The sequence below is a fragment of the Microtus pennsylvanicus genome, chromosome 13, assembly GCF_037038515.1.
Source record: "Microtus pennsylvanicus isolate mMicPen1 chromosome 13, mMicPen1.hap1, whole genome shotgun sequence".
In the NCBI taxonomy this organism is placed as follows: Eukaryota; Metazoa; Chordata; class Mammalia; order Rodentia; family Cricetidae; genus Microtus; species Microtus pennsylvanicus.
Window position 1 is genome coordinate 35,932,094 of NC_134591.1, and position 249,600 is coordinate 36,181,693.

A 249,600-nucleotide genomic window follows, 5' to 3' on the forward strand; every position below is an offset into this window, starting at 1 on the left:
ATCGGTGCCCGCAGTGAGCCAGGTCCTCCCACATCAATCATAGTCAAGGAAGTGCCCCCACAGACTTACCAATGGGCCAAGCTGGTGGAGAATTTTCTCATGTGAGGTTCTCCTCTTTCCTGATGACTCTAACTGTATGAAGTTGACAATAAAATAAAAGGGACATACCTTGGGATACAGTTCATAAGCACAACAAATCAATCTATACTTAAAAAATATTTTATATTCATTTGTGTGTGTGTGTGTGTCGGTGTAAGAAAGCACATGACATTGTCCCCATATAGAAGTCAGAAGTCAATCGCACAGGACTGGGTTCTATCCTTCTATCAAGTAGAACCAAACAGGCCATCAGACTTGGCAGCAAACACCTTTACCTGATGAGCACCTCACTGGCCCAAATCTGCTTTTTAAATGGTTTTAATATACAAGTACCTACAATAAAAGACACAGAAAGGAGAAGACATAGTTTAACGTTGTATTCCACCCGATGCGACTGCTTACTGTCTGCTGTTCACTGAGCAGAACCGCACATAGGTACATAAAATCATGTTTTACCTTCCACAGGTCTTTCTATTAGCCTGCACCTGACACACTCAGCAGTGGCTAAGTGTGCGGAGACTTAAACACTAGCCAGTGCACCACACTTAGCTTGCATCTCTCCCTGTGTGTGCCTTGCACAGGCACTGGGTGAACCACAGAGCGACAACCTCTGGTTAGATCTGAACTCAGTCCTGAAGCCAGAGGCCAACGAGGTACTCAAAAGAAGAGCACAGTGTCTTTTTTTTTTTAATTTATTATGTATACAGAGCTCTGCCTACATGTATCCCTGCAGGCCAGAAGAGGGCATCAAATCTCATTACAGATGGTTGTAAGCCACCATGGTTGCTGGGAATTGAACTCAAGACCTTTGGAAGAGCAGCCAGAGCTCTTAACCACTGAGCCATCTCTCCAGCTCCCGAGCACAGTGTCTTGATTAATAAAGGGGGCACAACACATTCGTTTGAAGCACCGGCTTCTCTTCTAGCACGTTCTAGGGAACAGGCCCACCAGAATTGTGAATGGACACCGTACGAACAAGTGTGAAGGGAAGGTGCCAGAAAGACAGCTTCTCCGGCTTCCTCTCCTTTCCGTCACGTTTCTCTTTCCTACAAGTTGAGAAAACTATTGAAATTAGGGAATTTTTTTTTCAAACTTGAAACTAGTGCCAGTGAGATGGTTCAGCTGGTAAAGGTAATTGTTGCCAAACCTGGCTACTAAGTCTATAGTTAGGTCTCACATGCTAGAAGGATAGAACAGTCTCCTGCAAGCTATCCTCTGACCTCCACAGCCCTGTAGCCTCTTCTGACCTCTATGGGCAACAACACAGACAGACAGACAGACAGACCGACAGACACACACACACACACACACACACACACACACACATATATATATATATATACACAAACACAATTTTTTTTAAAAGTGTCATTAGATTTCCCATAGTGTCTAAATAGTAAAATGTAATAAATACTATTTAAAGGGTTTAAAAACAAAAAGCTCTAGGTAGGTGTGGTGGTGTGGGCCAGTAATTCTAGTACTAAGGAGCCTGGGGCAGTAAGATAGGCACAAGTCAGAGGCCATTCCGAGTTTCATGGCAGTACCAAGCCAGTCACGGCTACATAGCAAGACCGCTCATTAAAAGTAGGTGTGAGTGAGTGACCAACCGGACAGCGGTGGCGCACACCTTTAAGCCCAGCACTCAGGAGGTAAAGGCAGGTGGATCTCTGTGAATTCAAGGCCAGCCTGGTTTACAAAAGGAGTTCCAGGACAGTCAGAGCAGTTACAAGATAGGGAAATACTATCTTGGGAAACAAACAAACAAACAACGACAAAAAAACTAACAAAAACAAGCAAAAGTGTGTGTGTGTGTGTGTGTGTGTGTGTGTGTGTGTGTGTGTGTTTGTGTGTCTGTAAGAAGTGTCAAGACTTTCAGGAACAACACACAAAAAAATAAGAAACATAACAAAAACTCACCAAGGACTTTGATTTGTAGCCGAAGAAAGTCCTCAGTTCATCCTGTGCAGGTTCCAGCAGCATCTGGAGGAGTTACGTCACGACAAGCAGTTAAATGACCTATAGACCCAGTCTGATGCAGGCTCAGCAGCATCCTCTTACAAACCCCCAGGAGGACACTGGGGTTTCTCTCTGGGTATTTAAAGAAACTGTCTGGGAAGAGGGTGGGCCAGGTCTCTCTAGGCAGATCACTCTACTTAAGAACCTCCCATCGTAAATTCCATTTTGGATTTGGCAGGGAGAAGGCAGAGGCCAGCTCATTATCATTCCAAAAATCTGAATTTGGGGCTCCTTTAGAATTCTTTACTCTCGCTTTACCCTCCGAAGTGGAGAGTTAAAGATCACAGTTCAGGACCCACGCTGTCAAATGAGCCCCTCCCAACACAGCCATTCTAGGGTGACCTTTCAGCGGGTCTCTGGCACGGGCAGTGCACAGTCTCCCGGAGCAAAGCCAGAAGTAAGATGAAAAGTCACAGGCCGGGGGATGACGCAAGGGAAACTATCATGACTCCCGCTGAGAGCCAGAAAGAGATTCCAGGTCCCAGCCCGCTCTTGTGCTCAGTAGAAAAAACCCTTTCACCTTTTATCCTTTGAGATGCCCAGGCACAGAAACGAGATTTTGCCAGGGGTTGAGGGTGTCTCCTTGCTCCTCAGAGAATCCTGAATGCATTGCTGTTGGTTCCTCCGGGAATTTCAAGAGGCACTTTCCCAGTGTTCCAAAGCCCTTGATAATGCTGCAGAGGAAGGAGGTTCGCTCATATTCTTTCAGCAGGAGCCTACTGAGGCGGCACCGACCTTAACTTCCACATGGAACACTAGGAAAAAAAAAGACAATATCAGAGTCGGAAATCTCAAGGGAGGTACTTCCACTCAGAGTTCATCCACTGTTGTCATCAGGGCCCCAAGGAAGAGATGGGGGTGGAGAGGCTGTAGAGGAAGGGAGAGGGGACAAGAATGCAAACCCAGATGAGGCCAGTGTCCTATCGTCCAGAACGACTGACCCACTGGACATGTTGGTAACACTGGTGCCTCTCTGTTGTTTCTGATGGTGGACTGGAACCCAGATCTTTGAGCATGCTCTGAGATGCATCTTTAGCTCTGTCGTTTTTTAAAAACCAGATCCAGGCAACCATCCGGGAACGACGTCTTTTCATGATGACTGACCCCAGGACAAATGACCAGACACTCACAGGCATCTGATACCACCTGCCTGCCATTGCTCTGAGTAACCCAGAGTCCCATCTGTGCCAGTGGGACTCACCCAGTGAACCTGGTGTGGCAGATGCTAGCCCTGGAAGTCCTGCAAGTGTGTGGCACATCTCCCAAGAGCACCGTGGGAGGTCACACCCAGTGTCTACCTCTGCGGAGACTGAAATGGAAGAGCTGGAGGAGAGCAAGGAGGATGGCATGAAATCTCCCCAGGCCCTGCGGCTGGCTCTGCACTAGTTGAGATACGTGATGCTGACGCCGACGATAGCCTACCGAATCCCGCTAGCCTTCATCGCCACTGACGTGGTTTGTGCTATAAGGCAAACACTAACATTATCATCCGACCAAAAAGAAGCATGCCAGGGAGACTGAGTTGGGCACGGTCACATAACTACCATAGGAAAGGCTGCCAAGAACCATTCTCTTCCAAAATCTCCTCTTTAGCCATTGTGCCTCAGAAGACAAAGACTTTCAAAATCAAAGTCAACTCCAGATTTATAACCAAGTTGAGCCTTTCTTGGGAGACAGGGGAGCCATCTTACTCAGCTGTGTCTCTGAGAACAAAGGGCTTAGAGGAAAATCTGAAAATACGCCTTAGGAAAGAGAGTGCTCAAAAATAAAAAGTGTCTTAACATTGCTGAGAGCAGTGGATACAGTTGTATTTACATATATAATATATGTTGGGGTTCTGTTTTGTTTTATTTTGAGATATTTTGAGTCTCACTATGTAGCTCTGGCTGTCCTGGAACTCACTATGTAGACCAGGCTGGCCTCGAACTCATAGAGATCCACCTGCCTCTGCCTCCCAAGTACTGGGATTAAGGCATGCACTGCTACACCTGGCTACTAAATTTATTTATTATTCATTCATTTGAAGTGTCAGGGAGCAAGCCTAGAGCCTTGTCTGTGCCCTATAAGTGCTCTACCAAAAACCACGTCCTCAGCCTTACTCTGTGACTTTAAGGAAATCTTTTTTTCTGGACTCACAGCTGTTCCCCGTGTTTCTCTATCTGTCGGCGTGATCACTCTGTCTGGTTGTAGAGGTGTTGTGAGCACAGCCACCTTTTTGAGAACCTTCAAAGTGCCAGTACCGGAGTTACGATGAAATTGAGAAGTTTGGCGCTAAGACAAGCTCCTTGTTAATAGAATCTCTTCTAACAGAGAAGGAAGAGTAGCCATGGAGCCAGGCGAGCATCATCTGCCTAGGTCACATGAGGAGGAGAGAGGCACCTTGCTGTATTGAGTTGTTCTAGAAGATCCAGAACAGCAAGAGGGACTACCAAAACCAGGTAAACTCTGGATGCTAGAGTTCAAGGTAAAGCTAAGAAAAAAAATGACTAAGTGGGGTGAAAAAGCAAGGGAAAGGTGGCTCACCTGGAGCACTGGGAGTCTCTAGCCCACGGTTGGCAGCAAGGAACAGGCCACAGCTTAGCCAGTATGGTGTTACTGCAAAAGGAGAGGCTTGAAGCAAAAAAATAAAATAAAATAAGGCCACTAGGAGCTAGCTGGGTGGTGACATGATTGTTTCACATGATCCAAGCCCTGGTTCTATCTCCAAGTGTGGTGGTGCATGCCTGTAATCCCAACACCAATAAGAGATGGAAGAACCAGGCCAGTGAGATGGCTCAGCAGACAGCACTTGCCATACAACCCTGAAGACCTGAGTCTGAGCTCTGGAACCCACGGTAAAAGAGAACCAACCCCCAAAGGTGATCCTTTGGTCGCCATACACATGCCACGGTATAGGCATGCCCACACTTATACATTACACACACTAATAATTTGTTAATTTAAAAAAGAACCCAAATAGAACTAGGGAAAAAAATAAAGGAAGAAAAATATTAACAGACTGTTAAGTACATGCTATTAGAAGGGAATCATGACAAGGGAGAGAGAGTGCTACATGAAAAGATGCTGTTTTTATTCTGATTAAACCATGAACAAGGAACAATGCTGCCTTTACATTTTTTAACTGATAAAGGTAATAATAGAAGGCATGCAAAAGAAAGTTAAAAATTGTCTGATAGACCTACATAGGTAGAAAGATGGAGCAGATTAAAGCCCATGATCACCAGCTTGGAACATCAAGTGAGCCAAAACCAGGGTACTGATGGTTAAGCATCCTATATGACTGGTGGTGAGATCTCAGCGAGGGAAGGGACCTTAGACTATGTGGAGGCTCCACTAACTCACGCAGGGAAAATGTAGACCTGAGAATGCACAAGACACTGGGTTCAATCTCCAGCACACACATAACAAGAACAATAAATGGAGTCCTGGAAGGTGCTGGTAACTATTTTGCTAAATAGGAGTTTGCCCAAGAAGAAAGTAATACAAGGGAAGGGAGGGTGCACAAATGAATGAAGCAAGTTTTAAGTGTATATTGGGTTGCAAAACATCTTTTGAAAACTTAATTCTGATAGTAACCCCCCCCCAAAAAAAAGAGCCAAGCAAATGTGAACTGGGGCAAATCTAGCCTAGGGCACTGCTGGTGTAGTTTCCTGAGCAAGATGTCTGTGACTTTGAGGTAGAGCATTTTTAACACCAGCTGATGCGTGGAGCTGAGACACAGTAAGCAGCTGTCTTGGACAGCTCAGAAAACACAGTAAGCCCCTCTGTGGGTGTCACAGAATAAATTCAACAGGAACTTGTGTCAGACAAAAATTAAGAAGAACTTATTACCATCTTTCAAATATGCCTACATTTTCCCCTTAACTTCATTCTTCCTTCCTTTCTCTCTTTCTTTCTTTCTTTCTTTCTTTCTTTCTTTCTTTCTTTCTTTCTTTCTCTTTCTTCTTTCCTTTCTTTTCTTTTTCTTTCTTTTTTTTAATAGGGTGGCTCAGGTCAGTCTCCACTATAGAACAAGACCCAGTTTTTCTCTACTTCTCTCCCCCAAAAAAGAGAAAGAAAAGGAAAGAAGATGCCAGGTACAGCAGCACACATTCGGTATGTGAGGCTAATCCAAGTAACTCTGAGGCCACCCTGGGCTACCTAATGAGACTCTACCAGAGAAAAGGAGGGGCTAGAGATGGAGTTCTGTTGGTAGGTGCCTGGCTAGCAGGCACGAGGCCCTGAGTTCAATGCTCATCAGTAAAACTGGATGTGGTGGGACATGCCTGTGATCTCACACAGCAAATGAATTTGAAATTCAAGATCATTCTACACACGGAGTTTGAGGCTCCCCTGAGTTGGATGAGAACCTGTCTCAAAAATAAATAAAGACATAAATAAATAAAATATTATAATAAAGAGAAAAACATGCTCATTTGACCGTGGCGGGGGGGGGGGGGGCAGTTTGAGACAGGATTTCTCTGTAGCTTTGGAGCCTGTCCTGGAAGTCGCTCTGTAGACCAGGCTGGCCTCAAACTCATAGAAATCCACCTGCCTCTGCCTCCTGAGTGCTGAGTTTAAAGGCATGTGCCACTGCCTGTCTCATTTGACCTTCCACCTATAATTCACACCAGTGGCTCTCAAAAGACAAAGGTGTTTTTTTTCTATGTGCTGAAGAAACTTAATAAATTGTTAAAACCAAAATCAAAACCACAGAAATGAAATTTCACTGTGAAATTCCACATAATTCCAAAAAGTATGTAAACCTCTTGTTAAGAAGCAATATAATCTTTTTTATGAGAGTCTAGCAAATTATGTGGGCTACTAAATCAACTTGGTTCATTTATTTACTTTGTTTATCGGTCAGGCCAGCCCATCCCAGGATTTTACCACTATAAATGGGCCCCTGGACTAAGTCGTGCAGGCAGGCAACAACTCCATCAAACCCAATAATTAATTGGGCAGTCCTCCTCCATATGTCATGGCGACTACTCATTAAAACAGTGCATATGGCTCGTACCTGCACGTGCTAGCCTTTCGCGTTTGTTCATGGTTCAACAAATTTATGAACTATAGATCTGGTGGAACAATGAAAAATTAATTCGGGGCTATTATAATAAGACGGAGAGTTTAAAATTAGAAAGGAAAAATTTGAAACAAGAAAAAATATGTCAGGCCGACAACAGAATTCATGACCAACTCACAGTATGTGCCTGTGGATTGGCCTCTATGTCCAGCACACAGCCAAGAGTTGAGAAACTAAGAGACGCCATTGCGCATGCCCAGAGTCTCGGTTTTCTTTCAGAAGCTATCATCTGTGTTGCAAAGACGGAGTAACAACGTAAAGTTGTCGCTGTTGAACGCCACTTTATCTGTCCATTTCATCATCGCTTTTGCCAAACACCAGAAAGGAAGACCTTAGGGTGGGAAAGTTTAGTATGTGATGGCTTGGCCCTTTCCGTGAGCAGAACGAGCATCATGGCAATGCCGCCATGGGGTAGAGGCTGTTCTCCACTTAGGAGCAGATAAGAAACAGAGCCACAAGACTTGGGACCAGGTGACCCTTTCTCGTAGATACCATCTCCTAAACTTTCTGTAACTTCACAAAAGAGTTCAAGAAGCCGGATACCGAGCGTTCATACATGTCCCTGTGAGGAACATTTCATATCTAAATCACAACAGCTACACATTCCTGGTCATCACAATTCTCATTTAAGGTGGCCGTCTTAAGAGATGTGATTGCGTGAAGTACTGTAAAGTTTTTCCGGCCCAACAAACCTCTCCGCGGAGGCAATAATCCAAATCAGACCAAATCAAACAAAATTAGAAAAAGCCCAGGTTTAATGGATGCCAGCACTCCTGGGAGGCCCTCGGGGAAAACAAGGAGAGGGGGAAGGAGAACCAGAAAGACCACGTGTTTGTGTTTGTTCTCTGGGTGGGGAGGGGGGCAGTTTAAATAGCCTGTGGGGGTGGTCTTGACCCTCTCTGGGGAGGGGTTACTGTTTCGTGGGCTTTCTCAGAGGTGGAGTTTGGAATGAGGAAACTCCCAGGGGAAGGGGCTTGAAATGGAGCTTTCCACCAAACATTGCAAAATGGGTGCCAGGGGGCTAGGGTGACGCTTCCAACCAAACAAGGACGTCATTCCGGCAATGGCGTGTATTCCATTCCATGCAAAATTAAATATGCAACTTGGTAAAAATAAAAAAGATTACCAAGGCAGGTGTGATGCTTCATGCCTCTATTATCATGAGTACTTGGGAGGTAGAGTCAGGAAGATCCGGAGCTAACGGCCAGACTGGGAGTCAGTGAGATGGTTCACTGGGTAAAACTGCTTTGCCTTGGGGGCCAGACAACCCCAGTTCAATCCACCGAAACAGCCTCTCCCTCCTGAGTACTAGGATTAAAGGCACGTGCTACCACTACCCAACTGAGAACCAACTCTCGAAAGTTGTCCTTGACCTCCCTGTGCGTGATGTTGCATGCACCCACATTCACAAACCCACACCATCCACACATATACACACAATAGTAAAAACTAAAATAAATGCTTTAAAAGTTGCGTCTGGGCCACATGAGAGCCTGCGTCTGCCTCCAGAGAGAGAGAGAGAGAGAGAGAAAGAGAGAATGTGTTGGCCAGCATGATGTACGAACTCAGCACTGGTGCTGTGGACTAATGCTTCTGGATACTAAAGATCTGTCACTCCGAATTGGTTTAGTAAAACACTGATTGGCCAGTAGCCAGGCAGGAAGTACAGGTGAGGAGACCAAACTAAGGATGCTGGGAAGAGAAACGGCAGAGTCTGAGTGCTGCAAGCAAACGCAGAGAAGCAAGATGAGAATGCCGTTCTGAGAAAAGGTACCAAGCCATGTGGCTTAACACAGATAAGAATTATGGGTTAATTTAGGTGTAAGAGTACTAGTAATGAGCTTGAGCTATCAGCTGAGCACTTACAAATAATATTAAACCTCTGTGTTATTTGGGAGCAGGTGGTTGGGACAGAAACTTCAACCTGCACACTGACTGTCAAGCCTGCTACCCTGAGTCTTGCTCGGAACCCACATGGTAGAGGAGAACCAACTTCCTCAGGCATTCTTTGACAGCCACATCTGCTGCACTGTGGTATTCATGTGCGCGCGCGCGCGCACACACACACACACACACACACACACATACACAGTGCTAAATAAATACATTTAATAAAAATAATTTTAAAATACCTCTCTTATTTTGTCGCAGAATGTAATTCTAGTACTCAGGAGACTTAATCAGGAGGGTGCTGACTTTGAGACCAGCCTGGACTATATAGTGAACTCTTCCTGAAGAGAAAAAGACAGGAACGTTCTCCTATGAGTGGATCGTGAATAATATCTGGACGCAGATTTCCACTTGTGCTGCAGCCTCTGGCCGCATGACTTTCTCCTGGTCCTTAGTACGGAATGTCACGGTCCTCCTACTCCAGTTTCAAGCAAGAAGCAGAGAGCATGGGAAGCAGAGGGCACAGGAGGCAGGAAAGAGCAGATGCTCTCGTGGATCGTCTTTGACACTGTGTAGTGGAAACAGCCTCAGGCAGGTCATTTTGATCTCCTTGGAAATGAATCTTAACATACCTACCAAAAGAAAGAATTGAAGGGCTGGAGCAAAGGCTCAGAAGCTAAGAACACTTGTTGCTCTTGTAGAGGACTCCGGTTCAATTCCCAGCACCCACATGGTGACTCACAACCATGCATACTCTAGGTCAACACCTTCTTCTGACTTCTGTGGGCACTAGGCATGCACATGCTGACATACGTACATGTAGGCAAGACATGAATACCCATAAAATAGAGCAAGAGAATCTTAAAAAGCAACACACACACACACACACATGAGTTGGAGTAAATGAGTGCTTTCCAAGGTGTGCTAAAAAAGATGGAAATGGAGAGACACATGAGCAGGTGGGAACGCTCCGTCTTTGAGGGTAGTAGCTGTCCTAAAATCTACATATTAGGTTTCAGACATAGTGCTGGCACGAAGCAAGCCAAGGCTTTCCACGGTCTGAAAAAGGCAGGTTGGACCAAATGCTAAGCACCGCTGCACCCGGAATGCTCGGCCCCTCCTCTCTACCCAGGTGCACGCCAGTACATCACGCCGTTTTATCTGCTCTGACCTGCTTTAGAGACATTTTAACTGAATCCTAGCGTTCTTTCTGTCATCGCGATTCTGAATCCATCTGTTCAAAAAAAATTGATTTTTTTTCCTCCACTCGCATTTATCAGTCCATTTTGGGAAGCACTCTTTGCCACGTTCTTAAATAAGTAAATAGGGTAACTGTGGTAATTGCCTGACCTGAAAAGTGTATAGCGCTTCAAGGTTAATGGTCCTGGCACAAGATTTTCGCTACAAACAGCAGAATCCTCTAGCCCTTTGCTGAGGCATCGGTTCGATAGCACGAGGAGATCAAGCCATGAATCGAATTACTCAAAAGAGAATTATCTGAGTCCCCAAATGATCTAATGCGCCTGAACTGTGCTCCCGAAAGAACTGTATCAAAGAGCTTCAGTAGAAGAAGCGTTCCCTGAACAGACAGTAGAAAAGTCAAATATTTAACAAAACAACACACACACACACACACAAAGACATGACACAACCCTCTTTCAAATGCCCTAAAATTTCCCTGATTCATTGCAAAACACTGAAGTTCCTTCCTCGTGAAGCAAAAGGAATGGTTACCATTAAACCTCTCCATCTCTGCAATCCCTCTCATCCATTCTCATTAAAGACTGTCAAACACATACATCATCAGGGGACTTTTAAATCTGAATTTTATTGAAGATACATTACATATGCTTAAACACTTTAGTTCAGCAATGCCCATCAGCAATAAGTATCACTTCAAGAAGGGGGAGGGGTGTTAGGTGAATTTTCTAGCAAACACAGTGATCCAAATAGCCAAGTGAAATCCAGGCATGGAGGGGCTGGAGAGATGGCTCAGAGGTTAAGAGAACTTCCTGCTCTTCTAGAGATCCTGAGTTCAATTCCCAGCAACCACATGGTGGCTCACAACCATCTGTAATGAGATCTGGTGTACTCTGCTGGTCTGGTGGCATACATGCAGATAGAACACTGTATACATAATAAATAAATAAATCTTTTTTTTTCTCTTAAATAAATAAATCTTGGAAAAAAAAAACAAAAAACAAAAAAAGAAATCCAGGCATGGAGCTCTCTCTTCCAGTGTGGTGCTTGTGTGCTCTCTCTCTCGCTCTCTCTCTCTCTCTCTCTCTCTCTCTCTCTCTCTCTCTCACACACACACACACACACACACACACACACACACACAGAGACAACCTAGGTAACCAGCAGCGCTCTCACTGTCCTTAGAGACCGTAGGCTGCTGGAAAGAAGCAGTGCCCTCATCAGGTATTCTGTTAAACTTTTAAGCAGAACAAAAATGTGCAAAGTCAATTTGCCCTATAAAAAGTTTATTTAATTGGGCCAGGCAGAGTTGAACAAGAGTCACTGCAGCCCAGGCTGTCCTGGAGCCCACTGTACTGAAGTTAAAGGTAATTCCCTACGGTAAGTCCCCAAGCTAAGCAAAGCTAGAAGCATTCCCCTCTAGTTCGATTTTACTACTCTTCCAATGACAAGCCCAAGATGTTTCTAGTCTATATTTATAAGCCTGTCTTTACTGTTAAGTAGTTTTAAAGTATTTCAGTTCTGGGGCTGGAGAGATGGCTTGGTGGTTAAGAGCACTGACAGCTCTTCCAGAGGTCCTCAGTTCAATTCCCAGCAACCACATGGTGGCTCACAACCATCTATAATGAGATCTGATGCCCTCTTCTGGTGTGCAGGCAAAACATGCAGACAAAACACCGTATACATAACGGATAAATAAAAATCTAGACTTAGAGTAAATATGAATTTCAGCACCATAGAAACCAAAGACTAGGGGCTGGAGAGATGGCTCAGAGGTTAAGAGCATTGCCTGCTCTTCCAAAGGTCTTGAGTTCAATTCCCAGCAACCACATGGTGGCTCACAACCATCTGTAATGTGGTCTGGTGCCCTCTTCTGGCCCTCAGGCATACACACAGACAGAATATTGTATACGTAATAAAGAAATAAATAAATATTTAAAAAAAGAAAAAAAAAAGAAACCAAAGACTGAAAGCAAGCCCCTGATCTAGGCCTCACAGAGTCTGGATGTTGTACTCACGAGGAAGAATGGCACTCCAGGGGGTGGAGAGATCACCTAGCTCACTCTTAGGAGCACTGGCTGCTTTTCCAGAGGACCTGGGTCCAACTCCTAGCATTCACATAATTGCTCACCACTGTGACTCCAGTTCCAGGAGATCTGGCACCCTCACACAGACACACACACAGCCAAAACACTAATGCACATAAAATAAAAATAAATAAACCTTAAAAAAACAAAAGACACTCCAACCTCGGTTCCCATGATGTTCCTATAGGCACTAATCTATTTCAATGGGGATGAGGCGGCTCCAACAGAGTACCTACGGAGAGCAACATGGAACAAATTTCTCTGTAATTTCTCTTCATACCCTCACTCAGCTCTGTGATGACACAGTACATATGTGTGTAAGTATGCGTGTATATATGTGTACATGTATATATTGTATACATATTTGTTGTATGTATGTGTATATGTATAGTGTGTATGTATATATTATATATTTATGTATATAAATCGCCCTTCAGAAATGAGCTAGCAGAAACCAAGTCTGCATTTCTAGGACACCGTCTACCGTAAACCTTCTGGCCATCCACCCTCCTGTTTCAGTGAGGAAGCTGTCAATAAAGTCAGAGAACCAAGAGGGGGACCGAGATCAACTTTATGACATCATTTGATCTTTCTAAGAAAGTTATGGGGTGCTTGTGGCCCTAAATAAGTCATTAATCTTCTATAAACTTCAAAATCCTCACCTTTAAAAGGAACAAAATGTTTCATTTGGTTATTATTGTCAGGCTCTAAGAGAAAAAAAATTCACAAGTAAAATACTTGATACAGTACTCAATAAATGACAGCTTGTTTCTCTAGTTATTCTTCCCACAAGTAAATATCATTCAGAGAGTTAAGTATCTACCTGAAGAGCATTCTGTGTATGAGCTTTATTGAGCCCTTTAGACGTAGGGCTGTGGACACAAAAATGTGGCCTATCCCATTCTTGCTCCTCTGGGACCTCATCACCCTGAGAGAAAACAGATTCTGGGGTTACCTTCTACTGCAAATCTAGAAAAGAAGAGGAAACGTTTGACTTGTCAACTATTTCTTAAGCGAAAACAGTCTTCCTGTGAAGATTTTATTCTCTGTGACAGAGAGAACTTCCGTGTAGCTGACAAGGTGAGTCAGTGGCGACTAAAGGTGTTTGTCCTGAAGTCTTGACAGCCAGAGTTTCATCCCTGAGACCCACACAGCGGAAGGAAGGAACCAGCTCTTGTGTCCTCTGACCCCAACCTCATGATACACACACACACACACACACACACACACACACGCACGCACACACGCACACACGCACGTACACAAGCACAAACGCACGCACACACGCATGCACGCACGCACACACGTACGTCAGGAAAAGGGAGGCAAACTCCAGGTCAAAGTCCATAGTAGACCCTCTGTCTCCTACCAGGAAGTTCTTCAGAATAAGGCTTTTCTCCTCTGAGTAGAGAATTCCTTGCTTCTGTGTAGATCCATCCAGTTTACCACAGACACCTTCCCCTGCACTAAGTAGCTAGGGCTCCTCTGCACGACCTTCCAAGGGAAGCGTTAACACTATCCCCTTTGCTTGGATTCAAATATGCTCATTTGCTGTGAGAAGAAAATGGTAATCAGGTTAATTACCAGGGTACAAGGAGTAGAGTTAACTTTCAGTTAGCTATGCATTAGGAGGAAATCAAGGCCCAGCTATGACCATCCTCATTCACACTAGGATTATGTTGGTAGCCTCACACCAGTTTAAACATTAGTCAGGCTCAAGGAAAATATTTCCACAGTCAGATGGTGGTGGTGCATGCCTTTAATCCCAGCACTCAGGGAATAGAGGCAGGAGGATCTCTGTGAGTTCGAGGCCAGGCTGGTCTCCAGAGTGAGTTCCAGGACAGGCAGGGCTTGCAGTGAAACCCTGTCTCATAAAACACACAAACACACAAAAAGAAAAAAGAAACTTAGAAATAAGAATTGTAAACAATTCTGTTATTTCTATATTGATAATAAACTTTTCCTTTGAGTAGTGAGTTTACCAAGCAAAGGAAAATGTTAGTACTTCCCTTGGGAAAGGAATAGCATGATGCTATTATTTAATTATTTAACACACAGAAGGTCCTTGTCACTTCATCATTGGCCGCTTAAACATCAGTGATTTTTTTTTAAATATTCTTTTCCCATTCAAAATACGCGTAAGAATACACAACAACTAGATACCTCCCAGTACTTGGGAGGTAGCAATGGAGGCAGGAGAATTACAAGTTTGAAGCTAGCTTGGGCTTCATAGCAAGGCTAAGGTTAGCCTGGGGTATATAAGAAACTTCCATCTCAAATAATAAGCAAAAACTAGACCTGAAATCAGGCATGTGCCTCACCCTGTAATCTCAGCTCGCAGGAAGCAGAGCCAGCAAGATCAGTTCAAGGTCATCCTCAGCTACTTAGTGAGTTTGAGGCCAGTCTGAGTGATATAAGACCTTATCTAAGGAATATATACATGTATGTGTATATATCACACACACACGCAAAATCATCCGGAATCTGTGTCTATGATGCCTGAGCATTTTGATTTGGGGGAAGACGCCATGTTTGGCTTTGTTTATTCATGCTGACTATAGAACACTTTGGGTCTGAACTTTAATGTCTCATTGTCATCCATGGTTTTTCCTGTGATGATGTGGATAGGTTAAGAATTTTCTACAAAACAAATGCTTAATAAGAAATAAACCTGTTGAAGGGATAAACGAGCGGACAGGTTATGCTCATCAAATGTCCCCACCACAGAGAAGGTGTCCTACCCACCCTACCCTCTGATTATGGTTACATTGCAATCTGACTCAGAAGACTCACCCTACTGAATGAAAATTTAGGCAATTAACGGTCTTATTTCTTAGGAAGAACTGCTTTCTATCAGATATTAACACAGACCTCGCTCAATTAAAATTGCTCACAGTCAGCAAAAATAATTTCTGCATTGTAATGAAATAATGAAATAATTATATGCAAGGGAGGACTTGTGATCTTTTTAATTATTCTATTCTTCATTTTTAAAAAGGCTATTTGAAAACGTACTCTTATAATTGATTGCTATAAATCAGTCAAACTCATTCTAAGGATCATAAATATTCTAACTTTTAAAAGACAAAGAAATGCTAAATATTCAATAGAATACTTCAGTATTCAGAGAATTTAATCTGGGGGGAAAGGAGTGACTGCTCCTTGGAAAATAAAAAAGTAAATTTGTTGTCCCGTGAAAAATGAAATATCTTGAATGTCAGTGACAGAAATGGAATTAGCAAGAGATCTTTTTATTGTTTTTTAAGGTCATTAGGCTGTGAATTCTGTAATTATGGAAATCGTCAGTCCAGTTCTCTGAGAATGTTTGCCCCCATCCATAAGGTAGTGGAATGTTCAATCAGCCTCTCTCGTGGGAAAGTTAGGTCATAACTGTAAGTGTACCAGCAAAATTGAATTAAGCAAAGAGATTTCATTAGTATTTATAGCCAGGAGGCATCTGTAAAAGTGCAGGGCAAAGAAGTTATGTGGAAGTCAAAGCGGGGGGAAGCGGGGGTTTCCAGCGACAAAGGCGAAGCCGAGAGAGATTTGAGTGGGTAATGAATGCGAGCTATTGAGCGCGCTGCAAGCAGGGAGCTGCGGAGATGGCAAATATTGATTTTCCCGGGGATGCCTTTGGACTCCATATGTAATTGTTTGGATTTGCTGTCTTCATGGTACAACAATATTTGTTGTCGAAGGTTAAAAAGCATGATGCGAAATCAACTAAAAAGTGGGACACATGTTGGAGAATTATAATAATCCACCCGGAATCTCATCAGGGAAGTTTTTAACTGAGAAGATTGCACGTATTTTCCAAAAGAACACAGATGTTGCTGAGAATATCCTTCTTTTAACATTATTTTTAACTATGCTCGCTTTCTTCTTCTATTGCATGTTCTTCTAATTTTGAAAGTTAGGCCAGACTTCATTTTTCTCAGTGTTATTACAATGGATGCAATTAATGCTAAATTGATAATAAAATAAAAATCTGATGCTCCCCCTCTTGCAGAACTATTCCCTTTAATATTTTCCTTTTTACTATGAAAAGTCCAGGAAGAAAACATGGCTGTTTGAAGTCTGTATAAGCATGCATAGGTAATAAAAAGTTACAAACTCAAGCGATCAAATTAATAATCAAGCTAGTACACTCATTGAATAAAATACTTTGTTAAATATTTTATGCAATATTTTTGACTGTTCCAATCTCAACAAAGAATGTCAATGATTGTGGTTTTTAAATAACAGACTGTCCCATTGGTCTTGTTAGAAACCTTAATTACATTTATTAATAATATTGCCTAGTTCTCTTTCCTACCTCTAGTGTAATAACAACAACACTCTTCCAAATAGACTTTATTGTACTTAAAACCACAAGTATCACAAACTAAAAAATAATGTCATTTAACCAAAGAAATAAAAAGGTGTATGAAACATTCAGGCATTCTCTGGACACACACAGGTAAAAGGGGCCGGTAATATCTGTAAGAGTCTATAATTTTAATAGCATAGAAATATCTAGATAGAAAGACCACAAAAAAAGACAATTTCTGTAGCCGAAACAAGTTTCACGTTTTATTTTCAGTGCTCACTGTTCATGCCCCTCAGTGCTTAACAGGAAGGTAAGACAATGGTGAGGCTGACATCCAAGGCAGTCTTCCCCCAGAGTTTGCAGAGCAGAGCCCGGAGAAGGCGCAGGCTTCAACCCAGCAGGAACCGCAGGGGCAGGAACAAACAACTCAGTCGAGGGCTTCTGAAAAGGGTGCTGGGGAATATCCATCAGAAAGTCATTTCTGCTTCTCAAGAGCTATTAGTGCCCGGCCCCGTGGCTTAACACTCTCAGTTTCGGAGTTTTCTGTTATTTCGCTTTCATCCCACATCTTAAATAGGACGATTAGCAAATTCCTTGCTCTAGAGGAAGCCTGCTGCCACGCCCCCCGGTGACTGGCTCTCAGAGGCAAAGCAACTTTGCTGGGGAAGGCGGATTAGTTGGCAGTAAATGGGAAACCTTTTTTAAAACACCAACGGGTTCATTCGGAATTGGGTCAAGGCTTTTAGACGGCTGCTCTGCCTTTAGCCGACTCTAGCATCACTGTACCGTGCACTGGCAGGACCACTGGCCTCGCAGCTCCGCCTCACCCAGGGTTCCGATGCAGCTCCAGAAGCTACAAGTTTTCTGTCTCTTTCTCCAGACCTCAATGTTGCCTAAGCAAGCATTAAGAGATTATGGTTATAATAGGTGTGCTTACACCAAATAAAAGGTTTCATTAATCAAGCCCCATTGAGATAAACCTGTCACTGGACAGAGAAGACAAGAAATCAAACGCTGTGAAACTTGTGACAGATTGTTAAATAGATACCCTCTAAAACAGAATTTAATTTACTGTGATATTACAGCTATTTATGCATCAATAGACAGGTGCAGATTGAGTTCAGAGGTCAGTGCTAGAATTTGAAAAATAAAAGCACAGCCTGAGACAAAAGGTGACAGTTACCTTTGTCTGATCACTCTACCTGGGAAGGTTTAACTGGTTCCTGGAGAGAACTGAAGAGGCAGGGCCAATTAAGGTGTCTTTAGACTGTTAAAGACTTGACTACAGCTTAAGGAATACCCCCAAAGCAGTGGTATGGCCCAGGAGATTGCCCTAGCCACTCTCTCACCCCCCAGCAGGGAGCCCTAAGTCAGGGCAGGAATTCTCAGCCACTCAGACCAGAGTTCAAACCTTAGTTTCACCCCCAACTTCAGCCCAGTGGCTTTCTCCAGTTTTGGGGTCCCATCAGTAAAGCAGAGGTACTACCGGCACTGTCTCAGAGGACCACTGCAAAGACTGAGGCCACACTACAGCCGCACCTGGCAGAGGGAATCAGAATGACAGACAGCTCTTGGTCCTTCTCATTTCTTTCCTATGTTTCTCCCTCCCCTGCCTATCCCCCAGCATCAGCCACTGTCCCCTACCCATATCCAGGCTCTCTGCAGTCCCTTCGGCTGGACAGGCTGACCTTCAGGTGATGACAGGATTCAAAATATAGTTATGAAAGCCCTGTTAGTGGGGTCAGTCACATGATTCATGGAGCAAAAGTGGCAGCGAGTATGGAAGACTCCCACAAGTCGTCCTCTGATCTACATGTGCACGCGCACACACATGTGCACACATACAAACACACACACGTGCGCACGCGCGCGCACACACACACGCACACAGAATGGAAAGCACAGTGTCTATTATAGTGAGGAGATAGAAAGAAATGGCCCAACTTTACTCTTTCATATAAAGATTCAAATCGAAAGTAATACGTATTTTCTCTAACATTCATTACTTTAAATACATGAAACCTGTAACATTTACCCAGCATTTCAATCAGGCATTCCTTTGTTTAAGTTCTATTTCTCAGCTGGGTGTGATGGTGTACACCTTTAATCCCAGCATTCGGGAAGTAAAAGCAGATGGACCTCTGTGAGTTCAAGGCTAGCCCTGTCTACACTCCAAGTTTCAGGCCAATCAGGGCCACAAAGTGAGACCTTGTCTCAAAACAAAAAGAAAATATTTCTCATGCATACATTGAAATAAGTAAAGTTTGTTCTAAGTATGAGTGCCTGCTTGCATGTATATGTACCATGTGTTTGCTGGGTGAGGGAGTGTTGGGTCCCTTGGATCTGTAGTTATAGTTGGCTACCAACTGAGGTATGGGTGCTGGGAAGCAAATCCAGGTCCTCTGAAGAGCAGAAAGTGCCCTTAACTATAGAGCATCTCTCAAGCACCACAGCAAGTAAACAGTTTGGAATCAAAACTGAGGCACTAATTTTTCTTAAAAAGATTAATTTTGGGGCCGGGCGGTGGTGGCACACGCCTTTAATCCTAACACTTGGGAGGCAGAGGCAGGCGGATCTCTGGAGTTCAAGGCCAGCCTGGTCTACAAGAGCTAATTCCAGGACGGGCACCAAAGCTACAGAGAAACCCTGTCTCGAAAAACCAAAAAAAACAAAAACAACAACAAAAAGATTAATTTTGCCAGGTGTGGGGGCATATAACATTAATGCCAGCACTCAAGAGGCAGAGACAGGTGAATCTCTGAGTTCTGAGTTTGAGGCTAGCCTGATCAGCAGTGCAAGTTTCAGGATAGCCAAGATTACACAGAGAAACCCTATATTGGAAAAAAATTTTAAATCATTGTTTTATTTATCTTGTTATATTTGTTTTGTTTTATTATATTTATTTACTTATTTATTTATTTTTGGTTTTTTCTAGGCCTCTGTGTAGCCCTAGCTGCCCTGTAACTCACTAAACAGACGAAGCTGGTCTGGAACTCTGCCTGACTCTGCCTCTCAAGTGCTGAGATTAACAACATGCACCACCACTGCCTAACGATTTGTTTTGTTCTGAAGACAAAAAAAAAATCTCAATATGTAGCTCAGGTTAGCCTCTTGCTCTTCCTTCGTCCTCTCTAGTGCTGAAAGCACAGGAGTGTACACCACGTACAGTCTTCAGACTGTCTACACAGTGAGTTCCAGGCAAGCCAAGGCTACAAAATAAGACCCTGTCTCAAACAACCACAAAAAATATTGGAGGGAATAATATGTGTGCTAATGTAAAGTACATGATACATATAAGGTAGTGTAGCATCATGACTTTAAAATAGGATAAAAATCTATACTATAAATTCTAAGAGAAACACGAAAGTAATAATGACAATAAAGCTATAACAAGTTAGACCAACAAACAAAATAACTAAACTGGAATGATAAGACATAGTCATTCTGGAGCCAGGGTTAGTATCAAGGCATGAGGGTCAGCAATGAAGGCCACAAGTTAGAGGCTAGCCTGGATGACATACTAAGACTCTGCTTTTTTTTAAAAAAAAAGTGCTCAAGTCATTGGATTGTGAGAGACATAGGGATCTCAAGTTCAAGCCCAGCCTGAGTTACACAATAAGTTCAAAGTCAGCCTAAACAAGTGTTCAGTGCATCTAAAAAAGTCTGTGCAAGCCCTGGATTCAACCTCCAATGTCAGATAGATAGATAGATGATAGATGATAGATGATAGATAGATAGATAGATAGATAGATAGATAGATAGATAGATAGATACATACATACATACATACATACATACATACATACATACATACAATGGATAGATAGATAGATAGATAGATAGATAGATAGATAGATAGATAAAGATAGATAGATAGATAGATAGATAGATAGATAGATAGATAGATAGATAGACAGACAGAATACATTAGCACTTAAGGTCAGCAAGATGACTCATTGGGTAAAAAGCTGGTTATGGCCAAGCCTGGTTCCTGGGAACTACATGATAAAAGAAGAGACCTGACTCCTGGAAGTTGGCCTCTAACCCCCACACACATGCTATAGCACATGTGCCCCACAGACATACACAAGTAAACAAATGTTAAACCAATTTTTGAAAGAGCATTCAAGGAAGAAAAGAAAGATAAAACGAGTAGCATAATGACCCTTCTAAAACACCACAGGCAAAAAATTCACCTTAAATGTAGTGTATGAATGCCAGTAATTGAAAGTCAGGGGTTATGAAAGCAGAAGGGCTGGAGAGATAGCTCGGCAGGTGAGGGCTCTTGCCTCCAAAGCAGAAGACCTGAGTTCAATCCTTGGGACCCACTTGGAAGGAGAGAACCAACTCCTACAAGTTGTACACCGATTACATCGCACTGTGACCTATAAGCACACACAGATACATGCACAAGCAACTAGTAATAGTAATAATCAAAGAAGGAGAAAAAAGAGATGAGAACAACAACAAAAATGAAGTCTTAGTTTGGTTTCTAGTGCTGTGATAAAACACCATGACGTAAAGCAACTTAATGAGAAAAGGTCTTACCTGACTTACAGTCTACAGTCATCATTAAGGGAAGGCACAGCAGGACCTACAGCAGAGACCTCAGAGAAGGGCTGCCTACTGATTTGTTCCTCGTGGCTTGTTCAGCTGCTTTCTTATGCAACTCTGGGACCACCTGCCCAGGTTGGTACCACTCACATCCATCATTAATGGAGAAAATGCACTGCAGACTTGACTGTAGTCAAACTGATGGAGGCATTTCCTCAACTGAGGTTCCTTTTCCCAGATAACTCTAGCTTGTATCAAGTTGAAATACTGTGTGTGTGTGTGTGTGTGTGTGTGTGTGTGTGTGTGTGTGTGTGTGTGTTGTAATCCCAGCACTAAGAAGGTTGGGGCAGGAAGACTGTTTGAGCTCCAGGGCAACCTGGACATATTTTGTCACTGTGACTCAGACAAATAAGCAAGCAAAAACCAAATCAAGAGATCCACTATTGACATGAAGCCAAAGCTAGAACACAGGGGACTAGAGAGACAGCTTATCAGTCAAGAGCATTTGCTGCTCCTGCAGAGAATCTGAGTTCAGTGGCCAGCGCCCACCTGATGGCTCACAGCCGTGGCAATTCCAGTTACAAAGGATCCAGTGCCCTCTTTTGGCCTCCATGGATACCGAACATGCATGGTGCACAGACATACATGCCGGCAAAATACCATACACATAAAATAAAAGTAAATAAATCTTTTTTTAAAAATGTCAAAAGTTGAAAAACAAAAACAAAAAAATGCCTTGTTAAAATTATCAAAAAAAACCTTAATGTCAAAGTAGATTTAATAGTAAAGATTATCACCAAAGATAGTTTTCGTTTATGCTATATTTACAATATAAAATTTTATTTTATAAAAATAAAAGGCTCAGGATTGGAGAGACAGTTTGGCAATGTGAAGCACGTGTTCGCCATTCCACAGCACCAGAGTTAGATTCCCAGAGCCCATGATGGCTCACAGCTGCCTGCAACTCCAGGTCCAGGGGACCTGCTGCCGTTTCTGGCCGCTAAGGGTACCCATATTCATGTGCACAGACACCCACAGACACAGAATTTCTAAATTAAAACAAAAAATAATTTAAGGAGAAGGCACCAATTCTGGGGCTGGAGAGATGGTTCCAGAGTTAAGAGCACTGCTGCTTTTACAGAGGTCCCAGATTTAGCTTCCAGCCCCCTCACAGTGCCTCACAACCTCTCTAGCTCCAGCTCTAGGGAATCTGACCTGGCATCCTCTGGCCTCCACAGGTACCAGTCACAAATGGGGTTTGCATGCATAAATATACATGCAGCATGTAGACATGAATACACATAAATAAAAAAAATCTTGAAAAACATGAAGGTGTCAACTCACCAAAATGGTGTAAAAATCCTAAATGGTTATGAACTTAATAACTAAATATCAGTAGGGATAAAAGAAAACCTGATTGAATTCTAGATAATTAAATACACAATTTTAGTCAGATTTCAATATCCCCTACAAAACTGATAAAAATAGTTTGATGAAAAATAAGAAAATACAACAAAGGACTCAAAAAGTGCTGGGCAGTGGTGGTGCATGCCTTTAATCCTGAAACTTAGGAAGTAAAGGCAGGTGATCTCAGTGAGTTTGAGGACAGTCTGGTCTAAGAAAAAAAAGATTTGAAAACCACTGACAACCAACCTGAATTCTGAACTCACTGACATTATAGAACACTGAACAACAGAAAAGTATACACTATTACAAGGGTTATTATGATAGACATTGGAAGGTATTTAAGCCTTGCAGAGTGACCTCAGATAAATTTAACTTGGAAATCAGGAGCAGGCAGGAAGAACCAGTGTTGAAAGTGCATGAGGTCCTGGTATCAATTCTCCAGGATCAGAAAAAAAATGAAAAACCAAAAGTACATGTGTAGGAAATTACCAGGTATTTGGAAACTGAACTCCTAAATGTGTGTATGCATGCAAACCCCCACCACACACATGTACACACACAAAAAAAAATAATAAAGAAAAATAGTACAATGGAAGTTCCCAGGGATCTGTGAGGTTGACCCTGGAGAAGACTCCTAGTAGTGGGAAATACAGAGCCTGAACCAGCCATCTTCTGTAACCAGGCAAAGCTTCCAGGAGAGGGACTGGGATACCAACCCAGCCACAAAACCTTCAACCTACAATTTGTTCAGGCTGCAAGATGTTCTGGGATAAAGGTGGCTCAGAACTTGTGGGAGTGGCTGGCCAATGACTGTTCCAACTTGAGACCCATGCCAGGAGAAGGAGCTCATGACTGACACTGCCCGAAGGGCCAGGACCCAGAGGCTGGACAGCCCAGAGACCTAGGATAGGACAAATATGACCAGCAAAAATAAAATAAAATAAAGTTGGGGGCTGGAGAGATGGTTGAGAAGTTAAGAACACTAACTGTTCTTCCAGAGGTCTGGAGTTCAATTCCCAGCAACCACATGGTAGCTCAGAATCATCTATAATTAGATCTGGTGCCCTCTTCTGACATGCAAGTATTCATGTAGGTAGAACACTATATACATAATAAGTAAACAAATCTTTTTTAAAAAGTGAAAGAAATAATTCCTAATGATATTCTGTTATACTCACAGATAATCATCAGTGAGACTTCATGGAGCAAATGAAAGAAAGGAACAGATGTAGAAACCCAGAGCCAAACATTAGGCAGAGTTCAGGTAATCCTGTAGAAGAGAGACAGGAAGGATTGTCGGAGCCAGAGGTATCAAGGACACTCAAGAAAATGACCCACAGCATCAACTAATCAGGGTTCATAGGTGCTCATAGAAACTGAACCAACAATCAGGGCGCCTGCATGGGACTGACCTAGGTCCTCTGCATATGTTATGGTTATGTAGCTTGGTGTTCTTGTGGGACACCTAACCATGGGGCGCAGTGACAGAAACGCTACAGGTCTCTGAGTGGTGGCAGTGGGCAACAGGCCATGAGACCACGGCAGGACACGAAGGCAGCCGGGTCCCGGGCAGGGAGCCCCCAAGTGGCCCGTGGGTTCTAGACACCGAGCCCCATGGTAGGTGAGAGACCAAGAAGGGTAAGCCTGTCCCATGAGGAGAGACGATAGGCACGCCATGCAGAGAAAGTGGGTGTTTATTTAGTGGGTTATGAAGGGAAAGGGAGAGGGGGAAGGGAAAAAGGGAGATGAGGAGAGAGGGGAGAAGGAGAGAAGTGGGGAGAAGGGAGTGAGACTGAAGCTGCCTCTTCAGGAGAGACAGAAAAGGAAGAGACTCAGCTGCAAGCAGGAAGGAAGATCTGCCTGCCTCAGGGTGGGGGTGGGGGCTTGTCTCTCAAAGGGACAGGACAGACCACTGTAATACATTTCTAGCCAAATTGAGAAGTGAACATTTTGTTGAGGTTTTGTTTTCTGAGATGGAAGGGTCTCAGGTTTCTCAAACTAGCTGTGAACTCATTTATGTAGGGACTTCTGGTCCTCCTGCCTCTGCCTCTAGAGTGTTGGCATTACAAGTATGCTCCACCACACTCATTTTGTTTATCAAGGTCTTTTAAGTACACTGCTGGCTGATCTGGCACTCACTGCATAGTCTACACTGCCCACAAACTCATGGAGATCTTCCCACCTCAGCCTCTTCTGGCCTGAGATTACAGGTGTGCGACACCAAGCTAGGCAGGAAGAGTACACACTGAATAGATTATAGTGAAATGCCACTTGACTTGGTGGCACACCTCTAATTCCAGTGCTTGGGGGAGCCCCAGGTAGGAGCATCTTTGAGAGTTTGAAGCTAACGTGGTCTACATAGAGAGCTCCAGGATAGCCAGGATGACAATAACAACAATAAATAATATTAATAACAAGAGTAGCTATACAGGTCAAGAAGATAAAATTTAAATAACCCCTACTATCCGTGAGTGCAATATTGTAGATGGATTAAATTATCCAATCAAAAGACTGGGAGAGGCTGGATGAACTAAAAAACTCCACCTCTGTTGTTTTTGTTTGCTTGAGGCAGATTCCCTCTCACTTGGTAGTTCAAGCTGTTCTCAAATTCTCAATCCTCCTCTACTTCTCAAATGCTGGGATTACAAACATGTCTCCAGCCTGCTCAGCTCCCTCCATATTCATGGCTTACAAAGACTGGAAGTAAGCAGTGGAGAAGATGTTCCACACTGATGGAAGCTTAAAGATAACAGACAGCTGTGCAAATATCAGGCAAAATCAGCTAAGGGCACTTGCCACCAAGCCCGATGCTCTAATTTCAATACTTGGGACCCACATGCTAAAAAGAGGGACTGACCAGCAAATTATATTCTAAACCCTACATGCACACCGAGGTATACATTTGCTTGTACGTGAACACACACACCAAAATTAGCCAATTAAAAAAATCTGTAGGATTAGAGAGATGGCTCAGTGATTAGGGGTGCTTATTGCTCTTGCAAAGAACCTCACAGTGAGTCACAGGATGCCTGGAACTACCGAGGAGATAGACCTAGACCATGTCTCAGGAAACAGTGGGGGCTGGGGTGATGGCTCAGCAGTTAAAAGCACCTGTTGCTTTTACAGAGGAGCTGGATTCGATTCCCAGCACCCAGATGGCAGCTCTCAACCATCTGCAACTTCAGTACAATCGGATCCAAATCCCTGTGGGCACCAGACATGAACATGGTACACAGATATGTTAGCAGGAAAATATTTAACATTTAAAAAAAAATAAGGCTGGGCAGTGGGGGCACATTTCTTCAATCCCAGCACTCTGAAGGCAGAGGCGGGTGGATCTCTGTGAGTTCCAGATCAGTCTGATCTATAGAGCAAGTTCCAAGACAGGATCCAAAGCTTCACAGAGAAACCCTGTCTTAAAAAAAATAAAATAAAATAATTCATCAAAAATAATAAATCAAAGAAATGTAATAAAAGTGTGTGGAGGTGGTAGTGGAGAGAAATGGCTCAAAGCCCTGCAGAGCTCAGTCCCCAGCATCCACATCAGGTGGTTCACAACTGCCCAGAACTCCAGCTCCTGGGAATCCAACACCTCTCACCTCCAGCCTCCCTGTGCACTTGTACCCACACAGACAAATGATGTCTCTGTCAGTTCTAGAGTTTTGGGAGTTGCTTACAATGCACTTCCTGTTTACTTAGGTAAAATTATATCCTTCTGGGGTCGTTAATGGAGTTAAAGAATTTATAGTTGTTATAGTTTTCCTTAGCTTTGATAAAAGATAAAGTAGATATAAATATTGTAACTATAATTCTTGCTTGATACCTGTTTTATTATATGTAATTTTACTATGTTAAAGTTAAAACCTTCTTTTTTATTTAAACAGAAAAGGGGAGGTAAAATGGGATTTCCTTCTGTACGGTGTGGTTACCATTAATAAATAAAGAAACTGCTTTGGACCTATAGCAGGGCAGAAGTTAGGTAGGCGGAGAAAACTAAACTGAATGCTAGGAGAAAGAAGGAGGAGTCGGAGAGAAGCCATGTAGCCCCACCTGAGAGAGACACTGGAACTTTAGCTGGTAAACCACAGCTACATAGCGATACACAGATTACTAGAAATGGGTTAAATTAATATGTAAGAGCTAGCCAATAAGAAGCTAGAGCTAATGGGCCAAGAAGTGATTTAATTAATACAGTTTCTGTGTGGTTATTTCAGGGCTAAGTAGCTGGGAACCAACAGACAACCCCCTCCTTACTACAGACAAACACACACACACAAAGATACACATTCACATAAACAAAATTTAAAAGAATGAAATAAATGTCTCTTTTACCCCCACCCCGCGTGACAAGATTTCTCTGTGCAGTCTTGGCTGTCCTGGACTGTGCTCTGTAGAGAAGGCTGGTCTCAAACTCAGAGATCCACCAACCTCTGCCTCCTGGGTGCTGGGATTAAAGGTGTGTGCCACCACCACCCACTGAAATAATTCCTCTTTAAAAAATGAAATAAAAATAAAATTTTTGAAAAACTTTAATGCAATGATATGTCAAGGAAACAAAAATCAAGCCTACAGCAGAAGGGAGGGAAAGGGGAATAGGGGAGGGAAAATGAGAACAAGGTGTGAAGACATAGCGTACTGGACACCGCATGGCGAAAGCTGATTCTTTGTACAACAAAACAGCCGTTAAGCAAGCCACAATGATTCAGGTGCCACAGTGCATGCTGGGAATCGCAGTACTCAGGAGGAGGAGATGGATGATCTGAAGTGTGTTCCCTTACGGTTATTTCAAAGCCAGGTAGGCTGCATCTCAAACCAACAAAACCAACAAAAGCCCTGTTAGAAGGGCACAGACTAACACCCTAGTGTAAGTACTGTCAGGGATTCTTGGGAGGCATCTTTTCAAACTTAACATGCACCTCTTGTTCTATCTAGGTATAAATTATCCTCTATAAAGCGCTCACTGGCTCACTCCATAAGCTGACAGTGAGATCAAGTAGGAACCCTACCTGTACCTCCCCTGTGAATTCCAGCTCTTCCCTCTAAAGGATACCACCTCCCTCAGAAGACTGTTACCTTAACTCATCAAAACAAAAGAAAGCACAAATTACATAGTTTTGTCTTTGGTATTGGAGGAAATGGCAAATCCGGGCACACCCCCTTCTCCATATGGGAGACTGTCACTAGGTTATTCTGCCTGCGGAAAGTCCAACTGCGACGATCTCCTGTTTAGTCCTAGCTGGGAGGTGGGTCACATTCCTGAAATAGGTGTGGGAACTACTTGTAGTTGTTTTAGCACAGCCCACGGCCACCGCTACCCCCCACCCCCACCCCTTACCCCAGTAAAGAAGATTTGTAAATTGACAATTACTTTTTTCACGTTCCTTGGAATTGATCGGTTAGTCTTTAGCTACAATTCTCAGGCTTCGGTGAGGTTTACCTCGTCTGTCTCCACTCTTGCTTGGAGACACTCGTGTTCCCAGAAGTTGCTGCTCTTGCTCTGGATGAAGAGTGGAAGGGACAAGTGGTCCAGATCAGTGGTAGGAACAGCAAGGAAGGCTTCCCCGTGAAGCAAGGTGTATAGATAGACCCAGAGTGTGCTTGCTGTTGAGTGAGGGTCATTCTTGTTATAGAACAAGAACTGGAGAGAGAAAGTGTAAGTCTTGGTTATGGGGTGTGGGGGGGGTACTATTAGGGGGGATGAGGGAGGATATTCCTGGGCTGACAGATACAGTAGTAAAGTATTACTACTAAAGTAAGTCCCTGGGTGGTTTGTACCCAAAAGAGCTGGCAAAATCCACAAAGTTTTCCACCTCTCTAAAGAAGATATCAACCAATATGTAGTTAGCAAGCCCTTAAAAAATAAGTAGCCACCACCACCACAACAACAACAAAAAATTGCCTGGCAGTGGTGGCACATGCCTTTTATCCCTGCACTAGGGAGACAGAGGCAGGCGGATCTCTGTGAGTTCAAAGCCAGCCTAGTCTATAACACAAGTTCCAGGATAGCCAGGGCTACACAGAGAAACCCTGTTTTGGTGGAAGAGGGAGGTGGGCAGAGAGCCCAGGGCCAAAGCTGAGTGAGCCAGACTCCATTGCTCTGAAGAAACAATGCACCACGAAAAATGAGGAGGCTGCAGAATGTGCTAAACTTTTCACCAAGAGAATAAAGAAAATCAAAGAGCAATGCCAGAAACAGACTGCCAAGAGACACAGACTGTCCTTGTTGAGAACTTCTACTTTTAACTCTGGGTCCAGTCAAAAGTAAGTCTTGAAGAGTAACAAATAAATGATCAGACCTTGAAAAAAATCATAAAATAAATCTTTCAAACAACGTAAGAATTCAGGATGAGAAAGCGGTAGGGGGAAAACGAAGAATTGGAGGGAGGAATAGGTTTGATCAAAACACATTACATGTGTGAAATTTTCAAAGAAAAAAAAGAATTTATAAGGTATCACTAGACCAGGCGTGATGGCACACCCCTATAAATCCTATATTTGAGACCAGCCTAGCCTACATAGTGAGTGTCAAGTTGGCATCAGCTGCTTGAGGGAAGGTGAGCGGGCTCAGTGAGTGAGAGGGCTTGCTGCTCAAGCCTGGGGCATCCCATCCCTGGAACCCAAGATGGAAGGAGGGAACCAATTCCACATGAGTGCCGTGGCACGAAACTGCCCACACCACTACAATAAACACAACTGGATAATGGAAATCTATAAAGGGATGGCTCAGCACGGAAAGGTGGCCACTACTAAGGCCAACAACCTGAGTTCAATCCCTGAGACCCGCACAGTAGAAGAAGAGAGAACCAAATTCCAAGCGTTGTCCTCTGTCATCGTGCCACAGACAGACACACCGACACAGAGATACATATACATATGATAAATATATACATGCACATAACCCAAATTGGGAAGAGGAGGCAAGAGCATCTGTAGTTCGAGGTCATCCCCATTACAATGGCTATGTAACAAGTTCAAGGCCATCCTGAACTACAGGAGACTCTCTCATAAATAAATAATAGAGGGCAGGAAAATAAATCCATGAGTAAAACACCTCTGTGCAAGCATGAAGACCTGCGTTCGGATCTGTAATACCACGGGTAGTAGTGGCAGCCCACCTGTTATAACTCACTACATGCAATCATTAATCAAGAAAATGCCCCCACGGACTTGCCTACAAGCAATCTGGTGGAGGCATTCTTTCCTATTGAGGTTCTTCCCAGGTGACATTAGCTTGTGTCAAGTGACAACCAGACAAACACAGGGCAACACCAATGCACACGACATAACCGCCTTTTAAAGAAAAGGAAAAAGAAAGACTATTTCTTGTGGCTGCTTCATCCTTATCAGTTGATTTATTCTGTAAGACACTGTCGCTACTCCCAGAGTTGACTATGTTAACAAGACCGTGGTGACGGTAAGAAGCTCAGTGATACTCAGCTTTGGGGGACAGAGCTGAGGAGGTGGAGCACAGAGCGGGGGTTGTGATGATGGGCGGGTCGTCGTCTGTTGGTTCAGACCCATAGACTCACAGACACAAAGAGCGACCCTGATGCACACTACGGGCTTTGGTGATAACGACACATCATGTGGGCTCATCAGTCAAGGCTAATGTCCACTCAGAGGTGACACACTCTTAGCAGGGAAGGCTAGGCAAGGGTGTGAGCGTATGTGATATTTCGGGAAAACTGTCCTAAAAATTAAGTCTTTTGTAAAAAATGGCCTTTCCATCTTTCAACCTATAAAACACCAGCTCTAAAAATATTGCAGGGCGGGAAGGAATGCTTATGGAAGTCTGGAGGACAAAGCAAGGGGGCAGGGAGGCTTACGGCTTGGCTTTGGAACTCTTGAAAGTTTGCGTGAACAGGCTCGTTCAGTTCCACGAGCGCTCAGAGTCTAGCGTGCTTTCTTCCAACTTTCGGTGCCAACTCATTAGCCAGCTATGAAATGAGTTGTTCACCGTAACTATCATTTTTTTTTTACACAAGAGTAGGAAAAGTTATAAATGGCAGAAATGTTGAATTGTCAAATAGTGCTTTCCTGCCATGTTTAAAGCCCTAAGTTCCTTCCTCTGCACCAGGGGGAGGTGACGAGGGCGGGGGAACATGGTCTAGAACACAAGGAATGTAAGTACTTAGATTTATCTTATATACACTGGTTTCTACCTCTGTGATAAAACACCATGACCACAGCGACGCAAGGAAGGGTTTATTTGGGCTAGAGTCCATGATGGTGGTGTAAAGGCACGGTGGCCGAAACTGGAACCCAAGGGTGTGCATACTGAACTGAAATCAGGAAGCAGAGAGACACTTGAAATCTTTCAAAGCCCACCTCCAGTGATACACTTTCTCTAACAAGATTATCCCTCCTAGACCTCCCTGGACAGCTCCACCCATCAGCGACCAAGCAATCAAAAGTTGGAGACCACGGGAGACATTTTCCTTCAAACTACCACAGTGGTTCACAATATAAGACAGCTGGAGAATTAGCTGAGCTTGATGAGTCAAATGAAGTTCAATGTTAAAACTTGACAGTCCATGCCTGGTGGTGTACTGCTCTAATCCCAGCACGGGGAGCTGGGGGATCAGGGGCAGGGAGAAGTCGGGGAGAGAAGGAAGAGGTGAGTTCTAGGCTAATCTACTCTACATACAAGTTCTAGACCATGCAGGGCTACAGAGGGAGATTCTGTCTCAACAAAGAAAAGGGGAGGGAAGAGAGTAAGAATATGCTTGATTAATTACTTTTACATTTTGTGTGTGAGTACATATGTATGTCTTCATAAGACAGCTGCCTCTGCCATTCCAAGTGTTGCAATCAGAGGACTATGTCACCAGGCCCACCCTCCACCCTCTGTCGAGCTGGAGTTACAGGTGGTTATAAGATGCCAAATATGGGTGCTGGGAAATGAACCCGGGTGTTTTGGAAGAGGAGCAAGTGTTCTTAACCAGGGAAGCTGTGCCTCCCTCACCAGCCTCTCCAGCCCCCCAGGTTTAACCTTTCTTAAAGCACTATCCTTTCCATTAACACTTAGAAAATGCAGGGAGTGAATGGCAGGAGAAGAGATGGGTGGGGAAACTGTGGTTGTTTGTACGTAAAATAAATAAAAAATAAAGAGTTGGGCGGTGGTGGTGTACTCCTTTAATCCCAGCACTCGGGAGGCAAAGGCAGATGGATCTCTGTGAGTTTCAGTCCAGACTGGTCTACAAGAGCTAAAGCTAGTTCCAGGACAGGCACCAAAGCTACACAGAGAAACCTTATCTCAAAAATAGATAGATAGATGATAGATAGATAGATAGATAGATAGATAGATAGATAGATAGATAGATAGATAGATGATAGACTTAGAAATTTGGGATTTGGGGCTGGAGACATGACTTATCGGGTTAAGTGTACTAGTTGTTCTTTCTAGAGGTCCTGAGTTCAATTCCCAGCAACCATGTGGAGGCTTACAACCATCTACAAGTGGGATCTGATGAATAAAATAATCTTTTAAAAAAAAAAAACTTAGAAATTCAGTTACATGTGATGACTCAATTTACTTTTTTTTTTTTTTTTAAGAAATCCAACATCCTGGTGGCACACGCCTTTAATCCCAGGAGTCAGGAGGTAGAGGCAGGCAGATCTCGCTGAGTTAGAGGCCAGCCTGGTCTAAAAAGCAAGTTCCAGAACAGCCAGAACTACACAGAGAGAAAAAAAAAAAACAAAGAAAAGAAGAAAGAGAGAAGGAAAGACAGACAGGAAGGAAGGAAGGGAGGGAGGAAGGAAGGAAGGAAGGAAGGAAGGAAGGAAGGAAGGAAGGAAGGAAAAGAAAAGAAATCCAAGATCTTCTGGGCTTCTCCAAAATCTGGGGGTCTCTTCCCTGGGGAAATTAGTTCTTCCTTCAGAAAATGGCATGTGTTGATTGCAGGTTGTGGTGATATAAATCTGAAATCCCAGTTCTTGGAAGGGGAAAGAAGGAGGATAAGGGGTTCAAGATCTGCCTCAGTTCAAATTAGCCTGACCTATCTGAGACTTCAGTCTATAAAAAGAATCTAATAAACAAACAAGCGAGCATATGAAGAGAACGTTCAGAGCAATGATTAGCCTCACAGAGAACAAAACAAAATGTTGCCATATTAGCAGCTGGTGTATTCAGATTTGCTCTCTGCAGATTTTGTAATTCTTAGCTGGAAATTCTTTGCTGTGCCTTATAAATATTCTTTGAAGTAGGAGCCCTTGTATCAGGCAAATCATTTTCTCGGGATATTAATTCACATCCTCTGCTTGTTATTTATTTACATGACTTTAAAAGCAATTAAGACATTTAGAAAACACATTAAACCACAGATTAATGTGCATTTTTCTCTCGGTCTATCTATCACTCAAAGATTTTCCACCCAGTGAGATAAATGTTTCAGAAGCAGAGAGGCATATTTCCTTTCTGTCTAGTTCCTTAGAATTCATTTAAACATGCTTATTGAAATTCCCTGTCATGTAATATTTTAGCAAGATGCCCTAAGTATATACAGCTTGCAGACGGTAAACATTGCAAGACAAGATTGCTACCATGTTTTCTTCCTTAGGCAAACAATACCACCAGCAAAATGCCCTGTGTAAACAATTGCAGAGGTATGTAAATGAAATTAACATAGTGACAGTGTAGGCTTAGCTATTCTTTGAGGTCTTTTAAATAAAAGTGAATATTCAATTGGAGCAAATGCCGTGGGCCTTCAGGGTTCTTTAGGAGTTTCCTTTCCCGGTTCCAGCTGAGGACATGCCTACCCCCAAACTAAATACCTCCAAACTAAATACCACTTTCTCTAAACAACACCCAAGTCAGATGACAAAGAAAACATTTTCCTCTTTAAGACATTGTGTTTAAATAAATTTAAATTCCTAAAGAGTCCCGGTGAGTTTGGGATTGCTAAAACCACCACAGACAGAACATCCCTTGGGTAGTTCTTGAAACCCGTCTTCCGTTCCTGGGAAAGAAAGCAGCAGTGTCAAAACCAGGCCTTCTGTTAAACAGCCATCAGGACCCTGAGCTCACAGCCGTCTGAGCTAATACACCAAGATTCACAGTCTCGGGGCCATGGCTTTGCATAAAATATTCTAGGAGAGGATAAATATCAGGGGTAGCTGGCACCTTTTAGCTGCTTGTTACAAGTGGGGGGTGGGTGAGTGGACCTTGGGCTGAAATCTTAATCTACTCTAGCTTTCCAATTGGGATACAGCAGTGAAGGGGGGGAACCTGGTTAAAAAAAAAATCAGTAGAATCTCAGGTTTATTTTAAGCTTTAGGAGTCTTATCTTCTTTGTTTAAATGGAAATAAATACTTAGATTTTTATTGTTAAAACTACAATATTGGTTCCCATAAAATTCATAGGCCTTGTTCAGTTTTCTGTTTACGTGAACCCACCAATTACATTACTAGTTTAATATCAAGAACTAGCAGAATTGCCCCCTTTCCCTTCCTGGGCTGGCTTTGACCTGCCTCAGTCTTTAAAGTACTGGCATGGGATTACAGGTACACCTGTAATCACACCTAGCTTGGAAAAATTCTTTAAAAAAAAAAAATTCTACCATGTGGTGGTGGCACACACATTTAACCCCAACACTCGGGACACAGAGGCAGGCAGATCTCTAAATCTGAGGCCAGCCTGGTCTACAAAGCAAGTTCCAGGACAGCCAGAACTACACAAAGAAACCCTATCTTGGATAAAAACAAAAAGCAAGAATTCCACCAGGATACAGGAGAGCAGTTGGCTGACAAGTCCAAAGCCCTAGCTTCAGGCCTCAATACCTCAAAGGAAAAAAAATATCTCAAAAAAAGACTCCAATAAACAAAAGACTCCCTTTAGTTGTCGCTAGGGATTAAAGGACTGATTGCCACACGTGTTTGAGCCTCTTTGCAGCTGTGTGACCATGAGCATGTGGCTTAATGGCTAATCAATGGGAAAGTGAAGTCAGGAGGATCAAGAGTCCAAGGTTGGCCTCCCCTTGCATAGTAAACTTGGGGCCAGCCTGAACTACAAGAGACCCTATCAACAGACACAAACAAATAAGAACCTACTGGTTAAGGCTGTTGGGAGAAATGCATAAAACTGCTTGCCAATGAGGACCAGCTGCAGGAGTGAGCACCAGAAAGCCTCACAGAAGAAGGAAAGGAAGACTGGAGGCAGAAAAGGAAGAGAAGAGGACAGGGGCCTGGAGAGAGGGGAGGAGGCGGTAGGGTCATTACAATCACTTCTTTGTAAAGTACACCCCCCATACTTGGCAAACAAGTCACATTACCCTCATGTCCCCTGTTCCCCATATTCTCTAGCATGCACCTGAGCTACTGACACCCCACACACTCACGTGTGTGTGTGTGTGTGCGCGCGCGCACGCGCGCGCCAAAGCCAGCACAGCCTTGCAGAAGGTCTCATTTTAATGTCTTGACCACAGCTACTGAATGCTTTTAAAATAAAAAAAAGTTTGGATTTCCTCTGGACTCATTCTGTTTCTCAGCTGTATAGCAAAGCCCTAAGTGCTTTCCGTCCCCATTTCCCCTCTTCCAGCCTTGGGGACCACAAGGAGACAACGGTGAGTGTGACCTGTAGACACACTAATGTCCCCCAGAAGAGGAGCTCTTCCTTGGGGATCTTTTTGTCAGGAAAGGAAACTTTTCTAGACACCCCCGAACAGTTGTACCCTTCTGTCCCAACAACCTTAATGGTTTAGTACTTGAAGGTGTCTTAGTCTTGGGCAAGATCAATAAAACCATCATATCCGGATTAAATCAAGCAAATTTCACCCTCTAAAACTAGAGTGAGGTTCATTTCCATCAATGCATGAGGAAGACGGGGGATACCTAGATAGTTATATTGGCGGACAAGAATTAAGGCAGCTTAGACTAAGAAAGACATGGTACAAACTTGAGGTCTTTGGACTGTAGGAGCAGGGCAGAGCTAAAACAACAGTTGCTCGCTTACCCGCTATCCTTCCCAAGCGAGGAAGGCCCAAACTATAAAGTCTAAGCCATACTTCTAATTATTCTTAGGCAAGTTGTTGTCTCACCCCACATATAGCCACCTTTTCTCCAGATACCAAAAGACTTATTTTTTCATAGCATCCCTTATAGTTCAGAACTTCATCATATAAAAATCAGAAGCTCAAGTGTAGCCAGGACTTCAAAAATAACGCTTCACAAATGTGACTCCAGCATGATTGACACTTGCTCTGAAGACCTTTGGGCAAGGATACAGGTCACCTTCTTCCAGGTGTATTCAACATGCAATGGAAGGCACACTTAAGACATTCCAGCATTCCCGTTTTAAAAGAGCAAGTACAACTGGGCCACCGCAGTTCTGAAGCCCTGAGTGGGCACAGCTAGCCTTTCTCTTCTGTCACTTGCTGTGGGTATGCCAACTGTCAGGTCTAAAGGTCACTATTGTAAAGGCTGACCTAGGAAGGGACAGACCTCTGCAAACAGCCCCGTGATGGGCCCCAATCAAGCAATGGTGGCTCCAGCTGGCAGCATTAGGCAATCTCATGAGATTCTGGGGAAGCATAGACAGTTGGTGCCCCCTCTGAATTCCTTATTCACTACAAGAAATTATTGGGGATGGGGATGGGGTGGGAGTGGCGGTAAAAACAAGTATAATAATAAATATGAATGATAATGTCACTGTAACTCAGGTTATAAGTACACAAACGTGATTCCAGATTTGAAAGGGAGATGGTACCAGGAATTTAGCATCATCCTCAGCTACATAACTAGTTCAAAGCCAGCCTGGGGTACATGAGATTTTATCACACACATACACATACAGAGACAAACAGACTGACAGACAGACAGACAGGCTGTATTAGAAAAAGAGCCTTACTTTCAAACTGTTCTAGGTCAGCAGGGATAAATGGTTGATCATGTGACTGTGGAAGACTTCGCAGAAAGGGCAAAACAGGTATTTTAATGAAATTAAAAAGCAACATTTTTCAATTCTATAGAAAATGACAAAAAAGCGAAAACTGCTGCCTATTTTTTTCTTTTTGTTGATATTGCTGCTGTTGTTTTTGAGACAAAGTTTCAGTGTGTAGCCCTGGCTGCCCCATAACTCACTCTGTAGACCAGGCTGGCCTCGAACTCACAGAGGAATCCACCTGCCTCTGCTCCACTGTGGTGGCACTAAAGGAGGTGTGCACCACCATATCCACCTTCCAGTGCCTCTCTTGAGCTGTGTCTCCGAACTGTCCAATAAGATAGGCACGAGTCACATGAGTTGATATGGCACGTTTAGAATACATCAGATCCACACGTAAGGACTGTAAGGTTAAAGTATATGCCCTATTTCAAACACTTGGTAAGAAAAAGAGAATGAAAAAATTCTCAATAAATGTTCTATCAAATACATGTTGAAATTTGAAATGGTAATATTTTAAGGGTATTGAGCTAAACAAAATGTATTGGTTTTTATGCAAACGTGAGGACTGAGCTGAGATGGTGGTTCAAGGTTGTCATCTTAGTACCCTGGAGACTGACACAAGAGAGTCATGAGTTTGAAGCTAGCCTGGAAGATGCATAGGAAGCCCCTGGCTTAACAATGACATCAACAAGTGTGGCTGTTAGAAGTGTCCTTTTGCTTTCTAGGACACATTGTGTCGTTGAGGCCATTCTCAGCTTCAGGTCCTAGTACCTCTGCCCCAGCACTGGGATTAAAGATGGATATGTTCCGTGAAAATTCAAATATATATACAAATCTCCCATTTGTGGCTCCTACTGTATTTCCACAATCACTATTTTTCCAGACTCTAATCTGCTAATTATCCCAAATGACACCAGCACCCCAACTTCAGTATGGTCAGAACCCAGATAGATCACCACCAGGCCTTTCAGGTGGGGCTCCACACTGACAACAGAGTAGCAACACTGTGTCTATGATCCCATTCCTTCCCTTTCACACTGCTACAATGGTCACTTTCAAAGGCTTACAATGTCTACCTTCACTATACAGAAAAGGGAAAACCAGTGAACCAATATGGGCCTATAATCCCAGCAATTGAAATGTCTAGAGCAGGGGGATTGCCTGGATTACAGAGTAAATTCAAGGATGTCTGGACAATTGATTAGGACCCTGTCTCAAAATAAAAAGTAAAAAAAAATTCAAAAGAGGATACTTGATTTCCCTGTCATAATCGAGCTCTTGCCTAGTACCTGTTAGACTCTGGGTTCAACCCACATTACCATGAACTAAGAAAACAGAGAAGAGAAAAAAGCAAAACTATTGCAAAAATACACTCTGCAATAAATAGATAAATCATAAAACCCTGATCTGAGTATTCCGGATATCCTTCATCAAATAAACAAATAAATACAAATAAAAGAAAACACACACACACATAGCAAAGGTTACTATTGCTCCCATTTTACAGATGAGGAAACGAGGCATGATGAGCCTAAGGCACTTGCTCATGGCCACACAGTAAGAGGAAGAGGGGGGGTCTTGAGTTTGGACTGTCGTGCCACGAGACTGGAGCATGGCATGTATGGGAGAGTGAAAGACATATCAGAGCCCAGCCTGCTGCTGTAAACCTGCAATCCTAGCTGTAGCATCTGGAAGATGAAGCTGAAGGGTCAAAGGCTTAAGGCAGTGGTGGCTCAAGTCTTTAATCCCAGCACTCAGGAAGCAGAGGCAGGCAGATCTCAGTGAGTTTGAGACCAGCCTGGTCTACAAAATGAATTCCAGAACAGCCAGGTCAGAGAAACCCTGTCTCGAAAAACCATGAAGTACTAAGCAAGTTCAGTGTAGCCTGAGTAACTTAGTGGGACCCTGTCCCCAATGAAAAACAGCAAAAGGGCTGGGCTCATATTTGCCTAGTGTGCACAAGGTCATGGGTTCAGTCTTCGGTACTGGATAATGGGGAAGGGTGGAGATATGAGGGTGTGCAGTAGTTAAGAGCTCTGGCTACTCTGGCTGCTCTTCCAGAGGACCCGGGTTCAATTCCCAGCACCCACATGGCAGCTCACAACCATCTGTAACTCCAGTTCCAGAGAATCTGATACCCTCACACAGACATACATGCCAGCAAAACAGCAATGCACATAAAATAAAAATAATACATAGATAAATAAATATAAATAAATAAAGAGCTTGCCAGTTATGCACAAGACACTGAGTTGGGGGCTGGAGAGATGGCTCAGTGGTTAAGAGCGCTGACTGCTCTTCCAGAGGATCTGGGTTTGACTCCCAGCACCCACATAGTGGCTTACAACAATCTGTAACTCCAGTTCTGGGGGCTCCAATGCCTTCTAATGACTTCCAAGGGCACGAGGAACTCACATGATACACAGACATACATCCAGGCAAATCACACACACACACACATGGAATAAATAAATAAATATTTAAAAAAAAGACACTGAGTTGGATTCTTTGCAGAAAGAGGGAAAGAGAGGGAGAGAGAGAGAGATAATATCAAATATCAAGTTAGTCTATGGTCATATTCTTTTCTGATCTAAGCTAAGCAGGGTTAGGCCTGGTTAGTACTTGGATGGGAGACTTTCAATTAGAGGCACTGCCAGGTCACATCTTTCTAAAGAATTCAGAATTTCATTTTTTCTTTATCTTCTCTTATTCTATTCTTCTTTTCTTTTCTCTAGCTCTCTATCTCTTCCTTCTCTTTTCTGTTCTTTGAGGCAGGGTCTTACTCTGTAGTCTAGAGTGGACTACACATTAGAACTCACTCATACCCCAAGCTGCTCTGAACACCAAAGCTATGCAAGGCTGAGATTGTAGACCCAAGCCACTATACCCTGCAAAAAAGAATCTTTTCTTCCATAAATAATGAGGTAGTATCAAAAGGTTTTTAATTGGGGAACTTACTAGCATGTCCCAACTGATACTTAATTAGCTAACTTGGTACCAAGAGCAGGAGACTGTTGCCCTCTCCGTAGCAGCACTGGAGATTGAAGCTAAGGCCTTTCCCCTGCCAGACAACTGCTGTCCCACTGGCCAGTGCTTCCAGCCCTTTGGCAGTCCCTGCTCTGTATTCTCTCTCTTTCCTTCCAGACACCTACATTTCATGTAGGGGAGTAGCTGTGAGCTCTCTCTCGTGTAAAGGAGACACCGCACTAAGTATGATGATCTACCCCTGTCATCCCAGCACTGAGGAGGCTGAGACAGGAGAATCACCACAACTTCAAGCCTTGGTTACATAGTAGGGCACTGCCAGAAGGAGAAAAAGAAGGAGGAGGAGGAGGAGGAGGAGGAAGAGGAGGAGGAGGAGGAGGAGGAGGAGGAGGAGGAGGAGGAGAAGAAGAAGAAGAAGAAGAAGAAGAAGAAGAAGAAGAAGAAGAAGAAGAAGAAGAAGAAGAAGAAGAAGAAGAAGAAAATAATCTTATTATATTTTACTTCCTAAATCCTCTCCAAGCAGTGCTTTCTGCAGGTCCAGACCCCACAGTTTAAAGCTTCACAACCTCTTATCGCAGAAGTTTAAATAGCAGCTTTACTATCTCTATAGGCTTGCTCTCTTCAGTTTAACCTTCCCATGCCCCAAAAGGATCATTCAAAATGTTATTCTAATCATATATGTAAACCCTTTATTGTTCTCTTTTTTTCTTGATTTTTTGAGATTTTTTTTCTGTGTAACAGTCCTAATAGTTCTGGAACTCACTTTGTAGACCAGGCTGGCCTCGACCTCACAGAGATCCACCTGCATCTGCCTCCTGAGCGCTGGGATAAAAGGCTTATGCCAACACCGCCTGGCCTTTATTGGCCTCTTATCAACTTTTGACTTTGTTTTTTATTACATGCACGTGTGTGTGTGCATTTGCATGCACATGCATGCATATGTGCACATGTGTCCCATCACGTATGTGAAGGTCAAAGGGTAATTTGTGGGCTTCAGTGCTCTCCTTCCACCATGCAGTTCCTGGTGATTAAACTCAGGTTGTCAGGCTTGGCAGCAAGCTCCCTTACCCACCAAGTCACCCAGAACACTCCACTTACTTGTTTTTAGAGTGTTGGTTTATTTGTTTGGATTTGTTTATTTTCTTGTTTGCAGTGGTAGAGATTGAACCCAAGAGCTTTGCACACGCTAGAAAATCACCCTACCGGGGAACAATTTCTAGCCCTGCTTATATGTGGTTTTGAGGTAGGGTCTCCTGTAGTGCAGGCTGGCCTCAAACTCACTGCATAGTCACGGATGACCTTGAACCTTTGATCTTACTGCCTCTGACTCTCAATGCTGAGCATATTTTTGTTTCTCTGTATTCGCTTGGAGATAGATTTCACTTTGTATCCCAGACTGGCCTGCTACTACCTGTGAGGATCAGGCTGATCCCAGACTTTAGGCAACCTTGCCTCTGCTCTGCCTCCAGAGTGCTGGGATTACAGATGTGCTCCACTAGTCTGGGCTACAGCTGGACATGAAGAAACCTTCACGATTTTCCACCACGCACCCTCTCCTAAGCCCAGCCGCTGCCCCATCTTCTCTCCGTTGTCCCCAAACCATCTTCTCCCCCTATCTTGCATAGTGCTGCATCTATGATTCTGCTCTCTGCCTAACTCTTCCTCTCTTCATCAGCCCACCTGCTACTCATCATCAGAGACAGTTTAAGGGTTATTTCCTATGGGAGACTTCCCTGCATATACCTCGGCTCCTCTCCGGGCAGACTACACTGCACTCCCGTAACATTCTATGATATGTCTGTATAACTTATCATGCTGTAATTTAACCGTGGAGTCCTTGAATAAGTACTCCATCAGGGCAGGCTGCGTTTCACTCCTCTGTTTGTTCAACCGTTATTTGAGCCCTAGGCTTTCAGGTGCTGGGCTGGGATGCAAGGGCGTGGGGGCGGGGCGGGGACAAAGCTCCTCGTGTAGTTAGCATAGTTAGCATGTAGAAGATGCTGCTTGGTCTCACTCGTGCTCTTTATCCCGTGTCTGGCCTGTATGAATGTGATAAAGTAAGAAAAGTCAGTGGGTCTACCAGTCGGCCTTTCCAGTAATCCCCCCTGTGGTTACCTTTCTGATAGTCTTTCCGGTTTACACCTGTTCTCATTCAAATGCCGTCTAAGTGATTATTAGCATCCTTTCATGCCTTATAAAAGGTCACAACAGCCCCAGAAACAGCTTCTAGGAAGATTCTATTTTTTTTTTTAAAAAAAAGGTTTATCTTTTTTTTAAAAAAAAATTAGGTGTGTGTTTGTGGATGTGCGTATGTATGTGGGTATATACATGTGGAGCGCCTAAGGAGGCCAGAGGAGTCAGAGTTCCTAGGGTGGAGTGAGGGGCGGTTGTGTGCTGCCCCACATCAGTGCTGGGAACTGGCTTCAGTCCGCTGCAAGAGCAGCATCTCCATCTCCAGCCCCGAAGTTCCATTCTTACCCCGCCCCCTTCTCTTCTTTCATCCTTCTTTGATGTTTTGCCACACTTAGACTATTCATTCTCTCTCAGAGTGCCTCGGGCTCGCCAGAAGTACTGGTAGGCACCCCAAGATATTCGCAGTTTTCCGTTCCCTACTTCCTAACATCCCACTGATATTCCTAATGCGAACAGCTATCCTGCGAGCGCAGTTTGATTGGCAGTTTTTCTGGTTTTGTTATTTGTTCTGAACCAAAGTCCCCCTACCCAACCGAGGTTGGCTTGAAACGCCCGCCCTCCTGCCGCAGCCTTCAGAATGCTGGAATTCCCGGGATTAAGGGTGTGTGTCAACCTCACCCAGCTTTCTCCCCTGAACCGGAAAGCCTCACCCCTTCTCATCCTCCACTCCATCAGGACCCTGCTGGGCTGTCCCTTTTTCCCTACCTTAGACAGCACCTGCACTGGGAAAGGGAGATTCTGCAGCCAGCTCTTCCTCGAACCTTGAACTCATTCCATTACTGGCACTTGCCAGAGCCTAAAACAGACGGATTAAGTATTATTGAATGCATAAATTATAAACAAACACCCCGCCCTTCCAAATTCCGAGGGTTTTTACGTCACAGGAAAGCTACAACGAGAGGGAGCCGGAAATATCCGATTTGGGCCCAAGAAAAAAAGTCCCTTTTAAAAAGTGTGAGCACTTAAAAGTATGGTTCGCAATCCTGGATCACGTCTCATGTATATTCGCATCTTCAGGACACGGCTTTGTGATTTGTAAACTCTGTTGGACCTCCCGTGTGAACAGAGTATAAGCTTCACTGGCGTTTCTGTATGCTGTCCTAGTGAATATTTTCCCCAGGATATGTGCGAGCCAGAGGAATGATGTTTTCAGATTTTGCCAAGGGACGGATAGCCTGAGCTGGATCTGAGGAACCAAGGTACCATTTGAAATTAAGTTTCTCCTTGATGCGTGCATTTCCAAGTAGAGAGGAAAGGGAATTCCTGCATAAACACAAAACCATGAACATTTTGATGGATAGTTTTCTAATAAGTGTTCTAGGTCATTCAGGTACTTGGGGTCATACATAAATAGGAAATGAATTGCATGCTTCTCCGCAGAGAATCCTTCCCGGGGACTGATACACCCTCTCATCCCCTCCCCCTCACAAGGCAGAATCCCCACGAGGCATTGGCAAGGGGGGTCTAGCGACGGTTGCAGAACCGTCCTCTCTCCTGCTGGGTCCAGAGATGGCAAAAATTCTCAGGCCAGGCTTTTCCACGCACACCCCCACCGTCCCCAAGGCAAGGCGGGCGGGACCGAGTTGCGATGTGGAGAATTCGATGTCCGAGCGACCTCCTCAGAGGAGTGGATCGAGTTAAATATAACTGCGCGAATGGAATGGCGCTAAAAATAAGGTAGCAGCTGGCAGGTCCTCGGCCCCGTCCCGGGAAAGGAGGGGGCCAGAGTGGTCTCGCGCAGGGAGCGGCCAGGAGGTGCAGCGTCCGCATCCTAGGTCCGAGGACCACTGAGGTTCTACTCGGCTGTCGGAAGCCCGAAAGGGGTGTCCGTCAGACTGGCGAATCTCAGATCTGGCCCTTGGATGCTCTGAACTTTCAGAGGCGTCAGAAGGCATGCGCACGTGCCTGGAAGCGAGGGTAGAAGGGCGGGGCGTCCAGATGTCATGCCCCACCACCAGGGGGAACTGAGGGGAAGAGAAGACTCGGACCCTTGGGGAGGTGGGAGGGCCCCCGAGGTGCGGGTGCAGCGCTGTCACCACACGCTCTCTCGAGGCCCACGAGTGGTCGCGTCCTCTCGGCGCCCCCGCCCTCCAGGTCTCAGCGCCCCACCAACAAACCCACAATTGAAACGTTTCCAAAACGGGCTATTTATTTGCTCCCAATAAATCGATCGGCGGTGATTAAGAAATCGATGTAGCCTAGGTGGGCGAGTATCTCGCTGCCAGGAAAAGGAGCTTTTAGCGCTCGCCCGCAGGACGGCAGAGCGCCAGCCCCGGCTGGGGACAGGCGTGCCGGGGTCACACCCGAGGCCCCGATACCTGGGCACCCTGGCCTGGGGGGGGGGGCTGTCGCGTCCCCGCGGGCCCGAGCGGTGGACACCAATGAGACACGCCTCGGCCCCTTCCCTTTTTTCTCCAGCTCGCGGTGGAGCTGGGGCGGCCAGCGGATGCGGTGCGGCTCCGAGGCTTTTGTTGCTCCTCGGCCAGCTGAATAGGGATTTTGTAAAGCGGGACAGATAAAAATGAGCAGCATCATATTGTTTGACAGAATGATCCCGCGTGATGAAGTGTCGGCTCCGAAGGGGGTGAAAATGGTGAATTCCTAAAAACCCAGCCCTCGGCTTCTCCAGCAGCTATCCTTAGCCTGGAGGGACCCAGCAGACGCCGGGCCCACGGTGTCGCATCGAACAGCGTCGGCAAGACTCAAGCTTTCAATGCCAAATCATTTTTAAGCCCCGCTCCTGCCCAGGATCTTTCTCCTCGCGAATGAAAAGAACAATTTTCGAGAGAAAGACTCGTTTTGATTAAATCTGACATGCTGCTGATAACTCCATGCTAATGTGAAATAATTAACATAATAGCCATAATTAAAAGCACGCTAACAATGCCATAAATTTATCACACAATTTTACTAGCTTTCTGCCCCTAACTGCTCCCTCATCGTTAATTAAACGTGTTGCCTTTTACAGAATGGATGTTTATACATTTCCAATATAAATAAATTCGAAACCATCCTCTCTCTCCCCCTCTCTCTTCTCCTTTTCTTTTGGTCTCTCGCCATTTATAAGCACGCGGACTGTGAATACCAGGTACTGAAAATAAATGAAGTTTTGAGATTAAATCTAAACAAGAACGTTAAATTAACTCCCCCCCCCCCAAGAGCTCTGAAGAGGTATGAGGACAGGTGTTTGAGGGTGAAAGTGTGTTGAACCATACCCGGTGGGCAGTGGAAATAATCTGCATGTGTTGTGACTCCCAGATACCACCTCTGCCCTTCGCACCTTCTTCGGTGGCAGTCATCCAGACAAAAAGGTTGATGATGGTCTACTAAGTCTATGAAAATTGTCCAGAAGGAACAGACTTCGTCTTGGGGGTAGGTAATGGATCCCGGAAAGAGGGCTGGCTTTCAAATGGTTCCACCCATGGTTTTTTCTGCTAAAGAAAGTAGCTACCCTGGGGGGGGGGGGCACTGCCCTCGCTTCTCCGGAGGTGGCCTCACCTTCCCGGATTGTTAGAAAAGTGCATTCCTGCTTTAGGAATGATCACCATTCCCCTGCTTCAATGACTTGGTCAAGCCGATGCCATAGTCCCTGACTTGGGGAGAAATAGCCACTGAGGTCGCTTAGGCCTGAGTGGACCATTCTGCTTCCCGCACTCTCTGACCCAACCCCTCCTCCCGTGTTGACCACTTAAGAATCCAAATTGAGTTGTAATTAATTTCCCCCTTCTCCGTCATAAATTGTTCCATCCCTATCCTCCCCTTCCAGGACGCACACACTAAATCTCCCCTCCTCTGGAGACGTCTCAATTTCCCTTCCTATCGATCCTGACTCCACTCTGGCCTCTGTTACCAGAACCTTGGTCCCCCCCACCTCTCCTGGACCGGTTTCCGTGACTCCCCCAGCCCTGTTAAACTCCCTATTTTGCCAGCCCCGTGAAAAACCGGAGTTTCTGTCCACTTCACTCTCATTAGGCAGAATCATTTCCAGCACTTGAGCAGGTGAGACCGCTGGCTGCCACCTTCCCTTTAAATATCTCATGGGAAGTTTGCTAGCTGACCCAAGTTCTTACTCCCAGGCTTAACTGTGTTACTGTGGGCGTCCCTTCTCCCTCAATGCCCCCAATAATCTTTGGCGACTGAATGTTTATCCTTGCCCACCGTTTCTGTTCGCTGTGTCACACCCTCCCTCCCCCAATGTGTATCACGCCTCCCCCCTCCCCTTCTCACTTCCCTATTTCTGTCCCAAAGTTTGGCGGTACCTGAGGACCTAGGTTTTGGGATTCAAGCTACAATCATGCCACTATTTAGCTCGAAATTCAGCAGACTTCAAGCGGCTTCCCCTGATGAGGATCCCCGGAACCTTCCTATCTACCACCTGGACTGCCGCTCAGCTGCCTTCCCTTGCACTAATGTCTACCGTCAGGAGGAAAGCCACACCGAGTCCCCAAACAGAGCGTCCGCGGGAAATCTCCGTGGCCTCTTCTGGAAATCGTTATTAAGCCAGTCGTTAGGCCCGTGCGGTCTCCGGGTTTGAGGGGCAGCAGCCAGTAGGTTCTGCGCGTCTCATCATTGAGCTAATCGAGTCGAAAAGTTTCTGTAAGGGCCGGACCCAGCATCAGATGGTAACACTGATTGAACAAGAGATTAACACAATAGAGCTCTAACCGAGGGGAAGCGTTGCTTTTCACGCTATGTACCGTAATTAATGGTATGAATCAATTAATTTGACTTTTATTGTGTCGAAGGAAAAAGGCGCAACAAATGGAACCGGCAGCTGGGAGTTCTTCACCACCTCCTTCCCTAGAGAGGTTCCAAGGAGACACACGGGAATGGACCGCCCAGATCCGGCCTTGGCGGAGGGGGAGAGGCTGCCAACAGCGGACGCGGAGAAAGTCTCCTGAGCCAGTTCAGGCCAGCGGAGAAATCGAAATTAGGCTCATTTGGAGGCTATCTCAAAAGGAGCACCGAAAGCAGCCGTGGAGCCTGGGTTCTCGCGCGCGTTCAGGCACTCACCATTCCACGGGAGGCCTGGCCATCAAGACCGCGGTGCGGTCTGTGCGGAGCCTTGAGCGCCTGCGGCTATCGCCTGGCAATCCAAGTTGGGCAAAAGGCATCCCTAAATTTATAAATTTAGATTGTGTTTTCTTTTCCTCCCCACCTTTCTCTGGGTTGCTTGGGCAGTTGCCACTGTAACCTCTTGCCTAGGGTGACAGCCAGCCAGCCCCGGCTCGCAGCTCCTGTCGGTTTTGCGAGAAGACTTGGTCTAGTCAACGTAGTAGATGTTTTTATGAGCCAGCGGGTCACAAGTGGTGCAGCAGCAGAAATCAACCCAGACATGCGATTTAGGGTCAGGTGTAACCCCGAGAACAACTGGAAACAAAAAACATGGAGATTCCAGACTTCTCTGGATAGTCAGTATTCCCACCCACCCTGTAGCCGCCCCAACCGGGAGCATCATCCATATTCAAAGGGCTAAGTGGTATAGCTGGGAAAGTTGTGTCATGGGGATAGTAGCCAATCTGTGTGTCCTAAATGCCTGTTAAAAAATAAGAGTTTTACAGATTAAAAATATTTTATTAATTTGTCATGCCCGGAAAGTGGGTCTAGGTGATGGGACAGGGCATGGGAATCAGAAGTACATAACTCTCCCATTATTTTCTACAAGCACTACAGAAATTGTTTCTTCCTGATTTCCTCTCTCAATCTCTTATACCCTGGGAAAAAAAGGTCCTCCCCGGGCCTTCAGCGGACAGCCTAGTCGTGTTTCAAGAGGGCTACAACCAGTAATTGCTCTCCCCTGACAAAGAAGCGGCCTAAAGGCAGGGGGAGAAAAAAATAAACAAGGCATTCTCAGAATCACCAGAGTTGGAGAACTGGCTCCCCTCGGATGTACCGAGTCCACTAGTCCCAGCAGCCCTAGACTCTGGGTCAGTTTAAAGTCCCCACCCCCAGCACCCCTGGCAATTTCCTGTCATCCTACCGTCGCTGACATTCCTCGTCATGGAAACTCCATGTGCGCTGGACACCTCCTCGCCTCTTCCTTGACGCAGGTACCTACAGAAGTTAAGTCTTGAAGGGTTTGCCTATGCTTTAAGAAGAAATAACTCACATTAGTTAGACGCAAAGGTGAACCCACCCCGGCCAGCATGCCCTAGAGCACCGTGGTTCCCTGGATACCCTGCCCTCTTCTGCTCAGGAAGTCTACGCCCGCTCCCCACAATTTTCCAATTGTCCCAGTCCGTGCGCGACGTCTAATACCAAGGCCCAACGCCTCCTTCCCACCCCACTTCACTTACCCAGGCCGCTGCCAATACCCGTTCCATTTCCAGCTCATTTCCGACTTTTTCTGTGCTAAGTCGTTTAACAACTCCAACAGCCAGTTATGACTTCTTTGTTTATAGGTTCCCTGTTATTTTACGTCCTTTTTATTTCTCTGCAACTATCCTAATAGGTTAATCGATAGCTATTTTCTGACCCCGGGAAACCCTAGCTGATGGGGCTGTGACCGTACGAATATATATATGAACATGCCCGCGTCGAGCCAGGAAAGCTGGGATTAGGCTTGAGTAGCTAGGTTTGGGGGTGATTGGGAAACACATCAGCAGGTGTCTAGTCTCTGGACTGGCTCTGCGACAGGAGGTGGTCTGAGGCCTAATTAGCAAAAGGGAGCCGGATGTGTTCCCTTAATCCTTGAATCGAAAACAAACAAAACCCCAAAGCAAAGCAACATAGTAAGTTTTCTTAAAAAACAACAACAGCCTTGTCCTGCACTGAAGGTCGGTCTATATAATATTAGCAAAGTAGGGAAGGAAGAAAAGGGCAGGGGGCAGAGAAGGCAGGGCAGTAGGAGTCCCACGGTATGGAGGACACTCTCTTAGGCCCACGCCCTCTCCACCCCCACCCACTCACACTCACGCCCTCCCTGGACCCGGCGCCCGGCTCCAGCGTGGGCAGGGGTCTCCCGGCAGCCCGAAGAGCCCTCGGGGCCCGCGGGATGCTAGCGCCTAGTCGGTCAGGAGTTGCGCTTCTCTTGTCCCTTTGTTGACAATTCCCTGAACCAACTTGAGTTTGGCCGGCTCCACCGCGGCCCTGACGTCACGCGCGGTCACGTGGCCCCGCCTCCCGCTGGATCTTTAAGTAGAAAGTAATCTATCAGGCCAGTCCTTAAAACGGGACTTTCGACTACCCCGGCTTGGCGTTCCTGTCACCCCCACCCCACCCCCGCGGTTGCCCCTGTCCGCGCCCTTCGGAGCTGCTTGGCACTCGGCGTACCCGCTCTCTCCTGGACCGCTCCTGAGCCCCACGCCCAAGCGAGAGAGGCCGAGGAAGACTGGCGAAGTGAGGGGGCGCGGTGTGGAGAAACCTTCGGGGTCGCGAGCAGTAGCTGCCACCTCGTAGGGAAGCGTCGGGGACCGCGGGAGTTCGTGGAACGCGGCTGCGGGCGGCGGAGCGCAACGCCCGCACCGCGCGATGCCGGGCCTCCGGGTGTGAGCTGACCCAGGAGGGCCCCGAGCTACCTGTGCCCTCCCCTCCCCCTCCGCTCTCTTTCGGGGGGTACCCGCACCCTCTTTCCCTGAGCTCCGCTGCTGCCCCTCACGGACCCCCTCGCTTTCTGCTCGCTCCTGGCCGCCGCCACCAACCCCGTGGAGGGATGACCCTCTCCGGCGGCGGCAGCGCCAGCGATATGTCCGGCCAGACGGTGCTGACGGCCGAGGATGTGGACATCGATGTGGTGGGCGAGGGCGACGACGGGCTGGATGAGAAAGACAGCGACGCGGGCTGCGATAGCCCCGCGGGGCCGCCGGAGCTGCGCCTGGACGAGGCGGACGAGGGGCCACCGGCGACCGCGCATCACGGCCAGTCCCAGCCGCCCCACCAACAATCTCTGGCACTGCCCACTGAAGCGACCGCTGCCGGACCGGGGAACGACGCTGGAGCGCCTGAGGCCGACGGCTGCAAGGGCGGCGAGGACGCGGTGACAGGCGGCGGTGGGCCCGGCACGGGTGGCGGTACAGCGGGAGGTCTGACCCCGAGCAAGCCCAAGAACAGTCTGGTGAAGCCACCCTACTCCTACATCGCGCTCATCACCATGGCCATCCTGCAGAGCCCGCAAAAGAAGCTGACCCTGAGCGGCATCTGCGAGTTCATCAGCAACCGCTTCCCATACTACCGGGAGAAGTTCCCCGCCTGGCAGAACAGCATCCGCCACAACCTGTCGCTCAACGACTGCTTCGTCAAGATCCCCCGCGAGCCGGGCAATCCAGGCAAGGGTAACTACTGGACCCTGGACCCCCAGTCCGAGGACATGTTCGACAACGGTAGCTTTCTGCGGCGCCGGAAGCGCTTCAAGCGCCACCAGCAGGAGCACCTGCGCGAGCAGACGGCGCTCATGATGCAGAGCTTCGGTGCCTACAGCCTGGCTGCGGCGGCGGGCGCAGGACCTTACGGCCGCCCCTACGGCCTGCACCCCGCGGCGGCGGCGGGCGCCTACTCGCATCCCGCGGCGGCGGCGGCGGCGGCGGCCGCAGCGGCGCTTCAGTACCCGTACGCGCTGCCGCCGGTGGCGCCCGTGTTGCCGCCCGCCGTGCCCCTGCTGCCTTCGGGCGAGCTGGGCCGCAAAGCGGCCGCCTTTGGCTCGCAGCTCGGCCCGAGCCTCCAGTTGCAGCTCAACACCCTGGGCGCCGCCGCGGCAGCTGCGGGCACGGCGAGTGCGGCGGGCACCACGTCGCTCATCAAGTCCGAGCCCAGTGCGCGGCCGTCGTTCAGCATTGAGAACATCATAGGCGCCGGACCCGCGGCGCCCGGGGGTTCATCCGGGGGTGGCGGGAGCGCGGGCGGGGGTGGCGGGGGCGGTGGGGGTGGCGGCAGCACCCAGTCCTTCCTGCGGCCGCCCGGGACTGTGCAGTCCGCGGCGCTCATGGCCACGCACCAGCCCCTGTCGCTGAGCCGGACGACTGCCACCATTGCGCCCATCCTGAGCGTGCCGCTGTCTGGACAGTTCCTGCAGCCCGCAGCCTCAGCCGCAGCTGCTGCCGCCGCCGCCGTTCAAGCCAAGTGGCCGGCGCAATAGTGATGAGCCGGTGGTGGCCCGGCCCGGGCGGCGGCCTCCGGCAGAGCCTGCGCCTTCAGGCTGTGCGTCCGCTCTGATCCTGGTCCTTCTGCCCTGGTCTTGGTCCCTTTACCCCAATCATGGACTCTACTACACGCCCCCGACTCCCCAACACCGACCAACAGCGGCCTCTGTCCCCTGGTTCAACCCAAGCTGGCCGAGCAAACTCAACACGCGTCCGCTGGGAATAGCTTTCCGTACAGGTAAAACTGATAACTGAATTTCCAAAAAATATACCCCGACGGCGCCTGCTCTCAGTACTGTGGAGGTGGGAGGGAAATTCTTTGTACATATTTGTATAAAAATCGTTGACTTTCCTTTTGGGGTTTTTATTTTTTTAAGAAAAAAATTCAGTAGATTTAGAGCTCTGAACTTTCATTTTTTTGAAGGTTCACTCTCCGCAGTTTTATCTGAGAAAAAGAATGTATAGAGACGTTGGGAGATTTTAAATACAAAAAACAATTTTTCAAAAAGGCGAAGTGTCATTGTATTATAAAAGTCTGTTTATATATGAATGAATATATATGGTATTCTAAATGTTATTCCATCGTGTTGTACACAACTTTGTAAATAAATTTTTAAAATGCTCAGCCTAGTGTTTTATTTAGGTGTTTAGCAAGTGGCAAGATTTTAAAATAAAATTTGCATTGTCCCCCCAGAAAATCTAGTAGTCTCAACCAATGACCTTTCAAACGTTGCAAATTAACAATTTGGGTGAAGAAACATTTGAATTTGAAAATGGAAAGAGTATATCTAGATGACGATCTCACTCATATCAAGGTATTGTATGACTAGCTGCTCCTGAGAAGGAAGCTGTCATTAAAAACCCAGACAACAGCATTGCTGCTCGCTTTTGGTCATTTTAATTGTGCTTTCAAAGAAAAATTCCAAACATCCGGTATTTTAGCATTTTAAACCTTGGATTTTTGGAATTCCTTTTCATCCCTGAAGTGGAAGTGCTAAATCCCATTGATTTTTAAATTCGCATGGTGGTTTTTTGGCATGGCATTATTTGCATTAAGATAATAGGCAAATATTTTTCAGGAAAAAATTTTTTCAAGATCCCGCTTTCCCTGACAATAATCAATTTCTGAAGGATTCTAAAGCGGCAGCCCCTCCTCCCAACCCCGAGCCTTTCCAAAGGCCAAGAAATCATAATAATAAACACCCTTCTAAAAACAGGTGCACTTTACACCCCCCTTCCCTACCTTAGCCAGGTTAGGGTTTTGGAGAGACCTACAAGGTAGGAGTGGGAATTGTCCTCGGAGATTATTTTAGGTATGCATTCCAGCTGTTTCAACGTGTGTATTTCTTTTCCTAAAGGTGATAAAGTAGGGAAGGAACGTCTAGACGTAGGAGGCCGGTTGGGCCACCACCACCAGCATATCCTCAAGCAACATCAATTCTAATTATTTTGTAATTAATTTAGCTGTTACAATTACTTATGCGAAATCAGTTTTTAACTCCGGAACTGTACGTAGCAGCGATGTGAACTCCACCCAGGGAGCGTCTTGTCTGGTAAAACCCAGGCTGTGTCAGGAGCCGCGTCCACTCCTCGCTTGCCACCGGGTATCCGAGCCTTATTCTCGGCGGCCGGTGTGGGCTTGGGGGTCGCTCTGAAAGACATTTCCTCACCAATGCTGAGTCTGTTTTCCTGATGAACGGTCAATGTTAGTGTGTTCCGAGTAAACATTCCGTCGGCAGCCCGAGTCCTAAAATAAAACAGGCTGCTGGGGTGCGAGTTTTTAACTTGATAAACAAGAACCTGATAATAAGCACTGCTGGAGGAGCGACTGTAACCTTCAGCGAGGAGAGCTTCACTTCGGGCGGTTCCCTTCTAATCTCCTTTTACAAGAAAAACTAAATGGATCTAAATTAGTTTGTGTGTTGCAGCTATAAAAGTCACAAGTTGTTTCACAGTTGTGTCTGGCTAATCGGTTTTTACACAAACAGCAAATGGTACACGATTTGTACAAACACACAGAGGTTACTTCTAAATTTAGCTGGCACCCCTGGGAAAAGGGAAAGGCAGGGCTTCTTGAATTCACTTTTAGCCTCAAGAAGCTGCTGATCCAAGGCTTCTAAATGACATTGGATAACAGGGGCCTCATTCCATCCCTGATCCTTTGTTACTTATAAAATTACTCGCTCATATTTCCGCGCATAGCAGCAATACCGGCCGAGCCTGAGCACGCAGCGTGACACTCGGATACAAGCTGCCGCTGGAGATCGGCAGGGCCTTTTCCAGCGATGCATTAGGCGACGAGGTGTAGAGATCGCTGCAACTTTCCTTCCAGCCTCTTTCCCGTGTATTTGGAGGGTAGGAGACTTCAGGTCCAAACGTCAGCCGCCAATGGTTATTTCAATACCGGGAGAGAAGAGCCCAGCCCTAACCCTGGAAAAGAGCTAAGCTTAAACTGTTTAAATAGTGAAGGTTTAGAGCAGACGAGGAAATGTAAATATTGTAGATCAATAAATTCAAACACTTATTAGGGTGGGGCAAGCTTTAAACCCACGTTTGACGTTTTCAAACGCAGGCACGTGTAATAAAAGGCGATTAAACCCCTCTAAAATTGAGATTTAAAAACAGTGCAATTGCCACCTGCCTTTCATTACAGTTTAAGAAAGAAATTAAAAGAAAGGAGGAGCATAAATAAAGGAAGCGAGTTGGTTTCAAAGGGGCAAGATGGTAGACCTTCAGTTACACACCGATTTAAACATTCCCCCACTTCTTCAGACACGGATTTCCAGACAATCAATTCAGTCTCAAAGCCTGGGGCTCTTAATGTGACCTCAGGGTGGAGTTCCTGAGTGGGCCTCTCACCCAGTCCCTTGCGGGAATACAAGGAGGATCTGGAGAGTCAAAAATGTGAAATACTCCTACTGGCTGAGCAGAGCTGTAGCTGCGATGATAGATATGGCCTGTAGGGGGCGACGAGCAGATGGAAAACTCCCGAGCTGTTTTTGAAGATCCAACGCTAGACACCCTCACCCCTCCAACCCCCACCCTCCGGTCCAGGTCCCTTCCCGGCCAGGTTCTGAATCAAGCCCCCCATACCATCCTTTATCCTCAGGTCTTGGGACTACCAGGTGGAATCTCCAAGAAGCTACGTTCCTTGGCTCCTGTCCTGAAAGGGGCAAGGTCTCGAGGCGAATTAGACTTAGAAATTATGAAACAGTGAAATTTCGTGATGAGGAAATACTGGCTCGGAAGCAGTTAAGAGCTACATCTGCAGTTCTTTATTTTTCAAGGCTTTCTAGGAAGAGGTTTGGTAGCGAAGAGAACAGGGAAAGCGAGTGTGTGTCCGAGTGTTTTAAAGTAAGTCCTTTGAGAAACACTTGAAGAGAATGTGACCTGAAAGGAAGCCAGCTACAGAGCCATGACTCTACCCAACTCCACCTGTGCTCCAGACAGTGCGGGCTGCAGCAGAACCGAAATAGTCGGGGCGGGGTTGGGGTGGAGGAGGCATCAGGGTGAGAGAGGCCTCGCAGTAGGCATCCCAACTAGTATTTCCTTTGATTTTAGTCAAGTGGCCTGTTTTTTGGTTTTGTTTTGTTAAATCACTCCAATTCTTTGACTCTACTTGCAGAATTAGGTTAGTGTCGGTGGGGGGAAAAAGCTGCATAAATTGTTAAGTGCTGAGAGAACTTTACACTTCACACTCACGCTGGTCTATTCCCCCCCCCATCTGCTTCCCCCCCCCCCCGCCGGATTCCAGACAGAGAAACAGCCCTGCTTTAACACCGCTAATGTTCGCCTGGGTTTTGAACCTCTCGATGTCACGTGTGCAAAAGAGTTTTATAAGCTGGGTCCCAGTTTCTGCTGCCCGGAGGAGGGACTGAGCAAAAGCAAGGCAAGCTCAGAGCTGCTCCTCCAAGATTCCAATCTCGAACCATCCAGGACCACGCCCTGAGCCCTGGGAAGAGTAACCACCCTCCAGCCGAACCTGCTGCGGAAATATTCTTCTCCGGCCCCCCAATCTACTTTCTTGCTAGCCGGTTTGCTTCCACTAACCCAGGCAAGTGGGGAAATCGGAGACCTCCGCTGACAGAAGCCCCTTAGCGCCAGGCCTGGCCTCGGAGGCGAATTAAAGGTAATCAGATCTCAAACCCGCCTAAAAGACCACCCTCCCACACCGCCTTCCAACAGTTGGCTAGGTGACACCCAGAGCCAACTTCTCCATCGCCGCCCACTTCTCGTGCCCTCTTAAGAATATAAGAACCACGTTTTGCTCTCTGGGGTAAAACTTGCCAAATAGGGCTGTGTACCAAACAGAATTCGAATAGAAACGTAAAATGGGCACAGTCATGCCGGTTTTATTTATCCAGGTGATGTCCTACATCCTGAATTTTCTTAAATTACTCTTAAGAATTAAAATTTCCTACATTTTGTGAAGAATTAAATTAGTCCGCTTCCCCGTTTTTAACTCTGTGTTTGTGCACACAGCTCCACCCCGCGAGGGGTGGAAATAAATGGGAACATCACTATTCCCTACCAAAAACCATGCCTAGAACATCGGCCTTCCAGCAAGCGCCAGGGAGTCTGCTATTTTACATATACATAGTCCCCAAGACCCTGTGACTTGCCCAAAGTCACTCAACAGGCCAAGCTCTGTTGGTAGTCCCGGATGGAAACATGTTTCTTACCCGGGAAAGACTGTGTCATCTGAGGAAAAGAAAACAGCTCGCCCTGGGGCAAGAGAGGAGGGAGAGGGAAAGGTTAAAGAAGCGCCGGTCTAGGGGCAGCTGCGGAAAGGCTGCAGATCTGGGCCTTAGGGCCTTCCCTCCATCCCGGGTACCTTCCCTTAGCATCCCGGGTGAGGCATTGCACCGGACAGCTCTGCCCCGACCGACGGCCACGTGACTTTCCCCGGAGACTTGAGAGGGAAGAAAATGGGAACTTAGGTCAGAAGATCCCTTAGCAGGGTGGGTCACCTGCCCAGTCACATCGCTACAGTGTCAGGAGTGGATGCTATCAGTGGTCCGCCCTCGCCTCCGCCGTGCTCGCGGGGCATCACCTCCCCCCACTAACCTCCCCCACATTAGCACGGAGGTCTCCAGCTCCCCTAGCCTGGAAGTTGGATGGAAGAGAGACCTGGAAAGCATTAGGAAGGCTACCCAGCGGAAAAAGGCAACCGCTGTGGAGGTGGCCTTGCGATGGGGTCCTTGCCTGGTAGGACCCTGTGATGCCCTAGCGACCTGTGTTTGGGAGGCAACCGATAGGCTGCAATTGCCCCTGGGGTTAACCTGGGCAGCAGAAGCCCCAGCTGGGCTCCCGAGTAAAATGCCACGCTAAGCCATGCATGGCTATAGCTGAGGATTCTCGGCCAGGCTGGGAGACAGAGGTGAGTGTCTCTAGGCTTGGCCTGCTCGTGCCTTCTCCCCCGCGCTCCGTAAAAAGCACCCCACTGTCACCCTGGCCCGCGCCTCCTAGGGGGACCCCGCATTTAAAAAGTGGTCCCGAGAAGCAACGTTTGGTTCCTTTCCTCCCCAGGCTCCTCCCACACCTCTCAACAGAAGGTAGGCAAGACTCGGTCTACTAAAAGCCCACCCTTGGCCCTTGCTATCCTTTTCTGCAAAGGGCACAGTCCGGTTCGTGGGGATTTCGGCGCTGCTGCTACTCCAACCTCCAAGTTTTCTCTTTGCTCTCAAGCTCCAACCCTGAAGATAGAGCTTCCACCAGGTAGCCTTCCCCAACCTTCCATTTTAAGTTAGCCGGTCCATCTCTAAGCTCACCCATGTGAAAAGATCAATCAGTTATTCATGCTCTCTGATTCCCATGTGCACCTCTTACTGCCTAACACTGCTGGGCACAAGCGGCCGTCCAGATAAGATGTCAACTGACCTCCAACATGGGTGAGCTGGGGGTGAAGAATGTTGGAGACTGAGTTGGTCAAACCAGGTTTTAAGAGTTTGAAAGACTGTTTTCTTCCTGTTCCTTTTCTCCTGCCCCTCTCTTTATAACAAATGCTTTTTATAAACACTGCTATTTATTTTTAAATGGAGAATTAAAAAAGCATTTATTAGCGATCTAAAATGTGTACGAGGTGAGCTGTTCGTTGGATTTTCTGAGTATGTTTCACTAAAACAGACTGAATACTTCTTGCCTGAAATGCCACGAGCTACATCTGCTCTCATCTAATGGGAACCCCTTCCTACAGCCTGTTTGAGCTGGCCGGTGCTCCAGCTCCCACACACTAGTCCCCCCGCACTTAGGGTATCCTGATTTGAAAGTTTTCCTCTCGAAGAATCCTTTTATTTTCTTGGAAAGGGGTAACAGCTTTGAGAGTTCTTTGCTCAGGTTTTTATAATAAAGATGGTCCTGGCATATGTTGGGATTCTTTATCTAGAAACGCAAAGAATCCTTTGTGGTTTGGCAACTATAATAAGATGGGGGGGGGGTCCCAGTATAGTCTGGGAACCTTTCTCCAGGATTCATGTGGATACCACCTTGCCTGTGACTGAATTCAGATCACATCATTGACAAAAGTCTCACAGAATGGTTTCTAGCATTTTTAGCGTTTATCCCCCACTCCCATCAGATAAAAGGTATTTTTAGAAAGTTGATCAGGGCTGGAGGGATGGCTCTGAAGTTAAGAGCAGCACTAGCTGCTCTTCCAGAGGATGGAGGATGCATTTCCATCACACACGGCAACTCACAACCATTTGTAATTTCAATTCTAGGGAACCCAACGCCCTCTTCTGGCTTCTGCTGGCAATACAGACACCTACAGGCATACAGACATAGATACAAACATACATGCACACACACACACACATGCACACACGCACGTGCGCACACACACACAGTGCACATACATATATGCACACAAAGCACCCATACACATAAAATAAGAATTTAAAAGGAAAGTTACATAAATTATTATTTTATTTTGAGTCCCTGGCACAAAAGTCACCTTTTAGAAGCAGATGTTGTGGTACACGCCTGCAATCCCAGCACTCAAGAGATAGAAACAACAGGATGAAGAGTTCAAGGCTAGCCCCATACCTCGTGTGTTCAAGTTTAATCTCGTTAACTTGAGACACTCTGTCACACCACTCCCTAAAGCTATCTCTTACTTACACCTCACTAAAGCCATTTAACTTATTAAAGTGGGAGTTTAGATGTCTTTGAAAGATATTCATATAGCTCATTTAATATGGAGTAAGAGGAAAATCTCCCGTTATTTGACTATCTCTTTCCAACCTGGGATCGAAACAAAGCGTGTGTGAATCATTTGATGAAGTTTTTTTTTTTCAAATTTCTATCTCAGTTTGTGTGGTCTCCATTCATTTTAACCTCGTGTAGCTCTGTTAGCTTCCTTCTCTGCCTTGTAACAGATTTTAGCACCTCACAAACATATGGCTACAAGAGCAAGGTAGTGTTGTGATGAACGTAACCGAATCACAACCAATGTGGAACATCTACTTCATTGATGAAAGGGAATTAAGATAAAGGTTCTCTTGTTGTTAGAGAAGATTGGATGCAAGCAGTAATAAACTGGATTAAACGATATGATTAATTTTTCAGCCCTAGTCTTGACATTGAACTTCAAAGTATTTGACAGATTCTATATTTGCCTAAGTGGAGAACTCTATATATTTTTAAGTTTAGTGTGAGTGGGGGGCAGGAGAAAGAGGGAGAGGTGAGGTGATGGGGTACACATGCCATGGTGCCTGTGTGGCATATAACTTTGTGGAACTGGTTCTTTCCTTCCACTTCTGGTGACTGTGTTTCTGGGCAAGCATTTTTACCAGATAAGTCATCTTGCTGGCTCTGAAGACTGCTATTGAAGATTTAGCAGAAAGATAGGAATTATAGTATAATAACTATCTTTTCCATTTTTTTAGCTTTTTGAGTAACTGTTTAAACATTTAAAGATTTTTTTAGACTTTGATTTCACCTTTGTCTTGATTTAAGATATCTGTCACACTAAGCCATCTGTCATTCAAGTCTCCAGCACTGTGAAGACATTTGCTAATATGTACATTAGGAAGCTGAGCATCCCCCCTACCACCATCCAGAAGGCCCTGAGAATAACGTTTAAAGTTGTTCAAAGAGACGATGAACAAAGCTACCTTCCTCTTTGGGAAGTACTATTCTAGTGCAGTTTACACAATACCAATGTAATAGATCACTGCTTCTTTTCTGTTGCCTTAAAATATTCTTATTTTAAATGAGATTAAATTTGAGAAAGCATTTTATTAAATTTGTTAATTATAAGAGATAAATAATAATTTGAGAGATGTCTACTATATTTTAAATTGTTTTCTTTGCCAATAGGAGTTTACTAATTGAAATATAGAATGATATTCTAGAAAAAAGCATGGGATTTGGATTTTATAGTGTTATGGTCAAATCTTGATTCTCTTTATTTCTGTTATCAATTGTTTGTTTTGTTTATTCCTTTCCTTCCTTCCTTCCTTCCTTCCTTCCTTCCTTCCTTTCTTCTCCCTTCCTTTTTCTTCCTGCCTTCCTTCTTTCCTTCCTTCCTTCCTTTCTCAACAGAAGAATCCCGCTCTATAGCCTAGAGTAGCTTTGAATTTATGGTAATTCTCCTACCTCAGTTTCAAGCACTGAGATTATAGGTTTGAGCCACAATGGCCTGGCTTTCTGACTTCTTTGTATATGCTCTTAATCACAGCTAGCTGGCCTCTCAGTTTCTGTTTTCTTGTTTGTAAAAGAAGTATCATGACATGGAGATTTACTGTGATGAATTTGGCGATCTTAACGATGGTGACAACTCACTGCTCGGCAGTTTTGCTGATTTTATCGTGGTCACAATTTTATGAGGCCACCTTTATTTTTTTCCTCTGATAACATATACCAAATAGTTGTCACATTTCATATTTAAAAATGAAGTTGCTGGGACCACTGTCTCTCCCATCTGTTTGAGTTAGGGATCATTTTTGTGTTCTCACGACTTAACAAATGTGAAGCAATTTACTCTGTGGTGCTGCTTGGTAAATCACTTTCTCACTTTCAGGGTATTTTTCAGTCTTGTGGATGAGAGGTCTTGACAATAGTCATTAAAGATATGATAGCGTTTTCTACCAGAACAAGGACATGTGCCTATGTCTCTTTGCTGAGCTCTGGTCTGGGGAGACTAATTTTGACATTTTTTTTCTTCTATATCTACCCTGAAATTTCACTAGAGGAAGTCACTACCCGCCTAGGCTGGAATGGATTAGGCCAAAGCCCAAGTTTTAGCTTACAAAAACCATCTTGATCATCTGCCTGTTTAACGAGAGAATATAACATTTAGTTAATGGAGGATGAGACAGAAGTCGGCTGATTTTGCCGACTCACACCTGCGGTGCCAGATACAGAGGAAGAGAGTCGCTGTGAGTTTGAGGTCTGCCTAGGCTCAGAGCAACATACTACTCAAAAACACACCCCAGTAGCTCAGTTGGTAGAATGCTTGCCTAGCACACGCACAAGACCCTGGATTCCATCCCAAACACTGCGTAAAACAATGTGGTCACGTACTAGGGAAGCAGAGGCCAGAGGATAAGGTCAAGGTCAGGCTAGTGAGAGGGCTATAAAAGCACTTGGCCAGGGAAGCTAGAAGACTCGAGTTCTACGTTCCCAGAGTCCACAGCTGAAGGGAAGAACAGACTTAAAACTTGAGGCACACAGACATACTCCACCACTTTCTCTCTCTTTCTCTTTCTCTCTCTCCTCTCTCACACACACACATTCACTCACACCACACCACTCACTCATACCAAACTATACACACACACACACACACAAATAATTAATAAAAAAAAATTTAAGGTTGTTGAGATGGCTAAATGAATAAAGGAGCTTACTGAGAAGGCCTGGTAACCTGAATTTGACCCTTTAAACCTGGGCAAAAGTGGAGAGAGAGAGAACCAACTCCACAAGTGTCCTCTGAGTTCCACACTTGAGTCTTAGCATTTGGGCACACACACACACACACACACACACACCTTGCACAGACAAATATACAAATAAATTAATTAAGTAGGTTTAATTAAATAGATTGATGGATTCTCTGGCTGGGTCCATTTCTGGGTTCCCAGAAAATGACCATGAATCATGCCTTGCAGAGTCTTAGAAAGGCAACCTCACAAGGCTGCCATATTCCCTATCAGGTCCAATCAGAGGCAAGCATGCATCCTGATGTGTTTCCTTTCTTTGTACCTCCTGCCTACATCCAACCAGGGGCAAGCATGCATCCTGACATCGATCCTGTTCCCATCCCTTCTGGCCACATGTGGTCAAGCACATCTGGTCAGATGGGTCAGACGACCACAGGACAAACAGGAACTTATTCTTAACTGCACTTAACTCTTAACCTGCAAGGAATGTGTTTCCTGTTTTGGTCTCACTGCCCTTGATTAAGTTATTACCCCAATGAGACTCTCCGGGAGGAAATAAAATTTTCATTTGAAGCTGGTTATCAGTTGGAGTGAGTTTCTGAGTGAGGGATGAGGATATGTTCCGCTCCTCCTTTTGGCCCTAGGACCTCTTTCCTAGGGAGATCTGTCCCTTGCTCCCAGTCCCTTACTCTTTAATCTCTGTAGTTCTGTCAATGGTAGCCTGCTTATCTTTGACTTAACAGCCAACATCCACGTATAAGTGAATGAATACCGTATTTGTCTTTCTGGATCTGAGTGACATCACTCAGGATGATTTTTCTCTAGTTCCATCCATTCCATCCATTTTACCTGTGAATTTTATGACTTTTTGACAGCAGGTTTTGTAAATGTAGCATGTTTTCTTTACCTATTCATCTGTTGATGAACATCGGGGTTGTTTCTAGTTTCTGGCTATGATGAACAGAACGGCAGTGAACATTTTTGAATAAGCATCTCTGTAGTAGGATGGAGCATCCTTTGGACATATGCCCAAGAGTGGATCTTGAGGTAGATCAATTCTCATCTTCCCAAGGAACTGCCACACTGTTTTTTGTAGTGACTGCATGAGTTTACACTCCCAGCAGCAGAGAATGAGTGTTTCCCTTACTCCACATCCTTGCCAGCATGAGTTGCCATTTATTTTATTATCTTAGCCAATCTGACAGGCATAAGATAAAATCTCAAAGTAGTTTTGAGTTTTTCTGATGACTAGGGATATTGAACATTTCTTCTCAGCCATTGGAGTTTCCTCTTCTGAGATTTATTTGTTTAGATCTCTACCCCATTTTTAAATTGTGTTATTGATTCCTGGATATCCATTTTTTTCTTTTTCTTTCTTTTTTTTGAGATGGGTTTTTCTCTATAGTTTTGGAGCCTATCCTGGAACGTGCTCTGTAGACCAGGTGGCCCTTGAATTCATAGAGATCCACCTGTCTCTGCCTCCCAATTGCTGAGATTAAGGGCATGTGCCACCACTGCCCGGCTTTACAATCTTTTTTTTTGAATATCCATTTTTTTTGAGTTATTTATATATCTCAGATATTAGCGCATTATTGGATATGCTGTTAAATATATCTTTTTCCATTCTATAGCCTGTTGTAGCTAGTTTTTTAAAAACAATCTTGATTAGTATGTGTGTGTTTTAAGATTCATTCATTTATTTATGTATCTTTGTATTCCATTTACATGCATACCTGCAGGCCAGAGGAGAGCATTGGACCCCATTATAGATGTTTGTGAGCCACCATACGATTTCTGGGAACTGAACTCAGGACGTCTGGAAGAGTAGTCCGTGCTCTTCAACAGCTGAGCCATCGCTCCAGCTTCCTGTTGTAAATCATTTTTACTGTGCTTGATTTTTGCCATTCATCTACCTTTTTTTTTTTTTTTTTGGTGCTTTTGAGACAGATTATCCTGTTCTGAAACTCACTCTGTAGACGAAGCTGGCCTTGAACTCAGAGAGATGTGCCTGCTTCTCCCTCCCGAGTGCTGGGATTAAAGGCATGTGTCACCACTGCCCAACTGAGAAGACTCTCTATCAGAGGAACATGTGAGTTTTTCCCAACTCTTGGCTGTCTTCACTCCTGTGATGGGTCTGATGGTGAGTTTGGCAGCAGGAGGCTTTTCTGAATGATCCCTTCCTGTGTCTCTTGGCTGTCCCTCTGCACAGAGGATACATGTGAGTCTCAGTCTGTGGTACTATAAACCCAGCAGAACACGTTCTTGCTTGTGAGTGACTCTACCTGTCTGGCGCCAGCTGTCTGGGAAGGTATTCTGCTTAGATCACTAACTACTAATATGTCCCCTCGGTTGCATATCCTTCCGATTGGCTTTTAGAGGAAATAAACTCACCTAAAAAGTCATTGACATTTCTGTCTACTTCTCAACGGTGTCCATCTTTGGAAGGGAGAGAGAAGGCATATGAACTTGAAGAAGCCTGGGAAGCCTCACAAGGGCGAGGACTGGCACATTGTCCAGGACACAGAACAGTTTGATTCAGGTTCTGTCTCAGCCACCTATTGGCTACCTTGTCTTGTGTGAGGTACTTAAATGTTCCCTAACTACCTCATCCTTTAAATGAAAACAATAGTCATGTGTAGGCAGAGTTTTCTGTCCTGCCAACCAACTCTATCCTGCAACCAGCTCCCAAATAACCACAGAGAGACTTATTATTAATTATAAATGCTCAGGCGACAGCTTAGGCTTGTTACTAATTAGATATCACAATTTAAATTAACCAGGTGGTGGTAATGCACACTTTTAGTCCCAGAACTCGGGAGGCAGAGGTAGGCGGATCTCTGTGAGTTCGAGGCCAACTTGGTCTACAAGAGCTAGTTCCAGGACAGGCTCCAAAAGCTACAAAGAAACCCTGTTTCGAAAAAACAAACAAACAAAATATTAATTAATTAATTAACCCATATTTCTTATTTACCTTCTATCACACGGCAATGCCTTTTCCAGCATGGCATATTCGTCTTGCTTCTCTCCACGTCTCTCCACCCTCCTCCTTCTCTGTGCTCTCTTTCTACCTACAAGGCCCGCCTAACCTCGACCTGCCCAGCTAACGGTCAGCCAGCTCTTTATTAACCAAAGAGAGTCACACAAATTCACAGTGTACAAGAAGATGGCTCCGCAGCAGGCACGCCTGTTTTCACGGAGCTCGTCAGGCTGTGAAAGTGACACAGCTCTGACTGTGGAGAAACCTCCCAACGAGTGTTAGTTAATTTCAAATATCAGTGCTAACAGCCTGAGGGTACAGTCTCAGAATGGGAGAAGTATTTGCATTCGGTTTCTCAATTTCCATCCAAAATTTGCTGAATATTTTTGTTCCCCTGAAGAACCATGTCTTGAAGAGATAGGTGTGGAAGCTTACATTGTAATCCTGGTCTTCGTGGATGTGAAGAAGTTGAGGCAGGAGGATCTGAGCTACTTATAGTTTGAAGCCATACCAAATAACATAGTAAAAGACTGTCAAACAAACCACCTTACTTCCTGTGTTGAAATCCTAATCACCTAGGTGATACTGCAAGAGGAGGAGCTTTGGAAGGTTATTGGGTCCTGAGGGCAGATGAATAGGACCAGTGCTCTTAACTGGCTTGACTGTACTAAACATTTCGCCACATGTAAGTATATTAAAGCAGCACTGTAGTACAGTTTAAATATAGACAACCAAGGTAACATGAAACAGACTCATCAAAGAAAATATGAGTAAAAGAAAGTTTGCAAACATTCTTTTAACATGAGGCTGGAGAGAAGGCTCAGTAGTAAATGCACCTGCTGTTCTTATATTTTTGGTTGTGAGCCTAGCCTTTAACGGCTGAGCCATCCCTCCAGGCCAACACCTTCTGTTCTTACAGAAGACCCAGGCTCAGGTCCTAGAAACCACGTTGATGGCTCACAACCACCCATAAGCACACTTGCGGGGCATATACATACACATAGGCAAATAAAATTAAATAAGTAAATCTTTAAAAGGTAATTAATTATCCCTGGCAAGGTGAGACCCTGTCTCAAAAAAAGTCAAAGAGAGAGAGAGAGAAGATAACAGGATGATGGGCGACCTGCGTCTGATCCTCAGCACCTACTCCCGCAGCTCATTCTCTGACTTTCATATTCTGGCAGGCTCCCTTGGGTGTGTGCATGCACATGCAATAATAAATGGGTGTATGAGGGACCCACAGAGACAGCTGACCTGAGCTCCTGGGAGCACATGGACTCTGGACCATCAGTTAGGGAGTCTGCCTGGAACCTACCTAGGTTCTCTGCATGTGTGACAGTTGTGTAACTTGGTCTGTTTGTAAGGCTCCTAGCAGTGAGATCAAAACCTGTCCCTGGCTCCTAGCTGGCTTTTGGGAACTTGTTCCCCAGCTTGGATTACTTGGCCAGCTTTTTTGCAGGGGGAGGAGCTCAGTCCTATCCCAACTTGAGTGCCACGCTTTGTCCAAACCCATGGGAGGCCTGCCCCTTTCTGAATGGAGATGGTGGAGGAGTGGATGGGAAGATGGGTAGCTTGGAGGGGGGGGACGGAAGGAGAGTGGAGGCAGGCGAAACTGTGGTAGGTATGTAAAATAAATGGAAAAAAATGTTAACAAAGTAAAATAAAATAAAAATGTTGAGGGTCGTCTCTGTGCTGACACCTCTCCTCTCTGTGTCTCTACTTGCCGCCTTCTGCACAAATGAAACGCACAGAAACATTCTCTGGGGACACTTCAGGTCAGTCACTCCGACTTCAGCAGCCCACGGCAGATTGTCTCGCCTTTGCCATTCAGTCATGAAATGTGTGCTGTCCTATGGCAGAGGAGAAACATCTAGTGGCCCTTAGGCTGTAAAACAGCATGGTAATGTCCTGGGACAATCACTTAGCTGTGCAAAATTTTACACACAGGAAAGGTGAGAAATTTTTGAACCAAGAATTTTATATCCTCCCTAAGCCACCATTATTAATATCTGGATATGTTTGCTTTATCGTATGATTGATTCCTCTGCCCATTCTTGCTTTGCTCTGCCTTTCAGACCATCTCACTTGACAAGTTACAATTACAAAGTAGCATCCGGCTGCAATATTTTTGTCTTATTTTGTTTGTTTTTTTGAGACAAGTTCTCACTAAGTAGCTCTGGCTGTCCCGGAAATCACTATGTAGACAAGGCTAGCCTCAAACTCACAGATTCCCCCGCCTCTGCCTCCTGAGTCCTGGGATTAAAGGCGTGCACCACCACATTCCGGCTCCATTTATGCTTTTATAATGTAAAGTTATTCTAAGTACTTAGCACAGTAGGCTATATAAAATAATCCACATACCTTATTTTGCAATTGTTTTGTAGAGCTGTGTTAACTGACCACAAGAAGTCAGGAGAAATTCTGTTAAGTGTAAGCAGTATGGGGCTGTAGTTACAGAGACAGGCTCAGGCCAGACAATTTGGATTTGAATCTGAGCCTTGCCCTATACTAGCTATGTGGTCTTAAATTTCTTTTCTCAGCTGCAGATAAGAATTAAAACAGTGTCAACCTAGCAAGATCACTGTGAAAACTAAATTAGTAAACAGCCAATCCTGTTTGTAATGCCATTTGGTGAAGATTATACATTCGAGATTTATTAAGTGATACACAGGTTTTTTTTGACACACATATAGAAACTTAACACGTTATCCATATGTGTGTATATGTATATATCCATGCATATGTATGTGTGTGTATATTTTCTTTTTTGTTGTTGTTTTGTTTTTTGAGACAAGGCTTCTCTGTAGCTTTGGACCCTGTCCTAGAACTCACTCTGCAGACCAGAGTTGCCTAGAACTCACAGAGATTCACCTGCCTCTGCCTCCCAAGTACCGGGTTTAAAGGCATGAGCCAGCCACCACACCCGGCTAGACAGGGTAATTTAAGTTTGAGAAACACAGGGTTTTGTGTACCTCAGGCTGCCCTCAAACTTGCTTTGCAGCTGAGGATGACCTTGAAGTTCTGGTCCTCCTGCTCCCTCTTCCGGAGTCTCTAGGCAAGCACCACTAATCCTGAAGCTGGGGGTTATACACAAAGTTTAATGCATTCCAGGCTAGCGCTCTAACAACTCAACCCATCGCTTATGCTATTGTCATCCAAACCTTCCTGGGGAGATAAACAAAGGTCTGTTCTCCCTACACAAGGCATCAGTGACAAACCAAAGAAACTGTTCCAAGTCCAGTTTATTGAACCAGTGAGTTTAATTATGGTTATTTGCAAGAATGTGGGTGAGGGGTTACATACAGAAGTGTGGGGAATGTATGTGCATCTCCCCTAGCTACCTTTGCTGGCTTATAGAACCTCAGGAGGGGTGGGGTCGCATGATTCCCTTCACTCCCTCCATGACAGAATGCGGATGGGCCCACTCTTGTGTGGCTCTGCTACTGAAGTCACAGGTGCTGAGAGTTCAAGCTGCCATTGTCCATGTCATGCCCATAGGATAGTGTTCCATAGCATGTTACTCTTTCATCAATGCTCCCTGAGACTCGGTGGGAATGATACAGATTTAGGGCTGGGCATTCAGCCATCACTTATTCTCATCACTTGGACCAGTTCTTGAGTTTCTTCAGTAACTGCTACTTGTTGCAAATGAAGTCTTCCTGACCAAAGTTGACAGCAGCAATGATTTGTGGGCACAAATGTAAGTGTTTAGAGTACAATTTGGCAGGTCCATTGTATCCCTTAAGCACAGAAAACAGTAGTAGTTTCCCCACTAGGGCCTAAAACTTCCCCAGTCATGGACTTTTGACCAGACATGAACTCCCGCCCGTGGAGAAGGCCTCAAATTCAATCGTAAGCATTGATTACACTCATAATAGTCATGCTACTATTGAACTAGCAGATACACCTTGCTAGGAGTGTTGACAATGTAGCATTCAGGGTCTAAGGCCAACTAGGATCATGAATAACAATCTTTCTCTGTTTCCCTTCCCACTGAGACCTGTGTAGCACCTTTCAGTACTACAAAAGCTCACCAGCAGGGAGGAAACTTCCAACTTAATGCCAGCTTGATTGTTCCATGTCTGGTAACCAAAGCATACAGTTAATTGAGCAATAGGGTCTTACAATTTGTTCCCATGAGCAATCTACAGCAGTGGTGGTTGTCTCATTTTGGAGTCTTCTGGAACCTGACTTGGCCAGCAACTGGTGGGGAGGTAGCCCACCCCAGGAACTAGGATTTTGTGGTTTCTGAGAGCATCTTTTCCCACCCACTCATGGTACCTTTGGTCAGCCTTTTTAGCATTGTTTTACGGGTTACAGGCACAACACTACAGAATTTGTCTCACCCTGTTTGGTGTCAGCTTTGCTCTACTAAGTGTTATACATTATATAGCACTCTCATTCAAATCAAAACATTCAGCCCTGGAGGAAGGTTCTTTGAGAGTCAAGAAGTAATAAAACTTAAAGAACCCAGAAAGTAAACAACTCACAAGTCTCAGAACCTACCTGAAATTTACAGGATTCACAAGGCTCCTCTCTAAGGCTAAATAATGAGTAACAGCTGCTAGAGACAAGAGACTCCCCAAGTGGAGAAGATGCCTAGAGGAGACTGTCTCACCAGACAAACTCCTTGCAAGTCATGCAGGCATGCAGCTTTTATGAGTCATCACCCAGGCTAGAATAGGCCTTTTGGTGATGTAGCTGTCTTTGAGTCATCTATGCTTCTGTGAGTAAACCTCACTCACACTCAGATAACTATTGTCAATTAATTCATTGGTTCACCAAACTGAACTTCAAGGAAATCATTTCTTTGAGTTATTGCTCGTTCCTTTTCTGGGGTGAGTAGACTTTTGCTCATGTCTCCCCAGAAAAAGTCACGCAATAGCCAACCATAAAGCACTCACGAGTGTCAGAGATGTGTTTGGCCCTTGCACCTTGTGTGAACTGACCTCCCACCCTTGCTCCTGTAGGTGTGCTTATGTGTCTTTCAGCAGCTTTTCTAAATCTGTGAAACACCCAGAGGTTAGCATCATCTTGTCTGGGTAATGAAACCTTCCTGCAAAGAGTGAGCAGGTTCACTGAAAGGCTACCATCTGTCACACAAAGCAAATGCCAGTTGGTCTCAGGAGCCATCAACTGAAGGGATACTAAAGAACAATGTTAGTCCTGTCCAGTATTAAACGAGCCCATTGCTTGTATCATTATTGTCTCAAAAGATCAACCTTGGGTACAGGGGTGTGGGTGGGAGTCACTACTTTAGCTAGCACTCCACAATCTACAGTCATTCTCTATGTGTTGTCTAGCTTCTTCATCCTAAGGTGCTGTCTCCAAGGCGACACACATCTCCCCACCTCCAAGGGGCAAGGTAGGGCCCATTCTTCCTGCTCTAACAAGACCAGGGCCAAGGGAAAATTCTTACCTGGTGAACCTGAATAAAACTGCCCAAGTCTGACAGTTTGGGGCCAGTGCTTCATCCAGACACTTCCAACACTGGGGACACCAGGCTTGCCCAGTCTCTAACTCCAAAATATCTTCTTACAGGAGACTAATAGACATAGGTTTTTCTGGAGGGGATAACTGCTCTCTACTGGAACAAACTGTCTTTTTCACCCTCACTGCTATCATTTATACCTTCCACAAACTTTTCCTCAGGCTTAAGAACTTCCCAGGGTCTTGCTGGATTTGCCCTCTACCGACTGGGTCCTTAGTTAGACCCAAATCTTGTGATATTTGTTTTCTAGTGACCCAGACAGACTCCTTTGTCTATTTTGTTTTGTCTTTCTTATCCCCCACTTGAGTGCTTTAGCATATTAGGGACCTGATCTACGAGCCGATCTAAATCATTCAGACCTGCCAGAGCCTTCTCACCTGGCAAAGATTATCTTGACTCAACAAACACTAGCACTAACTACTAAACTACTAACACTAGCAAGATGGCTCAGTAGGTGTGGCCACTTGGCAGAGATTCCGGTTTGATTCCTAGAACCCACATGGGAGGAAAGAAAACAGCTTCTGCAGGTTGTCCTCTGACTGCCACAATTGATGTGGCACATATACGCTCTCTCTCTCTCTCTCTCTCTCTCTCTCTCTCTCTCTCTCTCTCTCACACACACACACACACACACGCACACACACACACTAAATCAGCAAACAAATGTAAAATTTAAAAATTGATGGGTATTATATTAAATCTGTATGTTAATTTTGATTATACAGCCATTTTCATGTTATTAATTCTGCCAGTTTAGGATCATGGAAGGCCTTTCATTGGTTTGGGTCTTATTTGATTTGTTTTCAAGATTTAGTTTTATTTATGTGTTTGTGTCTGTGTGCACATGCACCATGTGTGTTCAAGTATCCAATGGAAGCTAGACTAGGGCATTAGATCCCTTGGAGATGGGATTACAGGTGGTTGTGAGTCACTGACGTGGGTGCTGGGAATTGAATTTGGGTATCCTTAAAGAGCAGCAAATGCTCTCAATTGATGAGCAATCTCTCCACCCTGATTTTCTTTTTCAACGTCTTGAAGTTTTTATCGTACCCACCTATAACTTCTTTGATTATCATTATTGCTGATTCTTTTTTCCCTATTGTTTCTTTTGTTAAGAATGCATTAATATATACGGTGGTTTATTTAAACACATACACACATACACAGACATATGTATCTCCTTTGTATCCTGCAACTTTACTGTGTTTATTAGATCTAAGAATTTTCTAGTAGATTCTGTAAGGCACTTTTTTGTTTCTTTGTTTATTGTTTTGTTCTGTTTTGGGGACAGTGTCTTACTGTGTAGACCAGTCCTCAAACTCACTGATATCTGCCTGTCTCTGCCTCCTGAGTTCTGACATTAAAGAAATGCACTACCATACCTAGCATCTATAGGATGTGGCGTTGTCTAGAATCATAACCATATCTACAAATAGGACAGTTCTCCTTTCTTCCTTATTTGTATTCTTTTCATGTCTTTCTCTTCCTTACTTGCCACAGCTAAGACTTTAAGCACAATAGGGAAGAAAAGAGGGTAGTGTGGGTACCACCTAGAAGTGGACAACAATAGCATCCAGTCCATTCTGGAATAACTCTGAAAGATACGGATGAAGGAAAATGTTTCCAGTAGGCAGAACTTCAATCATTCCACATTCATGCATTTTTCTTGGAAGGGGAAATGGCCACACATGCAGTTGTACGCTGATATATGGCCTAGGGACAATGGTTTGGCTGGAGAGTCAGGGAACAGGGAAGGAGCATGATGGGAAAATTGGTGAGAAAGACATGTGAGGAAGAAATGTGGAGGTAGCACTCTCCAAAGGCGGGAAGGAGGTGAAGATGCTGTGTCCCATGCAAATGCCCATCACAAGGTGATGTCAGCAGAGGAGTAATCAAGCAGATAAGGTGACCTGTGGGCAGTCAGCCTCTCTTTCCAGCCATCCTTGTAACTGCCAGTAGGGCCATGATCAAAGTGGCCATGGTGGCAGGGATGGAGATTGTGCATGGACTCAACACATAGGCTTCCATTCACCAAGGCTGACCTGGCAACAGCTGCTGCTGAGTGCCAGATCTGCCAGCAACAGGGACCAACAATGAGCCCCTGATACAGCACCGTTCCTGGGGATGACCAGCCAGTAGCCTGGTGACAGTCTGACTACACCAGGCCACTTCCATCATGGAAAGGGAAGCATTTTGTCTTTACTTGAGCCAATACTTACTCTGGTTATAAGTTTGCCTTCCCTGTACATAGTTCTTCTGCTGAAACTACCAGCCATGAATTTCCTGAATGTCTTCTTTACTCTTAGGATATCCCAGAAACACAGCATCATTTCCGTCAAGGAACTCACTTCACAGCCAAAGCATTGCAACAGTGGGCCCATGCTCATGGAATCTTCTAGTCTTACCATGTCCACCACCATCCTGAAGCATAGCTTGGCAGAACAGTTGAATAGCCTCTTTAAGAAACAGAGTTATACCAAGAGGAGAAGTAGCCAAGAGGACTGGGGCAGGGTTCTGCAGAAGGTGGTCTATGCTTTGAATCTGTGTCCAGTATATGGTATGGTTTCTCCCATAGTCAGGATCCGTGGGTCCAGGAATCAAAATGTGGACATGGGAATGGTTCCATTCATTATCACTCTAGTAACCCACTAGAAAAAAAAATTCCTTCCTGTGCCTGTGACCTTAGGCTCTGATACCCTAGAAGTTTTGGATCCAGAGCGAGGAGCGCTCCTTCCAGGAGACATAGCAAACATTCCATTGAACGGGAAGCTTCAGACTCCCAGCTAGCCACTTGGGCTTCTGACAATCTTAATTCAACAGACTGAAAAAAGTATAATAGTGTTGGGGGGGGAGGGTCATTGATCGACTAATGGGGGCAATGACAGTACAAGAGCTTCTTTAGGGCATCTCTTGGTGTCACCATGTCTATGACTAAGATCAGTGTGAAACAACTCAATCCATGCAGGATTCCAAAGGGTCCAGCTCCTTCAGGGATGAAAATATGGGTCACCACTTGAAGGACACTAGACCACCAGAGCATGTAGCTCTGGCAGGCCTTCCTCTTCTCCCCATTCCCTCTTCCTTGCTCAAAAACTGTTAGATTGCATTCCTAAAGCTAGAACTTGGTGAGTTCTATTCCCTTATTTGGTCACTTCTTCCTCCTAGGGCTAACTAACAAAGTCCAGCAATCAGAAGTCCCCTTTAACATGCCCAATTAAAATTAAACACCTCATCCTGATGTGGGGTTTTCCCCTTTCCCTTTATCAATCACCATTTGCCTATGTGCCATACCTGACTCCTCTCCATCCAGAGGCAGTCATTTGTCCCTCAATCACCATTTGCCTATGTGCCATACCTGTCTCCTCTCCATCCAGAGGCAGTCATTTGTCCCTCAATCACCATTTGCCTACGTGCCATACCTGTCTCCTCTCCATCCAGAGGCCCTCTGAGACAAATATCCCTGTCCCCTTTCCCTTGTCCCTTTCCTCTTCTCCCTCATCCTCTCTCTCATTTACCACTGCACCCTAGCCCATTCTAACACAGATCTCCCTTTTCTCTTCTTAAAAATGACCCATGCAAGTTCATTCGCTTCTGTTTTTCTGCTTGAGTCAGAAAGCAACCACTTTAATTTTTCTTCCCTGCTTAAGAAAGGATCTCTGTGAAAACAGGTGTTTGGGTGTGGGCTGTGCCTAATCTGGGGTTTGGAAGGGAGCCCATAGTGCACGGGAGTTCCCTTCACCACTTGTTTTAGTTAGGGTTTCTATTGCTGTGAAGAGACATCATGATCACAGCAACTCTTATTATAAAAGAAAACATTTAATTGGGGTGGTTTGATTACAGTTCAGAGGTTCAGTCCATTACCATCATGGTGGGACACGGTGGCATGCAGGCAGACATGGCGCTGGAGAAGGAGCTGAGAGTTTCACATCTTGGCTTGCAGGCAACAAGAATTATTCGGAGACACTGGGCAGTATCTTGAGATGGGAGGCCTCAAAGCCTGACTCTAGGATGACACACTTGCCCCAGCAAGACCACACTTCCTAACAGTGCCACTCCCTTTGGGGGCCATTTTTTTTTTCAAACTATCACACCACTCTCCTGAGTGAACAAAGACCTGCTCAGATGCTCGCTGAGTCTGGAGAACATAGAGAGCAGGTAGTAGAAGAAGCAGTAATAAATATCAGCTAAGGTCATGTGACCAGTTGTGGGACTGAAGGTTTTAATTGACGTGAGCGCTGCTGTCTTATTTTGTTAAGAGCATGCAAAGTGATGCTCACCTTTGTTCTCAGAACTCTGGAAGCAGAGACAGGAGAATTGCTGTGAGTTTGAGGCCAGCCTGGTTTACATAGGGAGTTATAGGATAGCCAAGACAATATAGAAAGACCCTGTCTCAAAAACCAGCAAAAAAAAAACCAGCCAGACAAACAAAGGAAAAAAATGTTTGTGCACATTTGTACAGTAAGCAGATATTTGTGCTTTCTTTTCTCTGGCATTTTCACGTCCCATTTAGGACTGAATGTAGTTGGTTTTTTCTTTTGCTCTTTGTTCTTTGGGGGCCTGCCACCCAGCTCCCAAATAAATATGAGGAGACTTATTCTTTTTTATAAATGCCTGGTCTTAACTTGGCTTATTTCTAGCCAGATTTTTAAAAAATATCTATCTATCTATCTATCTATCTATCTATCTATCTATTTATTTATTATGTATACAATATTCTGTCTGTGGTGCAGGCCAGAAGAGGGCACCAGACCTCATTACAGATGGTTGTGAGCCACCATGTGGTTGCTGGGAATTGAACTCAGGACCTTTGGAAGAGCAGGCAATGCTCTTAACCTCTGAGCCATCTCTCCAGCACCCAGATTTTTTTTAACTTAAATTATCCTGTTTACCTTTTGCCTCTGGGTTTTCACCTTTCTCTATTCTATATTCCTTTCTTTACTTCTTTCTTGGCCCCTAGTGTCCTCTCTCCTTTTCCTCTTCTCACTCCCCTTTCCCCCTATTCTCCTCTTATTTATTTTCTCTGCCTGGCAGCCCCGCCTGTTCCTCTCCTGCCTAGCTATTGGCTGTTCAGCTCTTTATTAGATCAATCAGGTGTTTTAGGCAGGTAAAGCATCACAGCTTTATAGAGTTAAACAGACACAACACATCTTTGTATCATTTAAAAAAAAGTATTCCACAGCATAAACAAATGTAACACATCTGAAAACCATATTCTCCAACAACTGAGTGCTCCAAAGTCTCTCTGCACATTGCCCAGTTGTGAGTTAGTTGCCTTGTCAGTTACCACAGTGGAATGGAGATGGCTTAGAAGCAAAGGGTAAAGGGGGTAGTGAGGAAGAAACAGGGGGACCCTGGGTCCTCATCAAGAGGCTAATCCCTCCATTTAAGTTATATATTTATTATTTTAACTTTTGTATATGAGTGCTAATCTCATGTATGTGTGTGATCCTGTTGGTACCCGGTGCCACAGAGGACAGAAGAGGGTACTGGATGCCCTGGAACTGGAGTTACAGATGCCTGTGATCTTCCATGAGAGTGTAAGGAACTGAACTCTGTGCTCTGCAAAGGCATGGGGAGTACTCTTGACCACTAAGCTATTTCTCCAGCCCCCTGCCTTCACTCTTACCAGCATGTTTGTATATCCTGTTCTTGTGGCCTTTCTTCACCAATATTGGAACAAACTTCTTCTGGCTAACCACGTAGACCGAATACTACCAGAATGAGGATACAGGCATCCTCCAGGCTTTTAGCACCAGACTGGGACTGCTGAGACAAGCAGCCTTGTGAACTGAAATTCTCAGCCTTTCCCATATGAGCTAGCCATTATTAGACTCCATGGGTCCTATTGTGTAAGCTAATCTAATAACCCCCTTTTTAATATATATATATATGTTCATCCTATCCGTTCTGTTCCTCTAGAGGACCCTGACAAGTACAGCATCCTTGTTTTGTTCCTGATTTTAGAGGAAATGGTCTTAGTTTGTCTCCAATTACTATAACATTGGTCATAGTTTGTTGTAGACAGCCTTTATTATTTTGAGACATGCTCCGTTTATTCCTAATGTCCCCAGGACTTTTATCATGAAGACACGTTGAACTTTATCAAATGCCTGTTGGGTCTCAATAGGGGTGATTATGTGGTTTCTTTCAATAACTTTGCTTATATTGTATAATTACATCTATCAATGTAAATATATTAAATAAACCTAGCCTCTTTAGGATGAAGCCCCCTTGATTATGATATATAATCTTCCTAATGTGTTTTTGAATTTTATTTGCAAGGATTTTGTTTAAAGTTTTGTATCTCTGTTCATCCAGAAATTGATTTCTAGTTATTTATAGTTTCTTTTTATATTGATGTTGTGTCTTTACCTGGTTTTGATATCAAAATAAATGTGGGAAAAGTTGGCAGTGCTTCTTCACTTCATATTTTTAGAACAAATTAAGAAAAAAATGTCATTAAGTTTTCCCGGAAAGTTTGATAAAATTCAGTTATGAATCCTTCGGTTCCTGGGCTTTTCTTTGTGGGGGTAGATAGCCCTTTGATTATAGCTTTGAGATCATTGCTTATAATGAGTCTGCTGAAGCATTTCAGTGGCTTTTTTACCTATGATGTTTTTGTGAGCTAGTTAGAATAAAGTGTTTTTAATTGTTTGCTAAATTAAAGACCCACACAAGTCCCCAAAAAGCCGGTGAATTATCTTCCTTTTTAACCTTCCTGTGAACAAAGTTCTATCCACCCTGATGAACTGGGCATCAGATACTGCTTTCCTCATGCCCACTTCCCTCAGCAATGCCTATCCTCCCTCTACTGTCTTTCAGTCCCGCATATTCATGGGGACCTCAGCCGGCAGTAACCAACTATCCCTCATGGCTCATATAAGCCAGTCCACTAGGGGCTGACTTCCCTCATCTTGCTTAGACTCTGCAGCCTTTGTCTCAAGAAGGGATGGAAGGTTTGTTCTTCAGTTCCTCTCCTTCCAAAGCAATCAATCTCCTCTATCTGCACCGATTTTCTACAGCCTTGTGAGTCAGGCTACGAGAGACTCTTCTTTTCCTTGTTTAAAAGTCGTCTTCAACTCGAACAGTTCAAAAGCAGAGTGTTCTGATTATCACAGTTTCATGTACCTGGCCCCCAGGTGCATAGGGTCTCGTGGATTGTCCTTTCCTCTGTGTGAACGGCAGAGCTGAGAGGTATTATTACATGGCTTCTGCCTCCCTCTCTCCTTTCTCACTGTCCAGTTCTTGCCATGATTTCAAGTCTTGGTTCCTAGAAAGGATTCTCTTTCCAATTGTTTGTTTTTTTAATGTGGAGGGGGGTATACAAGTGGCACACTATGGATGTGGAGTCACAAGGCCATTCGTTGGTGTAGGTTCCTTCCATCACGTGGGTTCTGATTATTGAAATTGGGCCATTGTAGCAGGACTATTTTTGGACCACCAGTTCCTGAATATGACACAGAGAATCTCATTAAGTATGAAAGCTTGACCTTAGCTTCGGCTTGTTACCAATTAGCTCTTAAAACTTAAACTAAGCCGTTTATATTAACCTATGTTCTGCCATGTGGCTTGTTACCTCTCTTCAGTCCTGTACATCCAACTTCCTCTACATCTCCTGCCAAATCTTCTGACTCTCAAATTCTTTCCCCAATTTCCCCTCTCTCCCTAGAGGTCCCACCTACCCTCTTGTCTATTGACCATTCAGCTCTTTATTAAACCACTCAGAAGTTGTCTTAGGCAGACGAGGAAGGACAGAGACACATCTTCACACAGTGTGATCAAATATCCCATAATAGCTCATCAGGCTGGTGGCAAGCACCTTTCCCTGCTGACCCTTTTCATTAGCTCCTGCCCTAGGAAGAATTCTTTAGCACAGGTCTAACTGGTGCGCTCTTTTCCTTCTAACTTCTCAGCTGGGAGAAATATCAAGCCATCACCCCCATCTTTTTTTTTTTTTCTGAATTCAAAGGCTAGCCTATGGGACAGTGTCAGCATCCTTTTTTTCTTCTTGTTATTCCTCTCTTGCATAGGTAATTTCTTTGCAAATAACTGAGCTTCAATTGCATGTATTATTGCTCAGAACAACAGCCACCCACTGACTCCAGCCAAGTTTAGAGTCCTGTACCATGCATGCTACATTCAGGGATGGCAATAGAGTCTCCAGTTTGTCAGCTCTTTTGAAGGTGTCCCCCGACCTGTTCATCAAGCAGGCATATCATTCCATATCACATAGAGAGGGTGACAATCTGGAATTCCTCCCACGGACACTCCACCTTCAGGTGGAGCAGCCTTACTTGACTATCTATGCACCCCTAACAGGGCCACTGCAGCCAGAAGGCATGGCATTTGTCTTAGGGTTACTAGGGCTATGACAAACACCATGACCAAAGCAACTTGGGGAACAAAGGGTGTGTTCGGCTTACATGTTCACATTGTAATCCATCACTGAAGGAAGCCAAGATAGGGACTTAAACAGGGCAGGAACCTTGATGCAGTTTGCCCTAATAGAGACTGAATCTAGGTCCTGGTTGTCCTGGAAGGTCAGTACAGTAATTGCTGACCATGTGAGACTCTGAAAAAAGAAGATTTTTGTATTTCTCAGTCTCCAATCTCACGGTCAGCTTTACTTTACCGTCTAGCACCTAGTGTTCATTTTCTACTTTCAAGGTCTCTGTTTCCTTTCAAAATCCCAGCACTCAGGAGACAAAGGCAGGTGGATCTTTGTGAGTTCGAGGCCAGCCTAGTCTACAAGAGCTAGTTCCAGGACAGGCTCCAAAGCTACGGAGAAACCTTGTCTCGAAAAACCAAAAACAACAACAAAACAAAACAAAAAAACCCTTCCCTTCCTCATCCTGAGTGCTACTTGCAAGACTGGCCCTGCATCTTTGCTCCAGAACTTACTATTGGCGGTGAGGCTGGAAGTATACCCCAGTGGTAGAGCATACTCATGGGACCCTGGACTCAATTCCAGTCCTGAAAAGGAGAAAAGGTGACAAACGGGCATAACCCTGCATTCAGAATGTAGAGAGACTTTCAGGAGTTGGGTGCTACAGAATGTCCAAGGGTACTAGGCCAGCCTGGTTTGCTTAACAAGACCCTGTCCCCCAAAAGAGCTGTTGCTGTGGAGTCGTGCCTAGCTCAGCCAATGAGATGAGGCCAGGTCTTTTTATGGCCCTAATGTAAGAGGGACACTCTTTCCATCAGTGTTGCCAAGTTGGTAAAAGGTGAGCCGGAAGCCACTGGTAGCCGTCTGCTTTCACGAGGGAAGAGTCTGCCCAGGATTAAAAAGCCAAGAGAAAGACAGGTGACCTGAGCGCGCGGGGGTGGGGGGGAGACGGGGGGGGGGACGGGACGACGACGGCATGGGAGAGACAGGCACGACTTCTGTCGTCGCTGAGCCTGTAGAGGGCTAACAGGACACACACGTGGAGGACAGCAAGCAGAGGTGGACTTCAGGCGTGCAAGGAGAGACGTGTGAACGTATATGGAAGTGATGAGCAGGAGCTAGCCAGGAGGATGGAGGGGACACGGAACAGTCAACGGCTGGACCACTTGGTACTTGCAGGGAATTCAACCCAAATACAGCATACGTAGCACGGCCCCAGACACAGTTTCATGTGACCCTGCACTTTAAAATCCCTCACAGTGAACTATGCCAGAGTGTGTTCCGCTGCGAGCAATGACGGTCTGATGAATCGTGACTCATGACGACAACATTTAACTGTGTGGAAGCAGGCCCTACAGATCTTTCTGCCTCACGACCCTTGGGTTTTCTTTTCCTTTCCATTTTAATTTTTTTAAAGTTATCTTTTATTTATTTGTGTGCCCATGCATGAACTTTGTGTGTGGGTGAATGCATGTGATACAGAGGTCAGACGTCAACTTTCGGGAGTCAATTTTTCTTTCCATTGTGTAGATTCTGGACCTGGAACTCAGGTCATTAAGCTTGGCCACAAGTGCCTTTAATTGCTGAGCCATCTTGAAGTTCCCCATTAACAATTCTTTTTTTCTTTTTCTTTCTTTTTCTTTTCTTTTCTTTTCTTTTTTTTTTTTTTTTTTTTTTTTGAGACAGGGTTTCTTTGTGTAGCCCTGGCTATCTTGGAACTTGCTCTGTGGACCAGGCTGGCTGCAAACTCACAGGGATCTACTTGTCCTTGCCTCCTGAGTGCTTGGGTTAAAGGCGTGTGCCACTGCTGCCCGGCCCAGCATAACAATTCTTAAAACAGTTTTGACCTTTATTTACGCATGTGTTCAGTATGTATGTATGTATGTATGTATGTAGTACATGTGTGTGCATGTATGTATGTATGGTGTATATGTGTGTTTATGTATTCAGCGTGTGTACATGCATGAGCATACCCTGGTGTGCATATGGAGGTCAAAGGACAATCTTAAGGAAAGGGATTTCATCTTCTATTTTGTGGGTTCTGAGAACTGAACTCAGTTTGTCAGACTTGGCAGCAATCACCTTGATCCATTGAGGCATCTTGCTGGCCCAGTTTTTCTTACTATACACAGTTTCTAAAGATATATTTTCATTATCTTTAAATTATGTGTGTATATTCCTGATGGGGCAAGGTTATGTAATTGAGAGGAAAAATGGTAATAGTCCTAAACATCATTAGGACTGAAAGGCCCATGGTATAAATGCAAGAATACTCTTGGCCACTAAGAAAACAGCATCCTGCATCCTTTGGGTATGGCCTGGCCATCAGGACCAGTCCCAGATGGATGGTGCCCGAGGTAGCACCAGAAGCAACAAAACTGGATACCACCTCCACTGACCCTCCCTTTAACTACAGGAAGCCAGAACCTAGAAGGAGAATAACTCAGGTGCTCAGAACCTGTCAGTCTGATTTTACACCCCTTGTTGTTCTGACCCTGCATCAGTGAGTGGTTCCTGCCATATCTGTGACACCCCTCTGTTGCTTCTGGGTCTGCCCTGGAAGTGCTTCCTGTATTGACAACACTTGGAAGAAGCTGTGAAGTTCTCAGGCCGCCCAAGGACCTACAGCAACAGCTTCTCAAGCTGTGCCAAGCAAGAAACCTGCCTACCTAACGCAATCTGTCCAGAATCTGCTCACATCTGTGGAGACTTATTTAGGCCAGGCCAGTGTGTAGAAAAATACCATGCGGCCCTTTCTCAAGGCCTGTGGATTAAAGAGATCCCAAGGGTAAGGGCGCAGTCTAGGAAAGCCTTTGCTGATGACTACACGTTGTAAGTCAAACAGAGCTTTATTGGAGCATCTTCCAGATCTTCTCTGCCTTTCTCCCCAGAGCATCCATCTGTGTAGAGTTTACTGAGATGGGGATGGGTACCTGTATCCTATTTCTCATTAGTGGCCATAAGAGAAGGGAGATCCTGTTCAGATTATTTGCTTTTACTGATGTAAGATGTGACTCTTTAATACCTTGTAGCCTTAATGATTCCTAATCTTATCCATCATTCAAAAAACAAAACAAAAACACAAAGCAAACAAAAAGCAACAACAACAAAAACCACAATAAGCACTTGGAATGAGTCTAGAGAATCTGAAATGTTCTTTCCTTGACCTTTATGTCATAACAATTAGGGGAAAAAAGCTTGATGGAACAGAAATAAAAGCAGACAAGAAGGAGGAGAGAATAGAGGAAAAACAGAAACGGTGCTGAACAAAAAGAACAGGCATTGAGACCCAGTGGAGCCCGAATCTCCAGCATCTCACTTCAGCAAAGTTGACCCTTGCCTCTAGCTTTACTGGTAACACTTTATCTAGCATCTGGCTCTGGGCTGCCACAAATTCAGTAATGGGGCAGGGACGAAATTTAGGGCCTTTTGTGTCTTTAAGAAACTTTCAAAAGCACAAAGAATGAATAAAAAGAAAGTTTGGGTTTTTTTTTTTTTTAAAAAGAAACCTTCTACCCCTGAGCCCCACTCACAGCCCCACCGATAACCCCTCCCACAACTCCACTGAAAGCCCCGCAGCCAGTGCTCTGGCCTTTTCTTCCCAGCTTCATCATCCTGGGAACTTCTAGAACCCAGTGTCCCCTGCAACACCAACAGAGGGTTCTACACACACAATAGGGCCATGGGGAACTCTGGGCTAAGGAAAGGGACCATTCGCAAAGTCAGAACTGTCATTTACCCCACAGTCCAGCTAAAGAAGACCATGTGGTGGGTACTAACTGGGTTCTTATTATGCTTGACACGGTCAGGATGCCCCCCCTCAATTGGAAGGACCCTTGGAGTCACTTCCAAGTCTGCCTCTTCTCTTTCAGTCAGGTGTATATGACCTTGAGTAGGAGTCATCTCAAATCCTTGATGAGAGATCCCAAGAAATGCAACATGGTGTGGTGGTGGTGACACCGGTTGTCTAGGGGATTGTCTGCTGGTTGTCTAACGTTCTCTGCACAGTAAAGAACTGATGACCAGGAAAGAGAAGACCAGAACATGGAGAAAGGGAAAACAACAGCGTTTATGTGTTCGGAATGGGAGAAGTCAAGGCTGGAAGGCCTCTAATGAATGCTGGCTTGAGCAAAGGGCCCCTGGGTCCTCCCCTTTCTCCTGTTGGTTCTGTCTCAGTAACCTCCCCAATGCCTTCCCAACGTTTCTCCTCCAAATGTTTTCTGGGAACAAGAAGCTGCCATCCCAGGAAATCCACACTCTCTTTCCTAGTCTATCTCTAAGGCCGGCAGTGTGAGAGTATAAAAGAGATGATGGTAATGACAACTGGGCAAGGGAGGCTCCTCCACAGCACACACCTCCAGAGGCTCACCATAGCATCCTTTCAGCAGAAAGGAGGAAGACCTGAGGAAGACTGGTCCTGTATTTAGAGTGGCCGCTAGGGTCCGTAACAGAAGGCTAAAGGGGAAACTTGGGAAATGTGAGTATTTGGGATGCAAGAATCCTCAGTTAGGTAGTTCCTTTCCTACCATTTCCTTCCAGGGAGAAGGTGACAAGATCATGATCTTCCGCTTGTGATTTTCTGAATTGAAGAATCCCCTTCACTGTTACTCTGTGTGGGGGTCTGAATTAGACACCAAACCAAACTTCTGTATGCCAGACAAATTAGAAGCAGATAAGTAAGTGGTCCCGCTAAGAAAATTCTCTAATAAGAGTTACTTCTGTGATAGGGAGGGAACAGAAGAGTTTTGAATTTAACATGCACCATTACTTTTTACTCTGAAATTCATTTATTGATGGTTTCTTTTGTGTTCAAAACAACCTAAATAGAAAAGGGCAAAAGAGGCCATGCATAGTGGTTTTTGTCTGTAATTCCAACACGATGGGGACTTGTGTGTGGGGGGGGGGTGCTGAGGAGGGAGAATCGCTGTAAGTTTGAGGTCAGCTTGGATTACAAATGGTGTTTAGATTCAGCTAAAGAGGGGACTTTATCTTAAGCAAGCAAACAAGACCACAGACAGGTAGATGATCTTTTGGGTGGCAGCTTGTGCTTTAGTTTTGAGGGTAGTCTTAAATTAGGGTTTCTATTGTTGAGACAAAACACCATGACCAAAAAGCAAGTTGGGAAGGAAAGGATTTATTTGGCTCACACTTCAAAGTTCATCACTGAAGGACGTCAGTTCAGGAACTCAAACAGGACATGATCCTGGAGGTATGAGATGATGGAGAGACCATGGAGGGGAGCTATTCACTGGCTTGCTCCCCATGGCTTGCTCAGCCTGCTCTCTAGTAGGACCCAAAGCAGCAGCCCTAGGGATGGCCCCACCCACCATGGACTGGACCCTCCCCCACTGATCACTGAGAAAATGCCTTACAGCTGGATCTCAAGGAGGCATTTCGTCAATTGAGGCTTGTTCCTCTCTGAAACTAGGTTTTATTTATTTTGTTTATTTGTTTTGTTTTGCTGTTTTTTTTTTTTATGAAAAAAGATCTCACTATGCAGTTCTGTCTCCAAGTAGCTGAGATTGCATATACCATCCAGTCCAGCTCTCAGGACATGCTTGTTTATTTATTTATTTATTTATTTTTTAAACAAGTCAACCCATTTTTTTTTTAAGAATACAGGGTCTAATATCAACTCTGCTGTTTGGAGCATTGGCCCATAAAGTCCCATCACAGTCCCCAAACCCTGAGAATAAATTGATTTGACGTGGGGATGCAGCTTTAACATGCTATTGTTGCTTTCTTTGGTTTAAACAGTACTGGTAATCTCATTTTATGACTGACTGTGTTGTTTTTCCAGCGTCTGGTACTTAAAACACAGGAGCTAATGGAGCAAAGGTTGTGTATCTCTGAGGAGTGCCAACACAGTATGTTCTATCTGAAGGGACAACACGTTCTCCGGACTTTTATGGAGTTACATTTACTCACCCTAAAATATTTAGAGTTATGTACTTAAAAGATACAGAGCATAGATATTCCACTGCAGAGAGGGTTTTAGTCAGTGAGTGTTCAATGTAGCAGGCGGAGATGAACTTAACATGTCTTGGAGACTGAACTGGGAACAGACTCCTCAGCCATAAAATGCACTTAACAGTCTATTTAATAGTGGCGAGGGCCTTGAAAATGCAATATCCATGCTAATCTTGCCTTTTTCCAAACCACAGATGAAAAATAGGTCACTTAGGTAGAGCCTTCTCTTTCTATTTAAAGTGTGACATTTAATCTATTTAAACAACTACCAAAACTTTATTAATTTAAAGTAAGACAAACGTGCCGGAAAAGTGGGGAACTTTATTAAAAACACAAGATTTCCCCAAAATTTACTTTGGATATCTTAGACCTGAGGGTTCAAAGAGAATGTCTCTGTGTGTATGTGTGTGCATGAGCGTGTGTGTGTGTGTGTGTGGTATGAATTCAAACAAAAGAAGGACCAGAAAAAAGCAATCTACCTTGATTAGGAAATAGCTTAAAGGAACTGAAGATTTTACAAAAGGTATGAAGTAAACATTAGAAACTGAGTCCAATGTGGTGGTACATACTTCGGAGCAGAAGCAAGAGGCATGATTTGCCAGATTTTGTTACAATAGTAGCAGTCCCCCCCCCCCCCCCCCCGCCCCTGCCCCACCCCCACCCCACACAAGAAAAGGGGAGAGGGAGGAAGAAAAAAAAGAAAGGAAAGAAGTAAAGAAGAGAAAGATGGGGCTGGAGAGATGGCTTAGAGGTTAAGAGCACTGACGGCTCTTCCAGAGGTCCTGAGTTCAATTCTCAGCAACCACATGGTGGCTCACGGCCACCTATAATTTGATCTGGTGCCCTCTTCTGGCTTGCAAGCACACATGGAAGGAATGTTGTATTCATAATAAATAAATAAATCTTTTAAGAAGAAGAAGAAGAAAAAGAGGAGGAGGAGGAGGAGGAGGAGGAGGAGGAGGAGGAGGAGGAGGAGGAGGAGGAGGAGGAGGAGGAGGAGGAGGAGGAGGAGGAGAAGAAAGATGGTGAAGTGCATTCCAGAAGGGCTTTCCACACTCCTGACGCTTCTAGGGGAAAATCCCTTTCCAGAAGTGTATGCACAGTGAAGAAACCAAGGAATTCATTCAGTCCTGAGTTCATAGTTTGTTTGAGTCAGATATCTCTCTGTTATCCGAACTAGCGGAGAACTCAGGAGAACTCACCGCAAGGCTCAGGCTGACCTTGACGGTGGTCCTGTGCCTCCCAAGCGCTCGTGCTACAGGTGTATGTTAGCATCTTAGGCTCAAATTTTGTTTACTGTAAGTAGCTGGCAGCTTTGGTGTATTTCATGGGAAGCACGGTGTCTGTAAAGAGGAGAAGGCAGAGTATGTCATGAGTCAGAACTGAATCTCATGGGCTTCTGTTTTGGGGAACAATGGGCCCACTTTTTTCCCCTAGCCTTCTCTTTTTATGAATAGGATTCTCTGTGGCCCCTTGCTGACGATCAGCTCAGAGTATGCGGGGAGGGGGTGGGGAGGGGCGGGGGGAGGGCGGGGCAAAGCCGCCATTCCCTCTTCCATCTTTTGGTAGACTTCAGGGATTGAACTCAGGTCCTTGGGCTTGTGTGGCCCTGCCCTTTGTTGGCTAAGTCAACTCACTGGTGCCAGACTCTTTCTAAAAGTAAAATTTCATTTCAGTATCTGACTTTCTGAGCCAGAGAGGGGGCTTAGGAGGTAAGAGTTTGCTGCCAACGTCAATAACTTGCGTTCGGTCCCCAGAATTCTCATGTCGGAAGGGGAAAACTGGCTCCACAGACAGTGCCTGCCAGTTGTCCTCTGACCTCCACACATACGCCGTGATATGTCTACAGACACACATACAGACACACGCAGGATGAATAATAATTTTAAAAACCCCTAACATTAAATCCCATTTTATTTACTGTAAATTTTATAAGTTGGCACCTCCCACCCTCTTGATTTAAATGATTTTAAAATGGAGTTCTTGCCATCTCCCTTAGGGAGGTTTTGGGTTGAACAGTTCTTCCTGGCAGGTTGCCTCCTTTAGATTTAGCCCAAATTTTCATTTTCAAAGACAATTTTAGACAAGTACTGTGACAGCTGAAAGCCAGGGGATCTGGATCTGTGTCTCCCATAATAGAGTGTGACAATTCACTCGGTTGTGAAAGACATCGGAGCTGAAGTCATAAAACAGCATCTGTGTTATTACATTGTCTTTACACACCCATGTGAACACTGACCCGACCCTGGACTTAGAAATTACCCATGTTTATAGTGTTCCAAAAATGTCTTGGGCTGAGTTGCACACCATATATTTAAATTCAAAATCCTGGGCTAAGGGAGAAAGGCGCAGATTTGTGGTGCTCCTTGGAGATTTGGGGGTCCATGAATCAGGGAATATGTTATATTTCCATATTAAAGAACTCTTTCTCTTTGTGAAGATATAAGCATCATCCCATATTTTTAAAGAACTTATAAAAGCAGAGTAATAGTCCAGAGATGTAGGCTGGGCATGGTGGACCAGCACTCAAGAGGCAGAGGGAGGCAGAGTTCAGGGCCAGCCTGCTCTACATGGCACATTCTACCCCTCCAGGGACTACATAGTGAGATTCTGTCTTCCAAACAAACTAAATAGTAAAATTTTAAGATTTTATTACTTAGACTTCTATATCAAATTATATCTGTTCTTTGTTGCTTTATATTTGTTCTATCTTTTCATATATTTTGAAATATAAATGAATGAATATAAATGGAATATAAATGACTGTCCTCAGTATCATTCTCAGATTTTGTGCATACATTGTTTCTTTTACGGTTCATATTATTATTGCGCTTTTTCGATTATTTTTAAGTTATTGTGTGTAGGTATGTGCACAAGAGTACACGTGCCCTTGGAGCCACATGAGGGTGTCAAATGTCCCAGAGCTAGAGGTCCCAAGTGGTTGTGAGCCACCTGACATGGGTGCGTGGATGGAACTTGAGTTGTCTGCAACAGTAGTTCCTACCTTTAACCCCCAAGCCATCCCTTTAGCCTCATCCAAAAACTATTCTTACATATGATTATATACGTGGATACATTTGAGGTATATTTTATATAAAAGAATAATTCTAACGGTATCAAAAGTTGACAATAAAAAGAATAATGATTATGTTCTTCTGGGATGTATATATTTTGGACTGTATGCTTAGGTAGGACATTTAGTCAATAAATATTTGTTGAATAAATATTTATATCCATAAAAATTATAAATATATACATTATTTTTAAAAATTATAAATAAATTAATAGTTTCATTCAAGAATAAAGAAATCGAAATCAGTCTACTCATGCTAGACAAAAATTCAGTTTCAGGTTGCCTCTAGGTTCATGCAAATATAAAATTACTTTCAGAACATCCTGACGAAATTTCTTCCACTGGCTTGGAGGAAGGGTGACTTTGTGTGTATGCAATGTGTATTGTGTGTTTGTGGGTGAGAAAAAGGAAGAGGGAGAAGTTGGGGAGGGAGAGAAGGAAGATGAAAGAAAGAAGATTGGAGGAGTGGTTAGCTCGGCTGCGAAAGAAATGTAAAAGCTGTCAGATCAACATGGAAGGTATCCGTGTTAACCTTTCCCAAAAGGAGAAAAGAAAGAGCAGTGAGCCTATGGAAAAGGTATTGACGTGTGATCACTCAGTCAGAACCATAGGAGCAAAAGTCTTCCAGAACCAAGGGCACACCAGAGGTCGCCACGCCTTTTCAAATGATATTTCTACATTTATGTGTGGGGCACACCACAGAACACATGTAGAGACCTAGCACTGGACAATCAGCAGGAACAGGTCTCTCCTTCTAACAAATGGATTTTTCAGATCAAATTGTCAGTTGTCAAACCTAAGTAACAAGTGTCTTACTCTGCTGAGCCATCCCACCGGCCCATAAAAAAGTCCTACAACCCTTGCCCAGAAACTCCAGTGTCAGGCTTATATCTCTCTCATTGCCAGTTATTGTGGCCAAAGTATCTGACACAATGCCCCTTAGTTTTTCAAAGATATATATTTATCTTATTTTATGTGTATGAATGTTTTGCTTGCTGTATGTGTGTGCCTAGTACCTTTGGAGGTCAGCAGAGGAAGCCAGATCTTCTGGACCTGGAGTTACAGATGGTTGTTCAGACACCAAGTGAGTGCTGGGAAATGAACCCAGGTCCTCAAGAAGAGCAAAAGTGCTCTTAACCACATCCCTCCAATCCCCAAACCTCATAAAAATTATTTTTTTACTTTATGTAAGTGTTTTTCCTTTGCATATATTCATGCATGCCTAGTGCTTATGAGGGCCACACGCTCAAATTCCCTTGAATGGGAGTTAAAGACAGTTGCGGGCTTTCATGTGGATGCAGGAAACTGAACCCCAGTCCTCTTTGATATGCAGAGTCAATGTTCTTACCTACTGAGCCACCTTTGCATCCCCAAGACTCTTCATTTTTATCTTTCACATATTCCCCTGGTCTCCACCTCCTTGAATATTCCCATAGTTTACTATGAATTATGGCAGTGCTCTGCTATTCCCAAATAAATATCATTATCTTTTAGAAAACACTTGGCTGGCTAATTTTTCAATTTAGGTTGACATATTATTTCCAAACCAGCATGATCATTTAGATTAAGATAGAATAACTGCTTTATCCTATTATTTACCAGGTTTCAAAATAATGAGTTTGTTTTCTTCCTTTGTAGAAGGTGGTAGGTGGTTCATTTTTCCTTATTATTATTATGGCAGGATTTTTCTGTGTAACAGCCCTGGCTGTCCTGGAATTCACTCTGCAGACCACGCTGGCCTTAAATTCAGAGACACACCTGCCTTTGCTTTCCAAGTGCTGGGATTAAAGGCCAACATTATCTGGTGTGTTTTCCCATATGCATGAGGAGGTCAGAGGACAACTTGCAGGGGCTGGTACTCATTTGGGTTCTAGAAATGAAATTTGTGTCCTCAGACTTGGTGGCAAGTACCTTTACCTGCTGAGTCATCCCTAGTCCCAAGTAATGGTTTATTAAGAAAGGAAAAGCATTACTGAGACTGGGGATGCTCAGAGGGCACCAGAGCACAAGATTCAGGGCCTTTACAAGTTATAATACACAGTACCTGACTCTCCTGGGTTGTGTATGGTGGCTTTTCTCCAGTGTGCTCTGTTTGCTGGCATACGCTGGAGGGAAAGACTTCCAGCTGTCTACTGGCTTTCTTCATGGTTAATCTTGATCCTCCAGTTTCCGGTGCCCGTTCTCAAGTCACAACTCCCCGAGAGAGCTGTGGTCCAGAATATTTGAGTGAAGCAGGACCATGACCAGTGAATCTTTTGTAGTGAAGTCCATGCTGTTGAAGGGTGTGGTCCCTGGAAATGAGAGGCTACAAGACTTTCTCTTCTTTATTTATTAGCTGAAGGAAGAGCTTCGGATTTTCTGAAGTAAGAGTTGGTTGAATCTCTGTACCACATGAAATCTAGTTTGAAATTGTCGCATAGCCTAGAAAACAAATTTTAAAAATTTAAAAACTCTTGTACAGTTTCGTACATGCATATAAAGGATATTAGTCCTTTTCACTCCCCATCACCATCCCTCACCCCCTCACCCTCTTGCTTAAAAGTCTCTTCTTCTAAGCAACCCGTCTACCTTCATTTCTCTGTGTACATGGCCCACTGAGCTTCATTAGGGTTGCTTGCATGAATAGAGGTGGGAGGTTACTTTCTAGGTAACCTGTCAGTGGACCCAGCACTGAAACAAGTGATTACCACCTCCCCTAGTAACCATTCTCTCGAAACCATCTCTCAGGGAGGGGTGAAGCCTCATAAACCAACCCTTTTTTCTGTTTCATTTTAATATTTTTTTTATTTTGGGTTTTTGGTTTTTTGAGACAGGGTTTCTCTGTAGCTTTGGAGCCTGTCCTGGAACTAGTTCTTGTAGACCAGGTTGGCCTCGAATTCACAGAGATCCGCCTACCTCCTGAGTGCTGGGATTAAAGGCCAGGCTTTCTTTTTTAATAAAGACTTTTATTTATTTATTATGTAAACAGTATTTTCATGCATGTCTGCCTGCAAGCCAGGGAGGGCACCAGATCACATTACAGACGGTTGTGAGTCACACCTTGTAATTGTTGGGAATTGAATTCAGAACCTGTGGAGGAGCAGCTAGTGCCTTAGCCACTGAGCCATCTCTCCAGCCCTCATTTTACTTTCTTTTATTTTTTTATCCATATATTTATTTTCTATCCCAGCCACAGCCTTCTCTCTATTTCCTCCACTCCCCACCCACCAATCCCCTCCTCTTTTATCTCCATCCAGAAAAGGGCAAGGTTCCCATGAATATCAATAAAACATGACATGCCATGTTGCAGTAAGACTAAGCATCTCCCCATGTTTTAAGCCTGGACAAGGCGACCAGATGGGTCAAGGACACCACAGGAAGGCTCACACAATCAACTAACTACTGGGCTCATAGGGGCTCGCAGGGACTGAATAAACAACCATGGAGCTTGCATGGGACAGATCTAGGCGCCCAACCCCCTCTTTTTATGATGAAATGTCTGACATGCTCAGTCATGTGCAGGTGACCACAGCTGTAGTGACTTCATAGTGCAACAGCTGCGTCACATCCAGCTGTGTCACGTCCAGCAGACGCCTTTTTGTGGCACACCTCCCCGTCTCCAGCTCCGCCATTGTTTATGCCCTCTCTTTCATAATGTTCCCTGAGCCTTGGAGACTGATATAGATTCTCCATTTAGGGCCAAGCATGCCACCATCATTTCTTGTTGGCATTTTGACCAGTTACAGGTCTCTCTCGGTATTAACCACCACCAGCCGCAGTAAAAATGCCTCTGACAAAGGCCAAGAGCAGCATTAATCTATGGATATAAATAAGAGTATTTAGAAGGAGGCTTGTTTACTTACTGTTAAGGCTGACAACTTGAGTTCAGTCCCTGGGACTCCCGTAGTAGAAAAAGAGACCTGGCTCCCATCCCCACCCGACCCCCACACACTAGGTGTTATAAAAACATTTTAGAAACTGATAGAGCTATAGGGGCAAAAACAGTTTCAGGGCTGGTGGGTTTTGGCTGCAAGTAGGTTGGGAAGAGGAAGAAAGGTGAAGGTATACCATCAGATCAGTCTTGTCTTTCAGGAGGTTGAGTCACAGGGGCCCTGCAAACCGGACAAAGTTATGATCTTAGGATAATGAAAAATAAGGAGAGGGAAAGTGAATAAATGTTCCAGTTTGCGTCCTGTTAGTGTGATAAAATCTGACCAAATGCATTTGGGGAAGAAAATCTGAGCTGAGATAGTGATAATCAAACAGCATTTTCAAAATTTTACTTTTATGTTTAGGAATGTGTGTGTGTGTGTGTGTGTGTGTGTGTGTGTGTGTGTGTGTGTGTATCCAGTGCACATATATGCACACATCTGTGTGTAGGTGTGTATGCATGCATATGTGTGGAGGCTAGATTAGTGCCACCCTTGCCACCTCCACTGCTGGAACTGCAACTACTGGAGGTCTTGGTGATCTGTGCCTACTTTCCAAGCTTCTGTACTTTGCCTTGATCATCTTGGACTGCGTGCGGAGTCATAATAGTAAGATCAAGGATGATAACATAGGTGTCTTGAGTGTGGTGAGACAGGTGGTGGCAGCCCGTACTGCCTTACGTCTCTCCAGCCCTTCCTCACCTGCTGCGGCGACTGTGGACTTCTGTATTTCTGCCTCTTAAATTCGTCAGACCAGGTTGTTACTGGGTCTGCCCCCCTACCTTCTGTTACACCTCACAGCCCTACAATCCCCAACTCTCAGTCTGGCTCTCCTTTGGCATCCTCTTACCTCTCTTAGGGGCAGGCCCCATGTAGGAGTTCCCCCGATGGGAATGAAGACCCTATTGATTTGACCAGACCTGCAGCTCTTCCTGCAGGAGGGAATCCCCAATACCAATGTGTGCAGATTGTCCCATCCTCTTTCCCTCACCACCCCTCCATTCGTTTCCACCACAACTCAGGCATCTGAATGCCTGACCCGGCAGCCCTCTTTAGGGCCTGTGCTGATGTCTGTAGACAGGATGCTTCTCCCGAGGCTGCTATTTTGAGATCTCTTCCAGGCTGCAGCAGGAGCTCCTTTCCCATCCCCTCATGCAGCAGAGGTGCACTATGTTAATAGCCTTCATGGGTTCACTTGCATTTGGAGTCTTGGGCCTCCTCCCAGTTCCAGTTGGTTTATCCTTTTGGCTTAGAAACCACTCCCAGGCTCATATCTGGGGCTCCTTTACATTTCATTGATTGATTGTATGTGTGTATGTTTGGGCATATCTACATCAGAATTCAAAGGATGTCTTTCAGGAATCAGGCCTTTCCTTCTACCCTGTGGGTCCCAGGGACTGAACTCTGGGGGTCAGGCTTGGTGTCAGTGCCTTCCCTGTTCAACCATCTCTCTGGCCCCACAGTTGGGGTTTTTGATGGGAAGCAAATGAGTACCTCTCCCTTGAGTGTTCCTCTACTCAGGTCTGACCTGGACTGCATCCTGCACTCCCAGCTTGGGTAGCAGACAGCACCTGTGCACGCCATCATCCCATCCTGCCGCTGAACTCAAGGATTCGGATACCGGCCATCATCTTCTACTCTCCTCTTGTTTCGAAGGACAGCAACATTTTTGTTCCGTATCATATTTCCTGGTTTGGGGAGCCTACCAACCCAAGAGCACATTGCCTCTACCACGTACAGTAAATTTCGGGGCCAACCGAAAGCTGCAATCACGTGTTTCATAGTAGATCCATCCCCCAACTGCCGTCCGGGGTACTGAATAAGCACCTGGATTATTAGCTCTTCGGGAGGGACCTGGCAGCTTCAGCAACAGTCGTCATCACAACCTGTTCAAGTCCAGCCTCCTAGTGGCAGCACAAGGTAATCAAGACTAGAGGCATGATGTCACCCGGTTTGCCTTTGGCACACCTGACACAAGCCCAGGTGTTTTGCACATTGCTACACTCACAACTTCTCCCTTTGGAATCACTGCTAGACTGGCTGGCTCTGGGAACGCACCTCCTCATTTAGCCTGTTTCGCTCCCAGCACACTGGTGTTTATGAGATCTGCAGCTCCATCGAACATAGGGAACTGGGCTTGGCATACCCACTCAAAGCCTCAAGTTGAGAGCAGGCAACTTCATAGATGGACTGAAGGGACAGCCGATGCCCTGCAGCTACCTCTATTAGTCCAAAAACTTTGCTATTTAGACACAGCAAGAACGCTGTGCAAGGGGTGAGGACAGTAGAGTACCTGCCCCCCTCTTGATTGGCCGCTCACTAGACTGACTAGTTCGGTATTAGTTTTCTCCATCTCTGGACTTAGCAGGCTGCCCCTGCTTTATGTAGACTCTTTCCCTCCCCTCATTATTGCCTCAGCACCCCCCTCTCAAAAAGGTATATACAGAAAAACCTGGGTGACTTTTAATCTGTTTCTGATTGAGTTTTCTCCTCGCTTCTTTGCTTGAGTGTGGAAGAAGCAACCTTATCATAGTGGCTCTCTGCTGAACCAGACTTGTCCCTGACTCAAGGGACATAGGGGACTTTCTAGGAGACACCATGCTGGTCGAGGCTTTTCGTTCTTGAATCACAGTTCCTGCGCCTGAATTTTTTAATGGCTCTATTAAAATATACTTGGCGTAGAATGAACTGCATGCACTTTAAATGCACAATTTGATAAAACTGCTCTAAGCAGATTTGCAAAGCTGTGATCAGAAAACAAACACACAGGTCACTCACAGTTGTTTCCTTGTGCTCATTGACATGGTCTTCTTTCGCCCTTCGCATTGCCTCTCCACCGCCCAGGACAGGACTTTGCCACCATAGAGTGTATCATTTCTAGAAATGTAAATGAATTTTTATGATACCTCTTTTTTGTGGCCCCTTTCACCAGAAATAATAATTGTGACCCTAATCTGGGTTTGTGTGTGTGTTACTGATTTGTTTTGCTAATAGTATTATAAGTATAACAAAATTTATTCATTGTAGTGATATTTCATTTGTATTTTAATAAATAAAGCTTGCCTGAAGACCAGAACACAAAACAGCCACACTAGTCAGTCATATAGGCTAGACAGTGGTGGCACACACCTTTGATCCCAGCAGCCACACTAGTTAGCCATAGAGGCTCAGCGATGGTGGTGCATGCCTTTAATCCCAGCACTAGAGAGGAATATAAAATGGGATGAGACAGAAACTCGCTCTCTTTTCAGTCTGAAGATTTCATAGAGGTAAGAGCTCTTCAGTTGCTTGGCTGCTTTGCTTTTCTGACCTTCAGATTGAACCCCATTGTCTGTCTCTGGGTTTTTATTATTCGTGATACAATTCATTTGCATGTTGAAGGTATTTATTATTGTTTTAAGTTATTAAATTTGAAAATGGTTTAAAAATAATAAGAAGAATATATAAAAGGGGAACCACATAAAAACAGGAACAAAAAAGACAACAAAAATCCTGAAAACTGACCAACTAACCAGTAGCAATCACTTCAAATAAAAGCAAATAAAAACACTTCAAATATCTTTAGCTTCAGCTTCTTTCCTTGGTTCTGATTCACAACGGGCACCCAAGAGAATGTATTAGAGTAACTTCTTTCTCCCCTTGGCCTCTGAAGGGCACACACACACACACACACACACTCACCCGCCCCCACCCCACACATACTCACCCTCCCAACCTTACACATACACACACACTCAGCCTGCATTTACCGCCAGATGTACACACACCCACACCACATACACACACACACATACCTATCCCAAACATATATCACACATTCACACTCGCACACACTCCACACAAATACACACTCACCCCCCAACACACACACACACTCACACACATCACATGAAGTGTGTGTTAAGACAGTTGAATAGTGAAAGGAAACATAAAGTCAACTGGGCAATATCAGCAAGCAACACAGAGCTGGGCTGTGCAGCTCCTGGCATGGGGAGGGGAAGTAGAAACCTCATCCAAAAGGTAAACCAGATGGCCCTGGTGAGAGTCCAGCAGTCCTATCCACAAGACAAGTCCACAGTTTCCTGCAAGCCTCAAATGTCTTTAGGGCTCTTGTGACACAGTGATGCTTTTGGCCTGGGTTAGCGGATGGCAGCAGGTTTATTTTGTCATTTCTTCATCTTGGAGGCCTAGTGTGGGTGGCCGATAGAGAGGGAACCTATTGATTGAGACTGAGCTATCCCAAGAGCCTGATACCAAGGAAAGAGAAGTTAGGGAGCCTGTAGTCAACTGCTCCACCTGAGTGGAGAGATGGCAGCTGCAAGAAGCAGGCATGGTTTGGGTGCGAGCTAGATATGCAGGCGTGCTGAGGATGAGCTGGATTTTGCACAACATGTGTATGTGTGCTATAGACTTCCTCGGTTCAGCTCTCTCCTTTTGGGTTAAACGGACACTTACGTACAGCTGTCCACTTTCCTCCTCCACTCGCTCCTCATTCTTCAGCAAATAAAAACACGTCATCTATCTTTAGCCCCAGCCTCTCTCCTGGGTTCTGATTCACAACTGGCACCCAAGTATTCCTATTTTGTTGTGTTGATGTCACATCAAATTCATTATAGTGCAGCATCTTCCTTCAAGGCAGCCCCTAGCTTCCCAGTTCGAAACCTTGGGTACCATCCCACAGTCTTCCTGCCTTTTCACTCTGCTTCCGCCCACTCAGTGTGTTACAAAGAGCTGGACACAGGCCCTCCTGCATTGACCCTTTCTACTTCTCACCCTGGGCTGGCCGTGAACCTTTCCCTCTGACTCATCCAACCCATTATCACCAGTTTAAGTTTCCTCTAGCCCAGCACTGTATACACTTGACTCCCTGCGAAATGTCACTTAATGGACCCTTACTGATCACCGCGTGATTGCAACACCACAGCCTGCAGCTCAGAGCTCCTCCAGCTCTTCTCTGTCATCAACCGCCGTGTAAGGGGGAGAAATGTTCTGTACTTTTTCAGCTGCCGTGACTTTGGTGTCCACCGTTTCCCTTGTCTAGATTCAGACACCCATGCTCTTGGTGTTCAGTTTTTCTTTCAAGGCCAAGGTGGCTCATCTGGGGAGAAGCATGTCCTGATAGCTGATGGTTTCCACGGAGCCCAACTCTTGTCTCAACTTCTGTGGGCTGTAATGTAAGGCACACACCACTAATGTGACAACATGCACTTCCTTCTACCGCTTTCTGTTTTTTTTTATTTATGGAAATGCTTTCCAAAGAAAATTAAATTTATTGAGAGCAGGGATTTGGTTATAGCTTGTCATATTTCCAAAGTAAATTTTTTTTTCTTGTGAGACAAGATCGCATATAAGCCAAGACTGTCCTTCAACTCCTGGGGGTAGCTGGTTGCAAAGATAGGCAGACATATCTGGAGTTCACTGGCCAGTCAGTGTAGTCAAACAGGTGAGCTCCAGATCGAGTGAGAGATGTTGTTTCAAAAATAAGGTGGCAATGGATCGAGGAAGATAACAGCGTCGACCTTCGGCCCTCACAAATACTCACAGGTACACATACCTGCACACACACACACACACACACACACACACACACACACTCCAAACAAACAACGTAGTCCTAGCAATAGCCAAATGTTTGTTTTTACTTATATCGGAGTTGGTGTCTACAGAATGGGACAGTTCAGAAGCAGGGTGTGAGGGAAACTGGGGAATATTATTTTTGGCAAATGTGGGAATAGGCGATTCAAGTTGCCTGATGGGGCATGCAGTGTCTATTCTGGGACCGAGCTGTTTTTTCAGTGGCTCGCGGACAGGGTCTTGCTACGTAACTCAGGCTGACCTCTAACTCCTGATCCTCTTGCCTTAGCCTCCCTGGGGCTGATATTGTCACTACGTGTGACAATCTAGTGTTTCTCATAGGCTCGACTCGGAGGCTCTAGAAACGGTTTCTCACTAGAAGCCACTTCTCAGCCTGACTAGGCAGTGGTGTTTGCTTAGCTGCAAGAAATTAGGCTTGCTTTGGTGGCTGCTGGAGGGCACTGGCCCAGAAGGAAGACCTGCCGCCTGGGATGAGGACTGGCCAAGTGCTCGCCACTGCGAAGCGGGCAGGAGCCGCCCCTCACAGGAATCCATGGGCTAAGCAGCCGCTCGGGCCTTGGCTGCGATCCCGGGAAAGAAGAGCAAGGGGCTTTCCACCTGCCCCTGACCTAACCCCAGCCGCCAAACTTCTCAGGTTCCAGGGCTTGGACCTCGCCTCCCGAAAGGCGGCAGCCCCACCCCGCCCCGCCTAGTCCCGCCCACTGCCCCGCCCCCTCGCCTTACGGGCTCGCTCCCGTGAGGGACGACGGAAGCGCTTGCTCCGCGGGCGGTGAATGCGCAGGCGCTTCTGCTGGTTCTCTGCAGGCGCCAATTCCGGAGTCCGGTGGCTGGTAAGAGCCCGGGGTTGCAGTGAAAAGGAGCCGGCAGGCTTGGGGAGGTGCTGGCAGCCGGCAAGAACAGGCGACGGGGGGGTTGGCACAAGGCCTCGCCCAGCCACGGGGCCCTCGGTGTGCTGCCGTCCTGCAGTGGTGACGCGGCCTGGCGGGAGTGACCAGGGAGATCCTGTCCCCACCGAGCCAGGGGTCCCTCGGCCCGGAAAGGGAGCAGCTTGGGACTCTGCTGACTTCTGTCGTGATGCTCCAGCTGCCTGCATGTGGCTTCCTGAGAAAGTTGCAGAGCTGCGCTTGCAGGTGGAACAGCACTCACAGTTTAAGGGGGCGAATAGCCCGGCGTGGTGGCAGTGGGAAGCAGAGGCAGGTGGAACTCTTGGAGTTCTAGGCAAGCCTGGTCTACATAAGCGAAATCTAGGCCAGCTAGAGCAACACGATGAGACCCTGTGTCTCATTTAATAACCACATAGTTTCCCTCTTTTCCCCTCCCCCCCTTTGCCAACCCTGCTCTAAGCGTGAAAGGACACCAAAGGGACTAAGGAGGATCTTTGCTCGTGTGGCATTTTTGTTCCAAATGACAAGTAAATGCCATTTCCTCCTAAGCTATTTTGTTGATATACCATGCTTACAAAACCTGTGCTGGAAGTTGTTGATCATTGAGTTATCACCTAGTGAACACATTTTTTTTTTACTGTTACTCAGTTCAAATAGCTATATTATTCATAGCATCTCAGAACACATCCCCAGAGACCCCTTTCTCAACCCCTTAGGTATTTTTTTTTTATGTGTAACACCATGTAGTTAAGACTTTTCATGACAATGAGACACGTCTGTTCCTGGCAGCACCAGTCTACTTCAAGAGAAAGATGAGCATCGAAGAGGCTCCTTATGGAGTTGGTTGACCATTTGGCAAGAAACTTCAGAAAAACTTTGGGTGACTGTCCAGGCAGTAAGGTGTCTCTGTCAATTCTAGAATTTTGGAAGTTGCTTACAATCTACTTCCTGTTTACTTGGGTAATATATCCTTCTGGAGTCTTTGATTTAGTTGAAGAATTTATAGTTAAGTAGTTTTCTTTAGTCATGATAAAAGATAAAATAGGCATAAATATTGTAACTATAATTTTTGCTTGATACCTGTTTTGTAATATTTAACTTTACTATGTTAAAGTTAAAACCTTCCTTTTCACTTAAACAAAAAAGGGGAGATGATGTGGGATTCCCCTCTGTATGCTATGAATACCATTGGTGAATAAAGAAACTGCCTTGGCCTGTTGATAGGGCAGAACTTAGGTAGGCAGGGAACACTAAACTGAATGCTGGGAGAAAGAAAAGGTGGAATCAGTGAGAAGCCATGTAGCCCCACTGGAGACAGATGTTGGAACTTTGGAACTTTAGCCGATAAGCTAGAGCCACATGGCAATACACAAATTACTAGAAATGGGTTAAATTAATATGTAAGAGTTAGCCAATAAGAAACTAGAGCTAATGGGCCAAGCAGTGATTTAAATAATATGGTTTCTGTGTGATTATTTTGGGGCTGAGGAGCCGGGAACCAACAAGCGGCCTCCTTACAACAGTTATCTGTTGCCTTCTAGTTAGTCAGCACACACTAGTTACCTGTTGTCTTCTGGTTAGTCAGCACATACTAGTTATCTGTTGTCTTCTGGTTAGTCAGCACATACTAGTTATCTGTTGCCTTCTAGTTAGTCAGCACACACTAGTTACCTGTTGCCTTCTGGTTAGTCAGCACACACTAGTTATCTGTTGCCTTCTGGTTAGTCAGCACACACTAGTTACCTGTTGTCTTTTGGTTAGTCAGCACACACTAGTTACCTGTTGCCTTCTGGTTAGTCAGCACACACTAGTTACCTGTTGCCTTCTGGTTAGTCAGCACACACTACTTACCTGTTGTCTTTTGGTTAGTCAGCACACACTAGTTATCTGTTGTCTTTTGGTTAGTCAGCACACACTAGTTATCTGTTGCCTTCTAGTTAGTCAGCACACACTAGTTACCTGTTGCCTTCTGGTTAGTCAGCACACACTAGTTATCTGTTGCCTTCTGGTTGGTCAGCACACACTAGTTATCTGTTGCCTTCTGGTTAGTCAGCACACACTAGTTACCTGTTGTCTTCTGGTTAGTCAGCACACACTAGTTATCTGTTGTCTTCTGGTTAGTCAGCACACACTAGTTATCTGTTGCCTTCTAGTTAGTCAGCACACACTAGTTATCTGTTGTCTTCTGGTTAGTCAGCACACACTAGTTATCTGTTGGCTTCTAGTTAGTCAGCACACACTAGTTATCTGTTGCCTTCTGGTTAGTCAGCACATACTAGTTATCTGTTGCCTTCTAGTTAGTCAGCACACACTAGTTATCTGTTGTCTTCTATTAGTCAGCACACACTAGTTATCTGTTGCCTTCTGGTTAGTCAGCACACACTAGTTATCTGTTGCCTTCTGGTTAGTCAGCACACACTAGTTATCTGTTGCCTTCTGGTTAGTCAGCACACACTAGTTATCTGTTGTCTTCTAGTTAGTCAGCACACACTAGTTATCTGTTGCCTTCTGGTTAGTCAGCACACACTAGTTATCTGTTGCCTTCTAGTTAGTCAGCACACACTAGTTATCTGTTGCCTTCTAGTTAGTCAGCACACACTAGTTATCTGTTGTCTTCTAGTTAGTCAGCACACACTAGTTATCTGTTGTCTTCTATTAGTCAGCACACACTAGTTATCTGTTGTCTTCTAGTTAGTCAGCACACACTAGTTATCTGTTGTCTTCTAGTTAGTCAGCACACACTAGTTATCTGTTGTCTTCTAGTTAGTCAGCACACACTAGTTATCTGTTGTCTTCTATTAGTCAGCACACACTAGTTATCTGTTGTCTTCTGGTTAGTCAGCACACACTAGTTATCTGTTGTCTTCTAGTTAGTCAGCACACACTGGTTATCTGCTGCCTTCTGGTCGGTCAGCACACACTTGATCCTCCCCCCCCCCATATTAACTGCAATGCTTTAAATGTACTTGAATTTATAAATTCATGTTAGTTCTAGAATTAGATGTACTCAATAGTTGCTAGAGAAAGTTTTTGGATTTATGTGTTCCACCTTTTACCTAGCTGTGTTCTCCACCATTGGGCTCTTGGCAAGCCGATACCTGTTAAGCCTTCCATTGTTAAGTTCATGATGCTGACGATTCAGGATTATTAGTAGTAGGCTTGTTTTTATTAAGTTTCCTGAGGAAGTACTTAAAATTAATCTGGAGCAGAGGAAAATTCATTTAACCTGGTTGTTAATCAGTCTCCTAATTTGCTTTGTGCTGCTGTGGTAACCACCATAACCATAGCCAACCTTAGGAAAAAGGGTTTATTTCATCTTATAGGATCCAAGGAAGGAGCTTGGGCCAGACACTATTCTGCTGCTTACTGTCCTGCTTCTTGGCTTGCTCAACTAGCTTTCTTATACAGTCCAAGACCACCTGCCTAGAAATGGCCCAGCAGACTGTGGCCTGGGCCCTTATGGTGATTTGAGAGAAAATGGCCCCCAAAGGGAGTCACATTAGGAGGTGTGACTTAGAGTAGATGTGCCCCTGTTGGAGGAAGTGTGTCACTATGGAGGTGGGCTTTGAGGTCTCATACACCCTCAAGCTTTGCTTAGGGTGATACGCAGACCACTTCCTGTTGCCTGCAAGCTGTAGGACTCTCAGTTACTTTTCCAACGCTTTGTCTGCCTGCACACCATATGTCCCACCGTGATGATCATAGAGCAAACCTGTGAACTGTAAAAGAGCCACCACAATGAAATGTTTTCCTTTACAGGAGTTGCCATGGTCATGGTGTCGCTTCACAGCAATAGAAACCCTAAGAGAGCCCTTCTATATTAATTAGCAAGTAGAAAAAAAGTCTCACTGATGTGGCCACAGGCCAGTCTGATCTGAGTAATTCTTCAGTTGAGGTTCCCTCTTCCTGGGTAATTTTAGGTTTATGTCAACTGAAGCCAACTATGACCATCAGTTGTGGAATATTTCTTTACACTGTATGGCACTGTGATTGGGTTGTTAAAAGCTGATTGGCCAATGGCTAGGCAGGATTTTGGAGCAAAGAGGATGTTGGGAAGAATAAGGGAGGAGTCTGAGGGTCAAGAGAAGGAAGATGAACATGTCATACTGAGAGAAGGTACCACACATGGCAGAGGGCAGATAAGAAATATGGGTTAATTTTTAACTGAAGAGTTAGCTAGTAATAAGCCTGAGCTATGAACTGAGCATGTAGAATTAATATTGAGTCTCCATGTCAGTTATTTGGGAAATGTCTGGCGGGACAGAAAACTCCACCTACAACCAATGACTTAAATTTCCGACTTGGAGTATTACTTAAACTACACGTAATTAGTTAAATATATATGTATTTAAGGTCCCCAGGAATTAGCACTTAATTAAAAGTTTGAAATGTCGTAGCAGAAATAGAACAGTGCAAGTCCGCCTGGAGCCCAGCATGTTGATAGAAGAGACTGAAAAGCACGTGAGTGTAGTGGTGTCCAGCCTGTGCCAAGTCCAGACTCAGCATTGGAAAGCGAGTTATCTTTGATTCTGTCTTGTCTCTGAGATGGCAGCTTGAGCAAAGGAGTAGAGGAGCAACACAGTGGAGAGGAAGGGGGTTTCTGTCATTCAAGCCGTAAGCGTGGAGTTACTGGAGTTATGTAGCCTCTCCCGGTGCTTTGAGTCATTCTCTCCAGACTCCGTTAGTTCTGGCATTGCTTTTGATAGTTTAAAAATAGTAAATCACACTGTTTTTCAATATTTTTTAGTATTTCATTTCTATTTATGTGTGTGGCAATGGCTATGTGAGCATATGCCCTGCGTGCAGTGCCAGACGAGGGCATCAGATCCTCTGGACTGGAGTTAGGTGCCTGTGAGCTGCCTGCTGTGGGTGCTGGGGATGAACTCGGATCCTCTCCAAGAAGAGCATACTCTTGTGCTCCAAGATCAAGCACACTTCACTGCTCAGCCATCTCTCTAGTCTCCTGATATTTTTAAGAAAGAAAATAATTTAAACTTAAAAGGTAGACTGTTCCAATTGTCTCAGTTAACTTATTATTTGTAGTTTTCTGAGTATGTTTAACATGGCCCATAATTTTCAAAGAGGTCAGTGTCCATTTGCTTCCTGCTTTTAGCCACCCAGCCTGGCCTGGGACATGGCTCTGATGTGATACTTACTAGTGTGAGAGGCCCTGGGTTCCATCCCCAGCACCTCAGAGACAATAAGACAAAACACACTATTCAGCCTGAAGACTGTAGAAAGGGGTGAAAAGGATCTTCTAGGCGGTTAATTTCTTTTTTAAACTTTTTTTGCTTTTGTAGTTTCTCTTCTAAGCTTCGGGTCATTCTTACCATTTGTCTTTAAAAGTTTTAGCTCCCTCACATGGGAGGTTGATATGTATGGCTAGCACACAGACGGGGTGAGAGAAGGAAGAGAAACAAGACTATAGAAGTTATGCCAGTGGGAGGCTTTTCTAAACTAAATGCAAACACAAACGTTCTCCTCTGTACCAGAGATAATTTACCCTTTCCCACCTTTGTGGTCTCAGGATGGGGGTCAGGCTGGCCTTGAACCCATATCTTAGCCTCCCTGATGCTGGAATTGCAGGTGTGTGCCTCTAGGTGTACTTGCCGTACATAGACCGTGCCACTATCTACACCTTTCAGAAGTACTCGCTTGTAAAAATAAGTCTTTGTCTATCTTATCTTTAGACATGATTGCATCACATTTTACAGGAAATTGCCTTTTGCAGTATATTTCTCAATCCGGGCATAAAAAACCTGTAGCTCTCCCAACCCAAGCTCCCAGGTTTCTGAGCGGCTTCATTGCTCGGGTGCTAAATTAAATTTTGGTTCTGTTTTCTCCCTAGGCTACTTCTCCTGTGTTGAAGCTGAGCATCCTTTAGAATCCTGTCAAGCTCCTAACTGCAGAGACGGTGACATTGCTTTGAACAAGGACACAAGTGGCTGACTTCCTAGGAAGTGTTCTGGCCTGGCTTTTGTTGTCCTCCCTGAATTTGAAGAACTATGGAGAACTGGTCCTGGATGACACTCGTGGTCTTAGTAGGACTCACAGTGCGGTGGACGGTTTCTCTTAACCCTTACTCAGGTAGTGCACTTTTTCTGTTTGAAAGATTGGTAAATATTCCTGCGTGGGTTGCTTCTGCTTGCTTTGATAACTGTTTGTAGTTTTTGGCTGAAACAGGATTTGAGGCTTTATTGTTATGATTAAGAAAATGCATGCCCCTGTGGTAGTGACGCACGCCTTTAATCCCAGTGCTCAGGAGTCAGAAGCAGGTGGATCTCTGTGAGTTTGAGTTCAGCCTGGTCTACAAAGTGAGTGCCAGGTTCCAGGACAGCCAGGGCAGTTACACAGAGAAACCCTGTCTTGAGAAAAAAAAAAAAAAAAAAAAAGTAAAGACAAAAGAAAATCCATGCATCTAATTATAATGAGGAAGCGTAAGAGGTAAACATACATTGGAATCTCGCTTGGAATATGACAAATTGAGGTGTGATTATGTCTTGAGCTAGTCCTTGAAGACGGTCTCAGAGTCAAATGGTTCTGTTTGCTGATATTGTTTGTGGCAGAGCAGACACATTACTAGATTGAGAAAGAAAAGGGCAGTGGAGAAGAGTAAGATTCAAATGGGGGATGGAGCATGACCCTGCAGACTTGTAGTACAAATTCTAATTGTTTTTAATAATAAAAACCCAGAGGCAGCTATTGGGTGAGAGCTGAAAGGTCAGAGAAGCAGAGCGATCAGTCACTAGAGAGACCTTTCACTTCTACTGACTCTTCAGACCTAAGGGTGATCCTGTCTGTACAAAATCCTCAGTCTGCATGCATGCTCAGACTGCATCTCCAGACTGCTTCAGACTACTGCCTCAGACTGCCTCACTTCTCCTGTCTCTTTCCGCCTTATATTCCTCTCTCCATCCAGACATATTACTCCTATCTCTACATCCCTAGTGCTGGGATTTAAGGCATGGGATCCCAAGTGCTGGGATCACCTTAGTGTTAGCTCTGTTTCTCTTACAGACTACATCAGTTTCGTGTAGCCCTGGGTAACCTTGACCTCACAGAGATGTGTCTGACTCTGTCTCTTGAGTACTGGGGTGAAAGCTGTGTGCCACCCCTCCCCGGCCTCTAGTGGCTTAGCTCCGCAGTCTGATCTTCAGGCAAGCTTTATTTGTTAAACCATAAACAAAATATCACTAGAGAGACTGGGGTGATACCAGATTTAATTCTGCAGGTTTGTATTTAATGCTTTGTCGTATTATGCATGGTAGGTGCGATAAATATAAAGTGAATATTGATGTCATAGAGCACAGTTCCAAATAGACAAGCAGTCACTGTAAGATGTGTTGTGTCTGAGGTACACGCCGAGCAGAGAAGTGACCCATGAAAGTGCAGTAGAGCGGATTTCAGAGAAGATGTCTGACTTGAGGGTTTGCAGGATTAATCAGAATTTGCTAGACAAACAGGTTGGATACAGTGTTCTAGAGAATAGTGACTTTCACAGACACAGAGAAGAATATAGTTATCAGTATGTAGTATTAGAGTGACTAAAAATTGAGATTAAAAATGGAATCAAAAGGAATAAAAATAGGAGAAAAAGTGAAAAAATTGTGTCTATGAAGAAAAAAATCAGGATGTAGCTCAGCATTACCATTTTGGGAAATGGCTGCAGTTTTGGCCACACATTTATCTAGGCAAATCTGGTTGCAGAAAAATTTTCTGGTAATAAAAAAGATTGTAGAAAAAAGGTCAGAGGTAAAGAGACAAAAGAGAATAACACTAGTAGCAATGAGAGTATATTTGAGCATTTACTGATGTTTGGCACTGTTTTCTTTAGTATTTATCATAGCCACTGAAGTTGAGGTATTATCTAATGTACAGACACAAAGTGGTACAGGCCTGGAGAGTAAGGATTATGATACTGGACTGTTTGTTCTTAGCCTGCAATGAGTATTTACTAATAAATCTAAACATAATTGAAATAAGAAAAATGTGGGCTGATGAAATGGGTCATTAGGTCTGGGTTTGGTTCCTAGCACCCATATGGTGCTAGTAATTGGTTGTAAATATTTCCAGAGGTGTTGACTGAGGTTTTCTGTCCCATCTGGTCCCTGCAATTGTTAAACCTCAAAGAAATCACACAGAGGTTTACATTAACTATAAACTGATTGGCCCATTAGCTCAGGCTTTGTATTAACTCTTATAATGTATATTAGCCCATTATTCTTGTCTATGTTAGCCATATGGCTCAGTACCTTTTTCAGTGAGGCAGTCACATCTTGCTTCTTCTGTGGCTGGTCAGAACTGCCGAGGAATGGGCTTCCTCCTTCTCAGAATTCTCCTGTTCTCATTGACCCGCCTCTACTTTCTGTTTGGTTTTCCCGCCTCTACTTCCCGCCTGGCTAGTGGCCAATCAGCATTTATTCAAAATATAATTGACAGAATACAGACCGTGGTCCCACACCCAAGAGGTTCCAGCATCCTCTTCTGGCATCCATGGATACCATGTACATGTGGTGCACAGATACATATGCAGGCAGTGGGCACCACCATGTCATGTGGTGCACAGATGTACATGTAGGTAAAACACCCATACATGTAAACTATACTTTCTCTATATAGGAATATAATCAGCACATTTACGGTCATGACTCACCTCTATTGATCATCATATTTGATTATTTAACTCCAAAATATGCCCAAGTATGGCCACACAGCTGTAATCCAGCACTCAGGAGGTAGGAGCAGGAATTCAGGGTCAGCTTTAGCCACATAGTGAGTTCATGGTCAGCCTGGTTTTTATGGGAGCTTGTCTTAATATACGAACAAACCCTCCAAAATATTATTGTTTGCTGTGTAGCCAAAAAGAGGTCTTGGTAATTATTAAGACATTAATACTAAAGAATGGTAAATGGTATCTTCCCTAGAGAAGGTAACAGTTTGGTGGGTAGGGTATATGTGCAAATACTTATCACATTAAAATTTAGTGCAGTATAAAGTGATTAGATTTAGAACACTAGATATTTTCTAATTCAGGTGAGAAGGTCTTTGGTATGTAACATTTAAGAATATCCTAAAAGATTTTACTAGGGACAAAATGGGTGAGAAGAACATTCTGGTACAAGAAAACATGAAACAAAGCTTAGACTTTTCTGAAGGATGGAAGAATACAGGGCGTGTATGTGTGTGTGTGTGTGTGTGTGTGTGTGTGTGTGTGTGTCTATTCAGACAAATGAATCAGGCTGATGGTCCAAAGATCATACGTTTTTAAGCGCTCGTTCTAGAAGCATCCTAGAATTTGGATTAGGGTGAGGAGAGGCAAATAGGATTGTCTATGTGCAGTGGCCACAGTGTGCTCACCGTGTTTATTATAAGTATTGTTTCATGGAGCTGGTTCTATGGCTTAGGTCAATGACTAGGCAAACAAACAGAACAAAGGAGGGATGTAGAAGAGTCATGTACCCCCCCCCATTGTCTAGCTATAGCAACAAAATGGCAGCCTCTGTAACTTAGTGTGGAGAAGGGCATGTGCTAATATTTTATGTGGGTGCTGGGGATCCATAAGACTTTTTACCCCCTCAATGCTGTGGATGTAACCCAGGGTCTCCCATGCTAGGCATGCACGGCGTCACCATCCATCTCCAGCCCCACATGTGAAGAACTGTAACACAGGAAGTTAAGAGGGCTGATTCGTGGGAGATGGAGAGATGTCTCAGCAGTTAAGAGCACGTGTTGCTCTTGCAGAGAACCTGGGTTTAGTTCCCATACTGTGCAGCTCACAACTGCCAGTAACTCTAGTTCCAGGAGATGTGATGCCCTCTAGAGACATCTACATGCACGTGGTGCACATGCATACCTATGCTCAAAGCACAATACAATAAATAAATACTTGATTTTTTTTTTAAATTTTTAAAAATAGATATATTGCCGGGCGGTGGTGGCGCATGCCTTTAATCCAGAGGCAGGCGGATCTCTGTGAGTTCGAGGCCAGCCTGGTCTACAAGAGCTAGTGCCAGGACAGGCTCCAAAGCTACAGAGAAATCCTGTCTTGAAAAACTAAAAAAAAAAAAAAAGATGTTTTTTTCTTTTTGTTAATTTTCTTTTATGAGTGTAACTATGAAACATTTGTTTGGAGAGAAAAAAAAGCTTTTCCTTCAACCCTTCTAAGCTTTCTGTTAGAGCATGTGTAACAAAAGACAAGTTAGCAGATAACCATGTAGATCTGTTCAGTGTAAGCTTTATGTGACATGGGAGCCCTTCATGAGGACAGAAACTCTGAAACCGGAATGTTTTGCACTAGGTCTTATAAAGAATAGACAGGTTCAGTCCCTTTGCCACATCGACTAGGTGTGTTGGTACAGCACTGGGGAGGTGGAAGCAGGAGGACCAGGAATTCAAGGTCATCCTTCATTAGCAGTTTAAAAATCAGCTGGAGCTACCGGAGAAGCCATCTCAAGCAATAACCAGAAACAAAGTCAGAAGGGATATGAACGGATAGTTTCTTGCTTCTTATGGCCTGGCCTCCCAGGTTTTGGAGCTAAGGATACTCCGGAGCACTTCTTGCCTGGTGGTCTTGTGACCTGCCTGGGGAAAGGTCAGAGAGACCTGTCTGTGCCTGCTGTGTTTCCCACAGCCTCCGCTTGATCTCTGCGGTGTGTCACTTTGGGTAGCACGTCCAAATCCCTGTCACACTCAAGTACAGGTCAGGTTAGTGTGTGTTCATTTTACTGAATTATTTTTTCTTTGAAATGTGTTTATCATTTAGGCAAATTACTTAAATACAATATTGTAATTTAATTTTTCCTAAACGTTATTCTCTTTATATTTTTAGTGTTGCTTTTCACAGTACTAAGATGCTGAATGTTGTATGTTGATTAAACAACCTGTGGGGATAGACAGGTTCTTATTTTAGCACCAATTGGTCATTTTTTTCTTTTTCCCTCCCTCCCTCCCTCTTTCCTTCCTTCCTTCCTTCCTTCCTTCCTTCCTTCCTTCCTTCCTTCCTTCCTTCCTTCCTTTCTTACTTTTTTTGTGATAGGGTTTCTTTTTGTAGCCCCGGCTGTTCTGGAACTTGCTCTGTAGACCAGGCTGGCCTTGAACTCAGAGAGATCCTGTCTCACACTGCCCGGCCAGTCTGTCATTTTTCAGAGATTTACAGTACCCCTTACATTCCACCCAGAGTATTATAACACTTGAGGGAGGCGATTCTTTGTTAGTTCCCCCAAACCCCCACCATAAATCATATATATCTAAGGAAAACGTCATTAAAAATCATTTATTGCAAAATATCAGTTATTAAAAAGCATGACAGCATGTGATTTAATTGGTTGATTTCATTTGACGTTTCCATTACTGTTTGTGAAAGGTTACATACACGCCCTTACCTAAAAACAAGAAAGAAATTCATGGAAAAATGTCGTCAGCTCAGTTTCTCTTGGACTGTTTAAAGCTGACGGTAAAGTATGTGTTGTTGACAGCTGCTTATTCTTTATATTTAAACACAGTTTTGAATAATTTAGCAATTAATAAAATGAATATTTTTAGTGCTACTTAATCCCATTTTCCTGGGAGCCTGGCAACGTTGAGGTTCTGTAACCGCACATTGTGTGTTTTCTTCACGTGGTTCTGAATCTCACATGAGTAAGTCTAGAATTAATCACTTAGAAGGAATCCTTTTGCTCTTCTGAGTGCAGCTCCCACAGGCGCAGTTGGGCTGTCCTTCTGGCTTGCTTTGAGGGCACTTTAGCAGTTTTAGAAACTTAAGTACTAATTTCATAGCCGGCGTCAGCTGAATTTATTGAAGTAGGTCAGACTCTGGATAAAAACATGTTCCCCAACCCTGAAGAGAGTCATTATCCGTTCTTCTGTTTGCTAGAGAGCATAATCAATTCTTGTACATCAACCACACGATTTCTAGAGGAGTTTTAGGAAATCTAGAGAGTTTGATGTCTTTTTCCAGGTATAGGGCATTACCTGGACTCTTTTCTGACTTTATTATCCTAAGGGCATTGAAAAAAAGAAAAAATTAAGTCATCTCACTTCCCAAAGAAGCCATATATCTAGTGGTTTGAATTCATTGGACTAGATTCACACACACATGTCCATACCATATGTGAAAAACATAAAAACTCTTGGAGGAATCTTTTTTTTTTTTTCAAGAATTTATTAGTGTTAGTACCCAGGAACACCTTGGCCCTGACCCCCTTGGTTTATGGCACACAATTCCACTGTAAACAAAGGTCCCTCTAAGAGACAAGTTTCATCCACTTCTGATCTCTTTCTTTCCGGCCTCCCCTCCCCCTCCTTCCTCCTCCTCTCCTTCCCTTCCTCCTCTCCTCCTCCCCCCCTCCTTCTCTCTCTCTCTCTTTTTCCTCTTTATCTGTCTCTCTGTCCTCTCATTCTCTCTTTCCTCCCTTTTAATAAAACTCCATACCCAGGGCCTGGAGAGATGGCTCAGTGGTTAAAAGCACTGGCTGCTCTTCCAGAGGTCCTGAGTTCAATTCCCAGCAACCGCATGGTGGCTCACATCCATTTGTAATAAGATCTGGTGCCCTCTTCTGGACTGCAGGGATACAGGCAGACAGAACACTGTGTACATAAGTAATTAAATAAATCATAAAAAAAAAGAAAAAACGTCCCCTTAAAAAACAAACAGACAAAAGGTTGCACACTCCAGCTCTCTGGTGGTGAACTTTGTCACTAGCCGTGGCTTTGGCCCGACCTACCACAGGACTGCAAAGGTTCCTCTCGTGCCGTATCTTACAATTAGAAGAAATCATCTTTCTTTTCCTATTGAGTTTAATTGAGTACATTTTACAGTTACTACGTGTTTAACATGTTGCTTACTTTGATTTATGGGAAACCTTTTTTTCCCTGTTGTAGTAACTAAAGTTTGTACTTGGTAATCAATCAGGATGTCGTGTAGCTGTATGACAAACATGATCTGGAAAGTACACATATCATGGGAAGTCAGTAATTCACCATTTATATTTTAATGTATAAGGGGAGACTCATGGCGGTTTGGGATTTGAAATGATTTTGTTTGTTTGTTTGTTTGTTTTTTTGAGACAAGGCTTGTGTAGCCTAGGCTGGCCAAGCCTGTGCAGCCAAGAATGGCCTTGAACTCTTGACCTCTACTGAGTACTGGGATTAAAAACATGGACCCCTGTGCCTAATTTTTTTGGGGGTGGGTGGGCAGGGTCTCACTTTGTAGCCCTGGTTGGCCTGAAGTAGACCAGGTGAGTCTCAAACTCACAGACCTGTCTGCCTCTGCCTCCCAAGTGTTGGGATTAAGGCATGTGCTACCATCTCTGCCCCATCCACTCCTAGCTTTTGAAGTGATTCTTACCCTACACACAGCTCACCGTTTTGTTAATGCTTTGGTGAGAGAGATGGAACCTTGCACACCTAGTCACACTCTCACTAAGCTACACTCTAGTGTGTGATTGTGGGTAGCTGTGAGGCAGCTCTGGGTAGCCTCTTCTCCCTGCTGACTTCTCTTACTGTTGCAGACTGGCCGACCCATGGGCTTTGGATCATTCTGTCTCTGCCTCTGGTCTTGCTTCAGAGACACTGGGATTACAGACGTGTGCTGCCACATCCAGCTTTTGGTGTGGGTTCCGGGGGTCAAACTCAGGCCGGCAGGATTCAGTGGCAAACACTTCACCTGCGGAGCTCTCTCCCTGGTTCCTGAGGTGTGTTTTGAAGGCAGCATATACGAGTTGATAGAAGATATGTAGAGAATAGAGAGCGAGCAGGGTGAACTGAACAGAAGTTTCAAAGTTCCGGAAGGAAAGGTGTTGGGGGCAGAGCCAATACCTGGGCTTTATTCAGACAGCCTTAGCATAGTTAGCCTGCCATCACAAATGGGTGCTGAGTGCTCACTAACTGGGAAATGAAGGGCTCACAGGTTTTGAATTAGACACCTTGCTGTGTCGCACCAACCAATTCACCGTCTCTGCTGTATCAGTGCTGGGCATCTGTCAGGTGCTGTTGAGAGACACGGGATGAGCACATGCTGAGGATACAAAGATGAGTAAGCATGGCTCATCTGAGAGATGGGAATTGTGCATGTACAAGTGTGTGTAGGTCGACTTTTCTGTCCCACCAGCCGCTTCCCAAATAACCACACTGAGACTTATTAATTATAAATGCTTGGCCCATAGCTTAGGCTTATTTCTAACTAGCTCTTATAGTTTAAATTAACCCATATCTTTTAATCTGCATTCTTTTACTTGACTTGGTTACCTTTACTCAGTGCACGTGTTCATCTCCTGCTTTATCTACAGCTCAACAGACTTCCCTGACTCTGCCATTATTCTTTCCAGAATTCTCTTAGTCTGCTTCTCCCACCTTTTCTTATCCTGCCCAGCTATAGGCCAGTCGGCTCTTTATTAACCAGTGAGAGTAAGACATAGTTACACTGTACAAAGATTGCTCCACAGCAAATCTGTTTGTGCTGTGGGTTGTTTCTTGTGCCAGTTACTCAGTGGCATGCCGGAGAGCTGTTAGTCTGCTTTTCCTGTAATTGCAAATCGTCTCCTTAGGGATTGTATCATTCAGAGAATACAGGTCGAGTGCAGCCAGCAAGTGCAAACCTGGAGAAAATCTGGGTTAGAGTTCAGTGAGCAGGGGTCTGTCACTATTCGCAGTGACACATCTTCCGGCTGGGTTAGAAGTATACATGGAGATTTTGATTTCTACCTTGTTGCTGACTTAAAAAGTCTGTGACTCTATTGTACCTTGTTGGGCTTCCTTACAGTTCAGTAGTCAACTGCTAGTTACATAGGGTGTTTGATAGTTGCTATAGAGATCTGTCATCTATGTGGGCATGATAGGATCGGAGTTAAGAATGAGTTTTAGGGGCTGAAGAGAAAACTCAGTGGTTCAGAACACTGGCTGCTCTTCTGAGGACCTGGGTTCAATTCCCGGTACCCACATGACAGTTCATAACTACAACTCCAACACCCTCACTCAGACGCAGACTCAGGCAGAACACCAATGCACATAAAATAAAAATAAACCATTTAAGTAGTTTACTTCTTTAAAAAAAGATTCAAAACAAAACAAGAATGGATTTTAGAGTCAACCTGCTATGTTTGTATGTTCCCTACTTTTGACTACTTGTGTTATTATTTCCTCTTTTCCCAGTCTTTGAATAGGATAAATGATAACACTTAGTTAATAGGATTGTTGTATTTAGCACTATGACATACATGTTAGTTATTAAAGGTTTATCCCTTATTTACAAAAAGCAAATTACAAGCTGTTTTATCTTTAAACATTTATTTGCTTTCTTATTGTGTGAGTTGCATGTGTACAGTGCTTGGCGTGTGGAAGTCAGGACAACTCCGTAGTTGGTTTTCTAGTTGCATGTGGGTTCCAGGGATTGGCCTCAGGTTTGGCGCCAAATTCCTCTAGCTGCCTAGACATCTCAGCAGCCTTTGAGCATTCTGTACAAATCATTCGATAGTGTAGGCTGACCTTTGTCAGTACAGAGCCTGTTTTTAATTCTGTGTTTGACCTGTGTTTTTTATTTTCAGTTTCTAAGTACAGATGTTTGTTGTTAATTTATGGTACTTTCCTAGAGTATTTGTGTTGTTATTTTTCCTATTGCGGTGACCAAATGCCTGAGGAGAAACCCCGTGGGAGAAGAGTTTATCCTGCCCTCCAGTTTGAGGCAGGTGTGGGATCGCAGCTCACACCAAATCCCCACTGGGAAGAGGAGAGGACTGGAGGGGGCTCTGGCTCGCAAGCCTCAAGGCCCTGCCCCAGTGACCTACTTCCTCAAGTCTCTGCCTCTGAAAGGTTCCACAGCCTTCCAGAACAGCTCTGCCAGCTGTGGACCAAGTGCCCAAACATGACGTATATGTGACATTTTATATTCAGACAAGTTTTTCTCATGAAGTAAAAGTAAACATGGTGGCTGGCATGTTGGGTAGAGGTGCTTTCATGCATGCTGGACAACTCAAGAGGTGGCAGGAAAGCCTCCCTTGAGAGTTGTTCTCTGACTTCTATATATTTTATACCCCCCCCCCCACTTCACACACACACACAAATGTTCTTGTTTTTTGGGGGGTTTTGTTTATTTATTTATTTGAAACAGTTTTATTATGTATCCCTGACTGGCCTTGCATTCATAGAGGTCATCCTGCCTCTGCCTTTTCAGTGCTGGGATTAAGAGTGTTGTGCACCATCAAAGCTAGCAAATAAAAACGGAAGAAACAAAAAGCAACCGCAGCCGTAGACGCCTGTGCGGGTAACAGCTGAGTGGTGCTGTGGTGGCCCTGCTTACCGTGTGCTTACCGCGTGTCTGCTCTGCCAGGCTCTGCACTGGCTGTTTACCCCTCTCTGGCATTTGCTCCCGCAGTTCTCTGAGGAGACTGTGGCTCTTGACTGAGGGAGAGTGAGGACCTTCCCATCACGTGGTCACTTGGTGACAGCAGTACTGGGCTCAGGCCTTATCTCTGACTTTGGTAGCTCTTGTGTTCTTTCCCTAGCTTGCACTGCCCTTGTGATATAGGGCGTTTTTTTTATAAGGAAATAAAATAAAAAACAACTTTGTAAGCCAAAAGTCCATTTTGACCCTCTTTTTGCTTTCCATTCTAGGTGCTGGGAAACCCCCAATGTTTGGTGATTATGAAGCTCAGAGACACTGGCAAGAAATTACCTTTAATTTGCCAGTAAAAGAGTGGTATGGATAATTTTGGTTTGTTTTACTGTTGATCATAGTTAATACAGATTATATGAAGGCATTTAAAAGAAGAACACTATTTTTTTTTTCATTTTTTCCACATTGAGCTTCGTACATGTTGTATTTCATATTGCATGTCATCTTTGAAGTTTCACAGTCCTGAAAATCCTCCATATGCATGCTTGGTTAGCTAGGACATGCTGTTGATCTAGAACTTCTAATTTTTAGAAATCTTTAAGTTTTGTTTATTCTCATCATGTGTGATGACATGGGGGTTGCGCTCATGCCACAGTGTGCCCACGGTTGTCAGGGGACAGGTAGAGTTGGTTTTCTCCTGCCATGTTTACAAAGGTTTCAGGGATCACACATCTTTCTTCCACTTCCTGATGAAATATATGAGCCTATGGGAGTCATACTTTTTATTTTGTTTTGTTTCTTTATTTTTCAAGATAGGGTTTCTCTGTAGCAGTTCTGGCGGTCCTGTAACTCCCTGTGTAGACCAGGCTGGCCTTGAAGTCACCTGTCTCTGCATCCCGAGTGCTGGGATACCATGGGAGTCATTCCTGTTTGAACCATCATACCCTGCATACTAGGCAAGGACTGTAGGCCAAGCTACACAGCTACACAGCCATCTTCTTCCAAGTTTCTTTTTCTTTACTTCTTTGCCCCCCTTTAGATAGTCCCACTGTGTAGTCCAGGCTGGCCTTGAATGTAATTCAATTGCCTCTTCCTGAGTAGCTGTGTTTATAGGCAATGCGTCCATGAGCTGGCTCCCTCTGTTAGGAATTACCCTAAGAGTGGGGCGCAGAGTCCTTACCATTACCTTCTTTCCTGATAGTCAGTCTGCATTTTCACAGCTCACTGTCTCTGCAACTCCTCTTTCGCTTATCTCTAGTGAATTTCAAGGCTGAAGTAAAGTCGCCTTTTCTTTATAAGCTAGAAACCCAATCAACTTGTTTTGGTCAAAGTGTAGTCTTGAATGTCTTGGTGACTTCCCATCGCTGTGTCCCTCCCAGTAGTTTGGTGGTTGGTGGCCAATTAGAGCTACTGCTAAGCACTTAGGCTTTGCCGCCGTAACTTGACAGCTTTACATATTTAACTCGGTGCTTGAACAGCTCGTTAGGCGGATGCTGCGAAGCATTGTGCACTGTGCCTCTGGTAGTACGAGTTTGGAAGTAACACAGTTGGCGCCTGTCATCAGGCAGCCCTTCCTAAAGAACTGAACCCTTGTGCACCATTGTTCCTGGCAGATTCAAGCTGTGCAGAGCACCTGCAGCTCATGCGGAGAAGACACTGCTTTTTGGCTTCTAGTGCAAGCCACACACAGGACTCAGGATGTTCCTGTGGATGTTTCTGCTGGAGCATCCAGCTGCCACCAGCTGAACTGTACCACAGTACCCCCACCTACATTTAGCTTTCTAGTATGTTTTTAGCATTTTACTAATAGCTTACTGTAGCTCTATACATGCCTACATTTAAAGAAAAGCAAATTAGGGTATGAATAATAGGGTCCTTGATGGAGATCCCTTTAAATACACTTGTAATGTATTTTTTGAGAATTTCATACTCCCTACTCCAGCTTCTCCCAGAGGCTGTTCTGTCTTAATCTCGCTCTAACTTAATGTCTTCCTTTTGTAACCCACTGAATCCAGTTACCGCTGCCAGCGAGTTCCTTGGGGTAGGGCCATCCACTGAGCGTGGGCACCCTACCAGACGTCTGACCCTCCTTTCCCTAGCAGCCATCAACTGCCAACAGCTCCTCAATCTAGGTGGGCTGGATCCTCCCCCGTGATGAGAGTCTCGAGTGCTAACTTTAATCTTTAAGTTAGAGAAGTGAGAGCTTGTGACTCGTTTGCAACAATGTATGAGCGTTTATTTGTGGGTTATGTAGTTTCATCTGTGTTACCATAAATTGCTCCTGAGATGGAGAAGAGGAGAAGACGTTGGTTAGCTCGAAAGGACATAACTAAGAAATATATTTGCATAAACTTAATTTTCATTTTAGAGGCACAGTGGTTTTTTATAATTCCTTCACATCTGTAACTGGAGGAGCTGGATGCTTTTATGGACTCTAGACAGGTTTTCCCCATTGGTTCATAGATTCTTTTCTACTGTAGGCCTGTAGTATATATATGCTAGCTGAGTTATTTTCAAAGCCTTCATTAAGCCTGCTTACTCCATGTAGTCTTCCTCTTTCTATAAGCCCTATCTCATGTGTTCTTTGACATTGGCTTTTCATTTTTTAAATTATACATTAGAAGTGCTGTTTTCTAATTTGTTACAGTATCAGATACAGATTGTCTTTGTTGCATATATTCTGTTATATGAGTGTAGTTAATTTACTACATCTGCAAAGAATAGAGTAACGATAAGTCCCAGGCAACTGGAAAATCCCTGTTTGTATTTGATGTCATAGGGTGATTATTAATGTCTTAGTTAAACCATTAAGCTTAATTTTAATTAAGTGGCATGAGATACTAAATTATGTCTTGCATATTGATAATGGAATGGTGCCTTTTATTTTTCCAGGTATTTTAACAGCAGCGATAACAATTTACAGTACTGGGGACTGGACTACCCACCGCTCACAGCCTATCACAGTCTCCTGTGTGCATATGTGTGAGTTCCTGTTTTCTATAGAACTGGATATTTGTGCCCTTAGACACAGTGTGGTCTGGTTTATTTGAGAGTGATTGCTTGTGGCTTCGATCATCACAAGTTTAAGAACCACTATCAGAATTTGAACATTTCTGTAATGTTTGTGGTATACAGGCGAGAAAGAATGCAAAACCTACATTTGTTTTGGAGTAGAGCTGTTACCAGCTGCACATGGACTTCTGAGCAGTGTCTAATACAAGAAAACGTTCATTTTTCTGGAGTAGCCAAGTAAATGAAAACTGGAGGTCCAAGTGCTGCCCTTCTCCCCCCATTTCTTTGTGCAACCTTGGCTGCCCTAGAACTTGCTCTCTTCTATGTTCCAGGTTGGCCTCAAATTCAGAGATCTGCCTGCCTCTGCCTCCTGAGTGTTGCCAAATAACCTTCTTAACTATAGGAATGGCATGCCTCCTTAAAATGAGGTGGTTTATAGAGGAGGACTTCTGTTCTTGGGGACCCTGTTCACTTCTGTAGCACCGTTTCTCTTAGACTTCAAGTGTGTCAACAAATATTTGAGAAATATCTTGACAGTATCTCCTGAGCTCATTTTTCATGATTTATTATTTCAACTTTTAACTGTTTCTAAAGTAAACTTTTATGAGTGGAAAGTAAGTTCCTAAACTTCATGTTGGTTAGTTATTCTCTGTAGTGTCCAGGATATTATAATATGATTGAAGGCTAGACTTATCAATAATAATGGCTAAAGTATGTATAAAATTTATGATTACTGTGTTTACTATAGCCAATTCTTATGGTAACAGAAGAGGTTATAAACAAAGTATGCTTTTTGTTTTGTTTTGCTTTTTGTTTTTTAGTCCCCCCCCCTCCACGCACACAGGGTTTCTCTGTAGCATTGGAGCCTGTCCTCGTCATTCTGTAGACCAGGCTGGCCTCGAACTCACAGGATCCATCTACCTCTTCCTTCCAAACGCAGGGATTAAAGGTGTGTGCCACCACTGCCCAGCCAAAGTAGGTTTTTAATAATGAAATGTAATGTAACATCAGATTGTTTTTTACACCAGAGTGGCAAGGGTCAGGCATCTTCATATCACATGGTTTTACTGGAAGATGAGCAAGGCAGATGAGATACTGTTTATATCCTCAGTGCATTTTACATGATCAGATACAAGGAGTGAAGAAGCTTCAGGGCTGACAGCCAACTCTTAGAGTTCTGTGTTCTCAGATGTCTTTATTACTAAAACCAAGTGCATGATATTATATATGCTTTGATTTGCAGGGCGAGGTTTATAAATCCTGACTGGGTTGCTCTGCACACATCACGCGGATATGAGAGTCAGGAACATAAGCTCTTCATGCGTGCCACAGGTAAAAGAGTGCTTGGTATTGGGTTAAAAATTTGATTTTTAAAAACAATTTGGGTAAATTGATAAAAATGCCATTTTTTTTTGTTTGTTTTTGAGACAGTGTCTCACTGTGTAGCTCTGGCTGTCTCAGAACTCACAGAGGTCTGCCTGTCTCTGCCTCCTGAGCACTGAGATTAAATGCATATGCCACCATGCCCAGCTATTGTTCTAATGACTTTAAAATTGTATAATTACAATTTTATATGCATATGTGTATATGCTGCAAGCCTAAAGGTATATGTAAGCTCTAAACCAAGAGTAAAGGAGTCATTCTGTGTATTACACCTTTGTTATCTCACCTGATCCTGTGAGCACCCAGGTGAAATGAATGTTCTTACCCATATGTCAAGGTGAGGAAACTGCCGAGGCTCACATACCAGGCGGAAAACCTCAGATAGTTAGGAACTGAAGCTATACTTGTCTATGCTTCTGCTTTAGTACCTAATCCCAGGTTCCCTCAGCTTTCCTAAGACAGTCCTGACAGGGGGGCTTCAAGCATTGTGTTGTTTGTACATTAAACAGCCCACCCAAACACCCTCCTCTCTGTGTGAGTGGTGCTGGGCTCCTGCTAGTCCAGCGCTGCCACTGAGCAACCTCCCTGGCCTGTTGTCAGTGTTTATCGAGCATCGCTGTACGCTGATCTAGGTTGAAGTAATAAGCTTTGGTTTCTTTAAAAGCATTATATAACTGAGATTTTAATTTTAACTTGTACCTTTTGTTAGTCAGCCTGAGGACTCAGAGTCTATTGTCTTCACTGTTCTCCTGTTACAGAATATCACCCAGGAGATAACTTGTGTTTGTCTGCCCTCTTCCACGTCTCTCTCCTCCTCCCGGTGCTTTCCAGTGTTTCCTGACTGTTCATCTTGTAGTTCTCAGCACCCAGACTGATATCTGCATTCCGAAGAGTCACAGCTGTTTAAAGCCCATTCTAGAGAGTGCCAGGCATTAATTTTTTTTCCTCGTAGCACGATAACACAGACTTTTTGAATAGCAATGATGTCCTATTCGAGAATTCTTTTCTTTGCTCTAAAATGACTGGACAAGGAATTATACGTTGCTGTTTTTTCTGTTTTGTCCCTGTTCTGTTGCCCCCACCATCCCTTCTTATGTTCACACAGACACACACTCACAGACAAACGGTGTGTGTGTGTTTCTAGTATCTTCCTTACCCAGGTCTCTCAAGCTCTTTTTTGTTTCTGTTTTTTGGTTTGTTTGTTTGTTTTTGTTTTATTTTGAGTCTTGCCATGTCTTGTTATCTCATGACTGGTTTGGAAGTCATTGTGTAGCCCCAGGCTTCATCCTCACGCTGCGTCCTGCTGATTGATAACTTAATGTTCACGAGACACCGTGCTTGGCTCTCTAACTCTTTCCATGCACTGACTAGTAAAAGTCTGTGTATTTTTGTATATGGTAGCACTTGTGCAGAAGAGAGCATTTTTGAGTGTACAGGTGTGAGAGAATAGACTGTCTTCCCGTGCTTTGACACTCAAGCCAGAGCAGCGAGAGCGGGACTGTGTCATTCATTGTCTTGTTGATTAAATGTATGAAAAGTGGAGGGAATGAAAAGGCCTAATTGTTAGGGATTTGCCTGTAAGTAGTGTTAATAGCTGCAGGAGGAAGGTGGAGCGCCTCATGGACTCGTGTGTTTGCTTGTTTTTAGTTTTAGTTGCTGATCTGCTCATTTACATCCCAGCGGTGCTTCTGTACTGTAACTCCTTAAAAGAAAGCTCACCGAAGAGAAAGGTAAGTTTTTTTTGTTTGTTTGTTTGTTTTTTTGAGGACTACTGAGAACTCAAGAACAATGGCAATGGGTTTTTGATCCTACTGCACGTACTGGCTTTGTGGGAGCCTAGGCAGTTTGGATGCTCACCTTACTAGACCTGGATGGAGGTGGGTGGTCCTTGGACTTCCCACAGGACAGGGAACCCTGATTGCTCTTTGGGAGGGGGACTTGATTGGGGGAGGGGAAGGGAAATGGGAGGCGGTGGAGGGGAGGAGACAGAAATCTTTAATAAATAAATAAATTTAAAAAAAAAGAGAGAAAGGTAAGTTTTAAAGCTGCCTGACATTTCACCTCTGAAACGTTTAAGTTATTACTAGCCTACTAAAGATCGACTTTAAGGAAACCCTGTTCTTTGGGAGTAGCTAGGATAGTGAATATTTTATCTCCTACTGATGAATTTTCATTTAGAAACAACAGTTTCACCTTCAGTGCTCTATAGTAATAACAGAATGCACTGAACTCTAGAATACTGTGCTGTTGACCCATCTCATGCTGGGTTTATTGCTAAGCTTGTAAGTCACAATTTTGAGCTGGCCGTGATAACTAGTGGGCATTTTGGAAAGTTTGTGTCTGTTCACAGACATTGTCAAGTATCCTTACTTGAGAATTTTACACTGAATGATTAGGTGGCCAGTCATTTTATTAAAATTGCCTTTCTGGGTGTGGTCAGGAGGGTGGCCTTTAATTGCAGAACTCTGGGAGGCAGAGGCGGGTGTTTCTCTGTGACTTTGAGGACAGCCGGGCCTACATAGTGAGTTCTAGGACAGCCAGAGCTACATAGTGTAATACAAAAAAAAAAAAAAAAAAAAAAAAAAAACAGATAAAAAATTCTTTTCAGTAATTTTTACTTCTTATTAAAGTGTTTTCTGTTGCCCTCATGAAAGCTTTAGTGTCTTAATAGGTGTCTCGTGAAAATGGGAAGTTTTGATTAAGGAAGGACAGTGCTTCGGGAAGATGGACGTTCCTTCCATGCTAGACGCATAGTGCACGTCTCTACTGTAGTAATGACCTCTTTACCCACCATGCTTGTCTTCACAGATCGCTAGTGCATTGTGCATATTGCTGTATCCAGGTCTTATTCTTATCGACTATGGACATTTTCAGTATCCTTTATTCAATTAGAAATGAAACCAGTTATTTATTATGATCTAGGCTTACTGCATGTAGCATTGCCATCTTCTATTTTCATACATGCTAGTATACTTACTTATATGAATTCTTTTCACTTGATATAAAGCGTTGATAAAAGTCAGGTGTAGGGAATTAAAGTATTCAAGTTTTTGAGTTATGTAATTTTTGCGGGGTTATATTTTTTTAAATGATTATGTATTCTTTCCTTATTTCTAATTTTATATCTGTGTTCTTTTTTTTTTTCCTTTTTTTCTTTTGGGACAGAGTATCTCTGTGTAGCCCTGGCTATCCTGGAATTTGCTGTAGACCAGACTTGTCTAAACTCATAGAGAGCCACCTGCCTTTGCCTCTCTAGTTCTGGTATTAAAGATGTGTGTTACCACATCCAACATTTTTTCCCCTTTTTTTATAATTTATTCTTATTTTATGGGCATTGGTGTTTTGCCTTTGTGCATGTCTGTGTCTGATCCCCTAGAACTGGACTTACAGACAGTTATGAGCTGCCATATGGGTGCTGGGAATTGAACTCAGGTCCTCTGGAAGCAGTCAGTGCTCCTAATTCATGAATCATTCCTCTAACTCCATTCCCTTATTTTTAAAGAACAGTAACCCTTCCTTGGTGGTTTTCTTCGAGAATTAAATGAATTAGTATTTGTAAAACACTTATAATAATCTGTTGGAGATGCTGATAATTGTATAGGTATTTATTGCTACTAGTATAATTGCTTTTTTCATTTATTTATTTTGTGTAATATGTATAGGTATGTACATGTGGAGATCAGGGGGCAGTTTACAGGATTTGAGTCTTTTCTTCCACCACATGGTTTCTAGGGATTGAACTCAGGCCATCAGGCCTGGCGGCAGACCCCTTACCTGCTGAGTCCTCTCACTGGCCCTAATCATTGTTTTTTATTTACCTGTTGGCTCTAAAATGTGCAGTGGTTCACTTAGGCGCAGATCGATGTTCTTCCCACTTGTTTTGGACACTGGATCCATTCATTTTTTTTTAAAGGCTCATACTCCTTAATTTCTTTGATAACTTTCTTGCTTTTCTCCTTTCTGAGCTTATTAGCCAGCTGTCAGGTTTTTCATTTCCCTCTTCTGCATGTTTGCTCTTCTCTATTGCGCTTTATAGACGATTACTCTGTCTTTGCCATTAGCACCTCTATTAAATTCCATTTGTTTTGTTGGGCACATTTTGAATTTCTAATTAAAATTTTCTTTCTCTCTCTACTCTTTTTCTCTTGATTCTTTATCTGATTGACAGAAGCATACGGTGACAGCAGTAATTTTGTTGTCATTACTGAACTGCTGCCAGAGGAGTTTGTCTGTAGATTTGGCATATTATTATAAGAATATTGTGAAGTAGTTAAAAGGAATAAAGCTATGTTGTCAGTATTTATAACTCCTTTAGCCCTTTCCACTTGCTGTTTAGCAGCAGACAGTATGTTTGAGGTTGCTTTGTATGCTTTTTTAGCACTTTGATATTTTCAGTTATATTTAGAACTAAGCTTTAAGTTTACATGTTATTTTTAAATCACACAAGAAAATGTTTTATCAAATGCAAGCTCTGCGCCTTAATTACTGAGCTAATTTTCCTTGACACCGGGACATGTATAATTCTGTGAGTCTTGGCTTTGCTTTATGGGGTGTTCTTGGAGTATCTTGTGACTGGGACCTGCTAGGGTCATTGGCGTTTTGCTTAGCTCTAAATTATAAACAGATGGAGCTCTACCATTCCCTGCCTTTTTTTTGCTTTTTACTTGGCAAGTGTTATAAAAAGGGCCTCAGAGGAAAGGGGTAAGTGACTTTTAAAACACAGAATTCAACATTTTCTGAGAATTTATTTGCATACTTATCTGGAGGAGGATGGATTCTTAGAAATGTGTTGGCTATACATTAGTGAATGGGAAGGAAGTTGTCGCCTTATAACGTATCCTTGCAGTCTTCCTAATTCCAGGACTGTTGTGATCTGCATACATGTTAGAGGCAGTGTGGGCCAGCTCTCCGGGCACTGCTGCCGAGTGCTGCACCTTAGCTGCCCACTTTAGCGCCATCCGCTTATTAAAAATACGTCCTGCTTGACATTTTTCTTTATGACTGCATTCCTTCATGCTTGTAGCGATGGCATCCAAGCTAAATGCTAATTATGATCGCAGTGGGTCTTTGGCTGGAGAAATGAGTCTTTTTTACATTTGTGAGTGGATTCCCATCTTATTGGTAGTATTGATTGACAGTACTGTTGTATTTGCAGTTATTGTACTAAATGATATTCACATCACTGTTCAAGAGTTGTTGGCCTTTCTCTGTCTTACTGCTCATCTCTGATCTCTGTTCTAGGTTTGAGTTGTTGATTAAGATAGCCTGTACTGTCGTGGCTTCCTTCCTTCTGTGTTGGTTGCCCTTCTTTACAGAAAGGGAACACGCCCTACAGGTTCTAAGAAGACTCTTCCCTATTGATCGTGGATTGTTTGAGGTATGTTTAAGCATGGACCTACCCTCTTGTATTACGGCACCTACATTTTACCCTTGGGGAGCTCATGGAGGAGACACCAGGGGCTGTAACTTCCGTTTCCTCCTCCAGTCAGCCCTGCCAGTTATTTAATCCAATATAGCGCCCCTGGCTCAGTTCACATTTTATAGTGCCTTATATGAATAGGTAATATTTTTGCCATAATTAGATTCATAATTCAGTTGTAATTTTTTTTTTAAGTCAGATTGGTCCATAGTAAAAGAGCATTGGCTGCTGCAGCTACCAGGTTAGCAAGCCCACCACTGTGGTTTACATTCTCTTTGTAGTTTGCCACAATTATTGGTTAAGCGGATAATCCCGATTGCCTCAGAAAGATCTCCTAATTCCTTTTGAAATATATAACCTTCATCCATAGTAATCTTTAATGAGAATCTCTCATTTAATGCTAGTTTAATCACTCTTGTTAAACTTTTATTGCATGAGTAATTTGATCATTTAGATTTAGTAATTAAATTAAACAAACCATTTATTTCTGGAACAAAAGGTCTTTTAATAAACTCAGAGACAACATATTTATAGATAATTTGCTCCTGAATAACATTTCTTTTGAAAAGAATTAGAAAGCATTTCTAAGTTTTGAATAGATAATTCCTTTAAAATGTTTTTCAGTGGATTTACAGGAGGATTGGCTAATCATTTTGAAAGAGATTAAACAATGTCGTGAAGGCAGAGGTGTGTGTGACATTGTCGCGGTACAGATTGATGATATCCCCTTTCTTGCTAGCATCTCTTATTTGGGGCTCGACCCTTCTGCATGCCTTATGGTCCCCACAGCTCTAAGATGCTGTTGTCCCTGTTGTACAGATTAGGAAACTGAGGTCAGAAATTCATAGACCTGGCATGTGGCAGGGTCATAACAGCAAAGTAAAGAAAAGCTTGATGTTCTATAAAAGCTGCCAGTTGTTTTGTCTTCCATTTCAGAAGTGTGGAATAGTGTCAGACATCTTCAGGGTGTCACAGAAGCTCTAGGTCAGTGCTTCTCAGCCTTCCTAATGCTTCCTAGTGACCCTCAGATACAGTTCCTCATGTTGTGGTGACCCTAGCCATAAAATTATTTTTCTTGCTACTTATAAAGTAATTTTGCTACTGTTATGAATTGTAATGTAAATATCTGATATGCAGGATGATCTTAGGCAACCCCTGTGAAAGGGTTGTTTGACCCCCAAAGGATCTGGACCCACAGGCTTGGAGCCGCTGCTCTTCTCTTGTTAGAGGCCATCCCTCCCTGGATGACATGCTTGCACAGCTGTGAGGTTTGCAGCTGTGTAGAGGATGGACCGCACTAGCTGGGGAGCTGAAATTGCAAATTTCATCTTGGAGTGAGCCTAGTGCAATTGCTAACGTTTTAAAGCTTCTTGATTTATTAGCAATTAGTCTTGTCATTGCTAGGATCTATTAGATGATGTGACATAAAGTTACAATTGTAATAAAATGGTACAAATGTAATTAATATTTATTTTACAAGTTTGGGGAGATTTTTGCTTAGTATACTGCTTTTTGAAAAATATCAAGTAGTTTACTGGACTGTGGATTATAGTTGGCTAGTGCTTTACGTAATCTGCATCTCAAAAAAGGAAAAATGCTGGAGGCTATGGGTGTCTGTTTTTATTGCTTGAAGAGTTTAATTCTTTGTTATAAATGTGAATGAAAGTTTCATGTCTTGAAAGTTTATTACCTGGAAGTTATAGGCTGTACTTCATGGGATTTAATATTTCTTTCAACTCTACCAAAATGTAAGACTAACAAATCTTTTTTTAAGGATAAAGTAGCCAATATTTGGTGCAGCATTAACATTTTTCTGAAGATTAAGGACATTTTGCCTCGTCACATCCAACTAACAATCAGGTAACTAACATATATAGGGCATTATAAACTACCCTTCAAAAATATTACACTAAACAGGGGAATGGTGGCACATATCTTAAATCCCAGGACTCAGGAGGCAGAGGCAGGTGGATCTCTGTGAGCTCGAGGCCAACTTGGTCTACAAAATGAGTTCCAGGACAGCCAGGGCTATGCAGAGAAACCCTGTCTCAAAAAAACCAACCTAATTACAATAGTATGCTATTTATCTGAGCTGGTCGTTAGTGACTTCCCACTTAATACAATAAATTCTGTCATCCTAACTCTCCCACCCCCATTTCTTTTCTGTTTGTTTTCTTGAAATTGGGTTTTTCTGTGTAGTCTTGTCTGTCCTTGGAACTTGCTCTGAAGACCAGGATGACTTCAACTCAGTGATCCTCCTGCTTCTGCCTCCCCAGCTGGGATTCAAGGCGAGCACTACCATTGGCTAGCTTTCTCCTCCTCCCAGTCTTTATCTTTCTCCCTCTTCTCCTTCCCAGTTTATGTGAATATTTTTCCTATTTTTCCTTTAAATAGAACATAGACTAAATGTGATTTAATATTATCTTGAGCCGGGCGGTGGTGGCGCACGCCTTTAATCCCAGCACTCGGGAGGCAGAGGCAGGCGGATCTCTGTGAGTTCGAGGCCAGCCTGGTCTACTAGAGCTAGTGCCAGGACAGGCTCCAAAGCTACAGAGAAACCCTGTCTCGAAAAAACTAAAAAAAAAAAAACATTATCTTGAAGAGTCATGATTGTCACAGGTGTGCAGCTAGCATCAGCCAGAAAAATAGAACAAATTAGAGATTATTCTGTGTGTGAAATTATCTCAAGAATCGGATACTGTGGTTGTGGGCTCTGGCTAAGCACAGCAGAAGTCTGCATGGCAGACATCAGGAATGTCTTGGGAAGGAAGTGTAGCTAACCCGCGGTGGCTATTAAGAGGCCTAAGCTGTTATAGGGGGCTCCCAGCTGAGTGTCAGGCTCCGGGACAGACTCCCCTTTGCTTGGCCTATTAGCAGATGGGTTTTGCCTTTCTTGTGGGCCCTGTCTCTCAGTATAGGCCCATCCTCACGGGAAATATGCAGAAAGGGAGTCGGGAACTTCAGTCTTGTGAGCTCACTAGTTACAGCACCACCAAAAGTGATCAAGTCAGTGGGTTCTGTGTTGAGTCATAGACTGTGCTCAGGCTCCAAGAGCTGGCTGTCCCAGGCTGTCCGTCTGGCTCTGGTCTTCCCTGCTCCCCAGCCATCACTAAGAGCTACACAGCTCACTCACTCCCTTATAATTTGTTGGTTCTGGACTTGAAAACTCAGATTGTCAACTTTTGTGGAGTGAGGGCCAGGACTCTTCCGAGAGTAAAGTTTATGAATATTTGTGTTGAAAAGACAGTACTGTCTCCTTAGGCCTGGTAGTGTTTTCTTATTTTCTAGTGTTTATTAACTGACCTGCAACTATGTATCTTTATACATGATATTAAGTGCTAGCTGACATTTGTATTTTGTATTAGAATCTTGTACAAAAGTGTATGCATACATCAATGTGTATGTTTTATTTAGATTATAATTTAAAATTTGATAAATAATAAAGTTTAATCTGGGACCAGATTAGATTGATGAATGATATAATCCTTATATTTTAAAAAGTAATTATTTTAGCTAGATTTCTATCACAGAAAACACATTTTATTGCTTTTTAGCTTTTGCCTTACGTTTTTGAGCTTGCTTCCTGCATGTATAAAGTTGACCCTTCAGCCCTCTTCCAAGGGATTCAGATTTACTCTGGTAAGTTTCTTATTTTTCTTAAGATGTTTAGTTCTTGCTGTAACTGGCATTTTAAAAACATCAGTCATTATTTTCTAGTTTGGGGTAAGATTGACTGGGCAGCAAAATAAGACACTCGATTATTTGATAGACACTGAACACCATCCTTGTGCAAGTGCTGGGTTAAGCATTAGGCTGAACAGTCAGTCTTTAGTTTACTCAGGAACTGTTTCCGATTTGTTTGATTGATTAATGAGGGAATACAGAGGTGGTGATAATGTATGCGTAGCTGTACTGGCTGGTTTTGTGTGTCGATTTGTCACAAGTTAGTGTCATCAGAGGAAGGAGCTTCAGTTGTAGAAATGCCTCGATGAGATCAAGCTGTAAGGCATTTTCTCAATTAGTGATCAGTGGGGAAGGGCTCAGCCTGTGGTGGGTGGGGCCATCCCTGAGCTTCTAGTCCCTGGGTTCTAGAAGAAGGTGGGCTGAGCAAGCCATGGGAAGTAAGCCAGTAAGCAGCTCCCCTCCATGGTCCTCTATCAGCTCCTGCTTCCAGGATTCTGCCCTGTTTGAGTTTCTGACCTGACTTCCTTCAGTGATGAACAGCAATGCTAATAAACCCTTTGCTACCCAACTTGCTCCTTGGTCATGGTGTTTCGTCTCAGCAGTAGAAACCCTGATGACTGTTGAGCAGCTGGCGTTATGTTCTGTCAGGTACAGATCAAGTCTGTGATGTGATGGGGAAGGGGAGATCTTGAGGGAGGATTTTAGACTGTTGCTGAGCAAGTGGGATTTCGGCCAGCTATGGAAAGCTAGACAAGATTAGAACTGTGGACAGCAGAAAAGAAACTCCAGGCAGAAGGGAGCTTGAGCTAAAGCCACCTGGGAGTGGATGTTAAAATGCTTGTTTGTGTGTCCTGTGTTTAAGGGTAGGTGAGGAAAAGGTAAAAATAGGGCAGATTTCAGAAGACGTCAGATGTCTGGTTGAGAGGCTTGTGTGTGAGAGGCACACAAACAGGTTCTGGGAAGAGGAGAGAACAGAAACATACTTGGTTTGTCAAAGGGTAAAGTGATAAGTAAAGTGGCCAGGACAAAGTGGGATGAATTAGGAAAGACAGATTTCCCAAGAGCCCAGGTTTTATTGCAAGTGTCCTAGGAAGCCCCGCGGGCATTTGAAAACGGGCATTATGTGACGGACACAACTGTGCAGGTTGCCGTGAGAGGCCACAGTGCTTCCAGGTGGGTTACTGTGTGTCCAGGTCATGTGTCGGTGGCCTGCCAGCATCGGCAGGGCAGTGCGGCAAAGTGGATGGCTGATGTGTGTAGGAAGGGTCCGCACATTGACAGAGGGGGGTGTGGGGTGTATAAGACAGGAGTTGTGCATGAACGGCTAGATCCACACACACTAATCTGAAAAACTTACTTAAAACCCCAAGTAGCAGGTGGCTTCACAGAACAGTTAATGTGTTTCATTGGGGTGCGCTTTTTTAAAATCTGCAATAAATTTGTTTCATTTATTGACCTTTTTGTCTTTCATACTTAACAAAGTTACATTTACTTTACTTGTGTGTATGTGTGCACTTTTGTGCACATACCACGGCATGCATGTGTAAAACAAGGACAGTTTAAGGGAGTTGGTTCTCTTTTTTCCTCTAAGTGGGTTCTATGCACTGAGCCATCTTGCTGGCCCTGTAATTTTTAAGTAGTGTCCCAGGCTCCAGAGGGTAATGGGGGTTTATATACAGGAGATGTTATATTATCTCCTGTACATGGTAGTTTTGTTATTTGTTTGTTTATTTATTTATTTATTTGAGGCAGAGTTTCTCTGTGTAGCTTTGGAGCCTGTCCTGGAACTCGCTCTATGGACAGGCTGGCCTCAAACTCACAGAGTGCTGGGATTAAAGGCTTGCACCAGTAAGCCCAGCTGGCAGTTTTATTAGTGGCTGAGTTTTAAAACCATTTTAGATACTTCAATATAGCCTTTCAATAGTTTCTTTAAAAAAAAAATTTATTTAATTATTTTTTTTTTGTGGTGGGGGACTTTACTTGTGCTACAGCGCGTCAGAGGACAGCTCGTGGGGGTCAGTGCACCCCTTCCTCCACGTGGGTCCTGGGGATTGAACTTTACTTGTGCTACAGCACGTCAGAGGACAGCTCGTGGGGGTCAGTTCTCTCCTTCCTCTACGTGGGTCCTGGGGATTGGACTCGGGTCATCAGGCTCTGGGGCAAGCACCTTATTCCTCCTGCACCATCTCACCAGCCCAATTGTTATTAGTTTTTAAAATTTACATGCTTAAAATTGGTTAAATATTATGCATATTTTGTGTTTGATTTTTATCTGTAGGTAGTAACTATAATATTCAAACTGAATGTTTTTATTTAGATTTATAATTATATCGATACAATTTCAAGTTGTTAAATCATGATTTACCCTCTTCTTTTTCCTTAAAGGTTAGCTGTGCACTGTCATTCTTTCTGTTTTCTTTCCAAGTACATGAAAAGTCCATTCTCCTGGTGTCATTGTAAGTAGAAATCTTTTAAGTATGCATTCTTTATAATATTTATTATATAAAAATAAGCTTATAAAATGTTAATTTCAATAGAAAATAAGACAGCAGCTATTTTTACATATAATTATTTAGTCATTGTCAGATTTTTTTTTACTTTTTAAAATACATTTTAAACCAAAACAGTTGATAAAATTATTATTGACATATTCTCATGTCTTATTTCTCTATACTATTTAAACATGTTCCTCAAAGCTGCTTTCCTGTTTCTTCTCTTTGCCTTTTCTCTTTTACTCACTTCCATGTCTGATTGCCTTGTTCTCTAGGTCTTTCTCTAGGTGTTTTTTGTGTTTTGTTTTTTGACCCCTCCCCATGCACATATCACAGCATATAGATGAAGGTTCCAGACCCTCTTGGCAATCCTTAAATAGATTACTTTGTTTAAGAGCATTGGAATTTTCCTTTCTGGGTGACAATTGGGCTGTGTTATCCTAATACTAAAGTAGTATAAGCTAGAATAATGTGGACTACTTGAATCCTCCCCAGGTCAGTCCCAACTGTCTGCTGCCTTATGCCCCACCCAGTGCTCTCAGTGGGCTTGTGAAGAAGACATCAGTACAGAATGACCAGGGAGAGGAGGGACATGGTAGTTCTCTGTGAAGACACCAGTACAGAATGACCAGGGAGAGGAGGGACATGGTAGTTCTCTGTGAAGACACCAGTACAGAATGACCAGGGAGAGGAGGGACATGGTAGTTCTCTGTGAAGACACCAGTACAGAATGACCAGGGAGAGGAGGGACATGGTAGTTCTCTGTGAAGACACCAGTACAGAATGACAGGGAGAGGAGGGACATGGTAGTTCTCTGTGAAGACACCAGTACAGAATGACCAGGGAGAGGAGGGACATGGTAGTTCTCTGTGAAGACACCAGTACAGAATGACAGGGAGAGGAGGGACATGGTAGTTCTCTGTGAAGACACCAGTACAGAATGACAGGGAGAGGAGGGACATGGTAGTTCTCTGTGAAGACACCAGTACAGAATGACAGGGAGAGGAGGGACATGGTAGTTCTCTGTGAAGACACCAGTACAGAATGACAGGGAGAGGAAGGACATGGTAGTTCTCGTAGGTGGAGCTCTGGACGGGAAGCTCTGTTCTGCTGCCTTTGTGGAAGACAGTTGGCATACAGCTGTAGCACAGGTCATTGCAGATGGGAGGACATGCCAGCCTCTGGAACCCACACCTGGGTGAGGGCTTAACTCTTCAGAGGGAACAGTAGGCCAGGTTATGTAGAACCTTGTAAGGGCAACTAGAAACTTTGGCTTTTATTCTGAGGGAGTGGCAAGCCAGGCGTGGTTTCTGCAGATGAAGAGGAGAGTGAGGCCCTGAGGATGCTGTGCTACTTGGTACACCTTGAGGTTAAAGGCCAAGTCGTGTTCCATTTCTGTTATTTCAGAGCAGTGTGTATGTGTGATACAGTGTCATTTGGCTTGGTAATTATATATTGAAAGAGTAAATGGGAAAGAAGACTCAGAAACCCTTACATATTGAATACTTACTATGCTTCTGCTGACACCCCTTCTGGTTCAGCACATTGGATCACTGGGATGGAAAGTTCTTTGGTGTGATCCCTTAATAGGAAACAGTGGCTTTTCAATGCCAAGCTTAAATCTTATATGCCAGCTGACATGCATTAAAAACATTCCTTTAAGAAAGGAGATATATTAGTTATTTCTCTGTTACTGTCATAAAACACCATGGCCAAGGCAACCTAAAGAAGGGAGGGTTTCTTTGGGTTTATGGTTCCAGAGGTTTGGGGGCTTATTTATGGTTTATTTGGGTTTATGGTTCTGTTACGATAGTGATGGGGAAGCATGGTAGAAGGCAGGTGGCTGGAGCAGCAAGCTGAGAACTCCCATCTTAACCATTAGCATGACACAGGGAGATCAAACTTGAATGGCACATTTAAACTTCAGAGCCCTTTTCCAATGACATACTTCCTCCAGCAAGGCAACACCTCCTAACTCTACCCAAGTAGCACAGCCAAGTAAGGACCAAATATTCAATCTGAGCCTATGGAGGACATTTCTCATTCAAACTACCACACGAGTCAAGTCTTTGGAAACTTTTTAAACACACGGGGAGAGAGATTAGTAGTAATGGCAACAGTAATTCAACAGTTGTCTCTCGTAGAAAAGCTTATTTTATATTGCTAAAAACAAGTACAAGGTAATATTTGCAGAGAAATTAATCCTTGGCCTAAGTCACACAGTGAGTGGCAGCCATGGGACCAGGTGCAAGGCCTGCTTCTCAGTGGGCGTGGATGCAGCCGAGTCCAGAAAATGTCAGTCAGAGGCTGTGTAGCTCAGCCTAAACACCAGATAAGAGGAGGCTCCACTTCCCAGCATCGTGTCCAGTCCCTGTCCTTGTCCTTTCTGTGTTGTCTCTAACTATTTAGTTTTCATAACCCATCCCTTTTATAATTCAGGGTGGTGTCGTTTCTGATGTGGTGGTCCTGTTCTCCATGGCTGCTTTGTAACCAGCTGAGTTACATAACGTGGAAGGAGCTCGAGAGCAGTTGTCTTGGCAGTGACTGTTCATGTGGCACACGAGCAGCGTTTATGATGACCTAGTCTAGTGGCTGTTGTCTAGTTTTGAGAAGTTGACATTTTCTGAGTAGTCACCTGGAGAACTTTTATTTTTAATTAACCTTGAAAATAAGACATGTAGAGTATATTTAGATTTTTATAGGTTAGAGGTAAAATTATATTCTGTACTTTTAAAAAATTTTTTTCTTGTCATTTTAGGCCAGTTTGCTTAGTTTTAAATGAAATTCCTTTCATGTCAACTTGGTTTTTACTAGTGTCGACATTTAGGTGAGTCAAACCAATTTCCATATGACAGTCCCGTACGATTCTTACAGATTCACTGAAAATTTTACCAGGTAATTGTAGTTTAACTTGATGCTTTTGGTTTCCCCTATTTTCCTTTACAGCATGCTGCCTCTTCTGTTAAAGGATGACCTCCTGATGCCCTCCGTTGTGACAACGATGGCGTTTTTAGTAGCTTGTGCCACTTTCTTTCCAATGTGTGAGAGCACTTCCGAAGAACGACTGCAGCTGAAGTCCTTCGCTGTCTCCGTCAGGAGGCGTCTTCCGGGCTTTACATTTCTCCCCAGAATTATACAGTATTTGGTAAGCTAGGCAGCTTTGTTTGTGTATATGTGTCCTCACGCCTCATCGCCCACGTAGAGGTCAGAGGGTAATGTGGAGTCAGGGATTGAACTCAGGTTGTCAGCCTGGGGCAAGTGCCTTCACCTGCCAAGCCATCTTTCTGGCTCCGTTCAGTTTTGAAGAAGTATAGTTTCTAGCATGTTGCTGTTTTGGTTTTTTTTTTTCAAGTTACTGAATTTTTGTTGTTGAGACAAGGTCACATTCATTATGTAGACCAGGCTAATCTGAATCTCACTGTTCTGTAGACTAGGCTGGCCTCCAACTCACAGAGATCCACCTGCCTCTGCCTCCCGAGTGCTGGAGTAAAGGCGTGCACCACCACTGCCACCCGGCTTTGAATTGATTTTTATACAGGGTGAGATATAGATATAATTTCATTTTCTACACAAGCATATCCAGGTCTCCAACACCATTTTTTGAAGAGACTTTTTTCAGTGTTGGCTTTTAACACCTTTGCCAAAGATGAGTTATCTATCTATAGATATTGGGTTTATTTTTGGGTCCTCTTTCTAGTACTTGCTTATTTTTGTGCATTTATATGAAATTTAGGGTTTTTTTTCCCTAGTTCTTTAAAGAATCCATTGGAATTTTAAAGGAGAGTGCTGGATATATAGGTTGCTTTAAGTAATATAACTATTTTTACAATATTATTTTTTGATGGGCAGTTTGTTTTGTTTTGAGACAAGGTCTCACATAGCCTAAGATGGCCTTGAACTCACTGTGTATATGAAGCTGATTTTCCTCCTGCCTCTATCCCCTGAGTGTTGGAATTACAGGCTCATGCCACTATACCTGGTATTTAGATTGCATTCCGTTTTGATCTTGTTTTTCCCTCCTCCCACAATTCCTCCCAGATTCTCTCTACCTCCCTACCCACCCATCTTTATGTTTTCTCATTCTTTAAAACAAACACAAAACAGCCCATACACAAAAGGAAATGAAACAAGCAAAAATACCAATATGTATATATCCACCTAAATAAGTCTACAAAAAAAGAAAGAAAGGAAGGAAGGAAGAAAGAAAGAAAGAAAGAAAGAAAGAAAGAAAGAAAGAAAGAAAAGAAAGAAAAAAGAAACTTATGGAGTTTGTTTTGTGGGCCAGCTACTGCTGGGCATAAGGTGTGCCCTGAGGTATGGTTAATATACTCAGTAAGACTCCATTAGAGAAAACTGATTTTTTCTTTGCTAGTGGATTACTTGCTGATAGGTTTTGGTTAGGGGAGGGAACCCTTGTCCAACACTTCCTCTTCTCATTGCTGGCACCTGTCTGGTTTGAACTTGTGTGGGCCTCTGTGCTGCCACAGTTTCTGTGATTTCATATGTGCATCAGCCCTGTTTGTCTAGAAGACATTCCCTAATATTTGACTCATAATCCTTCTTCCTTTATCTCTTAGATTCTTGAGCCTTGAGGGGCTGGGGAGTGGGGGCTTTGAAGACATTTAGGACTGAGTTCTCCAAAGTCTACTTACTATTCTCTGCATCATATCCAGTTGTGAGCTTTTATATTAGTTCCCATCTACTGAAAGAAGCAGCTTCTTTGATGAGGGCTGAGTGAGACACTGATCTATGGGTACAGGAGAATATCATTAGGAGTCCTTGTATTGCTGTGCCCCTTTAGCAGAATCATAGTATTAGGTTTACTCTAGGCTCATGACCTATCTAGTCTCAAGATCTTGGTCACTGTAGCTGTGTGAGGTATGGGTTCCATCTCAAAGAGTTGGCGTTAACTCCAAAGAGTGGATGGTTACTCCCATAACATTTGTGCCACTATTGTGCCATTAAATCTCACAGGCAGATTGTTACTGTAGGTCACAGGGTATGCAGCTAGGAGGTACTGACCTTTCTCCTGCCTCTGTGTAGGAGAGTGTAAGAGCAGTGTAAGTGTGCAGAGCACCTTACAGCATTGGACAGCATTCTTAAATGCACAGCTTAGTGAATGTCCAGAGAGTTTCTCACTGTTGGTAATGACCATGAAGCGGAAAAGGTTGGTGAAGTAAAATTAAGAGGTGAATAATTGAAAGACAAAGATAGATTAATTTTCTCATTCAGGGGTTTAAGTGGAAAGCACGATGTAAAATTTATTTGTTAGCACATGCCTGAATTCTGGGATGTATATAGAACTGTGGCCTCTTGTGACATCCACAGGGTGGTCTTAAGGTGAGGAGTATCACAGGCTCCTTGATTTATTCATCTCAGTGAGTGCTTGCTATATGCAAACACTTTTTGGAGTTTGAAAATACAACAGTGAGGGCTGGAGAGATGGCTCAGAGGTTAAGAGCACTGACTGCTCTTCCAGAGGTCCTGAGTTCAATTTCCAGCAACCACATGTTGGCTCACAGCCATCTGTAATGAGATCTGGTGCCCTCTTCTGGCATGCAAGCATATATAGAAGGAATGTTGTATACATAATAAATAAATAATTTAAAAAAAGAAAAGAAAATACAACAGTGAAAAACATGAAAACTACTTCCTATCACAGAAGTTATTCCAGTTGGGGGCAAGAATCAAAGATGCTAGCAGGTAGAAAATACGCATCACAGATGTTAGCAGTTTGGAGGAAAGTAAAGCAAAGGAGCAAGGACAATGGCAGTGTTCAAGTAGCCGGGTCTTCTAAGGGACTGAACTATACAGATGATTGAGTATGTGTTGTCCCAGGTTGGAGGAATCCAAGCATGGTGTCATGGTAGCTGTGTTTCCTTGAAACAAACGATTTCATGGTGATGGCGTAATGTGTCACTTTTGTGCTGTTAACTGAGAGGATGTATAAGGGAGAAAGAACATATGCAGAGCCCTGTATAGAGAGAGCATAGTGGAAGCTGTGGACAGGCGACTGCAGCTCTTACGTGCCACAGTAAAACAGAAGCCCGGGTGACAGATTCACCAGTGGTGGCAGAATTGAACAGTGTGCTACAGGCACTTCCTGAAGCTTTGCTATAATTATTAGTATAAAAATAGAGCAAGCACTGCAAGAGTCAGAAATCTCAGCATGCTTTCTCCCCCACAGGACTAAAAGCCTTGTGTGCGTGTGTCTCTGTGGTGGGCACACGTGTGTGCCGTGCTCGTAGGGCCAGAAGAGGGCGCTGCACCCTGGAGCCGAGGGTCAGGATGCTGTGAACTGCCTGGCCTTGGTGCTGTAACAAACTCAGAGCAGTATGTTTTCTCACTCCCTGAACCATCTCTTCAGCCCCAAAGCATTCTTGTTTAACTAGTTCAAGATCATGGTATTTCAACTCTTTTGAATATTTTTAAGTATTTAAAATTATTTCTTAAATTTAAATTTTTCTTTCATTTTTTAAAAAGATTTTATTTATTATGTACAGTGTTCTGCCTCCATGTATGCCTGCAGGCCAGAAGAGGACACCAGATCTCATTGTAGATGGCTGTGAGCCACCATGTAGTTGCTTGGAATTGAACTCAGAACCTTTGGAAGAGCAGTCAGCATTCTTAACTACTGAGCCATCTCTCCAGCCCCCTAAAATTTTCTTTCATTTTACCACAGGAATGTTTTTTAATAGTGTAAATAAATATACCTCTGCTAAAATCAGTTTTTAAAGAGGGCTAATTAACTTCTAAAATTATGCTTATAAATGTATAATTAATTAGCTATTCAGATGTTTGGGAGTAAAGAATTAAGCAGCTCACTATGTAAATAATTCAAGGACAAAGCCATACCTGTTGAATGATGAAGTTTTGTTATGTGGCATTTGGGACAGTAAAAGTCTGTAACTCTAGAATGCCCCTTTTACTAGTGCTGAACTTATTAGTCTAAATTAAATCCAAGCAGGCTGGCATCAAGTGAATTTAGTGTGAGGCCATGATGGACAAACTGTAGAGGATATGGAAATACTGTATGTATTGCTGCCACCAGCTTTTCCCTATAGTGCAGAAATACTAAGTATCCTATAGAATGGGTGTTTTGTGGTTATTGAAATTTGTATCTTGGGCTGGGGAGAAGGTTCAGTAGGTAAAGTGCTTGCTGTAAAGCTGAGACTGGGGCTCAGATCCTCAGAACTTTGGGGTGAACATAGTGGGGTATGGAGATAGGGAGCTCATTAACCGAGAGGATGCCTACAGGCCAGTCTGATGGCAGCGTTTTCTCGGTTGAGGAGGCTGACAAGGAACGCAGCCAGCACCCCGGCAGGCCTCTACCACTCAGTAAGAGTCTTTCTTTCCCTTCCAGTTCTTCTCTTCAGTCACCACCATGGCCCTTCTGACGGTTTTGAGTGTCACGCTGCACCCTCCCCAGAAATTACCAGACTTGTTCCCTGTGCTGGTGTGTTTTGTGTCCTGCATAAACTTCATGTTCTTCTTGGTATACTTCAACATTGTAATCATGTGGGATTCCAACAATGGAAGAACTCGGAAGAAAATCAATTAGCTGTTTTCCAAAACAAATGCAGTCTTCTGTTACGTGTAAGTGAACGTGCATCTTTAGAGTCATGGTATCATAGGAAAGAAATGGCCAGTGCCTACCATTATCTACACAAACTGTTTATGGGACCAAAACACTTGTTTCCTAAGTATTTTCTGGTAAAGCATATTGTAGTTTTGCTAATATTCACAGATAGTTAAATGACAGAATAAGAGAAAAAAAATGTCCCAGCTGGTTGCAGTACTCACATCTGTAATTCCGGTACTGGGAGGTGGAGGCTGGAGAACCTGGGATCAAGATCATTCTTGGTGATATAGAAAGTTTGAGGCTAGCCTGGGCTCCATGAGACCCATCTTAACAAAAAAGGGAGAGAAAAAAATGTCCTTAATGCCAATATTTAATAATGGAATTATTCTATAAATTATAATTTTTAAAAAAGTTAAGTATCGTGAGTTTATTGGCAGAACTAAGCCTCTGTCTTGTTTGAGCTTTAGCATACAAGTAATAAGCATCTCATTTTAAAATCTCAGGGAATTAACTTTTTTTTAATTACTGAGAAGGTATGTTGTGCTGTTTGAAATTTGAATATGCATTACTACATATGCAAAATTGGATGCTAATAGATTAAATGGTATTCTTGTTTCCAAGCACTTGATTCCATTTTTAAAAAGAACTTTATTGAATATAAAAATAAGAAGTTTAAAGTCATATGGTTACTCATGGTCATTAGTTCTATATATTTATAATCATTCTAAATTAAACGACCTTATCACGAATTCCAGCTTCCTTTCTGCTACCTCGGTTAAGATCTCCTTGTACACAAGTGTTTATTCAGGCCAGGCCTCTTGTTGGCTTGTCCTGTAGATATGGCTATCTTTTTTCCTGTGCTTTCTCTGGTTTCAACTGGTAAAAATCATGTATTATGTTTTCCTTTCTCATGGAAAGCTGTTTCTTTAGTTTTGATAAAAATTAAAGTCACTTTACCACTAGCCTATTTTGAGTATATTTCTTTCATAATACAGTCATCAATTAAATCATTTAATGGCATATTCTAAGGTAGTATAAAGAACTGGTTCTGGACATGGCTAGCTATAGGCCGATGCAGGAAAACATGGATTTCTCAGTCTGATCAAGGAAGTGGGTCTAGGCAGAGCCAGTGTGCGTGAGGATTCAAAGGGCAAGATCAGCAGAGAGAAGCACCTTGATCACTGTCCAGTCAGGAGGGGCATCCCTGTCCATGGCCACTGTTTGTAACCTCTGGGCCTGATTAACAGCATCATGGCTGGTTTAACTTTACCACCTTTCCCCATTTAATAATGTATCTGAGTTTAACACTGAAATGTTGATTTCTGTCAATGACAAAGTTTTAACTTCTCAGAAATTCAGTAGAGGAACCTTATTACTCAAAAGCAAAAGTAATTAACAGCATAACATGATGCTATATTTATGTACAGATTTCTTGTATACGTAGATTCTGTCAATAAAAACTTTTTTTTCCCTGATGATTTAGTCTACCCATACTGAGTAACCTTCAGCTTTAAAGGAGACTTAGGATGATCCGTGTAAGTCATAGCTCTCCTACCCATTGCAAACCAGTTTACAATGCACTTAGAGCTGGCTCTGGTTGTACACACTTGTAATCTCAGCACTTGGGAGCTATATTTAGGAGCATCATGAGTTTGAGGCTAGCCTGAGCCACATGAAATACTGTTTTGAAAGACAAAACAAAGTCAGACAAAGTATGCTTTGTTTTGCAGCAGCTAGCTTCCAAAGCACTGGGTCCTCCTCCAGTGAGGGGTCCAAATCATCCCTCAGCTAACCTCAGGGCCTGGGGGGCTTTAATAGATACTTATACAAAATGAAAATCAGAAGCCTCATTTCCTTATCTGTCAAAAATCAGGAGTTCCATGTTCTTTTCAGATACATCTTAGACTGAAGAGGCATTCTTGAGAAATGCAGTTTCTCTACGGCTAATGCACTTGGGTTTGCTTCTTAAACCAGAAGAGAATAGGGTGTGGGTTCGTGTATCATATGAAGCTCACCAGGGAGGGAAAAACATCTGTCCAAATCATAAACCACCAGTAGGGGAGCCAGCCACACAGAGGTCAAGGCAGTCAAACAGCCCACTGTTCTATAGGAAGGAGCAAGACACAGACAGATTACAGCCAAAACATGGCCAGAGGAACACAGTGGCTCCAATTCTCAGTTGGTTTCTTTTTTGCTAATTGGAATATTTGGGCCAGGTATATGTCTCCTCCTCCCCCCACATAAACATTAGTTTTGTGTGTGGATCTTTCTGCTTTGTCCTTCATGTGGCCTCTAAGGGTGATAAAGCGAGAGTCATCTGATCTACAATGAAGAGAACTGGGAACTGGTTCTCAGCAGACCCAGCTGTTCTGAAAGGCAAATGCTCAGTCTATCAAGAGGTCAAACACACAGTAACTGTGTTAAACACATACCTACATAACTCATTACATATGAAACCAACTTGCTTCTTAACCCTTTGTTTCCTAACTGATGCAGGGTACTTTATAAAATGTTCTGACTTGTGTCCTAGTTTTCAGTGTTAGAACAATCTATATTAGTATATTTTTCATCACATATTTGAAGGATTATATCAAAAAGTATCCTTGATATTTATCAGACAGATATGCAAAAAAAAATCTTGCTTTAAGTAGTTCCTGGAAACCCAGAAGACAATTAGGTTGAATAGTTCATTGAGATTGAACAACTACTTAGCACCTATGCCATTTATAGTAACAGATTTTTAAAAACACCTTTAATATATCAATCTGAAATGTTTCTAAGTGGAAAATGAATTCTTTTCAATCTTGATTTTTATTTTACATCTTCATACAAGATTTTTATTTTCGAAGTAATACTTAATCAGGTAACATCTTAGACTAATTTTGTCAAAACTTCCTTAGGGCAAGTACCAAGAGAACAGCATTTCTTTCCTGCAGCAGTGGTCCGGTGTGTGAGGTGTAGAAACTGTGTTATAAAGATGTGACAAAAGTTTTGACTCTCCTTCCGCTCGTTCCTTACAGCACAAACAGATTGCAATGCAGACACTACAGAGTCACGTCTAAGCTAATGTTTCAAACAATCTGGAAGGGATCCCGTTCTGCCCTATAGTAAAGCTCTTTCTTTTAATTCATTGGACTCTGAATTTAGTTCAAAACCAACTTAATATTTAAATGTCTGTCCCAAAAATTCATTCCAGTGTTTCCTAAATATACAAAATCTTCAAACATTCACAGTAATTTTCTCTGAGCAGAGATGACGGTCCCTAGAGTGGAACAGTGCACACCTGAGACACCAGTCCCACAATATACTACAACATTTCCAACAAACACAAAGTAACCTGTAAATTACTGAGTGGCTGGGACTGCACATGGGGGCGCTGGTTCCTGGTTTGCCTGGTGGACTGTGAGTGTCAGTAAAGGACGTCATTCTACAAAGGTAGAGTCATAATTCTATCCACAAGTGTTCAAAGTCGATAGAACATAGGTGAAACAGTGCAAGTCAGGACTCTACTGCAGGGCTTACATTAAGGGGTCAAGAAGAAATGTATTATTTACATTGAGATTATCTGGTGGTGTGTGTAGAAAGTTTAAATTAGCTGCAAGAAATTTTATCTAGACTTGCACCTGCCTCATGCTCCGAGTTGGTATTTACTGGGCAGATTAATTACACACATTTCTCTGTGCCTTTAAATATGATCAGGCAGATGCGGACATTGTTCACAGCGCGTGCCTTTCTTCAAGTGCCTTTGGGATACAGAAGATAGTTATTACATCATCATGAATTAGTTTCCAAATTAACATACATCTCGTACATCACTCAAGAAATGATTTAAGTGCTATTTGCCATGTGGTACCTACTTTAGACACTAATAAGCTCCCGTTAGCTTACTTTTGCGTCTTCTGAGATTCACCTTCACAAATTAGTTTGGCTGTTCTGACAGCGCTTTTTATTTTGCATGGGGAAATATGAGAAATACTTTTGAGAGAATTTTGATACTCCAGCATGACCCACTGAAAACACAATTTAGATGCCTTTGTCTACATGCCTTAAGGGACTTCCAGCAGGTGCTTCCTTCAACAGCTGCCAAGAAGGGTGTGTGTGGTGACTGTGACAGATTCCTACTCAGTGTGTCCTACTGGGGACTCCTAGTGGTGACAAAGGATCTTATTTGGACTCGGGAGCACTGAGTCAGGGAAGATAGTGGCAACTGAAGAAACAAGCCTTCTTGCAGGCATGTGGCTCTTTCCATCCTGTGTTCACCATCAGAAGTCATGGACAGTGGCTCAGTGTGCAAACCTGCATTTGGGTCGCTAGGACCCATATAAAGCCGGAGGCAGCAGCACACGTCTGTGCTCCCACCACTCATGGGGAGCTCACAGGCCAGCTGAGTTGGTGTGTACATTGGTGAACAAGAACCCCGTCTTGGTCAGGGGGAAGATGGGCTCACGCACATATTTTTGCATAAAAAGGCAGTCAGTGCACAATGAACTCTTTTATTTTTTCCTATTTATCCATAGATGATCCACTTCCTGTCCGAGAAGGCGGTTTTCACACTTAACAGTCTGCTTTCGCCAACTCTTCTTGTCAGGCAGGGTTGCATTCTTACTAACACTCATGTAGATTGACACAGTTGTCAGACTTGAAGGTAACACTATAAAAGAGAGGAAATCTTATTAAAATGTTACCATGGAGGAGATGCTAGTTAGGCTAATTACACAGTTTATTCTCACAAAGTAGGATCACAAGCCCCACTTACAGTCCAGTGTGAAGGGAACCTGGGCAAGAGTAGGGTTATAACTCGGTAATAGAGTTGGCATTGCACATCTTGGACTTTAAAAAAATTACTATATTTTTTGTAATACTAGACACTACAAAAGGAGTTTTCATCAGCTGTCCCTGATTGTTGGGAGAACTATTGAGAAAGATTTTGAAGTCAAATCCAGGGTCGAGCAGAAAACTTAATAAGAGTTATGTTATGGAATAACAGGTAGTAGCCGTATCCATCCTTCATGGAAACCATATATTCTAAGGCATACTTCAGATACTTGCTGGCCTCATAATCCTTGCAGCTGGGTCATCTCTGCCTGTATGAGGCTGGTGACTGCCTGCATTGCCTTGAATTCTTAGTCTCGCTTGTTGATATTTTGTGCTTACGTAGGCATATTTATACAGCCCATCAAAATTGCCCGTGTTTTTGAAGCCAGGCATATTTAGTACATGCCTGTCATTCCAGCACTCAGGAAGATGAGGGAGGAGGATTGAGGTCAGGCCTGGCTTTATTAGAGGAGTCCTGTCTTACAGGTTCTTCTGTCTGAGTGCTATAATTAACAGATTGTAAGCGGCTCCTGGACGAAGGCAATGTAGAGCGGAACACGCTTGCTTGCGGGAAAGCCCCGGTGTACATACAGCTCAGCCTCTCAGGCACTGGGATTACTGCTGTGCACACCACACTGGGCTAGAGCTGCTGTAAAGTCCCCAGTCTCTGATTCCCTTGTCACACTTTCCCGAGTAGACCTATGCCTGTTGTGAACTTTCTAACACCGCTTTTTCTCCACTGGCACCCACAGAAGAAAGCAGTGTTTATTACCAACTATTCCTTGCTCCACACCTCATGAAAGGCAGGATCCAGGACATCCACTGGCCTACATCTTACTGATATCAAGGTCATTCTCTCTCATGTAGTTTCACTGTCGCGGCCTATCTCAAGTTCATGGGCCTTCGTGCTTCCTAGCTCATGTGGTCAGGAGAGCAGTTTGTCCTTGCATGTCCAGCTGCAATCATGAACAGAAGGCAGGATGTGGTCTTTAGACTTAGCACCCAAGCTTTCCCCTCAGGTTCGGGGAGGTGCATGGAGTTCAAGGTTAGATTTGGTGTAGATTCCAGTGGATTCTGCCTTGAGGCCTGGTCCATGTTAATTACTACATTTTTTGCGACAGAGGGCTTGCCCTGTGGGACATCTGTTTCTCCAAGCTGACACTTTTTTTTTTTTTTTTTTTTTTTTTTTTTTTTTTTTTTTTTTGGTTTTTCGAGACAGGGTTTCTCTGTGGTTTTGGAGCCTGTCCTGGAACTAGCTCTTGTAGACCAGGCTGGTCTCGAACTCACAGAGATCCGCCTGCCTCTGCCTCCCGAGTGCTGGGATTAAAGGCGTGCGCCACCACCGCCCGGCCCAAGCTGACACTTTTATCCTTGTTAGAGAGACAATTTTTGTACAGTGGTCCAGAAGCCCAGAGTGAGAGTCTGAACTTGTATCATTTAGTACAGCTCAAATTCTGTCTCCACAGCTGAAATGCTGCTGGATCATATCACTTCTGTTGTATTTGGAGTTTTTAAGCCGGGCTAGTGAGATAGAAGGAGGAACAATTTTGATGAGGAAGTGATGAAATAAATATGCTGGAGACAGTGTAGCAGCTGAGACTGAGCCCGTGGTTACTCTTGGAATGGAAGCTCTCTTCATGAGGGTGAGGACCAGTCCAAGGTGTGGATAGATGAAGGAAGTGCCCAAATCAAGCAAGGTGTGTCCATCTAGTGAACTACTGAACACATCACGTCCTGATGTACTGATAGTTTATATGATAGTTAGTAACTAGAAAAGGATTCTTTATACGATAGTAGTAATGGCTCTAAAGGAAAGCTGTACTAATTAGTTAAGTCTTACAATGTAAGTTAAATGTTTACATGATGGAGGAAGGTCATTGGCTAATAAAGGAACTGCCTTGGCCCATTTTATTGGTTAGGACATAGGTAGGTGGAGTAAACAGAACAGAATGCCAGGAGGAAGAGGAAGTGAGCTCAGATTCCACAGCTCTCCTCTCCAGAGCAGACGCCTCGCCCCAGCTCCGACCCAGGATGGACTTAGGCTAGAATCTTCCTGGTAAGACCGGTGCTCACAGATTATTAGAGATGGGTTGATCGGGATATCAGAATTAGCCAGTAAGGGCTAGAGCTAAAGGGCCAAGCAGTGATTAAAAGAATACAGTGTCCGTGTAATTATTTCAGGGCATAAGCTAGCCAAGCAGGCGGCTGGGGTGTTGGAGACACAGCCCCGCCGCTCCTATTACTACATTTACATGTACAAGACAGTGAACTTTAACAAAGTTAAGTTAGAAAAGCAAGATATTACCTCAGTTCAAAATGGCTTTAAGGAATTTGAAGCTATTAAGATGATGTTCTATATGAAAAAAAAAAGAGATTTGTTTTCAGAAAAGAGTTCAGAATAACTTCCCACTATGTGATACAAAGTAAATATCGATTCAAGTGAAATTAAAATAAACTAAAAGTGGGGGTTGGAGAGATGGCTCATCAGTTAAGAGCACTTACTGCTCCTGCAGAGAGGAGCTAGGTTCGTTTCTCAGCACTCATACAGGAGATTACAACCATCTATCTACAATTCCAGTCCTAGGGGATCTGACACTCTCCAGCACCTTCTGGATACTGCATGCATATGGTGCCTTTACATACATGCAGGAAAACATCGATACACATAAAAATAGATAAATCTTTAAAAAGAGACCAACTTTTATTTGACATAATAAACAAGTTTGGGCTTTATAGTTTTTATTTCAGCATCTCAGAGGTTTTTCTGATTCTACTTCAGAACATATATTTTAAAATTATAACAGCCAAGATACTCGTATGCCTTATACATTATAGCATTACAAAGAGTATTCATATGTACTACTATTGCTATTACCCTTCTACTCTTGAGTGTGGTTACTTGCTTTCTGTGCTGGACAATGTCTTTCTTGTCTTGTTATCTCTAAGGTCAGAAGACTAATTCATAACAGGGATTCCAAAAACAGTTAGTGGAGTACATGACGAGAGCAATCATAAGTATTTGAACCTTCTTTAATTCCAACCCTTGGGAAGCAGAGGCAGGTGGATTTCTGAATTTGAGGCCAGCCTGATCTACATGGCAAATTCCATGCTGGCCAGGAAAACACAGGGAGACCCCATCCAAAATTAAAGCGAGAGAGAGTGAGAGAGAGAGAGCCTTCTCCAGATTTTGATCTAGGCTCTGCAGCTGCAACTCAGAAGACCCCCCCCCCTGCACACACAAAAGGCCAGTAATCTGAGAGTGTTGATGCACTACACAAACACACGTAACAGTAACTGACAAACACTGACGAGTACTATGGGAGCCCACAACAGGAGGCAAATGTGCTTCTCTTGGAGGAATGGGGAGTTTCACAGAGGATGGGCCACTGAGGCAGACTTAACAGTTAGGTGAGCAGGAGAGGAGAAAGCAATCTCGTAGAAGGAAAGCGGCAGAGGGGTCCAGGCATTCCAGTGGGCTGGAACTGAGTGTGAAAACAAATGACCTCTCTTCTGAGTCTGTGATGGGCCGCAAAGCACTGAACATAATTAGCTATATAATAATGTAAATATACTTTGTTGCGTACGTGTCTAAGGTATGAATGCCATTTAGCAATTCGATGTGCATCTTGGGGGTGGGGTGAGTTTTTCTGGCTGCTTTTCAGGGTTCAAATAGAAACTGTTCACCTATCAGGTGACAAAAAACCAATTTCTATAAATGTGCCAGGATAATTCTTCTCCTCCTCAAGAACAGCCAGTCCTCAGTCTATTCATTACTGTCTTTTTATAGTATTTTTATTTAATAAAACCTATTAAGGCTACCATACAAATCTCTTTACTTATGCTTTTATCTTTTAACTGATCAATTTTTATATTGCTGACATCCCTTCTTCACCATTTGTTCATTTAAAAATTCATAGTATGTGAGCTATGTCTCCAGGGAAGTGTCTATAAAATTTGTTACAGCTGGCAAATGTGTATGAGTCAGTGATAGCACATGACTAAATGCTTCACAGAAAATAAAATTTGTTTCTGTAGTAAGCAGAACTGTTTAAATGTTATTTATTTTTATGTTTCAAAGAAAATATATTGTGAAGTGCTGCATTGATTTAAAAGGCAACAATGTCTGTGTACACGCTGTAGAAGGGAAATTTATGAAACCTTTGCACAACTCCTTTAATTGAATTTTCCAAATCTCTCACCACACACAAATAATCAATATCTTCTGCAGAGAAAACCAGTCAGAATTATTACAGTCTTTCTTTTCAATTTTGTTGTCATCAGCACATAAGAACACCTGGATATTTGTACTGTCTGCTTGCAAGTTATTTACACCTCCTAAACACATAATTGCTACTAAGTGAGTCCAAATGTATAATTTTAACATTTGCTACAGATTTTTTCAAAAGAAAAATTATTATGCTTTAAGAAAAGCATAAGAATTTAAAGCATGGAAGAAAATTATGTAAAAGACTTTGAAAAGTAATAAACCTGTTTGGTTTTCCTTAAATCTAAGACAAATCTTAAGTAAGCATTTCCAGCAGTTGGTAGTGTTCCCCGAACAGTGATGCCTGGCACAGAAGAAGAACATTAGCAGTATCTACAGCGGAGGTCTGACCTGGGAACAGCACGCACAACAGTGACTCCATACAAAGGGCTGGGCTGCAGTGCACTTTAATGTGTACGTGTGGCACAAAATTAACAGCTATCTCCAAGTCAATCCAGGAGAGCACATGGAATTTTTAAGAGAATGTTCAAACTCAGATGAGTGCTTTTTAAAACTGAAGTATCTGACAAAAAATATGTTTAATTTATAAGATGAAAAGCCAAAAGGGTAGTAGTCTTTGGGAAGTAAGATTATTTAGCCAATATGATGAATACTTTTTCAAGATTGAGTTGAGAGAAGCAAAACATGCTTTTGTTAAAAATACCTTAATGGTTTCTAGGAAGAAAGGCAATGCCACAAACTGCTTTATAGTGTCAGCACAGAAGGGCTTTCAACTTGTCATGTAGCCTAAAGAATTTTGGAATTCTCGAACCAAGATGAATTTTACAGTGGAAGTTAACTAAAGAAAACAGTCTGTGCTTCTTTCAAAAGACCAGAGCTAGAAGTTCTGAAATCGTTTCTGTTACAAATAGCTGAAACAATCAACTTTTTTGAACCCTGTAAAGTTCAGATGGTTATACTACATTTGAAATATGCACTCTGCCACCTACACAGTTATTCTCAAAACATAAAATATGTTTTGGACTGAAACTGTCTTGATTTCTTATCTTGGCAGCTGCTCCCCAATTTGCTTACATTCTTTTCAAAAACATTTTGTTTACTGGAATTCCTAGACACAGACCAACAATGGTGGCATTTTAATCTCCAGAAAAACTGAAAATGCCAAGTGCTACAGAATGCCATCTATTGACTAGGGGCTATCTGTGAGAGGTTGTTTTTAGTAGAGGTTGACTATGAAAAGCAAATACATTGCATGCCTTCCCGTGTGATGACAATGTGACATTCCGTCCGTCAGCCCACTGAATAGTCAGATGTCTTAAGCTTAAGCATAACAAATTTAAAATAATTATGAAAATTCACATCCATATCTAACAGAAAAGGAATCTTTCATTGTTTTCCTAATAGTCATAAAGCCAATATTATTAGGGAAAGTGAAGTTAGTCTTATATCCTAAGTAACCAAAAGAAGCCTTCCTTTGTTCAAGAACCTTGGGTTTAGCAGCGGAGTGCCTGTTATTCACATAGTCTAAGCAGGCATTCTGATTCATACGGTCTTAGGGAAAGTTTAGTGACCTCTCCAAGTTATTGGGGATGTTTTAGTTACATGAAGGTGGCACAGTATGTGTCACGTGCCTGTTTACTTAATCCTGTAGAGTCATTCTTCACCCTGCAATACCAGCTGCAGGTGGTACTGAGGGAAGGGACGGGCACCAAGGTGAAAGAGGAAAAGACCAATCTAAACGGGCAATGGCAGCGGAAATGTTGCCGTTCTCCTGCAATCCTAGGAAAACTTTAGAAGAATCTGAAGGGTAAGAGGAATGACCAGCATCATCCTCAATGGCCACCTCAGGGATGTGCTGATGGTGAAACTGGCTGGCCTAGTCCCACCTTTATGATTACAGAAATGAAACAAATTCAGTAGATATCATAAGGGCCGACTCAAAAAAACCTTCTGATGTCATGAAGAGTCACAAGATGTAAAATTTAAACAAATTTGGATAATAATAGAAAAAAAGTAAAGTAGAAAACATCATTAAGACTCAAAGCCCAGTCTCCAAGGGAACACATGAAGCAGACTAATCTCAGATGTCACAAAAATTAGCAAATGCTTCTTAAAATCAGTGTGATAAGAAGAGGGGAGACTTGTTAATTTAGCAGAGAAGAATCTGTGTGTTTGTGTTTATGTGTGTGCACAATCTTTAACAACAAAAAACCAAATAGCAAATATGTCTGGCAGGAAGCAGAGGGGAAGCACCCAGTGAAATGCAGGAACTCAACCTCAAATTACACAGGAAGCAAGTTTTCCTAAGTCAAAAAGTGAAGAACTTTTAGTGTCTAGAAGACAGAAAGAGCTAATGTAGCTTGTGCCACATAGGAATGGAGGATTATCAATACAAATACATGGTCCAGATAGTATATTAAACAACACATACTGGCATATAACATGCAAACAGGTTTTTAAATTAAGTTTGTATTTATTCTACAAGTAATTAATGCCTACTGGAAATTTCAAAACATGATTTAGTGATTCAATTTCTTCTATGAATGAAAGAAACCCAACCTTGTAAGAGCCTGGAAATGGACAAGTCAGTCTGCACAAATAACAGAGAAAAGCTACAAGGCTGGTCTTACACAAAAGCACAAAGAATTGAGGTGCAATGAGTAACTAAAATGAATGGCATATTATCCAAAAGCCCCCAAGGAGATTTTAGTGGAGTAGCAATACTTTCAGAAAACGTTCTTGAGAATTATTTGACGGCTAGTGAGATGGCTCAGTGGTGAAGATGCTTCCTGCCAAAGCCTGATAACCCGAGTTTGGTCCCCAGAGGCACATGCTAGAGGGAGAGAACTGATTCCTGTGATTTGCCTGCAGACCTACAAGTATACCATGGTATACCCTCTAACACATGAATTCAATGTAATAATTCTGCTAACTAACTACCCGAGAATTTTCCTTCATTTCTCCAAATTTGGTAAATGCCAGTTTTAATTATTAATGGTTCTAGGAAAGTATGGATTTTAAAATTATGTCATCAACACAAGATATAGAAGATTTCTTCTGACTGAGAAATAATACACATAGAAATGTCACATAATCTAAATCCTGTCAGGTTAGGAAAATTCAACAGTGACACTGAAGTCACGCTCTGAAGAGCTAACGTAAGAGAGAAGAGACCCCAATCTGCTTCCAGGTCACAGTACAAGTAGGGTGCAAAAGCCCACTTTGCGTCTCTCTGCAACAGCTTTGGAGATATCTTGCCCGTTACTTTTGGGTAACGTCGTTGGCCTCTGTATCTGACTGGAATCTGGTGTCACCACTGGAGGTCACTGTTCAAGTCCTAGCCCAGTCAGACATGGTAGACTGGTTGACCCATACCGGTTATAAAAATATCCCATAATTTTGCTTAATTGTGATTCCCAGATATAGACCTATAACATCATGTACACATACGTGGCATGAAAGTAGAAGTGAAAATATTTAGGGGAAATAAAGGGAAGAATGGAGGAGAAAGTATGGTAGGTGGTTAAGCTCAACACACAATATATACTTGTGCCAAGATGTCCTTTTAACCCAGGACCATAAATAGACACAATGAAAACCTAAAATAGAAAGTGTATACACAATATATTGTGAGTCAAACATATATATTTATATGCATATATAAGCATATATGGACCTGCCTTATTAGGGTTTCTATTGCTGCAACAAAACACCATGATCAAAAAGCAAGTTTGGGTTATACTTCCATACCACAGTCTATCACTAAAGGAAATCAGAACAGGAAGTCAAGCAAGTCTGGAACCTGGAGGCAGGAGCTGATGCAGAGGGAGGGAAACTGCTTACTGACTTGCTTCTCATGCTTGCTCAGCCTGCTTTCTTATAGAATCCAGGGCCACCAGCCCTGGAATGGCACCACCCCCACTGATCACTAATTGAGAAAATGCCTTACAGCTGGATCTCATGGAGGCATTTCCTCAACTGAGGCTCCTTCCTCTCTGATGACTCTAGCTTGTGTCAAGTTGACTCATAAGACCAGTTAGTACAGGATCATACACATTTTTTTTATAGTTTGGGTACATAACTGAAATCATATTGCATATGATCATTAAAATCTAAAGAAAGACTTTAAATGGCTGTAGGAAATTGTTTTCTATGAATATAATTTACTTAGCTTAATGCTAGCTACACTTGAAGATGTTGCATAAAATTTCCTTCATGAAAATTTCATGAGTGCTTGTATCTACAAAAGGTAATGTGTAGGAATGCTCACAGCATTCTTCAATAGTTTTCAGGGGAGGAAAAAAAAAGGAACAAAGTCGGGTTACTTGCAAGAAAATGGATGGAACTAAAGCTATCTTGTGAAGTGAAGTAAGCCTGACCAGAAAGAGAGTTATTATCACGTGCTCTCTCATCTGCAGAGTCCAAGGAACAAATAAGGAAGGTGGCAAGAAAGCAGAAGGGACGCTATTAGGAACACTCAATGCCCTCTTCTGCAGCCAGCATGGGAACACAGGCACACACCCCTGCACGTCCTCAGACAGGGAAGGATATGGTATGGGTGGGTAAGAGAGGGCAATACATGTGAAGAAGATAAAAATGCTTTATGTACACATGGGATTATCACAATAAAACCCCACATTTTGTACAATATATAAATGCTAAAAAAAAATAACCAACTCTCTTAGATAAAAGGGCAATCCTCCCCCCATCAAATGCTGACTTTCAAATTGGTCTCAAAATGTTTAGAACTTACTTGTATATGGTGTGTCTCACCCATGGAAACTGAAAACCAGCTAAATTAGTTTCCAGTGTTAAATGCTCATAAGTATAAGTTCTTAGTAGATCAAATGCCAAAGGATCACTAATGACCTGTAAGTTTCCAGAATTCGAATTACTTTTAATGCTTTAAAAATATTCTACCACTAAAAATTTAAAGATTATTAACATTCTAAAAAGAAATTACAATAAAAAGACAAAACTGTATTTTAAAAGGTATTTCAAGATTCAGTCATCAGTAAAGTAAATTTCACCAGGTGTGGTCTTCTTGTTAATGTATTACAAACATTTTTAAATAAAATAAATGGATTTAAAAAATATGAGCCCTCTTTTGGTCTTCGTGTGTGCGTGCACACACACTTAGGTTTTAGTTTGTGAACTGACTGATATGAAAGCATTTCTCTTTTTAAAAAGATTTACTTTATTTTATCTTATGTGTATGAGTGTTTTGCCTACATGTATTCTGAGCACCATATGTGTTTCTGGTGCCTATAGAGGTCAGAGGAGGGCACTGGATCCCTAGGACCTGGAGTTACGGATGGCTGCGCAGCACCACATGGGTTGTTGGGAACCAAAACCACATCCTCTGCAGGAGTGATAAGAGCTTTCAACTGAGGAACCACACTCCAGCCCCATGAAAACATTTCCTTACGTAATAAACTAAAGTACAATCTTACCTTTGGGGGGACTTTTTGAATTCTTATCAAACAGCTTTTGTTCTGTTGCTTTTGTCACTATATTAAAAAACAAAACCACCTTCAGATTAAGAAGTAACATAAGGGGCTGTAGATGGCTTGGTGGTTAGCTTGCTGAGCCAGTATAAGAACTAGAATTTGTATCTCTGCACCCGTCTAACAAGCTGGGAATCTTGTGCATGACTATAGTCCTAGATCTGAATAGGGCGGGGACAGAAAGATGCCCGAGACTTGCTGGTTTCCAGACAAATGAGAAAACAAAAGTCCCAGACTGAAGGAGAAACCCTGACCCACAGGAACAGGCAGTGTGACAGGACACTCTGTGCTTACACACAGGTCTGCAGAGCACGGGCACACACACGTGAACATAAGCTCTTTAACACAAACACAAAGACACACAATCTTTTTTTTTAAAGAATTGATATAAAATATTTGGGTGTGGTTGGCACACACCTGTAATCCCAGCATTCAAGAAGCTGAAAAAAAAAAGAGGATTGCTGTGACTTCAAGGACAGCCTAGGCTATGTGATGAATTCCAGGACAATCTGGGCTAAGAACAAACAAATATGAATGAATAATTCCTCATTATTTGGAAGATCATGCAAAATGACACATACTATAGCTATCAAGCACAACTCTGCCCTCTTTCTTACTTTGAAAGTGAGCGCACTAGAAAGGAAGTCTGCTTGCAGTTTCCAGTGAGCAATCTTTTCTTCTGCATCCAAGAGGAAGCCATAAAACAGCAAATCCTCTAAAAGACACATGACTCCTTTTCTAATGAAGGGAACAGTACTTCTACGTGGGCAGCTCTGAATATGTGTGATCTATCAGACTGTAACGTGAGAAACATTAGGAGGGTTATCTCTAAAATTACTATCGTTAGAAATACTGGGGCTGGAGAGACGGCTCAGTGGTTAAGAGCACAGAGGTCCTGAGTTCAATTCCCAGCACTCACGTGGTGGCTCACAACCATCTGTAATGGAATCCGATGCCCTCTCGGGTATGCAGACAGACATGCAGACAAAACACTCATATACATAAAATATATAAATTAAAAAAGATCTTTAAAAATACATTAATCTTTCTTACTTAGTGTTCTAGTTTTCTCTACTTCATTTTTTAAGGAACATGGGACCAGGGAAACACCAATGAGATCTTCAAGTCTTCTGTTATTCTTCAAAGCCTTAAAGAAAACTATTTTTAATGTATTGAGTAAGTTCTCTATAACCAAGAGGTTATTTATAAACAAAATATAATACACTGCAGTCTTCATTTAAAAAAATCTTAAATTAGGAAATTTGATCTTTCCTGGTAAGTCAAGTGTAACAAGCCCTATAGATGCTGTAAGGTTTGAGACAGGATTTCTCTATGTAGTCTTAGCTGACCTGAAACTCAATATATAGACCAGGCTGGCCTTGAACTCTAGAGATCTGCGAGCCTCTGCCTCCTGAGTGCTGGCATTAAGTGAATATATCACTATGCTCAATTAAGAGCAGGCTTTTAAAAAATTATTATTATTAAGAGACGTAATTTAAACATGCCAGGTGTGGTGGCGATTGCCTTTAATTCTAGCACTTGCGAGGCAGAAGTAGGTGAATCTCTGAGTCCAGCCTGGTCTACATAGTTGAGTTCTAGGACAGCCAGAGCTACATAGTGAGACCCTATCTCAAACAAACGAAAATTCCAAAAACCTTAAACATATACACAAAATTACTTTTAAATGTGAAAATGCCAGCTATTACTAAAATATTACAGTTAATCATTATGTACTATAACCAGGGAGATTCCCATGAGAAATAAATTATATACTCTGCACACTTGTGGCTAGACATACAAGGCTTCTTTTTTATCCTTTTCAAAATGGACAGCAGAGGTCTGAAAATTACATGTGAGAAAAGTGCAAACCTGTATACTACTTAAATTCTTCATTATCTCCATGGTGTTTTCTGCTGATCTCTCAATTTTAGATAGCAGCACTATGAATCTAGGAAGGAACAGACAAGCATAGTTACTAAGAATAAGCATGGAAATGTGTCAGGTCCCAGGGTTGTAATTCTATTCCTAGAGACACACGCTGTTCTCTAGCCCTTTCTTCACGTGTCAAAGAGCTAACATATGGAAATGTTCTCCCCTTGTTTTGATATTCCTTTATAAGCACAACACACATTATTAATCACCCTCTCAGCTTCCATTCCCACCCATCAGTGTGAGGGGAGATATAGCAGCCTCTTTCCTTTCCATACATCCTTTTTGAGTTAATATTCCATTGTTCACTTACCATGGTTGAGACTTCAGGGCAGTGCTATCTAGGAACTTAAAATAATAGCTTGCAGAGTTCAGTGTGAAAAAGATACAAAAGCAATCTCTTAAATTTGAACTAACAGGGAAAAGCTACTTCCTTGTGATCATGTTACTCATCAGTAGGTTGGAATTTTTCCTCCTTAGGATTTAAACTTAATTTTTGTAAGTTTGAATCACCAGTTTCAACCTGTTCGTTGTGACCCCTTTGGGAGTCACATATCAGACATCCTTCATATCAGATATTTACATTACAATTCATAACTAGCAAAATTACAGTTATGAAGTAGCAATGAAATAAATTTATGGTTGGGGTCAGCACAGCATGAAGAAGTGTCTGAAAGCAACATTAGGAAGGTTGAGAACCACGGGTTTTAAATGATGCTTTCTTTACTTAACATAACAAGCTTTTGGGGGAGGGGAGGGTTTTTTCTTCTTTTTTCTCTCTCTCTTTCTTTCTTTCTTTCTTTCTTTCTTTCTTTCTTTCTTTCTTTCTTTCTTTTTTGAGAAAGAATGCCAAACTGTAACTCTGGTTGGCTTGGAAACAGCTATGTAGCCCAGCTGTTCTCATATATGTAGCAATTCTCTTGCTTCTGCTTCTAGAGTGCTGGAATTATGGGCATGGACCACTAAAACTGCTTAACTTCTGAGGGATGCACACACCAAAAATGGATAATTTTAAGGGCTGAACAATATTCTATCAAATAAACAAGCCAAAGATGACTTAATCATTATTGCGGTTTCAGGCTGTATTCTAATCTTAAGATCTCATCATCTAAGAATACATATCCAGAACGTAACAGAAATGTAAGTCACACATATACTTTTCAAGTAGCTGCATTAAAAGGAATAGAAAGAAATAGTTAAAATTTAATAACATTATTTAGCTCAAGATATTCAAAGAATTATTATTTAAACATAAAATAATATAAAAATTCCTGAGATATCTTTGTAGTTTTCAAGTCTGATGTATATTTATACTGAAACATCTCATTCAGACTAGCCACACTTCAAATGAATTTTAGCTACATGACTGAATCATCCTTAGGTCAAAGAAGAAAAAATTAAAGACTTCCTAGAATTCAATAAAAATGAATGCACAACATACCCAAACTTATGGGACATCATGAAAGCAGTTCTAAGAGTAAAGTTCATAGCACTAAGTGCCTACATAAAAAAAGAGAAATCTCACACTAACGACTTAATGGCACACTTGAAAGCTCTAAAACAAAAAGAAGCAGACTTACCCAGGAGGAGTAAATGACAGGAAATAATCAAATTGAGGGTCAAAATCAATAAAATAGAAACAAGGAAAGCAATACAAAGAGTCAATGAAACAAAGAGCTGGTTCTTAAAGAAAATCAACAAGATAGACAAATCCTTATCCAAACTAACCAAAAGGCAGAGAGAGAACATCTAAATTAACAAAATCAGAAATGAAAAGGGGGACATATCAACAGACACTGAGGAAATCTAAAGAATCATTAGGTCATCCTTTGAAAACCTGTACTCCACAAAATTGGAAAATCTAAAAAGAATGGATAGTTTTCTGGATAGATAGACATACCAAAATTAAATCAAGACCAGATAAACTATTTATTTATTTATTTATTTATTTATTTATTTATTTATTTATTTTTGAGACAAGGCTTTTCTGTAGTTTTCTTTTTAAATATTTGTTTATTTATTTATTATGTATACAATATTCTGTCTGTGTGTATGCCTTCAGGTCAGAAGAGGACATCAGATCTCATTACAGATGGTTGTGGGCCACCATGTGGTTGCTGGGAATTGAACTCAGGACCTTTGGGAGAGCAGGCAGTGCTCTTAACCTCTGAGCCATTTCTCCAGCCCCTTCTCTGTAGTTTTGGAGCCTGTCCTAGAACTAGCTCTTATAGACCAGGTTGGCCTCGAACTTATGAGTGCTGGTATTAAAGGCATGTGCCACCACCACCCAGTTCCAGATAAACAATTTAAATAGACCTATAACTGCTAAGGAAATAGAAGTCATCAAAGGCTTCCCCCCCCCCCAAAAAAAAAGCCCAGGTCCAGATGGTTTCAACACAGAATTCTATCAGAATGTCAAAAAAGAGCTAATACCTATACTCCTCAAATTGTTCCACACACTAGAAACAGAAGGAACATTGCCAAACTCTTTTTATGAGGCTACAGTAACCCTGATTTAAAAAAAAAAACCTCGAAGATTCAAGCATGAAAGAAAATTACAGACCAGTCTCACTCATGAACATATATGCAAAAATACTCAATAAAATAATGGCAAGCAGAGTCCAAGAACATATCAAAAAAATCATCCACCATGATCAAGTCAGCTTCATCCCAGAGATGCAGGGATGGTTCAACATATGAAAATCTATCACAAGAAACTCATGTGAATCTTGAATTTCATTCCTCATATTGATTCTAGGAATATAGTATGAAGCTTAACTGCAGTCTCAACCATCTACAAAACCTCCTATCCACGTACAAGGAATTTCTTTTGGGCAGCACTCTTGTCCAGAAAATGGGGAGTTGTTCTTGCAGTTTATTATTTTTTATAGTCAAGAGAAGATTTCTGTGCTCTTTTAAGTGCTATTGTGAATTCTGTATTTGTGTGGTAATTTGTACAATAAGGAAATAAATCTATAAATGAAAAACCCCAAAAAAAGTCATTGTAATCCACCATATAAACAAACTGAAAGAAAAAAACATATGATCATCTCATTAGTTGCTGAAAAAGCCTCTGATAAAATATAACACCCCTTCATGGTAAAGGTCTTGGAGAGATCAGGGATACAAGCAATGTATCTAAATATGATAAAAGCAATATACAGCAAGCCAACAGCCAACATCAAATTATATGGAGAGAAACTCAAAGTGATTCCACTAAAATCAGGAATAAGACAAGGCTGTCCACTCTCTCCATATCTATTCAATATACTACTGTAAGTTCTAGCTAGAGCAATAAGACAACAAAAGGAGAACAAGGGGATACAAACTGGAAAGGAAGATGTCAAACTTTTGCTATTTGCAGATGATATGATTATATACATAAGTGACCCCAAAAATTCTACCAGGGAACTTCTTCAGCAGATAACCACATTCAGTAATGTGGCAGGATACAAGATCAACTAAAAAAAATCAGTAGCCCTACTATATCCAAATGATAAAAGGGCTGAGAAAGAAGTCAGAGAAACATCATCCTTTATAATAGCCACAAATGACATAAAATTTCTTGGGTAGTGTAACATTAAACAAAGAAGTGAAAGACCTGTTCGACAAGAACTTTAAGTCTTAACTAAGAATTGTGCTTCCATGCTCCCCTATCCAACCTTCCTTTATCCCAATCCTCCTTTTTTCCCCAAGTTCCCCCCATCCTCCCCTTCTCCCTTTTCTCTCCCCATCTTACCTTACCCCAATCCCACCCCACCCCCAAGATCCCAATTTTCTCCCCGGCAATTTTGTCTACTTCCCATAGCCAAGAGGGTAACTATATGTTTTTCCTTTGGTTCACCTTCTTACTTAGCTTCTTTAGGATCACCAATTGTAGATTCCGTGACCCTTATTTATGGCTAGAAACCAATTATGAGTGAGTACATCCCATATTCATCTTTTTGGGTCTGGGTTACCTCACTCAGAATAGTGTTTTCTATTTCCATCCATTTGCATGCAAAATTCGAGAAGTCATTGTTTTTTACCGCAGCGTAGTACTCTAATGTGTATGTATTCCATACTTTCTTCATCCATTCTTCCATTGAGGGGCATCTAGGTTGTTTCCAGGTTCTGGCTATTACAAATAATACTGCTATGAACATGGTTGAACAAATGCTCTTGTCATATGATAGGGCATCTCTTGGGTATATTCCCAGGAGTGGTATTGCTGGGCCCAGGGGTAGGTTGATCCCGAATTTCCTGAGAAACCGAAACACTGATTTCCAAAGTGGTTGCACAAGATTGCATTCCCATCAGCAATGGATGAGGGTACCCCTTCCTCCACAGCCTCTCCATCAAAGGCTATCATTGGTGTTTTTGATTTTAGCCATTCTGACAGGTGTAAGATGATATCTCAAAGTTGTTTTGATTTGCATTTCCCTGATCGCTAAGGAGGTTGAGCATGACCTTAAGTGTCTTTTGGCCATTTGAACTTCCTCTGCTGAGAATTCTCTGTTCAGTTCAGTGTAAGGGAGCCACCTTAGGGTTGGCAAGAGACTTGAACCTAGAGTGGCTCCCAGGAGCCCAAGCCGAGGTCCCCAGTTAGTTCCTTGGGCAGCTGAGGATAGGGAACCTGAAATGACCCTAGCCTATAGCAATACTGACGAATATCTTGCATATCATCATAAAACCTTCATCTGGTGAAGGATAGAGATAGAGACAGAGACCCATACTGGAGCACTGGATTGAGCTCCCAAGGTCCCAATGAGGAGCAGAAGGAGGGAGAACATGAGCAAAGAAGTCGGGACCACGAGGGGTGCACCCACCCACTGAGACAGTGGAGCTGATCTACTGGGAGCTCACCAAGGCCAGCTGGACTGTGACTGAAAAAGCATGGGTTAAAACTGGACTCTCTGAACATGGCGAACAATGAGGGCTGAGGAGAAGCCAAGGACAATGGCACGGGGTTTTGATCCTACTCAATGTGCTGGCTTTGTGGGAGCCTAGCCAGTTTGGATGTTCACCTTCCTAGATATGGACAGAGGGGGGAGGACCTAGGACTTACCACAGGGCAGAGAACCCTGACTCCTCTTTGGACTGGAGAGGGAGGGGAAGAGGAGTGGGAGGAGGAGGAGAAGGGTGGGAGGAGGGGAAGAAGGGTGGGAGGAGGGGAGGGAAATGGGAGGCTGGGAGGAGGTGGAAACTTGTTTTTTTTCTTTCTTTTCTCAATGAAAAAATAAATAAAGAAATTAAAAAAAAAGAACTTTAAGTCTTTGAAGAAAGAAATTGAAGAAGATACCAGAAAATGGGAAGATCTCCCATGATCTTGGATAGTGAGGATCAACATAATAAAATGGTAATCTTACCAAAAGCAATCTACAGATTCAATGCATTCTCCATCAAAACCCCAACACAATTCTTCACAGACCTCGAAAGAACAATACTCAACTTCATACGGAAAAACAAACAAACAAAAAAACCCAGGATAGCCAAAACAATACTATACAATAAAGGAACTTCCAGATGCATCACTATCCCCGACTTCAAGCTCTACTACAGAGCTATAGTAATGAAAACAGCTTGCTATTGGCATAAAAACAGACAGGTGGACCAATGGAATTGAATCAAAGACCCTGATATTTATCCACACACCTATGAACACCTTATTTTCGACAAAGAAGCTAAAATTATACAATGGAAAAAAATAAAGCATCTTTAACAAATGGTGCTGACATAACTGGATGTCGACATGTAAAACAATGCAAATATATCCTTATCTATACGCATGTACAAAACTCAAGTCCAAACGGATCAAACACCTTAACACAAATCCAGCCACACTAAACCTCATAGAAGAAAAAGTTGGAAGTAGCTTTGAGCACATGGGCACAGGAGACCACTTCCTAAATATAACACCAGTAACATAGACACTGAGAGCAACAATTAATAAATGGGACCTCCTGAAACTGAGAAGCTTCTGTAAGGCAAAGGACACAGTCAATAAGACAAAACAGCAGCCTACTGAATGGGAAAAGATCTTCACCACGCCACATTGGACAGAGGACTGACTGATCTCCAAAATATATAAAGAACTCAAAAATCTAGATATTAAAATATCAAAAATCCAATTAAAAATAGGGTACAGATCTAAACAGAATTATCAACAGAAGAATCTCAAATGGCCGAAAGATACTTTAAAAATTGCTCAACATCCTTAGCCATCAGGGAAAGGCAAATCAAAACAACTCTGAGATACCATCTTACACCAGTCAAGATGGTTAAGATAAAAAACACCAATGATAGCTTATGCTGGAGAGGATGTGGAGTAAGGGGAACACTCCTCCATTGCTGGTGAGAATGCAAACTTGTACAGCCACTTTGGAAATCAGTATGGCGGTTTCTCAGAAAATTGGGAATCAATCTACCTCAAGACCCAGCAATACCACTCTTGGGCACATACCCAAAGGATGCTCAATTATACCCACAAGGACATGTGCTCAACTATGTGCATAGCAGCATATTTAAAATAGTCAGAACCTGGAAACAACCTAGATGCCCCTCAACTGAAGAATGGATAAAGAAAACATGGTACATTTACACAATGAAGTACTAATCAACAGTAATAAAACAATGACATCCTGAAATTTGCATGTGAATGTATGAACTAGAAAAAACTATCCTGAGTGAGGTAACAGACCTAGAAAGACAAACACAGTAAATACACATAAGTGGATATTAGACATAAAGTAAAGGATAACCAGCCTGTAGTCCAGAACCCCAGAGAATCTAGATAACAATGACAGACATACATGGATCCCCCTGGGAAAGGGAAATAGACAAGATCTCCTGAGAAAACTGGGAGTTTGGGAATGGCAATAGAATGGAGGATGGGAGGGGAAGAAGGTGGGAAATGGGGAGAGAGGAGGAGAACATGAAGGAATGGGAGAGTTGATATGGGGAAAGGATAGAGAAGGGAAGCAAGAAAAGAGATATCTTGATTGTGGGAACCATTATGGGGCTAGCGTGAAACCTGGCACCAGAGAAATTCTCAGGAATCCACAGAATGACCCCAGCTAAGAACCTTAGCAATAGTGGAGAGGGTGCCTGAACTGGCCTTCCCCTATAGTCAGATTGATGACTACCTTAATAGAGCCTTCATCCAGCAACTGATGGAAGCAGTTGATCTAGAGCTAAGCTTTGGGCCAAGCTTTCAGAGACCAGTCAAAGAGAAGGAGGAGCAATAATATGAGCAAAGGGGTCAAGATGATGATGGGGATACCCACAGAGACAGCTGAGCTGAGCTAGTGGGAACTCACTGACTCCAGACTGATAGCAGAGGAACCTGCAGAGAACCAAACTAGGCCCTCTGAATGTGGGTGACAGTTGTGTGGCTTGGGCAGTCTGTAGAGCCACTGGCAGTGGAACCAGGATTTATCCCTAGTGCTTGAACTGGTTTTTGGAACCCATTCTTTTTGGAGGGATAACTTGCTCAGCCTAAATATAGGGGGAAGGGCTTTGGTTATGCCTCAAAGTGATTTGTCAGACTTTGTTGACTCCCCATGGGAAGCCTCACCCTCTCTGAGCAATGGATGGGGGATGGGGTGGGAGGAAGTGGGGGGAGTGAGAGGATGGGAGGGAGTAGGAACTAGGATAGGTATGTAAAATAGGAAAAGATTGTTTAAATAAATAAATTTTAAAAAATGAAAGAAAAAAAGAAAGGAGGTCACTGGTTACTTTGCCACCACTTCTCTGATCAATCAGGTGCTTATTCCATTTCTGACTCCTGAGTGTTTATTAATAAAGAATAATTAGATAAACGCTTCAGAGTTCCCTATAAATGATTTAGAAAACATGTTCAATATACCTCATTTCTAAATTGAGGGCATATTAACTTATAACATAAGACTATGAGCTCTAAGTGGGTTGAAACTTCACTTTACATCCTATGGTATAGCATGCAGAAATCACTTCATAGATGAGGTGAGCATATGAGCCACTTTGCAAATTCAACTCCCTTGATAATTCAATCATTCCAGGTTGGCATACATAAATAGTATTTCTAGGATACACAGAATTTCTGCAAAAAATACTTTCACTCAGAGGTACTGGTGGCAGGCCAATGTGAACTGGGCTGGGTGTTGGCGTCCACCCTGGGCTGAGGAGAGCCCTCCTCACCCTCTCCCTCCATGCCTGTGCCAATCTGCTCCCTCTCTACCCAGGTGTCTGTTAAATGGAGATTTTCTTATTAGTTTTTACCTCAAACTGGTCTATATACACAAGCCTAGACCTAGGCTTAATCACTATTAAAATGAATGCGTTATACACTCCTGCTACATAACCACTGTAAGACACAAGTACTTTCCTTAACAGCAGAGAGTTAAGAAGAGAAGCATATAAAATAAATAAATGTTTAGATAGAATAATTCAGCCCAGTTATAAACTACTAATTTACAAAAAATTAAAGGATTCATTTAAAAACAGTCAAGTTTTTCCCGAGTACGATTCAGTGACTGTAACTTTAAAGCCAAGCTTACTCATCGCTGTCTTTTGCTGTGGATTCCTCTCTCGCAGGTGAGCTGAGGTTATTCTGCTTTGTCTTTCCTACATGAGTGTAACAAAGAAAAGAACACAATGTTAAAGAGGTGATTGGCCAAATTTTAATCGATTGAATTGACAAATTTTAGCTACCTGTAATTCCAGCACCTGAAAGACTGAATCAGAAGGCCTGAGACTGGCCTGGTAAGCATTACCTGACTCAGCTTAGAAAACAATCACACAACAAAGTTGAATTTAGACTGCTGAATATTAAACAGGAAGGGAAAAACAGAAGGGTAGTAAGGAAAAGAAAGTATTTTGTTTCAGTTTTTAATTTCCTTTCTTTAAAAAAAAATCTTGACCAAAAGTTAATTTCTTGAATTTTGTACTATACTGAGTATATTCAGTAAAGTATACTCCAAAATCAAATAATAAAATTGCTCCCTTAACTTGTAATTCATGTCCCTATTTTATCCCCAGAAGCCAGTGGCAGCCTAAATTATTTTACTAGAATTTTTATCAGGTGTCCAATGCTTTTCTAAATATTTGTATTATTGCATAATAATTAACCATATATTAGCCACTATGTGGGTCAATAAAAATCTTGGTTTTCTTAGCTCTTTAAGTACTTTTCAATTACTAAGTAGGACTTTAAATATCTCTCCAAATAACATTTTTTAGTTAATCATTCTCTTTCCTTCATTCCATTCTCCTTAAAAAGTAAACACAATACACGCCTGGCTCAGTGGTAAATACCTTTAACCCCAGCACTCAGGAAGCAGAGGCAGGTGGCTGAGTTCAAGGCCAGCCTTGTCTTGAGAGTGTGTTCCAGGCAACCAGGGCTACACAAACAAAACCCTCCCAGAAAAACAAAACAAAACACAAACAAACAAAAAGAGGGAACACAACACACAGCACATATTGGAGGACAATGGAATCATATCAGCATTTTTCTTTCTAGATTATATACACATGTTTTAACACTTGTGCTCTTGACTTTTTTTTTAAATACAACTTTACAAAACACCTATTATAAGTGTGTTATCACTGACTCTACACTGAGTTCAGAACTGTTTTTAAAGGTTCTGGCAGGAATCCAGGGAGCCTTTTCCTTACCTAAGGAAAACAGCTTTCAGTGGATAAGACTTGAAAGCACAATTATTGGTGATGATGACGATGGTTAACACATGGCACTTATTAGGGCCAGCTACTGTTTTAAAGAAGCTACACAAAATAATTCAGCTAAGCTGGGCATGGTGGTGCATGCCTGTAATCCCAGTACTTCTGAGGTGTGGGGAAGAAGACCAAAGAGTCAAAGTCAGCACGGGCTCAGCATGACCAAGATGACAAAGGTGCTAAAACATGGAAGAAAAATGGTACTTGATGGATGAATGGCTTTTGTTCAGAAGATGGTTCAGTGTCATACAACTCTGACGATGTGAGTTCGGTCTCAGAAGTGTGTGGGGGTGCACATGTGTAACCTCCATACCTACAGGAGACAGGAGGCAGAGAGAGGAGATTGCTCTGAAACTCACAGGTCAGCTAGCTCAGAGAACACACCAGCAGCAGAAACAAGTGAAACAAGACGGAAGGCGAGAATTGACACTCAAAATTGCCCTCTGACCTCCACATTCGATCTGTGAGACTTGAACACAACATGCAAAATCCAAGTATAAGGATTTGGGGTTTATTATCAAGTATAATGAGGAGCAAGTAGAAATAAATTGTTTTCTAAATGTTATTTAAATTTCCTGTTCAAGTTTGAACAATATTTTAAAAGGGGGAAATAGAAAAGGAGGTCATGATCTCATCTGAATTTTAAATTACTTTGTTTTATTTTATAACTTGGAACTTATGATATCTGATAATGATTAGGCTTTTTTATTTCTAAAACATTCAGAAGACATATTGAGATGTATTGACATCATTGAGAGTATGATTACAAATGATGTGAATTAATTCAGGACCTTAACAAAGTTTTATATGTGATATGTGTGTATATGTGTATATATATATATATATATACACACACACATATACTCAAACATACATATCTATCAGAGTAAATTAAACACATATGTCCACTTTAATTAATAACCAAAGTGAACCAGTAATCACCACATAAGTCAAAAAGTAGAATATTGCCAGCACCTCAGAAACCCTTGCAGTTTGACTTTTTTATAAAAGAGCATACTTAGTACCTATAATGTGACAATTACCCATATAAATGTCAAGTGAAATCATGTGACCAATCTTTTTATGGGCAAAAGGAATGTTCCCTTAAGTCCTTACTTAATTTCAATATGGAAATTGAGTATGCATCAATTTAACATCTACTGAGATATTCATACAGAGATATGCAATCTCTAAGCTATTATTTTTTAATTAAGAAGCTATATCAGGTATATAAAACTATAGAACTTGAGAGAAATGTATAGATTTTCATAAGTTTTGTGGAAACAAACATAATATTAATAGCTTTAGGATAAAACACTTGGTTAAACTAAAATTAAAGACACTCAATAGCTTAATATCTTAGGTAAAATGATGACAATTTCTTTATACATTCTAGTATATGCTTAACATCCAATAAATGTTAAACAATAAAATATAAATTAGGCTAGCCACAGCATAAATACATTTTATTAAATTTGAGCTTATTTAAAATTTTATATTACAGAAAATGACATCACCGATTCATGACCTTTTACAATATAAAAAAATTAAGCATATGAAATTGAGACTTGTGCCTTTAAATATAGATCTTAGCAGCAAACTACTAGAGAATAACAAATATAAATGTCAGAATTAAATGAAGAATATTTTAAAATAATTTTACATAAAAATTAGGTTATTCTGTATGAAAAAAATTATGGCTGAAATACAATAAGTGTAAACTATGTAAACATATACTAAATGTGGGTAAAGCTAAATGGACAATATGGATAAGAATAACATTTAGAAGTACCCCTCTTAAACCGCAGCGTGGCAACACCTGAGTTATATGCCCTTTAATTTATGCACATGATGGATAGCTTGTTAAGGGCATATCTGTAACCATTATAATTGATAGTAGCTGAAGGCAGTCAGGCCATAACTTCTGTTTAATGGATGGAATAGTAAGGGAACAGCAGCAGCATTTTAAAATAAGTGCCTACAAAGTTTACATTTATGTCCAAAGTAACATTTCACTCTAGCCTTTTCTATGTTAAATTCCTTGAGAAGAGAGAAAAACCAGCTGCAACAAGAGCTATATATCACTAAATCAAAATCTTGATTTAACCAATAACTAGAAGAATCTTACCATAAGTGGAAAAGAATGTTCAACTAACCATTTGATGGTCTGTTTCCGCACTCTTGTTCTTTGGGGGTTGTAGAAGAAGAAAATGGGCTCATTTGATAAGTTCCAGTTGTTGGAGAATAAGTTGTAATACTTTTCTTCCTTCTGCATTTTGAAGGACTAAATGACTAGAAATAAATAATAATTTTGAAGAGAAGTACTAACATTTAGTTACAGATCTTTGAAAATACCTTAAGTAACTCAGGAAAATGCAAATTAATACAACTTTCCTTGCTCTTTCTTTCAGGTGTTGAATGTATTTATCACCTTCAAAGTGAACATTATTCCTCTCAAATGAGGTAGATATTTCAGATCTCTACAATAATTAGGGCATCTCAATTTGATATTTATGAAAATTTGACATGAAACATTACTAACTGCTGCTATGTATTCCAACGGTGAGAGATGAGGACTCTGGCCAGCACATTCTCACTGCTAATACGCAATATATAATGTGGAGTGTAATTATGGAGCCAGACCTGGAAACTCTCAGCAGTGCTTGTTACTAAAGCCACAAGGAAATTCTAGGAAAGCTCGGTGCTCTCCTCAGCTTACCTGCAGTCTTCTGTCAGTGTTCTGTCTTAAGGTCTGCCACTTGTACCCTCTGGAGCACTTGCCTGAACTATGCAACTTCCTGCAGCTTCCTCTTTTATATTCTTCTAAGTGGTATGCATTTTCATAATATTGCACATTTTTGTCTAACGCATCAGAATTTGTTCCTGAAAATTAATATATTTTTGTACGCTAGAGAACATAAACATGTATAAGGGATGACTTAAAAGGAAAAGTTGGTCCTTCTGCTCTACTCAATATACTCATTTGTTTACCTACAATTTCTATTAGTAGATTATGAATATGTGGGTCTCTAATCAGTCTACTATCTTAGCTTGGAATGTTATCTCTTATCTTCCCCAACTATTTTTTCTTTAGTGTTGGTCTTCAACTCATCATCTGCTTTCTCTAAATATCTGCTATCACACTATTGTTTGTTCCTAGATTCCTCGAAGCCTTGTTTTCTATGGTGGTTACTTGTTATCACCTAACTAATGTGTATAAGGAAACATAATGAGGGACTAGGAAGCTAAATCAGCACAAGACCTGAGTTCAGATCTCCAGAATCTATATGAAGGCAGATGAATAAAACCCATCTGTAATCCCAGCACTCTTATGGCAAGACGGTAGATGGAGACATGAGGATCCTGCATAAGAACCTAAGTTCAGATTCCCATAGTCCACATAAAGCCAGACCTGATAGCACAAGTCTGTCACCCTAGTTCTTCTCTAGCAAGATGGATGGTAGAGATAGCAGAATCTCTGTGGGTCAGCTAGGCTGGCAAACAGTCATCTAAGGGAATCAGTCTCAAGCAAGGTAGTATGTTGTGGCACATTATTTTAATTATGTAAAGATGTGTTATATTTGTTTACCTAGTGAAGATGTGTTGCATTTTTTTTACCCTGCCTGCCTAAGGCACCTGATTGGTTTAATAAAAAGCTGAATGGCCAATAGCTAGGCAGTAGAGGTATAGGTGGGGCTGGCAGACAGAGAAAGTAAGTAGGAAGAGGAATTGAGGCTTGAGAGAAGAAAGAATGAGGAAAAAATGCATCCACAGCTGTGTCACCTTTAAAAGTAACCTTGGTATTTGTTCTAGAAACTATGGGATCAACAATTTTTATAGTTAACATTTTAAATGATATATATTTGTTTGGGTGGAACAAAAGGCATTTATTTCCTATATCCACAATAGCCAAAATTGTTACAGCATCTTTTAAAAAATATCCAACACTTGTAGCATTCTATCTCTAATGCAGTCCTTCCTGCGGGATGAAAGGGTTCTAAGTCTCTCTACCAGGTAGTTACCATTACCTCTTCATCTTGAGTTTTCACCTCTTTGTGTGTATTCGGTCATAAACTATGACATTTTCCCAAGCCCTAGTCAACTTCTCCAAGAATTTATTGCCCAGAATGATTTCACTGTGTATGTACAAGGAATGAAAGTTACTGCCCTATTGTACATTTATGTCCATCTGTTTTCCTATTTTCACCAAAAATTATTTTATCCAATTGCCAAATGTCTAAACACTGCAACTGTAGATAATATATTTCTTCTTGAAAACAATTTTATAGCTTTCAGGAAAACTCCCCCTCCCCAATCTCTGTGTTTCATACCAAGAATTTCCTCCTCTCTTCTCCCCTCTTCTCAGTCACTTCTGTTCCTTAAAAGGGAAATATTTATAACTACCATACACAGAGAGGAAACTAAAACTCTACTTTTGCCTACTCTCTAACTGGGGCTTCCTCCAGCAATCACACATCTTAGTATATTGGCATATTGTGTGCATAAACTTCCCCAAATGCTTCTTTCCCTCAGTTTCACCACGATCTTCTAACTTTTAACCTGTTAAGATTCAGAAAAAAACAATCCTAGGATCCTAAGAACTCCATTCTGCCTTCCTCCAAGCTCTGAGGGACTTACACATTACCTCTGATAATGGGAAGAGATTGAGAGAGACTGAGAAGAGGGTCATTTATTGATCCTTTTAGAAAAAAGGAAAGAAAAGGTGAGAGGATTAGAGTCAGCTAGAAAAGGCAAAGGATTCAGGATGCAAACAAAATGCAGTAGATACTAACCCACTTCTATAATAATTTATGCCTGCTTCAGATATTTACTGACACCTTAGAAATATTTAACACTACCATTAAACAAAGACTGTGTTCTAAGATTCAGATTATTATCAGTCCCATTGCTACTACTGTACTTTCCGTTAAGAGGTCAAACCTTTTATCTTAGCAAAACTAAAATTTGAGCATAGATCTTTCTGCTAAGAAAAAAAAATCAATGCTCTCTCTATAATTTCCAATAGATAAGGCATTTACCTTTGATTCTCTTCATGAATTGTAGCTTGCTTTGTCACCTTGTTAAAATCATCTTCAACCAAAAAGGTGCCTGCATATTATTGATTTTGTACCTCTTATAAGCGGTCTAGAAAGTACTAACTAAGGGTTCTTTTAGAGTGAAATATGGGATATAAAATTATTATTATGAACTATTAGCTGCTATCAGTAGGATAGTTAAAACAGGTATTAGAGGTATCCAGATAACCAGAGAAGAGCAGCTGAAGGCAGATCAGTCTTTGGTCTCTTTTCCCTTTTAAAATAGGTTCTTTCTTACTAACCCAGGTTGGTCTTGAACTTATGACCTTCACTCAGTGCTGGGATTATAAGTGTATTACCATGCCTCGGCAGATAATTATTTTAAGCTTACTCTGATTGATAAGGCTATTGGAATGTCCCACCTATGATATAATTATGGCATACTGCCAGTACTAGTCTGGAATTTATATTAGGAAACTCCAAAAACTGATTGTGTTGGGTGATTTTCATTTTGGATCTACCATTTCTGAGCTGTCATAATGACTACTCTTACTGGTACTAGAGACACTGAGATTTTGTTGTTGCTTTTACAGTAGCTACAGGGAACAAAAGAACTTTGCACTTACTTAGTAATCTTATAGGGATAACGGGGAAAGAATATGAACACACATGCATATAAAGGGAATGGGTGGGCATGGCGGCACACACCTTTAATGCAAGCACTGGAAGGAAGAGGTAAGTTGACTTCAAGGAATTAGAGGCCAGTCTGCTGGTCTGCATAGTGAGTTTTAGGACAGTCAAGTAAGACCCTGTCTCAATATGTGTGTGTGTGACCAATATATTAGGTTTATGGTGACAGGAACATTCTACCATTCGATAAGGTGTTTAATACATAGGGTACATACATTGTTAAAAAACATTAAATGTGCACCCAAGACCCACACATTTAATTATATATAAACTTAACATTAAAAATTTTAAAGGAAAAAAACCTTTGGCTGAAGAAGATGGTATACTGTACTTATTTATTTTGTTTGTGACACAGGATCTCACTTTGTAGCACAGGCCAGACTGGACTCACCACACAGCTCAGGTCACTTCCAACTCACAGAAATCCTCTTTGCTTCAGTCTGCCCAGCGCTGGGACGAGTGACCGGCACTACCATGCCTGTCTAGATACATTTCTTTTAAATCTGCATTAGTCTTCTGCAACTTATTTTATTTCTTACAATTACTTACTTAGTTTGTGTGTATGACTTCCAGGATGTTTTCCTTCTAGCATGTAGATTCCAGACATGCAGCTTCATTCATAAACCTTAGCTACAAGAACCCTCTGCTGAGCCATCTTGCTGGCCCATCTTCCACAATTTTAAAGAGACTAGACTGCCGTCTTTAATTTGAAAGGCACTGCAGCACCACAAATAATACATATTACTATACTATTACTATCTCACACTACAAATAATACATATTACTATACTATTACTATCTCACACTACAAATAATACATATTACTATACTATTACTATCTCACACTACAAATAATACATATTACTATACTATTACTATCTCACACTACAAATAATACATATTACTATACTATTACTATCTCACACTACAAATAATACATATTACTATACTATTACTATCTCACACTACAAATAATACATATTACTATACTATTATTATCTCACACTACAAATAATACATATTACTATACTATTACTATCTCACACTACAAATAATACATATTACTATACTATTACTATCTCACACTACAAATAATACATATTACTATACTATTACTATCTCACACTACAAATAATACATATTACTATACTATTACTATCTCACACTACAAATAATACATATTACTATACTATTACTATCTCACACTACAATCCTCAGGGAAAGTTGTTTTTAAAGAAATATGTCCATGGTTATTTCTAATCATACTTTCATAGATCCTTTTATTTTTTTCAGAATGTCATCCAATTTCATTCAATACATTGTTTACTTACTGAAGTATGATTTAAATAAAATGAACAGATCTTAGTTTGACTTGATGAGCTCTGACATTATTTACCGATGTGCCTCTACCTGAGCTATGCATGCTCGTCATACATTTCCTTCTGCTCTTTCCTTTTAGTTTAAGTCCAAGCCCAAAGGCAACCACTCTCTAACTCCAAACCCACACATAGCTGCTGCCTCTTGAACCTCAAGTGTATGAAGCATACAACCTTCTTTTGCTTAACATGTTTTTGAGATCACCTCTGTTGTTGTATATCTTAATAGTACACTATCTTTCATTGTTTGCTGGTATTCCTTTGTTTAAATAGGCCATAGTTTGCTTTTCCATTTTCTTCTTCCAGTTTGAGAATATTAGGAATTCAGTTATTAAGGGCACTCTTCTACCTGGCTTTTTGTGTATCCATCATTTCTACTTCTTTGGGGATTGCTAAGTTACAGGATAGATATGGGCTTAGCTTTAAATATATAAAGTAAGAGTTTGACAACTTCCCAAAATGTGTGAATCACTTTATATTCCATTAATATCTAAGTTTCAGCTCTCCCCATTTTCACCAGCCTGTTTGCTTGTGTGCTTGCCTTGTCATGCTAGTGATGTTAGAGAAACACAAAATTCCCTTTTGCTGTCCTTTACTCTCAATTCTAGTTGGAGGAATAGTCATACTCCTTTGTGGCTTTACACCTGCTCTCTGACAATCTATATCTGTCAACTTTTCATATGTTAATTATTTATTTAAACTCTTTTTTTGTTAAGTGTTTTGATGGACCAACCTGACTCCATTTTAAGATTAAAAGCCACCTGTTACAAGGTCAAAATAACCCATTCCTGTTTTCTGTAGAATTTAGGTTTGACCAGGTCTTGACCCATTTTCTGGAATTTGACATGTTCCATAACCAATACCCTGACCTCCACTCTGATAAGGTGTTCTGCCAAACAAGTTTTGAGACATTTTTCCACGTTCCTATGTAACCAAAATTCCCCTGGAAATCCTGCAACCCTTGAAAACTGTCTAGTCTTGCAATTTTGGGGGGGCTATATAAACCCCATCTTCTCCTGTGTTCAATGCTATTTTCTCAAAGCTTTAGGGAGCTGATAGCCCTGTCTGATTTGCATAATTTGGCCAAAGAATTTGGGCAATGGTTTTTACTCTTATTCAGTGGGAATTAAAAGTTTGTTCATGTTTTTAATTTTTTCTATTTAGTTCTTATTTCTATAGTTTGCACTTTTGTCAGATACATGCATGACAAATATATTCTTCTCAATTCATAGCTTGCCTGCTCATTTTCTTTCATTTTTTTTTAATTTTGAAATTTTTTATTTTAAACTTTATTATAAAACAAAAATACACTTCAAATTTAAAAATCACTGGAATTTATTCAGTTTTTAATGTGATCTTCCAATCAGAAGAAAAAAATTAATTTTAATAAAGTCTAATTCATTAACTTTTCTTTTATAAATATAACTTTTTTATGTCTTGAGAAATTTTTGGCTCCTGTAAATTCACAAATATGGTTTCTTATATTTTCTCCCAAAGACCTTACACTTTTGTGTAATTTTAAGACTATCATGCTGGGCCTGATGGCCCACACCTTCTCAGCACTCAGTAAATAGAGGCCAGTGAATCTGAGTTTGAGGCCAGTCTGGTCTACAGAGTGAGTTTCAGGACAGTCAAGGTTACACAGAGAAATTCTGTCTTGGGAAAATAAAAGATTATGGTTATTCCTGGAAGAAATTTTACATAGTAAGTCAGATATCAGGTCAGTAAATGATTTTGCTTAATAAGTTTACAGGGTGGAGAGATGGCTCAGTGTTAAGACCACATATTACTCGTGCAGAGGGCCTGAGTTTAGTTCCCTGTACCCACAAAGGGCAGCACACAATCTGGCTTCCAAGGGCACTTACATTTACGTGTGCATACCCCCCCCCCCCCACATATAATAAAAAAAGAAAGTAAATCTTTCCTTTTTTTTTCTTATTTTTATTGAACTATATATTTTTCTCCACTCCCTTCCCTCCCTCTCCCCTTCCCTTGTACCATCTTCCATGGTCCCCATGCTCCCAATTTACTCAGGAGATCTTGTCTTTTTCTACTTCCCATGTAGATTAGATCCATGTATGTCTCTCTTAGGTTAGGGTCCTCTTTGTTGCCTAGGTTCTCCGGGATTGTGAATTGTAGTCTGGTTTTTCTTTGCTTTATATCTAAAAGCCATTTATGAGTGAGTACATATGATATTTGTCTTTCTGGGTCTGGGTTACCTCACTCAGTATGATGCTTTCTAGATCCATCCATTTGTGAAACTAAATCTTTTTTAAATATTTTTTCCCAAATGGAATCAGTTTATTAAAGACTTTTTATACTGAATGAACATAATATTTTGAAATATTTAATAAATTTAGACAGTTATTAAAGTTAACATAAACCAAAATTTTCAAGAGAAAAGAGTCTAGCGATATTTAAGCCATTGTACTAAAGGGAAAATACCCATGGTGCGTGAAGGAGCACCCCCAGGCAGCCTGTGGGGACTCATACAATGACCAAAGGGAAAACAGCCATGGCACGTGGAAGGAGCACCCCCAGGCAGCCTGTGGGGACTCATACAATGGTTCTGCTGCTCTGCACTTTCGTGACTGTGCTCACGTCATTTGTTTGACTCGAGTTTCTCCTCTTATCTAGTATGGTGAATAAAGTGGGAAGAGTAGGTAGGGAGGAGGCAGCTGGCAATGCCATGTGTCTCAGGCAAGGCTGCATGGCATTGCTCTCTGTTCTAGCTTGGTGAAGAGAAGAGGTAAAGGCAAAGGAATTCCAACTGTGTCATTCAAACACGAGAGACAGAGTAGAGTCTGTGGAAAATCTCCCCAGAACCAACGCACTTTGGCTGAGGTTCCAGTCCCATAATCTTTAGCACTATTTGTGTGTGTGTGCGTGTGTGTGTCTGTCTGTCTGTCTGTCTTGGAATTGTGAAGTTATTTTCCCTTTCAGGGATATACTTTCTCTGACACAACAGAAAGGGTAAGCATAAAGCCAGGCTAATGGACTTAATTCTCACGTCATTGCATCCTGAGGAGGGAATCTCTTAGATAGACTGGGGCAAGGAAAGAGACGGGAACTGACATGAGCACTGAGTGTGACAGGCAATAAGGGAACTGGAGATGTACAACTCCAGAGTTTACTGCCACCTACCTGGGCCACTGTGACATAATTTGTTATTTGGAAAACACCTTGGTTTTGACTTTCTTCAGGAAGTCAAATGAACCCGACATATGCAAATGACATACTCTGTATATTTAAATATAAACATTTTAAATTTGCATATGTTAATAAAAGGGGTTTTATTTCTGTACTGCGTATTCAGATACACAAGCAATCATGGACTATCTGGCAGCAGTGTAAGGTCTGAACAGCAGGCATACATTTTTCTCTTATCTTATTCCTCAAGAACAGGGCTGTGTGCGTGATCAGGGATGTGTGCGTGATCAGGGCTGTGTGTGTGGTCAGGGATGTGTGCGTGATCAGGGCTGTGTGTGTGATCAGGGATGTGTGCGTGATCAGGGATGTGTGCGTGATCAGGGCTGTGTGCGTGATCAGGGCTGTATGCGTGATCAGGGCTGTGTGCATGATCAGGGATGAGTGCATGATCAGGGATGAGTGCATGATCCCAGACAGAAGACCAAGAAAGGGAAGATGGAAGTGTCCGTCGAGATGACTTAGGAACTTTAACATAGAAACACAAAAAATTATCTGAAGAGGGTCACGGGACTGGCCAAAAGACAGAGAAAAATATAACTTCATGTTTATTGCTAGAAATCCAAAAGGAGCATATAAGTTTTTTGACTGGTGCTGCTCAATCTACTGACTTTGGAGAAATGAAACAGGTCTTAAGGAAATATGAATGAATGACTATATCAAATCCCCAAGACATACAACTGGCCCAGATTAAATCAAGAACAACTAGAAAATATGAATAAATCAATGGCAAGTAAGGAAATATTAACTGAGTTAATATTCAAGACAGTTGGTTTAAAAGTACAGACCCAGGCCAAATATAACAATGTGTTCTTCTAACACTGGGTATTTCTTGTGACCCTGACCTAGACACATCCTCATATGAAGAAAACCCAGGTGGAAAGTTGGTCTCCAAAAGAACAGGTCTGGGGCAGGAAAGATGGTACTTGACCGAAATACCGTTCTGGCGGAAGAGACAGATGCAGATCCACGGTCACAGCTGCACTCCACTGACAAGCTGGATAATGGTACTCTAGATTGCTGATTACACCTTCATGACGTTTTTAGTGCCACTGCAGGATTTTCCATCTTTGTACCAATTTTATATATATATATATATAAACACCCAGGAAGGTTCTTAAATGATGATATTATTTTTTGCTAAAACCAATGAGTCTTCCAAAAAGTGCCTCCCCCCTCGCTCTACAAGACAGGGTTTCTCTGTGTAGTCCTGGATGTCCTGGAATTCCCTCTGTAGAGCAGACTAAACTCAAGAGATCCAACTGCCCCTGCTGCCTGAGTGCTGGGATTAAAAGCCTGCGCTACCATTTCTTAAAATGGCAGTCTCATGGGATTCTTAAGAGCCCAATTATTGACTAGCAATTTGATTTAATTTCTTTCGTTACCAATTATTTACATTTAACATTAGAGAAGTCATAAGTATGTCAGTCAATGTTTGTATCTACATTCATAATTGGTATGGAATGACTGATTATAAGATAACATGTGCTAACATATTGGCACCGGGAATATTCTATGAGTAGATTTAGAAAATTATACCAATAGTATAACTTTATTTTTTATTGTGATTAACATGGTATATTTTATTATACTGACAGTACTCTGTCATTTACTCTATGCCAGCATAATTGAGGCAAATTATTACTTTTTGATATGACAATGCCACTAATGTTTTGATATTACTTTAGTAGGTTATAATATATAGATTAAAATACTGCTATTATTCATATTGCTTTTTATACATTAAAGACATATATTCTTATACATTAGAAACATATATTCTATCTATATAGAGAGAGGTGGCAAACTTCTGTTAACTAATATCTACTACATTATTTTTATAAAGGTTACTAAATAATTTGCTTCTCACATGTCTATCTCAAGCTGACCAGAAATTTTGGATTAAAAAATATTTTATATGCAGACAACACTGTATTAATGACAACTGTGTCATGTTTTTGATACATGTTATACCTATTAAGGTAAATCAATAAGCAAAAGTTAAAAACAGTCATAACCATGCAATCACATGCTACTCTCTCTCATTCTCCTATCTCCTCCCTCCCCATGTAACCCAGGTGACCACGTAGCTGAGGACTATCTTGAACTCAGGATACTCCTGTCTCCACCCAACATGTACTAGGATTACAGGCATGTGTTAACAGCAGGCTGCAATCACAATTCAAAAACTAATACTTACCTTTTTCACAAACAGATCATCCAATTTCAGTGATCTTCTAGCTCTGTAAACAAAATAGTTAAAGAAATTTTAGATGTGGCATGCTTTATTTTAGGTTGATATTTTAGGATAAAATAGAAATAATTGAGTCCAAGTTATTTTTACCAACTAATTTTTATATTGCTTGTTAAAGATAAATGCCACATGAAAAAATTATGATGATAAATTGGATATCTTAACATTTTTATTTGATCAGTTTATTTCTAGTAGCATATTTTAACATAGGGTCATAATTAAGCATTCAAATGAATCAGATAGATAGATAGATAGATAGATAGATAGATAGATAGATAGATAGTAGAGAGCGAGAGAGAGAAAGCTTATATACACATACTACCATAAAATTTAAATAGTACTGGGTACTGAAACCAGACTTTGTGCTTGCTAGGTAAGAGCCCTACCACTAAGCTATATCCCCAGACTAGTTTTTACTATAGAAAAATTTTAGTAAAAAAATAAGTTGTCTGCATAAAAATATTGAGGAAAAATTATACCTAATAGTAAAATAATCTAAGTATCTTTGATAGAGACAGTGGAAAAAAATCTGCCATTTGCAGGAAAGGGGTGCTAAGCGGTGCAGGTATTTGTATGGTAAGGCTTTGCACATTATCTAGCATCGGACATGATTCAGGGCGCGCAGACTATGACTGCTCTGGGGAACAGATGCTGCGTGTCTTTACAAGTCCCAGTCCATGAGAAACTAGTCTTTGTTGCCGTCACTACACTGATTCAGGAACGTGCCAGCTCTGTGCGTAAAATCTGTTCTGCTAAATGGGATGCCCAGCTGTTGGTGGCAATGTTTAGAAGGGAAAGTTGAATATTTATAATACTTTAGCTGTACAGCTGCCTTCTAAAGAGCAGTCATCAACATTTTATTGATTGCAGACTGAATGCTCAAAGGAGAAAAAGGTCAATATAAATTAAAACTGGCTTTCCAACGCAGCATTAAAAGCACTTCTTGACCTCTGAGACAGAATTACTTCAAGTATTAGAAAATTAGAGCATTTTGTAAAAGATTGTGTTATATTCTGTTTTATAGAACCTCTCCTAAAAATATAGATCTTAGAAAATTGCTAGAGCATTTTTCATTGTTTTTAAATGCTATGACATTAGCTTCTATAAGAACACAAAGCTTGTCCTGATACTGCTCAAAATATTATTGCTACATTATCATTGGCTAATTCTTAGAAAAAGTAATTCTGGGTTCAGATTAGATAAAAAGTAGATCTATAAAGCCAAGGAAATGTTAAACTTTCAAGAAAGTGAGTTAAAATAGGCTGCAATCTATTTATGCTTGCTTAGAACCTAAAGATGGGATTTACTGAAGGTGATAAGAGTAGCGAGTAAATTGGTAATAAGTAAGAAGATTTAATAGGCAACAGGAGAAAACATCTGAGAAATGACTTAGTTCAGCCTATAGAGAAGTTGTGCAACTTGCTCAATGTTACATGTTCTCAGAGAGGGAATCTCAGATCTATGTAAGGCATTATGGGGTGGGGGACTTCTCCCATGCTAAGACACTGGAATTTTTTCTGGACCTCATAGCCAAAGACAGAATTACATCTTGAGGACCGCTATCCTATTGTGTACTCAGCCTGTCTGTTCAGCTTGCAAATGCCTTACATTTCCCATATAATCAACGTTTACAATAAAGCTAATGTATAATTAGAATCTTAAATTATGTACTCTTCCATGCCCCTGCCCCAGAGTAATGCATGTTTGTTCCTATAATCATTTGCTGGAAACAGCACATAGGCTAAAAGCAGTCTTAGGAATGAATATCCATCACAAATGTTGCAAAATAAACAATGATGCTTGTAATGCTGTTTCTTATCTGGATCATTTGGGGTCAGTAGAAGTCAGTGACTTAAATACCTTATAAAAAACTGTTAAAGATTTCTGTGACATATCCCTTATTTCTTCCTCATATGATACTTTTCGTGCTGCTCAACAAATACAAAACAAAGACCTCTATTAGGAACAGACACAGATTCATAAGACAGTCTTTAGGCAGGCACAGATTCAGACTCATAGACAGGGAGGACAGAAGACACTGGATGGTGAAGTGCAGAACTCAAATCGGGTTTGTTATTGATCAGATGACATGAAGGAGATGTGCTTGGATTTCTTTCCTTAAGGCAACACTGATGCATTATTGTGTCTCAAAGTTTATTATTAATGCGTTCACAACTAATCACATAGGTCTTGAATTGAGAGAAAAATTACAGATCACTTAAAGAGCAAACTTACTAGAATTTATGATAATTTATCCTTATCTTTCAATCATAATTGGACACACTGTTATCAATTACGCAGGTATTCCTTCACCCATGAACAACTGATATAAGAGGATGAAATGATGCTAAATGAATTACTCTTGAGTCAATAGGAACAGAGCAGAAACAGATGCCACTTAAGGAAGAACAGGTAAAACTTGACACAGGGATCTTTCTGGATGTTCTAAAGTTGTAACTGGTTCTTAAGGCTATTATCTTTTAAAAAGTAAATAAACCAAACAACAACAACAACAACAACAACAAAACCCCATGCAAACAAATCAGATGCTACATGCCTATAACTGCAACATTCGGGAGACTGTGGCAGAGGATGCAGAATTTAAGGCCAGGATGGGCTACATAGCAAGACATTGTTGCAAAAGAAAGCAAGGAAGATTAGAAAAAATGGACAAAGGATTTGAACACATAATTCTCCAAAGATACAAAAATGGCCAACAAGCACGTGAAAAGGTGGTCGGTAGTTACTAGAGGATCCACATCAGAACCCCGAGGCTCTACATGCTACTAAATACTACTAGTATAATGGCATTATAGGAAAACAAACAAAATACAAAATAAGCAGTATGGCAAGGATGCAGGGAAGCAAGAACCCAGGCACACTGATGATGAGAACGTAAACCAGCAGAGCACTATTGAAACAATACAGTTTCTCAAAACAGTAAAGACAGAATTACCATATTCAGGGACTCCAACTCCAAAATGAATGGAAAGCCAGGACATGAATGGGCATGCATAAAACAATGCTCATGGCAGCATTGTTAAGATGGCAGAAGTAGCCCGAGTGGCTGGTGATAGATGAATTAATATACAAAACGTGGTATATGCATATGTCGATATTAGTCAGCTTTAAAAGTGAAATATGATTTCAGGCCTGACTACTTTGTTTTGGCTAACAAATTATGGAGTGCATCTTTGGGGGAGGCTAATTCTCCTTCACTGGTCACTAGCTGCCTGTAGTACGCCACATTAGACAGACTGAGCAGTTGTATTTATATGTATGAGTAAGTACCAATAATGACCAAAGAAAAACAGGCTACCAATTTGAAAGGGAGTGAAGGGGGAATAGGAAAAGTTGGGGGAAAGTGGTATATTATATTTTTATTAAAATATTAATAAAAACAAAAAACAACAAAAAAGAACTTTGACACTTATTACAATATAGATGATCCCTGAAGATATTACCTTAAGTAAAATAAGACAGTTACAAAACTGTGAAATTTTTATTCATATGATAGTAGTCAAATTCAGGGACATGATGATCAAATGTTGAGGTTTGTGGGCTAGAGGCAGAAGGAGTGGGTAACTGTCTAATTAGAACACAGTTTTAGTTTCACAAGATGAAGATGGTCTAGAGATAGAGCGTGGTAATGGTTACACAATGGTATAGATGTATTCTCACTTAAGTGTAATCTCATATCTGCAGGTGACTGCTCATTTTCCATATTCTCGAATTTCCACCTACTCCCATAGCTTGACTACTATATCCCATTTTTAATTGTACTAGATTTAGATATGCTTAACTGCCAGTCTGACTGGACAATCAGTAATGCATACCCCTGGGTTACAATGAAGGCATTCTTAGAACTCACCTTGAACGTGGGAGGCACCACTTCTTAGAGTGCAGGCCCAGATGGGATGAAAAGGACAAAGGAAAGCTGCATACACAGGTGTTTTCTCTTTGATTCCTGCTCACCATGATGTGGGTTACCGCTCCACTATACCTTAGTGCCACGATGGACTGATTCGGTTAAAACTGTGAGCCACAATGGATGTTTCCTTCCTGAAGCTGTTTTGTTCTGCTAACCACAGTTGCTACTAGAATTAATGCTGTTGCGATTTCATATGGACAAATATACTTGGTGTGCAATGTTTTCAGCAGGTAAAGATTGTTTAACATTCTTTATGAATGGTCCATGGTTTTATTTAGTTCAATACATGATAGTATCCTTAAATAGGATTCGCTGCTTCATCATAACAAAATGACTAAAAAAAATTTTACTATATAATGTTACTAACATTGTAGTGTGATTTGTAATTGGTATTAATAATAAAAACCTGGAGTTAAGTATTAGAGGGTGAAAGCTGAAAGATCAGAGAAGCAGAGTAGCCAGCCACTAGAGTTCTTACCTCCTTAAATGCTCAGACTGAAGGGTTATCCTATCTCTACAAGTCCTCAGACTGAATTGCTCAGACTGAATGCCTTGAGCTCCTGTCTTCTCCCGCCTTATATTCTCCTCTCTGCCCAGCCATATCCCTTCCCATCTCCACCTCCCTAGTGCTGGGACTAAAGTTGAACGACTCCCAAACACTGGGATTAAAGGTGTGAGCCACCACAGCCTGGCTCTGTTTCTCTTTGAGACTGGAGCAATCTAGTGTAGCCCAGGGTGGCTTTGAACTCACAGAGATCTGTCTGCCTCTGCCCCTCCCCAAGTGTTGGGATTAAAGGTGTGCACCACCACTGCCTGGCCTCTATGGCTAACTAGTGGCTCACTCTACACTCTGCTCTTCGGGTAAGCTTTATTTGTTAGATGACAAAATATCCCCACATAACATCAGTTATAATACTAAATAAATGGTTCTAAGGGGAAAAACTATCAAAGATTGATGTGGGAGTGTCATATATCAATCTGTTGATTTCATTGATTAAGCAATAAAGAAACTGCTAGGCCCATTTGATAGGCCCACCCTTAGGTGGGTGGAGTAAACAGAACAGAATGCTGGGAGAAAGAAGCTGAGTCAGAGAGTCGCCATGGTTCTCCCACTCCAGGCAGACGCAGGTTAAGATCACCTGGTAAGCCAGCTCGTGGGCTACATAGATTATTAGAAATGGGCTAGTCCAGGTGCGAGAGCTAGCATGGAAGAGGCTAGATAGAAATGGGCCAAGCGCTGTTTAAAAGAATACAGTTTCCGTGTAATTATTTCGGGTAAAGCTAGCCGTGGGGGCGGCCGGGTGCCGGGACGTGGCCCGCCGCTCCTATTTCAACAAAAGATTCTTAGCCAGAAAGGAATGACACCATGGGAGCTCACAAAACTGTATGATGAGATTCTTTTTAATAGAACTTTTAAAATGCTAAACATGGTGTTGAATGGTAGGGTTGAGTGCAGTAGTTGGGGGTGAGGAGTAAATTTAGGAAAGCAGCTAAGACTGGGGGGATCTGTTATGCTATGCCAAACAGTTCCCCAAAGTTGGGCAAATCACATAATAGCAATGAGCTTCATAAACTTGGTAATACTGGCCTGTAAAGTGGTAAGAATTTCTGAGTGAAAGATAAAAATATCACTTAGTATTTCAGTGCTTCCATGATTCCTCGGTGTAGTGGCCATGACAATGCTACCGGCCACCAGCTTCACCTAAGTGTTTATAGGACTTGCGTGTGCTCCTTTGATAAAAGGCAGTGGGCAAGTGCATAAGCCACGCAGCACATTAAATGCAACTTGACATATATGAAATGATTTAATTTCTATTTTTCATGTGAGAATGAGAAAAAAGGGAGAAGAATCTTCTATATCTGGTTTGCTCTTTCCTTTTCATTCAGTTCTATGTATACAAAACTTCCCACAATCACACACAAAATTTCCATTACAGCATGGGTGAGTGGGAATTCCACCCAACACATATGGGCACAATGGGAAAATATCTAAAGGAATCATTCTCTATAATACTTTGTGACACAACCAGCCAAAAACTTTGGCCAATTATTAGGTAATGTATTTCTATATCAAAACCTTTCTTATCAAAAATTTAATAATGGGCAAAAGACATTTTTTTACAGCAGTTAATGGGCATATCTGGGAATACTAGCCATAGAACATAGACTGAAGAGATGTTCTAAGTTTAGTAGAAAGACAAATCAAGTTAAGAACATTTCACTCCTAAATGATATTCTCAATATAAAACACAGGTATTTGTGCATGTATCTGACAATAGTAAGTTCTTTAAAAGAGTCCTACCAATTGAAAGGGCTTACACAGGCCAACAGAATTTTAAATGGCAGGGAGGTGAGGTAATATTTTATGCACTTTTCTTTATGAATTATATTTCACAACACACATAAACAGAAAAACAAAAACAACAAAACATCTGACTGTTACTGATGTATGTTATACTTCTAAGACTCAGATAATCTCTATGAAGTTGCCATAGATACTGTTCAGTTTTCAGTAAGTATCCAATTGTCTCAAACAGCACTTGTGCATGAGTTTATCACTAAGTGTTTTATGTTAAAGAAATATGTATGTTTTCTTCCCTATTATTAAATCACTGGGTTTTATCTGTTACTTAATAAGCATTAAGTTCGGCTGGAGGGATGGCTCAGTGGTGAAGAGCACTGGCTGCTCTTCCAGAGGTCGTGAGTTCAATTCACAGCAACCACATGGTGGATCACAACCATCTGTAATGAGATCTGGTGCCCTCTTCTGGCATACATGGAGGCAGAATGTTGTATACATACATACATAAATCTTTAAAAAAAAATAAGCATTAAGTTCTTAAAATGTTTACTGAACTCTCTTCCATGAAAACTCAAACTTAGACAATACATATTCTGATTCTCAGAACCTAAGAATAGCTGGCAAACTGTTGTTACATAAATTATTGATTTTTAAAAGTCAGTGGTCAGCCGGGCGGTGGTGGCGCACGCCTTTAATCCCAGCACTTGGAAGGCAGAGGCAGGCAGATCTCTGTGAGTTCGAGACCAGCCTGGTCTACAAGAGCTAGTTCCAGGACAGGCTCCAAAACAACAGAGAAACCCTGTCTCAAAAAAACAAAAACAAAACAAAACAAAAAAGCAAAAACAAAAAAAAAATAAAAGTCAGTGGTCATTTTTTCATTAAAATCAAATCACAAATACTTATTTCAATTTTCTCTGGTGCCCCACCTTTGTATATGTAAGACAACTAGTTTGGTTTGAAACTCCTAGATGTCTTTAAAATATATATTTGTGATGATATATAATGAAAAGATACATGGCACACAAATATATGCTATATATAAACACATATGTGTTTTATATATTTGGGGACAGTACTAGGAGTTCAGTCAAAAGGCTCATGCGTGCTTGGCAAGCCTTCTACCAATAAAGTAACACCCCTCCACTTACCTCTTAAAAACATTTTTGATTAACTATATTCAGAGTACTTTAAGTATCAGTCTTCAAAGATGTCATATTAACACAGTTGTGTCTAAGGTAGACATCTGTGTTGGTGTTTTATAATTCTAGAAATGTTGCAATCTCAAATATTACTTCTCCATGCTACCTTTCTAACCCCGAAGTTATTGAAAATTAATTTTTAATTCTCTCTATATTTTTCCAGTTCTGAACTCATTTTCATGTTATATTCTTTATGTATATTTTCCATAATTTTGCTCCAATTTTTAATTCCTTCTTTAGTTGTGTATAACTCATTATTTTATTCATTCATTAATTTCATAAAACAAATCAGTGAATTTTGATATAACTTTTATTATTTATAATTTTTATTTATTTTTTATTCCAAAGGATGGGGGTAGAGACACATGTTTAAAGTTCTCAGCATTTGATAGGTTAAAACAGAATAATTAAGCCAGGTGGTGGTGGCACACACCTTTAATCCCAGCACTTGGGAGGCAGAGGCAGGTGGATCTCTGTGAGTTCGAGGTCAGCAGCCTGGTCTACAAGAACTAGTTCCAGGGCAGGCTCCAAAAGCTACAGAGAAACCCTGTCTCGAAGAAAAAAAAAACAACCCAGGATAATTAAAAGTAAGTTCAGGGTCAGACTTTTTCCAAATCACTTATCTGAATTTTGTCTCATTTGCTTAATCATTCTTTAAATGCACAGAGAAACCCTGTCTCGAAAAACAAAACAAAAAAAAAACCAAAAAACTAAATGTAATATGTATAAATATGTAGGATTTTCTGGCCCGGTATTTCCATGTTCTTACCCTCCCACCCCTTTTTTTTTCTTAATAGGTCTCATGCAGCACAGGCTAGCCTTAAACTCAGTAAATAGCTGACAATGACTTTGTACTACAGATCCCCCTGTCTCTATCTCCCAGGTCGTAGGATCACAGGCATGTGCCACCACACAAATACAAACTATTTTCTTACATAAACCTAATAATCAAAATTTTAACAAGCTATTGATATAATGGCACCAGCCTTATTAAAATTTTATCCTTTCTTTGGGGAAATGTATACGGTGCGGCTTTGCTAGAGGAAGTACATTTCTGAAGGCAGGCTTGGAGATTAAAACTCTGTACCACTTCAAGTTGGTTTTCTACTTCAGGATTGTGATTCAAAATGTGAGCTATCAACTTCCTGCTCCTCCCACCATGCCTACTGCCTGCTGCTATGCTTCCCCATCATGACTACGATGCCTCTAGGCCCATAAGCCAAAAAATAAACCCTTTCTTCTATAAGTTGTTTTTAGTCGTGTTTTATCACAGCAATATGAAAGTAACTAACAGACGTTGGTACTGAGAGTACACTCTGTTGCTTTGACAAATGTGACCATTGCTATTATTATTATTTGGAGCAATGTGGAAGACCTACAGCTTTGGACTAGAAAAAAATGGTTGAATTCTGTAAGCAGAGTTTAGCAAGCTGTTCTAGTAGGATCCTGGAAGATAGCAGTACTGAGAGTAAAACAGATGGCAAAGGCCCAGCTCAAGAGGTTTCAGAGGTAGGCAACATTAGCAACTGTGCTAGGGGCCATTGTGACATTCTGGCAAAGAAATCTGGCTGTCTTCTGTCACTGTCTTGAGCTGTGGGACCCTGTATGCTGTGAATATGTGTTGTTCTCATTGGTTGATCAATAAAGCTACTTTGGCCTATGCCAAGGTAGGATAGAGCCAGACAGGAAATTCAAGCAGAGACACAGGTGAAGAAAGGTGAAGGCTAGGAGACGCCAGCCAGCCAGCCAGCTGCTGAGGAAGCAAGACATGTAGAAAATGAGGTCACATGGCAATACATAGATTAATAGAAATGGGTTGAATTAAATGTAAGAGCTAGCTAGTAATAAGCCTGAGCCATTGGCCAAGCATTTGTAAGTAATATTAAGCTTTTAAGTGGTTATTTTAAAAGTGGATGTGGCACTGGGCAGGATGAAAAGCCTCCATTTACAGGCCTGAGAATCTGATAGAGGCTAAATGAAAAAGTAATAGACTATCTTAGTCAGGGTTCATATTGCTATGAAGAGACACCATGACCACCGTAACTCTTACAAAGGAAAACATTTAATTATGGTGGCTCACTTACAGTTCAGAGGTTCAGTCCATTATCATCATGGTAGAATATGGGGGCATGCAGACAGACATGGTAGTGGAAAGGTAGCTGAGTGTTCTACATCTTGGCTTGTAGGCAACAGGAAGTGGTCTGAGTCACTGGGAAGAATCTTGGGCATATATGAGATCTCAAAGTCAGCCTCTATAGTGACATACTTCCTCCAACAAAGCAAACCTCCTAATAGTGCCACTCCCTTTGGGGGCCACTTTCTTTCAAACCACCACATGCAACAATTTCTTTGATAGATGTAATTTCAAGATAGCATAATATTGAATCTTTGATATGGATTGTTATTAATGACTCTTGTACAAGTCTACAGTAAAAAAGAGCAAGTGGGGCAGAAAGAAATAAAATGTGCACAGTTTAAACAAAAAGAGCACCAGAAAACATAATACTGCAGTCAAGGCTTGTGTTGTGCTGCAATTATTGAGGAGATAAGTGCCCTTAAGGAGAGTCCTGCTCTGCCCTGGGACAAAGAAGGGAGACCTCGGAACAAGACCCCAGTCAGCTAAGCTTCCAATGTGTAAGATAGCCTACGAGGTTTTCTGCTCTTTGAAAGCAAGTGAATATTGCTACTAATTTGGTTAACTGAAGGTGTATCCAACCAGAGCTGGAGCCAACCTTGGCAGTGCCAACCAGTGTGGTACTGGCTTTAGAGGCATGAAGGATACCAGAGTAAAGGGGGTGTGGATACTTCCTCTGCAGTTCCAGGGGGCTGCTGAGGTCAGGCAGCACGTGGCTGGGAAGGCCGTGAGACAAAAATGTGATTTAAGTAGGACCTAGTTTTAGAATGTTAGGGATGTTCAGAGATTTTAATTTATATATTAGGAGAATGGCTCACATCATTATAAAAGGGCACATTATACTTTATTATAACTTTCTGAATTTTATAAACATTTATTTAAAATTAATATTTTTAAATAGTTAGAGCAAGTACTAACAATTTACCAACCTTAAAAATGCAAGATTCCTTTAAGTAAAAGAAATTATACAACTCTGAATATCTCCTGTGGGTCAAACAATGCTTATTAAATGGCTAACTATTAGTCTGGCACTCAATTTTAATCATTTAAGATTAGCTTAAAAAATTTAAGCTAATATAGGGGCTGGAGAGATTGCTCAGAGGTTAAGAGCATTGCCTGCTCTTCCAAAGGTCCTGAGTTCAATTCTCAGCAGCCACACGGTGGCTCACAACCATCTGTAATGAGGTCTGGTGCCCTCTTCTGGCCTGAGACATACATACAGACAGAATATTGTATACATAATAAATAAATATTAATAAAGAAATTATTGATTTATAATCAATCCTCACAATAAAAAATAATTGCATTTGGCATTAGCACCAGTCTGACCAAAAGCCCAAACAAGTGTAATAAAATAGTTAGGCTTCCAAGTCAAATAGGACATTTTAATTTCTTTTCAGAAAACTCTGACTTTGTAAAAATATCAGCAGAATTAACCCACTCTAAGAACACTGCCACAGTAAGAAATTCCAACACTAATGCTATTCTAATTTCCTAACTTTGGTACAGTATTAAGTTAATTGAGTGACTCTGGCTGAAGCAGCATGGTAACACAGGTTAATTAGAAAAGTCAAGCAGATGCAGCTAGGAAACTTGCAAATGAAAAGATGGAAGATGTGGGGATGGGGAAGAGAATGTAATAGTAAAAGCTATTACATCTATCGCTAGCAATATGTATACATAGATGTGATGTGAAATTTCTCGATATAGTCTAAAGCAGCTGCTGCTGTCCCCCTACCCACTTTGAAGTCTGAGCCTTATGTTGGCCTTAAACTCCTGATCTTGATCCTCCTATTTCTAGCCCCCAAGCACTGTGGTTACAGGTACCGCCACCACATCCACCTTATAATTTCTTTTTAGACAGCAACTTTACTATGCACTTAATGTTTACTGATCAATTATTTTATTCATGAGGATTCAAATTTAAAGAAATTCGGAACAGCAATTAGTTGATTCACCTGTTTCTCAAAGGATCTAACCGATGGTGGAGAAACTAGACTTAACAAGAATGTAATATGGTAAAACTAAATCTTAAAACAACAAACAAACAAATGGCTACGATATACACGCGCGCGCGCGCGCACACACACACACACACACAAATACGATGTTCAAATTATAAAAGCAAACCACCAAAGATTCATCCCCCAAGCAACAATATCACCAATATGACTTTATACACCTGACTGCTCCTTCGCTAGCCCTCAGGCTACCCCCATGTGGCAACCATTAAAATGAATTTTATGCTATGTCCTGCTTTTTCCCATTATAATCTTTTTTTTTTTAATTTTTCGAGACAGGGTTTCTCCGTAGCTTTTTGGTTCCTGTCCTAGAACTAGCTCTTGTAGACCAGGCTGGCCTCGAACTCACAGAGATCCGCCTGCCTCTGCCTCCCGAGTGCTGGGATTAAAGGTGTGCGCCACCACCGCCCGGCTTCCCATTATAATCTTAACACACACGATTATTTGTGCTTGCTCTTAAACTCTAAAGGCTGTGTGCTGTCCTCCACAAAGTGGTTCCTTCATTCACTGTATTTTAAAGATCCTATCCATTCTACTGTCATTGGTTATTTGTTCTTTTCCACTTGTTTTAGAGTCATTCAGGCCATTTCCCCGATTACTCTTTTAGGAAAGAAAAAAAAGTTTTTCTTTGTTTCATTCTCAGTATGTTAACCCTATCTAAGTTGTTTCCAGTTAGACGTTACTCAGATTTAGCCCACAGCTTTTACACTGTTGGGAGGTTTTGAGAATTAAAGTGGGGTTGCAAGAGTAGAGGTGGATTGAGCATCCTGACACTGTCAACAGACAAGTTCGTAGAAACAGAAAAGGCAACGTATACTCCCTTTGCTCACAGAGAGCCCCTCAGAACAGCAACATCCAGGGAAGAGATACCTACGGCATTTCGGGACTTTAGGAAGTGCCACCGTTGCTGGATAGAACTGAGCGCCCTCAAACGCGGAAGCATAAAAACCTAGCGCAGTAGACACTGGATGCGGTGTCACACAAACCGCGCTCCGCTGGAAACAGCCTCCGCACGCTAAAGAGCCCGAGTGTTTGTGTGTGTGTGTGAAGAAAGGGGTGTGCGGGGGGAGCCAGGGCCAGCGCCCCATCTAGCCGCTGCCGACCCTCTCTCACTATTCTGGATAAAGCAGCCTCGCGGCAGACCAGCGACAGGGCCGCGACTGTACTCCCCGAGTCAGAGGTCTATAGATCTCTGGTCGGACTATTTGGGAGGTGCTCTGCCTCCTACTTCCGGTGGCGGAGAGGAGCAGTTGCTATGGTAATCTAAAAAAGGCGGCGGTCCGTCCGGCTGCGCTGAGAGATTGCAGAACTACTGAAGAAAATTGGCTGCTCTTCTTGGTTTGTGAGCTGAAATTAGGTAGCCACCGGCACCCCCTCTCGCTCTCTCGCTCGCTCTGCCCCTCACTGTGTGGCTGCCTCTCCCACCAGCTACGTTTACTTTTGTGTCCTAACGGCCCGTGCCTGCTCCTGAAACACAGGGATCCAGCAGCATTGTGGCCTGCGGAATAAAAAACGGAGAGAGCTTGTCTCCGATTAGCTGTGGCTGTTACATGGTGAAGTCCCGGTGACTGGATGGCTCTCTGTTCTCACTCGGCCCTTTAGACGCCTTGGGCGCTTGTTAACAGTTTATTTTTCCTGCTTATTGTGTGTCTGGTTATTTATGGAGCCGTTTGCTACAATGTAGTCTCCAGGCCCCGTCTCAGTCTTGGTCTAGAGTTTTAAATAAAAGGGGGTTTCCGAGCCCTAGGGGTGCAATTATACATATATTTAAGCTTCAGTTTAGACTCTCTTCACAGGAAGGGAAAGAATAGAATTCTGGAACATTTCTGCCCTGGGAGATCCATGTGAGAATAACCCTATTTGGAAAGAGCGTTTGAAGAAGATCCTTAAAAATATGTTTTTAAATTGCTGGCTGTAAAGTGAGTGCTCGTTCTTCCTTATTGGAACAGTTTTCTTTCACATTTGTGAGATGGCGTGCACGCATATGTGTTTAAAACTGATGTTTAATTATGGCGGTACCAATTTGCAGTAACCAGACTGTGACACCGCATCCCTATGGGGTCCTTCTAAATCTGGTGTAATATGAAAGTGTCAGGCAGGCGGTCTGTGTATTATAAATAGGGTACTTCATCCATGATAAGCGATTATTATCTTTCTTTCCCAAGTGTAAAAGACCTACATAATTCACGAAGGTGCCAGTGATTTAGGCCCCCTGAGTAAGAATCCAATGAGTCCTGAAGGGGACGCTACCTGTGCCATCTTATTGTTCAACGTGAACTATTCAATTTATTAGATTGAAATGTATTTTTAGAAGTCAACGCAGGCTACAGTAATGTTGGCAAGCCATTAGACCACCAGCACAATTTAGCACCTCATAGTAGCCTTTGTTCAATAAACCTTCATCCTAGTTAAACGGAAGAGACCACTGAATTTTCACAGCTTCCTGCTAACTGGGTGACATCTCTGTCCCTCGATCTCATCTTCTGTAAAATGGACAAAAAGTACCTGGTCAGTGTAGTAAAAAGGATGAAATGAGATGTACGATTGTGTATTAATGTCTTAGGAACAGAGGCTCTGTACAGACCCCAAATATTACTGCTAATGAAGGAACTCAGTAAAGCCCAATGGTAATAAATGAGACTTCAGCTAGACAGTGATTTGACACGTGCTGTGTTATGGAAATGTTAATGAGACGAGTTAGTTAATTCTGCTCTGGAGGGTGGGTGTCACCTGCAGCTGATTTACATAAAACAGCTCACTGTTAGGGAATCTCACCCCTCTATAGTTTCTTTAGCATGACTGTGTCCTGTAGTATTCTGTAGGCTTCCTGTTTGTAAACAGATGGAATCTTAGCAACCTTTTGAAGTCTCCCATGACCTCTTGTTTTGAGATGATCGGTGTATACACATTTTCTTTGTTCTGATTTCTTTTATATTATACTACAACTTTGTTCTTTGGGATATTTTATATTTGAGGAATTATATACGTGTGTGTATATATATAATTAGAACTCAATTGTTAAAGATTTTACTTAACATGTACTGATGAGTTCATATAGAGGTTATAATATTTGCCTTTTTTATTCTATATGTAAAATCTTTAATAGCCCAGTGCTCCACCTCATGGTGCTACATTTGTGTTTTAGGTGATTTACCTAGACTAAAGTAAAATTTTAATTGTTTTCTAATAGAATGGCCGGCAATCCTGGAAGTGATGCAGCTTTGGGTACTCAGAAATCAATGTTCTCGGGGCGTCCCCGAACAAAGAAATTTCCACTAACTGACCAGGAGGCATTTTATATGAACTGTAGAGCCGCCTACTTAACTATCTTCAAAAGCAGCCTGGAAAACATTATTTCTAAGGATCAACTTTACCTAGGTAAATTTTTACCTGATTTGTTGAAAGTTATTAGACTGAAAAGTCTGAATTAGAATTATGTCATTGAGTCACTCCAGTTTCACAGTGAAACACGCAACAGGACTGTAAGAAGCATAACTGTTTCTATGGTTACATATTCTAGGGGCTTCCAGATTACACACATAAACATATATGTGTGTGTGTATATATATCCATATATATGGAGGGGGAGATTGTGTGTTCAGAGCTTCTATCAGTTACTACGTGCTTAAGAGTTGTTACTGTTGCCGTTTTTCAGTTGTCCTGGTGGTGCTTTAGATTTATAATAATAGAATAAAAACCCTTTTGCCATCTGACTCATTAGTCTGAATTTTGACTTGCATTAAGAAAAAGATAAAAAAAATTGCAAGACTGGGGTCAAATGACTGTAAGAGAAAAATATAGATAAATGAAAATTTAGAAGAGAATTGGGGGTTGGGAGGTTTTGCTTCTTATTCTACCCATTATCATATTTTAAAATTCTTCTGGCTGAGAAGTCCTCCACATCGTTAAAGGTGATGTTTATCAGGCTGTCAATAACCTGGAGGGCTTGATGCTGGTAGTCTTCAGTCCCTGGAGGGCTTGATGCTGGTAGTCTTCAGTCCCTGGAGGGCTTGATGCTGGTCGTCTTCAGTCCCTGGAGATGGGTAAATGACAGTAGCAGGTAATGCCGATGGCTTGTGTCAGTTTCATCAAGGCTAATATTGAGAACAGAGAAACTGGGTTTCTTTGCCATCTTTAGAAGTGATTTCCTTAAACCTTAAATTCTGCTGAGTTTCTGCGAAATGTCTTGGGTTTTTGTACATATGATCTCTTTCTAAGAAAGTTCATTTGGAGGAATGGTGAAAATTGACAAGATTAAAATATATTTACTCTCCATAAGAAGACGTTAATTAAATAGTTTAAGAACAAATGCACACGATGGCAGCAATTTTAAAAAATTATCTGTAGCTTTACTTTGACTTACATAATTTTAAAATTAGTAAACTTTCATCTTGAATTTTAAATACTTGTGCTTAATTGGCATATATTAAATAGTATAGGCAGAAACTCAGTTAATTAAAACTCCACTTTGCCACTGTTGGTAAAATATCTGAGTTTTTTTTTCTTTTGAAAATAGAAACAGTGGGGGGCTGGAGAGATTGTTCAGGGGTTAGGAGCACTGCCTGCTCTTCCAAAGGACCTGGGTTCAATTCCCAGCATCCACATGGCAGCTAACAACTGTCTGTAACTCCAGTTCCAGAAGATCTGACACCTTCACACCAATGCACATAAAATAAAGCACATTAAATAAATTATTAAAAACAAAAAGAAAATAGAAATAGTGGCTGTGCATGGTGGTGCATGCCTTTAATTTCAGCACTCGGGAGTTAGAGGCAGGTGGATTTCTATGAGATCAAAGCCTGGTCTGTAGAGAGTGTTCCAGGGCAGCCAGGACTGTTCCACAGTGAAGCTTTGTCTCAGGGAATAAAAAGGAAGGAATGAAGGAGAGAAAGAAAGGAAGAAAGGAGACATTGAACTTGTTAACTTGAAAAGTTTAACATACCTTCCTCTGGTACAGTTCTTGTACTGTTAATCAGTTCACATGTATTAATAAGTTACTGTCAGCTCTGTGAAATTATCTAGGCAGAAAACAAATCTGGTTTTGCATTTCTATTGTCACACATGATTTTCATTTTGGTTTAAGGAATATTAATATTCTTTGTAGCACTGTTAAGTTAAAGATAGTTCTTACAAAGGAATATGTGCATCAGTGGCATGTGTTTCTTACTACTCTTTTCTTACATGCTTCTGCTCTTAGCACGTAACATATGCTCTGACATTTCCACTCCGAGTCAGACTCAGCAGGACCAGCGCCACTACAGATACATGGCCAGGCTAAGTACACCGTAAGCGGATCAGTAGATAGACGTCAGCCTTGCAGTATCTGCACCTAGGGAGACTTCTCAGAGGAGAGACCTTTCCTCCGAAGGACATATTTTGGCATAATTAATTTTATTTTGAGACGGTTATTCTTTTTAAATCAGGATTTTAAAAGAAGTGGTGATATAGCTTAATGCTAGAGCCTTTGCACAGGCCTGGAGTTCAAGCCTCAGCACTTAAAAAAAAGAAGACATACCCGTAAGATCTTTGGCAAATAGAGTAGTCAGGCATGAAGGCACAAGCTTACCATCCCAGCACTCAGAAAGCTGAGGCAGGAGGATTATCTTAAGTTTGAGGCCAGCCTGGGCCATAGTAGAGACTCTCCAAAATGGGGGGAAAATTGAAATTTTCTTTTGTTGTTGATGGTAGTGACAAGTGTTTGCCAAACTGCTATGTCTAAGAGTTGGTAAAATGGATTTTCTAAATATTTATCAAAAGAATTTCCTTCCTCAAATAGATTTTTAACCTTCAAATTATAACTTCATTAGGTTCCACTTTATCCTCCCATTCTAGTCAGTGGAGTTGAATGCATATGCTATTTCTCTAATTCTGTTGGTAAATGAATTATGGGATTGTTTGTTACATATTAGGCAAATACTTAGGGAAGCATGGTAATCAAGGGTTTTGTCTGTGTCTATATTCAATGCTGTACATTTCCATAAAGGTCTTATAAGCAGATAGAACATGGCAGTTACTATAATGAAAACCTTGAGTCGGTTCAGTGGTTAAGGATATCTACTGTCAAATTTAACAACGGGAGTTTAATCCCTGGCACCCACAAGGTGGAAGAAAAAAATGAACTCTTTAACTCGGCTTCTGCCCTCCACATACATTGTGTACCTGCGCGTGTGTGTGTACACACACACACACACACACACACACACACACAAAATAAATAAGTGTTAAAAATAAATTCTGTCTGAACAGTGGTGGTGTACACCTTTAATTCCAGCACTCAGGAGGCAGAGGTAGGTAGATCTCTGTGAGTCTGAGGTCAGCCAGGTCTACAGAGCAAGTTCCAGGACAGCCAGAGCTACATAGACCCTGGACTCAATAAACAAACAAACAAACAATAAATAAATAAATAGATTGATTCTGTTGGCTGTGTAGGTCATCTCTAAGATTATCTTGTTCTCCTTCCTGTGTCTGTTTGAGTTATCTAAGTACAGTGCATTGAAACAAACTGAAGGATGGGAAAATGTCTCTTAGTCTTTCAAATGTAAGTCATGGCCACAAGTAGCAATAGTACACTTAACATGTAGAGTTTACATAGGCCAACGAGGTGGCTCAATAAGTAGAGGTGCTTGCCACCAAGCTTGACCTGAGTTCAGTCCCCAGAACCTGCATGGTGGAAGGATAGAACCAACTACAGCAAATTGTCATCTGACCTCCACAGTTGGTCCTGGCATGCATGTGCAGGCACACACACAGATAATACTGATAATGATATTAATAATGCACACATACAATAATAATAAATATATAAGATATAAATATTTTAAAAGTTGTAGAATTTGCATTTATATTACAGAACAACTTTGTACCCAAAAAGGCTTGTGTCTCCAAGAACAAAATCACCCTTTGTATGATTATGTGCAACAAGTGCCCAATAATTGATTTAAATATTTGTATTTATTATGTTGATCTAGTTTCTCTTTCCTTATGGCTATTTCTCTAATGTTTCTCTCTGTTTTGTATTTACTAATCTTCATTACATTAAATTGTAGAAAATTCAGATAAACATTTTAGTGTTGATTTATGATGCATATATAGTACACATTCCCATCCAAAATAGTTGGAAATTCCCAATATAATATTTTATAATAAAAATTGGTAGCACAATTCAAGACAGATGCAGCTTAGAAATGTAATGCTTTTTTCTCTGATGGTTCATAAGTGTATTAGTTCATGATGGACAGTTACAAAGTAATGTGTAGAAGTCCATTTGCGAATCACTGCATCACTTGTCTTCAAATGGACAGGTGTCTGTAACTGCTTAAAGACATTGTACTTAGTGTTGTGTGATGTATACAAACACAGCCTTTCTGAGATCTGCCTCTTTTACAGATATAAAAATACAGTTAGAAATTAAAACCATTTAACGATTGTGTCTGCGCGATGCTTTTCTAAAGGCTTATCAGCTTTCCCTGTTTTCTAACAGGGTCATAACTGTAAATGGACTCTTCTTAAAAATTATTACATTTAGTTAAGTATGCTTGTGTGTGTATGAGCATGCATGCACACAATGTGATTGCACTTACATGCACATATGCATGTGTGGTGCCTCTTTGTGCATGCATGTACATGGCAAAGAATGTAGAGGTCAGAGAACAACTCGTAGGAGTGGGTTCTTTCTGCTGTGTGGATCCTGGGGACAGAACTGAAGTTTGGGCTTAGTGGCAAGTGCCTTCACCTACTGAGCCATCTCCCTAGCCTTGCAGTGGATGCTTTTGTACATATATTTGACATTTAGAACATGGTTGATATTCTGGAGCGCCTACTACCTAACTCTGATGAACATTATAGATGCCACACCTTGTTGACATAAAAATTCTCAAATAAATGAGTTCTTCCATTCACTGAAATAACTGTCAATCCTGAAAAAATAGTCATTTATGCTTTTTGTGGTTACCCCTGTTTTCTTTAAAAAAATTCAGTCAACCTTGTTTTCTCTACTAGTTCTTAGGTAAACCAGCTGGGTCCAGTGTGTCATCATTGTAATCCCCACACTTTGGAGGCAGAGGCAGGGAGATCACATCAAGTTCAAGGCCAAACCAGATCAACAAAATGAGTTCCAGGCTGGCCTGGGCTATAGAGTGAGAACCTGCCTTAAAAAATAAAGTTCTTAAGTAAGCCAGTTAATGACAGTTAAGTAGGTTGAAAACAAAACCAATAGAAGAAGGAAAAAAATCAGTTCTGCCACTAATATGTTAAATCTCTTTAGCTGGTAGGCGTATATATTTTTTGTTTTCAATAATGAAGTATACAAGGATGTAACTATCTTGAGAAACATACATTGGTGTAACTCTATAGTCAGTAGCAATGGTGATATAGTGACAGATATTGAATTTGCTTGCTAATATATAGGGATTGAAGAAAAATGCTGAAATACCAATTCCAAATGTTATAGTAATATATGATCCTTTTTTACATTGAGCAGCTCTTCAACATGCGGGAAGAAGTCCATCTCAAAAGACTATTAATAAGTACTGGACTCCTCAAACTGCCAAACTGAATTTTGATGATTTTTGTATAATTTTAAGCAAGGAAAAACCTACTTCAAAAGCAGAATTGCTAAAATCATTTAAACAATTAGATGTGAATGACGATGGCTCCATTCTACACTCTGACCTTCATAAATATCTAACGAAGGTAAGAACTATGGGAATTCTATACTGTGTGTGTCTCTAAAGCAACTGGAGCCCAGCTTGGGCTGCCAAAATCCACATTAAAGTAAGTATTCTCTCAACAGGTAAAATGAAGGGCACAGAGTATTTATAAAGCATTGGCAATCCTTCTCTATGAAAAGTGCTTTATAAATTAAAGAGAAAGTATAAAGCTGAGCCTGTGTTTCCGTCTCCCTGCTCCCATGTCATTCTTTTCTGCCCAGAACTCTGAGGATCTAGGATTTTCATGTGTTTAGTAAAAGGAAAATAAGTGTAAATGTGATATGAAATAATTTTCTGTCATTTCATTTTCTTTCTTTCTTTCTTTCTTTCTTTCTTTCTTTCTTTCTTTCTTTCTTTTTTAACACAGGATTTCTTCGTGCATGGGCTTCGTAGACCAGACTGGCCTTGAACTCAGGGATCCACCTCACTCTGCCTCCTGAGTGCTGGGATTATAGGCGTGCACCACCGTACTTAATTCATTTTGTTTCTTGAACACTTAGAAGATATTATTATTATAACTTTAATATCCATTATTACAGACTCTGTAACATGAATTGTTAAAATCTTAAAATTGAAATTAAGGATATTTTCACAAAATTTAATAATTTCATGAAATTTTATTTAATATAGTTTCATTATTGCTTAATTCTGACTCATAATGAAACCATATATTCAAAATTATTTGTGGAGGAGATTTAAATGTATTTCTAACTAGGCACTGTACCTTACCCACACCTTTAATTCCAGCAGCCAGGAGAGAGGCAGGCAGATCTCTGAGAGTTCCAGATCAACCTGGTCTACATAGTAAGTACCAGGTCAGCCAGGTTATATAGTGAAACTGACTAAAAAAAAAAAAAACCCCAAAAATGTATTTCTACCATCATCATAAACAACAAAACATTGATTCTGTTGTCTTAAAACAAATCTTATTTTATTTCTAGAGAGGTGAGAAGATGACTACGGAAGAAGTAAATGCTGTGATAAATTTGGCTGATGTAAATGCTAATGGAAAGTTTGACTACATGAAGGTAGATGAGCCCTTATTGATATGAACCTGCATGCTGTGAAGGGAATCACTTTTAATTTTCCCCGGTGCTGCTAATGTATAACTGACAAAATGGTGTATATTGATAATGTATTCATAGATGCTATTGATACATGTATACATTGTGAAATGATTAGACCATATCAGATATGTGTGTTTGTTATTATTGTAGTCAACCAAGGGCCTTATCCATGCTCAACACTGTACCATGAAGCAACTCCAGCCCTTATACAGTGTTTTTTTTTTTTAAAATACTGACAAGGGCATAGTTATAAACTGAATACTCATTGTAATTTTAATTTATTCTCTTCAGTCTCACAATTATGATCTGATAATTATATTTAAAATAGTGTAGGGCAGGCATCCCTAACCTCAACATTCAAAATACGAAATGCTTCATAATCTGAAGCTAAGTTTCATGTGTGAGCCATGTGAGGCCTCCTAAAAGTATTGCATGAAACTTCCTCTGGCTATTTGTATAAGCAGTACGTGAAACATAAATATATTTCTCAGTTAAGACTTAGATACCATAAGATATTCTATGTATCTGCAAATGCTCCAAAATCTGAAGTCATCCAAAATACTTTTGGTTGGAGCATTTTGAATAAGGGCCACTCAACCCACATAACCAAGTTAAAATGCATACAGGTATACAAACAAGCATAGAGACTCCCTTCAGAAATGAACCTTTTCTGGGCTGGAACAGTCATAAAAATTATTTAGAACAAATGCAAGTCTATGTGTCTTGTTAAAAAAAAAATAAATCACCTCTCCTGGTGTACCATTCATTCTCACTCGGAGTGTGACCTCACTGATTGATGGCCGCATTTCACTAGGTCGCTTGGGGCTGGGCAGTCTGGTTCAGGGAAAATAACATGAACAACAAGTAAAGTAAGAAACACGTTTCATTGACTGGCTTCCTCCTTGCCTACTAATGTGATATGCCTCCCTCGCCTCCCAGAGGTCGGACAGAACATTTTCCCCACCAGCTGACTTTCTTCTATTTCCTTTAGTTTTGTGAATTATATATGACAACCAACGAGCAGTGTCTCAGGACTACTCTAGAAAGACTGGAGGCTGACAGTAAACTGAGACGCCAACAGTTTGGAAGCCACATGGAAGGGTCCCCTGAAAGAGGCCCATCTCCAGCACCAAAACCGTCACCTAGAATCATAAGAAAAAATGACCAGGAAACCTTAAGTAAAGGTATTTACTTTCAATACTAAAATTTTCTTGATTAGAAATGATGGATCATAATTCAGGCAACAATTTCTTTCATCTCCAGTTATCAATAATAAAGTAAATGAGACCGTTCCTAGACTTTCTTAGCAGTAAAAATCTACTGAAGTAAAATTTTATTATGAAACTTCACTTGGCTGTGCTCATTATATTTTATTTAACTAAAATTCCAGACTAAAAGATGACATATTGAAATAAAGAATCTTACATTAGTAGCACATAAATTAAAACCATTAAGGCCTGATCTATATAAAGCTCTAACTGCATTTCAGTAGGAAGAAGAGAGTGAAATGAGAGTGGTAGACTGTGTGGCCCCGTGTCTAGAGATTAACTGCTGCCAACCACTTTTCATAGAAGACCAAATCTCTTCCTTTACAGGTGACGCGAGCCCTTCCTTGCTGTCAACAACTAGAAAGTTCAAAACATCTGTTTCCTTCACAATTACCATGAGTGCTAATAGTAACCGAGACTCAAAGTTAACAGAGCCAAACCTAAAGGTACAGTACTTTAAATGAACAAAATCAACTTTTTCTGAAAAGTATCTGGCTTTAAGATCATTAATAATTATTGAATGTTCATAGGGAACCAATGGAGTTTGTGAACTAATTTGAGTTTTTCCTATAGAATGCAGTATTTCTATTTGTAATATTTTAAATTAGATTTTATTTATGTATGAAAGAGTCAGCTCTTTCCTTGCACCTTGTGGAGTCAGGACAGAATGTGAGTTGTGCACTTTGATTGTAGACACCTTTGTCTGTTGAGCTATCTTGCTGATTTGGTTATGATGTTTTAAAGTAAAAAGAATGAGCAAGAATATTATTATGTATAAGGTCTTTAGTTTGAAAATGGTGACTCTTCAATTTTTAAATTTGATGAATAGATTAATTATCTATGTACCTTGACAAGTAAAATGTTTTGTTTTACAAATACTTTCCCTACGTATTGTGTAAATAAATCATCCATTCAATATCAATTCCTGTGAGAGAAAGACTACAAAGTCACTTTGCTAAGTCAATATTTGTTGAGTGTTAATATTGATCTTCTTCCTTTGTTTTCCCTTTTTAGACTCAACTTTTACTAGTTTTCTTTCAGCAGAAAATAATAGCTACAGAAATATAAAACATTAACTGGAAACTGCTAGGATACATTAAAAATGTGCACCTGGAGACCTCTGTAGAAGGGGGAAATGGTTATGACCACATACTAGAACTGCTGTTAGAGAACTGAACTGATTGTTCTCCAGAGCTGCATTCTTGTTTCAAATAACAACTCTGTATTTGTTATTGAACTCTGAAGTCCCTTATATCTTTAAATTGCTAGACAGTGACATTTGTTCTATATTAAAATTTTAAAACATCATCTCTAAGGAATTTTGCTCTGACTGTTTAGGAATCTATACACCCTAAACAATTTGGTGTGCATGTCCAGTTTGTTCACACATATTTTGTGTTCCAACAGTATTATTTTTCACCAATAGAACCTGTTTTCATTTTGTAATTAAGTTAAATGTTAAAATATTAGCCTGATTATGATTTACCTAATTCTAAAGTGTTTAAATTTAGTCATCATGTAGAGATATAAATATTAATAGATTATATTGAATCATAAGGTTTTTCTTCTCGCCATTAATACAGTTCCTTTAGGTCATCCAACAAATAATTTCTTTCTTTCTTTCTTTATTTATTTATTTATTTTTTGTTTTGTTTTTGTTTTTTGAGACAGGGTTTCTCTGTAGCTTTGGTGCCCGTCCCGGAACTAGCTCTTGTAGACCAGGCTGGTCTCGAACTCACAGAGATCTGCCTGCCTCTGCCTTCCACTAAGACACAAAGGGAACCTACTGACTGGGAGAAGATCTTCACCAACCCCGCAACAGACAAAGGTCTGATCTCCAAAATATATAGAGAACTCAAGAAACTAGACTTTAAAATGTTTTTTGTTTTTCAAGACAGAGTTTCTCTGTAGCCTTGGCTGTCCTGGAACTAACTCTGTACAACAGGTTGGCTTCAAACTCACAGAAATCTGTTTGCCTCTGCTTCTCGAGTGCTGGGATTGAAGGCCTGTGCCACCATTGCCTGGCCTAAATCGATTTCAAAGCATTTAGCATAGTATTAGGGACATAGTCACTTAAATTTTTAAAAAAAGTATTACAGACCTAAGACATGACTGCAGTTCTTTATATGGAAATGAAATGAAAGTCTAGTCTAAGAACAGTTCTTCTGGAATTGGATTGTGAATGGAGATGGGAGAAGACTTACCTGAGAGGCTGATAGCGTTATCTGCGTGTGTAGTGATGCTAGCTTGGCCTAGGTAGTTACTGAGTGTACTAGGAATGGGAGGGTTCTAATAGACAGTCCCAGGATTAGTCTGCAGGCCTTAGTGGTTATAAAAGAAAAAAGAGTCTGCTTACATTTTTCACCTAAACATCAAGAAGGAATGTTGGTGATGATTGAAAATTAGATTTTAAAAATATTAAGAATTTAATTATTAAAAGAAGTTGACATACTGTCAACTTAAAAACGTTGTTTACATTTATTCCTTATATGTGTGTGCACCTGCAGCAGAGTGCATGTGGAGGTCAGAGGGCAGCTTGTTCTCTTGTGAGCTGGTTCTCTCCTTCCTGTTTGTGAATCCCGGGGACTGAACGTAGGGAAAGTACCTCTGCCTGCTGAGCCATCTTTGTCAACTTTTTCATTTTAATCCCTCATTTTTAATATAAATATTAATTTCTTTCAGAAATGTTGGCCCTGCATTTCTTAGCCTTCTTTGTTTATTATATGGTATTTCTTAGATGAAGTGACCCAAAATTACTGTTATTTTGACTTTTGAGACAGACTATCCAAGGCTGTGTAGAGATTTCCCGTGTAATCAAGGATAATCTTGAAGTTTTGATCCTCCTGTTCCCACCCTTATCCAAGTGCTGAGCACATTGCTAAGTGAGCCAGTGCTTTAGTCTGAGGCTTTCTGTCACTCAGCAGGGCTCAGCTCTTTCTGTTGGCATTTTACTTAGAAGCAGTTTTATTTTTGTAGATGTTAAATACATTTGTGAAATTTTAGGACCATTCTAGTATTTGGTTGTGAAAATACAAGATAAATTACTAATAAGACAGCTAAATTAATCTTCTTCAAGTATTTTAAGAAAGTTGGTACCTCAGTTTATGTGGGACAGAGAAGAGTGGGATTGCACAGAAAGCGAGAGGCTTCAGAAATGTGAATTTGTTGCCATGGGGCAAGTATAAGCCAGAGTCTCTCTCTTTGCCCTCTCTCCCTTCCTCCCTTCTTCCTTCCTCCTATGCTTTTGCTCACTTTCTAAGAACACATGGTCTTGCTGTGTTTGTCCAGGCTGGACTTGAGCTCGCAGGCTCGGGCAGTCGTTTGTTTCAGCCTCCTAGAGTAGCTGAATTGTAGGCACCATGCTTAGCAGCCAGGTTTTAAATCATATATCCACACATTTATGAAAGATTTGAATTACAGGAGGAAAATAGGAATGTGCCAGTAACTGTACATATATGACTTCCTATTGTTCATACTTCAACACTCTATCACTATTCCCTTTTTAATTTTGGATTCTATCTAGTTAGGTTCAGTAATATTCAAGAAATGTCAAGAATTTTCCCTTGAGAGAGGAATAGCTTTAACTTCTTTGCTATAAACCAGTCACTACTGAAATTAGAGTAGGCCACAAGTCGTCAGTGGTAAGCTCCAGAGATGTAATCTGCCGGTTTATACTCTTAATTGGGACTTGCCTAAATATATGTCATCTAAACATGTTTTAGATATGTATATGACACATACCATACAGCAATATATAGTATACATACATGTATCATACAATATCAAGCTGTATGTATTCACAGCATGTTATATATGCATAAACCATGTACATGTGAAGCATACCATATTTCATACACAAATTTATCTACAAAACAGTACAAGTGCATAATACAATTATGCATATAAATATATAATACAAATTGATAATGACTCAGTCTTAATGTTTGTTAAAGCACTAATTATGTTTCCTTTTCAAAATGTTAATCAATTGATCCATCAACTAAAAGATAATTCATATCAGTTTTCCTTCATACATCATCTACTTAACCTTTTATTTTAAAGAATTCTTTAGTGACAAAAAATTAAGAGTGCATTTCAAACAACGAAAGCGAATAGCTTCCTGAAAGGGCATGACACCGACTCTCAGTAAAGAGTGGTGGAGACGACAACCTCCCGTGCTGTCACGGTGGCAGGTCTGCTTGCGGTCGAATTGTATGTAAGGACAAGTGTTTACCAGAGCGACCCAGAAAAGATGAAATTCACTAATGCATTTGCGATCACTGTTTTCTACTTTAAAATTTGTAGGTTGTGTCTTTAGTATTTCCTTATTTCTTATGAATGGGATAAGTAAACCATGTGTAACCAGTGAAGTCCTTTGCACTTATAGGAATGTTCTCGAATTGGTAGAATCTAGCACCACCTCATGCCCGCTCTAAGAATTACAAGCTGTTTTATTTGTCAAAAAATGTATTACACATGGAATTTCCTCCGTTATTCTAAAATCATTTTAAAACTCAGTGTACATTCATAAACTCAAACTGTCAGCCATATCTGTATTCTATTTAGATTTATTTATTTGAACAATTCAGAAAATTTCTCAGTATTTTTTTATTTTTACTTTTAATTTATAGCATGTTGGTTTGGATTCATTCATTCTTAGGGTGTTAGTCTGAACCCAAGATTCCCCTCCCCCCACAAAAAAAGCAAAAACAAAAACCTTTGTGATTGAAAGTCTTGTTTTAAATAAAATTCAAGTTGAATAAGCACTGTATGTTTAATAAGTTTTGTGAATCTAAAGATTCTTTATAAAGTTTCTTTATAAGCAGTGCTGCGCAAGGTTTCCTAGTGATGTCATTTACGGTTCTTCTTTCAGGGTCAGTCATGTGGCACTTGCCCTACCTTTGTGTAGGGATTCCCTGTTGTTCCAGGCCTGTTAGCCTCAGTGTAATAGTACAGTATGGAGTTTGGCAGTCTTCCATAGAAACTTACAAATTCTCTTTCTTTTATAGCATTTTTTCCAGAACTGGAACATGGGAAAGATATCTAATAAAAATGCTAACCTTCTCAGCTAGATTTTTAAAGCCATTTCCTGTCAGCCCTTGGCACTGCCCCCAGAAGAACTGCCATGAACAACTTCTCTTTAGTTTCCCAAATGTCACAAATCACATTAACTACTAATATTCTAAACGAAGTACATTTAAGGAAAACAAGTTCTTTTAGGGCGGTGAGAAGGCTCAGTGGGTAGAATCTTGACAACTTGAGTTCAATCCCCAGATCCCAGTGGTAGGAGGGAACCAGCTTTAAAAATATGGAGAGCTGCTGCAGGTAAGCTAAACACTTAAGTTTGTTCAACCATTAAGAATATAAATGATAATGCTCCATCATTGTATCATTTACTGTATATGTTTATGTTATATATTATATTATTGATTTATAATATAAACGTGAAACTTCATTTAAAGCTCACTTTAGAAAATCATGGTAGTTTTTTGTTGGTGTGTTTTATTTTTGAGCAAGGGTCTCACTGTAGCCCCGACTGGCCTGGATCTCTGAGTATGCCAAAGTGGCCACAAACTTGCAGACATCCTCCTATTTCTGCCTCCCAAGTGCTGGGATTATAAGCAAAGTTGCTATGCCCAGCATTCATGGCAGATATTAAATGCAAAGTAGATCAGAACTCAGAATACAACTGGTATATGGGAGAGGAAGACTTCTGAACTGTGGTATCATGCCTGCTGTGTTGTTTTCCAACCTTTGCCTCTCTACCAAAATGGATGCCCTAGATTGCCTTTAGACCCTCTCTATCTTTACAAGGAGCTGACATCTCTGATGGGAAGTTGCAAGATCTGAAATTCTCCCAAGCCCTCCAAATTGTAAATAGTAACCTGATGCCACAAGCACAACACCCCACACCTGTCCTCATGCGATGGCTGCACCTCAGCTTGCGGCACGTGCTGCATACTTAGGTGCTGTGGGACAGTGGCTTTACCCTGTATAGATTTGTTTCTTGTGCATGTTTAATAAAATGCTGATCGGCCAGTAGCCGAGCAGGAAGTAGAGGCAGGGCAATGAGAACAGGAGAATTCTGGAAAGAGGAAAGGGTCAGTCTGCAGTCATCACAGAGAAAGCCAGACACAGAGCAAGCAAGATGAGAATGCCTCACTGATGAAAAAGGCACCAAGCCACGTGGCTAATACAGACAAGAATTGTGGGCTAATATAAGTTATAAGAGTTAATAAGAAGCCTGAGCTAATAGGCCTACTAGTTTATAATTCATGTAAGACTCTGTGTATTTCTTTGGGATGAACGACTGTGGGACCAGGCAGGACAGAGACCTCTGTCAACCCTTAGGCTATGTGTAAAAACGTGCTTAAGAAATGGTGACTCTCCTGTTCAGATTTGGGTCTCATTCCAAAGATGTCATGTCATGTATAAACAGCTATTCCAAAACCTGAAGGAACAAAGCAAAATTTAAAACATTTCTGGTTCTCAAGATTTTAGAAAAATACATGCAATGTATATTTGACAATTATGATTGATTTCTTTTATGTCTGCATTTTCTCTCCTAAGTTTGTACACTCCTGGAGGGCAATAGGTATGTCTGACATTTCTTTAGGGTCGTCTCTCATTTTCTCATCATTACTATGCATGCTGAAACATTTAATAAATATTGTTTGAAAATGTTTCCCTTCATTTCAGGACTGGCAGTATGTGCAGTCAAAAGGCTGTTTCTTTTTAGAAGAAGATGGTGAAGTCGTTAGTCATCAGTACAAGATGCACATAGCTCAAAGATCAGTGCTTTATCTAACAATTAAGCCATTGAATCTGAGTCAAGTTGAAGGCAAGTTTAAATTATTTATTTGTTTATGTTTGTATGTATGTGTTTTTGTTTACTCATTCATTCATTCATTCATTTGAGGCATGGTATCACTGTGTACCTCTGGCTATTCTGGAACTCATTATATAGACCAGACTGACCTTGAACTCACAGAGATCTATCTGGGAGTAAAGACTGAGGCTGCTTTACTTATCTATTTTTATTTTTAAAATACCAATTTATATTCTCTGAAAGTACTTTATATTTCCTAGTCCTAGTTAAGAAAATAATCTGCCCAAGAAATGTATGGTTTTATTTAGTTTTAAATTTTTTCATTGTGTTTATTCTTCATATATGATGTTTAGTTAGATAAGTACATTTTAATACAAATATACTATACATTGAATAAATCCCCCCAAATCCTCCTTGTATTCCCATTTTCCCCTAGTCCCTTTGGTTAACCTAAGCAGTTTGACTTCTACTTGTATGTCATATATACATACAGGATCTTATGTGTCTATATAAAATCTAGGAACCTGTGTTGGCAAGACGGCTCAGCATGTAAAGACACTTGGCACACAAGCCTGATATATATTTAATCTTTGAAACCCATGTAAAGGTGGAAATAGAGAAATAACTCCATAGAATTGCCTGTGACCTCCACACATGCACCATGCCATATGACCTCCTCCACAACTTTTTCTTTCTCCATCATGCATACACACTAACAATATATTTTTGTTAAAACCTTGGAACTACAATTGAGAGAAAATAGATGATAATTCATTTACGATTATCTCCATTATATTTATCTTCCTTCAGACAACAGAACTTGACTATTCTTTACACTTAAAAAAAGTTTCCATCTGGGCCAGGCGGTGGTGGCGCATGCCTTTAATCCCAGCTCTCGGGAGGCAGAGGCAGGTGAATCCCTGTGAGTTTGAGGCTGGCCTGGTCTACAAGAGCTAGTTCCAGGACAGCTAGGACTGTTGTTACCTAGGGAAACCCTGTCTCAAAAAACGAAACAAAACAACAAAAAAAAGTTTCTATCTGTGTGTCTGCATGTATGATTATACCACACTTTCTTATCTGTTCCTCTGTCATTGAACACTTACACCGTGCTGCTTATAGACATCGATGCACAAATATCGCTATAATATATTGAATTGGAGTCCTTTGGGTAAACTGTCAGCTGGGTCACATGGTAGATTTGGTTTGAGATTTTCAAGAAACTTCCATATTGATTTCCATGGTGACACCAGCACTTTAGAAGGGTTTCGTTTTGTTTACATCCTTGTTGGAAATACTCTTTTGCTCAGGAGCATTTTGGCTCTCCAGAGTGTTTTATGCTTCCTTAAGAGTTTTAAGATTGTGTTTTCTGTTTCTATAAGGAATATCATTGGACATCTGGAAGGCATTGTCTTGAGTCTCTGATTTTGATACAATACCCATTTTTACAACATTAAGTCTTAGCGTCAGTAACCATGGGAGGTCTCTTCCTCTTTCAATGTTATCTTCAGTTTCTTTTGTTTTAAAGTTATAAAGATGTTTTTATTTATTAGCAATTTTTTTAAAATAATAAAGCTTATTAAAAATACATTTTTCATTGTAAAAGTTTTTTGCCACCTTGGTTAGGTGTTTAAGGGTTTCTTGTTGTTTTGAGGCATTGTGAATTGGTTATTTTCATGGTTTGTTATTGTCATAGAAGATGGCTACCGGGTTTTGTTTGTTAATTTGTGTACTGCCACTTTGCTGATACTGTTAGTCTTTAGGGTATCTTATATATAATATTTTATCTAGAAACAAGCATTCTTTTAATCCTTTTTAATTTTAAACTTTGTTATTTAAAAATACTTTAATGAAACACATTTCTCAGCCGGAAGACTATACAACTCTGTAAATCTCTATATAGTTAGAATAGCCATTCATTTCTTCCTCAGTCCTAACATTTAGCCTTTCCTTTTTCATTTTCTGCATGTTGTATTGCATCTACATGTACATTTGCCTGTATCTATATAATTGTATGTAGATATATACAGATATTATTGCCTAGATTCTACATGTGAGAGAGATATGGAGGTTCTTTTTCTTTCTGAGATTGTGTGACCTTACTTAATAGTATGCATTCTAAGTTCATTCATTTCCCTGCAAGTTTTGTGATTACATTTTTCTTTAGAGAGAATAGTTATTCATACACACACACACACACATGTACCCGCGCAAAATAAATGCAATGCAGATATCAAAGAATATTTACCACTTTAATGATAAACTTACAGAACCAAAGTTCCAGCGTAGTACAGGTAGGGAGGAAAAGAGAGCGAGCCGCCTCTCTGTGCACCCATTTATTGGCAGGCATTCGCCTGAGGCAAACCCCGCCCTCTAAAGGGGGCTGTCTTAACCCTACATCTCCCCCTTTTGACTAAATAAGACACAACTAAACCAAATATAGCTATAAACAATAATAAAAAATGATAAATATAACAAACAATATTGAAAACAAAAGTTTTGCTAGAGTAACTACAATTAAATAATCTTCAACTCCATCAAAGATCTGAGAAGGGAATAAATATTACTTAACAAATGAGAGATATCCAAAATGTGCAACAAATGACAGAGACAACTGACTGCCTGGGCAATCACCCAAAATCTCATTTGCAATGTTGAGTCAACCAACTTTGACTAAGGCCTAACATAACTGACATACCATTTTCAAATGCAAGGAACTTTCTTAGGATTATCCTACCCTGTCTTGGCAAGATAAGACAATCCTGTTTTATATCTTAGTCAGTAGTTGAGGTATGGGTTTTTCTTAACCCAAAGGCCAGTTCTGCCAAGAAGACAAGCTCCCAGTGGAGTGTCTTTGGTGCTCAACGTTCTCTCGGGAGTAGAGTGGTGTTGCCAGGAGTAAATTGTGTCTCGATGGCACAGAATTTTAGGTTAGATTAAAGGCCATTTTCTACAGCTCTTCAAAGAGGCTGAAGATTATACTATCTATACTGAAAATAATCTCTATGTATCTAAAAGACCTGATTAACCTAAAAATAATATGACAAACATATAATTCTCAATACCTATCTAATTTGAAAACTAAGAGAATAAACAATTGTGCAATGTATGAAGACAATGATCTTCACCTGTAAACAATGTCATTACTTATCAAATGTAAACAATGTTATTACATAAATAGTACCAGAGGTAGAAATGTACATTGTGATATGATAGATGTATCCATACAATATAAGCATACTCTTGTACCAAAATAGAGGTAGGAACACTCACATTCAATATTTAGGGAAAATCGAGTCGCTCAGAATCTCGGCTGCTTCAGCGCGCGCCCAGAGAGACTGCTCAGAATCTCAACTTCTTCCGCGCGCGCCCAGAGAGACCGCCGCAGCGGCCCGGGGTGCAAGAGACTCCGATTTGGGGCCGGTTCTCGGCAAAGCCCCACGGGGCAGGCGCCAATTGTACCCGCGCAAAATAAATGCAATGCAGATATCAAAGAATATTTACCACTTTAATGATAAACTTACAGAACCAAAGTTCCAGCGTAGTACAGGTAGGGAGGAAAAGAGAGCGAGCCGCCTCTCTGTGCACCCATTTATTGGCAGGCATTCGCCTGAGGCAAACCCCGCCCTCTAAAGGGGGCTGTCTTAACCCTACACACACACACACACACACACACACACACACACACACACACACTGTTTTCATGACCCATTTATCTTTTGATGGACATGTAGGTTGATTCCAGTTCTTCACATAGTTAGTAAAGCAATAAATGTGGAGGTACAAATATCTCCATGGTAGAGTAAAATAACAAGTCATATGGTGGTTCTATTTTTAATTTTTGAAGAAATATCCAAACTATTTTTCAGAATGCCTGTATTAGTTTGCATCTGAAAGTATTCCTTTCTTGCCCCAAACTCACAATATTGGTGATAGGCATTCTGGCTGGAGTAAGGTAGTATGTCACGGAAGGTTTAATTTGCATTTCCCTGATGCCTGGGGATGTAGTTATGGAGCTGGAGACATGGTTCAGCAATTAAGAGTACTGACTGCTCTTCCAGAGTACTTAAGTTCAATTCCCAGCACCCACATGGCAGCTGACAACTATCTGCAACTCCAGTTCTAGGGGATCAGACACCCTCACACAGACATATACGCAGGCCAAACACCAAATACACATAAAATAAAAATAGATACAAATAGTTATTAACCATTTGTGTTTCTTTAAAAAATATTATATCTGTTTGCCTGTTTATTGGTAGTTTTGTTTCATTGGCATTTTATTTTTTCAATTTCTTATAAATTCTGGATATTGTCTTACATGTAGCTGTTACGACTTTTCTCCCACTCTCAAGGCTGTCTGTTCATTTGCTGTACAGAAACTTTATATCTTGGTGTAGTCCTGTCCTGTTGATACTGCATTAGCACTTGTGCTATTGCTGTTCTATTGTAAAAAGTTCATTTGTCTACCTCAATGTCTTGAAGGGTATCCCCTATGTTTTCTTCTAGAAGTTTCAGTGTGATTTATGTTTTAAATCAAAGTCTTTGATCCAATTTGAATTGATTTTTGTACACAGTGAAAAATAAGAGTCTAAATTTATTCTGCAGGTGGGAGGTCAGTTTTGACAGCAAATTGTCAAAGAGGCTATCTTTTCTCCAATGTATATTTTTGCTTCTTTTATCAAAAATAAAATGGACATAGATTTGTTGTTTTGTTTTGAGGTCCTCTATTTTATTCCACTAATCTGTTTTTATACCAGTCCCAGGCTGTCTGTGTGACTATAGTTCTGTAACACAGTTTGGGGTCGGGTTTCGCAATAACTACATCAGGGTTCTCACTCTTTACTCTTCCTTTGGCTATTCATGGTTCTTTATGATTTATACAAACTCTTGTGTTGCTTTTCAAAACATGTGAAGTTTTGATAGGTGTTAAATTAAATCTATAACTAAATTTTGTTAGTGTTGTCCTTTTCACAATAGTAATTCTGCTAGTGCAGGAGTATATAGTGTCTTTGCATCATCTACTGTCCTTTTTGATTTCCCTTTTCAATACCTTGAAGTTTTCATGGTAGAGATCTTTCTCTTCTTTGGTTAGATATATTCATATATTTGCTTAATTCTTTGGAGTTGTTTTAAATAGAATATTTTTCCAATTTATTTCTCTGCAAGTATACCATTGGTATAATTTTGTAATCTGCAGTTTTACTGTTAAGTGTTTATTAGGTTCAAGAGCTTTCTCGCGGATTCAGTAGGGTCTTTTAAGTAAAGAATCATGCCACCTGCCACTATGGATAGCAGGAAATAGAAATAAGCACTTTAATTTTTTCCTATTTATATCTCACATATTTCTTTCTCTTGTCTTATTGCTTTAGCTAAGACTTCAAGCATTATGTTGAACAACAGTGAAGAAAATGGCAGTTATATTTCAAAAAAGCATTATTTTAGACAGTTACTGTGTTATCATTATGCAAAGTAAATAAAAATAAAGTGTCTTTTCTTAGAAACAAAAGATGCTATTTAGTTCTTCATGACATAGACTCAACTTTTCATTTGTTTTTTCCCTTTCTCTTTCTTTCTTTCTTTTTTTGAAACAGGGTCTTGCTCTGTAGCCCTGGCTGTCCTAGAACTCACTATGTAGAGCAAGGTGACTTCAAACTCACAGAGATTTGTCTGCCTCTGCCTCCAAAGTGCTGGGATTAAAGGTCTGTGCGACCATGCCAGGCCTTTTATTTGTTAATTGATCATAGCTTTTTTCATTTGTAATTTTCCATTTAAAATTAGTATGTCTAACAGAAATTTTATAGAAGCATAATTTGGGGTATGAAACTGCAAGTATTTTTAATATCTTCAATGTCTATGTCTGTACCAGAGGAGGTATTTATTAATAATCTTTTCAAGCCGAGCGCTTGGTGGCGCACGCCTTTAATCCCAGCACTCGGGAGGCAGAGGCAGGCGGATCTCTGTGAGTTCGAGACCAGCCTAGTCTACAAGAGCTAGTTCCAGGACAGGCTCCAAAACCACAGAGAAACCCTGTCTTGAAAAACCAAAAAAAAAAAAAAAATCTTTTCATTCACAATAATATTTGTATGTAAAATTCATAATTATGTACTGTTTGAAATGGTCATTTTTGAGAATTGAAACCTTGACCTCATGCATAATAGCCAAATGATCTACTACAAGCTATAACCCCAGCTATTTTGTCATTTTAATCAATAAGAATTGTCTTTAGATCCCCTTGGATATTTTTTAATGATTGTTCTAAATCATGCATCACTTCTGTTTATAAACAAACATATTCTTTCATGAAGATTCTCTCATACCCCTAAAATAGATAATTTAGAAGTTTTGTTTTAGATATTATAGAATAGCTACAATGTTTGGTAATAGATTAAATCCCCCCACCTCATTTTGTTTTGGTTTGGTATTTGGTTTTGAGGTGGAATCTCACTATTTATCCCAGGGTGGCCTCCAACTTATGATCATCCTACTTTAGCCCTTCAAGGGGTAGACCAGCACTACACCCTGCTCAGCAATAATTTTTTTAATTTATTTATGCCTATATGAATTTTTGTCTGCCATGTGTTTCAGATACCTGGAGAAGCCAGAGGGCGTTGGGTTGGTGTGAGCCATCATGTGTATCTGGGAAAAGAATTGGGGTCCTCTGCATGAGCAGCACGTGCTCTTAACTGCTGAGGCAGCCCAGGAGTTCATATGTTTAAATAATAATGACAACATCAGTTAAAGAGTTACTTAAGATAGCCATGTCAGTTCAGTGTTAGTTCTCTATTCTCATGAGGAGATTTCCTTCATTAATTAATTCACCAAATATTTGTTGAGGTTCTTATATATTAAACCTCAGTTTAGATGTTCAGGATATATTAAGTACATAAAAGACCAAAGCATCTACTCTCAAGGACTTAAATTTTAGTGAAAGAAACAATAAAGGAATAAATAGTAAAGGAACTGGCTGGCATAGTGGGACTCACTCATAATCTCAGCACTGAGGATACTGAGGCAGGAGGATGAGTTCCAGGTCATCCTGGGATACATATTTAGACTTTATCTTTAAAAAAAAAGGCAGGGATTGTGGCAGTACATGCCTATAATCCCAATACTCAGGAGGCTGAAACTAGAGAATTGCCCCAAGTTCAAAGCCAGTCTAGTCTACAGTATGAGTCAGTTACTGGCTCTCTCTCCCAATTACACACACATGACAAATAAAAGAGGAAAACTGAAGAGAAAATGAAAAGTATAGAAAGACTGGTTCTGAGAAACGGAGACTGCCATTAAAATGGAGCCATTTTAGTATAAGATTCATATATGACCAAAGACCATCAACAAATAATGTTTTAAAATTTTTTAAGATTTTTATTTACTTATTATATATACAGTGTTCTGTCTGCATGTATTCCTGCAGGCCAGAAGAGGGCACCAGATCTCATTATAGACGGTTGTGAGCCACCATGTGGTTGCTGGGAATTGAACTCAGGACCTGTGGAAGAGCAGCCAGTGCTCTTAACCTCTGAGCCATCTCTCCAGCCCCCAAATAATGTTTTATAAAGTATGTCAGTTACCAACTGCTATAAATCAAAATGCCCAAAATTTCAGTGACTTAATACAATTGAGGATTTGTTGATTCATGAGACCTTTTAGTCTGAGGCTGGTATGGCTTTTCTGTGCAGGGTTCAGTCACACTTGCAGTGACAGGTTAGCTAACGGCCGGATTTACAGTGCTGGCTGCGTTCTCCTATGTGTGTGGTTCCATCTAGGACCGTTTGACTGCCCAGAGGATCTTTCATCTTCCAGTAAGCCAGCATGTACTTTCTTATATTGTGACTGGAATCTGAGGGAGGAAAAAACCAACAAAAAACAAAAACAAAAGAACAGGAACATTTCCAGAGTGGTGGTCTCAGAACAGACAAAGTGTTAACTTCTGTTCCATTCTGTTATTCATAAGTCACAAAGTCGAAATCAATAAGACTGCAAGAGAAACTTCATCTCTTGTGGCGAAGCTGTGTAATTGTCTCATAAAGGTCTGTGCATCCAGAGAGGGCAGCTGTTTTGTGATGCTCTCTCACAGGAGGCAAATGAGAAAGCATTGTTGCTGTAGAAGGATAAGTGAAGAGCAGTGGAGGTGACAGAGCATTCCAGATAACTTGCTAAGTAAGGGACTTTGGTGTAGAATGTGATGGTGCAGAACAGGAGCTGTGGGGCTAGAGAAATGGCCTCTTGCAGAGGACCAGGATTCAGTTCCCAGCATCCAAATGGTATATCACAACAATCTGTAAATTCAGTTTCAAGAGATCCAAAACCCTCTTCTGGCCTCTAAAGGCTCCTTCACACATATGGTACATATAAACTCACGCAAGCAGACATACATACACACAGAATAAATCATTCTTGGGCTGGAAGCTAGTCTGTCTGGAATGAGTAAGCAAGGAGAAGTTGGTAGGGAATGAATGAAGAGCAAAGGAACAAAAGTATAAACTTTAAGAGATATTTCCTATAATGAAAACTTTTTTTACTAAGAGAAAAGAAGTTTGGGGAGGAAAGGTTTTTTTTTTTTGTTATTTTTTTAAGCAGTTTGAATATGTATCTGAGCTTTACTATTGATTCTGTTATTATGGTTAATGTACTGTTAGACATTTACTGTCTGGGGTTCTCAGAGAGTCTTGGATATGTGTCTTTCTTGCTTTTGGAAAATCCTCTCACTTTATTCTTCTACCTTTTTTCTTTCCTAACATACCGCCTTCTGTGCTCTAACACAGAAAAAGCCAGGGCTTTCAGTTTCCTATCCCACCTTGGGAAAGTGCCTTTCAGTCTCCTTAGTTATGACATGGCCTCAGTTCTGATAACATCTTGTAGTTCATCTGTTTTTTCTTATTGGCAGAGCAATATACTTTGAGCTTTATCTCAGCAGAGGATTTTTTAAAAAATATTTATTTATTTATTTATTTATTATGTATACAATATTCTGTCTGTGTGCATTCCTGCAGGCCAGAAGAGGGTACCAGACCTCTTTACAGATGGTTGTGAGCCACCATGTAGTTGCCAGGAATTGAACTCAGGACCTTTGGGAGAGCAGGCTGGAGAGATGGCTCAGTGGGTTAAGAGCATTGCCTGCTCTTCCAGAGGTCCTGAGTTCAATTCCCGGCAACCACATGGTGGCTGACAACCATCTGTAAAGAGGTCTGGTACCCTCTTCTGGCCTGCAGGAATGCACACAGACAGAATATTGTATACATAATAAATAAATAAATATTTTTTAAAAAAAAGAACAGGCAATGCTCTTAACCACTGAGCCATCTCTCCAGCCCATCAGCAGAGCATTTTAAGTAGAGACAGTGTGTGACCTGAGATAAGCATGTAGATAACATGACTGTCTAAGAGTATAGATGATTTCTCCCAGGAAGTATCAGTACTGGATCCCAACTCTTCCTGGAAAGTTCTGCTCTCATTTAGAGCTTAACTTGCTTGTCTTGCACCTCAGCTGTTGTTTTTCATTGTTCTTTGTTTGGTTTTAGTTAGGATGAGCACATTGGTGATCAAACCCAGGTCCTCATGCATGCAAGGCAAGTGCATAGGCTCATGTCCTGCCATTGAAACACAGCTTTTTGATGATTTCAAGAAACTTGAGGCCTTTTAGAAACTGAGTACAGAGATACTGTTTTTCATAAAATTAAATATAGTAGTGGCATATTATAGATATTAAGATATTTGTATGTAAAAATGGGATGTGTATTTCTTTTTCAAAATCTACTGGGTAAAGAACTTAAAAGAATCTACAGTGACTGGCTGCTCTGAGGTGGGTTTTATTGGTGATGCTGTTGTTGTTGTCTTTCTAGGAAAACGTCCCCCCTGGTTATCTGTTGATACGGCCTTATATATCCTCAAAGAAAGTGAGGAGCAAGCAGAGCCACAGCTCATGTGTTTTACTGAACTACGAAATAGAGAAGTATACATATTTTTTAATGTTTAAGAATGCAATATGAAGCCACGTTGAGGGAAATAGTAGCTTTTCACCTGTATTTTAAACTCAGATGTTCTTTATTCTAATGAAGGTATAGGTGGTACCTAATCATTATGCTATTACATATGTTTTATTAACTGTAAAAAACTTTTTCTTATATTCTAAGGTTTTTTTTAGGGATTGATGATTGATAGCCTTGGCTCCATAACTACGTGCCCTGATGTATCTCATGAAAATATTTTTTGTTGTTGCTTTCAATAGAGAGTGATGTTATTAGATTCTTCCTACCCTCCAGATACACGACCCCAGCTACAGCAAAGTTTGTTTCTGATGTCTGTCTTACTTGTGCTACGACTGCAGAGCAGGAACTCTCCCAAATTATTATCCTCAGGGTTGACTCATATTGTAGGGTTCAGAAATAGTATGATGGAAAGAAATGCTTTTGAATGTTTTTATATGTTGCCTCTGAGCTTGTTCTGGTCCTTTCTAATTATGTATCTACTCAGAGGCTAAATATGTGAGCAGATACATACATATGCCTATTTATTTTATGAGGACTACAAAATACAATCTACTTCACAGCAGCAGAAATAATACTATTGAAGAACTTACTGCAATATCATATTTAATCTCTATATTGGCTCAATGACAGACAAGTATTTTCCTATGGGATGTTATATAGAAGTCTTTTTTTGGAGGCCTCCTAATAGACAAGGGTATTACCGGCCAGAACCACATAAAATGGCAGAAGTTACCATTTTTACTAAGCTCTTCTTCATAGCTGACTACGAGGTGAAGTTAAAGATAAAGCAATGTCAGAAACAATAGCTTTTCCCATTTGGTTTTGGATGAAATGACTTTCTTATGAAATTGCATGTGTAAAAGCAGTCAGTCATAGCAAGGCTATGTTTAAACTGAGTTTCTGTGGGTGTCTTTATAGGCTTCTGTTTATCTGTATATGTCATATTTACAAAGGATTTTTACTAGTAGTTTTAGCTTCACAATTATTTTTCTTAAAAAGAGTTTGGTACCCATGAAGAACTTCCTAGTTGCCATCTACAGTGGCCCTTCACAGTTATATGTGAGGAATAAAGGAAGTTCATGGGATGACATCCACTAGGAAGTAGCAAGATATTTTTGAACTCTACATGTCAGCCTGTATATGGTTAGTCTAAACAAATATTATTTCCAAAGCATGGATTTGGTATATTAGCCTTCACCGTGATCCTCAGTCACACTGAATTATTTCTTCTTCCCAAATAGAGTTTGGTGATAACCTCAGGGTAATTATAGTCCTTGGATAATCAGGCAGAAAGAATCTAGAACTCAGTGATCAACTTATTTTGTTTATGACCCTCCAGGATGACCTAAAATAGGTTTTGGAAAGGCTATTTGAGCACAATACCTGATGCAATTTGGGAACTAGTCTGTACTGTAGCACAAGTAACTGTACTTAGCTGTCATACGTAACGGCTGAATATGTACAGTTAGGGTAGTCAAAAGATGGTCCCGGTGTTTTATAAAAAATGTTTAGGCTTCAAAAGCTCCTAGGAGCTATATAGTGGGATACCAGTTGCTTCCATATTGAGTAAGCAAATAAAATGTTTTTATACAAATGTTTTGATATTAAGCATTTGTTAGGAAACAGTTTCAGGCAAGCAGGTCTGCTTAGGACTCTACATCTTGTTTTATAGCCCATGTCACCTAGTGATCTAAGCAACCCACCTAAAAGTATTCTGTCTATATATGGAAGATCCACAAAGATCAAATCAATACCCACTCACTCACTCACTCACTCACTCACTCACACACACACACACACACACACACACACACACACACACACACACACACAGAGAGAGAGAGAGAGAGAGAGAGAGAGAGAGAGAGAGAGAGAGTCAAACTTACAGAAGCAAATATGTATGGTATGATTTTTCTGAGATACCAGCACTGAGGTGTCAGAGGCAGGAGGTCTACAAATTTAATGCCAGACTGGGCGTCATAACATGTTCAAGGCCAACATGAACTCTACAGTGAGACTGTCTGAAAAAAACAAACAACAAACCCATGAGTTCCTGGCTCAAAAAACAAAACAGAACAACAAACAAACAGCAGAATAGAGAATAATATTGTAATATATAATTCAGCTTTCAGACATATGTTTAACTCGTGTAAAAGGTAAACTTAAAAGTATATTTAAGTTTCTTTGGTGCCATCTAAATGTTATTTACAAATCATATATTCATATTTCAATCACAGTAGTAGGAGATCTTTACTACTTCCCTTTAAGAAACGTATGCAAATCAAGACAATTTAAGTTACCACCTTACACCTGTCAGAATGGCTAAAATAAAAAACACCAATGATAGCCTTTGCTGGAGAGGTTGTGGAGAAAGGGGTACACTTATCCATTGCTGGTGGGAATGCAAACTTGTGCAACCACTTTGGAAAGCAGTGTGGCGGTTTCTCAGGAAATTCGGGATCAACCTACCCCTGGACCCAGCAATACCACTCTTGGGAATATACCCAAGAGATGCCCTAGCTTACAACAAAAGTATATGCTCAACTATGTTCATAGCAGCATTGTTTGTAATAGCCAGAACCTGGAAACATCCTAGATGCCCTTAAGTGGAAGAATGGATGAAGAAAGTATGGAGTATATACATATTAGAGTACTACTCAGCAGTAAAAAACAAGGACTTCTTGAATTTTGCATGCAAATGGATGGAAATAGAAAACACTATCCTGAGTGAGGTAAGCCAGACCCAAAAAGACAAACATGGGATGTACTCACTCATATTTGGTTTCTAGCCATAAATAAAGGACATTGAGCCTATAATTAGTGATCCTAGAGAAGCTAAAGAAGAAGGAGAACCCAAAGAAAAACATATAGGCATCCTCCTGAATATTAACCTTCATCAGGCGATGAAAGGAGACAGAGACAGAGACCCACATTGGAGCACTGGACAGAAACCTCAAGGTCCAAATCAGGAGCAGAAGGAGAGAGAGCACGAGCAAGGAACTCAGGACCGCAAGGGATGCACCCACACACTGAGACAATGGGGATGTTCTACTGGGAACTCACCAAGACCAGCTGGCCTGGGTCTGGAAAAGCATGGGATAAAACCAGACTCGCTAAACATAGCGGACAATGAGGACTACTGAGAACTCAAGAACAATGGCAATGGGTTTTTGATCCTACTGCACGTACTGTCTTTGTGGGAACCTAGGCAGTTTGGATGCTCACCTTACTAGACCTGGATGGAGGTGGGTGGCCCTTGGACTTCCCACAGGGCAGGGAACCCTGATTGCTCTTTGGGCTGACGAGGGAAATGGGAGGCAGTGGCAGGGAAGAGACAGAAATCTTAAATAAATAAATAAATAAATAGAAGCTTAGTGTTTGCATTTTTTTAAAAAAACATTCTAAAATTACTCTCTGGTTCCTGTTGAAGGCATTTGCGTCACAAACATTTTTGAAGATCTTTGGGGATGACCTAGATGATATATAGCTTCTTCTCTTCTTTGCTTTTAGGTAGTTTTAAAACATAAAGGACCATATTGTATTGTCTTGTACTAGGACTACTCCTAAGAAAAGTAATTTAAAATCAGTAAAAGGTTAATAAACTATAACTAAATTGATAAAAGTGAGTTAAAGTAAGTGATGTCTCAAGTTTCCCCTTCAGAAGAAAGATTTAACGTCATTAAGACGTTTCATTGTTCATTTTGTTTAATTCTTCTGATAAAAGGTGTTTGAATGGACTGGTGAACTAGGACCAGGAATTTATTGGTTAATTCCTTCCACAACTGGCTGTAGACTAAAAAAAGAAGTAAAACCAGTAACAGAAGAAGCCCAACTTGTATATAGAGATGAAACAGGGAAATTATTTCTTACAAGTGAATTTAGGTAAGTTTTGTTTATACTCACCTGTCTTTGCCCATTGTCTGTGGACTGCTCCCACCCCCTCTTTTTGTGACCAACTCCCACCCCCAACTTCCTTTGCCCAGCTTTCGCCCCCCCCTTTGTGTGGCCAGCTTATACCCCCATTTTCTGTGGTTAGCTCGCCCCTCTTTTTGCGGTCAGCCCTCACCCCCACCTTTCTGTGGTCTGCTTCCACCCCCATCTTTCTGTGGCTAGTTTTCTGCTTTAACCCAGTATCTTACCACAACATGTTGGGCAGTGCACTTAAAAATAAAAGGCAAAAAAACCAGTGCCTCATGATTTCACTTATATATGAGATCTACAAAGTAAAATTTATAGAAGCAGGGTGGTGATTATCAAGGATTGGTGGTGTGAGGAAATTGGGAGAAATATTCTTAATAAGTAGAAAATTTCCATTAGACAGGAAGAATAAATGCAGTTATCCATTGTGTAATATGGTAACTAGACTATAGCTAATAGCAATTTATTATATTTAATAATAATATATTTGGAATTTGCTACAAGAGTAGATCTTAAGTATTTTCACCATAAAAACTAAATATATGAGGTAATAGATGTGTTATTTATCTTGACTTACTCATTCCACAATGTATACATGCACAAAAAGCATGCTTTGTATAACAAATATATATTTTAAAATTCTTTAAGTAACCAAGAGTGACACTGTGCTTGCAAGTCTAGGATTGTCCTTAGTGCCTAGGTTCTGTACACCTGGCCAGACTTCATGTACAGGTGTCTTCAAGTTACCAGTATCTTCTCCACCAGACATTGACTTTAATGGTAGATTCTGTGAGTTGCACTCTTGATTTTGATAACTGTCAAAATCAGAAGTCTAAACCTAAGGGTGGTCTTCTATGTCCTAGATGATCACAATGAGATTTGACCACAGACAGATAAAAATGTATTTGGATATAATATAGCTCAGAAAAAAATTCTTAAATGCCATTAATATTGTTTTCTTTGAAACTTGTTCTCAAAAACTGTCTTTAGGAGCTAGAGAGATTGCTCAGTTGTTAAGAACACTGGATGCTCTTCTACCTGGGTTCAATTCCTGGTTCACACTCATCTATAACTTCAGTTCCAGAGGAGCCAGCACCCTCTACTGGCTCCTTCAGACACCAGGCATGCACATTGTGCACAGACATACATGCAGGCAAAACACACACATTAAATATATATATATATCTTTAGACTTTTTGTTTTAAAATAATAATTTTCTCTTTTATAATTTAGGTCAACTTTATCGGAGATATTTGAAGTCATTGATTTAGATGGAAATGGTCTTATTAGCCTTGAGGAGTACAACTTTTTTGAATTGCGAACAAGTGGTGAGAAGTGTGATGAGGACTCGTGGGCTGTCTGTAGAGGTGAGTGCTTGTCAGACTCCTCCATGGAAGAGCATCAGAGCGTTTAGGAGAGCGGGGAGAAGCCTAAACACGGGACTGGAGAGGAGGCACAGTGGATTTATTGCTCTTGCGAGGGCCTGGTTAGGTCCTAGCACCCACACCAGGCACCTATAACTACAGTTCCAAGTCTTTCTCTACCCTTTCCTGCCCTTCACAGGCATCTGTGTTCAGATGGTGCACATAAACTCATGCAGACATACACATAGAGTTTAAAGAAGTAAATCTCTCTTTTCTAACATAAGCTTTTCCTTATGTGATAGTTGGCATACTTACTAAACTATGTGAATTACTTAATGATTATTTCTGCTTTGGGGGTTTTACACCCTAGACACTCCCACATGTCTCCTTCCCACCTTCATGTCATAACGTTTTCTTCCTATTCCTCCTCTTCTCTGCCTCCTATTTCTCCTCTCTCTCTTTCTTCTTCCTTTCTTCACCCTCTGAGTCTAGTTGTTAGTACTGCCTGAGGGAAAATTAGCAAAGATTGGGTTGATCTTGTGAGGGTGAGCATATGCAGTGAGTTCATGCCTGTAAGAGTTCACGTGTCCAAAGACAGCATTTGTCCTCATCCTCCTGCTCTATGTTCGTTCTGCCCCTTCTTCCACCATGTTCCCCGGGCCGTGGGATAGGGATGGTCCCTAGTAATCAGCAAGCACTTATGTGCTCTGATTACTTAAGTACTTTATTCACTCAGTTATGAGTCTCTAGATTAACTACTGCCTACTGTAGAAAAGGCTTCTCTGACCAGGGTTGAGAATAACATTAATCTGAGCAGGGTGGTGGTGACACACGCCTTTAATCCCCTCACTCAGGGAGGCAGAGGCAGGCGACTCTCCAGCCTGGTCTACAGAGCGAGTTCTAGGACAGACTTTAAAGCTACACAGAGAAACCCTGTCTCGAAAAACCAAAAAAAAAAAAAAAAAAAGAACACTAATCTATCTAATCCATATTCAGGAGGCAATTTTGACAGCATGTCCATTTACTAAAACAACAATAGCAGGTTCCTTGCTAGGGTCTTTGGCTTTACCTTCCAAGCAGTTTTTAATGAGTTTATAATAATGGGTCAATTCCTTCCTGTGGAACAGGCCACAAATCCACAAAATGCTTGGTTATTCCCATAGCATTCTTTCCACTTTTGCACAGTGCAATTCTTGCCTGGAATGTTGGTATTGCAGCATTCAGTGGTACTGCGGAGTAAGACCATTGATGATTTTTGTTTCCCTAGTAGCCTGAAGGTACATGCAAGCTAGCCAGTAGGGAGCAATTTTCCAAGTCAGTTCCAGATTGATTTCTTTATGTCTTGCAATGAAAACATGTGTGTCTTCAGAAATAGGGTCTACCAGGGTTATGGTCTACAACAAATGGCAACGGTGTCTTAGTTACTTTTCTCTTGCTGTGATGAGGCACCATGACAAAGGCAACTTGTATTTTCTTTCCTGAGATGGGGTTTCTCTGAGTAGCTTTGGAGCCTGTCCTAGAACTCACTCTGTAGAACAGGCTGGCCATGAACTCACAGAGATCCACCTGTCTGTGCCTCCTGAGTGCTGGGATTAAAGGTGTGCGCCACCACCACCCAGCTCCCAAGGCAGCTTATAAAAGAAAACATTTAATTTGTGCTTCATGGTTGCAGAAGGTTTTTAGAGTCCATGACTATCATGGCAGCAGGCAGGTAGGCATGGCTCTGTATTAGTAGATGGGAGCTTACATCTCAATCCACAAGCATGAGGCAGGGGGCAGGAGGTAGGGGGCTGGGGATGGTATAGGCTTTTGAAACCTCAAAGCCTACATCAGTGACATATCTCCTCCAACAAAGCCACCTTCTTAATTCTTTCTAAACAGTTCTACCAGGTGGGGACCAAGTATTCAAACATGAGCCTCTGGGAGCCATTCTCATTCAAACTGCCGTAAATGTCAATAGCCCATGTTATCCTAGTGGCCTGTAGAGCTTCCCTGGCCAATAACTCACAAGGAGGTGTCTAACACCTGGCACTGAGATTTTCAATTACTAACTCGTGTCTTCTGGGAGAAACATTGTCCAACCATGCAGGTACATGTATTTAAACTCCTTTTACAGAAGGGAAACTACTTTCCAGCAAGCACTCGGCATCACTGAGCCACACCCTGGTTCCGAAAAAAACAACAAAGAGTTAATAAGTTAGTTTCACTAAAAAAATTAAGAGGTTTCCAGAAAGTTGTTTATACATGTTAAGAATTCTTAGCTGGGCACCTTGGCTCACATCTTTAATCCCAGTATTTAGAAGGCAGAGGTAGGAGGATCTCTGTGAGTTTGAGGCCAACCTGGTCTACAGAGTGAGTTCCAGGATAGAAGGGCTACATATAGAGACCTTATAAAACACCAACATAAAACCAAGAACAGAAAAGGAATTCTTTAATATTATTTGTTCTCAGTTAGGGAAGTTCATCCATGCAGATAACAGAAGCCAAGAGCACCACAACAGAACATCATTGAAGATGAGGTTGAGTCAGTTAGGAGGCATCTGAGATTATAGTAGGGTTTGTGTGCTTAAGCCAACGGCTGAGAAGTCAATGAGAAAGCCTAAAAGCCATAGCCAACTATATAGCGCAGAACAGGAAGTGTGGCAGCCAGGTCATAGTCGGAGAGAGAGGACCTCCCCATCACGGGAGTAGTGATGTTTGTCTTTTAGAATGGTTGAGTTTGTACAGTAGGTAAGCTAGGCAAGAGTCTGAGTAATCTGTTTCTCCAAAAAGCAAGTAGGATAAAAATAAGATACTAATATAAAGGGTTTTCATAATTTATTTTTATAAATATGTTGTTTAATATTAAACTTCTATTAAGTTTGATAATATACACAGTACCCCTTTATCTATAAAATGTAATGATATTATAAATTTAAGATATAGCTTTTTCATTTTTTAGTTTATTATCACTACTCCATTCCATAGAAGTGAATCATAATTAAAATTTTTCTTTATTTTCTGCCTTTATGTGTGTGTTTGTGTGGTGTGTGCAAATCCATGCTTATTCATGCACACAAAAAGGTCAGAGGGAGTTGGTGAGTGTCCTTTTCTATCACTGTTCATTGTATTTCATTGGGACAGGGTCTCTCAATGAGCTTGGAGATAGACTGGAAATGATAAAACCCAGCAATCCTCCTGTGGGCTGGCAATCCCTAGCACTGGGGTTACAGGCATGCACACTCAGATTTTTTTATGTGGGTACTGAGATCAAAATTTTCCATCATGCAAATATTCTTACCCATTAAATCGTATTTCTAGCCCCTAATTAAGATTTTCTTATGGCAAAAATTATTAGTCAATAAAGTTCTATTTAATAAAATTAGTGGGATTGATACTTAACATCAGCTATTTTGAGAGCTCACCATATACCGGGTGCTAATCTATATATCAGCTTTGTGAGGTAGCCCTGGAACTGCTCTCATTATACACATTGGGATGTAGAATCAAAGAATCAAAGAGATCAAGAAGCTTGACCAAAGTCAATAAAAATAAAGCAAGACGGTTGCATAGCTAGGCTTCAGACCCAGACAGTAAGGTTCCAGAACCCCAAACTTCAAGCTAGCAAGTGTTTCTAAAAATTATTGCATTGAAATGATTTGGGGGACATAGTTGCTTCAGTGGCAGCCACAATGCAGCAGGGTAGATGTAATTTTTAGGTTCTGAAATGTTTACCTTTCTCATGATAGTCAATATTTACTTATACCAATTGATGATAAAAATACATTAGTTAGCTATAAGATCATCTCAACATGCTTTTTTGGACTTAAAATATTTTGTCTTTGTTTTGTTTATTAGTTGATTTGCTTTTTAAAAGCAGTTTTGTATCTAGAAAAACTGAGAAGAAGATCTGGAGGCTTCTGGGATCCATCTTTTCCATTCCACACCCAGCAAGTTCTGCGTATTATTAACAATGCCAGTTAGTGTAGTACATTTATGATAACTTGTCAGTGTATCTTACCACATTATTTACTATTATTAAAGTTCACTTATGTTGTATAGTTTTACTGGTTTTAACAACTGTTTAATCTCACAAATACAATTATCGCAGTATCATAAAGAATGGTTTCAGTGCCCTAAGACTCCTCTGCGCTCCATCTGTTTACCTATGTATTCACCTCCCAAAACCTTGGCAATAACTGATCTTTTTACTGTGTGTGATTTTGCCTCTTAAAGAATATTGTATAGCTGAATTGCATATGTTTTCTTCATACCTTTTCATGGTTGATAGTTCATTTCTTTTTATTGCTAACTAATATTTCATTGTATGCACATGTCACAGTTTGAGTCTTTCTGTTTTCTTACTACTTCCAGTTTGGGAGATTTGTGAATACAACTGCTATATACACTTGTGCAAGGTTCTGTACAAATGAGTTTTCAATTATTTACGTTTCAGTTCAGTCAGTATTGAACTGTATGCGGAGACAGTGGTTAGCTTTGGAGGAAGTGCTGTTTTGCAGGTGTTCTATATCAGCCATTATTTGCATTCCTGTTGAACCACATGTCTCAGCATTTGTGGGGTTTTAAGCATTCAAATAGGTATATGGTTGGCTCTCATTGTTGTTTCAATTTGTAATCCCCTAATATCATTTGATATTTGGCTTCTTTGTGTCTCTCTCCCATCAGTGTAACGTCTTTGGTGTTGTCTCTGTTGGTACCCAACTCTTACTTTTTGAGATGATGTCTTCCTGTGTAGCGAAGCATCACCTTAAACTTTATATGATACCCAGGCTGACCTTGGGTTTGCCATCTATCCTCCTGCTTCAGCCTTCTTAGTGCTGGGGTTACAGGAATGTGTCAACGTGCACAGGTTTTCCTGCCTGTTTTTCTTATTTATTTAATGACTGAGTTCTAAGAGATCTGTGTATGTTTTGAATATGTATCTTTTTTCTCTTATTTATTCTATGTGTCTTTTATATCATATATCTTGATTGTATCCATTTCCCTATCCCTTCTGCCCTCCGCTCTGGTACCCCCTCCAAAAAAATTAAGCGAAAGGGAAAAGAAAAAAATTAAAAATCTCGTCATGGAAACTGCAGTATGACACAGTGAGTCACACAATATACCCCTTTGTCTGTGTATCTTTACTTACAAGTGTTCATTGCAAAGAATCATTGGTTTGAGGTCTCTGGTTTCTACTATACTATTGATGTTGGATCTTCACTGGGCCTCTTCTTGGGTATTCTATGTAGCAAGAATTCTAATTGGTCTTAATGATAAAATCCAGGAGTCAGCTCAGCTATAAGGGTAAATGCTGAAAGATCAAAGAAGCAGAGCAACTGGCCACTAGTTCTTACCTCTACTGAATCCTTAGACCAGATGGGTGATCCTGTCTCTAGGAATCCTCAGACTGAATGCTCAGATCGAATGCACCAAGATCCTGTCTCCACCTCCCTAGTGCTGGGATTAAAGGTGTGAGCCTCCATTGCCTGGCTATTTCTCTTTTAGACTGATTCAGCCCAAGGTGGCCTTGAACTTCTGATTTTTCTGCTTCGCCCTCCCAAGTGCTGGGATTAAAGGTGTGTGCCATCACAGCCTGGCCTCTATGGTTAGCTACTGGCTAGCTCCACCTTCTGCTCTCCAGGCAAGCTTTATTTGTCAAAAACAAACAAATCATCACCATATCCTGTTGTTGCCCTGTGTTGTGGTGATCCTGAAGCTTTGGGACTGCCAGTCAGGTTTCTTTATGTGCTCCAGCAGATCAAAGATGGGGTGGGTGTTGGAGCGGGTCAAGTCCTAATCCTGATTCTGGACCTATGCAGACTGGTCCGTCCACCAGTTCTCCCCTGGCCTCACCACCAGGATGAGCGCTCCAGCATTGCCAGCGAATTCACCTCTTGTAGCAATGAGTGAGGTGTGGGGCCAGTTCTTCTGCTTTCACACCCTCAAGGTCCGCTTTTCTACACCACACTTTCAGGGCCAGCACTACTGTGTTACTCCTGCACTGTGCAGGAGCCACTCTCCCAGGTGCTGCAGCTGGTGAGAGTCAGGGACAGCTCTCCTGCTCTTAAGATCTCATGGTTAGCTCCTACACCTGTCTTAGGCTTTGATGGGAATGGGGTGGAGCATCTCTCCTCCGCCCATGCTGCCACGTGTCAGATGAGTGATGGGGACAGTTCTCCTTTGTTTACAACCTAGGAGCTGGGTCACCTTTAACTCCAACTACCAGCTCTGCTGTGCTGTCTAGGCAAGGAGCAGGGCCCACTTTCCTAAGTGCTGCATCTGGTAATGGGGAGCGTCAGCTCATGCTCTCTTTCTGTCTCTCTCTCTGTCTCTCTCTCTCTGTCTCTCTGTCTCTGTCTCTGTCTCTCTCTCTGTCTCTCTCTCTCTGTCTCTCTCTCTCTGTCTCTCTCTCTCTGTCTCTCTCTCTGTCTCTCTCTCTCTCCTGTATGGATTAAAGGATGAGGAGTAAGGGAGTCATTTCTCCCCAACCCACACCCCTGCATGACAGATGAATAGTGGGGACAGCTCTCCCATGCTTACAACTTTGGGCCTGGCTCAGTTATGTTACCCTGGTGAGGCGCAGGACCTGCTCTCTCAAGTGTTGTGAATTTGTATTTTTTATCAGATATATATTTTGCAAGTATTTCCTCCCAGTTAATGGCTTATATTTTTATTTTTCTAGCAATATTATTCACAGAGTATAACTTGTTGATAAATTGTTTTCTTCCTTAGGACATGTTTTGTGTGCTGTGTTATCTATTCTTGATTGTCAACTTGACACATCCAGGAGGAGGGAACTGCAGCTGAGAAATGGCTTCTGTTATACTAGTCTATGGACATGTCTATGGGGCATCTTCTTGGTTGCTAATGGATGGAGGAGGGCCCAACACACTGTGGGTAGTGCCCCTGCCTCAGGCAGGTGGTCCTCAGGTCTATAAGGAAGCTAGATAGGCAGAAGCAGGAAGAAAGCCAGTAAGCAGCAGTTCCTGCCTTGAACTCCTGCCCTGGCTTCCCTTTATGATGGATTGTGACCTGTAACCTGAAATAAACCCTTTATTCCCCATCTTGATTTTGATCATTGTCTTTATAACGGTGACAGAGAAGTAATCTAGGACATATTGTTATCTTTTGAGGCATGGTCTTGTGTAACCCAGAGTAGGCTTGAACTCCTAATTTTTCTGCCTCTATCTTCCAAACTTGAAGATTATTGGCATACTTCACTACACTGGCTTGGTTTGTGTGCTTTTAAAATTGTATCTAAAAACTTTGTCACCAAACAAAAATCTGCCTAGATTTCCTCTACTATCTTGTAGAATTTTTTTTTTGTTATGTGTTGTACGTTTTCATCTGTGGATTGTTTGAAGTTATTCTTTGTGAAAGGTTTAAGGTCTATGCTCAGATATATTTATTCTTGGATATGACTATCCAGGTGTTTGATTACATGGCTGGAGAGTTCTTTAGTCATTGTGTTGTTTTCCCCTTTGCTACTTATCAGTAGTATGGAAATATGCTGTTGCATTGACCTATTCTCAGTTCTCTCACTAACACCACTCTTGATTATCATAGCTTAATGCAAATCTTTGAGTCAGAGGTTAATAGGATAATCCACTCTTTTTAGTAGTGTAAGGGTTAAATCCAGGGTAATGTCTGCTAGAGAATTGCTTTACCACTGAGCTTTATACCCATCCTTTTAATAAATTTTAAAAATTAATAAGGATTAAAAATTTTAGGTTTTAAAGGTCATTAAGTTATTGCTGGTTCACATAGTATAGTATTAAAGACACATTTTTCTTTAATACTTTCTTTGTATTGCATATAAAATATTAATTTTTATCTTACTTTACTAAATAGTAGGACATTACAATCATTACTCTCCCTGCTTTAATTTGCATATTTTTTCTTGGAAAAAAAAAGCTGTGAATCTATTTCACTTATAAAACATTTTAAACATTAGTCAATTAGGTATGTTTTGTTTTTTTCATAATAGTGCATAGGAAAGAGTTACTGTCTCATTTCTCTTGAGTGTAATACAGATGGAAGTTGGGAAGTAAATCTTTCTTGTTGTAGGAAGTTGCCAAAATATAATTTATTAATGGTGTTGAGCATCTATAGATTCATTTCAGGATAATCATAATAGGACATGTAGGTGGATAAATAGCTATTTAATATACACAGATATATATATATATGCATATATATGTTTAGATAGCGATAGTTTTTACTCACAAAAAATGTTAAATGAGCATATTTAGCCTTCCCTTTGGGAATGCAGGTTTCCATTTTCTAACAGTTTTTCAGAGACATACCAACAATTTGTTAGAGAAATTATATGTGTACTAGTTTCCTTAAGCCTTACCCCATCAGTTCTCCCTTTCTGAAACTCAAGTAGTCTGGGAGACATTATATCATTTTTATTCAGGTTCTGGTGAGTTGAAGGGGCATTTTGAAGCATGTTAAGTTTTTTTTAACTACCAATATAAACTCTTAATGAGTGGTCAGGTTGGAATTTACCAAGAAAAATTACAGTTTCCTCTAATTTTGGGATATGCTTGCACTAGTTATTTACAACTTGCTAATATCTGGTGGGAGGGATCACATACCATGATGGTGCCTGTGTGGAACTGTGGAAAATTAGAAAAAGAAGTAGGTTTGAAGGATTCTTATTCCCCATATTCTTGCTGACAACTGAATGTTTATGGTTAATAATATAGATGTTTTATTAACTGCATGGACTTTTAAATAATGTATGGAAGAAATGTTTGGGTTTTTGCTTGTTTGTTTTTTGTTTTTGTTTTGTTTTTTTGAGACAAGGTTTCTCTGTAACTTTGGAGCCTGTCCAGGAACTCGCTCTGTAGACCAGGCTGGCCTCGAACTCACAGAGATCCTCCTGTCTCTGCCTTCCAAGTGCTGAGACTAAAGGGGTGTGCCACCACTGCCTGGTGAAATGTTTATTTTTACAGAAAACTTTGACACAAAGAAGAATGAATTAACAAGACAGGGATTTATGGACTTGCATCTGATGGAAGCCAATGATCGAGAAGGAGACCCTCTTGACCTGTGGGTGACTCTACACTCAATGGGATACAATAAGGCTCTGGAGCTGACAGAGGTAAAACACTCAGACATTGACAATGGCTTTGTTTTTCATGGTATTTGACCTTAAACACTCCTGATAGATGACTTTTAAATCCAGCACTCAAATCCTTGAATTTCCGTAGTGTAATTAGAATCCTGAGAACATGGTATATTTCTAGTATTTTACTGAAGCTTGTGTTCTTTACTGAAAAAAAAAATAGTTACTATCAACTATGATTAGTCAGAGACAAGAATGTTTGAACTTGGGCTGGAGAGATGGCTCAGCAGTTAAGAGCATTGCCTGCTCTTCCAAAGGTACTGAGTTCAATTCCCAGAAACCACATGGTGTCTCACAACCATCCATAATCAGGTCTGGTGCCCTCTTCTGGCCTGCAGGAATACACACAGACAGAATACTGTATACATAATAAATAAAAAATATCTATAAAAATAATTTTTAAAAAGTTTGAACTTTTTAATGTGCAGAGGGAAATTAGTAACTAAAAGGTATATATTTTTGTTAGAACAAGGTCCGAGAATGGAGTTGTGTGAGAAGAATTGAGTGCTTGTGAGAAAACTCTTAAGAAAACAAGACAAGAGTCTTGTTACTTTAGTTTCTTCAAAAACAGGAAATTGTTCTTGGAATGTGCTGTCGTGCCCCTCCCAGCAGTTAGGAGTGAGCTTACTTCAGATTATTCATTATAGTTGGCTGTTACTTGTTTATATACCTCTATGGAAAAACATGTTTTGGCCATGCTTGGCTTGTTCACATCTTACTCAAGTGATTTTTCTTAACCCTCAGAGTATAAATTGTCTGATGCTCTGAATAAAGTTGACTATTGCATGAGACTTTAGTCCACCTCTCTCTTAGGCTCCACTGTCCCAGGTTCATGACACCAACTTATTTTAAACTGGAGATGTCACAATAGGTACAAAGTTAAATAATATTCTAAGTCCAGAAGAGAAGGAAAACTAGGCTTTTTAAAATTCTCTGTCTTTTTTAAACTACAGGATTTAAGGGTTTCAGCTCAAGCCACGTATTAAGTAGTAAGATATTTGGTTATAGTTTTAAAGTTTTAGTCATTTTCTTATACATCATTGTAATACGAGTTTTCTGTCCTGCCTGGTCCTTCAGCTGTTCAGCCCCAAAGAAACACACAGAGGCTTTATATTAATTATAAACTGTTTGGCCTATTGGCTCAGGCTTATTATTAACTAGCTCTTACAATTTAAATTAACCCATAATTCTTGTCTATGTTTAGCCATGTGACTTGGTACCTTTTCTCAGTGTAGCATTTTCATCTTGCTTCCTCTGTGTCTGGGTGACGACTGCAGATTGAGCCTCTCCTCTTCCCAGAATTCTCCTAGTCTGGTCGCCCTGGCTATACGTCCTTCCTGGCTACTGGCCAATCAGCATTTTATTAAACCAATATGAGTGACAAATCTTTACAGAGTACTAGAGCGCTGTTCCACAGCACTACATTATGTAATCAAAGACTTTTCCTTCGTTTCCCAGCTACTCAGACCTGAATAATCACATAAAAACTATTAATTACAACAATGTTTGGCCAACAGCTCAGGCATATTCCTAACTAGCTCTTATATCTTAACTCATTTCTATTCATCTGTGTATTGCCATGAGACTGTGGCTTATCGTTAAGGTTCTGGGCATCTTTCTTCTTCGGCAGCTACATGGTGTCTGCCTGACTCTGCCTTTTTTCTCCATATATATATGCCGTCTTTTTCCATATATCAGATTTCTGCCTGGCTTTACTTTGCTAAACCATTGGCCAAAAGATCTTTATTTATCAGCCAAAAAAAGCAACACATATACAGAAGGGCATCCCACATCATATCAGTCAACTTATTGTTAGGTTATTTTATTTTATGTGTATAAGTGTTTTGATTGCATGTATGTTTGGGTACTACATGCATGCCTTGTGTTCACAGAGGTCAGAAGAAGGCGTCAGATCCCTTGGCACTAAAGTTACAAGTGATTGTGAGCTACTATATGGCTGCTGGGAAGTGAATCCAGGTCCTCTGGAAGAGCAACTAGTGTTCTTAACTGCTGAGCCACCTTGCCAGCCCCACTTCAGTCAACTTATAAAGGCAGTACTGCTAATGACAGATTTTAAATTAAGTTCTTTGAAACTTTGACTAAATTTCTAGTTGTAGTATCATTCAGTATTCCTTAGAAGTGTGCTTTCTGAGTTTTCTAAATTTTTTTTGCCATTTTAGTAATTGAATGCGAAGAGTTACTGTAATTTTTAAATACCCATCTTTAATCTAATTTTGCAATTTTTTCTTACATTTTACCCATAATTGTGAAAGCTACTTTTAGTCTATAAACAGTACTGGTTCTGCTGCACATTTTCTTAGTAGAAATTATTTAAAAGCAATAAAGCAACTTGAAAACATTTAAAACCATTTGTTAATATTACTTGTCTTTGAAACCAGAGGTAAAAATTATGAGGTAAATTTTTATTTGACTTATATTTTATTAATACTATTGAATAGATAATATATCTCCATTATTTGAAATTTCAGCAGAAAGGGGACTGAGGATGGCATTCAGTTGATAAGAGTGCCTTCCTAGAATATACAAAGCCTGGAGTACAATTCCCAGCACCACATAACCTGGGCATGCTAATGTCTGTTAGTTCAAAGTCATCTTCAACTACATAGCAAGTTTGAGGCTAACCTGAGCTACATGAACAAACAAAACAAAACAAAAATAATAAAATTTAATAGAAAAAATACATACAGCAGAAAGTGCCAAAGGATGGTGGCCTAATTTGCTTTCTATTGCTGGGACAAAAACCATGATCAAAAACAACTTGGGGGGGGGAGGGTTTGTTTCAGTTTATAGCTCCTAGATCATGAAGGGAGTGAGGGCAGGTGCTGAAGCAGAGGCTATTGAGGAACACTGCCTACTGACTTGCTCCCCATGGCTTGCTCATCCTGCTTCCTTATATAACCCAGGACCACTCACACTTGACTGGACCACTCCACATCAATCATTAATCAGGAAAATGTCCCACAGCCTTGCCCACCAGCCAGTCTGATGGACACATTTTTCTCATTTGACTTTTCCTCTTCTGAGATAAATTGTGATGTGTTGCTCACGAGAGAGATCAATGCTGGACAGGTACAGTTGACCCACATAGATCATCATGCTAATTTGTATTTATTTTATGTTTGGGGGCATGATGGCAAGGAGTTAGCTAAATATTAAGCCATAAATAATTGACAGTCTTTGGAGAAACATGTATGTGAGAAATTCTTAATTGTGTTGGTTGGTTGGTTGGTTGGCACTCAGTAGTGTTCCTGCTTGTAGGAATAATGTTTCTCACTTTTTGACCTTGAAAGATGATCAGGTGACACTGGTTGCTCTACAAATTGAGTTGTGATGGGGATGCCTCTCTCTCTCTCTCTCCCTCTCTCCCTCCCTCCCTCCCTCCCTCCCTCCCTCCCTCCCTCCCTCTCTCCCTCCCTCCCTCCCTCTCTCCCTTTCTAAATGGTGGAGTTGAACACAGGATCTCATGTGTGTTAGACAAATGCTCTACCACTTGAGCTAAATCCCCAGCCCATTTTTTTTTCAAGTGAATTGAGAAAGTTTAAGATCAGTAATGACACATGCCATTAACCATCTGATAATAATAGTTGTAGTGGTATATTACTTGTACTTCAATAAATAAATCTTGGCTGAAGACCAGAGCAAAGCTAAGACCCATAGAGGTCAGGTAATGGTGACACATACCTTTAATTCCAGGATTTGGGAGACAGAGTCAGATGGATCTCTGTGAGTTCAGTCCCACCCCATGATACACATGATCAATGAAGAAATAAATCCAGGTAGTGGTGGCTCACACCTTTAATCCCAGTATTAGGGAGTCCTCTGCCCTTAATCCCAGCACTAGAGGGAATATAACAGGAGAGAGAGGCTTAGTCTGTGTAGTTGGTGGCCGCCCAATCTTGGTAGAGGTAAGACTTCTCCAGTGGCTTGGCTGCTTTACTTTTCTAGTTTTTGGGTTGAACCCTGATATCTGTCTCTGGGTCTTTATTATTTGTGCTACAAATAATCTTTTTTCCTAAAGTTTATGAGAACTTTAAAAATTGTTTTAAATTTGACTTATATTCATCTGAAGTTTTATCCAACTAATAGAGACACTTTAAAGAAGTTTTTATCTGTGGGGATTTGATTTCAGTTCAGGTATTGATTATGATTTTATCCTGATTTTATCTGAAAATACTATTAAATCATCTATTGGAAAAGATACAGAGAATCATTTTTAAAACTCAGGGCGAGATGTCTTAAAGGCCTCCAAGACTGCATGGCATGGTTGTGTGATGGGGGGAGAGTCTTCTGTTTTGTGTTAATTTCATTGGTTAAATAAAGAGACTGCCTTGGCGCTTTAATAGGACATAAAATTAGGTAGGCGGAGTAAACAGAACAGAATGCTGGGAGAAAGAAGCTGAGTCAGTCGGTCACCATGGTTCTCCCACTCCAGACAGACGCAGGTTAAGATCTTTCCTGATAAGCCCCTCGTGGACTACACAGATTATTAGAAATGGGTTAGCTCAATATGTAAGAGCTAGCCAATAAGAGGCTGGAACTAATGGGCCAGGCAGTGTTTAAAAGAATACAGTTTCCGTGTAATTATTTCTGGGCATAAGCTAGCCATGTGGGCGGCCGAGTGCCGGGGACGCAGCCCCGCTGCTCTTATTACAAGTTGTGTATGTCTGAAGTCTTAGCACCTAGGAAGCTGATGCAGGAGGCGTTTTGTTTGGGGCTAGCCTGGGCTGCATAGCAAACTGAAAACATTCTGAATTACATTACATCATGCAGCCTTTTAGTGTGTCTTTTAATGGATACAAATACATTTGCATGAAATGTTAATCTAGGTTCAACCAGAAATGTGAGCTTTGGTGCAGACTCTGCCTAGGTTTGTCAAAAGATAATACAAAGCTTGTTTCATTCACTTGTTTGGATTAAAGATTCTAAATTGGTTTGCTGTGCCTTCGGGTCTTAGACTGTGTTAGTTACTATGTCAGCCAAAATGAAAGAACATTTTAAAAAAGTTTTTATTTGTATTTGTGTGTGTCTGTGTGCAAGATGTTCATGTACATGCAGGGCTCACAGAGGCCAGAAGGCATTAGAGTCCTTAAATCTGGAGTTACAAGTGGTTGTGAGCTGCCCAATATGGTTGCTTGGAGTCAGACTCTTGTCTTCTGGAAGAACAAGTGCTCTTAATCACAGAGCCATTCTTCCAGGCCCAAGCAAGCTAGTTTTTGATTAATAGTGGAGTGGTATAACTTCTAAAACTGGGATCACCATCTTCACAGGATTTTTGTTCAAAAGAGAGTTGGCTTTCTTTGTCTGCAGATTCAGTTACTTGTAATCTATTGGTCTCTCTTTAGTAGTCTCATATATTAAATGGGAGAGTCCAGAAATTAAATATAAGCTGTACATTCTATCTTAGGTTCTGTTCTGAGTAGCATGATGAAATCTCACAAGTTCCTGACAGGACTGTCCTTTTGTTTAGCTTCTCTCTCAGTGTCAGGCTTGGTGGCAAGCACCTCTACCCACCGAGCCATCTTGCTAGCCAAATGAATCTTAAATGATATGAGAAACATTTACAGTAAGTTTATTTATTTAAAATTCTACCAGAAGGCTAAGCCTAATTTTTTTTTGCTTCCCTCTCCAGGCATGCCCATTTGTCATCAATATCTATGCAGAAAGATGCAAGCCAAGAATTAAAGCGATCCATATGGAGGCATGCAGTGGGCAACTTGAGAAGGCCATTTGCAAGTCTGTCCTTGATAGAAGTGATGCTAAAGTCATGGATGGCTATGAAAATATAATTGTACATACTTGCAATTATGACACCTGGATAACATCTATCATTGAAAATAAGGTATCGATTATGAGTTAGTTTTCCTTATTTTGGTATGAAGTTTTCTAATAATATTATATTCTTTTTTACATTGCAGCCAAACACCCTACTATGCTTATAATATTTATAATAGACAGTTATTCATTTTAGGATTTATGAACCAAACTTGGCATGGCATTTTTTATATTATTTATAATGACTCAAGACCATTGTTTTTATTTTAAAATAGGAAATTTAAAATTTGGAGATCAGTGAAGAGTCAGTATAATATGCATACAAAATAGAGATATAATTTTTGTTTATATAAAATATTTTCAAAATACTTGTTTAGTTTGTTATATAACAGGATCACCAGAAAATATGAAACATGTTCTCTACTGGATGTTTTTTTTTACCCTTTGAGGGCCTGCCACCTAACTCCCAAATAAATATATGGAAATTACTCTTACTTATAAATACCTGACCTTAGCTTGGCTTGTTTCTAGTCAACTTTTCTAACTTAAATTATCCCATTTCTCTTTAATTATGTTTTGCCTCTGGGCTTTTTACCTTTCTTTATTCTGTATGTATTTCTTTCCTTCTTACTCCATGGCTATATGGCTAGGTGACTGGCCCCTGGAATCCATCTCTCCTCCTTTTCTCACTCCTCCTCCTTTTTTCTCAAGCCTAGATTTCTCCTCCTATTTATTCTCTCTGCTTGGCGGCACCACCTATTATTGACTGCTCAACTCTTTACTAGACCAATCAGGTATTTTGGGCAGGCAAAATATTGCAACTTTATAGAGTTAACAGATGCTACATAAAAGAATGCAACACATTGTTGCATCATTAAACAAATATCACGCAGTATAAATGAATGTAACACATCTTAAACTAATATTCCACAACACCCTGCTTTCAAGTGTATGAGTTACTTAGGAAGACAATTAATAGTCTCAGAGAATATCTCAGAGGCTAAGTAAACATCCAGTCCTGTATTCTGTTTGTGTGCACAGTAGATTTAGTCTACTTTCATCTCACAGTTGTTTAGACCATAGATCTTTGGAACAACGTGTGATGAGGGAAAAGGAGTGGAGAGTAGGATTTTAGCTCTATCTAATGTTTAGATACACTGAGAGACAAGCTTCAGGACAAGGCAAACAGTAGAAGAAAGAAAGGGAAGGTGTGGTGTGAAGGATTATTAGAAAGGTCAAAAAGAATGATAGAGTGGATCCATATCATATGTGCTATCTTGAACAGTCTTTCTAGGACCTAAAACAGTGCCTGGCATGCAAATAAACACATGCTTATTGAGTTAGTGAATAAAAGAGGAACCCAATTAAATGGATGTTTCAGGCATATTAGTTGGAAGGTAGGATCTGAGTGAATGAATGATAGAAAATAAAGATGAAAGAAAAAGAAGACATTATTGCTATAATAAACCAAGCAAGGATGAGCTAACTTGCTGTTACAGTCCACAGTGGTCTGGTAATGAAGATTAAAGGGAAAATTCAAAACTCAGTTGAAAGAAAAGCTTATGTCATCAGTTAGAAAGGAATAAATGAAGAAACCCAGAGCACTGAGCAGAAAGCAGCAGCTGGTTTGTATTAATTTGTAGTGGACTAGATTCTATAAACAGATTTTTAGGTCTCATTCTGAGGTTTATATCTTTATTATTTTTCAAAACTAAAGACTTACAATTTTCTACAGTCAGATGACAAAGTGATTATTCACATCAACAATGAACTAAGTAAAAACTGTGTCAACAACAGAGGACTCAACGTCTTTGCAGTAGAAGTGGCTCCAAGATCTACAATGGTAAATGTTCTCTAAAACCTTTTGTCATCTCTCTTTGGAAAGAAATATTTGCTATTAATGCTATGAATAAGCATGTGGCATGAAATGAAATTGTAAGTTATTTAAGCATGACATTCTTAGTACTAAATACAGGAGAGGTAGTGGGATTTTTGTGTTGGTTTTGGATTATTTTCTCATGTAATCCAGGCTGACCTTGAATTCACTGTGTAGCCATGGGTGAGCTTTCAACTCTGGGTCTTCAATCCCCCATTTCCCACGTGCTGGGATTGCAAACCACCATGTCTGGTGGGCGCTATGAAGAGTAATATTCATTTAACTTTTCTGTTCTAGTTTCTTTTAAAAATTGTTTTACATTGTGTGTACTTGTGTGCAATGTACATGCATGCATACATGCACATTCATGCCACAAAATGCATGTCAAAGTCAGAGGACACCAATAAGAGTTGATTATCTCCTTCCACCTTGTATGTTCCCTAGATCCAGCTGAGGGTGAGGCACTTTTTTATCTGAGCCATCTTAACAGCTCTATTCCTGTTTAAGGGTAAAATCAAAACATTAGTTAGGTCCTTAAAAAGATTAATAGAAAGATAAAAATTAAATAATATATGTAAAAGCACTTTGGAATATCATATGGAGAAAGGCCAAATAATATGACTAATAATAGTTATTTTAATAACCCCAAATTAAGGTTGTCCAAGATTACCTGAGAGAAGAAACATCTCAAAGTTTTAGATAAGTAACTAAGTCAAGAGCCAGAACAAGCTCTATAATTTTGTTCCTAGCAGACTCTGCGTTTCTGATGAGGTCACAAATTGAAAGGCAAGAATGTTCAGCAGACTCCCAGGGTCTGGTAAAGAAACAGAGAAAAGCTTATTAGTGTATTTTTTTTTTTACCACTCCCACCTTTCCCCTGTGTTTTCTGTGAAATTCCACAACCTTCTTGAGTAATTTAAAGGTAAAGGGTAAAGACATTTTCTTTAAGTTTCTCCAATGAAGACTTAAGAAATGGACTGCAGAGGGTAAAGTATTTGCTCTGCATCCTCAGAACCCTGGGAAAAGCCAGGCATGAAGGTGCAGAGTGCAACACCAGTTCTAGGGAGAGAAATAGGCCATATCACAGGCCAGACTGTAGTGTGACATTTTACTCTTTTGTCTTTTTGGAGGACCCACAACCCAGCTCCCAGATAAATCACATACAGAGCTTATTCTTAGTTATGAATGTCCGGCCTTAGCCTGGCTTGTTTCTTGCCAGCTTTTCTCAACTTAAATTCTCCCAACTTCATTTTCCTCTGGGCTTTTATTTTTTATCTTTCTATAATGGGCTGGGTAGCTGGGTAGCCCCTATGTCCTCCTCTCCTTGTTCTGTCATTGCTCCTTTTTTCCGTCTTTCTTTCTATTTATACTCTATCTGCCAAACCCGCCTATCCTTGCTCCTGCCTCGCTATTGGTCATTCAGCTCTTTATTAGACCATTAGACAGGCAAATAATCACAGCTTCACAGAATTAATGCAGCATAAACAAAAGTAGCACACCTTAGAATAATTTCCCCCAACATTTTCCATTTTTTCCTTTCTAAACAAAAATGAAAAATTGTAACTTTGACATCGTAAGACTGTTTACAGTAAGAACAATTATCAAGTAAAGATTACATTCACAATGTACTGAATTCCAATTCATTTGTATCTGGTAAATTTAAAGAAATACTCCATAATCTATCCTATCTAAGTAAATCTAAAATTTTATAACTAAATTACTTTCTATCATATCTAAGGAAAACTGCAATTTTAACTATCTAATCTTCAATTTCATCAAAGACCCAAGAAGGATATAATATTATTTGACTAAACAAAAGGTGCATTGCAAACAACTTCCAAAACTCTTGAAATGACAAAGACATCTGACTGCCTGGACAGTCACCCAAAGTACGTCTGCATTGTTGGGGCATCCATCTTCAGCCTACAGACCTAGAATATCTTGTAGATTTTTCAATGAAGCAGGAAATTTGCAGACTGTCCCACCTATGTTAGCAGTTTGTCAGACACTTTCCTCTGTATTCTGAAAAATGTCTGGCACACTCTGCTGTGAAGCAGGAATTTTGAAGGGCTGTCGTGTCTTTTTCCTGCGTGGCCTGCATGTTCAGTCTGCACAGCACATTATCAGCAGTCAAAGATAAGAGCAGTTTCTTTGCCCAGTGACTAACCTTGCCAAAATGAAAGCAAATAAGGAGTATCTCCAGTGTCCATTATCTCTGAAGTAAATTGGTGCTGCCAAGAGCAGATTTGTCTCATTGTCATGAAAATCTTTCATATTAACAAAACATTTTAATTGCTATATTCTATAGGTCGTTGAAGTATTTGAAGACCATCTATCTAAAATATATCTATTTAACTTAGAAAACATACCTAACATATGTACAAATTTGATTGTTATATGGTTAACTACTCACCTACTGAATATTTCTTGATTGTCCTATATAGTTTGTAATAATAGCTTTCAAAAACTAGAACTTTACCTTACTTTTTTAAATGAACCGCATAGGTACAATACCTTAAACAAGAGGAAAAACACATATGCAATATGTGGTAACAAAAGCAACCTTAAATTTGTATCAATCTACAAAAACCCTTTAGACAAGAGTAGAAACATATACAGTGTGTAAATTTGTATCAATATACAAAAGTTCTTTAAACAAGAGTAAAACCATATATACAATGTAACAGTTGACTTTGAATTTGTATCCATATACCAAAATCCATGCCAATGCAAAATATCTGAGATTAATAGTTGTCCTTTTATCCTATATTTATATCCCTAAATATAACAAACATCCATGACCCACAAAATTACCAAAGACCCCCTTTTCTTTTGGGAATGTGGACATTTTGTTCTTTAGACTGCTTTCTGCTGAGTGTGAGAAAAGTATTTTTAGTGTCGCAGAGAGAAAATTTGAGACAATGGCCAAGTCCTGGGAAGATCAGTTATAACCTTTGTTGATAGATATCACCTGTCAAATTTCAGGAGGTCTCTCCTGATCAAACCAGATCCAGGTCAACCTGGAACGAATTTACAGCCTCTTGTTTTTCATGGAAACAAAAGCAAAACCTCTTCTCCAAAGCATTATTAATTTCCATTTGACAAATACATTTTTTACATTTAAAGTTAAGGCATTCTTAAAATATCTAGACTGGTTCATTTCCACAGGCCCTCTTTCATTTCCAGATCTCTTAGCTGCTGTCCTTTGCTTTTCAGAAATCAAAAAATTCAAAATCAACATAATAACATAGGATCCAGACTCCCTGTGTATTTCCCATCTTTTTTGTTTTGTTTTGACACAGAGTTTCTCTGTTACATTCCTAATTTTTCTGTAACTAGGTCTTGTAGATGAGGCTGGCCTCAAACTCACAAGAGATCTGCCAGCCTCTGCTTCCTGAGTCCTGGGATTAAAGGCATGTGCCACCACCATCCTGCCTTGTATTTCCCATCTTTATATGTGGCTTTTTACTTTTATGTTACTTATACTGTCTCTTTAAAGACTTTATTTTTTAAAATTGTTTCTTTCAATAACTGCCTATACCCATTTTCTTTCTTTCTTAAGCTACACACATTGTAAAACACACTGGAACCTGCTTAGAGGCTTTTTCCATCTGGATCTCTTATATTGCATGTCTTTTAGCTTTTTTGACTGCACGAGCAAACTTCAGACTGTTAAGCTTCACCTGGCTCCTCTACATGCTCTTGCAGCTAGCTGGTTCTGCCCACTCTCGGGTTGGGTCATGAAAGCCAAGGCCAAAGCTTGCCCTCTGGTCAGAGCTTTGTGACTGAGAACTGCGTTAAACCTTGTTACCTGTGCAATCTGGCACCTGTGTTGTGACAAGCGGTTTTTACTTTGCTTGCCACAGTTTCTAATTTCTATTTAGTGCTGCCAGTTGAACATCAGCGCCTCTTAAAGGAGTCGTGTCCTTTTTTTTTTTCCAGCTTTCTCAAACTCTAGATGGACATCTGAGCCCCATGTTGGACACCAAAATGTACTGTGATGTTTTTCTCTTTTGGCTCCTAAATAAATCACATACAAAGGCTTGTTCTTAGTTATGAATGCCTGATCTTAGCTTGACTTGTTTCTTGCCAGCTTTTCTTAAATTATCCCAACTACCTTTTCCCTCTGGGTTTTTATCTTTTCTTTTCTTTCTTTTTTTTTTTTTTTTGTATAACTTACTTTCCTTCCACGGCTGGCCGGGTGGCTAGATAGCTGGCCTTTATGTCCTCTTCTTATTCTCTCATTGCTCCTCATTTCCTCGTCTCTCCTTTTATTTATATTCTCTGTCTGCCAGCCCCACCTATCCTCGCTCCTGCCTCATTATTAGCCATTCAGCTCTTTATGAGGACCATCAGGTGTTTTAGACAGGCAAAGAATCACAGCTTCACAGAGTTAAACAAATGCACCATCAACAAAGTAACATGCCTTAAAATAATTTTCCCCAATACCACACACTCTTGATTCTCAACCTGTGGGTCATGACCCCTTTGGGGGTGCCAAACAACCTTTTCACAGGGGGCACATATCAAATATCCTGTATATCAGATATTTACATCACAGTTCATAACTGGAAAATTACAGTAATGAAGTTATAATTTGTGGTTGATGGTCACCACAACATGAGGGACTGTGTGAAAGGATCACAGCATTAGGAAGGATGAGAAACACTGGCTAGCTAGATTAGCAGGGGCCAGGTTCCTATAAGAGATCTTTTTTTTTTTTTTTTTTTTTTTTTTTTTTAGTTTTTCGAGACAGGGTTTCTCTGTGGTTTTGGAGCCTGTCCTGGAACTAGCTCTTGTAGACCAGGCTGGTCTCGAACTCACAGAGATCCGCCTGCCTCTGCCTCCCGAGTGCTGGGATTAAAGGCGTGCGCCACCACCGCCCGGCCCTATAAGAGATCTTGTCTCAGAACCTAAGATAGATAGAGTTGGAGGAATGACAGTTGAACTTGACCTCTGGCCTCTACATGTGTACATGCACATATGTGTGCCCACATGAACATGTGTACATATGCACATACAACTGTGCATGAACCCACCATTACAAACAATGTTCTAGGCTTGGTGGGGAAAGTCTACTTACCTCCCACTGCCCTTTTTCACACAGTAGAACTACTCTAATAAAGTTGATTGAGTCTGGATTCTCCTGTTAGTCCTCAGATCATAAACCGCCAGTCCATGCTAGGGAAAACTAACAATTTTATCTGCACACATATTCTTCCCCTCCTTTTTCCCTTTTGATATTTAGAGACTGGGTCTCATTGTGTAACCCAGACTAGCCTCAAACTTGGAATCCTCAAGCCTGAGCCTTCTGAGGTTATACCAATAGGTAGTGTACTATCATCTTTTTTTTTAAAAAAAAAAGCTGTAGTAATCACCCTTTTATTAATTATATGCTTCATGTTGCCAAGGATAGTCCAGATCTTGTATGCTTAAATGATCTTTCTGCTTAAGTCTCCCAAGTACATTGCATTCATGCCTGTTCATAACACATGGTACATGCCACTGCCTCTGGTTTCACAGCGATTTCTTTCTTCTTTTTTGAGAGAATCTCACTGGCCTTGAATTTGCTGTATAGACCAGATTATCCTTGAACTCTCAGAGATCTGCCTGACTCTTTGCCTCTTGAATGCTTGGATTAAAGGCATGCTCCACCATATCTAGCTTTACAGCTACTTTTCAAAAAATCATATGAAGCCTAGAAATGTCCTATTTAAAATTAGCAAATAACAATAATTTATCAAATAAAAATAAAAGCTTTCTATTTTTATATGCAGGTTTGTCAACATGTAATGCCCTTGAATGAACGACAAGAATGGATATATTATTGTGTGTTTTCCCTTATATCTTAAATAATTCCACTTGGAACTATCAAACTAAGAAGTATTTTAGATCAAATCTGTTATTTATTAACTAAATGCTGTTCCATGACACTGGTATACTTAATAATCTGTTTCATTTCTATGCATTTATATTTTATGTCCATGTTATATATTTTATTATTAAAGTTCAAGTAGTGTTTTAAAATGTGTGGCTGTCTTGTTAATTTAGTTGGAAATATAAATACTTTTTTGTTTTTTAATAAAGGAAAATAAAATTGTAGATAGGATTTTTAAAAGTAATATTCAGTGACTTCCAGACTATAGACTTCTGGTTTGTTTTACATGTAAAAATACTAAGAGACAATGTAAATACAGAAATAGCCATTTAAGGGTCTAACTATCAAAGAGCTAAAGTGGAGCGGAAGAAAACCATTTCTGCATTAGGAAGCCAAAACTTGTTGGCAATTGTACAATATTTTGTGCCAAAAACAAATTTCTCACCAGTGTGTCAAGTCGCTTTCTTGCACAGAGGGTACTTGGGAACCGTTGGCGTTAACCCTGTGTAGCAGTTAAGGAGATAGTGTGTGGCCTAAAAAATGTCATCGAGCAATTAAATCTATTTGTCAGTACCAGTAGCAGAGAACTTGGCCAATGTCAGCTTTTGGATTATGAATACCATCTGGCAAAAGCTATTTTTTGCCTACACTATGCATGCACATAGTTTAAATGTGATTTGGAGTTTGGACCGTTGATTTAGATCTGTAAAATAGGTTGTCATTACCTCACCGTTTGAACTCTTCAGACAGATGTCTCATTAAAGGTAGTGAGATATAAAATTATTTTGTTTATTGTCAAATGCTTTATAAGTTCAACAACTGTGGCCATATATCTCACTTCACCTAATACTGAGTTTCAGAAAATTTTATGTGGTGCTAAAAACATATAACAAAGTTTTTATATTTTCCCAACATAGTTTATGGGTTTTATAATCATATGATAGGAACATGGAGACTCAAGAAAAAAAAAATGTATGGAGCCTTGAAGAAGTACTAAGCAGCATGGGCATGACCTGGTTCCACAAACCCTCTCTCCTCTCTCCTGAAGCCTTGGCAGCTGGGGCAGGGGCTCCCTATCCTAGTAGTCCCATCCTCAGTGGAAGGCAAATTATTGTAAGTTAAACTTCCTTTTCCCTTCTCACTTGAGCATTCTCCAGTTCTGATATTTTAACCAATGTGTTAGGTTTCAGATACTACCACAAGAACTTCTTAAATTACTGTATTTAATCACTGTACTGATTTTTTATTGGATATTGATGTGGACAGGTTTTTTTTAAGCTAGTGGCCTCTTAGTTCTATTTTTGTGTAGGTTAAATATGCAACAGAAACATAATCATATCTTGGGTATAAACCAGGAAAGTAGAACTGTAGTTCTGATTTTGACCACTAGGGGGCGAGCGAGTATTGGGGGGATTTTCAGCACTGTTAAGCTGCTCTTAGTGACTAACAAGGCTACTATGTTGGACTTTACGACTGTCTGCAAACCCATGCATATATGCTCTTTCTCGATGGAAAATGTATAAGAACTGTTCATGCTTTATAAAATGAATATCAAGTCTCCTCCTCTTAAAAAGTAGTGCCTTTCAGTTCTTTATGACTATAATTATTAGGGTGTGTATACGTGGCTCCTGCTAGCTTTATATAGCGTAAAATTTCTACCATTGCTATCCAACCTGCTTAACTTCTAAGGGAAAGGAACTGCATCATGACTTGAGGAAAATAAATGATGGAGCTCATTTAAAGGAAATAGGAAAGATTCATGTGGAGAGAGAATCTGAGGACCAAGAAGTAGCAGTAGTTCAGTCTGGAACAACTTTGGGCTGCTTTGATGCATGTGTTTGATCACTATTCTGTCTAAAGAAATCAAGACCAGGTAGCCTTAATTCTTACAAGCTTCCTTTATTTGTGCCAAAGTCACTGTGTACTTAAAAAAAACGGGTCCTCTGGGACAGGCTGCAGCTTAGTCAGTGCTTGCTCAGTGTGCATGGCCAGGCTTTGGTCTCCAGAACCGGAAGACAAGGAAGGGAGGATTATCTTGTGAAGACCCTTAGTGGGAGTTAGAAATGGAGAGTTGGCTTCAGAATGAATGGTGGAAAGAGACATAAGCAATGTACCTTTTGTCTGGACATGAATTCTATTGATACTGAATTTTCCATTTCCAGAAAAGTTACTAGGTTTATCAAAGGTAAATATAGAAGAATTTCTTAACCAGACTTGAAATTTTAACTTTCAGGTTTTCTTCATTTAGGTTAAATGGTTGGGATGTAGGCAAGTCTGTAGGGCATTTTCTTAATTAATGATTGATGCAAGAGGATCCGGATCACTTGGGAATGACGGTCCTGGGTAGATAAGAAAGAAGGCTCAGCAAGCCAGGGAGGGAAAGTCATCAAGAAAGCTGTTGACTGAGTTTCTGTCCCGCCTGGTTCCCGCAGTCGTTAAGTCCCAAAGAAATCACACAGAGGTCTACATTAGTTATAAACTGATTGGCCTAGTATCTCAGGCTTCTTATTAACTCTTATAACTTACATTCGCCCATAATTGTCTGTGTTAGCCACATGGCTTGGTACCTTATTTGGCAAGGGAGTCACATGTTGCTTCCTCTGTGTCTGTGTCACAACTGCAGAATGCGTCCTCTTCACAAAATTCTCCTGTTCTCTTTGCCCTGCCTCTACTTCCTGCCTGGTCACCCCGCCTATACTTCCTGCCTGACTACTGGCCAATCAGCATTTTATTAAAAGTAATACAAGTGACAGGATAAAAGACCTTTGTCCACAGTAGTAAGCAGCATTCCTCTGTGATCCCTGCTCTAGTTCCCGTTTCCAGGTTCCTGCCTTGACCTCGTGCCTTCACTTGCTCTCAGTGATGGACTGTTACCTGGAAATGTAAGATGAAATAAACCCGTTCTTACCCAAGAGCTTTTGATCATGGTGTTTTAGCATAGCAATAGAAACCCTAGCTAGAGCAGGACTCTCCTCTGAGATCTTGACATTCCCTCCTGCACGTGGTGAAATATATAGAGGGTGGCTATGGTGAAGTTGTCTTCCATGCTGAGACCAGACTTTTGGTAGTGAGGTTGTTTGAGGGGCTCACCTATGGTCCCGTAAGTAGCCTTTTACCTAGGCTCTGGAAGTAAGCTCCAAAACACATTGAGCTTCCTTTTACTTACATGTTGGTCTGTCATAGGTGCCCTATCTGAGGTAAGTAGGGCCTTCTTTAAGTCTCCCCAAGAAAAGTTCATGCAACACACATGGAAAGTCAGAAGGGCAAGCTTTAACTTCAACTGACCTTGAAGGGATAGAGAAGCTTTACAAAGGGCGGGTAATAGAAGTCTAAGGTTCTTCTTTCTCATTTTTCATTTGCCCTAGAGTTCTGTTATTGTATCTCTGACTATTGATATAATATGCAATAGGTCAATTAATCTTGTACATATTGGGTATCTAATATGTTCAGAGCACACTGCTTTAGATACTGCTTATGCAGAGGTGAGCAGGTCAGACATTATTTCTACCCTCTCTCATAGCCTATCAGAGAAGATAGATCGAGAACAAGTATTACAGGCGGTAGCTCTAACATACATTTTTAAATACATCATTTTTCATGAAACCCCAGTCCTTTTCTCAGCCTAGGAGAATGTATTCCATATCTCGAGCTTCTATTTTAATATCTTTCTTTTCCTGTAGGGTTTTTATTTCAGATTTTTAAACATTACATTTTATTTAGTTGGGAGGAAAGGAGAACCCATATGTTGAGAGTCATTTCCCTCCTATCCTTAGTAATTGAACTTGGGTCATTGGACTTGGCAGCAAGTACCTTTATATCTTGTTGGCCTTATTTCAGAATTTTAAAAATTGTTATACCATAACTTTCATTCTTCTTAGTGGACTAAAGGACTAAAGTTTCATGAAAATGAAATTGGTAGATAGAGATGAAATTGATTGTTTAATGATATTTTATTATATAGTTATACCACAATTTGTTCACTCATTTATCAGCTGGTCTTTTCCAGTTTTTTTTAAACAATCTTTAATAGATGTGCTATACGCATTCTTGTGAAGTTTTTTTTGTAAATCAGGTTTTCATTTTCTCCTAGATACCTAGAGATAAGATTGCTAGGTTACGTGGTTAGTGTTCTCCTTTATGTCCTTTTGTTTTGTTTCTTTAGCTAATATGTCGAGCACTATATTGAACAGATATGGAGAGAGTGGATGTCTTTGCCTTGTTTAGTGGAAATGCTGAGTTTTTCTCTGTTGAGCACTATCCTTGTTGTGTAATGACTGTTACACTGAAGCATATTCGCTCCATCTCTCGTCTCTCCAAGAGTACAGTATGAAGGGATGTTAGGTTTTGTCGAAGGCCTTTTCTGCATCTAGTGAGATTACTATGTGTATTCTGTCCTTGAGACCATTCATGTCTTTCCATATGTTGAACTGCTTGGGGCTGAAGCTGACTTGAATGTGGCGGATGATAGCTTTTCAGAACGTTCTTGACCTTAGTTTCCCCGTGGTTATCCTTTCAGAGTTTCTGCATCTATGCTCACAGGTAGATTATTATTATTTTCTTTTTGTGTGTCTTATCCAATAGAGTGGATCACTAAACTCCTAAGAGAATTTGAAAGAGTTTTTCCCTTTTCTATTTGATGAAGTAGTTTGAGAAGCATCTATTTTAGTCCTTTAGTATGGTAAAATTCTGTGGGGAGTCCATTAGGTCCTAGGCTTTGTAATTGGGAGACTTCTTATTGCTATTTCAATCTTGTTGCTGTGGTTAACTTGTTTTTAAAAATTAGTTTCGTTTTTAACTTTGGTAGGTGATATGTGTTAAGAAATTCAGCCATGGTCTCATCAGTTGATGGCTCATCAGTTAGGAGTACTTGCTGCTTCTGCAGCAGACCTATTTCCCAGCACCCATATGGCAGCTGAGAATCTTCTGTAACTCCAGAAGATCCAACACCCTCTCCTGGCCCCCTCAGGCACCAGCACACACACACAGTGCTCATACGCATATGCATATTTTTTAAGAAAGAATGAAATTCATCTATTTCTTTTAGGCTTTCTAATTTGTTAGACTATATATTTTTGAAGTATTTCCCTACAGTCTTCTTGATTTCACTGGTATCTGTATTAATGTCTCTCTCTTTTATCTCTAATTTTATAAACTTTTGTTTTCCTCTCTTTCTTTGGGTTAATTTGGTGAAAGTTTGTCAGCAATATTAATATTTTCAAAGAACTAACATCATCCCATTGACTATTCTCTTTCATAAATTGCTGGTCTGATCTTAGAGAGTGGGTGTCCCAACCGGGTAAGTGGTCATTCACCTCTTGATCCTCTCTGTGTAGGCTGTGTTTCAGAGTTTCACTGATGTTGGGGGGGGGGGGTTAGGAGGGTTTGGGGGTGGAGTGAAACTTGTAACTCGCAGGGTCCAGTGGATTGGATAGGGGTGTTGAAGAAGCCTAACTGCAGGAAACTTGCCTGCTGGCTGGCTAGAGCAAGTCGGGGAGGGGGAGCCCAGGGTTTTGCCCTGGTATGAAGGGCCTAGAGAGTGGGATGTCCCACCGAGTGGGTGGTCACTCATCTCTTTGTTCTTTCCATGTAGTAGCAGGCTGTGTTTCAGAGTTCCTGACGACATCACTCCTATTCCTCCACCAGTGACGACATCACTCTTATCTGTCTTCATGGTCATGTTCTCTTATAGAATTGTGGTTCAAATCTAAACTATTCCCCCCAAACTCATGTTCTGGAACAAGGAGGTCCCTGATTGGTGACACTGGAGCCCAGCTGGTACTGCACTAAGAATGGGCCTTTGAAGGTTATATCCACTACTAGCTCTGCCCACTTCCTGCCTGCTGTCCTGATGTGAGCTCCAATCACACACTCCCGGCTATCATGAACTCAGCCATGCCTCCCTTACCACAATGGGTTCACCATGCCTTCCTCACCACAATGGGCTAAAGCTTCTGAAACCAGAAACAAAAAATACTTTTCTCCCTAAATCTGTTTTGTCTGCCATGTGTCGCAGCAAGGCCAATGTAGCTAATATGGTAGCCATACTACCACTTGGGATTGCATCCAGTCTGCCTAGGTCATCTGGGGTAGTCTCCCCATCCCTAAGTCCTTAGCCTAATTCTGTCTGTGGTCATTTAGCCTTATAAGGTAGTTGTCATTGGTTCTGGGGATTAGGACTTGGCTTGCTCTAGGAGAATATTATTAACCTACCCCATGATGTAACAAGGAATCGAGAACACTGATGAGATGGGATGCCAAACACATTCATTATATCTTGAAAAATGTCCTTTATAATCTGTATTTTTAAAAATCTTATCTTTTGCCATTTAAAATATTAATATTTGTACATCAAATATTTATATAAATTAATTCAGACTGATATTCTTTATAGAAAGTTCCAAAAATGAATTCAAAGGAACAAATCCAATTTATCATCTATCAGTTCTTTTCACATACAGCCTTATGAATAATCACTTGATATTGAAACACGAGTTTAAAAATTTAACCGTTTTGGCCCAGGAAAAAGCTTTCATTTAGAGTCATGGCCTCTAAATGTCACTAATCTTACTCCAATTAAAATTTCAAATACATTACTAACTTATAGGTCCAACTTGCGACTTAAATTACAGAATATGTACAAACTTCTGCAT

The 249,600-nt window shown here is 41.4% G+C and overlaps 4 protein-coding genes, 1 long non-coding RNA gene and 1 pseudogene across 10 annotated transcripts; 3 read left to right on the top strand and 3 right to left on the bottom strand.

Annotated features, from left to right (window-relative positions):
• Positions 1-43,455, bottom strand: part of LOC142833287 (BCL2/adenovirus E1B 19 kDa protein-interacting protein 3-like) — a 125,921-nt pseudogene extending 82,466 nt beyond the window's left edge.
• A 2,973-nt stretch (positions 43,456-46,428) lies between these two features.
• LOC142833934 (uncharacterized) lies at positions 46,429-48,731 on the bottom strand. Its single transcript, XR_012907471.1, has 3 exons — positions 47,982-48,731; positions 47,666-47,773; positions 46,429-47,055 (listed from the first exon to the last, which is right to left on the bottom strand). It is a non-coding gene; the product is annotated as an uncharacterized LOC142833934 (long non-coding RNA).
• Positions 48,732-48,867: 136 nt separating this feature from the next.
• On the top strand, positions 48,868-51,377 carry Foxd3 (forkhead box D3). The gene has a single exon (XM_075945306.1). The coding sequence runs from the start codon at positions 49,337-49,339 to the stop codon at positions 50,753-50,755; it is 1,419 nt and encodes a 472-aa protein (XP_075801421.1). The 5' UTR covers positions 48,868-49,336; the 3' UTR covers positions 50,756-51,377.
• Positions 51,378-96,781: 45,404 nt separating this feature from the next.
• Alg6 (ALG6 alpha-1,3-glucosyltransferase) lies at positions 96,782-137,788 on the top strand. Of its 2 annotated transcripts, none has more exons than XM_075945497.1 (15): positions 96,782-96,873; positions 102,776-103,014; positions 113,533-113,617; positions 116,147-116,236; positions 117,510-117,598; positions 119,297-119,379; positions 120,458-120,522; positions 122,165-122,350; positions 122,891-123,026; positions 124,843-124,928; positions 126,623-126,707; positions 129,138-129,208; positions 132,003-132,071; positions 132,191-132,389; positions 136,608-137,788. In XM_075945497.1, the coding sequence occupies exons 2-15, from the start codon at positions 102,933-102,935 to the stop codon at positions 136,803-136,805; spliced, it is 1,524 nt and encodes a 507-aa protein (XP_075801612.1). In that variant the 5' UTR covers positions 96,782-96,873; positions 102,776-102,932; the 3' UTR covers positions 136,806-137,788. The 2 variants fall into 2 exon arrangements, with proteins under 2 accessions (XP_075801612.1, XP_075801613.1); XM_075945498.1 differs by lacking the exon at positions 96,782-96,873 and adding an exon at positions 96,902-97,173.
• A 3,511-nt stretch (positions 137,789-141,299) lies between these two features.
• Itgb3bp (integrin subunit beta 3 binding protein) lies at positions 141,300-188,166 on the bottom strand. 2 transcript variants are annotated; one of them, XM_075945168.1, is made up of 9 exons: positions 188,020-188,166; positions 175,505-175,547; positions 165,152-165,287; positions 161,819-161,885; positions 153,243-153,321; positions 152,427-152,520; positions 151,320-151,376; positions 143,947-143,994; positions 141,300-141,477 (listed from the first exon to the last, which is right to left on the bottom strand). In XM_075945168.1, the coding sequence occupies exons 1-8, from the start codon at positions 188,022-188,024 to the stop codon at positions 143,948-143,950; spliced, it is 528 nt and encodes a 175-aa protein (XP_075801283.1). In that variant the 5' UTR covers positions 188,025-188,166; the 3' UTR covers positions 141,300-141,477; position 143,947. The 2 variants fall into 2 exon arrangements, with proteins under 2 accessions (XP_075801283.1, XP_075801284.1); XM_075945169.1 differs by lacking the exon at positions 151,320-151,376.
• Position 188,167: 1 nt separating this feature from the next.
• On the top strand, positions 188,168-243,328 carry Efcab7 (EF-hand calcium binding domain 7). 4 transcript variants are annotated; one of them, XM_075945161.1, is made up of 15 exons: positions 188,168-188,502; positions 188,942-189,064; positions 190,336-190,523; positions 195,625-195,836; positions 196,795-196,881; positions 197,912-198,104; positions 198,516-198,634; positions 204,888-205,029; positions 214,860-214,969; positions 218,731-218,888; positions 220,158-220,291; positions 229,231-229,379; positions 235,054-235,263; positions 236,932-237,039; positions 242,850-243,328. In XM_075945161.1, exons 3-15 carry the CDS (start codon positions 190,337-190,339, stop codon positions 242,922-242,924), a joined length of 1,884 nt encoding a protein of 627 aa, XP_075801276.1. In that variant the 5' UTR covers positions 188,168-188,502; positions 188,942-189,064; position 190,336; the 3' UTR covers positions 242,925-243,328. The 4 variants fall into 4 exon arrangements, with proteins under 4 accessions (XP_075801276.1, XP_075801275.1, XP_075801279.1 ...); XM_075945160.1 differs by lacking the exon at positions 188,942-189,064 and having other exon boundaries at positions 188,387-188,502; XM_075945164.1 differs by lacking the exon at positions 188,942-189,064 and having other exon boundaries at positions 188,409-188,487.
• The last annotated feature ends 6,272 nt before the right edge of the window (positions 243,329-249,600 follow it).

Coding starts and splice junctions, on each gene's coding strand:
- Itgb3bp (XM_075945168.1), bottom strand. Junction 161,886..165,151: donor CGGAAACAGACCATCAAATG/GTTAGTTGAACA, acceptor ACACTCATGTAG/GAAAGACAAAGCAGAATAAC. Junction 151,377..152,426: donor AGAGAAAACTAGAACACTAA/GTAAGAAAGATT, acceptor TTTTTAATATAG/TGACAAAAGCAACAGAACAA.
- Alg6 (XM_075945497.1), top strand. CDS start 102,933: ATGGAGAACTGGTCCTGGATGACACTCGTGGTCTTAGTAGGACTCACA. Junction 116,237..117,509: donor AGTCTCCTGTGTGCATATGT/GTGAGTTCCTGT, acceptor TTTGATTTGCAG/GGCGAGGTTTATAAATCCTG. Junction 117,599..119,296: donor GCTCTTCATGCGTGCCACAG/GTAAAAGAGTGC, acceptor GCTTGTTTTTAG/TTTTAGTTGCTGATCTGCTC.
- Efcab7 (XM_075945161.1), top strand. CDS start 190,337: ATGGCCGGCAATCCTGGAAGTGATGCAGCTTTGGGTACTCAGAAATCA. Junction 195,837..196,794: donor TTCATAAATATCTAACGAAG/GTAAGAACTATG, acceptor TTTTATTTCTAG/AGAGGTGAGAAGATGACTAC. Junction 218,889..220,157: donor TTTCTTACAAGTGAATTTAG/GTAAGTTTTGTT, acceptor TTTATAATTTAG/GTCAACTTTATCGGAGATAT.
- Foxd3 (XM_075945306.1), top strand. CDS start 49,337: ATGACCCTCTCCGGCGGCGGCAGCGCCAGCGATATGTCCGGCCAGACG.